The 210966-nt window shown below is 39.4% G+C and overlaps 10 protein-coding genes across 15 annotated transcripts in view; 4 read left to right on the plus strand and 6 right to left on the minus strand.

Annotated features, from left to right (window-relative positions):
* The first annotated feature begins 1898 nt into the window (after window positions 1-1898).
* il1rapl1a (interleukin 1 receptor accessory protein-like 1a) lies at window positions 1899-141463 on the plus strand. 4 transcript variants are annotated; one of them, XM_077727589.1, is made up of 12 exons: window positions 1899-2406; window positions 26142-26249; window positions 69421-69706; window positions 74277-74463; window positions 75586-75739; window positions 98451-98525; window positions 127981-128113; window positions 134066-134211; window positions 136565-136708; window positions 137570-137740; window positions 138460-138504; window positions 139502-141463. In XM_077727589.1, exons 2-12 carry the CDS (start codon window positions 26162-26164, stop codon window positions 140227-140229), a joined length of 2157 nt encoding a protein of 718 aa, XP_077583715.1. In that variant the 5' UTR covers window positions 1899-2406; window positions 26142-26161; the 3' UTR covers window positions 140230-141463. The 4 variants fall into 4 exon arrangements, with proteins under 4 accessions (XP_077583715.1, XP_077583717.1, XP_077583714.1 ...); XM_077727588.1 differs by having other exon boundaries at window positions 1900-2406; window positions 136562-136708; XM_077727591.1 differs by lacking the exon at window positions 138460-138504.
* A 7823-nt stretch (window positions 141464-149286) lies between these two features.
* nr0b1 (nuclear receptor subfamily 0, group B, member 1) lies at window positions 149287-152294 on the minus strand. The gene is made up of 4 exons (XM_077728783.1): window positions 152193-152294; window positions 152043-152113; window positions 150386-151220; window positions 149287-149704 (listed from the first exon to the last, which is right to left on the minus strand). The coding sequence occupies exons 3-4, from the start codon at window positions 151110-151112 to the stop codon at window positions 149463-149465; spliced, it is 969 nt and encodes a 322-aa protein (XP_077584909.1). The 5' UTR covers window positions 151113-151220; window positions 152043-152113; window positions 152193-152294; the 3' UTR covers window positions 149287-149462.
* A 9777-nt stretch (window positions 152295-162071) lies between these two features.
* LOC144204556 (TLR adapter interacting with SLC15A4 on the lysosome) lies at window positions 162072-162926 on the minus strand. Its single transcript, XM_077728607.1, has one exon. It carries the CDS (start codon window positions 162924-162926, stop codon window positions 162072-162074), a length of 855 nt encoding a protein of 284 aa, XP_077584733.1.
* A 1416-nt stretch (window positions 162927-164342) lies between these two features.
* c9h13orf42 (chromosome 9 C13orf42 homolog) lies at window positions 164343-166875 on the plus strand. The gene is made up of 3 exons (XM_077728608.1): window positions 164343-164738; window positions 165254-165398; window positions 166634-166875. The coding sequence occupies exons 1-3, from the start codon at window positions 164343-164345 to the stop codon at window positions 166873-166875; spliced, it is 783 nt and encodes a 260-aa protein (XP_077584734.1).
* A 1093-nt stretch (window positions 166876-167968) lies between these two features.
* On the minus strand, window positions 167969-170855 carry rnaseh2b (ribonuclease H2, subunit B). Its single transcript, XM_077727896.1, has 11 exons — window positions 170645-170855; window positions 170406-170474; window positions 169870-169986; window positions 169703-169779; window positions 169500-169614; window positions 169361-169425; window positions 169171-169276; window positions 168760-168841; window positions 168645-168690; window positions 168314-168391; window positions 167969-168147 (listed from the first exon to the last, which is right to left on the minus strand). The coding sequence occupies exons 1-11, from the start codon at window positions 170706-170708 to the stop codon at window positions 168037-168039; spliced, it is 930 nt and encodes a 309-aa protein (XP_077584022.1). The 5' UTR covers window positions 170709-170855; the 3' UTR covers window positions 167969-168036.
* An 822-nt stretch (window positions 170856-171677) lies between these two features.
* On the minus strand, window positions 171678-172601 carry LOC144204561 (olfactory receptor 14J1-like). The gene has a single exon (XM_077728621.1). It carries the CDS (start codon window positions 172599-172601, stop codon window positions 171678-171680), a length of 924 nt encoding a protein of 307 aa, XP_077584747.1.
* Window positions 172602-174168: 1567 nt separating this feature from the next.
* Window positions 174169-175992, minus strand: gdf3 (growth differentiation factor 3). The gene is made up of 2 exons (XM_077728136.1): window positions 175338-175992; window positions 174169-175083 (listed from the first exon to the last, which is right to left on the minus strand). Exons 1-2 carry the CDS (start codon window positions 175612-175614, stop codon window positions 174251-174253), a joined length of 1110 nt encoding a protein of 369 aa, XP_077584262.1. The 5' UTR covers window positions 175615-175992; the 3' UTR covers window positions 174169-174250.
* Window positions 175993-194565: 18573 nt separating this feature from the next.
* trim13 (tripartite motif containing 13) lies at window positions 194566-196276 on the minus strand. Its single transcript, XM_077728124.1, is given in 3 exon segments — window positions 194566-195544; window positions 195547-195850; window positions 196172-196276. Coding segments are annotated over 2 exon segments (1113 nt in total). The 5' UTR covers window positions 195842-195850; window positions 196172-196276; the 3' UTR covers window positions 194566-194726.
* Window positions 195598-199324, plus strand: spryd7b (SPRY domain containing 7b). Of its 3 annotated transcripts, none has more exons than XM_077728127.1 (6): window positions 195598-196286; window positions 197215-197396; window positions 197705-197821; window positions 197931-198097; window positions 198507-198609; window positions 198677-199324. In XM_077728127.1, exons 2-6 carry the CDS (start codon window positions 197291-197293, stop codon window positions 198772-198774), a joined length of 591 nt encoding a protein of 196 aa, XP_077584253.1. In that variant the 5' UTR covers window positions 195598-196286; window positions 197215-197290; the 3' UTR covers window positions 198775-199324. The 3 variants fall into 3 exon arrangements, with proteins under 3 accessions (XP_077584253.1, XP_077584251.1, XP_077584252.1); XM_077728125.1 differs by lacking the exon at window positions 195598-196286 and adding an exon at window positions 196417-196571 and having other exon boundaries at window positions 197142-197396; XM_077728126.1 differs by lacking the exon at window positions 195598-196286 and adding an exon at window positions 196419-196571.
* A 542-nt stretch (window positions 199325-199866) lies between these two features.
* kpna3 (karyopherin alpha 3 (importin alpha 4)) overlaps window positions 199867-210966 on the plus strand; it is an 11464-nt gene continuing 364 nt past the window's right edge. The window contains exons 1-17 of the mRNA XM_077727714.1: window positions 199867-200106; window positions 203227-203271; window positions 204215-204304; window positions 204724-204753; window positions 204835-204887; window positions 204970-205065; window positions 205400-205485; window positions 205730-205816; window positions 205939-206108; window positions 206184-206228; window positions 206314-206445; window positions 206531-206659; window positions 206859-206963; window positions 207068-207139; window positions 207249-207411; window positions 207482-207573; window positions 207834-210966. The exon at window positions 207834-210966 is cut by the window's right edge and continues 364 nt beyond it. Of these exons, the coding sequence (XP_077583840.1) occupies window positions 200038-200106; window positions 203227-203271; window positions 204215-204304; window positions 204724-204753; window positions 204835-204887; window positions 204970-205065; window positions 205400-205485; window positions 205730-205816; window positions 205939-206108; window positions 206184-206228; window positions 206314-206445; window positions 206531-206659; window positions 206859-206963; window positions 207068-207139; window positions 207249-207411; window positions 207482-207573; window positions 207834-207932 (1563 nt within the window). The 5' untranslated portion in view covers window positions 199867-200037 and the 3' untranslated portion in view covers window positions 207933-210966. The remainder of the gene's footprint in view (window positions 200107-203226; window positions 203272-204214; window positions 204305-204723; window positions 204754-204834; window positions 204888-204969; window positions 205066-205399; window positions 205486-205729; window positions 205817-205938; window positions 206109-206183; window positions 206229-206313; window positions 206446-206530; window positions 206660-206858; window positions 206964-207067; window positions 207140-207248; window positions 207412-207481; window positions 207574-207833) is intronic.

Raw genomic sequence — 210966 nt, forward strand, 5'->3', positions numbered from 1 at the left:
GGTGTCTCACTATATTAAAAGCCAAACGTCAGATTTCGAAGCAGCCAACACGCTTGACCAAAAATAATTGCACCCTATGTGGTGTCATAATAAGCTCAGATAAACTTAGATCAAAAACTTAAAGAGAAGAAAGCATCTCACTTTCCCTTCAACATCAATTTGTCTTCCTTTGTCTGATTCCTTTTTATTTCTTTACGAATCGGCGCTACCTTGTGCATCAAACAACCCAACATTCATGTATTTCCTTTCTAATCATGAGCATCTAAACCCAAAGTTTATTTCTATCCACCCTAAGTAAAAAATAAGTAGGACGCGAAACTAATCCCGAACTTTGAAAATATAACTCATTGACTTCTCGTCATCTACTGTAGTGACGAGTGGGAGTCCGTGAGTAATGGTGGGCGCTAGGGTTTGTCCACTGATCAGCCGGGAAGTATTTATTTTTTTTACAGTGGGCTATTGAGTTGGAGGAGGATTTATGTCATGGCTATATTTTGTACATGACATGTAACGTTTGGAGATCCTACTCATACCGTGAAAGGAAACAAGTGTGGAGGCAGGCAGGCACGGAATGACGTCCTCCCTGAGCACTTCATGGCTGCTCAGTGCTTATACAAGAACATCCCTTAACGTCTTCATATCAATATTGACGTATGTCCCAAACGTACGTACTACACAAACTCAACAATGAAACTGAGTGTGATTTATGACAGCCAACCTAAGTTGGACTTGTACTGATTTAAAAAAACAAAGAATAAACATTATTGAGACAGGCACTTATCATAAGGTGATCTTAGAAGAAAAAATCTGGAATAGAATATGGAGATTACTATTTTATATATTATATTTTTTTTATATATTAGAGACACTATTTGATTTGGCACATCATTCATTTACCATATTTTCATGACTATAAGGTGCACTTAAAAGTCTTAAATTTTCTCCAAAATAGACAGTGCCTTATAATACAGTGCGCCTTATATATGGAAAAAATGTCATTCATTGAGGGTGCGCCTTATAATGCGGTGCGCCTTATAGTCGTGAAAATACGGTAGTTATGCCTGACAGTCCTTTCACTGAACCTGTCTCAAAACCCATGTTAATTCTTTTTAAAACAACTGCAGCCCAATGGCCAGTTTTTATTGGATAGCAACCAAAATGATGAAAAATATCATGATTTTTTTTTAAAACAACTGCAAATCACTGGCCAGTTTTTATCGGATGGCAAGCAAAATTACAAAAAATATCATAAAATTTTGCACACACAAGATACTCGAGTTTAACCTACATTCTTTTGCACTTCTTAAGATTTAACACTAGATAGAGCTAGTCACTTAAACAGTGCACCTTCATTAGCATTTATTTTCATTCATTAACCATCTGGCGCCTAGCCCAGCTAACAACAAGCTGAATGAAATTTAAGTGAGACTGATACTATGTTTGGATAACGGGTTTATCATCGAAAAATGAAACAAAAATGTACAAAATATGCCACTAACTCCATCACTTTCTAGAGATGCCTAAAAATGGACAAAAACTAGATGGACAGACCAATACTAGTTACCTATAATAGACACATTACCTCTATTGACAAAAGAGGTCACAAAATTGAAGTAAAACATGGGTAATCAATGGAAATCAAGAATGATAAAACGTATAGATTCCTGGATAATTCCCTGAGAGAAATCAAGTAAAACAAAAACAAATGAGGAATGACGCAGGAGTGGTACGATTACGCTTGGACGGGATTAAAGAGGGCACTAGGACCAGGGGCAGACTAGTCGCACTGCGACCATAGACCCTTACCGAGAAGGAACTCCCTCCCCTCACTCTCTGGTGCTTTCTCTCTCCTCTCTCTTTTTCTCTCTCACTCTCTCTCTCCATCCTCCCCCTTATTGGATGTGAGCATTTTTCCGAGTGCATTCATTTGCCGCCTCCTCTCTCCGAGCATCAGCGTGGCCGCACAAGGAGCAGCGCTTTTTGGGGATGGCCAAGGATTAGACACCGGGCGCCCTTTGCCTAATAAAGTCATCACCAGGAGGAGGAGGAGGCTAGGGGGGGATGACTCTTGGGAATCGTAGCCCCCCTCAACCTCCTTGCCTTTATTCCCATCTAAATATTCCATCTAAAAGCTCCTCGTGCACCTGTCATTCTCCGTCTTTTTAGGTCTTCGGACTCCATTCCGTTCTCCTTTTGGGATTATTTGGGGCTATTTGGCTGACCTGGCTTCCCCAATCTACTCATCTATCATTTTTATGGAACCTCGTCATTTACCCCTGACTCGGAGTTGTCATGTCCAAGGAAGACTCAACCCTTCACTGACGAACTGACTCGGTCGGGGAAGGAGCTGTCCAGAGATTTTTTGTTTAAAAATTCTATTCTTTTTTGGGGAATTAAAGTTAAAAGGTAGGCCAGCTTTGCTACTAAATTTCCCAAACCACTTAAAGTTTGCGCATTGTTGCTGTGAATGGAATTAAAAAGAAAATGGTCAGCCGTAAATTATAAGGTGAATTACGGGGATTAGTTTTCGCATTGTATGTAGAGGAGGGGGGTACTCCTGTCTCTTTTGGAATGTGCTTCCTATTTGTCTCGCAGCTTTACCGTGGAGACACCGAAGAAGCCATCTGCAGTGCAGGCACACACATATACACAACCACACAACTACACAGATACGCAAACACAGGAATGGGATTTAGATAAAGGTGTAAAGGAAGAACCTGCTGTCCACTTAAGACTATAAAATCCTCCATTACGAAGAATAATTATACAGTGCAATGGCAGCATTAATGTAGCAGATATACTGGAAGACTTTTAATTTTGTCTGGTTACCCAACAACTTCCCTTGATGCATAGTCGCAGTGTTATTGGGGTTGGGGTGTAATTGATTCAATGTATTGGTGCGCACGCACCACTGCACAGCGTTCCTTCAACTTGCATCTATAGGTAGCTTGTCAGATTCTATGTTTTACATCATCCCAATCCTATTTGATAAGACTGCTCATATATTGTAGTGGTGACATAGTAAATTTAGATGATGCAGGATTCTAAATTGCTGTTTTTATTTTAGGGGATGAGTTAGAACAATTTGTAGGTTATTTTTAAACTGAAAGGTGAAAGAGAAGTGGTAGGAAGGTCCTTTATTTTAAGATGTGAATGTTTTTTTTAATATATATATAGAAAAAGGACTCTAAGGGGTTCATTGATTGTGACAAATATAAAATACAGGGGTACTACGGAGTACTCAGTTCTCTACAGGGCAATAACAGGTATAGCAGTAGTACTTTTATGGAGGATTTCTTCTTTTTTATATAAATCAATAGTCCAAGTAGACACTTAGTTGTCTTTATTGGGGTTTTTGTAATTGGCTATGGGGTGTCAGCAGAAGGAGGTTTTTGTGCTAATGGCCTTTACTTTTGCATTTGTTGGACTTGTATGGTGTACCTAAAGAGTCCAGTATGGCTAGGTGGGACATTTTAAATACTCAATTTAATCCAAGACTTAAAATGTAGGCTGTTGTAGTTGTAGTGTCAAAAATAGTTTTGGTAATGGTCCTTATTTCAGTAACTTTCATTGCAATCGGTGTACAATTCAATGGGAAGGAGTACTATTACTACGGGAGGTAGTAGAAATTGTGGTGACTATTTCACTACTACTCCTAGTTCATGATGGCCCTCAAGGAGTTAAAACACTTTGAAATGTAAACGGCCTTAGAGACCACAACTGCTCTTTGCCTCCCTCCACATTGCTGTACAGTGTACACAATACATGCAGTACTAAGTAAGTGTACAGTGAAGTGACCCCAAGGGTGGGCCATTGCAGGTGTTTATGACTATTTACCATTAGGTGAAGACTACTATTGTTCTGATTCTGTATTTGTGCGAATCTGACTATGCATCAAGGAATCTTTTTTAAAGATATTGGTCTTTTTATGCATCATAAAAAAATGTTGCATTGGAACAGTAAATAAAGATATTCAGTATAAAGTATATATTTACTGTCTCTTTTTCTACTGAATCCAGAAAATGTATTTGTGAAACAGTCTGGCAATGCCACATCTGTGATTAGATGACATCAGCCGGACTGCGTGTTGTAAAAAAACCTACAGCAGTGACGTTTACGAGAAGTGCTTATCGTTCGTTCTGTTTGAATTCACAGCCGTCCCAACTTTATTCTGACAGTGATATTGTTCATATGAAATTCTAAGGTTGAGTTCTGAATTGGAGACGTCCCTCATGCTTGCAAGCATATACACTTTGTAGTTACCCTTTATTAGTGACATGTATGGCTTCACTTTATCAAATGGGAAGGAGAGAAGGAGAGTGGAGCTGTCCGTGGTCCTGAGCAGTTTCTTTCTTACTCATATCTTTAGTTGGTTAGGACAATGTGCAGTCATTCATTTAAAATATTTTTAAAAAATGTCAGATTCCTTTGGGACTATCACTATAGTCTCCTGTGGTTAACCTGCATGAAATTACATTTTTAAGACCAAGGGCAAAATGAGTGTGTGACCTGATTTAAGTTTGTCATTTTTCATCTGATTGGAATCAAATTTTAAAGTCAAACTGCACTTAAAATGATCATATTTGAAATCGATAATGCCCTGACATTATAGTGCACCTGAAAATATCAATCAACTTTCCACACAACAACTAAACCACCAAATCAGACCAGAAAAACTCAAATAGTTTTAGCCAGTTAAGGATAATCCGCCATTTTCAGAGCCAAGCAAATATTCCCAATCAAAATAGGCCAAATGACAATGTATGCATTTTCGACGCAAATTGTCTTGCAAAACGGCATCGAGGTCAAACAAAATAACGCAAGGTCATCTCCACAAATAATTAAACCGCATTCTAATACTCCATCGGAGATGCATTCTCGTCATACACTGTTTTGTTTTCGTGTTGACATTTTTGCATTTGGGCCAACTGTGTTATCTTTTAATATTGCACAACACTGACATTCTCTCCACCCGATGTCACCATGTGCATTATGCTAATATCATTCATAAATATTTCATACAAGCAGTCTTAATTATGACATCAATTCCCAGTAAAGCCCTAGTGGCACGCCTTTGCCCTGTGCCTTGCTGAAGCTTTGCCACGCAAGCAAGTGTAGCCTTTGCGGTAAAAGGCAACATTGTGTATGCGTTAAACTATTGGAATGCATTTGCAGGCCTGACAACGGCATCACAACCAAATTGAAGTTGCTTGTCCATTAATCATTTCTAAATGGTTTACAAAACATGGCTTACGGGCCCTTTACAGTCCATCTTTGTAAAAAATCAAGTCTGGGGTTCTTCTTGTGCCAGTGTGGGTTTTCTCCGGGTAAGACTATAAGGCGCACTTAAGTCTTACATTTTCTCCAAAATAGACAGTGCGCCTTATAATCCAGTGCGCCTTATATATGGGGGGGGGAAACAGAAAAACGAAAAACCACCGCTGTCGGATATTAAAAAAACAAACGCCTGAACTGAAACAATACTGTTAAATATGCAGATGCCATCTTAGTTTACAACATCTTCCATCATATAGCTCCTCCCTCACTGCAAGATTTTATACAAAAAAAAACAAAACATCAACAATGGCTGGCTCTAGAGGTGACTGTAAAGTAGTGAGTGCTTCATACCTGGAAGTCAAAAACAATTGCCGTATTTTCATGACTATAAGGCGCACTTAAAAATCTCAAATTTTCTCCAAAATAGACAGTGCGCCTTATAATACAGTGCACCTTGTAGTCGTGAAAATACGGTACTTCAAATTGTCCACAAAAAACGTTGATCATGTGTAGTGGGTATCCAGGAATAGAGGGGAAAAAACTACATTGATCTAAGGGCGCATTTTTCGACATTAGCTATGCAAAATATTTGAGATATTTAGTGAAAGGAGAATTCCACTTTCATGGAGTTGCGGTGCGGGCCCCCTCCCCACCACTCATGTTGATTGAATTAGACAGCGCTGCCGCGTTGCCACTTGAAGGCGATCCCGTGGAGAAACGTATCGACGGAGCAGGTGGACGGCGAACGCAAGCGCTTGCGTGGCCGCAGGCAGACAGCCGGTTATGGTGGCAAAAGAAAGAGGGAAACACGCTCGGGGAGAGTCCCGCTGATCACACGGCAGATTGGGAGCCCTTCGAGCCAACGTCTGTCGCTCCACATCTCGGGGGTGCGAGCGAGAGAGAATGGGCGGAGCTAACCCAGATCGAGACAATTTGTGTCAACAAAATGATAAGTTGACTTGAATCATTTCAACTTCAAGATCCAAGTCTATTCTTCGCTAAATGCTGACATACTTGAAATAATACTGACATGATATATCATGAAATGTAGTAGAAATTTGACTATAAATGTTCATCTTATAATATTGTCGTACTATAATTATAGTTATAAACTATGGTCTTTTTATACAGTACAGTTTATCAGGTGGTTGTGGATAATTTAGCGCTTAATCCTGATCAAAATGTGCTGGTTAGGTTCTCAATAATAATATTAATTATATACGTATATATGCAATATTGGCAACTCTCCTGAACTCATACAAAAATAATACTCCAGTTCACATGCCTATTTAGTCATAAACAGCCTAGGAGTTGCTCACCAAATACTTTTATCACAACTATTTGAACTTATTTTTGCAGTGAGCCTATGGATAATGTATCAACACCTACACTTTTATGGTAAAAAGGTTCCACATCTACACTTTTCCACTTGAACATCAAAATGCAGGAAGCTATACACTTAGGGCATCAAGTAACCTTAAAATGCAAGCAAAGCCTTGACTTTGTTGGAATGCCGATCAGATGAGTCACGCCCCGGCAAATAAAACACAAAAATGCGCTGGCCGTTCTCAAAGCCGCCTGCTTTGACGCGGACCCCCGAGAGGCGGCTGGTGGGCCGAGCTCCCACTGTGGCAGATTGATATTTGTAATTTAAGGGAAGCTGTCACGCGGCATCCTCCAGATGGAGAGTGCCGCAGAGGCGGCAGCGTCCATTTAACACGCTTTGTTTAGAAATAATCATTTAGATGCGGAAGCAGAGGATTTTTCATTTCCAGGCGTGGCGGTTTTAAGGGTTCAAACCACTCAATTATTGAGGAATGGGTGTGCAGTCACATGACCGTAAAACAAAAGCCAATGCCGTCTGGGAATGAAAAAGAAGACACTGGTGCATCTTGGTTGGACCTTGTCAGTGATTTGTGTGCCTGCTGCAGCAATGCTAAGCTAGTCATATGTACCGTATTTTCACGACTATAAGGCGCACCCTCAATGAATGACATTTTTCCATATATAAGGCGCACTGTATTATAAGGCGCACTTTCTATTTAGGAGAAAATTTAAGACTTTTAAGTGCGCCTTATAGTGGTGAAAATAGGGTAATTGCTATTGACTTCCAGGTATGAAGCACTCACTACTTTACAGTCACCTATAGAGCCAGCCATTGTTGATGTTTTGGATTTTTTTGTATAAGATCTTGCAGTGGGGGAGGAGCTATATGATGGAAGATGTTGTAAACTAAGATGGCATCTGCATATTTAACAGTATTGTTTCAGTTCAGGCGTTTGTGTTTTTTTAATATCCGACAGTGGTGTTTTTTTCGTTTTTGGTTTTCTGTTTTTCCATATATAAGGCACACTGGATTATAAGGCATACTGTCTATTTTGGAGAAAAGTTAAGACTTTTAAGTGCGCCTTATAGTCGTGAAAATACGGTAAATAGATAGGACACAAAGGTAAAGAAAGTCATTTCCAAACTGCACCTTTCGGGGTTTAAGAAACAGAGATTTTCCAAAAAATCACTAAGAATTGCTTTTTCAAGCAAGGAAGAAAAGGATTCTAAAATTATTAAATTCCGACGGGAAAAAAAATGGAACTGACACTATACAATCCAAATTCCAATGGATTTAATCGGCTCGTTAGTCTGCAGTTAAAAAGGAGTGATTACACTTTGGTGAGCCATTTCACCAAGTTCACTGACCTGAATCATGACTCCGACGTAATGGAATTGCCATTCCATATTTTTGGCTAAGAGTCATATACGATGATGAAATTATCCAAAAATATTTGAACCATAAGGAAATAAAAAACTAAAATCCCTCTTCCCACGGTTCAAATGATTCTATTAAATGCACAGTCAATGCAATTAAAACCTAAGTAACATGAACTGTCTCCTATGTATAAGTTAATCGCCTTGAAAGATGAAATCAATACAATCCTTTTTCCCCATTGAGGGTGCTTCAGGATATTAGTTAGCCAGTGGATGCCTAGATACATAGCAACTGTCCCTAGCTATCAATAGCAGTCCACTCTACATTGACTGGAGACCAACTGAAGTGTCCAGCAGGTTGTAAGAAGAAAAAAAAACATGGGGAAAGGCCAGGCAACTACAACCGTGAATCATTCCTTTCCCATAGTTATACACTATGATGTATTAGTACTTTGGTTAAGGTCTACCCAGGTTAAGGCGAAGATCACGGCAACACTTTAGTCAAGGTTTGCCAAAGGGGCCTTGAGGACTTACTGCCATTACTCGGTGATGTATGAGAACAGAGTGAATATAAGGACATTTAAAGAGTAGCTTGTATAGTTTGATGTTTTCTACGTCTACTTTAAAGTAGAAGTTCTTGGTAAATGTATATGTAATTTTTATATGTTTCTGGGTTGAGGTAGGAGATTGAAATGAATGAAGTGACAATTAATAAGATAGAAAGTTGGACTGTGAAATGGTGAGGGATTACTGTATTTTTGTTTATTTCTGCTGTTGTCATGTTTTACATCAATAAAGAACAAGTAAATCATGCAAAACTAGACTATGCCTCCACTGAGTTTTTCAAATGAGCTTGAAAGTTAAATATAGAACAAACTTTATCTCATGAATTCATTAGAAGTTCATTTCAGTTCTTTTCATTTCTGTACCCTGCGCATGGGAATAAAAACTCAAATAAAATATTCATCCCTTGTTTCATAGTTATGTCGAATGCTAGACCAAATGTTTCCCAGTCACAGCGAAAAAAAATACATAGCCCTCTAGTTCCAATACTTGTAGATGTGGTTATCATTCATTCTATTCCCATACCGCTTATCCTTACAAGATTTGGAGAGGGTGCTGGAGCCTATTCCAGCCAACTCTGGGCAGCAAACAGGAATACCCTCATAACTCGGGGTGATTCAGAGTGTAGGACTTATACAGATACAATATCATTAAGAACTGCAAAATAGTCTAGAAACTGCATTTACTAGAGTTCATACATCGAATACATAACATAGCAAACCTGCAGAAAGGTTGCAAGAACTCAATCATCTTATTTTCCTTGCTAGAACAAGCAAACACAATCAGTCTTTGGGGGAAACTGTCAGTCTAAACCAATGTTTGTATCTATTTAAAGTTATAATTTCATCGCTGGTACAGAATTGGCATGGAGAGCGACTCATGTTTCTTTGAAATGGCGCTTAGGAAAATCTCTTAGCTTGCAGTTGCTGGTGGAATAAGATTTGCTCGTAGCGGTGAAATATTAAGATTCGGTCTGTCGGCAGACTGCAACATAGACAAGTAGAGACGAGGGACTCCATTTTTCGGTTTGGATCTTTGAAAAACGACTGAAAATGGCTTTGATGGACTCAGTTCTCAAGCTGTGAAGTCCGAAAAAGCCAAACAACAAGCGAGCCGTGCGAAATCTAGCAAAGACGCAATCGGAGGCGACGGGAGGCAAGAGAGGGCTCACTGCTGTTTGTGGACATTTAATTTTGTCATCTGCAGAGCTATGTGATATGTTGCAATGAGTCTCCAGGGGTGCACAGGCCTGCAATAAATGTGCTGCGTGCTGAATAGCCATCTTTGATGTTGAAGAAAGGATACCAGCTATTAGTTCGCCTATTCTGTAATGAGCAGGCACAGAGTTGGAAACGCCTCTAGTCTTTTAATCGAGTTTCTCCAAACACATTCTCTGTCCTCTTCTCAGCCTGTCCTGTTCAACTTTGTTACTGTGTGTACATATTGTGTACTTGGTTAATTGCCCTATACACAAGAATGGCTAGCGATTGTTGGACAACCAATCATGGGACCTTCAACGAGCACCCAGAGGTCGGCAAGATCTCCTGATGATCTGTCACTGTTATCTCGGGCTCCCTTTTGCTTTTTGTAGGCTTTTGCTTAGGTCAGCATGGGTTCTTTGTACTTCCATGAAGTAATCACTGCCCGAGGGGTTGAAAATGTGTGATTAACATGCACCAGTACTTTGCTGGACCAAATAATTGTTGAAGACATAGATTGGTCAATACATAAAACCATAAGAATATTATATATATTTGAAAATTACACTCTCGAAGCCCCAGATTGGGTGAAATGATGTATAAACAATCCTTGGATAAGAAGTCCACGTGAGAGAGGACCAGATGATTGTTTATGACCTCGAGCACTTTAGGAATAATAGGAAGAATGATTTAACAGAGAAATGAATTACTACACATATATGTATAATAGTAATACAGAATAAACCCAACACTTTGTTACAGTAGTCCAGACTCAAGACAGTCCATGAACCAACATAAAAAGTTCACACAAAAAATCCTGGCAATGGTGGTTTGATTTACAGTAGCCGAAAAGTACTATAGGAATGAAACACTACATTATTGGACTTGATCTAGTGGTCAAATCCGATACTCCAAAAGTAGCTGTACCGGGGTCACCAATACAGATGCTAAGTATCAGATTGGGACATCACAAAATTACTACGTATTAGCCCTTCCAAGGCATCTCCTGTGCATTTCCCTGATGCTAATGAGCTGTTACATTGCGCGTCATTGTCAAAAGGTCAGCGGCATGTACTGTGTGTATATGTTAATCCCACATATGCTCTGTCTGTAGCGTAGCTGTGACAAACAGGGACTGGTCAGTCATGTTCTTGGCCTTAGCGGTGATCTGGCAACTATCCTTCTCTTCCTCCTGCATGCTCACAGCTCGGGGCTAAACAATCTGCCGTGGCAGAATGTCAGATAAGGATTGCTTCAGTTTACAGAATTCATGACGGAAAAATAGCAGCACCTTGCAATTTGCTACACAACAGGCACTAAAACATGTGACCGGCGTGGGTATTCCGACTTGGGGGGAGCGTGTACACTGTTCAAAAGCATTGTGTAATAGGAAATCAATCAGAGAGGACTATACAAATGTATTTTTTCTCTTTGTGGGTCCAGCATGAGTGCTTTGACTCACAAACTGCGCAAATACAAAAAGTAGACCGGCTACAATCAGAAACCCTTCACAAAATTCGTGAGTGTATGACAATTTCATTTATATGGAGAAAAAAACAATCGTTTCCTTCCATTTGAAGGACTGAATTATATGAACTTTGATTTCTATACTTGAGTTACATTGAGAAGACGAAAAATTTAACTCTGTTGTCAACATAGCTGATAGAAATGACTCTCAATACCACTTATCCTTGTCAGGCTTGCGGGGGTCTATCCCACCCGACTAAGTGCTAGGCAAACTACACCATAAACTGGTCGCCAGTCAGTGGTAAAGCACAGAGAGAGACAACGATTTCCACTTACAATCACACACCGCCACAGAGTGGAAATAGATTCCACGCTGCCCAAACCAAACTCAGGCAAATAAAGCACTCACTATACTATCAGTGACTTGGTTGTGACTGCCGCACGCAAAATCTTGATTTTTGTTAATGATCTCCAGATTGAAAACTAGGAAATAATCTATACATTGTCAAGTTGTATTGCATTGAATTGTTGTGATCCTCTAAAGTAATTTGTAGATAAAAAGATAAAGACTGAAGTGGTGGCTAAATGGTGATAATCAACAGTACAATACTACTCTTGTAATAATATTTATATCTTTCAAGATAAATCCACAATAAACATCGCCACTTTAGCTAGTTTTTTCGTTAAAGAAGTCTTTTAAAAAGCGGAAAAGGTACTTTAAAAACTTTTTTGATATACTGTGAACTTCAACCGGCCTTACTCGGGTAAAAGTGATTTTTTTTTCTTGGCATAAACATTACCTTTGCAATTAAATAAATTTATGAATGACATCTGTTCACTGTGCTTTAGTTTCATGGTTATTTTAAGGAGAGAAGTAAAAACTTTTTTTTAATTAATGTGTCTCACAAATGAAATACTTTACGGGTTCTTAGGTTAATAATTGGTTTGGAAAAATTTAGTTTTATTGAGTTTTTTTTAAGATTTTGCAATTAATCTATGTAAATGGCATTCTACTTGAATGATTGGTTTATAAAATGTACTGTCATTACATTAGCAATTAAATTTGATTTTTTTTTTGGACAAAAATATCGCACAAGGACAAAAAAATTCTCAGGCAATTCTTCGCCTACTAAAATTTGTAGTTTTGACAGTCTTACTCTCTGATTTTCCCAAAAAGTGTCAACGCCGCACCTGAATTTTCAAGTCAAATGATCAGTTGAGCAAGTTGAGCTCACTAAGGAACATTTCTGGAACGCTCCCACTGGGAAAGACGCGTCGAGGCTAGATCAAACTCACCACACAGCTGGATCTCGACACAGTTGTCCCCGCTGGGATGCCAACATAATGTCACCCGACATTCCTTCTTTTGCTCTCGGCAGAATTCTGGGGGCCACCAGAGGTTTTTTTTCTTTCTTTTTATCTTGTAAACAACAAACTGTGCCAAATTTGTTTCTTAGGGAGGAACAGTGTTACTGCTGACCGAAATAAATGCAGCAAGGGAAGAAGTGAATGTTGTACTGTCAAATCTGAATGCCCCAATTTGAAGTTTAACCAGTATTTGCATTAGACCTCATTTCAGCTTCTTTTGAATTGTGCTTTTTCCTTTAGATTTTTTAAAATTCTGAACATATAAAAGCAATCAGACAAGTAAGATCACACTCTGAAAGTAACAGACTTTTCTCTGAATATGTACACTGTCCTAGTGGTTGTAAATCTTGGCCGGTAATTACGAGAAAGACAGACATTTGTGCTCTTTTTGGTTCCTAGTTTCTACTTTTGTTCTATTTCTATTGGTGTAAATAGGTATGTCACCTATAGTTAGCATCAAACTATGTTTTTTGTACTTGGATATGATTTTTTTTGACCATTCCTACTCCTTTTATTTTTAAGATAGTGCAATGATGTAGTTCACTGCATTAGCTTCTCACACTGTCTGCTATAGTCTTGAAATCTTGTGTTCTATTTACATGAAAATCATGGTTGACTGGAGTGAATATTTTCAAGCATTGTTGTTCTCAACGGGAAAAACACACAGCATAACAACCGACAGGTCTCCCATCTGCCTTGCAGTTATGAGCTTTGGGGTTGGAATTTCAACTTCAATCTGCCTGTTTTGAGTTTCCAGGTGTTGATGTTTGGTGTACCAGCTTGCTTCCCGATTTCTCCCAAAACCCTAATTAATACTTTGAATTAATTCAATTCTAAATTGTTTATAATCATTAATGAGAATGGTAGTATGTCAGTGTGTCCTGTGACAGGTTATTACCAGCCAATCAGGATATGGCATGCTTCCTACCCAAAGAACTCCTGCAAAAAACACTTAAACTACACTCATAGTCACACATATACACACAGGGCAATGGAAGACTTTCCAATCTCACTCACACATAAAATATGTATAATAAAATCAAGCTCGATTCATTCATTGTGGCCATTTATGCTATAGCGAAGGGTAAGAAGCAATAATAGAAGTTTCCACTCTCTGGAATCTCGCTTATCTTTTGTAACCTTTTCTCAGCTCTCCATCTCCCTGGCCACCTTGTCCTCCTCTTGCACGCCTTTTCCTTTCAATTTCTTCTACGTCTATCTATTCCCAGGCTGCCCCTAGCCGAGCGCAGAATCGATTTTTTTTAACAGTCAAAGCTCCAGAGACCCAAGAAGGGGTGACCATTATTGGCGTCGTTTAAGCTCCATTGACATGCGGATGTCATGTCCAGAGAACAGCGTGGGTTCTGGCCATGGACATGTCGGCGTGCATGCTCATTCTACGCCACTTGAAAAGAGCTCAGGCCAACATTTCATGCCTTTAGGGACCTTTGTCAAAGTTCGAACTGTAAGCTTCCTCCATAGAAAGAAATATCTAGCAAATGTGTGCCATTTTTCTTCTCACTGACTCACCTTCTAAAAAAATGCTGTACATATACTTACGACATAAGACAACAGATACACCCCAGAGGGTAAAACCTGGGAATTACATCCCTATTAACTACAACACAATTAGAGTGACAAAAAAACTCAGTGATATGACAATTACAACTTTTAAATGAATGCAAATAGACTGAATGAATAATTTCAGTGGACAATAATGGCTAGAGATTTACAGAGAAAAAGATATATGATGAGAATTGTATCTAAACACACACATAAACATTATTGCTTTCCCAGGTTAACAATGTTAACAATTTTACAAGTTTGCAATGGATTTGTGTATTTCTGTGTTCCTCCACGGTGGTCTGCCAAACCTTGGCTTCGCTGGCCATCAAAGAAAGAAGCATTGACTACAAGCCAGTCATCCTGAAGACGGCTGACAATGAGCCACATAGCAGAGAGCAAGTCAACTAGCCTGCGGGGAAATGCCTCGCTTGCTTCTCTCCTCATTCCCGTCAATGTGTCTGCATGACACAACAACCTCCTGCCGTAACTTAAGCCAATTCTGCAAAAAAGGGGCTTTCTCTGGTATTGACCACATAGTGGTGAAAGTCTCCATAGGAAAAAATATATCTGTACAGGCAGAATGTTTGAATTGTTGGCCCTATTTACTCCTACTTCTCTTAATGCTGTATAGCATATTTTCTTAGTAAATTTCATTGACTTTTGGAGCATTTCTGGTCTATTCCTATTGATTTAGGGGCACTTTCTTGGTAACGAATTTGGGCCAAGGGCCTTTCTGGTCACTTTCTTGTTAACTAATCTGGGCCAGGGGCCTTTCTGGTCACTTTCTTGGTAACTAATCTGGGCCAAGGGCCTTTTCTGGTCACTTTCTTGGTAACTAATCTGGGCCAAGGAGCCTTACTAGTCACTTTCTTGTTAACTCATTTGGACCGTCACTGACAGCACCATTTTGGCTGAAAAAGTGAGAACTAGCGCTGAACCTTTGTCAGTTCTTTTCCACTCTGAAAGATTCCTGAATGCTTGAAAAAGGTACTACGGAGTGTACTGTCGGACAGAAGAAAAACAGAGCACCGAAAATTCAAAGCCATTCACGACAGTGCGGTAATTAATCTCACTCAACGAGCCACAGAGAGAGCAGTGCATGATGGGACGGCGGCAGGGCATAAGCTCAGTACGCCTTGCTTGTTGGCGCCAACCTCCAATGGACAGCCTCTGGAGAGGGACAGGGTCTGCCCGTGGTCAAAGGCGTTTAACAAACATCTGCTGCTTGGCTCGACCCAGTTCATCATTCATCGCCAGCCGTGATTTACATTGCCACGGAATGAAAACTCTCCGGGGGCAAATTGCATTTCAAAATACAAAGCCTGTAGCGAGACTGTTATCCAGTCTAAACATGCATCGCTTTCATGTGCTAACTCACAAACGTATGGCAACTAAATGAATTGGCCCAGCGAGACTCTAATTTGAACACAAAGTAGAACTTGGACTCAATCAAGAAAACAATACTAAATAATTGTGGTATTATAGTACAGCTGTTATTGGACACCTGACTGACTGTTTTATAGGTTTTTGTTAAATATGAAAGACAACATAATGTAGAGGGAGACCCAAAAAGACCCCAAAAAATCCATTTTTTAACAAATGTCTCAAACAATTGAGGAACTGAAAATTGCCATCACAGCAAAAATAAGACCAATCCCGAAAGAGGAGTGTCTAAAAGTGATTGACAATTTGGTACACATCTTGGGAAAGCCATAAATGGACTAAAAATTGACAGAAATAGCTGAAACTCTGGTGAATAGTCTTCCATAAATTGAATAATGTATGGTTGTAATTTGAAATAAATTGCTTTTTAATCAAAGTCATAATAGACATTTTCATGGGTACGCATCTTTTTGGGTCACCCTGTACCTCAACAGTTTGATCTGAATCAACAACTTCAGAAATTTAGTGATTCAAGTGGAAAGCCTACCGTATTTTCACGACTATAATGCGCACCGCATTATAAGGCGCACCCTCAATGAATGACATTTTCCCATATATAAGGCGCACTGGATTATAAGGCCCACTGTCTGTCTATTATGGAGAAAATTTCAGACTTTTAAGTGCGCCTTATAGTCATGAAAATACAGTACTTCATGCAAATCTGGCGACATCCTTCACTGTACTGTATCGTGTCTAATGATAATTCACTACTAACCTTTTCCATTTCATATTGATTGGACGTCGATCAACGTCAGCCTCACTAAAACGACATCGTTTACCACTACTCCCACCCCCAATCCAAATAGATTGAACTTGAATTCCCATCAATGACAACAAATGACATAGCTAGTCATTTACTTGTGCTTTGTCAGGAAGAAATATGATGTTGAGTCAGCCTGCCGTGCAATTTTGTCACATAAAAGTGAACAGTAGACATTGCACACTTTATTGATACTAAATTGAATATAATAAAGAAAAAAATGCTGGTGTCATTTCATCAGCATCAGCTTGACTGCTTTAAATAATTCTTCATTCTCCTTAATTGCTTTGCTTGACTCCAGTGACTGCACGGCATTATTGAATTAAATATCAATTCATGTGTCTCTGGTTGCGTCGCTTCAAAGGTTTCTCTGAACAGTAGAGAATCGCATAGCATATCAATAATGTAGCGTCGACGGGCCTGTGTGCTGCATATGCATCTCTCGTATACAGTAGAGACGTACATTCTCATCCCGTGACGCCAACTCTATGATCTCATAGTATTTCTCCACCTGCCCAGTTCTCATTTAACATTCCGCAGTTATCCCGCATGAATTATTGATCAAGAGGTACTACCGGCCTTGAAGTACAGAGTACGCGTGTGGGAGAAACTTTTAATTTCTTTCATTTACAGCTTTGTGCTGAGAGCAATGCCCTTTGTGCTCATTTCTATAACCGTACAAATGTTCTTGCTAAAGTATTTGTTTTATTGAGCCTTCTATTGCGATAATAAATAGATTCTGCTATTATTTATTCATGGTGCTCTCTGTTTAAAATGCTTTTTCCACGTGGTACAAAATTAATACCCTCTATGCTCACGGGGGCTAAAATGCAGAATTCTGGATTTTTACATCTATACTGAAAAAACAAACTAGTGTGATGTACTTGATAAAATCGTATTTGCACTTACCTTTATTAGGGAATTTTGCACTTACCTTTATCATGGAATTTTTACAGTTGCAATAATAATTACATTTTACTTTATGCTATCAAGTAAATCTCATCTATTCTCATCTCATTTCATCTCATCTCATTTTAGCTCATCTCATTTCATCTCATTTCATCTCATTTCATCTCATTTCATCTCATTTCATCTCATTTCATCTCATTTCATCTCATTTCATCTAATTTCATCTTATCTCATGCAATAATAATTACATTCTACTTTATGCCATCAAGTAATTCTCATCTATTCTCATCTATTCTCATCTATTCTCATCTATTCTCATCTATTCTCATCTATTCTCATCTATTCTCATCTATTCTCATCTATTCTCATCTATTCTCATCTACTCTCATCTACTCTCATCTACTCTCATCTACTCTCATCTCATCTCATTTCATACAATAATAATTACATTTTACTTTATGCCATCAAGTAAATTTGACTTACCAATGAACTCTTGAGAGGAAGAATGAATGTGTCCACCATAGTTGCTCCGACATCCCAACATTTTTCTGATTGACCAACAAATAGGCAATACTTGCTGCCTTCAGAATAGATTCATTCACTTCACTTTCAGCCAGTACAACAAATATTTTCAAGATGTGCTGACTGATATCGCAGATTGTGCACCCCTGCAAGAAAAAGACAAAGATTCTATTAAAAATAAATAAAAATACACATTTAGGAATGTTTACTTACTGGTATAAAAGCTTTACCTGGCAGTCTTAAAAAAAGTTTCTTTTTTCTCACCTGGGAAGATTATTTGAGTGCAGAGAACCATTTCACATCTTATTTCAATCCCTTTGAAATGTTTTTCCATCTTATTTCAATACCTTCGAACTGTCAACTGAATGAGAAAACAAATTATTTCAAAACATGGGCACTAAAGTGCTCAAAAATACTGCCTCTCAATATTTGGTGAAATACATAAAAGATATACTTTACATCAAGTATTCACTCCAACCGTTTTGAATGTTTAAATGAGCATTTTTTTGCAGAACAAGGTCATGGGTGACCTTTAACCTGAAAAGATATTATTTTCAATAAAAACGACTGTACTCTTATTCAAAAAAAGAGAAAATAGGGCATAAGTCATAACACTACATCACATAGAGACAAATATTCGATTAGTGAAGTTTATTTAGTCTAAAAGAGGTCATATCTGCCTCAAATCAAGTTAAAATTTTTAGCTGTTTGGACTCAACTAACTATATCAACTCTTGCTGGGGAACACTAACTAAACCTAAAGACCTTGACCCAATATGTACATTACATCCTAACAGAGATTATTATCCATATATATGTTCCTACCACTAATATTCTAGATAGTTTTATAGTACAAATACAGATTAATGTATTACAAACAAATTAGCACATGTAGAAAAACTCACCTGAAAACACAATTATTCGAACAAACTTTCTTCTTATTGCCTCGTTATGGACTGCAGTTGTCTCCACTACTTTCTCACTTATAATAAAATGTAAATGGATCATTTTTAATAATAGATTTAAAAGTTATTTTACACTGCGTAGGTGGAAACTACTGGAAATGTTTGTAATGAATGAATGGGCGTGGTCGATCAAGAGATGACACTGAATGCACCGTGTTAGATTCAAGTGCATCACGAAAATTTAACCTTTAGAAATTATTGTCTGGTAAACATTCTTTTAGAAATAAATTTTCTGAAAAATTACGCAGGGTTACACATTATTCATTTTTGAGTGCACAGATGGAGATGTAAAATTCTGGTAATTCATTTTCAACTTAGTACTTTGCCTAAAATTGGTAGGATAGTCAAACATTCTTGAAAATGTATTAATATACAACATCCCATATCTATTTATTGAGCTAAATTTAATTAATTTGAATGGTTATCCAGCTTGTGCTGTTTTGCACATTAGCCTGACATTTTTTTAGGTTTTTGGGCTCTGGCCTTGAGGCTTATATGTTCTCCCATGCTTCAATTATTTTACTTAGAATTCCTTGGCTTTCTTATAAATTCCCAAAACATCCACGTTCATCTTCAAAGACCCTAAAATTCTCTTAAAGTCAACTATGATACATTCTTGTTAACCCACAAACCTAAAGATGACAAGCCATGCAGAAAACAGCTGACCTTTGTGAAATTTTAATGCTGCTACCTTGAGACCTTTTTATCTCAACAACTTCATGTCCTCCAAATGTCTTTTTTAATATTTGCAGCATGTGCATTGATCTAAATGGCAATTTGAAGAACTTCAGCTGTTTATTCATCATTTATAAGCCAAATCCTATTGCCAACTTTTCCCAAACTCATGCCTGCGACAACTTACAGTAATTCCATCTCTCCTTAATTACCGTCAGTACATCTGCACGCAGATGGGGAGTGCAGATGTGCGCCATGCTCGCTACACGACACCCCGCCGCTAGCGCGTTGGCTCGACAACGGCGAGCAAGCTCCTTTCCTAGGAGGCGCCGAGAGCAGGTGTGTTTGAGGATGTGCACAAGGCATTCAGTGAGACACCGGCAGTGGCCATGCATGAAGCGTGCCCACTTCATCACATCATCGCTCAAGTCTGCCTTTAGCTTTTTTCTTGGATTAGATTGGATTGGATAACCTTATTCATCCCATATTTAGGAAATTTCTTTGTCACAGTAGCAAGAGGGTGAGAACATAGACACAGAAAAAGACATTTTAGATATAAATACATAGTTAATAAGTAAGTTAATAAATAAATACATGAATAAGGGTTCATCAATAAGCGTGTTGCTGAAATATATACATATATATACATATACATACTCATATGTATATATAAGCACATATATACATGCACATAGATGTACATGCATACATATAGGTAGGTCCTAACACTCCATTGGTTTTGTTAAAGAACCTGACAGCTGCAATGAGGGTGCAGCAGTCTATTGCTGAAAGAGCTTTGGAGGGACTCCACAGATTCATGCAAGGGGTGGGAGGTGCTGCCCAAGGGAAAAAAATGTCAATGTGACATTTTATGTACTCATCTTAGGGCAAATAATATATTTATAAATAGTCTAAAGGCAAAAACAAGTGGTGGAAGTTGGGGCATTTTGAGGCATGGTAGGCATGGCGGCATTTTGGCTCAGAAAATAATGGGGGGTGTTTCAAACTGGGGAGATTGGAAAATGTTGTGTCTACAGTTGACTTAAAAAAAAGGATATTTTTTTTTAACTTTGGATGAAGTCCCTACAAGCACAATTCGGAATCTGAATATTTGAGTTAATTTATAGCGATAATATACGCATGGATGCAGTTGTTGGCCAGTATAAAGCAATGGTAGTCAATTCCCAAGCACAAAACCACAATATTCTGTTAGGTTTGCAAAAGGTAACCGAATATGTCATCACGTAACTGGATGGGTCGCCAAAGGGTGAAAAAACAAAACAAAATAGGCAAAACCACACACAAAAGCAGACAATAATACAAGTGTAACCTTCTCCAAAATACAAAAAATCTGCCTTGCGGGGCTAATTATAGAACTAGTTTATCCACTGCCTCCTAATTGGGAATTCAACTGAATAAGAGGCCATCATTCATTTCAATTCATGTCTAATCAAACATAAGAAAAACACTCAGGAGAGGCATTATATCTTTTTTGGAGAACTTCTTACCACTGTCTTAGCTCACTGGTCCAATCAACATCGTTTTATTATGCCATTTGCATACATGGATCAAATTTTCCTCAATGAGCCATAAGGGTAGCCACAAGTATCGGTAATCAGTCAGGCAAAATGGCTGCTCAATGGGATGTAACTCAAGATTCAGACATGACAACATCAAGTAGATATTCCCCTAAAAACAATGACAGTTTTTCAGTGCTAGGGTCGTATGAGCATCATTACATTTTTTTATAGTTTCTATTGGGTTTATTCTCGGATTGTTTTTGAGTTCCGACCTTATTGTCAATAAGGAATATTTGATATTTGATTATTGTTGCAGTTGTTTTTTGCTTATGTAATTGGATCAAATCGATAACCTTGCAATTGTTTTGATTTGAGGACTTAAATGGACAAGAGAAATTGCCGCTTTCCAGAATAATTTGTGACGAGAACAAAGTCAGGATTGATTCTCCTTGCAAGATAACAGTATAGATGTTGTTTGTTAATATTGTTTCATAATTACCGTATTTTCACGACTATAAGGCGCACCACATTATAAGGCGCACCCTCAATGAATGACATTTTTTCCATATATAAGGCGCACTGTATTATAAGGCGCACTGTCTATTTCGGAGAAAATGTAAGACTTTTAAGTGCGCCTTATAGTCGTGAAAACACGGTATATTAAAGTATAATGATTAATGAACCTAACACTTTCTTTATTAAGTCGTGGAATTCTTCCTTTTTAACCAATGGTGATCAAATTTTTTTCTGTTGTAGCTATCGTTTTTTGATAATGTGACTAAAGAATCTCCCGAATTTTCCATGCTTTTGAGACCCTCACAAAGCCTTTCAGTGTGTGTACGTTAAGATGTTAGGGGTGGGTGACGTGTCATGGCTGGCAGGACCCGAATCCCACTGTGCCCGCTATGCCAAGACAAGGCCGGGTCCCGTACGACATTCTTTCTTTTCAATGGAACCGCAGGCTTCCAGTCTTAGGCTCCGGTGGAGTGAATCAAAGTCTAATTGGCATATTTCCCATGTTGGACAGCTACAGTGTGGTCATTGAAGGGATGCAAATGACATTATTTAGCGTGCATTCACCGAAATAAACTCTGGGCTAATTAGTAGACTTTTCTGTGACCAACTGTGTGTACGGTGCAGCTGCTCTCTGGTGGCCTTCAAGGAGGTGGTCTGTTAACTGTGCTGGAGTTCATTCAGAGTGCTAACTTCTTTGGGACGACTCACGTGTACACTATGAAGACAAAAGCAATGAAATACACGATTCACTCAATTAATTTGTCAATCACCATTTGGATGCAAACCCCGAATTCTCCATGTTAATTGTTTCTTTCAATTAAGACAATTTGGAAAACATTTTGTCTCCAAGCCTAGAATATGCCTTAGGAGATTTGTTTTTTCTTCTCATACTTGGAAAATGAGGTGATAGAGATTGATCATTTGATTGTGAGTGTTTTTCATAGAAATGTTGACAATAATACAATATGAGTCTGCTACAGTATTTTTGTGAGGTTGCCTTTAACATACTGCAGATTAAAAAAAAAACATCCAAGATGACTCATAGTAGTTGAAAAGGCTGATTGTTGCAATTGTAAACACTTACCCAATGAACTATCAATTTCTGGAAACTAAGCACGGATGTCCACAATCTTGTGGAGTGATCACAATTCAAAGCTACTTGAATGCCAATCAAGTTTCCAGACACCATTTTTTTGGTGTGTATAATCATCTTAATCAGCAAGTGTCTAGATTGTGGAATTGCCTATTTGGAGACAGGCCTTTTTTTTGTACAAAAATAAATGTCATTTTGGAGTTAGTATAAGAAATTATAATACTAGTTATTCTTTGTTTATTTATTACCTATTTATTTATGTCTGCCATTTTCTCATCTCATGTCATCTCATCTCATTTCATCTCATTTTATCTCATTTCATCTCATTTCATCTCATTTCATCTCATTTCATCTCATCTCATCTCATCTCATTTCATCTCATCTCATCTACTACATCTATTTCAATTTATTAATCACTATAGTTGTTGAAAAAAGTGAACATTAATGTAGAATTGCTCCAAAATCTTACTAATGACTAGGAAAGTCTTTTGAAATGCTCCTATCTAATTTTCCTTTCTACTTCTAAATAAACAAGGCCAACTCGAGTATTCTAAATCTGCAACATTCTGTACTCACTGAAAGGCTTTTAAAAGTAGAATAATAATAATTGGAAGCACATTGCAAATAACTGGGCCACAGCACATAGTTAAGAAAATTCAGTCATTTGCATTAGACTGTAGCACAAAATGATCTCCTCTTCCACAAGTGCCTCATTTTGCATTACAATTTTCATTGCCTTAATAGTAATATGTTGTTGCTGGTGTTGTTTTTTTAAAGGAGCAGGTGTCTCCATTTGTAGAGCAAAATACAAGGCGTCGTTGTGTTGAAAACAATCAGTAAATAGCTGTTTTAAAGACCATTTACCAGTAGGGAAAAAATAAATAAATAAGCAGCAGCCTCTGTGGTTGCCAGAATGCTATTTCAGCTGCTTGCTGTGCTCTCCTTGTGTGCTTTTTTAAAAAAAAAAAGAAAATGATTGAGGAGAGAAGGACTTCTTGTCCGAATTTAGGCTGAGAGAGGCTTCTTTCATTAGCTATGCTAATCTTCTTGACACGTGACCCTTTTCTGCAGCTCGTTGGCTACCCATTCCACGTTGCTTTTCTAGTTTCCAAATGTCAGGCTCTTCTCTTCTTTTTCTCCTTCAACTTTCCGGATCATTGACTTCCCTTGTTGCGTGTTCTCATGCACACCGACAGAAACATGATGTGACTTAAGAATTCAAGACTCTTCCAGATGGATTCCCACATATCTGACTTTACAGATAAATTCCACATAGATGATTGTTTTTCTCATTGACCTGACACTTTTTGATCCCAAGAGGGTAGAAGGTAAAACTTGACTAAAAAAAAATCGACTTTATTGAAGCCCACTAAGCGCTTTGGTCATTCATAGGATGGAGTCCATAGACGGTTATCCCAGTCAATTATGGACAGTAGGCAGGAGGCACCCTGAATTGGTAGAAGGCCAATCATGTTCACAACTAGAGGCAATTAAGAATAAGCTTACTAGGCATGTTTTGGGGATCTGGGATGAAAATCCGGAATACCCAGAGAATACCCTTGCAGGCCTTGGTAGAACATGTAACCTCCATATTGGAAGGTTGGTGTTAGGGTCACCAGATGGACAAGTAGGAGGAAAAGACTGTCTTCTGGAATTTTCAGTTGCAAGGTGAATGACCGTTGAGGCAACGGTTCAAGTCTGTTTACATGTTTTCTGTTGTTTGATTGAATTCGAGGGCCTTGATTACAATGTGTCGAAACTCTAAGGGGGAGGGAGTTGTGGAAACAGAATTGAGATGTCAATAGTCAAAGCAAATGAAGGTCTGGAAGTCTTGTAGAGTCTGTGGTGTAGTTCAAGGAGTTTCGGGTTTCCTTTGTTTTGTCCGTTTTAAGCAGTTAAAGGCTTTTTTTGTGTCTCTTTGTTTATAATCCACTGGAGATTGAACCCTCAACCTCAAAAGTGTGGGGTAGACAGGCTAAAACCATTCTGTTTCTTGAATTAAAAACATTTTTTAATTTTCCTTCATTAGTCTAATCCACTGGTGATTGAACCCTCAACCTCAAAACTGTGAGGCAGACATGCTAATAAGATATTTTTTCTTGGATTTAAAACTCAATCTATCAGGATATCACCATTTTTTTAAATTGTCCTTCATTACACAATTAAATAATCTTATTTATTTAATTTTTTTACAGATTGATAAATGGCTAAATATTTTTTTTTTCCAGGTCCTTTGGGTATGGTACCCCGTTTCTATTTTTGGATGATCTTATTATACATTTTTAACGGATAGCACTAACCTAACAAACATGTTCCCTAATTAGACCCCACCCATTTTTTTAATTAAAAAAAACTCCTACATGGTAACTAGTTCCCATTAGAGTATAATTACCTCATGTTAGATGATATCATTTACTCAGAGATGATGAGGTGTTGAGAATAGCTAACCTCTGTCAATTAATATGATATATGAGGCGATAAGGGATATAGGAGGGATATTTGCCATAACTCGTTCAGTCACAATGTAATGATTTGAAATTCCCCCGGCCTGCCTTTTAATGACGATGGGTATTAAAAGTGGTGTTTCTTACACGTGTAATTATTTCTTTATTGATTCGTCAGCACCTCGGGGAAAGATTTTTCCATATGAAAGATATCCTCCCGTTATGATAAGATGTCCCATTTGTGATCTGAGACAACCAGATTGTGAGAAGCTTCAATGTGAGCGTCCATTTTTTTTTTTTGGAAAGTGCAAGCAAGGGTATTGAGATGAAGTAGGGGTGATATATTTTAATTTGGGAGAAATTTTACTTGATTTTAAAGGCATTGTTCTTTTGGTTAAGGACAGAGTTGTAGTGGTTTGAGTTTGCTTTTTCAGGTTTAAATATTTATGACTTGAGATGTTATGTATAAATGGTTTATGTGTACTTATCTGGTTGACAGGATTTTTTTTTTGTTGGTTCAGTGAATGGCGACCATGTTGAATTCTTAGCCTATAGTAAAGGTATCAGACTTTCGTGGGCTGGATAATTTTAGATATAATATTTAGATTTTATTTTTTAATAAATGGATTAATAGACATGAATATTCAGTTTTTATAGATATAAAACAATGTTTATTCTGGCTTTATATATTTTTGGATTTTACAAAATGATTTTTGAACTAAAAACACAAAAAAATAAATTAGAAAATGACAATTATTGATTTAAAAGGGGGAAAATCAGGAAATTTAATATACATCTATACTTCTCATTTTAATTTGATCCTAAAACAGAAAGTCGGCAATCATGATTTACTTTCTTGGGCCGCACAAAATGATGCGGTGGGCCAGATTTGGCCCCCGGGCCGCCACTTTGACACCACTGGCCTATAGGGTATATTAGAGGGGGTGGCACTAATTTCATTTTCATTAATAAAGAATACCTTTAATGTTACATTTCTTGGATGTGATATATATCTTCACTGTTTTTGTTCCCAAGCCCACACTTCCAAGAAAATTCTGTTTCCATGGAATGAAATGTTATATTAATAAGTGGGTTCTGTTGTTAAATCTGTAGGTAAACATCTTTCTTATTTGTCATTTCCCTCGCTCAGACTGGTGAGCTAGGACGGGGATGAAGATGAGACCTCCCGGCCCTCTCTTGATCCTGCTCTACGTCACACTGTCAAAGTGTCTCAAGGTGGTCTCCAAGCGAGGCTCAGGTATTTAACAATCCGTCTCCATGGCGACAACCCTGCCCCGTGCTCGCATGCTGCTACGTTCTAATGAGTTCATGTGCGACTGTCTCTTCTTTAGACGGGTGGTGTTATTAAAGGCTTTTGAATATAAATAGCACATCTCAAAGAAGGGATTTTTATGCCGTATGTGGCCTTCCAATTCCACGCCATCGTGCTGTCAACTTTCAAGCTTCAAATGCTGTCTTTACACAAGCACCATACACCTATATCTTGCTGAATTTAATGATTAATGATTACCACTACACCAACTTCAAAGTTTTATGAGTCATAAGCAGCGTGACCGGACGTTTGGTCACCGTTATTTTGGTCGCCGGTCAAATGTACTTAGATATTAAGCAGTACTTAGATATTAAACAGTACTTAGATATTAAACAGTACTTAGATAGTAAACAGTACTTAGATATTTAACAGTATTTAGATGTTAAACATTACTTAGATAGTAAACAGTACTTAGATATTAAACCGTACTTAGATATTTAACAGTATTTAGATATTAAACATTACTTAGATATTAAACAGTACTTAGATATTAAACAGTACTTGGATATTTAACAGTACTTGGATATTAAACAGTACTTAGATATTAAATAGTACTTAGATATGAAACAGTACTTAGATGTTAAACAGTACTTACATGTTAAATAGTACTTAGCTATGAAACAGTACTTAGATATTAAACAGTACTTAGATATTAAACAGTACTTAGATATTAAACAGTACTTAGATATTAAACAGTACTTAGATATTAAACAGTATTTATATATTAAACAGTACTTAGATATTAAACAGTACTTAGATATTAAACAGTACTGGACCGGCGACCAAAAGACCGGCGACCAAATGTCCGAGCACCCATAAGCAGTTGCTGTTTCATTTAAAAAATATTTTTTTTGCATTATTACTTGAAGGACTTGGAGTTAATGAAGTAGAAAAAGCACTGTCATTAAGCCATGGCCTTTAAAAGTATTTTTTTTCTACTACATTAGAGCTGTCATAGTACTGTCGTTAACTTGTGGTGCAAATCAGTTGGATTTTTGCTTTTAATGATCAGTTGTGGGGTTTCATCCAGAATTTTTATTCTTTGCAACAGAAAAAAATGCTCGTGTTTCTTGTAAGACAATTAGTTTTGTTGGGATGAAATTATGGTTTAAGTTGTTTGTGAGGTTCAAGATTTCAATCCAAGGTGATTATTGAGTTCTGAGCTCTGCTAATGTTGTCTTTTGAGTACATAAAGACAATAGGCTGTGTGTGTGTATGTGGCCTCCATTCTTGATTAAGAAATTGATTGAGTTGTATATCCTTGTAGTTAATAATGTCTTACTTTAATTAGCTGACAAATTCATGAAAATATACAACATGCTGCCCACACATTTGATAGAAGCCAAAACACATGTTTTAATCGGATCTTCCATTCTTTTACACTAAAAAACACATTTAAAGTTCTATTCCTTCATTTAGCTTACTTACTAATAATTGCAATGATGATTTATAGACTATTACTATGCCATAACATTAATTAGACTCCAACCAAATAAAAATATCTTGGATGTAGTTTATTAATATTTCAATAATGTCTCACATTGAGGTCAATTATTGTTGAAAATAGCTTGTATGTAGCAGAATTGTTGTATTTTTGTTGTTGTTGAGCTGTTTGATGTGGAGATGCTGCTTTTGCCTCCATCTGCACTTCAATCTCAAGTGAGTGACAGCTTCCAAATAATCCAATTTGGATGTGACGGGGTCACCAAGGGTTGCAGTCGCGTTATTTTGCTTTCTAAATGCCAGCAAATAAAGTATCGTTTGTGAAGAAATGCAAAGGTTACAACAGAAACTGGAAGAAAACAACTCAAACCTAGAACTTCACCTCATTGAAATTTACCACAGTTAATTATATGTGTGCTAAGATTATTTGGTTTTTCCTCTTAATTATAATGGCATTATAATGGTTTGTTTTGAGATTAATGCATTTACTAGTTTTATCGATTTGGTGCATTCACTGCCCTCCTGTGGTTGCACTGAATATTACAAATTAATTATCATCAAGACATCCTTTTGGGAACTTCCTGCGAGCACGACGAATCGTCCAGAAAATTTCCGGTATGAATTTTAATATAAACATCATATAAAACCATGATCATCTAACTTATATCGATGTCTAACGACTTTCTTAATATTTAGGACAAAGACGTGCTCGATTTTTGTGGTCATCGAGTCAATACACACCTGTGGTAAGCAAGGCTTTTCATTGATAAAGCCACAATGCTCAATTGTGCATTAAAACGTTATTTCGCTAAACGATGTATTGTTATATAATTCATAAACAATATTCTAGATGTGTTGAACGTTATTGATGGCGATCTATGATTTTTGATGTGTAGATCTGATGACATTTAGCGATTTGGACGAGGCTAGTGTTAGCCACGTTTAGGTATTCGCTATGTTAACAAGCAATAAATGTTTGTTATACTTTAGATCCATTGCGATCGCTAACTACGCAGTTGGGCAATGTAATGTGATGTTAATACGTGTCGATGAGAATAGGCCAAAAGCTGGATGAAAGTGGAAATAGTACATATAAGTGCTTAATTCTTTCCTGTATATTGTGTACCAGGGGGGCGTTCAAGTTCAACACAAAAAGTAAAAGTTTTCTAAACGGTAAGAGTCAAAGACATCTCCATCTTCAACCTACACAAGGTATTAAAGATAGATTTGTACCCTAACCCAATGTTTTTGTCCAAGAAAAAAACAATCAATGTAGTCCAATAATTTTAGATTTAAATACTATGGATCACTCCTGACTCCCATCTAACCTCCAAACAACAGATAAAAAACAAGCTAAATAAAATAAAATGTGTCCAATTTTATGTTCATTACATAACACAGAGAGAGAGACACACTAAAACACAATTAAAACCATATAATTCACCCCAATACTTTTCTTAAAAAACAACAATGTATTCAATTCAAGGTAAGTCTCCATCCTCAACATACACATCAAATGCAACTTGGCCACAGATAAACAATCTTGCACACATATGTTCATTAACATCAATATAAATATGCTCATTAATATGTCCTATCCCTCATTAAATAAATCAAACTCAATTAATCTGTGATGTCCCCCTTTTTAAATAAATAAAACAATTCAAAGAGCCACACCACACAATAACTTGCCAAAACACACTAAAACACACAATTAAAACCATACAATTCACCCCAATACTTTAATATCCTTACAAAACAACAATGTTTTCAATTCAAGGTAAGTCTCCCTCCTCAACACACACATTCAATGCAACTTGGCCAGAGATAAACACATCATCTATAAGGGAAGTATACATACAGTAAAATGAGAATTTTTGATAATATATTCCCTTGCGCTACTGCAGTACAAACATAGTTTACTTTGCATTGGCATTTTTATATTATGATGTCTACCTTTAAACATATTGAAGCAGTAGCTTTTGAAACGTTTGGATTTTTTTTATGTAAGTACAGTAACTCAATCAATTTTCATCATTTTCTTTAACAAATACAATACATTTCCTCGTGAATGAATGTTAAGTGATTGTATTGTTTTGCATTGCAAATGCAAATCTAAAATCTTCACCATGAAGATGAAAAGATGACATCTGTTTGAAAGCATATTTGTAACACTACAGGCAAATGGCACATTGAAATGTTCACTTATGATAATGAACACTCTTCTGCAGTTGTTGCGTGCTTTAAGACAACCTATTGCATTAATGGGATTCAACCTCAAGTGTTAATTTGCAAGATCGTAATAGCGTTTGCTGCTTACTTACTCACTCCTTCCTGCACCCAAGTAGCTTGCTTGTGGGGGAAGATTCCAAAATGAATTGAAACAAGGCAGTACTTCAAACCAAACAAGTGCTTCCACTTGGTTCTTCCGTCAAACATTGATAGCAGGGGAAGTCAATAATATCCATATCTTAGGGTCAAACATAATAGCCCTCCGTTTTCCTGGTTATATAATGGCATTTTGTCATGGAAGATAATGGAAAGATTTAATTTTGTTCCCTGTTTTTCCACTATAATACATGTGATCCATTCAATTGGATAAAAACACTTACCGTATTTTCACGACTATAAGGCGCATTTAAAAGTCCTAAATTTTCTCCAAAATAGACAGGGCGCCTTATAATCCAGTGTACTTTATATATGGAAAAAAATTAAAATGTGTCATTCATTGACAGTGCGCCTTATAGTCGTGAAAATACGGTACAAGCCTCATTTTGGTTCACTACTCGGTCTTTTCATGCCTTTAGATATTCCTCTTCCCATGAAATAAATCCGCAAGACTCTTCTTCTCTGGCCTTGTCATCATTTGTCTTCGATCTTGACAGATTTCGCCAGTTTTCTGGCGAAATAATAGCATTGTTTGTAGTTGAAAAGTCACATAACCTGGTTTTAGTAGGTATTTCAGTCCCTTCAAGTGCTATGTCACAAATTTGCATTATTGTAGTATTTGGTTCTTAATTCCAATGGATGGGTTTAGACAGTTCTCAAGGTTTGAGGCTTCCCAGCATTATTAGTCATTGACAGATTGAAGGAGTCTGCAGGTTCGGCTGTCCATGTTTAAGATGAAGGGTATTGCTAAAGGAGATGAATTGGCTGATAAAGCCCCTTGTGGGAGATTGTTTTCTGGTTCAAAGGTTTTAGACATTTGTCTTCATGTGCCGCACGTGAAGAAGATAGAGCGGTCGCACTTTGGCAAGCTTCTATTAAATTAACTTCAAGTGACCACCGCTAGCGTCTTACATGCACCTGGGGCAATGTCATTTATAAACGGCTGTAGCCTTTTTATAAAATGAGTGGAGCTCACCGTGAGGAAATAGCGAGATTATTGTTCCCCCTGTATTGTTTACAGAGAAGCTGGTAATCCAACGGGAATTCTTCATTTCATGTGCAGAATTGCAAGCGCGGTTAGATTTCTCCGCCATGAATAGTTATTGTGGAAAGATCAGCTTTGAAGGCCAGATTGGTCCTCAGGAGAGGCGTTTTGTTCCATTGATATTCTCTCCCAATTTCCTTATACATTCCCACGATGAAACATACGGAAGGGAAGATTGTTCAGTGTAGAGTCAGGCGGATTGCACCTGCATTACTGCAACTTAATGAGTTTGCCAAAGGTGTGCAAGTGTCTTTTATTCCCTCAATTCTACCTCTCAGCTTTTAATGACCAGTCAGACCTTGCACAATTGGATATCAATTGGGCTAGATTGCCTGTGGTGGTTTGCGATTGTCCAATTATATCTGCACAGGCTTTGCTTGACCCATATCAACGGACGGATTCACACTCCACGTTGAAATGCTCGCTTCCGATTCATGGCAATATGGATTTTTTCCTTTTTCCCCATTGCTAGATGTAATACAGTGTGTTTCCATTACCTTAAATTCAATTACACATCCAAACAAGTATCAAATTTGGCTAGGGAAGTCCATATATCCAATTTTTAGAGTAGCTATCCTCATTAGGAGTACAAGTAAATTGGAGTTATTCCCATCTGAGTTTGTGTTCATGTTTAAATGTTTTGCAGCATAATTGGTATACAATTGACAAAGGTTCTGCATTGCTTGAAACATAAAATGTGATTAGAAATGTGTACTTTTTATAATTATTATAATGCATTACTGCAATAGAGGCAATTCAGATTCTTTAATCAGCCTACCATGCATGTTTTTTGGAACTGGTGTACCCAGAGAAAATGAGTTTTTATCTAAAAAATGCAAGGCAGAAAACCAAACATTCTCCACTATGCTGCCAGTTTCCATTTATTTTTCAGTTTTCTCATACAGTATACGCTTTCTCACCAATGCTTTTATGACAGTAAAGAAAAAATGTTATGCTATTTTTTTTTATCTCGTCACAATGCCAGAAGGCATATCCAAGTTAGAGCTTTGTCACTTTAAAGCACGTCGCAAACTTCCATCCATAGAATGCTGCTGCTGCTGGGCAATCCCCCCTCAGCGTGGGCCCCATGCGAAGGGAAATCTTCTCTTTTCCCGATGTCTGCTTCGTCTCAGCCTGATTAACGCCTCCTAGGTACATGTAAAACTTGATAATCCTCAAAGTGGCATAAGTAGGCCAGCCATGGCACAAACATTGTCACTTGAAGACCAAATATTACAAAAAAAAAATGGCGCTTTAGGCATTTACTGCTAAGACATCAAGATGAACATTTTTTGAAGAGCTGTGATCCTAGCCACAACAGTTAGCGTAGTTTCCTGATCAAGAACTGGCGTTCATGTGTTTCAGCATCAAGTAGTCACGCAATATGACAGCATCAGACATATAAACAATACAACGCCATAAAATATAGTTGAAGGATAGCATGAAAAAGAACATTAATTCACTTCAAAGTGCTGTCGATCAATAACATTCCCTTTCTTGTCAAGTCTGAAATAGGATTTTAACAATTCCGTTACAGGAAAAATAGATAAGCACTAATAAAAACATAAAGGTAGCCCTTGTTTTTTACTCCTATAGATATTGGAATGACATAGTAAACAATAGAATTGTTAATTCTTTTATAATGAAAGTTTTAAATTAACTTTAAGCATTCCTTCATGTCGTTTAGCCATGATTCAGTACACGATTGCCATAGAAGTACTTGACTCCCTCCTTCAGAGGCTTTTTCGAGCAGATATTTGACAGTCACAAGCTATCAGGCTCCATCCATCAGGCTTTCCATCAATTGCTTATCTACCCAATTCAGACCAGGGTCTGCCTCTTGGTTGGTTGGATAGCTGTCCATAAAAAAAAGAAAGAAAACATTAATGAGATCAGACATTGGCTGTTTAAGCCAAGTCCTGGTTGTCTTCACAAACCCAATTACAAATTTGCGACAGCTCCACTGATAAACCTTAAAGAGGAAGAAGAAAAATTGCTCTTCCTTTGAACGTTTTGAACTTATGTTCCTAAGTGTCGCTTTGAGAAGATTAATACTGGGGATCTGAATAGGTGAAGCTGATGATGATGATGATGATGATGATGTGAATAGCTGATGAATCAAGAGCACCTCTGCTGGTAACTGCCAACACCACTTCAGACATTCTTAAAGGTGCACACATATATATTGCATGCTTAACCCATTTGAACACAATGACTTAGAGCACTTGACTACTCTCATTCGATAATATACCGTATTTTCACGACTATAAGGCGCACCCTCAATCAATTACATTTTTTTCCCATATATAAGGGGCACTGGATTATAAGGCGCACCCTCAATGAATGGCACAATTTATTTTTTTCCATATATAAGGCGCCCTGTCTATTTTGTAGAAAAATTTAAGACTTAAGTGCGCCTTATAGTCTTGAAAATAGTGTTTTTTTTTTTTAGGATTTTTTGTTTTTATTCTGTGTGGAGGCCACTATTGGTTGAAGTACTATTGTTTATTCAATATATTTTTTTTGCATTTATCGGTGTCAGTACAGATTTTGTTGTTTTCCAGCCTTATTCTATTTCAAACTTGACTGTAGAAGCTAAATACCGTATTTTCTATATATAAGGTGCACCAGATTATAAGGCGCATCGCATTATTAGGCGCACCCTCACTGAAAGGCACATTTTATTTTTTCCATATATAAGGCGCACTGGATTATAAGGCGCACTGTCTACTTGGAGGAAATTTAAGACTATTAAGTGTACCTTATAGTCGTGAAAATACGATACCTTGGATAGGCTCAAGTACCCTACGACCCTGAAAAGGATAAAGAGTGTTGAAAATGAATGAATACCGGTAACCCAACATGCATTGCCCCGTGACTCATGTTGGGCCTTTCAACCTTCAGTTTGAAAACCCGACTTACCGCATGATCAATTTCGATCTTGCACATGTCCGACTTGCGTCACTCATTTGTGTTCAAGGGCCATGGCCTTATAGTGTAGCCCGGCTTCCAGCGCCTTCGGATAGTTGTACATGTATTACGTATTCTTCAATAGCTAGACAGGTGCAGAGTGTTTATGCGGTCCATCAATCAGTGTCAGTAGAGTCAAAGGTTGAACGGAGGTTGAATTGAATCATCACGCAGGGTCGTCATCACCGTCCGTTCGGGGCCTCTCGCCCTTGCTGGGATGCGAAGCGGCAAATAGGAGGGACTAGTAATTGCTGGCCTCCTCTTTGCCCTCCGAGTCTCTCCACTTCAACTTGCCCATGCAGGGATGGCGCTATAAAAAAAGGTAACATGATTGCTGTGTCTATTTATGCATTTGGTGAAAGCAGTAGACAGTACACACCAGTGAACACATCCAGGGCTTGGGCACGAGGAATAATGGCTTTTAAACATAGGCTGCAGGCATGAGTGAACCACATGCAGCTCATGCGCAGGGAGATGCCAAGTCTGCTACCTTGGTATGTTTTATGTTTGCCAGCCTTTTGCAATTTAAACATTATATGTTGAAGTAATAGAAAATTAGGTATTCAGTTTCTTTGGCTAAAAAACACATCATAACAGAGCTAAAATGTCCAATTAGTTTCATAATCATCGTCTTGGTTCCAAGTCTTCACGTAAAAGGATTTTGGAGCGTTGGTTATGTGTCTTGTGATTATTTTTTTCATTTAGAAAATATGTTTTTAACGTTCTGTACCTATTCCAAAGTCACTTTTCTTGGTACTCCCCAGTTTCCATAAGACACTGATGTATAAAAGCAGTGATTTGACAGGGACTTGCCTCCTCCCAGAGTTCCCTGCAGGACCTATAATCCCTGCCAGGAATGTATGTGTCTATAACACAGTGTATGTATATGTATACATAATATATTTTATATACTGTGTGTATGTGTGTTTGCTTTCCCAACCTTGGCCTCACACTGTTTCCCCGCCAAGGGATAAAAACGATCCCCGCCAATGTTCTCGATGACTCTGCAAAGTCTCCCCGCTCCAAATCCCCGATAAGAGCCTGTCATGGATAACTGTAAATCTGACATGGCCCCAAGGCAGTGTGGGGGATGAAGTCCTCCTACCGTGAGGAAGGTTGAGGGGCTCTATTCTGGCTGATGCTGCAAAAAGTGTGTTGAGGACTTCGCTCACTTGTTTAATTCATTTGTCAAGGCGCCCTCAAATCATATCTGCGCAATTTCTTGGTCAACCCCAATTTTGCCAGCCCATACGTTTCCGGTAGAGCAGATAGCTGAAATGGCGAATATAAATAAAGCGTAGTGAGACCTTTTCTTCTGCCTGTCAACTATACAGTATGCCTCTTCAAGTCTCAGCACGTAGTCTCCAGTTTCAACGGTACGCTAGCTATTTTGCTCACCATCTCTCTGGGCATTATTCACAATTTGGCGCCATGATGGAAGCGTTCCGCCTGCCGAGGATACCAAAACACAATTGTATGCCCTGTTACTTTGTGGAGCTATTTTTAATATCGTTCCAGATCACTGAGCCGATATCATATAGTATGTATAGTAGGTGAAATAAATCATACCCACTCACTGATGGATTGGGTGTGTTTGCGTAGTAGTCATTGTCACAAATTAGAATAAACTGTTTGAAAGAGAGTTATCCTATTCTGTAAATACCAGGGACCAATACTATATTAAGGCTATCACTTTAATAATTTATCACATTTCGTTGTTTCTTTTGACAACATCTTCGTAAATCTTATTTTGTTGTTTTGCAGCTTAAAGTAATGCCGCTCATTGTTACATTAAGAAAATGTATATATTGACATGTCTGCATTCTTGTATAAGACGACTGCCAGTCTGGAATGAGGTTATTGATCACAGTGAGATTTTCACTTGACGTGTTTTTATGAGGGTGCTGAATACTTGCCCATTTGACCACTAGGCAGTAATTTCAAATAAACGCTGCAATGATTGAGAATGGATCACAGCCATAGATGTCAATACGGCTCGCCCGCTCAAGGCTGTTGCCGACTTGCGGCATGCGCGCTTACGTCGTACGAGGATGCGTCGGCGGGGAACAAAGGGCACTTTTGACAGGACGCCGCCACGTGAGTCCCGCTAGATGCACTGGGGAGGGAGGCTGTCCTGGCGCGGTCAATAGCTCGCTCTCCAAATGATGAGGAATGGCCCATGCTGCGGTAACACAGGCGGGAGATTGATCACAGGCGGACGGCCTGAGATTAAATGGCTCTCTTGTAGCGAGCCAGACTGCGGCCCCCATCGCCTTGAAGCGAGGCGGCATCTGCATGTGATCAATCCACAACCTATTGCCTTGTCTCTGTGTGTGTGTGTGTGTGTGTTTGACTTTCATATTGCCACACTTTCTTTGGCTAATAAACATGCCAAATTATGCACCTGTCAGGAATTTAATTCGCCGGATTTGTAGTATAAATTGCCAGTGTTTGCAATCTTAAAATAAAAATGCACCTTGCAGGTTATGACTTACGCTTCGGTGCGCTCAGCAGGTGAGCCTGTCCACTTAGATTTTGTAATTTCGGAACGAGTGACCTTTTTATTCACCTTTTCTGCACTGACGAGTTGGTTTCTTTCAATATTTATACCCTTACGGGTGTCTCAGTGCCTGTCCTTAACATTACCATGGAAAAAATAGAGCACTTGGCATATGACATTGTAGTTTGTGTGTATGATATAAGTGATACAATTAGATAATATGTTGGTGATGGTTAACCGTCAAGCATCGTATTTTGTGCCCATTAAACATATCAATTTCATCAAACTTGCTATAGTTTAAGTTTTAACGTGCTACAAGTGTCAAGGTAACAGCATGAAGAAAGAAATACTTTGCCATTGGCTGATTCGCTTCCTAGCAACTGCAGTCCTACATATTATCTTTACTGTTCGTGATTACACTTGGAATAACCTTTTGATTTTTATACATAGCTCTTTTTTTACGACCAATGAGATACAATGAACCCTCCAAAACCCAAAAATCAGAGCCCAGACTCACCAAAAAGCTGCTGTTGCGTGACGTTACATTTGATTTAATGTTAAGCTAAGAAGACCTCCCAAAGATAAGAATACCCGGAGGGCTTGCACCCTTTTGATTTTTTTTCAGAAATATGTTCGTAGGGAACAAAGTTGAAGCCACCGTATGACATATGGGTTCGGGGATAAAACAGAAACCTTGTTTTCCATCCCAAAATGTTTTTTCGGAATGTCCCTAGGTCTTGTTTTAATGAGGACACTTAGTACACTCCTCACAGAACTTCAGAAATTGACTTCGAGAAGCGCTTTTTACAAACTGACGTTATCTATAAGCAGATAGTAGTTGCTTCCTGGTCACGTCTCAAGCTCTCGCCTGATTGGCTCGGTCATCAGATGATCCCGAAGTGCTCGAGACACCTGAGTGTGATGAATCAATCGATTTTGCTTGCAAGGTTTCTACTTAAAATTGTTCACAAGATGTTGCTTTTCAAAACAACAATGCATTTCTGAGTTTTTCAAAAAAGATCAACAGATACATTCCCCCCCAAAATAGTTGAGCGTATACATTATTGAATGTTCAATAATTCCAGAATACATTCTTACAAAATATATCCTCATTGTATGGCTAAAGTTGAGTTAAAAAAACAACAACTACAACAAAATGCCCCAAGCCAGTATTTGTGAAACTATAATTGACATCCATGTTTGTTAGCACAGAATAATTGATTGTGAAAGCTTACTCTAAAGCGGCCTATCATGAACCGTGGCAGCGCATTATGCGCTAGCTTTTTTTTTCTTCCCTTTTTCCTTTTTTTTTCGCAAAACATGCCTGAGAATGCGTGGGAGGATCATGAGTGTATGGATGAGAGGCTTGCTATCACAGTAGTGTGTTCACTTCATTGTGTATGTTTGTTTTAGGTGTGCGTGAGGAGCAAATTATGCTCCACATCAATTGCCGCTTCATCACCGTGACAACTGAATCTCCTCCCGTTATTGCTATAACAACTACATCTCCATAGCGCCCATCTACTTCTTGTTTTTCCCCTTGACTTTTTCTCTGTGATCTTGTTGTTTTTTGTCTCCCACGTGATCAACTCTGGGTTGCCAAGGCGCGAGATTCCCGCCCTTCATGGTTGTTGCCTGTCACGCCGAGTTGAATTTCCCAAATGTGCGCCTTTTCATGGGTGGGCGGATCAACTGACTGCACAGTAACCTTTCTTTCTCGCACATTTTTAGCAAAGAGGGACAATGGAAGTCATAAAAATTGAGATATAAGTCGTTTTCTTGTTTTTACGTGAAGTCAACCGGAAGTTGTTTGGTTTGAAGGGCATCCAAAAGAAGGCTAAAGCTCAAAAAAGGTTGCATAACGATGTTTTAAAAAGATGGAGGCTGCTAGAGTGGGATCGTGTGATTGGCTGAGTGAGTCCTGGGAGGATTAGTTCTCCTCATTGCCTCGTGTTTGACCTGAACGTGTTATTGACAACTACGTCAGGCCTGACAAGTTGATTGGGCTGCTCCACTCTGGGATTAACTGGCCATCCTGGCAGGTTTCTACGATTAAAGATCACACCAACTGGCCGTTTGGCCGAGCCACTCTGGGATTGACTTAACAGCCTGATGTGCTAATGCGGCGCTATCCCAAGGTTGAGCGAACACAAAAGGGGAAGGACACAATGAGCGCTGGAGCAACGCTTATCGTTCACTTCTTTCCTAATCAGTGCTTCAAATAGATCATTGTTCAAATGCTATTTTGACTTTTTTGTCTTGGCAAATGCTTTCTTCACAACGTAGGACTTTTAAACTGAATTTTGACAATGTTAAGAGACTTTTTCTATAAGTAAAAGGAAACTTATTCTGGACAATATACTAACAATATTCTCAGGAACTCTACTCTCATAAGATTTAGTCTTTTCTACTCCTATAATATACTTACGTTTTATAATATTAATGCATTATACCCAGCATTTTTACCCAATTCAGTCAAAATAGTTCTCCATTCTCACTCCTGTTTTCTTCTCAACATTGCATCCTCCATATTTCATTCCTTCTTGTCAGTTTTTTTTATATAGGAAAACAATGGCATCTTTAAAAAGTCAGCCTCGTTCCTCATCCCTCATTTTTTGAACTTTTTAATCCTTCTCAGCTGAAGTCATTCCTCATTTTTCAACATGCATTTCCCACACGCCTTGAATCCAAAGCTCAAGGGAAACCCTCTCAGTTGCCCTATGACGTAACTCTCACCTCTCATAAGTCCGTTTCTTAAAAAAAGTGGAAAAAATGGAGCTCAAGGTACAATGTCATCCATTTTCTAAATGGTTTTGAGCTTTTCTTGACAGGTTTCGGCTCACAAGGCAAACAAAAAGTATCAAATGAAGCGTCCAGTTGCCGTTTGGCTTCTATAAGATGCTTTTCAAGCTTTATTTTAAGGCGCTCAATCTTCCCAATGTGTTTTTTTCCCATTCTCAGACTTGTGAGGGTCTCCCTACGCTAGGCGACATCGCCATCGTGGCTACGATGGCTTTTGAAGCCGTATTGCCGCCTTTCCGTCTGCCCAGCTACTTTACGTTGTCATTAAGGAGGTTGGTTTTAAGCCTTCCTACGGCTTAACACTATTTACATTTTCATTATTCTACCCTCGGCAAGAAGAAAACGCCATCAATCGCAGCGTCGTTCGGGATATTAGACAAGCTTCATTCTGGCACCAAAGGGATTTGCATAAATAAGGAGTTTGATATGTGGAGGAAGTAGAGAAGGTATTTGGTGGCAAAAATAAAACAATGATAGGTCCAATTACGTCAAACCTTGTTGAAAAATTTGAGGAACCAGTGTTGGGGACCACTCCCTTATATAATACTTCATGAAACATCTTAAACTTTGTTCCTATTCTCATTTATTCTTGTACTTTTTTAGTTAGTAGTTTAATACAGCTATTCAGGTTTGAAAGAAATACAAACAAACCTACTTTAACCTTTACTTTAATGATAGAACCAGCACTTTTTTCCTTCTTTTTAATACGATGGACAAATGAATGTGAATGAGATGTTAGAGTGGTAAAACAGCCTACTTTCTTTGACCCTTTTCTTTCCTTGTTTTTCCATATACAGTATATTCATGTATATAGATATATTTACGTATAAAGTGGGCTCTAGGGATACTAGAAGAGGGCTTCTTAAGCAAAGGATGTGATCAATATTGCTCCAGGTTCCCTCATTACAGGACTAGACCTTATTGTTTTTACCGTACAATAGACTCAAACTCTCCTACTGTGTATTTTGTGGTGTGTGTGTTTGTGTATTCATGCATAATAAGACGTGTTTTGTACCTCTCTTATTATCCTCAACAGACCATGCAAGGAATTCACACTTTTTCCCACCAATCTTTGCTTTGTGAACTAGGCTAGGTGTACACTTCTGACTCTACTTCTTCAGTTTGTCTCGCACCAATGACAAAATAGAAGCCGGCAAGCAGTGCAAGGAAATCCCACCCCTCTCTCTTTCTCTCACTCTCTTGCAGTTTTGCAGAAGGCTTTCCAAAACCGCTACTCTACAACACTCCATCATGCTCACTCAGGCGTTCACCACAGCTATATTAAAAGCACAAGTTTCATTTTCACACCCCGCTGATAGACTATGTAATATAGTGTACTTCCATCAAGAATCTTAATCCTTCATAGCTCCCTTTTAGTTCCTCCAAAAAAATCTTTCAACATGGTAACTAACCATTTCATTTCAATCTGAAAGAATGTTAAAAAATGAACTACAGAAGGGTAGTTATAGCTAAATTCTTATATTAACATTACACAAAATAATAGGTAGGATTGGGATGTTAGGAATAGTCATTGCATACGCATGAATGTGGACGACCATATTGACCCATTGAGAATGCATTTAATACTGTTCGTGCATTGTTGCGAAAGAGGATTAGGCTAATGTTGCTGTTTTTGTTGTTGCTTTTTTTCCCCACTTCTCTAAGTCTCAGTGGTTTCTTTTCGAATGCTAATGACAGATTTGTCTCAGAGGCCTCCCACCTTCTTTTACATTGAGAATCATCACAAACAACATTTTTGCCGATTTTCATCTGCGCACCACCTGACCTTAGACACTCTCTATTTCCTAAAACTCTAGCAGCCATCTTTCCTTCTTGCCGGTCTATTTTTCATGTTAATTTTAAGACACTTCAAAATGCGTCTCAGTCTTGTTGGAATGCGTTCGTTGCTCAAGACGGATTTCAATATAAAACTCAATATCTCAATGTATATTTTTAAAAGTCTTTAAATCATTTTCTCAACATGATCATTTTTTCCACCGGACATTCTCCTCCTCCAATTCAACTTTGTTTTCCCTCGTTATACATAGAGAAAGCCTTCTTCACTTACAAACTCGTTTTTTTGCCCACGTTGCAGTTTGCTCCCATTTTCCTCAACTCAGCATCCAATAATCTTACTGTAGCTTTCCCACAGCTCTACCTGCTTGCTTCTTAGAGCTTTTTCACACACATGCACATACGCACACACACACACGACAAGCGTCTTCCCTGCCACATGCCCTCAAGGAACATAATCCCTGTCATATTGTCACATTACAGGAGTTCAGATGCTAATGGGAGCGCAGCTAATCCAGCTGCTGGCAAGGCTGGACCGCTGCCCGAAACCTGCCCGTTCTCTGTAACAGCTGTGCGTTTGATAGGTTCACCAACTAACAGCGTTGCTCTGTCCGTCATGCCAACTTGGCACCGTAGGGAGGCTTCTAAGCTGCTGCTGGTCTGCTTGTTTAAGCAGATATGTGAGAGGGGAGATGACACAATGAATGAATTTCAAACCCATATTTTCTGGACTATAAGTCACATTTCTTTTCATAGTTAGGCTGGGCTTGCCATTTTTGGCCTTGTTTACATGTGAGAACATTTTGCAAAAAGATAAACAGTCTTGATCCATGAGCAAATGTACATTTTGGGCTATGGAAAACAAAGTTCTTTTCATAGTACGGACCAAAGTGAAGATTTCTGAGAATTCTTTGTTTGATGCAACATCGCGTGTACATCAATAACCGTTGATGTGCTAATTATAAAATAGCTTGCATGTGAGCTTGCTTGCTATTTCTGATCATCTGCAATAACTCGTCTTTTATTTATTTAGCTTTTTTTTATATAATAAAGAGTCAGGCGTCAACAGTGGGACTTGCAGGAAAATGTTCATTACTCCCGCTTCGATGCAAGAACCTAACCACTAAACTATGGGGTGGCACGCTTGAAACTAAAGTCAAACTGTAAAACACATTAAATAATCTCAAGTGTCTGGCACACTCGTGAAATATGCATAAAACTGCTCATGCGGTTGGGTGTAGATGATATTTTTCCCACAAACAAGGTGGTGTGGACATTTTTTTTCTTCACAGAGAGGGAAATATACTCATTTTTAAGATATACTACTATAGTATGCGTAGGTGCGACCTATATATTGATTTTTGTTAACTCTGACCACCACAGTTATTCAAAAAATGGTCTGTCTTATGTTAAAAAATGCCTATATAGTCCGTAAAATAGGGTATACGTTTCTTTGGCTTATAAATGTCATGTCATCTTGTCTAAAGTCAAGTGGATGTCAACGGTTAGGCAGAAAGCAAATTTTATTTTTTTTAAACTAACAGAAACTGTCAAGCAAAGACTCAAAACCCTAAGCCTTGAGGACAACCAAAGAAGCAGCAAAAAAGGGATGAAAGGATGAAGCAAAGTCAATTACGGTCATGACTGGCCCTTTAAAATAACCACCATCACCACCACCACCCCCTCCTTGCCCCTTTCCTCACTCATAGAAGAAATGGAGAATGTACTTAAGCTCCCGGCCTTGCCTTGTTTTATTGTTCCAGCCAAGCTTTGTTCACAATTTAAGCATGAAACATTCAATGTGTGTTAAGCGAACTTCATGCTTTCAATGAACCATCCACCTACAAGTCATTTTCATGACTATAAGGCGCACTTAAAAGTCTAACATTTTCTCCAAAATAGACAGTGCGCCTTATAATCCAGTGCGCCTTATATATGGAAAAAACAGAAAGCCAAAAACGAAAAACCACCACTGTTGGATATTAAAAAAAAAAAAACGGCTGAACTGAAACAATACTGTTAAATATGCAGATGCCATCTTAGTTTACAAAATCTTCCATCATATAGCTCCTCCCCCACTGCAAGATTTTATACAAAAAAAATCAAAACATCAGCAATGGCTGGCTCTAGAGATGACTGTGTAGCCTCATACCTGGAAGTCAATAGCAATTACCGTATTTTCACGACTATAAGGCGCACTTAAAAGTCTTAAATTTTCTCCAAAATAGACAGTGCGCCTTATAATACAGTGCGCCTTATATATGGAAAAAATGTCATTCATTGAGGGTGCGCCTTATAATGCGGTGCACCTTATAGTCATAAAAATACCGTAGTTAAATTAGCGCCCTGCTTCCATTATTATTAAGTTTGAGCTACTGGAGTGGCATCAGACAGGTAGGACGGATTGGGGAGGTGTCATAGAGATTGCATTACCTTTTTAACTAAGGCCACGTATATGTAAATGACATTGAAACACATACTGGAGGCCCCTCATCTCGTTCATTGCCGTTTCTCTTTTGCATCTAATTCAGCATTAAACAGAGGATGTTTTTTTCCATATTTAATGTTCTCGGCCACAGATCAAGGTTAGATTGCTGCATTAAATTGTCTGGTTCATCTAGATTTAGTCTGAATGGCTGGGATGGCAACATATCATGCAGTATCTTCTGTACATGCCGTTTTTATACAACAGAGACATAAATCAGTCAACTGGTGTTCGCAAAAGCAGGTCATTTTGTTATAAACGTTGAAATAGCGAGTGTCAAAAGCTTCTTTTCCATGAAAGTGGCTTTTTTAGAGGAAGGTAAGAAAAAAGGATAACTAAAATAGAAACACTTGCAATCAGGTGAAATGATTCCCTGTAGCTGTTTCAAAATACCTTCACTAAGAAAAGACTTGAGTTTCATTAATGTTTGGAAATGAAGAAAAAAAACTGAAATTTATATGTCCCAACATTGTCATTATGTTTTAGAAATGGCTATTTATTCAATCATTGTAGTTTTTGACTTGGAATAGTTTAGTGGTTCACTCGCTTGACTTTGTTGTGGGGAGGCTCGGGTTCGATACCTGGGTGTTGTATGATTGTGAGTGCCAATGGTCATCTATATCTGTGTGCCCTACGATTGACTGGCGACCAGTCTCAGGAGTAGTAAGCTTTTCGCCTACAGTCAGTTGGAATATATGTTTGGGAATATTGTCAACAGTAGTTTCCATTCTTTTTGTTCTGCTACAATTATTGTCTTACATTACAGCAGATTCATCTCATGAGGTCATACTGTAGTAAAAATGGATGGCTGGATAACATTACTGAAAGATAATGCGCTTTGCTTTGTGACTCTTGGAATATCCTTTTGAATGTAGCATTCACTCATTGAGCCACCATTACCAATGACATGAATTGAATTGATTCTATATGCGTTTGCTGGTACATAAAACAGGCTTGCTCATAATGTGATTGAGCCATTGTTTTCAGGCATTGCTTATCAAATCAGGAAATGAGATGGTTTCACTCGTCAATAGTTCACGATCGCCCTGAGGACGGAGAATCTCTCTGTTTATAAAGACCCGACCGTTGACCATCGAAGACGTTTGCCGAGTGAAAGGAGCGAGTGTGTACTCGGCCTCCATGTCCGTGTGTTCACATTGTTTACTTTTCTATAGCCTGGGAGACGAACAGGCGAGTTTTACTTTCTGACATTTACGTCCATGGTGTTATAATATGGAATAATCTCATTTTAGAGGCCATAGATTGTGCTCTGAGTCCTCAAGCTTACGATAACCTCCCAATTCGACCCTTGACCGCCACACTTAGTTCCCAACTCCATAATTTTTCCTTCAATGAAGTGTTGTGTTGCCTTTTTTTCAATGCAAAATGTTTTGGAAATTAATCTTAACTGAAGGACTTGCTGCATATAACTGAACATTTTTTATTGCTCTCTATTTAGTTTGTGAAAGACCTGTGGACATGCCTCTTACGTGCCTAAAAAAAATAGCACAACAATGCTTTTTTTTCAGACAATGGATTTTAAAATTCAGATTTAATTAGGACTTGGCCATTTAATTAACATATGACTGCAGCTGCCATGTTGCCTCGATTCAAGCCTGCTGTGTTCAAAGCACAGACAATTTTACTTTCTGGCAGAATCCTTTGACAGCAATACTGCCCTATATTCCTTTTTTAGTCTCATACTAACTACAATATTCTACCTGTGAGATGTTAAACTCAAGAGTGTCCCAAGTTACAACTACTTTGGACTTTTGTTCTCATTCATCTCCATTTGTCCTTGAAAATCATTGTGGTGCAGTTCCACCGCACTTGTTTAAACCAAAGCACGGCAACCGCACTGTTGTGAGCCAATACTGTCCGCCAATCGCCACCCTGCTGGAATATAGCGAAGAGGGCAGCCAGAGGGTGCACAGAGAGGAAAGGATTGTACTATGATGACGGCCAGTGTGTGTTTATACGGATATGCCGGATGATGGATAAGCTCCAGGGCGGCAAACATGGCAAATTTCTCCAGTGCTGTGTATACGTTTATGTAGACACGTCCGAGAGGAGATAGTCAGGCTGCTATCGTATATTTTTTTCAACTGTAGTTTGGTTGACAGTAGGACAAAAAAGATTAGAGGACTGACATCAACCATAACACTGGCTTTAAACATTTTTTAAATGATTTTGATGCAGTGTTTCATTCTATTTTCATTATGCTACTTTCCTTTTTGCCCTCAGTCTCCTTGTAGATCAAATAACAATCACTACCTTGCCAATAAGCACCTACCTAATTAGAGTTTTGTGCCAATGGCAACTGTTAACGAGTTGGATGTTTATAAGCCTTTTTTAAATTGCCTCATACTTTTCTTCCTCTCATTTTTGACAATATTTTTTCTCCTTGTTTGTTTCGCTCAAAGTGAAAATGAATAATAATGGTGACCAAGTCACAGTGTACCTGACTAATGGATCGTAATTGAAGCTACTATTAACATTATTATTTTGCTTTATTAAGATGTACTATTGATATTCCACATTTTTTTCTGCCACTTAAGATGGAATTGGATTAAAAAAACATCCTTAAACTAAATGCAATGGAAATTAGATACAAAATACTCTCAGATTTCTTTATAGTTGTTGTTTTTTTTTTTGAATGTGTGTTTCCATCCAAACACACTGAAGTGAATTATGCTCAGAGATAATGGAGACAATTTCTAAAAGGAAGATGTAGCCAGGCTGAACTAAGTTCAATCCACCTCGCCAAAGAGAGGAGAACCTATCATAGGCGACCCCTCAAATGAGACCCCTTTGTCTGTGGTTGCTGTGGAAACCAAATCTGCTGCAGGTCTCCACTTAATGTGACTCATTTAGAATTTGCACTTCAAATGGCCCATGAAAGTGCGTACATATATGAATCTTAATAGATTGAAGGGCCTGACATCCTGTTGTGACAAATTGTTTTTGGGTTCCATTTTTCCATTCAGGATTCCAAACGCCTAAGTGTTTACATCTGAGGGTTATATTGCACTAAGTGATTATCTGGTACAAAAATGTACACTCATTGTTGTGCTTTTCTTTTTTAAACGCATATATGAACTGTAATTCCGACAATACTATAAACGAACATGAGTCAAATCACTAATCCAAAGTACTTGTAAATGAAATATGTGGTAAAAAATGCAATTGGGACCCAATTTGGGAAAATTATAGGCAGCCAGGTTCAGGAAAGTACTTATTCTGTAAAGTCAGATTGGGAAAAATCATATATAATCTCAGAACAAAAAGGATATATATTATTTTTCAAATTTTTACTCCCTTCACATTTTCTATCACAATTCTATAGCCATTGCAACAACGTACCTTATAAGACATGAATGTATTGCAACAAAGACAGCACACACATAAGAGGCACTGCATTGTGCTAATTACAGCTGCCGATCACTTGCACGCCTCTGCTTTAAGTAATTAAAAATATGCTGCTAATTAAATGGGGATCGACCATTGGCAGCTCATTGCGTATGGAAGCATCGGGGTATCTCTGTGGCCAACTCATTCTGCTAATCCTTTCAAGATACTTGTTGAATAGAGCAGTATTATATTGCTATTATATAACGATACATTGCTACCATAACCCAGTATAAAACCATACAAAAATAATTCCATTGTGTCAATCTATATGCACATTCCCTAACCATGATTTAAGATGTTAATACTGATGGGTTTAACACCAAGCCTGTATATTGCTCTAGTATTACGTGTAAAGGAAGTAATCCCTTATCAGACCACTTTGCCATTTTACAGTCCACGGATATCGATCGCCTGTTTGGACACCCCCCGGTGTTTTCACAAACGGTGTACATACTTAGTGTCTGTAACAGTAAAGCAAAATGGAATAACAATTTAATACCTTGTCTTTAGCCCTATTTTGCTATATTTCATGCAACATAAACAACACAAAGTTTCTCCATAGGGATTAATTTGAAGTTAAGAAAATGACTAAAAGTAGCCAGTGTATTTTGCTGACTGTATATAGATGTCGGTATTGTATTTTTCTAGATATTCCATGCATGCCTCAGCCTAGTCTGACAACTAACTAGTGCATCCCATCCATCTATTTGGACACAATGCTCCATAATATCAATAATAGATAGGCAGGATAGGGGAGGTTGGCCAAATTGGATGGGACAGGTCGCTCAACGAAAGATGACAAGTAGTGATGATGGGGGAAATGTGTGTGTGTGTGTGTTTGGGGGGGAAAGATAAAATGAACGTGAGCATGACAAGTGAGCAAGTGAATTAGTTACACAGTGAATGTGTGCTCGCAAGGTTTCTGGCACCATTTAGGATGACCCAGTTTCCATCCAGCTCCATACATTTTACATCATCCCAGAGGAAACTGTCTATCTTGCAGCACTCCCATCGCATTCTCCGCAGATCACAATGCAGCATTCAAAACGTAAACGCCAAGTGGATACAGGGCGATTTTGTGAATAAACGCCATAGCCATTTCAATGATCAGCTCCCCCGCCAACGCCTTGCGTACATTGATCAAGCTAGAAGGTAATTGGCTTAATCAGGAGATTTAAAAAGCCTTGGTAAAATGAAATAATTCAGCTTGAAAAGAAGACAGCGAGTGGAATGGCTAATATTAATGCTTAGTAGGAAGAAATGAACGCTGTTGGCGAAAGGGAGGGGATACATTTATAATAGGAATATTAACATAAGAATGAGGAGAAGTGGCGGCACTAACTTCACAACCTAGAACGGTAGTTAAGGGGCATTGTCATTGTCATTGCTCAGACAGGTGAAGATTTTTCAATACGTTTTCAATTCCTAACAAATCTTTGAGCATAATTAATTTACGTTACTCTTTCCTTTCTAAATGAAAAATGCACCCATAATACACTTCACAGGACCATGTTTTATGTAGCTTTTGACTTGATGGTGGTTCTGTTGTCCATCATCTTGATTTCCCAAACTTTTCCATTTAGGTCATTGAAAAACAGTCCAGGTTGTTATCCGTCTGTCTTAGACTCAAAGTTAGCTGGAATAGGATATATTTTTTTACTTTGGTAATTTTACCATGGCCCATATTTTGGTCTGAACCCAAGAAAGCAAACTATGGACTTTTCTGGTTGTGATTACACCCTGAGGCATTTCCTCCACCAAAACTGAAGTAATTCAAAGTCAGCTCCGATCAATTATGAAGTATGCGCATGCCTTATGAAGCTTAGAGTGAAGCCCTTTCTTAAGGGACAAACAGTGTCAAGCTGTCAAGCAGTATGGATGCCTTGTGTATGTCTTCAGTGTGTGTTTTGGAATCGAGTAGCAGCAGTTGCTTCATAAGAATCTTACATGAGGCAACTCAATGCCAGTGTAGGTTTGCCTCCAGCCCGATGAGGCGCGATGTACGCAGTGCAGGCAGAAATAACAACTACAAGCCAGCAATGTAATGCGAAGAGGTCATGCCTTGGCACATCGTCGTATACATTTCCGTTGCTGCATCTATTTATTTATTTATTTATTCCTATTTTGAAGTCAGAAGAATGTAAGACGTGGGTGTCTGGGAACGTACAGTGCGTGTGGGTGAGCTGTTCTGATATGATCCCAGTTTTCAGTGGTTAAAAAGACTAATATATTTATTCAATGAGGTAAAAACTATGTTAGGGTAATAAGTTATTCTTGGAAAGAACTTTCTTTGTAAAAAGAAACTACTTTTTTATTGTATTTTTTTTTTACCTGCTGAAAAGAGTTTGCAGGGCTGGATATTATAGCTGGAAAATTCGGTTTTGCTATAAAGAGATTAGGGGCAAGGGGTTGAGGTTAGGGGATTCTTTTTGATAACATCTATCCATCCACCCATTCATTTTCTTTCATTTATCCGGATGTGTGGGTTGCGGGGGGCAGCACGCTAAGCAGGGGAGTGCAGATGTCTTTTCCGTGCTTACTTTCTCCACCCAAGCTCATGCTGGGCTGAACTGGCTATTTTATGACACAAAATGTCTGTATTTTGCCATCATTTTTAAGAGGTTAGATACAAAAGGTTGCTATTACGGCAAATTATTATTGAGCGAGAGAGAAATAGATATGCAACATCATACGCATGCACGTGTATTGCAATAAGATGTTCCGTTTCCAATATATTGTGTATATATTCTGACACGTACTGTGTATACTGTATGTTTTCTGCATCGTAGTTACGGTTGGTGCTATTTTAGACAAAATATCAAGAGTCAACACAGCGACAGAAGACATGGGTGGCGCCATCTCATCTAGCCTTTCTTTCTCAGTGACTGTCAATCACAAATTTAACAATGCAGCTGTTCGATTCGTGCTTGGATAAGTCTGGGCTGCAAGTGGAGAAAGAAATCACGGGTTGAGTCGTAACATCCAACTCTCCCTACTTTGGTTAACCAAACATTTTTGTTGTTGTTGTTTACTGCCAACAGTAATTTCTTACTCAGTTAAAGAGACAATAACAAAAACAATATTCAGACCTTTTTTGTCACATACATACCATAACCTTTCCCATAAATGATTTATAGTTTCCCCTCAAAATTTGCAAATGTGTTACTGCATCTATGTGGGAGTCCACAGGATCATACTTAAGTCTCTAGAGTACGGTACACAGAGTGGCACAATTTGAAAGCATGGCTCTTGCAACGTAGCTGTCATTTGACTCAATCCCGCCTCTCCCCAAGCATACTTGTGTCCTCTCAAGAGTCTTCCTGTCGACTTAAACGCAGTCCCAAGTGTGTCCGTCAGCCTGACAGCTTGAAAACGGCCCCGCCTTCCCCCCCGCAATGTCACTACATCACCATGGCTGGAAAGTAATGCTCTGGCAAAAGCGTCACAATGTACAGTTTAACTGACTGTACACAGACAAATTTCACACTGGCTACAAGTAAGTGTTGTGTTTTTGCAAGTTGCTAGGTAGCACGGAGAACCCCACAAGGGTGCTGAAGACAATCCTACCTAAGGTGGACTACAATCCATAGTGGTAACTACTACTGGATTGGATCCGATCTTGAGACAAAATCCGAAAATAGTAGTAGTAAGTATCGGATTGGGACGTCACGCCACTAGACTGGTGAAAATGTATCTTTTCATCAGTTAGAATCAAAAACTGCACCCCTGCGGCCCTTTAGTACTGCTTTGAACAACCCTCGATTTTAATTAATAACAGAGTTGAAGTACATGCATACGCTAGACACATTTGTGCTGGAGTACAATCAGCATTGGACCAAAGAGTCTCGTTTCTATCATGGCATGGGTGACTGTCTTGTATAATTTGTCATAAATCACCATGCACCATAACCACATGCTCATTTGCATCCAAGATTAGCAGCATCTTCTTGACCTCTCTGCAAGGGTGCCACGGGTCAACCGGCGGGAGACCGAGCTGCGAAAAGCTCAAGTCAATGTCACGCAGTCCGTAGAGAGGGAGGAGAGAATTATCGGTGTCTGTTTGAGTGGCGCATGAGCAGCCAGCGGCCGTCACTTGTCAGGATTTAGATGGAGGAAATGAGTCACAGGGATGGTGGCGTCGAAGGGGCGGGTGGGGCACAGAAAATCAATGATTTAAAGATAGCTTTAAGTGATTGGAGAGAATACAGCAGTGCTACATTGTTGGATCCAATGCAAGCTTTTGTTGGCGTTTACAAATAGAAAGGCAACGCTGTTGTTACTCTCAGCTGGAGCGTGCCCCTTAGATTTGTTTAGAATGGATTTAGCTCTATGGAGAGGATCTGCGGCGGCTATATCGGACTGTCGGGATGACAGACGCATCTCTGCTCCCCTTCATTAATCTCCATTTAGTTCTGCTCTGCGGAGGAAGTGGGAAGCGGGAAGGGTGGTGTGAATAGAGGATGTAGCTGGCCATCAAAACTGAGATGGGAGGGGGAAAGTGGGAAGAGAAGGAGGCGCTGGAGGAGGACGAGTCAGTGGAGGAGAAGAATGGAGTCGAAGAAAAGGCTCCAGGAGCAGCAGAATATTACAAGTGAAGGTACTTGGCCAGAAGGGAAAAGGAGGAGCCTGGAAGGAATATAGGCTATAAATCTCAGACGGGGGAAATGGAAGGCTGTTTGATCTCTAACAGGATTATGCTCCCCCTCTCTCTTCTCCTTATATTCATCACCTCCCGTGTATTTATTCATACAAAAGTGTTCACTGTGCACCGGCAGAGAATGACAAAGCACACCTCGTCCCTGGGCGCACCGTGTGATGCACTCACGGGGATAGTCCTCAAGGTAGTCAGTCATGTTGGAGGTGAGGATTCCAATGAGGATTTGGGGAAGAATTTCAACAAGGTGACAGGCCCATACAAATCTAAATGTTGTTGTTATGAGACAATACGCATGAAAATGTTGAATGAAAAAGTCTCATACTAGGTGGCACCCATAAACAAATGCATTGCATACATGTCCTTGTTTTCTTTTTAACAAGTACATTAAACATTCCAGTTTGTTCACATTTTCCAGATATGGTTTAGCCACCATGTTTGTGCTACATTAACAATTTAGATTTGGAAAAAAAATGTGACTTCCAGATTGTAACTCTTGGAGATTTTAAGTATCCTCTACTCATTTTCAAATCATTTTCACACAAAGTACTCTAAATTATCGTGGAAACTCCTAAAGGAATCCAATAGATGGAGTAGGCAATGTTGATTTTTAATGACTCCTTCTTTCTGCTGTGTTGTAGCTTTCTGTTTAAAGAGTGTGTGACCTTTAGAGAATTATGTTTGAGCACGAGATGGTGTTCATTAACTTTCTCTGCTGGAGTTAGAACATATATAATTTACCTTTTTTTTTTCGGGGATACTTTTAGATATCATCAAGTCTACTACGTTCATCATAATAGGGAAAAAAAACACAGGAAAAAGATCCAAAGCTGGCATGGTGATTAATTGGATTCCTTTATTGAAAGTGAATGCTCAGGGCTTTGTCTCGGTGACCTTTGTGCTTCAAAGAGGCTTTTGATATTCTTGTTAAGGGTATTCAGGCAATCAGGTAAGCACTAACTGCTGCTTCCAACACTGGATGGATATTGATTGATTTGGAGTCTCTCCATAAGTAATAAAGGCCATGACTGGAAAACAATGCCTGAGGTATTGTTACTACTGTGTATAATTGATTTTTATTTAAAGTGTGAATGAATGTAGTGTCTATATACATTTGGCGTAAGCATGGATTAACATTTTCTCTCGGAGCGTAAGCCATCAGCAGGGAGCGGTAAAGGTTAGGATGTACATTTGCTGGAAACCCCTCAGTTACATTTCTATTCCTTCCTGTGTATTGTTTGTGTACATAGTTTTAAAGCACTTTCAGAATAACCCTGCAACTTTTTTTGTAGATTCTTGAGAAAGTAATATTTTCTTTGACAATGGCGCCCTCCGTTTTAGGCCGTGATGTGTGAATTTGTCATTTCTGACACACTATACTTGTATGGCCTTTTATAAGAGTTTTGTATTCAGCACATTTCAAGAAGTGTAAATGTCACAACTCATTGTTTAAGTGGCTGTCATGAGTGATTTGATGCATTTTCAGTTTTCTACCATCCACTCTGTCAATGTTGAGTCCTCATATGCTCATTACCAGTAGCACAACAGTCAGTTTATGTGCTGGTCCGGGGCGTATGTGGGTAGGTACACCGTACAGACTGTAATACACGCCGAGGAGCGTAGCCATTAGAGCATTGTTGTGCATTGTCTACTAGGGCGCTCGGGGCCACTAAATGCAATTACAATCCGGTATAAAATATGTATTTCTGCAACACCTACTGTGCAGGAAGTGGGTGCACGCACACACACACATAACACACTCACACAATGCGCTTAAGTATGAAGTAGATGCCTGAGAGAGCAGCATGTCTCGGTAGGTTCAGGCTCTGCAAATAGATTGCTCTTGATTTTATGAGACTGCCTCATATATTAGAATAAAGTCATTTTTATTGCACCTTAACACACTGAAGTCAAATGACAAAGAGCTCCATCACATTTCAGATCGCTGCTTCTGTGTAGATAATATCTATCCAAGCCCAGACAATACAAAAGATGTAGTATATGTATTTTTTTAAATTAATATGGGTCATATTGGAATGACACTCAGAAAAGTTATTATTTACAATACGTCTACTTGTTTTTTTTTTGACAGAGTCACGTAACCAAATTAAAATTTGAATCAGCACACATTGTAATTACAATTTTAGGCAGATTTTTTATCAGAAATACTATAACAACAAAAGCATCTTGTCAGAGTAAAAAATAACTTTAAGGTGAAGCAGTTCAATCAACATGAAGGATAAAAATGAAAGTGTTGGAGTAGTGAATTTTTGTTCTCCAAGTATCTCCAATGACCGATAAATGAACTGTTCAAACCTAGAAAACTGCAACTACTTCAACAACTAGCATGTGAGCACTTTAGTAGCACAGAAGAAAATCTGTGTTTGCATCTGTGTGTTTTAGGGTAGTCAGATATATGATGGATTGTAGCTTTTATTTCAGCGAAATGCCTATGTTATGCTTATTTGCTACAAGTTGAACAAAAAGCACTTGACTTCTCCTCGCCTCTCCAATTTAGAGCCAACCAATGCCTGGTATTCACCATCTTGACTTTTACACACCACTCATTGAGTCTCACAAACTGTCCTCCCACACGGATGAGTGGGCAAGGGCCAACTGTTACACAGTGAGCAATATACCGTCCGTATACTGTATATACTGGACTTGAGTTGTTATTCCTACTTGAAGAGATGCTATCTCTCGATTATGGTACATTGTGGACATGAACAGCTACGATCTTCTTTTAACTAAATATTCTTACCTTACAGAAACCAAACAAGAAGTAAGCTCAGTATTGGTGTAGTTATTGGTATTTTTATTATCAAATTTGTTCATGTGTTCGGCATTGGGACCTTGCTTGTAAGTAAGGGGGAATTGATGGATTCTTGAAACTTGATTTAAAGATGTTCTCACGTTACATAATATTGTGCATGTCGAAGATCTCTCACACAAATCCAGTCCTACTTAAGATAATTAGTACAGAGAATCAATGAACTCTTACCGCATGGTCTCAGTCAGTTTCCCTCACAGCGTCATGATCTTACATTACATGGTATTGTCCATGTTGACTTTGTGGCTTTCCTCCTGAAATTAACTGCAGCAGTGACAAAATACATGAAAAATACTCTTGGTGTAGACATTTTGTTGTTCCACGTTATTTAGGTGACATATCAGTCCTGCCTTTTTGTGCTTGGATTCCTGTCATCTCAATGCATTTCTTTCTCCAAAGCCTCTTTGTTGAAACTTGTTTTTGTCGCTTCTATGACATCTACCCTGAGAAAATAAATATCCCTCTCTAATAATTATAGCAATACATTGAGCCAGTAGTGTATTTGCCTGCTGCTAATGTAGTCCATTGCGAATGGATTCTATGGGAGGATTATTGTAGATTTACAAGGGCCACCAACAATAAGGAAACCAACCCAAGGGACACTTACTCAATAACTATCACAATGAAATGCTGCTAATTCCTATTTAAAGCTGCCCCACAGGCCCAGCCCCCTCCCTTATCCCGATATCCTACCCATGAAGAATTAGTGGCGTATTCTGTTATGTATAGTCAGAGTTATTATTTTTTTGGGTGATTTCTAAATAGCTGCACGAGATGATGTTTGTACCGTATAAAGTCTTCACCCAAATATCTGCGTGTTTTGTCTTTGAAGTAGCCACCCAAAGGCCCCGGCGAGCCTCTTCCTTATCGCCGAGAGCCCCTGAATTATTCATCAGTTTCCGATGTAAACGAGATTGCTTTAATTCCTGGCCGGCGAGTTTGCGGTGGCGGCGGGTTTTGCTGTCGCATTAAACGCAGGCCGTAATTTGCGTTGTCAGCGCGCACTGGGCAATTAAAGGCAATGCGCTCGTTGCATGCTTGGACTGCTTTAAAACAATATATTTATGTGATGCATTAGCGCTAACAATGATTAGCAGTGGTATAGCACTAGCATCATTTGGGAGGAGCCTTAATTGCACACAGAATCAGGGACAAGAAGCTGCATAAATATTTTAGAGGAACACATCAGACAAGTCAGCCTGCTTCTTCCCATCTGTTTTGTTCTCCAGCCCTTCTTCTTATCCTTCTTCTTCAGGTGTACGAGTTTATATTGACGGTGCACCTACGCGAACAACAACTACTCATAGGATTTTAGTTTTCTGGATAGTGGGGGCACAGTTTGAGAGCTAAACCTGCCACTTGTGAGTCTTTTAAACTGGGCCACCGTCATAATAGGGCTTTGCATTATTAACGAGGCAGGCTCTCTTAATTGAAAATGTTCCTTCATCTTGAGCATTGGCTCGTTTGTCCCCCCTCTTCATATAATTGCCTTAATGCATTTAAATGCGGTCATTCACTGTGCACAAGGCTTTAAGTGTAGCCTTCATCATACACGCACACAAGTAATTGGACTGATGGCGAATTTTCCATTATTATACAAAAACAAATCTTCACAATACTTATCAGATCAGTACCATCACTATTTATGCCTATACATCAGAAATATGACTGCTTAATGACACCATTCAACAACACTTTACAGATTATATTTCAAATTAAATCTCTTCTAGGCTCAAGAAGTACTTTGTGCTATTTTTCTTTTGCTATTAAAACATTGAATCCAATTCGCGCCGACGTGAAATTGAAGCATGAGATTTGATATTGCAGATTAATGTATAGATACTGTACCAGGCCACTTTCATTTTAGAAACCCATCCAAATCTATTTGACATTCCCATACATTTATCATTGAAATGTTGGGTGCAGATGAATAAGCAATGGAAAATGAAGGATGGTAAATAATGAAGGCGACATTGATGGTTCTAGATGCAACTAAACCGAGGTCAGCGCATCAGGCGTGAACATCCATGTTGCTTTGGTACGCACCTTTCCCATGACTGTCACCCGCCATCGCCGACCAAGCGCAAACATGAACGAAAGGACAGATGTATGGAGATTGAAAGCTAATTTTAGTCAGAGACGTGCCGGCTAAATATCCTATTTCCTCCATCTTTGTGACCGACCACATTACACATTCCTGTAGCCGTCTCTGGGCCGGAAGCTTTTATGCCTTGTAAGAGAAATACTGACATTAAAATCCCCCGAGGACACAAAATCCAATTGGGCTTCAAACTTAGGTTGAGCCGTCGGTTCGGGAATGGTATTTTCTCTAAGGAGAACTGTCGGAATTTGGCTATAGCTTTAACTCTTCTTCTGCAATATCTCACCCCCAAATCACAATTTAATAACGTATGAAAACGAGTGGATCAGAATTAAAAGTACTCTTGACTATATACATTAATACTTGCACTCTCACTGTCTAAATTTCTATTCCTTTCTATTTCACAGTGTGCCAAAGTTTTGTTTTGTCGATTGGCAATCAGTTTTGTTTTGCTTCTATCCCAATGCCAACTGGTATTGATAGATACTAGAGCTGTGAATGATGGTTTGGAGCTGCTGTTTTGTGTTGTGAGTTTGCAATATCAAAACTGTAGTGATCTGCAAGCAGCAGTTATTGCGAGTTGAGAAATTTGAGGAATCCGATAAACCAACCAGGTCCGTACAGAAGAATCAATGGACAAAATACTCCAGAGACCTGAGACTGTTTCGAAGTGTGGGTTTTGGATATCAACTCACAAACCACAACATGTTTAGTTAATCAAATAGGAACATGCACATATTGGAGTGATAAAAATGGACAGGGAGTACTTTATGAATTGATTGCCTTCCATATTTTCTGCAATTGTTATATAACGTTCTGCCTGCACAGAAAGTATTTTACGTGGGTTAATGTTAAGAGCAGGTTTCCCCAGGCATATTTTATCTTTCAGGAGCTCCCCTTGTGCCTGACTCATGGATACAATCATTTCCATATTTGATAAATCCGCTCCATATTTCAGGACAAAGCTGTGCGGTGTATTAACGGTCCAAACGTGTCTGTGTATGTGTGTGTGTGTGCCTGAAAATCCCAAATTTTGCAGTCTGGAAAGTAATGCAATGCATTGTGGGCCATTGGAACAAAACCACTAATCTCATGATAATTCAGACTAATCCCATATCCCTCTTCAAAATGTGCATCTGGACAGGCGTAATCTACTGTGCATTTGCCAGCTATCCAGTCACACAGCATGTGTCCTTTACACCACACTATATTACAGTTAGCAATCATATACAGTCGTGTTGTGTTGCCATGGTAACCTTACTGCATGTGTCTAAATTCAACCAATTATTTATTTAGTTTCATTTAGACACACATTGGTTCATAAAGCTTTACTATTTGATGCAAAAGTTGGCAAACTGAGGGTTTAATCATAGTTCAAGACAAAGTTAGTTGTTAGAATAGGCTTGCCCGGTTGGTTGGGCATTGGAAATGTTAAATAAATATTCTACTTAAATGAGTTTTTGAACTTGAATTGTCTGAGCAAAATTCACTCTTTGACATACAAGTGGGTTGGTTTTTATTGTTAGGGTTCAAGCAGAGATGAGACTGCAGTGATGGGTAGCAAAATAATATTCTGTTCAGGGTCGCATTAAGGCTTCAGTAACGGTAAATAGATGGATGATTACTCACATTGCCATCTAACTTCAAGGTGCCACTATATTCGTGTGATAAACCCCCGAGCGAAGCTGGGGCTAATGACAAAATCAGCCGAAAATCTATGCATTCTAACCAAGCTGTTTGAATATCAACCCACTGTGAATGTAATGTGTATGGCTTCTACTATCCCTCCTCCTCTTCTTTCTTCCTTCTGGTGTCAGTAGGGACGAGGGTGACGAGCAAGGGTGATAATGACTTGTCAAATTAGAAGTAATGAAACCGGCGGCGAGCGTAAACACAATTTGACATGTTCCGATGACGTTCTCACATTTCTACCAGGGGGAGATTAGCGAATGATAGTGCCGTTATATTCTCACGGGGTTGCCTTTGCACACAATGGAACGTGCATAAAGAAAGAATGGCTGGCAGCTCTCCATGCAGTAGACTGACACCTGCATAAACAAACAGACATCTCTCCCTTGTGCTTTGCATTTGGAGACCTTTTGGATAGGAAATGTCCCGCCATTATGGTCTGAGGGGGTTTGGCTTGGCCCACCTCCAGGTGTACTGCTCACACCTCCTCAGCATGATGGATGGAGTTCATACATAGCCTCATCACGAATTTATCTGAATGCATGTCTTGTTGTTTGAGCAGAGTGGAGGAGTTTGCCTGGTGTTCCATTTAACGCTTGGTTGTCCTTGCAGAGACACCCATAAGGAATCCATTATTCGTAGTAGACAGCAGACTTCAGAAAATGGACTTGGAATAGTTCTTTCTCAATGTTTGTTTTTAAAGGTTTTTTCTCTCTAAGTTTTCAAGATTTTAAGTTCGAGACCAAAGTTTGATTGGTGGTTGTGGTGGATGTGTGTAGGTCTCAAAGTTCGTATATCTGGCTTAGATTTTAGGGCCTGTAATGACTTTACAAGTTTTGGCAATACCGTTGACAGTTTGATGTTGTTCATGGACAGAAAAGAATCGAGATATCATTTACTTTAGCATGTTGTGAGAGCCATGTTTGAAGTTAAGGTATCACTACTCAAGCAACCTTCCCGTTTCTGAAAATAAAGCAAGCTTCTATTTCGGGACCCACCGCTCCACGCTTCGCCGGTCCGTCCAAAATCGCAACGAACGTTCACTGCCGCCGGCAACTCCCCTCCCGTGTACGCCACCAATGGCTTTTCCGCGTGGCAAGCCGTGCATTGCCACCACTTGTATGAACAGGCCTTTAATGGGAGGTGTAGGATTTCAAATTGAGAGCTTACTGGTTTGAATTGATGCCACAATTCTTAGGTTAGATTGTATTTGCGCTGCTCTTGTTTTTGTCTGGGTTGCAGTATTGAATATCGATGAGCCAGATCTGTAAAAGTAGTGGTGGCCCCTCAGTAGTGACCACCAACGCCCATTGCTCATTTCCCAACTTTCACCCGAGTGAGATAAAGACGCCTTTATCCCTCCTCCACCATTGGAGAGATACTATTGAGAGTCCAGAGTGCATCAATTTGGGTCTCAAATGACTTTCACCAGCTGCCCAAATCCTGACAAGCTTTATGTTCTCCTTAAAAAGAGCCCTTTTACGGCCATGAGAAAGACAGCCTGAATGAGAAATGGGAATAGAGAGGGAGGTAAGTCAAAAAGCTAATGTCTCACTGACACCCTTTTCCAGTACAACAGGGGAAATTTCTGTTCTATAACGGGTTCTGGTTAATTTGAAGTCAATTGGAGAGTTATTAAAAGGATGAGAGTGAGCTGGGCTGAACTTGGTCAAGGGCAATAAATCCACTCTGGAAGTTAGCGTCACCTTCAGGCATCAAGGTCTTTTAAACGTTACCTTGTGTTGTCTTGAGTCTGTTGCTAGAAGTAAATACTGTAAGGCATATTTATTTTTGCTCTCATCTAACCTTTGACCCCAGAACTGTCAGGCCCATGTGCTAAGCCGGGCTGCTGATTTTTGCTCTGAACTCACAGAGTTGCCGTTCAAGTTATTGTATAGTCAATATTTATGCAAATATAAGAAACTATATTAGCTTCATCTCCCCTGTATCTATGTTTACGTTTCTCAGGTGGTCAGCTATTGCCTTAATGCAACACCAGCTTGGATTAAAGCACAAAATACAAAACAGAATTCTAGCAAATAGTGTCTGGATGGTAGAGAAAGAACAGAAACACAATCCACATTGTGCCAGACATGGAGACTGTAATTCAATTTGGTAACAGTGACGAGCAGATGTCAGCAGATCAGCATGCAATCAAACGGTGGCACATGAGTCCATCTCCGGTTTGTTTACCGACTCGCGTTTTAGGGCAACAGTCATGTTTCTCTAAAACATTAACAATTCATAGTTTTATATTCCTTTCATTTTTCATGCATTGTCACCTCACAGCTGTGTTAGGGTAATAGAATATGACCAAAAACAAAGAGATAGAATTGTTTTCTTGCTACAAGTACTGTTTATATTCCACTGTAAATTAGTATTAGCAAAAAAAGATACTCCAAAGTCCTGTTTTTTTTAAGTTATAAACCCTGATGGATAATTACTATGTTGTTGTAGGAAGTCTAAAGAGGACAAAAATACGTTAACGAACCTGTCAAATTACAACCATGTCTTGTAAATTCAGCACATCACAGAGAAGAGAATCCTCAAGCCTGACAAATTTGAATGAATAAATCAATTCCCGTTATATAAAATAAGCCTTGAAATTCATATCAAATAGATCCCTACGTTCCATCTGCAGGACTGTGTGGGCGTTCCCATTAACAAATGACCTTCAGCTGTCAGTCAAGTACATGCCTACTCTCTCATTGGATCTGTGCCCAACTGAGCAGTACTCACAAGCTGTGTGATGGTTAGGGAACCTGTGGTTCTTAGCGGACATAAAATCCCTCACTTTAAATTCGCCATTCTCTTTTAGCCCACCTTTGCCAGGTCCCGCCTTCTCAATGTTTGGGTAAATGAATAAAAATACATAGTTTCTTTAATTTAGCTTCACTTTATGCCACCTTAGTGCATCTTTTTGTCATCATGAATTGAATTGACTACATTAATTCAACTTGTTTTGCAGTTTTTATTGATTTAACCTGACACATTTTTCATTATACAGCGCCATTGTCAAAATAGACCATTCAGTGCTAATGATGGCAAATAAGAATCCAGTCAATGAAGCAAAATGCTCCAAATATTACATTGTTTAAGCAGCTAAATGCCAGTGTGCCGCCAAAGGCTGCCCCCAGCAGTCTGGCATTGGCTTTGCTCAGCTGGTGTTGTTGGGTAGCTGCTTGGCAGTAGGCCTGAAGACACACCGCTTGTGTCATTTGCATATGCAGCAGCCGTCACGTCACATTTTGTCAAAGGTTGTCTCCTTCTCCCGGCTTGTGTCTATTTATGCTACCAATCTCTAATTGTTGACTTTTATCCTGCACAATTAAGCTCCAACATGAGTTCCATATCTTTTGTGTTAAAAAGGCCAGTTATTTTGTTGTACAGCAGCACAAGTTGATTTCCTTATACAACTCGAGGTTGTCAAGACGGGACTGCATAATTAATCAAGCGTGGCTATCTTACTCCGCGAGGCTAATTATTGGTAGCTTAAAGGCGAAATTGAAAGGCAGGAAAAAACACATCATTTCCCGAAATGTTAAAGATTAGACTAGTGAAGAGATTAACATTTAAAGTAATGGAGGGAAATTTCAATCGTAGTTTTGGTTGCATTTAGCCTGTTTGAAATTCAAATGTTTACTATTTTAGACCGCTGCTTATTATAAAGTGAGTGAAATTGTATTCAGTGTTTTTCTATCAAGTGTAGGTCAACACATTTAAGTGGAAAATAAGGATAGTTATACATTTATTCATCTTGTATGTCTTTTCTATAATCTATTAAGGATGAATTTAAAGGACAGCACAATAACATTAATCTATATTAACTACTTGTGTATGGAATCCTTCTTAAAACACAACATTAGTACAACAGTTGTATTTTTTTGTCTCCTCCACCTCCTCTATCCGATATAATCTGAGTGATTTGACTCTTTATAATCACTGAATGGTACGTGAAAATGACAAAGTGAGTGACGGAAAATTGACGAGAGGGTAAATCTTTCCCACGTCTAAAAATTATCTATGTTTGGTCCACATTTGCATATAAATGAGCAGTGGTGAGCCAGCAGGGCGAGCGAGAATGGCTTGGAGATGGAAAAATTTGGAGCGCTGCAACACAGACAGGGAAGAGATGAAAAGGACATAAACTTCCCCGGAGTTATCTCAAAAGACAATGAGGAAGAGCGCCATGATAATACACACAAATTACACTGAATAAAGTGAAAAGTACAAGGTTAAACATAGCACTTTTTGGATTTCTATTTGACCTAGGTATAATATAATAATCAAACAAGAAAGGCAAATCTCAAGAACATTTATCAATGTGTAGTTCGGCATTTTTGTCGGCAATTCCATTCTATGTTCCAAGAACGTTATGATCAACTTCTAGTTTCTTATAAGAAATTCTAGGGAGGATTTGTTTAAAGTTTACTTAGTTTAACTATTCCCTGTAGTCTTTAGTGGTAGCTTAGTTGGATTTGCCAACTAGTTAGGGTCTCCAAACTAGTCCTCGAGGGCCCCAGGGAGTCCTAGTTTTGTTCCAACCGATGTAGCACTGACAATTTAACCAATGAGATTTCTGGTAATACAAGTAGCACCTGACTTAAATCATCTCGCACTGACCGTGGCCTTTTGTAGAATAGTTTAAGGACTCCTGCATTAAGGAGAGCCTTGAGTTTCTCTGTGGCTGTTGACTTCCTGGAAATCCGACTTTGACTCCAATATATATATTTTTTTAAGTATTGTTATGTAGTTTGAATGTGTACTTTATCAATGGATGGATGTATGAACTTGACCAGACTTCTCTAATAGTATGTGATTGTAATGTTTACAAAGGCCATGCCAGTTCCTTGAAATAAATAATCAAATCGATCAGCAACGGAACAGTAACAGGATGAATTAATGTGGCTGCCAGACAGAAAGGCTGAATGAAACAAGCTTTATCGGTCGATCTAATGTGTTCTTACATGACTGTCGCGGTTAAATGTGAATCTGGTTTCAAATTTCATTAAAGCCAGACCCGAGGCTGCAATTCCAATTTCTTTCTAATCTACTGCCGTCCGCTAAATCACTATGACGATAATCATGCAAAGTATTTACATGAATTGATCTCGGATGGCACCGCAGTTTATGAGCATTATGTTTGATAATTAGGATTTCATTGTTGGGAGTGTTTAGCTTTGAAACGGCAAAGCAATACGACTATATTGGATCTTAGCTTCTAGTTAGATGGCATCAGGTGCTTTATCTAGTTCACTCTAACAAGATAACACAAGAAGTTTAACGTTATAGTCGTTATGTTGAGTGGGTGGGTGAGAGGATGTAGACTTTCTATAGTTAGTGAATTAAATGCTTGCAAATGGTATGCATAAGTACCACATTCTAATTGGTTGGTAGTTATAAAAATAAGGAATTAGTTGTAAAGAGGTCAAATCAATCAGTGATGTCAAAAATCATGCAGAATAGCAATTTTCGATAGGCAGTTAATCGGATTCCATTCTACGAGAGTTTCGAGTTTCTACATTCACAAATGTGTCAATCAAATAGTAAGTAATATAAGCTATGAAACTAACCGAGATATTTTGCTCCCGTGGATCCTGTAAGAAAACGGTACCTCCTTTTTAGCTAATTGGATGGCATTTCATAGATATCCAGTCATTAATTTCAGTTTAATCATCTTAAAACCTTGGCTGAGCTTCTCTTGTTTTTCCTCATAACCTTAGAATTATTTGAAAATGATAGATGTGTTACACTCCTTGTCCAACAAAACCTGGTGCCAAATTGCTTTGTAAAACACAACCCAGACGGCTCATTTTGACAATGCATTACTGCCTTATGTCATGTTTATTTGGATTTTTATTTGCGTTTATTTGGATGTGAAGGCGGGGAAACTGATAGAGACGTATTTCAAGACCAGCTGCGAGCTCAAACAGCGCTGTCCACTGTTGATTGGATAGCACGGTTCAAACAAGGCGGATTTGCTGCATGATTGCAGCTGATGTCACCCCCAACGCACCCACATATTCTCACCAGAGTTTTATCCATACAGGCCATAGCATTTACTGTCAACAGTAAGAATTTTAGCTATTAGCCACTACGTTTTCCCCATTGTTGAGGGGTTTGGGGAGTAAGTTGCCTTAGAACCATTAAGATGAATGGGTGTGATCCTGGAAGTGGGCGTATATATTGAGTAAAAGAGAAAGCAGATGTGACGGATCGTGATTAAGAGTTCTTATCGGTTTAGATCATTGACTATCTTTGGGACCTGCCAGAACCTCAATGCCCACCCACCCAACATCTGATAATTACACTTCATTAGACAGCCAGGTAGTGATGAGGCTCCGATTGAAGGAGCAGGGTAATACGGGGCTTTGTATGAAAAGATTGTTGGATTTTAATTATGGAAGAGCTGATGAGTTGGCTGGAACTGGGTTTTCCAAATTGAAAACCCTTTTAAAGGTTGCTTTGTATTGTACTCACTTTAAATTATTGTGTGGCTTACAGCAACTTATTAGACTTGAATAGTACATGAGATGTCTGCTAATGACAGGAGAGTGTTTTTACATTTAGAAAACGTGGCTCTACAAATACTGCTAAACATGGAAAACATTCGATGTGTATTATGGGATGATCACCACTAATATTGGCTCTTATGATTTGACTCCTATTCCCTTTTTTGTGGTTGTGGCTAACTAGTAGTTGCACCTTTTGTGTTCCTACTTCTTGTCTTTCACTCTTTCAGATTGTCACACTTGTCCTGTCCAGATGTGTCTCACCGTCACATCATCCTTTGTTTGTGGTACTCAGCTTTCCGTTAAGGACTTGTCAGTACCTCGTCACGGCTACACTCTTTCTTTTTTTCACTCCTGCTGTCGCTTTTGGCCACATTCTGTGTACCAAGTGTATTTTTCCCTATGCTATTCCAAGTAGTACATTGTTTCTTTTTAAATAAATAATGACAGTTTACCCCTGGCATGCTGACATATTCCTCTGCTTCCATTTTTCTGGGTGCATATTTGTTAGCTTATCGTTCCAAATCTGTGGCCCAGATATACACACTAGTATACATACACTTATATAATATTTTATGCGTAAAAGACTGTTGAAGAACTTTTTGGTTCCAGTTGAATACTGTGTAGATTTTGCATACAGGATTTCTCCAAAACATAAATAGGTAGACTGATTAAACACTTCGAATTATCCGTGGATGTGTGTGATTATATGTTTGTCCAATTGTGTCCTGCTATTGTCTGGCGACCAATTCGGGGTGCCCCCCCGCCCACTGTCCATGTTGGCTGGGATAGCCTCCAGCACTTGTACGACCCTCATGACTATAAGCAGCCCAGAAAATGAATGAATAATTGGATTACATATTTTAAAACCAATGAAAAGTCCATAGTGTGTTCATGTACGCTTGTTGGTACATTTATTCCAGCTGCCGGCTTTGTATTTGTTTCCATTGTGTTGTCACAACGGTGTCATAATGTCACAATGCTCCGAGGTACACACACATCTTGCTGAAATACCGTCACTTGTTTTTCTTGTGTAGTGTATTATTGAAGGTGCAAAAACTGCAGAAAAAATCTAGGAATTAAAAACAAGAACAGCGACAGAAATGTTGCAGTTGCAGACACTGCAGTGTAGGCTTACTGTTAGGATTATTAGTTTTACATTATTATTACATTGGCTTCTCCTAATCCTAACACTTAATTTGTAATACACAAGTGGGGCCGCTGAACAACATACGAAAGATGCCCGGTTTGGCGGTTGTTTAGGAGTGGTGGGGTACATTCGTTACTAGAGGTGCCAAGTCCCAGAGGTCTAGGTGGGATGCAGTCCATGTGTTTTTGTGCGTGTTTGTGCTTGCACACAGGGAGTGAGAGATGGTGTAGTGACTGTGACTCCAGTGGGGAAGCATTGATTTTTTTGGCCCAGCATGGTTACGTGGGAAATGTCAAGCTCTAATTGAGTTGATAAAGCCATTTTGAGTTTCACATCGAAATATCTTCAACGCACAAACACACAATCACATAAAAGGACTACCCTAGTGGGGATGGGGGACTACAATAGCGTAAGTGTACAATAGGTAATTGTATACACTTGATGTATCAGGTAGAGATGTGGAATTTTTGCCAGATGGGTTTTGTTCATTGAGATTTAACTTCCAAGAGTTTCATGTATGGGAAGCCTTGAATGTTGAAAAGGAAACTATTTATTTATTGGGAAACTGACGGTTAAATGGAAGGAGAAACTAATGTTTGAAAAACTCTCAGAACAGATTTTTTATCTATTAATTTAAAGAGGTAGTTTCAATTTTTTGTATGTTGAGTTTTAGCATTGCCCTAATTTTCCACTTAATTTTTGGACTTGATTATAATAGAACAGAGCCATCAAATGTGTCAAATGGACTATATCATGTGTAGTGTGTTAAGTTCTATCTTGTAGTGGAATGATCAGCCATTTTGGCTGACTGAAGGCTGATGCTTGTGGCAGCCCTTTTGGCTCATTGAATGTCATCTGTTCCTTCTCCCCAATGATTGACGTTGACTGAATGCATGAATAGTGAGTGGTAATGGCCAATCCTTTTAAGACAGATAGCAAGAAAGACCATTGTACCTGTCTTAGAATTACATTTATTGTTGTTATTCGTGTTTACTGATAAGCACAACAACCAATAAGCGTCTCTCGATAGTAAAAGATAAAATAATGACGGTAAGGGCTTTATTTTTAGATACATAGTAGACAACAAGCCAGCCATGTTTTTTCATTTTGGGATAGAAAGCCTGAATTATTAAAAAGCTAATCCATGGTGTTGCTTTTAAAACTTTGCACATATTATTTTTGGGTGGCTTTGTACAAATTCAATCAATAATTATCTGCAGTTATTAGCCACGGATTTAAAAAAAATGCTTTTCATATTCTTTCAAGTTTATTAACGAGGTTTTAAATTGAACATGTGCCACACAGGAGGTGTCCCGATTTATTATTGGCAGTGATAATTAGGTGGGGGTTTTGCACATTGCGCCATGATGATGTTTTCTGTTTCTCACATAAGCATGCTTTTTTTTTTTTCACGGGCAAGCTCACAGGTAATTTGCAGCCATAATTAAGCAGACAACTATTCATATAGGGAATGTGTGCATGTGTGACTTCCCCGCTAATTAAGGGTATTAATTACAATCAGAGCTACTCCTGAGAGAGGTTGTTTCGCTCCCAGTTGAGGTTCTTAAGGCTTTATCTCACATCACCATCTCCCCCCACCAACAGCTCAGTCTATATTACATTATCATGTAATCCCAAATATACATACAGTGCAGTAGTGCACCTGCTGTATCCAAAATATGCTGGTAGGAGACTGATAGCGACCCATGGCTAGCTAGGGTACTGAGAGGGATTTGCAAAACACTTTATATTTAATTATGCCATATAGTTATCATAGGGGTGAATCCAGAACTTAGTTTTTCATTCTGCTGAATTTACAGGACTTTACTTCAGCATGTGTTTCTTGAAAATATTTCCATAACTGAATAATAGGAGCATTTGTTCAAGCCCCATGGGAGATAAAGTAACTATAAATGTGTATATTATGTTTTTACGTTAACCGTGTACGATAAATTTGTGACTTGTTTACGTAAAATTTGCCAGAATGGGTCAATTGAAAAAGTAGTGAGGCCAAAAGAGATCCCATGGGAGCTTTAACACAAATTCATATCTCTTTATACAAAGTTAAAGAAGCGTTGACTTGCTTTTTTTATGAGCTGGATGCGTATTCCTGGTTAAATATCTTGCCTTGCACTTTTTTTGTACTGTTGTGCATCCTCAGCACATAGAAGAAGAGTCTGACATCATTTATGGAGCATTTTACAGTCGACTCCCAGATGCAACGTGAGTTGTTGCATTTCAATATTGCAAGAGTGTTGCCTGCTGAGGCCAAGTTGGCGCACACATGCTCGCTCGGAATGGTTAACAAAAGCAAAAGAAGTTGACTCCTTATGCTCATGTTTTATTAACCTTCCTTTGGCAAAATACAGTATATGTTAACGATTGCACTTATGAAACACCTGTTAGGTCGTATTAAATATGTCTCATAGTAAAACTTCAACTTAAACTCAGCCCTTCATTTAATTTTAGAAGGCATAAAAACATGCTTGGAGAGACTATATATAAAAATTTCGTTTGTTTTATTCACAGTCCCCAAAACGGGAATTAAATTTGGGATTATTCGCTGGAAGCTAATCAGAAATGGGTAACTCGAACTGAGAAAACTATGCTAATCACGATACAGAAACAAATTTGAGTGACTCTCGACCTCTCATTGAATCTGTTCCCATAGTTCTTATTAATAATTAGAATAAGGGGTCTACTTCTTGAGCAGGTGAAACACAATGAAAGATATGATTATTCATTCTGAATTATTCTCCCCAACCAAGAACCACAAGTGACCACTCGCTTGAAAGAATTGCATTTCAAGTCAAGACAAATTTATTTATCTATTCTAACCATTCATCACAAAGGTTGTAAATGATCCTCAGAGTGCTTTAAGTGCATATTGTCAACCTATGCTAAGTACAATCACAAAATTTACTCCAATACACACACGTATGCTCTCTTAACAGTTATATCCAGGTTTGTAAAACCTCCATCTTGGAAATCTTGTCTTTTATGGCAGCTGAGTGCACCAGGTCAAGTTTTCACAAAAATGATGTATGTCTTTAATGCTTAGTTCGTTTGGGGAAGACTCGTAAACACGCCATTAACTGAAGAGTTTTTGGACAGCGTTTTGGCGTTACGAGTCCATTAAAGCTAGATCAAAAATCTTTAAAGCAGTAAGCCAGCTGAAGAATCAAGTTGGACAGGATAGCAGCTATAGAAAGGGAATGCTGGAAAAGTATGACTGAAACAACGAATTGGGAAACACCGTAAATTCGTCCATCCTGTTGCACTGAGTACTAATGACTATTTTTTCTGTCTTGTTTGTTTACAGTGGATGGCTGCACAGACTGGTCGGTGGACTACCTCAAGTACCGGGTCCTGCAGGGTGAGCCTGTGCGGCTAAAATGCGCCCTGTTCTACGGCTACATCCGTGCCAACTACAGCCAGGCTCAGAGTGTCGGCCTCAGCCTCATGTGGTACCGCAGCTCGGGTCTCGGCCACAGCGACTTCGAGGAACCCATCTCGTTCGATGGTGTACGCATGAGCAAGGAGGAGGATGCTATCTGGTTCAGACCTGCTGACATTCAGGACATTGGACTCTACTCCTGTGTCTTAAGGTAAGATCGACAAAGATTGTGTGCAATGGTTAATTGTATTCATCAGTTTAAAAATAGAGGGAAAGAGTTTTTAAACATTACTACTGGAGTGCAAGTGGGATAATTCTATATTCATGGCTTGGAAGTCATTTCCATACTCATTTATTGTATTTTTGACTTCACAAACAGTGACAACGAACTACTATGTTTACCACTCCAGTAACATAATCTTCATTCCTTCCGTGATAGTTATGTGATTGCCGCTAACAACTTAGTGCCCTAAACTTTTTTGAGGTTGCTAAAATATTCCACATTGACTTTATATTTGGAGGCATGTGTTTTGTATCTTATGTCCCATCCACAATCAGCTAATGTATACCCTAGTTTACCTCTAACCCCAATCCGAATAAATGCTGTAGAGAAGAAGGGAGGAAGATTCATCATGTTTCACTGCCATGACTCATCGCACTATGTTGTTTTTTGTTATAAATATCAGAGCATTCAATACCTGGAAAATAGTCAAAGTTGTTATATCATTACAATGACTACAAACCAAATTCACGGTACTAAAATAAATTGAGCAAAATACTAGCCACACTGTATAACGTGGTTTTAAACAATGCTACAGAATACCTCATTAAATTGAATTGGGGTATTCTTGTAGGCTTGAACAAATAAGCGTAATCATGTAGAAGAATAGTACTATACGAAGCATATACTTTAGTTGCGAGACGTTTCTGTTTCTACAGAGGTGCGTAATAAGATTAAGATGCACAGTGGTGTCGCGGTAACTTATTAACCTTTACGGCAGATAACATCCCTCACTAATTGGCTCGTTGGAGCTCTCCATTTTGCAGAGTTTTTAATAAACTGGGTTAAAGGCCTCTTAAGGAACCGAAGAGGCCTGAAGTGTACTCAATAAGTGTCCCTCTGTGAAATGTACCGAGATTTATGTGGTCGCATTTTTCCGCAACAAATCACTGTTTTTTTATTCTCATTTTAACGTTCAGTCATTTAACGTTGACATGCAACAACAAGCTTGCGTCTACTTCAAACTAAACGCTGATGGTTTTTCTCTTCTAGCGTTCGTTTCCATTTGATACTCACGGAACATAGGACACGAGAGATTTTTCCTCCCTTATGGTCTTTTTTTTAGTGACATTTTGATGAAAACACCAACCAAAATTGCACCATTTCAATAGTGTTCCACTTTGGATGCTCCATTGTGGCTTGTTTTATTACACGGCTGCAACTTATTTTTATACAGTCGTGACCGATATGAATGGTAGAGAGAGGACACATTGTGGAAATGAGCCTCTGGAGTGGCTGCCCACCCATCAACCATGAAATTACACAAGCAAGTGGATATTTTACAAACTCAAAAAATGGGCCTTACACAAAAGCTTTTTCTCCAGCCGCTTCTTTCCGCTCATAAAGTCAATGTTACCTGAGCGCCAATATCGGACATTTTTGTCTGGAAATGCTTTGGTGTTTGGGATTGGGATCACACTATTTGATTCTCATAGTATTGACTATTCAATTCCTTTCGTCCTATCGAACGTGACCGCGTCAAGTCGACATTTGGCTGAAATCTCGCAATGTCAATGTGTTTTTTTTTATGGATGTTAAACAAATGCGTCTTATGTGCTCCCATTAGACCTTTGTGGCTCAGCTGTGTTATTTCTGAAGATCTCAGCTTTACTCAGCTATAAGTAGACAATTGCTTCCAAATGCAAATATGTGCGTATTAACAATGCATGATTCCATACATCCTTCAATTGGATTGTCCTCAAGCATTTTTTTCTTCCTAAACCCGCTACTTGAAATTCCATGATGCTTTCATTTTTTTGCCCTTATTGTGAAGCGTTTCATTGGTAATACAAAGGGAAGACAGGATGTGGTAACCTCTACATACAATTTATATAAAATATCTGCAGTATGCATATACTATAATGTGTATTTGACAACAATACATTATTCTATGTAATAAATACATATGTACCAATGGACAAAATGTATATATAAGCATAAGTGATCTAAATTTATGACAGGGTTTTAGAGAAAATAACATTCAAAAAGACATGATGGATTAAAAGAAAAGACTTCTTTAAAAATAAATCCACCAAAAGGTTGCTGCACTTTAAATGACAAGAATTGGCCAAAATAACTATTTGATAAGTATCTTTTTCCTATTAAAATGAGTGCCAATTCTTTCAAATGGTTTATCTCATTAAAACAAAATGTTTCTCTCATTCCACTCTGCCATTTTTCCCTTTTCTGTCTTTACATTAATTTTTCATACCAGCCGGATATACTGTACATGCGCGTGTATGTGGGTTTTATAGCTGTCGGAGGGTCAAAAGGGTTTATATAAAAGAGGTGACTCTCCTTATTGCTTCCATAACCTGAATAGATCATATGAAACCCGTCATTTGCAGTGAATGGGAGCATCTGGCGAGCCTTAAATGTAATGTAATGAAAGGGAATGAAAAGCCAGCGTGAGCCTTTCCTTGAGAATGACCAGACTCACTCACGCAAGGCAAATGTTTCTAGACTGTAGGAATACCGGTATCACAAAGTGTGGCTGTGGCTAAGACGCCTGTATTAATTGAAAAGTACTTACTGGGAAATGTATTCATGGAATTTGGTGTACCTTGAAGTCAAGGGGTTTATGTGAGGTTGACGAGAACTCACATTTGCTGTTCTAGCTCGTCTCAAAGGAGTTGCCAGTTTAGATCTTTGGCCAGAAACTATTCATCCAAAGGTTTTGGCATTGCTGACCTATTTTATGGTAACAAAGTACCGTATTTTCACGACTATAAGGTGCACCGCATTATAAGGCGCACCCTCAATGAATGACATTTTTTCCCATAAATAAGACGCACTGTATTATAAGACGCACTGTGGTATAAGGCGCACTGTCTATTTTGGAGAAAATTTAAGACTTTTAAGTGCGCCTTATAGTGGTGAAAATACGGTAATTGCTATTGACTTCCAGGTATGAAGCACTCACTACTTTACAGTCACCTCTAGAGCCAGCCATTGTTGATGTTTTGGATTTTTTTGTATAAAATCTTGCAGTGGGGGAGGAGCTATATGATGTAAGATGTTGTAAACTAAGATGGCACCTGCATATTTAACAGTATTGTTTCAGTTCAGGCGTTTGTGTTTTTTAATATCCGACAGTGATAGTTTTTCGTTTTTGGTTTTCTGTTTTTTCCATATATAAGGCGCACTGTCTATTTTGGAGAAAACTTAAGACTTTTAAGTGCGCCTTATAGTCGTGAAAATACGGTAGGCGACAACACCAGTAGAATACCAAGACAAAGGCAGGAGTTAAGAGAAAACTCCCACCACACAGGTGCATATTAACTGTCAAGTTGCAGTGGTGAACACCTCTACCTGATCAAAGTTGTATATGTCCGATGAGTTCCTCTTTTATCTCTCTTTTACCCAACAGACTTGCAAACTATACACACCAGCAGTGAAACTCCATCTGCACCTGTGAGGAAGCCAGTAAAAAAAATTAGCACAAGTCTGCACAAGTTCGATACAAACTGGAATGACGGCCATTGTTGTTTTAATGCCCATCCTGACATTTGAGACGAGATGTTTTTGGGCTACCTGGACTGACGAATTTTGTGTCGCCGTGCAATAAGAGATGCACGCCGCCGCCACATTACTGCTTGACCTTATTAATGCTTTGGTGAATGAATGGCAGCAAATCCCTTGCAGCAAGGTTGTTATAGCAACCGAAGGTGCCCTTGTTCATTCTTTGTGTGTCTGTTATTGTATTTTCACTGCTGAGTGTTGTTGATGCAGTGGACACAGGTTGCTTTGTAATGGCCCCGATAATAAGGACAATGATGATGAGGAATGCGGTGAATAAGAAAGCAAAGGGAAGAGAGAGAGAGAGTGGCGCCTCCTACATGTAATATTCATCACCATCTTCAATGTGTTGATGGTTGCTAAGAGACCAATAGGCGGGGGCGGGTTTTTGCTTGTCCAGTCTGGTCTTTCCTGTTGGGAACCCCTAGAGTTTGTCTCTTCGCTGATTAGTATTCCCGAGCCCCCAACTGACTACCTTTAACACCTCCTGCCACTCCCCTATAAATCCTCTACTATTTGTGAGGGTGAATTTTTTTGACTAAATATTTTGGTTGTTGCTAAACCAACTGAAATTCTGTAAATAGTAGGAGTGGTTGAGTGATGGATGAAAATTACTGAAGGGCAAAAAAATCATGACACTATCTACATGTTCATTCTGATTGTAACATTGAAACTGGATGAGAAAAAATTAAATCTTAGTCAGTGCCTTTTGGTTAGGAATGGTTTTCTTGTACTTGAATCCTCTTTGTGAAATGAACCATATTGATAATTGCAATTTATGCTTTTGATACTTTAGTCATTCATTTGATTGGCACTTAATCTCTGCAGGGTTTTCACTCAAATCAGTTGCGATACTCTTCGTCTACCCTGCAACCTTGAACGGGATCATCTGCATAGAAAATCAATATGTAATAAAGCAACATGGTCTACTGACCGCAAATGTTTCAACAAGGGACTTTTTTTTCTCTTCCTCTCTTTGCAGGAACTCAACTTACTGCATGAAGGTGTCCATGTCACTAACCGTTGCTGAGAACGACACAAATATGTGCTACAATTCGAATATGCGACGAATGGAGAAGGCCGAGCTGAGCAAGAGTAAAGATATACTCTGCCCTGATATTGATGACTATGTTGAGGCCGGGAAAGAGCCAGACATAACTTGGTACAAGGTGAGTAAGAATCACGCTTTAGTAGAGAACTTGTGTTTAGTTTAGTTCTCATTAAAAATAGATATATTTTAGCCAATGTGCATTCAGTGTAGGCGGGCTTCGATTTATTGTCTCCGACCGTCAAGGAATTTGATGCTGGCTTTAGTCAGGGCAGTTGGCGAGATGGTAGAGGGCAAATGTTCCCTTAGGAAAGAAAAATACAAAATTCACTTTACAAGACAATAGACTAAAGTATATCCCTGTCTAGTTAAGTTGCAGAATGATGACACAGTGTCGAGTTGGACTGTGACTTTAGCATTGCCCATGGTGAACTCAATGATTGTAAAACAGGGTAGATAAATATTTCCCTGAAAAGACTTTTTGGATCTGGTTCTTTAGCCTAGCAACAAAAAAAGGATGAGGTATACATAGAACTGTTCAAGAACATGAGACATTAGGTTATGAAGATGCAAATCATTGTGATAAACAGTATCACGCATTTGAAAATTAGCCCCAAAGTTGAAATGAACACAAATACTGTAATGTGACCTCCTGCTCCAATGAATAAGCGGCTGCTCCATGAAGCCTAATCATCCCTCATCTCAATTCAGGATGCGCCTACTCACTGGTTTCCCGGGTCCTCGCCTCTCCAGGGTCCGGCGAGGCTTGCGGGCAGCCCAGAGCACCCCCACCAAGGGTTCAGGCCGGACTAATCACAGGCAGATCAGTAGTAGATTATCTGGACGGCCGCGACCTCTAGATTTTCCCAGAATTCAATTACACTCTAGGTAATGACAGTGAATGCTGGAAACTGGAGTTATTTGGACCACTGCGGGGCAACCCTGATTGAATTCTAAAAATGCCGGGAGCAACAGAGAAATGGAATTCACGGGGACATCGATGTCCTGCCCTGAGCGCCTCGACCCTTGTCTATTACTGCATACCTACACCCGTTTTTTTCAGGACACAAAGTGCATAGAACTGCCTTAAAAGGCTCAGTCTAAATTATGTGAAGGTACTTATTGGGTAAAAACTGCAGCAAATTCCAAGTACTTTTCAACACACTTAATTCAAACTGATCTAAATTCTCTTCCAACAATCAGAAGCCATTTGTCTAAACAGACTATCCTGTTATTTCCCCAGGAATGTCATCCAAAGAAATGGCCCGCCAGTGTCGTCCAGAAGAGAGACATTCTGTCATTCCAAGAAGTGAAGGAAGACGACATTGGGAATTATACATGCGAAGTCCAATTTGGAGGCTTTGTGGTCAGGAGAACCACCGAACTCGCCGTCACCGGTAAGAGATGCTGTCGGGGGTGATGAAATGCGCATCGGGAATGGGAGGATTTGACTATTGTGCTTAATGTTGGCGGGATAAGATTCAGTTGTTTACACTGGAGGGGTATTTGAGGCAATGAATTGATAGCAAACACACAACATGCTCACCGCTGAGCACTGCTGCAACATCCCGCTGTTGCGCTAATTGCTACGGGAGGTTGGGGCCATTCATTCTGCTTCTTCCTCTTCTTCTACTTCACGTCAGTCTCCGGGAAATGAAATACCAGTATTTAAATACGACATTTTTTAATCCGTGGGTGTGCCTTTGTTTGGCTTTCTTGAAATATGTCAACAAGTGGCAATGCCATTTGTTTGACATGTTCGACACCCATGATGGTCCAAGTAACAATTTGTACTTTGCTAAGTTGCGGAAAAATGGTTCTCAGAGTGACCTTAAAGAGGATTGTTACACATCATTGTGGGCTCTGCTCCACACCTAAACAAACGTTTTCAACCAGCGGTGAGGCAAATGACACCATTTTTGTTCTGTCCTGTGATGTGGAATTTTGTAGAACACCATGCAAAAGTTGAAACCCTATACAACCGTGTCTTTTCAAGTATGAAATAATATAAATCTCTTCTCTGCTCTGGTCAAATTATGCATCCACTGGTTTCTGTATTCTATTAAAAGCAACAAATTAGCCAGAACCCAAGTGATGAATTAAACTGCCCGTTGCTTTTAATATCCCATCCCCTCGTTTCATGCATCCGTGCCCGTGTGCCGGTATGCACTACTAGAAGCGCACAAGATAAGTAATAAGTCCTCAAATTAGGGGCGGTAATTACATGTTACACCCTTGTGTTTGAAAAGAGCACCAGGTCTATCTATGGCAAAAAGAAAATCCCCAATTTATGTACTGATTTATCACCATATATATTTAAAATGGCGCATAGTTTTGTTTTCCCAAGGCATGATGTATTGAACACGTACAAAAAAAATACTTAAGTAATTTACAATCCATATTATGATGGTTTTACATTTAACTTTCGGAAGTCTATGGAAAAATTGAATAGAAGTTCAAACTTGGTATAAAATTATGTGTACATAAATATACTATGACCCCCAAACGGTAGATGTCGGAATGTTGTAATTAAGCTAAAGAAATAACACATGAAAAGGTAGGTCTTATAAAATGAAGTCTTTTAAATCAACGATCATAACTGCTCTTCTTGCTGAGGCTGCTTATTCTCCTGAGTTTCACAAAAGACTCTATTAAAAAAAAATCAAACGAGGCTAATTTTATATCACTATTCTAAACTGGTACCTTGTGTGATGTCACGTGTAAAGTTGGATTTGATAGATTAGTTTGGAAGCTTTTTCCCAACTTGATTTTCAAGCTGTCCTGCACAGGAAGACTTATTCCTTCCAATGACTGCACAGAGCAATCTGCCATTAAACGAGCCTACAATTATGCACATTTGCCTGCACTCTAAAACTAAAATTTACCAGAACATAAAAGCCCAAAACGGCATCAGAGCTAGAGATTTTCTTTTCGGGAATATACCAAGACGAAAGAGGTCATTGAGTTTAAGTGATCTTAAATATAGTGTCATGGCCTCTTGTCTTTTGCGTGAACCCTTTACCTCCATCTGACAATTTTGCTCTTCATCTACCATGTAACCAATGTTCCCCGGTTTAGAAACAGTGGCGCAGACATCATCTCAGCTGAGGTCATGCTTGTAATAGAGGTTAACTATGGGCGTAAACACGGGCGCATTCAAATCAGGCAGATCCACGGGAACGTTAATCAAGGGTCTGTGCTCCTTAGGTTAATAGAAATGTAAAAGAAACGCAATCCCCGTTGACTTGCTTAATATGCCCTCATTTCATGTCTTATTGGACTTTGAGAACTGTTTTAATGGAGTGCAGTGATCATACTGAACAAGATCCACAACTATACAACAAGAAATAGTCCTGCAAATACTACATATACCACTATTCTACCTCATCATAGCCCGTATTATCTTTTGCCTTAGTTGGACTTTGTACGTACATCGAGATTCCGAAAATTTAAAGCCACAAATAAATACCACAGCTGATCCTGAGTGATTGCACTTGCCGAGAAAATGAATTCAATTTGAACTCCAACATCTCAGGCAAGCAATTACCCATTACGTATTCAAAAATTATAAGCTGGCAGTAAATTGGGCGAATTAAACGTGGTTTTTCCCTCAACTCCTTCTGCCAGAGAATCTTAGTTCTGCACCAATCCTCACGCAGTAGATAAAGACCTGGATTCAGCTGATGTATGCACCTCCCCTTGTGCTCTGTTGGGATGAAAATATAGAATGAGCGTGGGAAGAATAGATAGAACAAGTGACTGATAACCCAAAAGTAGAGGAGTGATAGAGGGTGAGAGGAAAATATATATATATATACGACGCATTATGCTCCTGTATCTTATCGGTATTCGTTGCCAGTGTTTCCTAGCAGAAAGCGTATGTTCAAGACTATAAACACACTATTATCCTAGTGTTTATCACAGTGCACATTATCGTTTGCCTCCGTCGGACTTACTGTAATGGAGTCGTTTGGTTTGATGGATGCCTCAGGCACCCCTTTCTACCCGAGAGCCCCTTCCCCAGCCGGCTCCCTCCCTACTCTCGCTGTCTTCATTCCATTCTGGGGTTTTTTCATCATATTTTTTTTTAGATTGTTGCATTCACAAACTGCACAAATACCTGCACAAACTGATTGAGGTTATGGCCGGTGTAAATGTAGCATTTGGTAAGGCGGATTGGAGCAAAGACATCGGGAGGAGGATCAGCTGTCTTGCATAGTAAAGCAGGGGCAGAATCTAATGCATTTGGAATACATGAATGTATAAAAAACATGAGTGGGTGGGTACACTATGTAAAGTGGCTGCAGGTGTTTTAGGCTGTAAACACTTGATAACTTGTTCGCAAATTGTTAATCTGTAAAACCAGTGTTAAATATCACATTTGGAATGAATCATTATGACCAAAACGATCAAGAATATTCAAACCTTTGTGTTTTCAGTTCGTAGCATTTGAATGAGTACTATGCGAACAGTGATTGTTATACTATAGTAGATCTCCCGCCATGATGTAAGAATACTTTCCATTTTTGCTTGAGTGGTTAACATAGCCCTCTTTTGTCTTTGCCCTTACCATTTTCTGGGTACATTGCTCTTGAGCTTAACTCTCTCGAGATATACCCATATTTCCTTTTACCGAGGTTTGTATGCTTGTACGTGTGAAGGTGACCAAGAAAATCACCCTATTGCTTAACAAAAAAAAACTTTAGGGTCACCTTAGGAACTGTCATCACTTCATATGACCTTATGAAACGTTACTGCCTGTGAGCTTGTGCATGAATAACGCTTTGACTACGGTAGTATGGGGAACTCTTATACATTCGTGCTAGGCTATTAAAGAAAGGCCTAAATGGCCGGTCCCTGAGCCAATGAATAGAGGGGTTACTTGGATGGATGGCTGGCCAGGCAGTGGTCAAAACTGATATGAGAGCAGCGGGCTAGATAAGAGTGGCGTGCGGTGTGAGAAAAGCATGATGGCTTTTCTCTGGAGTGAAACCCTTCTCCAACTGTGTCTAAATGACGTGCGAACACAAGGTCGAATGTACCCACAGCCTGAGGCATGATACCATCGCACCTGACATGTCATAAGTGCCATTGACTTGGGCCAGGAAGTTGAATTTTCTAGACTTCAACGCAAACTGTAAGCACACCTAGCCCACACACTGTGAAAATGAAATCACACTTATCTCATTTGTGTGAGATGTTGCCATTGTACATTTGACCTGTCATCTAGGATGTTTGTACTTGAAGTTGAATTCTAGATACTTGAGTAGAGAGTAAAATCCTGTGTGCTGGTTTTTATATAGTATACCCAAGGACAATTTAGAGTAGTGGTCTCAAACCGATTCCACATAGGGTTTTTGTTCCAACCGATCCAGTGCCGACATTTTAACCAATCAGGTGTCTTTAAAATAAGTAGCACCTGACTCTAATTAACTGATTACACTTGCAAAAGGTATCCTTGATGAGTTAGAATGAAAACCTGCACCCACTGTAGCCCTTTGAGGACCGATTTGAGACCACTGATTTAGAGTATTTAACCATTCAGGTTTTGAGGCAGTGCGAGGAAGCCATAGTACCCAGAGAAAAGCCATCCAGGCATGGGGAGAACATCCAAACTCCACACAGAAAGGTCGATCTTAGAACTACACACTTCACCTATGACAGAATTTACCGGGAGATCATGTTAGCGCAATTTGAATACGCGGTAATCCATTTAACATTCTTTGATCATCAAAGTGTAATATTAGCTGAATAGGATGGCATACATTGGCTCATTAGTTTGGGGTCATCTTTAGCGCTACCTCCCCGCGAGCCAATCTCTGTATGCGTATATGTCCTCTCCGCCCCTTTCTCTTTAAGTGTTGGCCAATTCACTCCATCACCATTCTGTAGTTGTCCTCCTCGGCTCTGAGCTCACATTGTTTTAATTCAATTAAAGCTGACATCAATCTGCATGTGACGAATGAAATTTACATCGCCCACAATTAATCTTGGCTGACCTACCCCGCTCCGCCCACACAGCCACCCTTCTTTCTCGGTTATTATCATTATCTAGCGCTATAGAACTGCTCGTGGAAGGAATATGGGTGGAAATTAACATCACAATCATGTCTTGTTTTACCCTTTTTTTTAATGGGCGTGCATTCCATTTTTTCTTCTTCTTCCCTTTTTTCTATTCTAGGCGATTAATGTTTTGTCAGGGCCTCTTTTTCCGTCTTTGGAGGCACTGTAAAACCATAAACTGGAATGGTGGAATTAGCCTTTAGCCATAATAAACTAAATGTGAGAGTACATTTGATATGTTTGTCTGGAAAAAAACCTTAATTTGCTTAGACAAGGGAACTAACTCTTGGTATTAGAGTATTATATAGTATTCCTATATCAATAAAATGTTTTCTATTAGGCTGGAAGCGGTGAAAAAACTAAAACTATACTATTCAGTATGTGTCACATGTATTTTAGTCCAAATTCTTGCATGGCTTATGTGCTCAGCTGCTTATTTTCCTCCCAAATCAATATATTATCCGCTTTAAACCTTTATTTTGTGGATGTACTTTTTGTTCAGGGGCCCCCGAAGCGAGTACCTTCTTCTTTCTATAATCTTCGGAAGCAATATTGCTTTATTTGACTTCACATTTTCTTAGTCATAAAATGTAAATCATTCCCTCTGAGCTGACACCTTCTTGTAATGTCCTTGTAAACCATTTTTCTCTCAAATATTATGTGGATTCTGCTAGATTTAATGCAGAGGATTTAATACCACAAGTTTGAATTTAAGACCTGGCCGATGTTTGGCTGTTTTCAGTTGTAGTTGTTGTTACTCGGCATTAAGAATCCAGGACCAGCTTCGTCCCTTTCAAATGTTATCGGTGTTTGTAACGTGCTCTGGTTTCCTGTTCTAAAATTGTTTTTCTTGAAGGTCATATGCAAAAAGGCGTATAATCTCAGGCAACATCTGCTTCCTTTCACAAAACCCCTTTGGCCTCAGTACACACGGGGGACCTTGTCACTATCGTTCCGGTCACAACTCCAACAGAATCAAATCTTTTCTGTTAGAACGTCTCAATCGACTCCAACTTCCCAAAAGCTGAGATAGTAGACGCTAATCACTTTTTACCCAGCATTGTGATCTCTGATTTTGGCCCTAAAGTGTTGAATTGTCCCATTTGGTGACAGTAAAAGCTGCATAGTTAATAACCTAGTTGACATCGTGCTTTTTATTCACTGAATTTCCTCAGTAGAAGCTTTTTTTGTCTCTTCTCTTTGGCTTTGACATCTTTAGCCCTGCTAATTTGGAGCAGGTGTCTAATGCAGTAGAGGTTAACTAATTAGCTCCTGTTCATGGCTCCAATTAGAAAAGGAATGAAGTCAGTGCCTTTGAGGAAGTATCATGAAAGCAGTAGAAAATATGACTGATCTTTTCACTTCTACTCTTTCTTTATATATATTTGGAAAAAAAGAAGAATTTCCCAATTGCATACCTCACAAGGAAAAGGTATATATTAACATTTATATGACTCTTCTCATCCTTTTGTTCCATATTAATGGAACTTCCAGACCATTCATTTGTTCATGTATGAAAAGATTAAGCCAATCGGGTAATGGGGACAGTCAATTTCATTGAGACATCCAAAAAGTCGAAAAAGTATGGTCGACAGATGCAACTTTCAAATGAACCAATTAGTTTTAGCCATAATTGGGGATGGTTACACAACAAAACAGGTGAAATACCTTCTATTCACTACATAAATTGTCATTTGCCTTTATGAACAAAACTATGACACTTTAAACCGAGGCAGCCTGGAATAGTAAGTAAATGAATGATGAGCACATTTGCCTAATAGTCATGAGGTTTGTTGGAAATGAGCTTCACCCCCGGATGTCCATACGGACCTCAAACGTGGCCCAGGGAAACTAGATTAATTTTTCCTTTATTATAATTAACCTTGACGTGTTCAATTAGTCATGATGATAGAGAGTCTATCATGAAATAAAGATAAGGTTGCAATTTGTTACGAGTATATTACATTGTAGAAACGTTGAAAAACACCAAATACAGGATCTTTCCGGATATTTCCTTTCCCTGAAATTGGTAAATTCAATTGCAGAAAGTATCCGTGCTATCCCTCAGTCAGCTTGCAATGGATCTACTACAAAAGGATGGCCTCACAAATGCCTGACCATATTGTATGATTTTTCGGGAAGGAGTTGGTCTTCCGGCCAAGGTGATGCCTTTACAGTTCCTTCCTTTGCTCTTTGTTACTGGATACAGTTTACTTTTTACACATTGAGTTGAGTTTTTGCTGTAAAAAGCAAGATATCCTGAGAATAAGGACTTTCTAGGACCAGACTTGGCTGGATAGCCCTGCTCTAGGCGGTATCCTACCTCAAATTAACTCCAATAAACTCAAACGAACAAACAACTCAGAAAAAACAAGCCCAATCCCAATAGAAAATGAATCAACACTATACTCCATGGAAAGGCAGTACGTTTCCAAAGCCATTAACTGATGCTGAGCAAATTGTCGAGCGATTGTTCGACCGTGTAAAGGCAGAGAAATGCCGATGTTTACAGGCATTGTAAAACAGTTGGAGCTCTGTACTCGTCTGAGCACCGCTTACAGTTTAACCTTTATGTACTTACAGCCATGTCTTTCCCCCTCATTTGAAATCCCTTAATGAAGTCAAAATACATGTGGACCATTCTGACACAGAACAAGCTCCGGCCTTTGTGTTTCAGATCTAGCTACAGCAGTTAATTGGCTCCGTACAACACTGCAGACATTTTCCACTTTGGCTAGCCCTTGTCTTGTTCGCTCTCTCCACCTGGCTTTTGTCTCGCAGGCTGAGAAAAATGTGTTCAGGACTCCAGCGTAATCAGAGCAGTGCGACAGACAACATGGTGTCCTTCCTCTTCCCCCTTCTTGTAAGACTTGAGAAGGCTGAAATTTAAACAGAGGGCTGAAATGACCATCCTGTTAATGAGATTCCTGAAGAACAAACAGCACTTTGGAAAGGCCAATATCAATTAAAATATATGAAGGTGCTCATTAACAGGCAGCCAGGATAGAGTGTTACAAGTTATGGGCACTGTCTTTAATGGTCTAAATTAATTAAGGGCTACAATAGCAATGCACGAGTGATTCTGTGCTCGTTTCTGCAAGCCTTTATTGGCATGTCTCCAAATATATACACCACAAACTATTTTCTATGCACACAAACTGATGTCAAGGCTTAGATATGACTGTCCTCGAGTCTATGAACAATATGTGTATTCAATTGAGGTATGACTGTCATTAGCTAGAATCGTCTCTTACATATTTCTTGGAAATAGGCCGCTGCTAAACTTATACTATAAAGCAAAAGTGCTCATTATGTCGATCACATTCTTGCCGCATCTAGGCTTCACTTCGGCGCCCTTTGTTGGGAACGTACCCCGTCTCAGACGGCCTCTCTTGAACTCATGACAAGTACTAGAAAATCCTGATCAGATGATTGACTTGCCCCTTTGTCAGATGATTACCGTATTTTTACGACTATAAGGCGCACCCTCAATGAATGACATTTTTTCCATGTATAAGGCGCACTGTATTATAAGGCGCACTGTCTATTTTGGAGAAAATTTAAGACTTTTAAGTGCGCCTTATAGTGGTGAAAATAGGGTAATTGCTATTGACTTCCAGGTATGAAGCACTCACTCACTACAGTCACCTCTAGAGCCAGCCATTGTTGATGTCTTGGATTTTTTTTGTATAAAATCTTGCAGTGGGGGAGGAGCTATATGATGGAAGATTTTATAAACTAAGATGGCATCTGCATATTTAACAGTATTGTTTCAGTTCAGGCGTTTGTGTTTTTTTAATATCCGACAGTGGTGGTTTTTCCTTTTTGGTTTTCAGTTTTTTCCATATATAAGGCGCACTGGATTATAAGGCTCACTGTCTATTTTGGAGAAAATTTAAGACTTAAGTGCGCCTTATAGTCGTGAAAATACGGTATTTACAGTATATACAGTAGGTCTATGCAACAAACTGAATGTGTATTTAGGTCACTATATGCAGGTGCAATGAGTTGTATAATGCGTGAACAGGATGTTTTCCCTTTGAGCTATTTTCAAACCTTTCCAGCACGGTAAGAGAACAAAAAGTGCTGACTAGGTTGCAGTCATTGTCACTGGTGTCACGTCATGCTAAGTAAGTGACTGTCAATGTTAACACAGCTTGGATTGAAACATTTATACGGTATTTGTATGCGATCGGGGCTTGTTTGTTTTTGTACACCTGTGCTTCCCTTGGTGTGAGCTGTACGACTGTATGTGTGCATCCAGGCGTGCCAAAGCGGCCAGCTGTAACAGCTGCAAAGAAAAGGAGGCCATCCACTTTCGTACACCTGTTTCACCCCAAAGCTACGTTGTCACTTTGGACTTGCAGGTGTGTTTGTTTCAAGCCAGTTTCCTTTTTAAACTGGGGAGTTAATAAAACAGAACTGGCATAGAACTGTGTCACTAGGCAGATGCTGAAGAAGTAGATGGATATTGTTTAGAATGGAGTTCCTTTTACATCAATTTTGAATGAACGATATTCAATAGTTTGCGTAGTGGTTTGATTTATATAAGAAGATACTGGATCCGATTCAAACTTTGGTGGAAAACCTGTAGAAAAATTAAATGTTAAGTGCAAAAGCATTGGCATTAAAGAGAGAGTAGCAAAATCTTATTGAGCTGATCTTCAATTCACCTCCAAGTATTCAAGTGTAGTCATTATGAAGATGTCAAACCTAGTTTTGAGCTTTTTTTGTGACCAACCTCTTTTTATTTCATTCCATCACACCTCCCTTTTTCCCTTGTTTAATTTAATCTTTTATTTCTTTGTCTCTCTCCGCCCCCACACCTTCTTTTCTTCACTCCCCTGTCATTTGGTTCCCACCGGCAGTCCCTACGGTCGATATTTAAATCTTGTTTCATTACCACGGAAAGTGGTTTTGTGGCGTATTGCCTTCCTCTTCGGAATCCAAACATTCCTGAGTAGTCTTCCTTCCCATCTGTATAACGGCACGAGTTTGAATCCCCTTACTGCGTCAGCCGTCAGTTCCCGCGGTGCGCCGGAGAAGGCTTTACGCTGATTACCTGCATCATAACTGATGGATTCCCGCTAACCCCACGAGCCTGCAAATATTGCTCTGGGAGGGAAAAGCAGTGAGTATCCGTGCTGCTTGTATGCCCTTGTCAAAACTGCTTTTTACATGCAGTGTTCTTTATCTTTGGGCTCCCATTGTCTACAATAAAAGAAACTGCAGTGCACCTCCTTGAATAGATATAACATAAACTGAGATGACATAACGTGACATGGCATTACAACATAGAAGACAACAAAATATGACCATAATTGCCGCTATTAAACACAAGAAACACAAATTGTTCTTAACTTACACTGATGAACATGTTTAATTGCTTTTGTGTCGTGACTAAACTTCAAATTTTAAATAGGGTCATGTTTTTGGAGAAGAAAATATGTTGGCCAATCAGTGAATAGTCAAAAAAAGGATGTTTTTTGGTAATTTGTAAGTAAGGGAGTGTAAGTTGTATTCAATTGTCACTGTAAGTCATTAAACGCTAGGAAACAGATGCCGATAGAACAACAAGTAGCGTATGCTGCAGAAATGGGAGATGCGTACACCTTTATCTTGTGACATCTGCGGGGTGTCTCTGTGGGAGAACGTGTTCCATGATTAGCACCCAATTAACACTCAATTAGGGAATCTGCGTCACCAGGGTGCAGACAGACAGTCTTCCGGGGGTTTTAGAACTCAGATCAGAGCTTTTACCTTTTACTTGTTCTATACTCACAACATATTGTCCCTTTACAACTTTGCCTTTTTAATCCATTGACCTGTGATAATCTACAAAAGATGAATGTCATGTAAGTATTAGCATTTAGTGACATTTTAGTTAATCTTTCCAGCTACATTGGAAAAATGATGGATTATGTTTTTACAACAGAAGATCCATGACTGGATGAATTAGATGAATTCTCTGGTGTGTCAAAACAGGTAAAAACAACAGGTGGTTAGGTAAATAGTATAGTTAGGCTCTCATATGTTGTTGTTCGATCTTAACAAAACAAAAACATGAATTCCTACTTTCCTCTGTAGCATCTTTTCTTTCTAAATGCTAGCCTTCTGTCAGAGCTCCAGCACAAAAGCTCACACCTCTGCTTGGGTGGGGTGGCTTTATTTCATTTGCACGCCAAAATTCATTATGCCAACCTTCTGTTCTTGCGCACCCGAGCGTGGCAGCTAACGTGCGGAACAAATTTCTTCTACTTCTAGTCTTCCTTCCTCACTCAATATAACCACACACACACACGTCCATACACTTCATACACTGCCTTTAAGTATGTTTAGGATGAGATTCACCTGCATCAAAGCCTCCCTGTAAAGACACTCACTTTCTGCATAGCGGGCATTACTGTCAAAAGCTTTGGCGTTTCTCTTTGCCAGCCTATATCTCGGAAGTTAACAGGTGGTTAAATCGGAAAGCCATTTGACGCTGACATTTAGAGTTATTTTCAAGTGCAATAAAATCAGACTCTTAGTATCATTTCTTTACATTCTGTGAATTTCACTACCCTAAGGGTCTTTTATTTCCTCATATTTCACTAATTGTGCTTGGTGTACCCTTCATTTAAATCCCTTTCACCTTGTTTGGCTGTGTTACACAATGCCACATAGTTTTTTTGCACCGTATCAGGGCCACTGAGGACACACAGGAGAATGTGATGGATCCCGTCCAGATGGTTGCGAGCTCAGGCACAACAGCAGGAGTCCTGTTAGCACTTCTCAACACTGCAAACAGGCACATAACTGTTAACACTGCGAACAATCAAGCTCCACCAAGTGTTTATTTTATCCTCAGTCATTTACTCATAAATCCATCGACTACAACATTTACTAAAACATTAAGGAATTGCCATCTATTCTTGGGGATTTTTACGGAAATATCAAGTGCATGACCTGATGGTGTAGTGTTCAGTACTCGAAATTTCTTAACAAACTGATCAAATTTTGTTGTGCATAATCCAAAAAAACACAAGTTACAATATTCTCGCAGGGCCACATTCGGTGATGTTGCAGCTTTACCTTCGGCTTAAAGCCATTTTTGTTCCCGATAAAAGCTTGACTTGACATATAGTACGTATTTGTTACTTTTTCCCAGGTCGTATTGGAACGTTAACAAGTGGAATGGCACCTCTGTGATAAGCAATCCCATAATGCATGCTGTTGTGCCTGTCCAAAAAAACTAGTTTGCATGACACATACCAACACTGACAATGTATTTTAATTACCTTTGGGATTTTGGTTCTGCAAGGCGTGGATCGTTACATTGACACCCCCCTCGGTTCTGTGCAAGGTAGGTAACTGCAGATTTGAGGCGGCAAATTTGCAGAGGGGTTGTTTTGATGATGTGTTACAGACAGTCAAGCCAATAGATCGTACTGATGTGGGACAGATACAGGCTTCCTAGCCCACCTGAGACCCAGAAACAAATCCACCTGAGTTCTATTGGGCTTACTCGAAACCAAATAGAAACCATAGCCTATGTTGAACTCACATGGTTGGACATTTCAGGCAGTTTTTTAGGTCTTTGTATATATTTCAAAAAGACTATGATAGAAATACAAAGACAGAATACCCAGAATGTGTATGCTGTACACAATAGGTCTACTGACGTAAATAAGTAGTCACCATTTACCCAATTGCAAATAGGAGGTATTTATTGAGAGAGATAACATACCGCAGTGGACTGAAACAACAGTTATCATCATCTTCTGATCATTTTGTAAGATCATGTCCAAGAACTGCATTGGGATACTTGTAATTTTGAAAATACCACAGTTTCTGTCTAAGAAATTCCTTCTAGACAATTCTGGGAATGTGCTAAAGGACATCCGTGGCCATGCATCAATGTTTTGCGCTCTTTTCAGGGTGTCATGTTCATTGAAAGATCCGACAGATAGTTTCTCATCCGTCCCTCCCCCCCTGGGAAGCTAGTGCCATAACTGGCTTTAGACGGGAGTGATGAAGTAGAGGTGAAAGTTGCAAGATGGTGCCGGAGCACGTCACTAGACATAAATCTGGGCGACGTGGTTTGGACTCTGTCACCGAGTACGGGGCGGGACTTATGAGAGATGGAAAAGGGTGCTGGGGTGGGAGAAATGGCGCTCGCAGTATGGTTTAGATGTGACAGATTGGAAAGAGTGTCGAGGGAGGCGGCAGGAGAGGAGCTAATGATCTCCATCTGTCTTGGAAGGCCGGGAGAGAAGAGCATCGTTTGGCTTTGGGAATCAGGGGGGGAAACAAACACACATGATTTGCAGCGATCAGCCTGGCAGCTTGTAAAGTGACTGGCTTCATTTTAGTCGCCGTCGCTCACAGACGATTTAGATCCTCACTTCGGTTACGTTGATGATGAAGAGCCGAACCAATCGTTGGCTTACGTGGAATTTATTCTGGACTGTCCTCGTATGTTAGCATTTAGCCCCTTTGGGACTTTAGTGAACCTTCACTTGTCCAAAATGCGCAGTGCCGCTCTCCTCCTCCTCAAATACAACTTGGACAATATTGTACTTGTAGCGACACCATTTCATTTTCAGGGTTTTTTTTCTATGTGTGAGCTGGAGCTTAACCCTCCTCACATGGGATGATGGATGGGATATAACCTCCACTGGTCAACAGTCCATTGCACGACCATTTAAATCCTTTGACAATTTCGAGCTAGGGTTCTCAAACTCCATTTTTTTCTGTTCTTTTGCTCATATTGAAAAATTATTATGTCTATTGGACATTTTATTCAATAATCTCATCATCCCTTTTATTTAATAGAGTATCTGTATCCTAAATCATTGAAATACAGTTCACGCTGTCCTCAGCTTTAAGTTGCTACCTGAATAAACTCTAAATTACATGGCCGCCCTGTGAAAGAAAAAAAAAAAGAAAAAAATCCAGAGTGCTAATTAACATTTAAGCAGCTCTGAGGGAGAAGTGCATAATTATTTGGTTTGCTGGGGAAATTACTTCTGCTGACAAACAATTCTCAGCCCATGCATGTTTTTTTTTCTCTCTCCATTTCTGTGCGATGCAATCTCAATGCTGAAGACGTTTTTTTTTTCCCCTCCCTACCGCCACAATTCTTTTTCTCCAAGGGCAGAACATTAAATAAACTCAAGCCGCGGGATGTGTGGACCAGTGCGTGATTCTCATTTAGCTGAGAGATTAGCTCTCCAGTGGCATCCATGCAAACATGCAGGAACCTTATATATTGGAATGCTGTCCACATTTTGCAAACTCGCCAAAAAATGGCATCCTATAGACTAGATTAGCTTCCAACTGCCACTATCTACACAAGAAAACCACAAAATAAAACAGATGTCAATTGGTTTTTACCATTTAAAGCTTTATAAGATGAAATACTTTAATAGATGGGTCAACAACTCGTGGCTTTCTAGTTGTATTTGGCTATTTCATTTGTATGCTATGGCTCAGTGTAGCTGTTTTGAGTGCCATTTAACTTTATGACCTTTTTCAAGTGGGCTGTATGTATTTACATTATGAATGAGATGATCATACATTTATCGTTTATGAGCTTGCAAACATAATCTTCCTCTGCGGGATAACATAACGATGATAACGATGTGGTTCGGTACACACGATTTGGACAGTCTTGATTCTGTTTTCGTTTACTTTGGATCCAATTTTTCAAATTCTGATTGGATTCCGATGGTTTTAAAAGAAGAAAAAGTCATGTAAATATTAATACTGCTTATTTTTACTATCGTTAGTTTCCTAAAGAGCAGTAGTCTTACTAGTAGCTGTGATACGATACCAAGTGTTGGATCGAGACATCACTACACCCACTCGAGATTTTAGAAGACATCAGTAAAACAAACGTTAAAAGATCTTATGAACAGTGTTGGACTTGGAAAGACAAATGTCCTGGTTCCTTAGCAACATTTGGAATTGAAGATTATTATGCAACAGCCATGTCAGAGTCTATTGGAACTCTAATCGGCATTAAAGACAGCATGTCCACATAACGTAAAATAATCGTTAGGGAAGCCGTTTACGACACGCAGTAAGACTGCATGCTTTAATTCATTCGAAAGACTGTTTACGTGCTTGAGTAGGTGCAGCACTTAACTGTTTAACGTCTGCTTGGGAATAATTACATCCGTAACCCGAGATAATTACCCGTGCCACCTCTGTTGTTTTGTTTGATGGGAAAAATAGCTATCTCCATAAGATTGCCATTATATCATTTTAGATTGATAAAAGTCATTTCTTTCATTTTTACATTCAGTAATTACACTTTCAAATACACAGAAGACAGAGAAGAATATTGCACTGAATTGTTAAAATAATAATACTTTAAAAACCAGTCAACCCTTCTTCCGTACAACCCGATTTGTTCAATTACCGTCCTTAGTTTTAGACTACATAAAGTTGTTTGACTTTGACCCTTAACGACGTAAAGTTGCTTAAAATTTTGTCATAGCATGTGGCCTTAAGTTTTTGAGTGTCACATCGACCAATAAGGAGTACCCGGCCGGGTCGGTGTAGCAGATGGCAACGAGGTGAGCCTTCATGTCCGCTACTCACTTTGTATAAACACGCTGGTCTTAGCTGGATCTGTCACCTCAGGTGGCGTGTTGACATGCTTGTAGCGATCTTTGGCTACGCACTTGATGAGACTTTGCAAAGGAAAGGACACCCCATTTGGACTTGAGGTCAAACAAGCTGCTCATAATGCGCCAGGACTGTGTTAATCCTACGAATCCACCTGTTTTGCTTGCTAGCCCCCTCGATGTGTCCTCCTGCTCTGAACAGCCCACTTCAAGAGATGGCCAAGAGATAATAAAGCTTATTGTTCATCATTGCCCGCAGAGATGTTTTTATGACCCTCTTTGCGCTTGTTTAACATGTGTCCTGTATTGATCTCCCACTTCACTCCCCTCAACGCATGACCAGAAAAACAGTGTATTCATTGTGGAGTTGACACAAAGAGCTTAGCGGATATCTCCGCACTGGATAGTACTAAGGATTAAGGAGTATTTTGGATTTGTGATCACCCATTGGATAGTGAAAAGTCATTAGACGGTGTGTGTGTGTGTGTTTGCTCTTTGAATAGTGTCTGCAGGCTGAAAAAGTCGGAAATGGTATGATTCTCGTAAGAAGAGATGTTGCCATATTTTCTTTGGGAAATTAGCATGGGGACTGGCGCCACTGAAAATATTAAAAAGCTCAACCAGCATATTTTTATTAAAGATGGTGCTTAATCTGACATCATAGTTGTGAGGTACAGGCTTTCTAGTTGATTAAATATCTCACTCTATGTTATGCAAGGCCATTATGCCTATGATCAGAATAACTTTATTTTTTTTTAAACTTACAGTATTGACACAAGTACTTTGTAACTTTTCCTCTTGATTAGCAATAACAGCTAGATTAGTATGATATTGTGATATAAATATTGACACTATTGAAACAAATTTAATAGAAAAATGGGAAAAAATGTAGCAAAATAGCTAAAATCTTCGAAATTTGAGTTTTTTTGTCCTGTTTTAATTACTCCTTTATGTATATTATCATAATAGCCCGGTGCAAAACACATGTAGCTGTACTTTTTCCAGTTTTTGACGCATTTGTTCAGTATTAGATAAGGAACTAGGTGTCGGTAGATTCTCAAAAATCAGGTGACTTAGAAAAAAATGTGATTTCGAGGTAGTAAAGTAGCAAAACACACCATGAGTGATGTCCAGTGGTGTAAAACCTAAGAAAATGTGTAGTGGCAAAGTTTGCCAGGACAAAAAGTATTTCTTTAGAGATGAATTGAGATCAAATGCAACCAGGGGGCAGACGAGGGGACACAACCCAGCCGAATAATAGTCGAGAATACTAATATCCAGTGACAGGTGAAAAATATGGCACATCTATCAGCGCGTTACCAAGGCAACTGCAGAAGTGAACGCACACAGGCGACAAGCAACAACGATATGTACTTGGCACGGATCTCCTTCCTGAAGTTACTCTCCATCGTCGTCTGTTTTCCACTCATCTTTTATGTATTGGTGGAAGCATGTTAGCTCGCTGGTGCGCTTGTTTACATTTTTCTGCGTAGACCAGAGTCATCATTTATTCATTTATGCCAACAAAATCAATCCAACTACCATTGTCTGTGCTATTTATGTTCACTTGGGTCACGCTTGAGCGCCAGGAAGAGAAAACCATTGACTGTCATCTTCCCGGACTAGAATTCCCTATCGTGTATACATTTTATTGCCAATATGTTATGCTGCAGAAATTAAAATTACCAACAAACTATATAGAAATCTTGAAGAAGTATCGAAAAGATAGTCAGTCCCTGTGTGATAAAATGAGCTCTCTCGATTTTCTTGACTTTTATGCTCTCATTCTTCGGCTTCACTAGTCTACATAAATATTTGATATTTTTAGGATCTATTATATATACTATATTTCTTTCCAGGTATCTGGAGAGATATATTTATTCATTTTAGAACAGAAATATTCATGATATGCTCTACATAATAACTTTCTCCTACTTTGCAATTTGTACAATAATTGTACTTGGCCTTCAATTGAATGCACTCCATTGCATTATGCATAGAATATTCTCATTTTTTTTAGTTTATTGGCTGAAAGAAGGTATTGTTGAGTTGTCTATCGATTGTCCGTTGACCTATTCTTGTCTCTGGAGCACCCTTTTTGCCCCCTGTCTTTTCAAAGAAGAAAGCGACCTCCAGGATTGTTGGAATAATTCCCACAACGTGCTAGCATTGATTCCAAGGCATTTGAACATCAGTGGTAACACCCGCATACAAGCTTCTTTTCATGTGCCTTCACAACAGCCTCTAATGTGCAGCGTATGCTTTTGCTTCTCTCTCTCCTCTTGTCTCCCTCTCCATGCCCTTCGTCTCTCCTAAATTTCATTATGTTTACATGCATGGTGACGCACACAGGGCTCAGTTCAGAATAGTTTTCGCTCGTTTTATAGATTCCCGATTGCCTTTGTTGTTGTTGCCATCCATTCGGTGATCCGTGTAAATAAATAGTACCGTGTTTTCACGACTATAAGGCGCACTTAAAAGTCTTACATTTTCTCCAAAATAGACAGTGCGCCTTATAATCCAGTGCGCCTTATATATGGGAAAAAAACAGGAAAAACCACAACTGTCGGATATTAAAAAAACACAAACGCCTGAACTGAAACAATACTGTTAAATATTCAGATGCCATCTAAGTTTACAAAATCTTTCATCATATAGCTCCTCCCACACTGCAAGATTTTATACAAAAAAATCCAAAACATCAACAATGGCTGGCTCTAGAGGTGACTGTAAAGTAGTGAGTGCTTCATACCTGGAAGTCAATAGCAATTACCGTATTTTCACCACTATAAGGGGCACTTAAAAGTCTAAAATTATCTCCAAAATAGACAGTGTGCCTTATAATACAGTGCGCCTTATATATGGAAAAAAATGTAATTCGTTGAGGGTGCGCCTTATAATGCGGTGCGCCTTATAGTCGTGAAAATACGGTACGTGTATATCTATAGAGTACATTTTTGTATTCTCTCAATTTGACGGGATAACCATCTAACTGACCAATTGTGTCACAGTTCGTTCCTCTTGGATCGTACCAAAAAAATGATTAAAGCGTGCCAGAATTTTACTACGTTTTTTGTGTGTCCGGAAACGAGCAGAGCGAAGCAATTTGAATTTTGGCTTAGTGTGTGTCATTACTCGTTTTATTCCAAATCAATGGCGCAGTTGCTGTCTTTTCATAGCTCACAGTCATAAGGACATTTTTCAAATCATTACCAATAAGGATGGCCAACGTAATTGACTCGATGAGCTGCAAAATTTCTGCCAGTTGTGCAGAATCGATTGTTGCTGTAGATATTACCAATGGAACGCATGTCTTGATGACACTACTTTGGCTCTAAATATGACTCAGTCAATTAGCCATCTTTTGACGCTGGTGTGGACATTCCTGTGCATAAATTTTAGAGATATTAGTGAACTGAAATGTAGTCATTTCATATTATTCAGTCATAACCAGTGTTTTTTTTTGGAAAATGTTAAATTACAGGGAAAGTAAGAATGTACATAGTTAGTAGCCGTCATTAAATTGTTCACCATCAAATCTGCTTCACCTATAATTCAATAAAAATGCTAAATGTTCTTTACTTGAAGATTAAGCAGATTTTCTTTATGATACAGAGCTGTGATACAATTAATAAGTCCTGCGCTAGCAATATATTTTCATTGTGCAGCTTCACTTTTATGACCCTGTCCTGCAGCCATTGCCAAGTTGCCAAGGCAACAGCATCCAGAGCACGCTGACTCATATCTGTATCTTTCTTACCTTGCGCCCAATAGAAAAAGTCATTTTGCGAAACAACGCCCAACGACGGGATACCTTTTAAAAAAAAAAGGGGTTAAACAGACAACTTAATCATGAAATTTCGCCGCCGGGATTGAATTGTTTGATTGATTGCCGTCGGAAAAGAGGAAAAAAAGAACTCCAGGCAGAGAAAGAGTTGAATTCGCTGCTCGACTTCATGTAAAACGGCAATTTAATACCGGTATGAATTACCTGAGTGCCGCATTTAGACGTCCCATTGTTCTGTAAAACCGCAGGCTGTGTTCTTATTCCAAAACCCTCCTCGTATCCACCTACTGCTTAATTGTACCTCCTAATGTGTACCATCACTGCATTCACTTGTTTTCTCTTAAATATCATCCCGGGAAGGAGTGTAAATAAACGTCTTCAATTTCCCCTCCAAGGTTTTCTCTTCAATGAAGCGTAATGGACACTATTTGTGGAAGACTCTTTGCCTTTGGACGCTAACTTGAGATCATGTTAAATTGATGTTGCGCTATTATTGAAGGGCTCTTTTTCAGAGGCAATTTGTGCTCTTAAAAGGACGTTAAGTGCTGATGCACGTATTGGCGTTAAAGTGTTAAACTGAGTATTTAGGTAGAAATACTGATGGACTACAGATAGAAAAAAATGGACGAATTTAGGCCCCCAAAAAATGGAGACTGTTTTTTTTTCATTGATTTACATTTTTCCTTCAGTCCACCACTCCAAACAATTCACCCAGAAAGTCCACAAGGGTTTTCCACTACTGTGCGCTAATGGTCTTGTGGATGATTGATCATAACACTTATACTGTTGATACAGAGCTATACTCTGGTTTTAGCATATTTACATGGATGCCTGCACACACTACTGGGATATACTGTACATTGCACTTAAAGGGAACTGGCAGAGAACAGCATTTTCTCAGGTTGGGATTCAAAATCTCCAGAAAAAAACTCCCTTTTTAACAGAAACTACCCCAAGGATTGCCATATTCATGCAAAGATAGAATCGCAATCAGCACCATTGTCATAGTGTTTAAGATTTTGCAGAGATAGTTTGTGTCACCTTGCAAAAAAAATACTTGGTTTGCAAAATGTGAATTCTACTTTCAGTTAAAGATGGAAAAAGTCCAATAGTTATGTTGTCATGACTTGTTTTCAACAGGCGTCTATAAATATTAATTTCCCAGTATAATCATTACAAATTGAATTGTTAGTAGTAACTGTTTGAAATGCTTGAAATTGACTTTGAGCTTCTCAGCTTATGAAAAGTGCCATAATATTTACCCCATATGCTATACGTGGTACAATTTTATAGCGAGTTGAAAGGAGTTCTATTCACCCCTTGGTTCAATCAATTTCACATTTGTTAATCGATTATGCGCATCCTTACTCAAGACATCAAACCCGGGTAAAATAAACAACAATTCTAATTGTTGCTACAAAATGTGATAAATCAGGCGTGTCCATTATTTTCCCTCAGAGCCTCGTTAAGAAAAATCAAGACAAAATCCTTGCACTTTTATTTGTAAAGTCGATGTCAAAATCAGATTTTTACACCTGAAACAATTTTTTTAGAATCAAGAATATGTCCAGAGACTGTAAATCAAAACAAGAAAATGACCAAAAAATACCATTAAAATTATTTTTATTTGTTTTTAATACAGTGTTAGGTTCATTAATAATCATACTTCAATATAGTTACAAAACAATACAAAGAAGACATCAATTATGGCACATCTCTAGTGTTATCTTGATTGACAGCCATCCACTGGAATCAAAAACTATTTAAGCGTCCTTCACAGATCTCCATTGCGAACTTGCTTCTGGGTTAAAGCGCCGAGATGTATGTCTAAGGCACACTAGACCCAAGATTGGTCGCCAGTCAGTCCTAGATACATTTATATCTATCAAACAAATGACTGAAATTCTATAGTTGCAGGTTCAAGAAACATTGTCAAAGTAACAAGCTCAATCTAGTATTAAACCAGAGAAATGTAACTAAATATAGTCTAAATTTTAGCTTACTTACCATACAGTTTCAGTCCCCCCATTGGATGGAACCACTTTGACCCAAATGCAAAATAGTGATCAATTTGACTAACTAACTGATACAAATCTTGACCGTTTGATTGATTAGTCTTGAATTTATCGACCGGTCAGTCGCCATCATCCTCCCTCCTCCCCTTTATGTCCACCCAACAGCTTGTCCTCATTTGTTTGCCCAGTGCATTAATTCACTGTAGGATCACACATTGTGTAATGATGCAAACCACTTTGATGTGTAATTAAAAGTGTATCTGTGTGCTGTCCGATTACCTATTATCAGTGCAAACAGTTGTGCCCAAGAGCCTGTGACCGCCCCTCATGTCAACGTCAACCGGCTATTTACATACCAGAAGGTGCAATCGCCCCTGAGAAAATAAAATAAAAAAATAATCTCTCTTGCTTTTCCCTTCTGGAATAACCGACAACGATTTAACAGAAACGCTTTGAAACGCTCAACATTTTCTTCCCGCCAGCCACCTATCGCGTACAGCTCATTTTATTTTTCGATAGACCAACAAACACGGACAGAGCTGTCGAGTTATTCTCCCCCCAAAAAATTCTGAACGCTTGTTAGTGAGCTTCGATAATAAGTCCGGAGAAGAGATCTTGTGAGGACATATACAGAGGAAGCTTCTTTATTTTGTGTGGGTATGTGTGGTTGGTTGGGTGGGTTAGAGGGGGAGGGAAGATGGGGGGCTTTGCCTAAAAGCGCTGCTGCTGCAATTTCAACGCTTCATAATTAGATGTCCCTGAAAAGTATGCTGCCGGGAGTCGTCTGTTTTATTCAATACCCGCTTTTCTTTTATACCGCTAAAGTGCAAATGGGTGTGTACTCTCCGTCATACGCCAAAAGAAAAATGTTGGTGTGTGTGGAAGTGGAAGAAATGTGATGATGACGGACACTCTGCATGTTGCTAAATATATACTTTCCATGTGTGGCAACTTAGTACAACATTTGTAAATTCAATCTCATGAACGGCAATGCAACCAACTACCTATTTTAATGTAATATATTTCTATAAACTGCTATGAATTAGAGTTTTGCCAGAAAACAGAAACTTACATTGACGAACAAGCATTGTCACAGTGAACTGTCGGAAATATTTTAACAATGAATACAGTTTATCATATTTTCAGGTCTATAAGGCGCACTTAAATGTCTTAAATTTTCTGCAAAATAGACAGGGCGCCTTATAATCCAGTGTGCTTTATATTTATGGAAAAAAATGTGTAATTCATGTGCACCTTAAAATGTGCTGTGCATTATATTGGTGAAAATACAGTAATTGAAAACGCTTCTGTGGAAACAACATATAAAAAAACAAGCATGTATTTATAAACCAACCTCATTTAACAATTGTCCTGCAATGATCAGCCACTGTTCTGAAGATGTAGTCTTATTTTCCACTTATGTCAAGTGGAAGAGCCCTGCCATGACTCTGAAAAGGATTGGCAGTATAGAAAATGAAGACGGTGATAAGATCAATTGCAAAGCCCTTGCAAATGTCTGCAGGACAAATGTTGAATACCAATAGTGAGGAAAGGACTTTACGTTTTTTTTTTTTTTTTCTCTTGCCGAACCCTCAGGATGTTAAAGCGTGTCGCCTCTATTTTTCAGCCCCTTTGACCGACAAGCCGCCCAAGATCCTGTTCCCTTCGGAAAACAAGATTAGCAACATGGAGCTACAGCTAGGTAAGATTTGTTATACTTGTATTAGTATCTAAGTCAGTGTATTTGGTAGTCAAAGATGTTTTTTGAGGGATGGATGTCATGATAGGTTGATATTTTTTATTGATTGATTCCTGAATTGTGGAAAAATGAAGCATAATTCTTGGTTGAGCTCTCATTTTATCACCTGATGTTGGCGGAAGACAATTAAAACTGACGTACTGTGATTGGCTAGCCACCAATTCAGGGTCAGAAAATGAAAATGAGCTACTTGCACGTTACCAAAATTTCTCTCAGGCTATATTATTTTCGATGAACACAAAATAACCGAGACAAATTGATGATGTTCTACTATAATATTACATACTACTACTACAATATTCACAGGTAAGTTTCAATGCATTTTAAATCTGTATTTTTTACTTTACGCTTCAGTCCAAAATACACCTCGCTGTTGCCTAACGTCAAATTTCAAACACATCGGACCCATAAGCAAACAAACATTTACTTATTGAACTAAAAGCAGTATTTAACAAGTCATCTCCATCATGCTGGCCTTTGTTTGTTTAGAAACTGTAGGGAGGGGTAGATAGAGAAAGGTAGGGTCCAGACAAAGACAATGATTCACCGCGAATTAGCTAGGCTAGTTGTCTCCCAGCTCACGATTCCAATGTGGGCGGAGCAGGTAGCTGCAAGCAAAGTTGTCTGATCAACAGTGAAAAATTGCGGCCGTTGATAAACTGACAGCTTTGGTTTCACATGTCCGCAAAGCCGTACATGACTAGCCTGCACGATGGCAGCTTCCGTCGCTGTAGTAACGTACAGAATTGCTTCATCTCCAATTAAAATATTAAAAGTCGCATACGTATAAAATAAAATAAACGGCTCATGTAATGCAAAAGGAGGGAGATGGAAAATTGACCTTGTAATGCTTCCTATCCAAATAATGTCCTCGGTTATCTGGAGTGATCGCCCACCCACTGCTGTGAAATTACACAACCGAGGCAGGCTATCTCTGGTTTCAGCATCTGACGATATTTATAAAAATGTGTCTGGGAACGAGGCATTCTGCATTTCTGCCTGACTGTTGCATAAGCGTGCCGTTTTATTTTTTGTACAGTAAATGATAAACAAGCGTATGATTGGTTGCTTTGAAAGTGGCACTCTTGGTTGGGCTAAAAGTCTAGAGTCCATTGTGGAATGTAATATGGAATACATTTGTATGCAGAGGAGATACCTGTGGGTGTAGTGGTTATTCCGCCTGACCTTGATGCTAGTAGTCTGGGTTTGATTCCCACTTGGTTGCAGTGCCATTGTGATAGAGTCGTCAATGTCTATTGGCTGTGGACCAATTCAGGGTCAAACCTACAACCCTTTTGAGGATATGCAGGTAAAGGTACAACACGAAAGAATGTCTAGAGTGTAGCATTGTCATTGTCTGTGTATTTTGTCACCAACATCGCTTGTCAAATTCAACGCAAAGCCATCGACATTTTAGTTTGTCCACTCAGTTGGTAGAAAGAGAAGCTAAGGTAGCAATTTTCTTCCATCAGTAACGCTTCTCTTTGTTGAAGAAATGGAGCGAAATGTCTAACATTAGTCTCAAATCAAACCGAGAATCACATCAAGGGGAACAGGAACAAAACAATAAATAAAAACCCTCCAATTTGACAGAAATCAGACTTATTGCTCGGTCATGGTCCATTTACATCGCATGAAACGCCACGGCTTGGACACGGAAAAACATTTTATTAAATGAGTCGGTGTCTTCATTCTTTGATGCTAGCTAGTGTTAGAAAAAAAATGGACATGCCAGTTGATTTGCTGCACCGTGCATTTTTCCAGGGTGCAGTAGTAGTACAAATACTCAGCTATTGGTCAGTACGAGTGCCAGGCTATTTGGCCGTAGTCCCGACAGCAGCTTTAGATGTACCTCGTCCTTGTCTACGTCGGTTCGCCTTGATTTAACATCTGGTGTCAGCCTTGGAGGCTCTCGGGAAGGGAATAAGAACAACGTGAGCAATGCGGCAGCAAAGTTCCAGTGAGATTACACTCTTGTTTTTCACCGGTTGGCCGTCGGGAGTCAAAGTGATGGAAAGGCCAGTTGACCGCATTGCAGATTCAAATTGTTTGACCAAAGGACCCGTTGTAGTCAGATTGTGATCATCTAGAATTGAGGCCGTCACTACTTTGTCAGCCAAACGACCCGGTGACTTTTTAAATCACTTAAAATGTCATTGTCATGTGTCGAAGGGCATCGTTACAAGGGAACTCATAAGTACTAATTGTGTGTTAAATGAATATCTTTTATGGACTTGTAAAAAATGTGACATTGTCATTTATATTGTATTCATTAGATATAAATAACACAAACAAATCATCCTTCCCAGTGTTGCTATTTTGTCCAATTATGTCCTCTGCAGTCAACCAATATTAATATTACGATGACTCGCATATGAATGCCAAAGTCACGCTTAGCCATAACAGCTCATTTGGTTTATCGATCGTTGAACAAGTGAAGGAATAGACTTGGAATTGGATTTCTTACTGTGTACATTATATGGAGGCAATGTCTTGCTTTAAATTGAGCTAGTTTTTACACAATGTTGTGTGCTTCTTCTTTTCTTGAGTCATATTTTCGTTTTAATCTCCAGTTCGACCTTAATATATATTTTAATATCTTTAAAGCGCCTGGAGGGCTGTCACCAAATCTCACTTTGTGCTTTCTCGTTATTTTTTTTCCGGGAAGAACTCTGGTTGAATTTTTTGCTCCTCTAATATTTGTGTACAGAACAGATTAAAATACGTGGCAGGCATAGGTTAGGTTAGCACAAGATCTCGACGATTAAACTGCAGGGTAATAAAACGTACAGTAGTTTTTTTAATGTCACCAATCGGGGTCAATTTAAGACAACAGAGTTGTTTAGTCTAGTCTGCACGCTAGTTGTCTTGCTGGTATTTATATTTTGTTTATTTCAGACTCTCTTCTTTAATATTTGTCGAGTCACGCCCCGGGCAGCTTTATGGGGGTGCCGTGGCAGATTTACGGTGGCCAGAATGCACACTGATTGAGGCGAGGCTGGCCAGGACTTTTAAGTTGGACATGGTGGAGATGAGGGAAGGAACGAAGGATGGAGAGGAGATGGGAACTACGTAAATCTATGGAACTCACAGCAAGATGAATAGCGATAGCCCATCAGGAAAAACAGGAAGCCTGTCGTTTTTTATCTGCTTTTAGCCATTGAGCATGTCGTAAAAGGAGCAGTCGCTCTAATACAGTAGAAGGTCGCCAGTACTATTGCAAGGTGACGGAAAGAAATCAACTTGAATGACTGTTAAAATAGTCAAACAGGTCTTTTAGTATGAAGTATATATAATTATCTTTAATACAGTTAATACAGCATCCATCTCTTAGCTTCGTGTTGTTGCCCAAACATAGATACAACCTCTAAAATGAAGAATTTCACATAAAACCTTAAAATAAACAATATATACATCTCTAAATTATATTAATAGCAATAGTCATCATAGGCTTCTCACATGTTGACAACATGCTTACATATTTTATGTTGCTGTTGGTTATTTCCACCCCAAAAACTTTGATTAAGTAAAGATAGTAAGAGTTTCTATTTTGATATCCAATCAGATGCTTTTTCATTGGCTCCCCTAGAGGATGAACTGAGGGATGCTACTTACACGCTAATATCAGTATGTGTTTTCCGCACTCTTACTGACAAACAGTGCGATAATTGTAACTGATTGAGAACTTGACTGTCCCCCGAAGCAAGCAGATGGACTCAGCCAAGCGGAAAGTCATGAAACTCGATTATTTCACAGAGCGGGACACAAATGTGCGAGAGAAAGAGACGACAAACATGGCCACGCTCACGTTTTTTTGCCATCTGCATAGACGTTTCAACTTAGAAGATGGCTGATTTCCCTCGTATGGCTCCCATCTATCTTTATCATCTCTATCTTAGTAACACCCACAATGCACTAGTGGCGTTCTTCCTTGTCAGAACGCCAATGCCTCGAACGCACATTTTTCATTTCAATCAAGCGGCAATTAGCAGTTTTGCTTGTGTCGCCAGAATAGATCCCAGCAAATCTACAGATTGGCTGCGACTTGCAGGAAGGTTAATGTTTATGTCAACCTTGGCGTTCAATTCCCACCCGCTAGTGTGAGACGTGTTGACTTGTTTCCCCCGTTCCAAGTTTCCCAAAAGCCATTTTCAAGTAGCACTAACAACCCTAATAGACATTTTTAAATTGCCATTCGCCTTCTACGGCTTTGCACTTTATTGCTCATTGGCCACTGCTGTAATATTCCAAGAACAGAGGAAAAAAAATGAGATGGATATTGCGCTTTTATCTCTAGTAGTTGCCCTTAACCCCTTTTTTACACTACTTTGCTTTCTTTAGCAAACGTATACTGTTAAAAAAAGAAATGTGACACCTTCATCCTTGCGTATTTTAGCTAAATATAACAAATACATTCACTAAAAGCAATACAAAACATCAGCTCCTTTCAACATACCGTGTTTTCACGATTATAAGGCGCACTTAAAAGTCTTACATTTTCTCCAAAATAGACAGTGCGCCTTATAATCCAGTGCGCCTTATATATGGAAATAACTGAAAACCAAAAACAAAAAAACACCACTGTCGGATATTAAAAAAACACGAACGCCTGAACTGAAACAATACTGTTAAATATGCAGATGCCATCTTAGTTTACAAAATCCTCCATCATATAGCTCCTCCCCTACTGCAAGATTTTATACAAAAAAATCCAAAACATCCACAATGGCTGGCTCTAGAGGTGACTGTAAAGTAGTGAGTACTTCATACCTGGAAGTCAATAGCAATTACCCTATTTTCCCCACTATAAGGCGCACTTAAAAGTCTTAAATTTTCTCCAAAATAGACAGTGCGCCTTATAATACAGTGCGCCTAATATATGGAAAAAATGTCATTCATTGAGGGTGCGCCTTATAATGCGGTGCGCCTTATAGTCGTGAAAATACGGTAATATGGTTAAAAGTACTGAACTCTAGCCTCCAGTATGTACATTATTTCATATCAGTATCCCGAGCTCAATTTATAAAGAAAAGAGAATGTTTTTTTCTCCTCTGTGAGCCGTCAAGGCATATTTCTTGACTCTTAAAAATCCCTTGGTAGGCTTCTTCCCTCCTGCCCTCATCATCTCATCCCCTGACCCTCACAGATTGAATCATTGAGGATCTGACGGCTTCCTGAAGAACATTGTGAACTGCCCTCTTCTTCCCTCACCAGCTCTCCCATATAGTACATTGCCGTCCAATCTTTTTACGCCACTCCTGTCTACTCATTGGGAGCTTGGTGTCTTGGCCACAGCTGTGGCATGTCACCTACCCGTGGCAAGAGGGTGAAATTGAAATTGACATTGCTCTGGAGAGTTCCAAAGGGCTCAACCCGTGGTCTTGTCTCTGAATTGCTACTTGTCACTTTTATGCTCTCTATCTGCCCACATAGACATCTTCATTGGGATCGAAATCCCTTTCCTTTACTCGTATTTTTCTCTTTTTTAGGGGTGGGTCATGACATGATTTTCAGTTAGGCAGTCAGTTAACATTGTAAAAAGTTAAATGTGGTCTAGACTATGGAATTTATATTTGTTTTTTGAAAGACAAGCTCTGATAATGAGGTCAGATTAAGTCATATCAAGATGGTAGAAATAATAGAAAGGTCCAAATGAGATAGCCAGACAAAGGCTTAACGCTTAATGAAGCAATTGCATTGCAATCAAGACTCTACAGTACTTTGTAAATCTATTTTGACTGCCATTTGTTAATAAGGACACACTAGAATTAGCCTCTTCAAATATATATATATATATATTTTTTGCAGAATAGCCAAAGACAAGGGAAAACAGAGTAGAATGCTCAATGAATATTTCAAGCTAGAGACCCAATTTCGTTTTAGACTCGACGCTAGCAGTTTCGATGACCGACACTAACATATTGCGTTTGAAAGAAATCGCTTAGCTGTTGGCGTGAGCACCACCAAACCACCGACTCCATTTGTAGCCCATCACAGTGGGGAGATTCGTGTCTTTCATGCAATGCTTTCAGAGTGAGCTGATGTCCTTGACATGATGGAGCAAGAAACGTATTGCTTCGAGTCTGGGAGCTTCAAGCTTGCAAAGTATGGTGACAAGTACCTGTAAGGGTTGATGATTTCAGATGTAAAAGATCTGTGTACTTTGATTGACACCTGGAGATGGTCTTTTGTCGTTTTGTAACTTATCTTGGAGCTCTGTAGAAGACAACAATATCATGAACACGTAATCTGTAATCAAGGAAATGTAGAGTCAAAATAATATTGCGTTAAAAAGGAACAACAAAAATGAAATAAAACTGAGCAATCTTTTATAATTCGCTGCTAATATTCAATGTAGTTATTCAAGAGATGTTTTACAGTCGAGTAAAGTTAGAAAAAATCGTAAACAACTGCATTATTGTACAAAATCTCAGGCTTTAAGTAGACATTTTGTTGTAAAATTGGACATTTTCAAGGCAATAGTCGATCAGACAAATATTTCCTACTTAAAATACAAAATAAAAATTGTAGCATTCTACAGCCAACTTAGGAAAAATGTAAAATCCCGCATGTCAGAAGGCAGCACAAAAAAAAACCTCAGTTCCTCCTAACAAAAAGCAATATCACTTAATCAGATGCAAATGTATGTAATACCACTATTTTTTATTGAGTTATTAAAGAGATGATCTGGAAGTGAGGAACGAAAAAATACATCGCCTTTTAATTGCTTTGATACCTCATTAAAATGTAAAAATATACTTTGGTTTCCAGCTCTGTATTGAATAAAGGATAACATATTTTCCTGAACCTTGCAGGAGTAGGCAACCCCATATGTGTAAAATATCTTGGCTTAAAAGGTCACGTTGCAGATGGGCACCATTTTTCGGGGTGTTATCATTCAAGTGGCTTATAGCCCTCCAGTGTCTCAGCTGCTCGGTGACCCGTGGTGCCTGGCGCAGTAACTAGTGTGTCAGCAGAACAAAGCTAAATGTTTAAGCGTGCGAGCGCTAGTCATTTTTCACCGAAGCTGCGATAAATGAAGCGAGAGGGATGCAACACACGGGGGCTGATGGAAGAAAACGTGAGATTGAACCAGGCGGTGGTCCACTAGAGACTTCATACACAGAAACGTGCCAGACAGACACAACACCACGTGTTCGTCACATTCTGATGTTCGTTTAGCGCTTACTTGACGTTAGCCATGCTTGGAAATGTAGAAGAATGGATGGCTTAGGTCAGGCTTTCATTCACAAAAGCCCTTGTTTGTTCTTTAGGGCAGCCGCCTGTCGCTTGACTGTCAGTTGCTGTCTTTTTAGTGGCTGTAGTTTTTACAGGGCTGGATTCTAATAGACCTTATCAAGAGCCGTTGAGCCAATTCAGCTTCTCCAGACGCTGTCACCGCAAGAGAGCCGTCTGACCGCCTGTTCGTTGCTCTACCCAATTAATGTCATTGTTGGCCTTCCCGAAAGAAAAGATGAGTCGCGGGGAAAAAGAAGCCGGCCGATGCAAAAAGTTTTGTAGTAACTTTCTTACAAGGCAAGGGTTGTCAGGTCTACTCAAGGTGAATGGCATGGTTACTATTTAAAAAAGGACACTTGCTACCTGAAGTCTTGTATCGCATTACTCTTTTTCAATTACAGTTCTGTCATGCCGCTGCTAGCGTAGTGATTGGTTTATCTGAAAGCTGGCGCAAGATGAATGCAAGGGATGTTGAGGTAGTCTGCCTAATCTGTTGGAGAGAGGGCGCTTCGCATCATTAGGAATGGAATGCTTTGAAGGAGGATGCTGCTCTTGCGCCGTTCCAAGTCGCTATCGTTTTTGATTGGCAGGTGACCAGTCCACTGTGTAGGAAATAGCATTAGCTGCATTGTGCTTGACAGGATTCAACTCTACACAAGCTTTCCATTATATTAGACACAAATGGAGGCGACTCTTGAGCTAGTTTTTGGACTGGTTTTTGGCGTAGGATCCTACTACGCCGATCTGTTGTCACCTAGGTCTAAAAACTGCAAGATTTTTGGGTTTGTACACAAGACACGCCCTCATAAGTTACTTGCCAGACCCTCAGTTGTACATAAATGGACCTGGTTGGTTTATTATTCATGCCAAAGTATGGATTTATCCCCCTTGGCCTAAGCTTACTTAACTTGAGTATGTCTGTCAACACGCATATTCTATCTTGTCAGACAAGAGCTTGTATGTATGTTATTAATACCCTTACCTCAAGCTAGTCTACTTGGAACGCACTCGTCAAATCAGTCACTTGTAAGGTTTTCTTCCCTTTTAAGTCAGGGCAATATCTTTTGAAGTCAAGTGATTTAGGTAATGGTAGCTTTTCCCTCTTTTGCATCTGATCATATGGCCTCCTTCTGACAGATAATCAAAGACAAGCCGCGCCCCTTTCGTTCCCGTCTGCCTGTTTTTGATCCAACAAAGGCAGGAAGAGGCAGAAATAATAAGCTCCCATCTCCCCGTACCCAGGGTTTCTTCCCACATCTTGAAAAACACCGCATAAAAAACCACGGAGGATAATCGGATCTCTTCCGGTAAAGCAATCAGTGAGAATCGGTGGCGCTGCCCTGGAAAAAAATGGTGCAGTAAGTTTACAGTAATGGGAACGGATTTGAGAAGTTGGAATAAATGATGAGGACGGGACTGGGTGGGGTTGAGGAGAAGGGGGGTATTTTTTTTTTACTGCCTGGCAGTGGAACGACACGCATGAAGAGGGAAGAAGCGAGTTGGGAAAAGGCAGCTTTTCCATTCACTTTGAAGCTTGCTCCACTTCGGTCTGCCTTTACATAACAGAAAGATGAAGAAAAACAAGTGCCACAAAAACAAGGCAAGGTGCCGAGGAGGAGGGAAAAAAATAAATAAATAAAAATGGGGAAAAGGAGGTTGGTTATTTTTTTTTTAGTCAGAGCTCCTAAAAACTTGGGCCCTGTGATGTTTTCGTCAAATCTAGTGACAGCGTTTGGACATGGAGGTTTGACACTTTGCTACGCCGAGCTTTGTTGTTGAGTCATGCGTCGGAGACTGAAACAAATCCGGCGGATCGTTGAGTGCTGCCAAGAGATGCTAGAACAAGGCTTTTTTATTTTTTATTTTTGAGAGGACTGCCGGACAGAACATGATGAAGAGACACAGAGAAACAGAAGAAGGGGAAGGAAGGGATAAACAGATGAGCGATGAAGGCTCTTTTCCAGAGGACTTCATACATACGCTTGGCGCTTTTGCTATTTTTTTTCTGCATTACGTAAGCTTCGACAGATCGGCTCAGCTGAGGCGCTGTACTTTTCTACCTCGGCGGCCCCGGTTATTTGGCATAACAAACTTAGTGAAGGGCCTTGAATAACGAGGAATAACTCAAAAAGGGACTCGTGGATAGGCATCACTTTTTTAACTAAAGTCTATTTTGGATTTCAATTGTTTTCTGACAGAATTTGGAAATTATCAAGATTCTCGGCAATTGTGATTGGCCTAGATTTTCCTATACAAGGGTAGGGAATGAGTTGGAATTTTAACTCAGATTTTAAAGGACAAATCTGTCTATGAAACCGTTGGGTGACTCGCCCCCAACTTTGAAAACACTCTGGAACTCATGGTTAAATACCCGGGAAGCACCTTTTTTGAGCAATAGACCTCCACTGTTCCTGTTGCCGTTGTCAGCGGAAGGTTTGATTAGAAAACAGGAGGTGGCTAAAAAAAAATGAAACATCTCTCAAATGCTTTATTTCAACATAAAAGCCAACTAAATCTACAGTTGTCGCCCGGAAGCTTCTCCATAGTTTTAACCAATGGCACAATTCCGTTACGCTGTCCGTTTTCTCATGACCATCAATCTTCTTAATGCCAGCGTTGCCCACAGCAGCAAGCGTTGCCATGGAGATCGGAGGAAGATCCGCACCAAAGCGCCGCCTCTAGTGGGGGGAGTAGAGTAGGCAAGGGTGCCTATGTGTCGCTGGTTGTCTTTAATTGCCATTTACAGTTTGCATCCTGAGCGCAGCCAGTAATTCAAGAGGCACAGCATGGGGTAAATAGCTTTCAATGGTTTACAAGTGCGGTAATGGACTCTCTATGGTTGTCTTCTTCCAATCCAGCCTTTCGGGCCTGCTCAATACACGTCGGTATTCCACAAAAAGAGGTCAAAAAGTGCAGCTGAACACTGTAAAACACCATTAAAAATTGCCTCTTTGTGTGTGGTGTGTGGATATGTTATTCTTTTACATAAATATATCCACAAGTTCAAATTAAAAACGCTAAGTTTTTTTTAGATTCATCTTTGTTGGAATAATAGTCATTTTTTTAGGAATATGATGTTTTTTTAGTGGAAAAGAAGCAAGGGGGGTGACTTTTAAAAATGGTAGTTGCTTTTTATTGGTTGAAATGTGGTTGGGATATTTCAAATTTCTTTAAATGTCTAGAATTGGAATAAGAATGTTAATTGGATTAAATCAGGTCATTGGAGTGGTATTCGAGGTGTAAAAACTGAGTGGGAAGGTTTGTCCGTTGCCTGGGTGATTGCCCAAATAAAGAACCGCTATATTAGTCTTGAATCAAAGCACTGCACCTTATTGGATGGTTTTGATATTCAGTAATAGGAAATATACTTCAATTCCAAGGACGTCTATAGTTTATAACCGTCAATTGCAAAAGTTACCAAGCAGCAGAGCGAATCTTCACCATGCAATTTTTGGAGAAATTGCATTTCTAGTAGTATTTTTTGACTTGACGGATTGGTAGCAGTTGTTATTGTCATTTAAAGCACGTATGCGCCCTAAGACCCAAACCATGTGGGCACCCCCTTCTTTTTCTGCAGCTATATCGCATAACTGAATTTCTTTGTCGTAAATGAAGCTTGATTTTGAATCACTACATTATTTTATGGAAGAACTGTTTCTATTTAGTGAGGAGACCCTGACGGACTCTTTGGGGAATTCTACCCAACATATTGATGGATAACCCTCGCATTTTTGCTCGTAGTTTATGATTAAATGCAATTTAGGTTGATTCGTCTCTTCATTATCTACCCTTTGCATTAAATTAAGTCTTAATAAGAAGAGGGAATTGTACTATGTAATGCCTCGATTTTGATCCATTTTACTTCTCTGATCAACACTTGGCTTTCTGGAAAATAAAAAAGGAGGATAGATAAATGTTTACTTGGTGAAAAGATGGCAATTTCTTCTTCTCTTGCCAGTTTATCTCCTTCCTCTGCTAACTATCGTCTTCATCAGGCACTCTAACCACCGGTTTATTTGCTTTAATAGGTACTCTGTGCCGGAATGACCGATTTTAGAAGCAAAGGGAAAGTAAATGTTGTTACCATGGATGCAGAGATGGAGGAGAGTGCTTGCTTGGTAACTAAATTGTTTACAGTTTCAATATTTCAAGGAGAAATTGTTGCAGCTTGATATAAATAAAAAAACAACAACTATGCGGATCAGAGTCCAGCAAAGCTTGTGTAAATCTGCTTCAATTGGTTGATGTTGATGGATTTTGTGTTCACTCATATTCAAGAAAAACACAGATTTATTTTTAATGGCACTCAGCCGAGGTCAACCTTTCTGGAATCGGAGAAATATGAGAAAATTGATTCATTTTTTATGACGTTGAGATGCAGGACTGGATCAGGCCTGCTAGGGTGTAAAACTCCATTCGTTAATAAGTGGTCATGAAAGTATGTTTTTGCATACATTTGTTCTGAGATGGAAATATTTGAGATGTGGACAAAATAATGCAAAATGTCATTGCAAATTTGCACTTGCCTTTTTGATAGGAATCATTAAAAAATGAACCGTAAAGATGACTGCAACTGGAATAGATTTAACGATGGTGTTTGTGAGTCTTCGATAGAAGTCATCGATATCTTATTTCCAGATTTCTAACTGGAATAACTCAAAAAACAGACCTGTGAGTGTCACTGACTAGATGATTTTCCATAAAGATATATTACTGTACTATGTTTTTAGCACAGTGCAAAAATCCCTTCCACTCTGGGCAGGGTGACCTAGACCAGGTGGCACGGTGACCCCTGTAAGACGACAACGTCGTTCGCTCACACTGAAAAATGAGTGAGAGGCCGTCGAGTAGGATGAAGAGTGGAAACATTGCTTCATAAATTGCTGTCAGTGCAGAAAAGGAAGCTGCCACTGGGATGAATTGACTGCCAGGAGTCCAATAATAAGTGGCTTCACTGTCTTCACTATGTGTGTGTGCGTATATGGCAAAAAGGGAAGGAAGGAAGTAACAATGATTTATGATATTAAGTGCTTAATGTGATACCAAGAACCCTGTGCAGCTTAGAACAGGTTTTGCAAAAAGTTTAGAAGGAAATTTACAACAGAAGAATTTTTATGAAGGGAAATCTAAACAGTATCACATTGTTTTTGTGATTTTTTTGTTTTTCTTGAGGTAGGTTGGTTCAAGTGAACTAATTCATTCCAAAAATATCCGTCATTTTAAGAAAAAAATCTGTGTTGGGAGTTGCCACTTTCCAGTGGAACGCTCTTGTGAGCCAATGATTTTCTTGTAAAGTGTTCACCCAGGACTCGGCGGCTTTAAAAAATGATCGTTTCTCCAATGTTGAGAAATGTGACCTTTAACGCAATGGTGGATTCGTGTTCTATGAAGAGTAAGAGGACCAGATGTGCTGAGAATGGGGTGTTAAGGTGTAAACGCAATTGATTCCTGGCTGAAAGAATAGTAGACTCGAATAAAAATATGTACTTATACGTGAGTCCATTTTATTCCAACGTACAGTAGTTTTAGATAGACAAAAATACTGATATAATTCATTCATTCATCTTCCGTTCTGCTTGGAGACAATCCCAACTGACAATGGACAACACCCAAAGAACATAGAGTTAGCCTGAAATTCAACTCTTGACACACTATCCGCGTAGACTGTAAGAACAACATACATTTCCCAAACGTTTTGATTTAGCAGCAGTAAGACGAAAAGAATGTTTTGTGTTATTATTATTTTTCCATCTTCTGACTTTCCACAATCCCCTGCATCATCTTCACCAGAGAGCCGTTGTTTTTAATGGAGCTCATGCAATGTTAATATGTATTCTCCAACTTTTATGTTTCCACTAAAGGTTCACTAGTTGGACAGTTAGGCAATAAAGAACAAAATAAAAAAAATTATAAAAAAAGGAAATGCTTTCATAGCTGCTAAGAAACTATACAGGAGCTCATTGCGTTGTTCAAGCACACACGAGTGCACTAGTTCTATGATAGAATAATAGCATTTCCTCCGGGGCTTAACTTTTTCCATTTCCCAGATCCCCCCTGCTTTTCAGGTAGCTGGGCTCAACGTACCAATTGATAGCATGCGCACACACATAAACAGCGCACAGTCAAGAATCATTGCCGTTTGATGAATTCTCCATCTACCCATTTTCTTCCCACACATTCCCCTAAATAGCCACATCCACACCGACTTCTTCTTACAGTTTGATGTGCATCTTAGCCGACTTTTTCATCAGCGTACAGCAGCTTCACGGGAGCTCCCCTCCGACCGTAGACCCCCATGAGCCCCGTCACCCCCCTGCCCCTCGGTTCTAAGCGGACACTTGCAGATAAAAGCTTGCGGCTATCTCGCACGGCGCCGTCATTCTTCTGTTCTGTGGTTAGAGCTCATCACCTTCTAGTGAAGCCCCTCACCCATCACGTCAGAGGCTACATAGGCTCGTTTGTTAAAGGGGTGAAAAATAGTGGAGTGATTGCCTGTACCTTTGTGAGCACTTCAGGTTGTATTGCAGGTAGATTGTAGACCGTGGTTCAGTTTCGCCTTGGAAATTTTAAGCTGTTAGAAGTGGCTTGGGGGAAAATGAGCAGGGCAATCAGTGTTACTATCTGGGTGTGCGGCAGATGTAAAAGACAAAATTGGGAGGTACTGTAGTAGCTAGTCTGGGTCTTGGATTGGATTCCAGGTTACTATGTATGTTCTCCCTGGGGTTGTGTGGGTTCTCTCTGAAGACTGAGTTACAGGACATTTGGTCGCCGGTCTTTTGGTCCCTTCTGGTCGCCGGTCAAATGTACTTAGATATTAAACAGTACTTAGATATTAAACAGTACTTAGATATTCAACAGTATTTAGATATTAAACAGTACTTAGATATTAAACAGTACTTAGATATTAAACAGTACTTAGATATTAAACAGTACTTCGATATTAAACAGTACTTCGATATTAAACAGTACTTGGATATTAAACACTACTTAGATATTAAAGAGTACTTAGATGTTAAACAGTACTTAGATGTTAAACAGTACTTAGATGTTAAACAGTACTTGGATATTAAACAGTACTTGGATATTAAACAGTACTTGGATATTAAACAGTACTTAGATATTAAACACTACTTGGATATTAAACTCTCTCGGATATTAAACAATACTTAGATATTAAACACTACTTAGATATTAAACTCTCTCTCGGATATTAAACATCTCTCTCTTAGATATTGAACTCCGATAGGCTCCAGCACCTCTTGTAGTGGTACAGAAAATGAATGAATTTCTTTCAGTGTCTTACATAACAACTCTAGCCTAAGCAATGTTTTGAATTGTTTTGTTGTTGACTTTTGTGATCAGCATCATGACCGTAGCAACTTTTCTTGAAAACACATTTGAATGCAGTTGAAAACTTTGAAAAAAAATGACCTTCACATCAGATAAAAAGATATGGATTTTCTGACTTTGACTTCCACACTTCTTAACCTCTTGTACCCTTTCTACCAGTTGAAACCTCCATCTGCCTCTTTCACAATGGGTGCATTCTTGTAGTACACCACAGGATCTTCTTCTCTTGGCATCAGGTCAGCATGTATCTCAAAATAAACCATAACCTGAGGAATGATACTACTTAGTAGGAAGTTTCCACGGCTTTCCACAATTCACTCGCAAATTTGCAACCAAAAACCAACAAAAACTCAACTCACTGAAACCTGAATCTAATTCCCCTGCAAAAATTCTGTTACTCAAGCCACCAGGGTTTTAAAAAAGTGTTTTTTCAGTCTGAAAAATACAGACGTGTAAATGTAGCAATGTTTCCTGTAGACGCAGACTAATTGTTTTGATTTACTAGTAAGAGATGGGATGTTTTTGGCGAGGAAGCAAGCATTTGCCACAGTAGAAAAGTACGCTCTGGTAATGGTATCTATCCTACAGCACAAGTTCCAGTCGCACAGCGATAATCATTTCTACAGGATTAAGTCCTGACCCACATCAGCCGAGCATATTAGCATTCTGAGAGAGTACTGCGGCAAGATTCCGCGCAGGCGAAAATGACGCAGTTCTCAAGGAAAAGATGGGGCGGGGGGTTTGAAATAAGTGCCTGAGTCAAGTTGCAGCTTGAGGGAAGGAAAATCAAGGAAGGAGGTCCATTTATTGTTTTATGTTATGCTGGAATGTCTTTTTTTCCCGCTTTGTTTTCCGATAAATCTTCCTGCCAGTTTACACTTGGTTTCATGTGCTCCTCATTTGCATCTTAAGTGCTATATTGGCCACATTTAAATATTTTTTCGAAACTTAAGCAAAAACTATTCAAATGGCATTCATGGTTTTTCCCATCTGAGGACAATTGCTTTTAAATGCGGGTGACCTTTATAACCATGTTGAAGCTCGCTGTGAATTGCAGTTCGTCACCCGGGTGGGAGAAATCAAATGGATGCAAAAACATTGAGAAGTGGCGCTTTTGTTCGGTGCAATCGCCTGGAGTTATAATGCTCAGGGTCGCTTTGCACTTTGCACAGACGTTTATCTATCTTCCTTTTGCACGAAAAACCCAACCATTGGAGATATGGCATACGGTGACATGTTTTGTTTGGTTTTTCTTGTATTGGAGACCCCCAGATGTGAGTGGAAGTCATTTATGTGCATAGAAATGGTGGTTAATATTGTTAGCAGGTTCCAGATATCGCTTTGCTAGTCAACATTAGCAATTTCTAATCTGGTGGTATCGTTTTGCTATTTTTTTTAGTCTTTGGTTAGACTTTTTTGGTGTTGATTGTTTTTGATTGGCTGCTTCGTGTTGGTATTTAGTGGGTTGCTTTTCTTGGAGGACTTTTCCATCACCTCAGTTGCCTTCTAGGTTTTTTTTAGATCCCTGTCGACCTTCTGCTTTTTTGATACTTTTTGTATCCCACTGCGTTTTGTAGGTTCGATAAATGTTGTAACACGACTCCCTGATTTTTGTTAGTTTCCTGCTTCAGAGAGGAAACTTACTTCCGACAAACTTTGGAACAAATCTGGGTGGTGGAGGATGTTTTTCCAAGAATAATGAAGGCATTTTTCTTTGTTTGTTATTCATTTTTTGTTGCAAATTTGTATGCTGTCCGTTACTGACTGCACTAATGGGTTATTCTTAAATGCCATTCATGCAGTTTAGCAATTGCAGATATTTAAAAAAAATTGGTAGTCGGATCATTCTTTTACTGATAGAAAACTTTTATAATTCCGATAGTTCATCACGTCAAGGGTAGGTGTTTTTTAATGGTTCGCTTCTTCAGCATAAAGTCCGACAAATTGTCTAACTACACAAACACTTTGAACCAAAAAGCATTTACAGTACTACTGAAAGTCAAATGTGTTCCATGAAAACGTCTCACTTGTGACAAGCAATTATATCTTAACCTGAACAGAGGCAGCATGTAAGCGCTTTGCAGGCTCAGGGCTGTCATCGTCTTGTGGAAAATTCAAATTTTCTATTCTTTCACATTTCACCATTGAATAGGAAAAAAAACACGGGCTATCATTCTGGGTTTTTTTTTCTTGGCAGAAAATTGCTTCTTGGAAAACAGTTTGTCAACTGGGTTCCACTGACAAATTTAAAAAGTTAGACTACAATTGCGCCCCTAATTGCTTCAGTGTTAGTCATGCCTCAAACAACAGAACAAATGATCTAAATGTCTCATTTCTGAACGATTATTGTAAAAATCTAACAGTTTCTATTCTTTCGACCTAATTGTTATAATTGAATTATCTCCAAAACATATCAGTGTTGAACTAAATCAAGTCGGATGATTCCTCTATCAGTTTTTAATCACTTAAATCCCTGTTGTTAATTATTCAGGTGTCAACAAACTTGATTTTCCCACACATATTTTCTAGCATTACCTAAACACGGTGACACAAAGTGTGTATGAATTGATAATATGCAACAAGCATCTCCATTAAACACAACGTAAGTGATCATTTGCGTACATTTAAGATGACTACACGAGCTTGTTTTTAAGTAGGGTGACATTTGTCTTCATTTACTAGACAAAGATGACTTAAAGAGAGTGCTTGGTAAATGATGTATAATTGCAGCATTTGCTTGTCAGGAGGTGTCTGCTCGTGAAGTGTACACTAATCCATCTCCAGCCAAACATAGTCTTGTTTTTTTTTTTTTTTGCGCTGCCGTACACGCAATTTCATTTCCAGAGATAATCCCTTTCCTCGATGCTCATCGATAAGATAAGAAGGCGAGGAACATTTGTGTTACGACACCAAACATGGCGAGTCTTGTCAACAATGTGACCAGAGAAACCAATTCAAGCATTTTTTTTGCAGAATTTTGATGTGCTCCCAAGAATTTGGTTGAAATCGTGGGAAAGAAGGAAATAATTATCGTTTATTTGCATTTTTTGGCCGTGCGAGGAGACGCAAATGGCGAAGGGTAGCTTCGTATTTGGCGAGAACACAAATGAAACGTAGTCATCTTCTCTAAGGAAATCACGACAGTAATTAAGATCCTACCGTGCTTCTCTGTTACTCTTTTGATTGGCTTAAAGTCTTGCAAAGATCCGGCTAATGCACTCCTCCCTTGGGTATTTCACCAGAGTGAAATTATCTCGTAGCATTTTAGGTACCGGGGGCTTCATTAGCTTGCGTTAGTGCGTAAACACTTGCGGGGGCCCGCAGGTCTCCTGGTGGTACTGCTGTCATTTGTCAGCCTTACTTTCACTGTACAATTAAGCTTGTTGGGCTTTTGTTCAAATGTTTAGGATGGTTTAGGTGTGTCGGTTTTTTTTTGCTTAGGAAACTTAAGTATATTAAGAAAAAAAACCTTATGCATTTAAAACAGGAGCCTTTGTGCGTTTTAGTCCAATGACTGTGGTACAGTTCATAATCATAAAGGCATTTTTCATTAAGATTTAACTGAATTTAAATAGAATTGACTCTTAGTGTTATTATATTGTTAAATAAAGATCTAATCAGATTTTATATGTTACTAAGAAATTCAAGGTTCTCTATTTACTAACAAAAATGTTTAAAAACAAAAAAAAATGAATCTGGAAACACTTGATCTGTGGAGTGTCGTGTTTTACATGCTGTCTGTAAACGCACCACGTTTTAAATTGGTATTTTGTATGCAGCTACCGTTAAAAAATAACCGAAAATTGCCTACAAAATTCAACCAAACAGTACAAGTTGACAAATTTATTCTTTACAAAAGCGATTGTAGGGAAGAAGTATTTTCGGTCGGGTGATAACATCAACCATTGTTCTTTTCGCTCCATTCCCACGTAATTGCTACACACAGCAGGGAGTCTAAGGCTGCCATTAATTGAGCCCCACCCACTTTTCCACCACTGATATTAGTTCCCTTGCGAGAAATTTTGCAGGTCAAATTTGACACCCCATTTCACAGCATTCGGCGGCATGTGGCTGAATAGATCATAGAAGAGAAAAATGGACTGCCTTTTCAGGTCAGGCGGGCATCAAATAACGTTTTTTGAAGCTAACAGCCGACTGCAATTGAGAGCTGCCTTTAACGCTGTCAGCTGGGATAGGCTCCAACAACCATGCATGGAATAATGGCCGTGTCAGTTGGGTTCATTGGATGGATAGCTAGTCAGTGACCACGTTTTTTTTTTTTTGGGACGGACCGAGATAAGGATGAAAAAGGGGGTTGAATTTAGTGTGATTCCTTGAATGGTTGGCTTAGCTTTGGACTTTATGGATGGGTGGATCATTTCTGACGGATTGGTCACTGTTAAAAGAGATGGTAGTTTGAAGGGTGTGTATAAAGTTGTGCAGAACAAAAAATGTCTGACGTACTAAGGACTACAACAAGGCGGTAAAACATGTTAAGCTTTTACGTAGAAGACGATTAATGTGGCATTTTTCTTTAGAAGACATTTTCATTGGGTTAGAAAGAAATGCTTGGCATTACGTAAGGACTTGTAGTTGTATTTGTACACAGAAATTTGTTCTGGGAATACTAGGGGAGGAAAAAACTGTGTATTCGGGACATAGCGAAATGTTCTTAAATTAAGCCAAAGTGCCGGTTCATGTTAACGACTCAACATAACCCACAAAGAGTTGGCCGCAAAACAGAGGGCTGTTGTGCATAGAAAAACAAGATGAAAGAGAAATGGTAAATGCATTCCTTTAGAAGTGCTATTCTCAAGACGAGGGTACGCGCATTAAGCCAGCAGTATGTGCAAAGCCCCAGAGAGCGTGTTTTAAAAGAAGTAACACAACTAGAAGTGCACCCCTGTAGTGTATGCACCTCCACCAAGAACATTCTTACTTGGATCTTTCCCTAAAATGGATCCAGCTCTTCCTTGATACCCCTTCTGTCTTTGATAAGGAACTGGGGAGGCAAATTAAAGTTTGTCAAAGTCCACGGAAAACCTAAGCCTGTATTGTCTAAAAAATATCATTTAAAAAAAATGGTCTGGATGGGATTTAACTTAACTTTGGTTGCTTTCCTTCTCAACCGAACTGTTCATTTTAAATTGGACGGCAGGGCAAATTCGGGCTATTGACACGAGCGTGTAAATAGGGTAAGTACAACAGTCTTGACTTGATGCGACCTGATCTTGGTTTGTTAGCTCGGATTTGGGATGAAGTCATCAGGTCCCACTTGGCATTCTGGTCAGTGGGTCAGCGCCCGAAGCCAGCCAACTCTCGGGTCATTTGTTAAAGTGATTTCTTCTCGTCGAGTGTTAAATTCTCACCATTTAATTGGCCTGCGGCAAACCTGGAAAGTAGCCAGTTGCCATTCCTTCGCTCCCTCTGTGTCTGCGGTCTGTTATTAACGGCACGATTCCTCTTCACTCGCCCTTAGAGATTAGCATTGAGAGGTTTTGGGTTCGTTTGTCTAGTCCAAGGCTTGTTTTGATGCTGACGGGATGTTTTTTTGAAGAAACACGGTCAAGGTATGGCTGACTTGTAGGTATAGGTTGCTTGTTCTAATTAGAAAAACGTCTCTGGTCTTGAGATTTGGACGGGAGGATTGGCGTTTGGTTTTCGTAAACAATTTGAAATGCAGATCGCAACTTTTTCAGAATTCCTCTGCTGAGTTTCTTCTTGTACCGTATTTTCACGACTATAAGGCACACTTAAAAGTTAAATTTTCTCCAAAATAGACAGTGCGCCTTATATATGGAAAAAACAAAACAGAAAACGAAAAACCACAAACTCCTGAACTGAAACAATACTGTTAAATATGCAGATGCCATGTTAGTTTAAAAAAATCTTCCATCATATAGCTCCTCCCCCACTGCAAGATTTTATACAAAAAAATCCAAAACATCAACAATGAATGGCTGGCTCTAGAGGTGACTGTAAAGTAGTGAGTGGGTGCTTAATACCTGGAAGTCAATAGCAATTACCCTATTTTCACCACTATAAGGCGCACTTAAAAGTCTTAAATTTACTCCAAAATAGACCGTGCGCCTTATAATATATATGCGCCTTATAGTCGTGAAAATACGGTAATTCTTTTGGTTACCCAATCCTGACTGACACTCATTCATTTCAAGGTCGCCTCTTTACCTATATAATAATTGCCATTTTCAGCATTTAGAGTCTCATTCTTTTGTTACAGCTCCCAGATTTTTTGAAAATACATGACATACTAAATGAAAAGAAAAATTGGAAGATAAAAATAATAACTGTCTTCAGTTTGAATATTGATTGCTTTGCCTTTGCAGTGAATTCAATTGAATCTGCCGCTAGCTTGACTATTATTTGCAACCCATTGTATTCTGTAGTACAAATTCAAACCATTTTCCAAGTTAGTTGGAGTTTGGTATTTCTATTTGGACTCAATATTTAACACATTATTTCATCATGGCCCCCTGGAGTTGAGACGTTGTTGCCCAGATTCAGAGTTCATTTCATTGAGTCGCTTTGAAAAGAATCTTAAGCGCGTTTGGGTCAAAAAAATGGAGATTTTCTTTGTCATGTCCTTTTTAGTATCCCCAAATCGTTGCCAGAGTTCTTTAATATATGACAGGCAATAGAGTCAAACACATAAACGTTTCCATTGGCTGAAATATTCTTTTGCAACTCCAGCGATGTGCAAAGTGGCATTAAGTCCTGAAATGTTAAAAGGACACGAAAAGCTGGGGAAAGTTTAAACACCAGCTTGAGGAATGTGGGACTGTTTATCCCTCTGTCGGTAATAAAATACTGAAAAGATAAAAGAGCATTATTCATACCGTTATGACGTAATCCCCAGTGGTAGCTCCTCTCATGGCATAATGGGCCTTCGGTCTTCTACCGCCTTGGACACGGCGCCTATTATTTCATCACAAAGTGACAATTAGCAGACAAAGGCGGGGGTGAAAATGAGGGCGCAGACTACCTGTTTGGAAGGACCGAAAATGTCCCCCTTCCTAGTAATTAAAGGCTTACATTTACCCTGACGGACCGTCAGTTGTTACGGAAGAAACGAAAGGGGACGAGCAACGAAAGAAGGAAAGGATAGATTCAACGGAAAATAAGCCCTAAAGCTTTTGATGCTAATTAAGAGCGTGTCTCTCCGGAGATGGAAATGGAAAGATGCTGAGTTGTTTGACTTGTAGTCCCAATTAATATTTTTATCGAGTACCTGAATGGCGGCAAGTATACTTGCTGTACAGAAGAGTAATTTAGTTTTTCAGTGTTGAAATATCGGTGCCAGGACGACCCTTCACCTTCTCAGATGGGTGTCTTTAGGGGGTACCAAATTATGAAGCCAAAATAAACTGCAGCACCCTTGCTTGGCCAATTCTGTGATTTTAATCAAATTTTGACATGAAATGGAAAAGTTTATTTTGGTTTATTTAGTTTTCCGTACATAAAAGTTTCAAAACAAACTAAAGATTGTCAATTGGGTCTCTCTAGGGGTCCCAAATTATGAAGCCAAAATAAACTGCAGCACCCTTGCTTGGCCAATTCTGTGATTTTAATCAAATTTTGACATGAAATGGAAAAGTTTATTTTGGTTTATTTAGTTTTCCGTACATAAAAGTTTCAAAACAAACTAAAGATTGTCAATTGGGTCTCTCTAGGGGTCCCAAATTATGAAGGTAAACTATACTGCAGCACCCCTGATTGGCCTATTCTGTAATTTTAAAACTTAATCAAAATTTGGCATCAAATGGAAAAGTTATTTTTCATTTATTTAGTTTTCCGTACATAAAACTTTCAAAACAAACTAAAGATCGTCAACTAGGGTGTCCTTAGAGAGTCCTAAATTATAAAGAAGCCCCAAACTGCAGTACCCTTGCTTGGCCAATTCTGTAATTTTAAAACTTAATCCAATTTTGGCATAAAATGGAAAAGTTCATTTTCCGTACATAAAAGTTTCAAAACAAACTAAAGATTGTCAATAGAAATACATAGATTTTGGAACTCAAATTATAACAAAACCTTTGCGAGTTTTAGTTTTTCTTCTGTATACTTTTGCTCATATCATGAAAAAATTATACAGTAGACTTACAACCCCAGTTGACAATGATTCCAGAACGCTATATTCAGCTTTACAGCTTCTTGTGTTCTACAGAGTAACTTGAAAATAGCGTGTGGCTAAAAGTTGGGATTTCACTAGTGCCTATTTTAGTATGAGTGTTTAACATGAGATAAAAGCCTTTGCTGAATGTCACAATATTTGTCTGGTAATGCTTTGGCTTGTCTTGATGTGTTTTGATGGCCAGAAGCACGACAGCACATTTTCTTGCGCGACGACGCATCACCCTCTTTGAAAGCACAACTGTGTTATGCTGTGAAGTACAATGTGACTTGTCTTGGATTTTTTTTATGCGTTTTTTTTTTATATTCAGAGAATGTCCCGGTGGGTGTTACACAGGCAAAAAAAATCAACTCCAAACAGCACCAGCATGTCGTTTAAGAGGCAATGCGAAATAAATAAAAGGCTCGCATTGGCTGTCAATCCTGTTGTTTTCCTCTGTTAAAAAAATAATCTTGATTCTCACAAGAACCTTCAGTGGCATATCAAGTAATGTTGTAGTCTTTTGATTCAGCAAATCTAGTGAATTTCATTTTTTGAGTTCAGAAAGTCTCTAAACTAGTCCAAAAAATTACTGCTGTGTGAACAGATTCAACTTGTAAGACAGATTTAAAATACCATATCATTTAATCTTGTAAAATATCAGGCCAAGAAATCCCAGACAGAAATCGCCGATGACTTTTCTTGCGTTTCCAACATGATTTCCAGCGTGATAGGCGTCTGTCACAGGAAGGTTGTCAATCACAAGCATTCCATGGATCTGTTTTTCACATCCTCCCACACAAAAACCCGCACTGCAGGGGATACTTTATCGCACCAATTTCTGCCAAATCGTCTCATGCCGCATTGACTTATATATATATAAATATATATATGGGCCTACGGCTAATTGTTATTTTTCAAAGATCTCCGTTTTGTAAAAAGCATCAAAAGTTTTTGCCTGTAGCTCTTAGCTCATTTCATCAAAAATCTAATCAAAGGCTTTTATTGTCCTTTTCCAACAGCTGTGTACAACGAAATGAGTGATGCTATTCCACATAGTGTGTTTCCTGGTAAAAATATAAATAAGTCTTTTAAAAAGTCACGTACAGGCCGGGTTAGGTCATTCTAAAATATTGCATGATCTAAGATATTGTAATTCACTGCCATTGATAGCAAAAAAAACCTAGTCTATTTTAACCAGCACTACCAAAACGGTTCTTTCTAAGCTGAATCCAATCTTCTGGTCTTAAAAACCGGTTCTATCTTAGCCGGATCCAATCATTTTGTCTTAAAAACAGTTCTTTCTTAGCCAAAACCAATCACCTGGTCTTAAAAACCAGTTCTTTCTTCGCCGAATCCAATCTTCTGGTCTTGAAAACCAATTCTTTCTTAGCCGAATCCAATCTTCTGGTCTTAAAAACCAGTTCTTTCTTTGCCAAATCAAATATTCTGGTCTTAAAAACCAGTTCTTTCTTAGCCGAATCCAATCTTGTCAACCAATGAAACTTAAAAATGTTAGTTTTTCTGAAAACTACCATTTGGGACCACCTGAACTTAAAGCTAACATTCCCTCCCTAATTTTTTTTACCCATCATATGACGCTCTGCTGCTTTAAATATCTCACCCTTATCACAAGCTGCTGGTTTTAACAGTAATCATATAACAATGGCACTGCCAAAAGAGATAAGAGGGATTTAAAAGGCTCCACCTCCACTAACCCCGTAACTTGATAGCGTGCGAATGATTCACCCCCGCCCCATTGTCCCAGTCTCACCATCTGCTCACTTTAGACCGCGACCGCCTGTGCATGGCGAAGCTTTCGGGCGCCGGAGGCTACTGACCGAATCATGTCAGCCATATGTAAAACGGCCTTGAAATATACGCCCGGCTAATATTTCAACGTCAGTCTCCATCCAAAGTCTCGCTGTTTTTCGGTCCTACGCAGCTGTAGTTATACAATGTTTACGTAAGGGTGACACTTAAAATAACTTTATTACCCTGACTGAATTGGACTGTAAAATGTGGATAAGCTTTGCTGTGAGTTGGGGTCCAAATTTTTTTGGGAAGAAACATATGAAAACTCAAAGGGAGATGATTTTAAAGAGACAGTGCACTAGATTATTCTGTTGTAGACACCATGATCAATGAGTCCATTGGCAGGTTCATTGGTTACGTTGATGGTGTTTGGCTTTGTCGGTTGGCTGCTTGATTTATTGATGCCTCTGTGGTTGGTTAATTGGGGGATTGGTAAGATGGAGGGTTGGAAAAGCAGCTGATGAGTCTGTAAGTAGCTCGTTTTTTGTCTTTCTTTGAGGTAGTTGGTGTTGTTTAGTTGGTCAATAGGTCTGTCAGTAGAAGGTTTGGTTGCTCATTTGTCACTTGAAGTTCGTTGGAGGGTACAATTGCTAGTCTGTTGGCTTGCACACCTGCGGGCTATTTGTTTTGTTCCGATTCAGGGGTTGAATCAATATGGTTGTCTCCTTTTTTTTTGTTTTGGGGGTGTTTGTGTTGAACACAAGGCAACATTCCAGAAAGTGAATAAAGGTTTGTTTGGGAGTTGGACTGAGTTTTTTTGTGTTAGGTCGTCACTTCATTGGTAAGTCAGTCAGTTAGGTGGTTTATCTGGGGGCTTATTTTTTTGGGGGGGGTACGTTGTTTTCTGATAAAAATCTTGAATTGTTTTGTTTTCAATGGCTTAGTATTTTCATCACTTAGTTGCACTTTAATTGAAACTTTAAAAGATTTGAATTATTTTCCAAAATACACAAACTAGTCTATTTTTGCATCTAAAAAAACAGTTTTTGGTGATCTATTAAAAGAATCTGTAAGGCATTGACAGTTTTTGATAGACATTTAATCAGGTAATGGGAAATTGGGGGGTCTTTTTTTGGAGAATCTGGTTTTGCATTTAATGTTTGAGGACAAAGAAGAGAAGCTGACTTCAATTAACAGAATGGGAAGCTATTGCAATTTCCATAGATGGAAAAAATGTATTGTCCTGAAGGCAGTTGCACTTTAAATCAAAATATGGCTCAATCTAAAGACTAAAAAACATCCCAATCCATCTTTAAATCTGATTTTTGATCTTACTTGTCTATCAAGGGAATAGCCAATTCTTGGGAATAAGTCCACTGGGATGTATAATAGCCCAAAACACACCCCCAACCCCCCCATTTCCACTATACTGTGTTATTATCATCATCATCTTGTGTCTTATCTATGGAGTCGATGATGCGTCTGGCACAAAAGAGAGCATTAAGGCCGGCGCTGGCATCCGAGTGGGATCAGCGTGAGGTCCCTCAACCATTTCCTGGCATTCCCGGGGCGAGCTCGGCGGAGAACTTCCTCGGCGGGTCGCCATTGCCAGCGGCACACGACGTGTCTCATTTGCAACTGATGTGTGGGATTAACTAACAGCTGATAAACAGAGAAGGGGAAAGGCGGCAGCTGCGACGTACGCAGCTGCACACTGTGCTTCTTATTTGCATGTTTTCCACACAAATCAAGTGTTTGCAGAGGGAGGAGATGCGACCCTATACGTGGAGTCGTTAGTACGACGTGGCGTCACTTGTAGAGGGGCCCACTGTGCGCAAATGGCAAGCTGCGAAAGGCTGTTGGATCTTGGGAATGTCAACCAGGGGTTCCAGGCAGACTTTATACCGTAGCCAGCTTTCTATAGTGTGCTTGACGAAGGCCTCGTTATATAAAGCGGGATTTAAAAAGAATAATAAATGCGATATTTGGTGATTTATGAAAAGATTCTGGAAGGCATTGACAGTTTTTAATAGATTATTTAAGTATTACTGAAAATTGCATTTATTTTACTTGGCTTCAATGTTATGTACTAATAATAATAATATCAATGATCATCATCATAATGATGATAATAAGAATTATTATTAGATGACTATTTATCCCATATTTGGGAAATTTTACTGTTGCAGTAGCAAGAGGGTGAGAATACAGACACAGAAAAAGACATTGTAGACATAAATAAATAGGTCATAAATAAGTTAATACATAATTAATATATGATATGAATGACAATGATAATGATAATCATAGTAATAATTTCAATCGTAATAATAATAATAGAAATAAAAATGATAATAATAATAATAATAGTAATAATACTAATAGTAACAATAATAATCGTAATAATACTAATAGTAACAATAATAATAGTAATAATAATAAGAGTCATAATATTTATAATTATAATAATACTAACTTTGTTTAGATGAGGAAAAATGACATTTGAATATGCTATTTTCTTAATCCTTAATACATTTCCTTGGTATGGGATTGGTCCAGCACAAAATCAGGTGAATCAGACTCAATTCACATGCCAAAATATGCCATATCCTTGTTTTTTAATTTTCCATGAATTGCCAAGCAGTGCGATGATATAAATCCGATTTTTGGGCTGCTGGTGCGTCAGCCACCATTAGCATTATTGTGTCTACTTCAGGGAATTTGTGACTTAGATTCCCATATTGTTGCGTCATCATTTTCTTATGCGTCGTCTTCATGGAAGCATTTTATTTATTCAAGGATTGTGTAGATTTCTATTTATGAGCGCGCCATGCTTAAGAATGTCCTCCCGTGGCTTTAAATCGCAGATCCGCACCGTAATTGCAAAATTTCCACAATCCACTTTACTTCTACTAAGAATTTGACATTCCTCTTATTCTGTTTTACAACACCGCAAGATCTTTTTCCCCCCTTGTGTATGTATTGAATATTATACCGTAATATATTTTAGGACTTTTTTAAAAGGCCACCCGCTGGTGGAAATAGAAGCAGTTAACATCAGTCCTCCCGGTTTTGCGATTAAGAGTTCAATGTGGGGTTTCGTATGTTTTATGTATGATATTTCTCTCACGGGTTAAATGGAACGCTTTTTTTATTCTGGCTGCTAGCAAAACACGCCACTACATTCGACGTTATCCCAAAAAAAAAGGAAAGCTTCCACCGAAATAACGTTTTAAGTTTCTCTTATGATGAGTAGGCTGAGCAAATGTCCTCATTTCTCTAGTCATGTCCACTTCTTATCTCATGAAATATGCATTGATATAAATAATGAAGGGAAATGACGTCCAACTTACATCTGAACCAAAAACAGAAGCATGGATGATGCCTTTTTTTTAAAGAATTGGGATGCTTAAGGCTAGAATTGTCCAAGATGATCTTTTTAATCTTGTTTCTATTTCTTGGATTTTAATGTAAATCCTTCACCGAGTAATTTTCAATCATTGTTTTGGAATATTTGTCCATTCATGTCATCTTACAGATATATTTTTCTATTTTTTTTGGCTGTACACCTGGTAAATACAGGGTAACCCAAAAAGATGCGTACCCATAAAAAATTCTATTTTGTCCAAGACATTTTTGGGACAACTATAGCTGAAAACGATCATCCATAGGTCCACCTTTCACGTCCTGCAACAGAAAAGATATTCGTTAAAAAATGGATTTTTTATCGAATAAAATATGGGTACGCATCTTTTTGGGTCACCCTGTACATGGGAATAAAAAACACAACTTTACTGACAAAAGTAATGAATGCCTCTTTTGAGTCTGTCCATCACAGTCCAGCATTACGATCTTTCCCGAGATAGAATTTGCGATTTGATCTACCAGGTTTGGGCAGACCTAGCTATGGCAAAACAGCGCCTCCTGCCTTTCACTCACCCGTCATCTCACATCATCTGCCAGCCAATGTCTTTCCTCCCCATCGGCGGCATCTCATGACTCATTCGCGTGTGGTTTACATGAGCATTCGCCACTGGCGAGGCATCCCGCCCATTATACGACAATCCTCCTTTCCTCTGGATAAACTTCCCCATTCAACCATTATAAAATCTGCTTATGACGCCAGACCGGCATCTTTATTTTCCCATGTTTTTACCTGATCCGTCCTATGAACAACACGTCTCTGTAACGGCTCAAAATAATAAAAAAACAGGCATCATCATCGTCAGCCTCCCCCTCACTTCCGACGAACTGCTTTTTTCTCTCTCTCTTTTGACACAGTCTCCGAGGGGGGCTTCACGAAGCGGTCGAGTGCCCTCGTGTGTTCATTACGGTTTACACGCCATCATTGGAGGGTGCTTCTGCGTGAGCTCTCGTCAAGAATCTCTAACTCGGGCTTTGCCCTCCATTGCCAATGTCACACGGCCTATGGCTATTCCACTCCAGTCTCTGATCCACGAAATATGCCAACAACATGTTTTATTGCACTATCCCTTACCATTCTTTCCATAGTACACTTTGAACTATGTTTCTGCTCGTGTTAAAGGATTATTTTTGCCAAAAAATAGCACCCTGATTCGTGGTGATACCACACACACACACACGGTACTATGGTTTAGTGAGTTTTATCTGAACCTAAAGTGGCTTTTACAACCATCATGCTGTGTTCAGGAACCTTTTTAGTGCTTTTATAGTCAAAATTAATTAGACATCTGGCAAAGGCGGCAAGTAAGCTCATTTTTTTGCACCAAAAATCAACGAACCAAACTGAGTTGGACACTCAGATGTCAGACAATGGTTTGTTTGACGTTTGACCTACTTTTAGATGAAAGTTTCTCCACAATGCTATTATCTATTGGGGAATTATTGAAGGTGAATGATAGTTCTGTGTAAGTAAACGTGGTGTTTGTCTGTTTTTTGCAGGAGGCGCCCTGAACTTGACTTGCCGGGCATTTTTCGGCTACAGTGGCGACGTCATTCCACTCATGTACTGGATGAAGGGAGATAAATTTATTGAAGATTTGGATGAGGAACGAGTACAAGAGACTGAAATCAAGTAAGAAAAACTAATGGGCAAATCCTGTAAACTCTCAAAGTCTAACTTAGCCAAATTAAGGGCAAGTTAAATGAGAAAACTTACTATCTTGACAATGAAGTCTTAACATAAACTGAAATTGAGTTACAGTAAGTCAAAAGTATTTTTTCTCTTAATGAATAAGTCAGAAAATGTCTTATTTGCCATTGACTTTTGTATAATATTCAAATATTCAATTTGTCATCCATCAATAATATTTCCGTATAGTTGCATACGTAGTAAACACAAATGCCATTTTTAGCATCAATAAATTCTAGTGAGCTCCGCCATTCACAAATATAAAACAACATTTATGTGTCTGGTATTTACCAGACAGTAGACTTATCTCATCAATTTACTTTTGCCCGACATTGTCTAATAGGAAATTGTCATAAAGATAAGCATCCTAAAAGTTTGCTTCCCAGAGAAAATGACATCCATTTAGTGAAAAATGCATGCCCCCGTTTCAGCCTATTGACTTGAAATGACTAAAACCCACAATTTTCCAGTGATACATCGGCCTCATTCCCAGCAGCTGCAGTTCTGCATTTATTTAGCTCTAAAGTCAGAGTTAAGATGAAGAAAATAGAGTATGAATAGCCTCAGTAACACGACATATTAACATATCGATGTCAACGTTGCTGCAGCGCTACATTGATTATATGTCGCCACCTTAAATGCAATCGCCAGCAAATGTAGCGTCGGGGTCCAATACAGTGGAAAGTACTCGCCCTATTAAAATAACGTGACAAAATGCTATCTCAAAAGTCTTTGGAGTACGGCTTAAGTCAACAATCCCCTTTATTTGGAGTACCCTTAATGTCATATGCTTTAAGATTAGCTTGGAATTTGGCCAAAAGGTAAATAATGAATGAAATGCTAAATATGTTTTCATAATTTAAAATGGCAGTATGACAGCTTCATAAGGGACTAAAGATGGAAATTAACCCAAGATAAATTTAAATATGTGTTCATTAATGGTGCAGAGATAGCTAGGATTGGCTCCAGCACCCCCTAATGAGGATAAAGTAGTTCAGAAAATGAGATGTGTTCATTAATATGTGCTGTCCCTTATCAAATCAATCAATTAGCAATTATTACTTTCAAATAAAACAATGGAAATTGAGCTCTTTTTTAATATTTCATACCGTATTTTCACGACTATAAGGCGTACTCAAAAGTCTTAATTTTTCTCCAAAATAGACAGTGCGCCTTATAATCCAGTGTGCTTTATATATGGAAAAAAAATTGTATGTCATTCATTGACAGTGCGCCTTTTAATGTGGTGCGCCTTATATATGTGAAAATACAGTGCTCGAAAAAAGGGTTTAGAATAATCTTATTTTTCGACTTTAAAGGCTAACAGAATCATACACAAGATATTCCACTAATATCTTACAGTCAAGAGGATTTTATCAGTTCCAGTTTTACCCGAAAAAAAACATGACATCATTTCAAAATGGTTCAAATTGTCCGACACTCATCTTTTCTCACTCTATGTCCTCCATTTAGTCTTTCCCCATTGTTTTTTTTCCTCCTTTACCGCTGTTGTAGTGTAGCTCGATGCGCTGTTAAAACAGCTTTCCGATCTCTTTCTGTAAGACGTCGAAAATGAGCTCATTTCCAATGCATCTTCCTCCCTCTCGCCGGCGGAAAACCTTTTAAAACAAGTCCATCCAGCGTGTGTGAGCTTGCTATTAGCGCCGTTTGGAGCGTCTGCAAGGGGGAGACGGCCCTTGTCAGATGGTTAACAACCACCATTTTTCACACCGCCGCCGACACTCGCGTTATCTCCCTCTGCGTACCCACCTCCGGCGGCGTGCAGATGGGCGAGGGGAGCTCGGAGATTGAACCCGGGGCAAAGCGTATCCCAGACACATCTGGATACGCTTTGTGCGGTTTTAGGAATATGCAAAGGAAAAATGCATCTCTTTTTAAGCTAGCTACTCCCAGTGGAGAACCCCAAATGTGAAGCTAAATTCCCCAAGGCGGATCAATGGAGTGTTTGATCAATCGCCCCCGTCCGTCTTGGTAATGCGGCTACAGTCGGCAGTTTGCCATCTAGCTGAGGTCTGGAGTTGACTCCCATCAAGTCAACCGGCCATCTGGAGCCTGCACTTAAAGTCCCGCTGTCCTGAATTAATAGATGAAATCAAGATTATTCAAAAGTTCATTACCAAGACTCACACATCTATAACTTATGGAATTGGATCAGTTTTTTTGGATGCTTGGCCAAGACTTGCACATCCATAACTGCTAAAATTATATAATTGGCTGAAAAATATCAACTGGAAATGTTTCCACTGTATTTGTTGAATAGATGATTACAATCAGGTAAAAAATAAAATAAAACTAATAATATTCTTGACAAGATTTTACCATAACACGATACAACTTAAGTAAGTAAGCGAGTACCCGACACCAAAGCGTTTTGGTCTACAAAATGTTAAATGTCTTATATTTACGCCTCTTGATTCTATAAGCAAACATAGTGTTTGTAACAAATAATTCACTACATGAAAATATTATTTTCGCCTGTGCCAGGACCAACTTGTTTCACTTCCGTCATTTTTCATAACTTTCAATGGCATAGTATCATTTGTCACCAAAACAAAGCATCCAGTAAAAAAATATATATATTATAAGAATAGTATAGTAGGTTACTTAGCTGCCACTGCGTTTTTCCTTCTACACGCTCCAGCCACTCATCTTCGTCGCTTGGTCAAACAGGAAAAAAAATGGAGGCCTTAATTAGCAATGTTTGTGTTCGGGCAATTTCCTACACAGCACGCATTAACCATTGTTCCATACACTACAGGAATTAATCATTTTTCCAATTAAATTAATTTCTACGAGTAAAAATAAATAAATTAATTAATAAAGTCACCAACACAACAACGAAATCACATGAAAACGCCTGCCTTTGTTTACATCTTTTCCGGTAAGTGACGAAATGGGACTTAAACTACTTACACTCCTTTGTGATTGGTTTAAAATGTGCTTATATATACATATACATATACATATACCTATACATATACATATACATATACATATACATATACATATACATATACATATACATATACATATACATATACATATACATATACATATACATATACATATACATATACATACACATATACACATATACACATATACACATACACACACATTCATATACATGTTCATGTACATGTACATCTACATGTATATGTACATGCATATGTATCTATATATATATATATAAAACATGGTTATTTATTCATATATTTATTTGTTAACTTATTACCTTTCTATTTATATCTAAAATGTCCTTTTCTGTGTCTGTATTCTCACCCTCTTGCAACTGGACAAGAATTGCCTGGAAGCTGCTTTTTTTAAAGCAACATCTCACATCTGCCATTTTTATACACCCCACTCTTGAACTTATTGATCCAGACTTGCTCATTTCTTACCGCCAGCCCATAAATTCTCATTTACGCAACTTCGTGGTCCGGAGGCCACCGTTACCGTCATAGCACGGACGAATGGACATTAACAAAAAGCGTGCCGGGAATGAATAAATTAGCCCTGAGCCAATCCTCTACCGCATTTTTTTGAGGCGAGCGATCAATATGCCGCTGACCCAGTTCTGACCATGTTTTGCGGGCGGCCATATTTTTTTTTGCGGTCGGCGTAACGAATGGAAGGAGCTTGAAATTAATGACTTGAGCAGCAAACACAGACTTTGCTAATGAGGAAGTAAGAGAACGTTAATGTGCCCACAGCAACTAACCAATCGATGCGTTCATTTGTATCTCTTTGGGCGAACAGCATTTTCCAAAAAAAAAACTGCCTTACGTTCACAGTATATGAAATGATACAAATCTGACGCATTGACTTTAGGTCAGCTGGCTCATATTTCACATTTTATCTGTAGTCCAATAAGAGGTAGAGCATCCAAAAATCTTTCTTTACAAGGCAATACAGCTCACTTTGGATTTATACTATCAACAATACGCTCACTTAACAATAAATATATTATTAAGGTCGCCATATTCCACTGAGCTATTGATTTTTACCTCATTCACATTGCGGTAAAGAAAAACCTGTCCAATATGTCGATTCCAGTTAAATGTACGATAGTTATAGCTCCGCCTCCTGTTAGAATTTGAATATATTTGCCACTTAGGATTCATTCAAAGTCTCTAAGGACAAGGACAAGTGTAGTATAGTCCACAAGGGTACTTTTGGCTTGTAAAACTAGTTTGTTTTAGGTATATGCTAACTAGTTGTCAAGGGAAGAGCCCTGCTGCAGATTATGGGATGTATTTTAAATGAATTGCCAATTTTTTGGCTTCTTTGGGGATCTAGAAATCACAGTACTTCAAGAAATATCAGCCAAAACCAACTAAAATAGCTGAAATTGTAAACGCATCTATATTATCATATAAAATGTCAATGTGTATACAGTCTTCTTCAACTTAACTTTGTCCTCCTGAGTCCTCACATAAAAATATATGAAATTTAAGGTTTGCTTCAGGCTTGGACCTGCAAATCAACTTAATACCTGTTTTTTTTTGGCTTATCTTGCCTCTAAACAAACCTAAATCTACCCAAAACAAACTTTAAAGCAACAGAAAAAAAACAATACATGACAAACTTTTGCCAGTCCAACATTCAGGTAAACTAACGCTAACTAGCTCCATATTTTAGCTCGCCGGTTAGCACCCACGTACGTCTCCCAAGCCATAAATCCCCTCCCCCCTGCTTTAAAGTATCCCTAAATCTCTTGAGGAGAACCCGAGGCTACAAAAACAAAACAGATGTACAAATATCACAAGTCCGTGACACACTTTCAATTACCGGCTCCAAACCGGCACAGCTCGCCGTCCTTATGCAGTTTATCGGCTGGAAGGCTACCGAGCGCCGAGGGCTGCCGGACTCATTATCTCCACCCACACACTCACGTACTCGGATACACAACACATACACACAAATACACACATGCGCAATGCCTTCTTCTCGGCCTCTTTAACACATCCAGCCAATGACGCATGGCCGCCTCACTTAGCTTGCGCATAAACACGGCGGATGACTTTCTGCTTTGCACTTTGCATTTGTGTAGGGTGCATTCAAAGTGAGCTAAGTAGAAGTGTTTGTGCTAACGGGGAGGAGGGGACTGTAACCCCCCCGTTAGCACAAATACACACATGCTAACACACACTCGTCAAGCAGCCCAGGCAGGCCGGGGACGCTCATTTACTTTATGGAATATTACATCCTCTGTGCTGGCTGTTACCATGGCAGCCACTATAAAAAGATTTTCTCCTCATTGCTATTATTTGATTCCTCGCTGCCTCTGTGGCGCTTGGTCTTGAGAAAGATACCTTATTGATTTTCATATTTCATATGTTTTGAGTGAGGGCGGCGGAGAAATTAAACTGTGAAGATGCTTTGGCGTCCGAGGAAAAGACTTGGAAGAGAATCGGGGAATACTCCGCCAAGTGGCTGAAGACCAGATTACGTTTTTTTTTTGGTGGAGTTTTTAATAAAATGATGAGTTATATTTAGGGTGGCATCTGTCCGTGCTAGATTAATCTATCGATTAATTCGTTAAATGGGAGAGAGTCGGGGAATTCGCCGCCAAGTGGCTGAAGGCCAGATTACGTTTTCTGTCGAGTTTCTAATAAGTCAAATTTAGGGCCATGGTAGATTAATTTATCGATTCATTAGTAAAACATAATTTTTGCAGATGTAAAAAAAAGACATATAACATAATGCTATTACATATATATGTGTATATATAAATATATGCTATAACATATGCTAATATGTAAGAAAATAGGAGGTTTTTAAGAAGATTGTACGTCTCGGATTGGGTCATACCCACTTGGAACCAAAGATAAACCCGCCCATAAAAATATATTCTTCTTCTTTTATTGACAGGATCGTCAAGGAGCATCTCGGCGAGCAGGAAGTGGCCATCTCCCTCACCATCGACTCGCTAGAGGAGGAAGATTGGGGGAATTATTCTTGTTATGTGGAAAATGGCAATGGGCGTCGCCAGGCTACCATTCAGCTCTTCAGGAAAGGTGAGGATGCCAAATTTTTAACAAGATGTCACTTATTAGCGTTTAGATTAGAGGCTTGATGTCAAGGTGAGGAAATGCTTTTATTTGTCTTTGTTTTACTGCAAAAAGCTCTTTCGGAAATCTTCATTAGAGCCACCAAATGAATTATTCAACGTCAGACTGTCAAATTGAAATATGCATGATTTTCGGTCTTGCAAAACTTTGCTCATGAATTATCGATCGTGTTTGGAGGTCCAATATTTTTATTACCAAAAATCTTAATATTGTTGCTCTTGTTTTTATTTTTTTGCCCACTAAAATGTGTTGTCATAGTTATTAACTTGTACGATCACTGTAAAATGATTAGGATACAAATTTGCTAATTTTCTTTGTAATATTTTGAGAAACTTTTTCCTCATTATGTTAATATTTGAGTTATATTCACTCGAGTCCTATTGTAACTTTTTCCCCTACAACTTTTTTCTCACGTTATTATATTTTCATGAAATCTCATTCCAGGCTATTATTGTATGCTTTTTGTTAGAAATGTGCATACTATATTATCGACACATTCACACATGGAACCAAAAATAAGAAATGAGTAGCCCAGTTTGTTTTGTCCCCGCCAATCAAATCACTTCACTCATTTCCTTTAAATGTCATTTTAAAATTCATATGTAGCACATGCACACTTTGAAAAGTTGTTTTTATACTTGAGAAGGCCACTTTATTACAACCAGATCAAAATACTATCTACAGTAATCCCTCAAATATCACGGCTTCACAACATCACTGATTTTTTTTCTGAGGGAATTCTTTTGTTGATTAAATATGTTTAAAAGTTCATAAAATATGAAAATCCACACTGAAACTCGCAAGCAGAAGCCCCTCCCCTTTCCTCCACTTGCTAGTAGGAAAATAAAAATAAATACAATATATATAATATCTACAAATATATTTATAAATAAAAAATATATATTTTTAAATAGGAGTGACCCTACTTTGCGTTTTTTCGCTTATTGCGGCTATGTCTGGACTAAATTATCCACGATAATTGAGGGATTACTGTAAATGTGAATTAACTACAATGGCAGTCTCAATTGAAACGTAGCATTGTTATCTTCTATAAAGTGTATTTTATTTTATTTTTTTTAGTGCAGCTTTTCCTCTCTCCAAAGTTTGGCATTCTTGCCTGCTTTTCTTCCCCCCGTTGTTATCAAAGTCTGAGTGAAGACACAGCAATTGTTTGAGTTGGTCACCAGCACGCATCAAATGTTCTTGGAAGGACTGCGAGAGCGTCCAATCGTCGTTCTCATTCTCTCACTCTCCACAAACTCACTTTTCTTTACCTTGTGATGTTTATTTCATGCTCCCTTGACGCAACACTGCAAAACTCTTTAGTAGCCTGGTGTGCATCTTAGAAAGTGACTTGGACTGCTGATAGTGGCATAGTGGAATAGTGGAACTTCCATGCAACAACGTAGTCCAATTCACAACACCAAAACTACTTTTAAAACTTTCAATTCTCGCCAAAAAAAAGAAAAATGCTATTAATTTGGCCTGAATTCAACCAACTAGCCGCGCATGCAATTTTTGACCATGCATGACCAACCCGGAATCGAACACTCGACCCCGAAACAGCGAGACCGCCGAACAAACCACGTAACCAGCGGATTTTTTTTTTCTTATGGACTTAATATTCTCTAAAACAATAGAGAACGGCGACGGCAGGTCCCGACGGCGACCGTTCAGGGAGCGTCTGACAGAGATTTAAAGCGTGGCACTTGTTTAGCAGGTAAACGCCGCTTTAATTCGCAACATAAGTCATCCCTCCCGCGTTTTTCCCACTGGGGAGATTGAGAGGAGATAATAGAAGAGACAAACCAGTGGAAAAATGCAGCAAAGGGGCGGAGGGCTTCATTATAGGCCGTAAAGACGGGTTTTCATGGGTTTTATTTGGGTAAATGCATCCCAAAACACATGAATGCTAAGCTAAGTATATGCTAAATTGCCTCTAGTTATGTGTGTGGACTTGAATAATTGTCCTTTGTCTCCTGCAATTGGCTGTCCACTGATTCAGGACGTCACCTGTCCTTACCCCAAACTTGGCTGGGATAGCTCCAGCACCCCCTGCGACCCTGATCCAAATTTTTAGGCATATAACTCCAGTCTTCTGAATTTCAGAGGGTAAAATATACATCCATCCATTCATTAATTCATCACCAAAGCATCTCACCAACTTATTTTAAAAGAGATTTTCAATGGAAACGAAAATCAAATTTCTTTGAATTTCTCAAAGCCACGTTTGAACGCGTTGGGTTGTCTTTGGAGACGCCACCCGGAGTGACATTTTGTTGTATGTGGTCCTTAGCAGAGCTGATGTACACGGTGGAGCTGGCCGGGGGTCTCGGAGCCATCTTACTACTGCTCATCTTCCTCATCTCGCTATACAAATGCTACAGGATCGAATTGATGCTCTTCTATAGAAGACACTTTGGTAGCGAGGACCTGGATGGAGGTAAACATCACCCATTTAGGATTTACTAGTAAAAAAAACACAAATTGTACTCAATTTTTCTTACAAAAAATGTTTCCGGGACCTCTTTTGGATTTTTTTCCCCTTTTCTTCTGTCAAGCTCTCAAATAATAGATGAAAGATTGTTTTGTGTTTCCAAAAACTTTGACGCCATGACGCCCTACCGTGGGCTGTTTGGATTCTCGTGCTTCCTCCTTTTTTTTGCGAGATTGCCGACTAATTTGAGAGCGCCCGTTTGATGTCATCGTCGTCCTAGCGAGGACGCCGTGGCCTTCCTTCTCTCCTTTCTTTCCTTCTTTCCTTCCTTCCTTTCCTTCCGAGTGCTTTCAAAGAGACGTGGGCTCCTCAAAGACTGTGAAAAGAGCCGGTCGGTCCTCTTTTCTTTTTTTTTTTTTGCTTGGCCCACATTCCCACTTTCCGCGGAGAATAACGACGAGGACATAGCCGAAACGTGGCGACAAATTCTTTGTTCCGTTCGTCTACTTTTCGCCCGTTGGCTTCTTTTCCGGCGCCTTTTGGGAAATCATTTTCAAGTATTTCTGTGCCTCCTCATCAACTTATTGAAGTACTCAAAACTAGAAAAGAAAATACAATACCAAATATATACTTTTTAACATTACATTCATTTCTCTATTCATCCATAACAAAAATACAATCATTTTGAATGATTTAATAATATAAAATAATCAAATTTGTGATTTTTTACCATATTGTTTTAATAATTTGAATATTTACATCCCAATTCAATCAGAAATAATAGTACTCTATTTATTAGCTATTCTTGTGATTTATTTGTCTTTCTATGGTTGTTTTTATAGCTTTAAATCTTGTTTTTTTTGGCAGAAAACAAGGACTACGACGCCTATCTGTCCTACACTAAAGTGGACCCGGACCAGTGGAGTCAGGAGACTCGTGAAGAGGAGCGTTTCGCCCTGGAAATTCTTCCCGACGTCCTGGAGAAGCATTACGGCTATAAACTCTTCATACCCGACCGGGACCTCATCCCCACTGGGAGTAAGCACCCCCCGCGGACGTTTCACCACGTCACGGCTTTCTATGTTCAGTGTTTTTCTGTCTTTTGTGGTTTTGTCTCGTGTTTTGACAACTTTTTTCCTCCTTTTTTCATCATTTTTCGACTTGGGTGTCAAAATGGTGTAAAAAAATCTCCCAATTTTGCTCTTTGCGAGTTTTTGCGACCAAAACAAGCACATTTTTTTATGGTGAAAAATCCAAAATGTATCCCATTATATCAGATTGTAATAGTTGATACATTGGGAAAAAAATCAGGAAATCAAGGCACACAAATGTCATTTTTTTATGACAAAAAAAATACCAATACATTTTGAATCATCCCATTCATTTCTGATGGCTGAAAATTGTTAAAAATTTGGAAAATAAAACATAACATTTGATAGAATATGAAAAATGCTAAAAACTGCAAAAAATAGGATAATGAACAAACTGATAAATGACCAAAGACCCACCAACACTCAAAATAATATGAGAAATCAAACAAAACAAAGGAAAAACTATTCATTTTATTCTTCTTGGCTCCAACCATCCAAAATTTTAACTATAAATCCTGTTAAAAACCCAAAACAAAGCCAAAAAAACACCAAATCACAAAAGAAAAAGTGAAAACTTGCTTTTTTAATTTCTTTTTTCTTTTTGTTAGCATGTTTGCGTGTCTTGTGTTTTGTTCTTGACCTGAATGTGGCCATGTTTATGTTTAGGTCTCACCACTGATCATTACCAAGATGACACGCGGCTTTTTGGAGGTACAACGCCCTGAATCTTCTTACATGCTATCAAATCATCCACATTAGATCCTCAACCAATTGAAATTGGAAAAACAAACTTTTCAACTTTTACAACACTTTCCATCCACGGCGGCCCACTAAGAGACAATCTTTAGTCTTTAAAAAAAAGAGCATCCGTATGATTTATGGATCCCAACTCAGGAGTGATTGGATAGAGCCTGTAAATTGAAGACTACACTAAAAATTTCAAGCGTCTTGGGTGGGCTATCTGTTGGAAATTGGTCCCTTAGCTGCAGTCAAGCTACATTAGGTCCTGTTTCGTTGCTACCAAACAATATGGTACTTCGAGCCTCCATTCACAACATACTTGCAGAAAAACTAGTTAGCATCAAGGCTACGATGACATCTTTTACTTTATCTGATGAGACGGTCTAGCTCAGAACAAGTTAGGCTGAAAGAAACAAGATTTGAAGTGGTGAGTGAGAGTCAAAAAACAGCATTGAAAAATCCTATCTGCCATTTTTGTTTTAATATAATTGATTTGTTTTAACAGAAAATAAAAATATGAAACACGGCAAAGAGCCACAGTCGATTGAAAATAGGATAAGAAGCATAATACCATATTTTCATGACTATAAGGCGCAATGCATTTAAAGGCGCACCCTTAATGAATGACACATTTTTCCATATATAAAGCACACTGGATTGTAAGGCCCCCTGTCTATTTTGGAGAAAAATAAGACTTTTAATTTCGCCTTATAGTCGTGAAAATACGATAAATGTGTCTTATTTTTTCTTTATGGATGACGTTCTCCTGCCATTCAAAACCCGCATTGAAAACGTCCTTGAAACTTAAAAAATTGAGAAAAAAATCCTGTTCAAACGATTCATGGTCTTTCAAGAAGTAGTATAGAAAAAGCCTGATTTAGCAAATGCCCGAAAACGCACTCCCTGGTCCAAAAAAAAAAACAAAAAAAATCTGCCATCTTGACCTTTGACCTTCCCATCCCTCCAGCTTACATCGAAGACGTGGCGCGCTGCGTGGACCAAAGCAAACGCCTAATCATCGTAATGACGCCCAACTACGTAGTCCGCCGTGGCTGGAGCATCTTCGAGCTGGAAACCCGTCTGCGCAACATGCTAGCTAGCGGCGAGATCAAGGTCATCCTAATCGAGTGCGCCGAACTACGCGGCATCATGAATTACCAAGAAGTAGAAGCCCTGAAGCACACCATCAAGACCCTGACGGTCATCAAGTGGCGTGGCCCCGACAGCAACAAGCTCCACTCCAAGTTCTGGAAACAACTCCAATACGAGATGCCCTTCCGCCGATCCGATCCCATGCCGGGCCACGAACCGGCGTTGGACGTCAGCGAACGCGGCGCCTTCGGCGAGCTCCAGACGGTCTCGGCCATCTCCATGGCGGCGGCCACCTCCACCGCCATGGCTACCGCCCACCCGGAGCTTCGTTCATCCTTCCACAACTCCTACCACGCCACAGTCAGGCAGAAACACTACTACCGCAGCTACGAGTACGACCTACCGGCGCCGGGCGCCACTCTGCCGCCGCTCTCCTCGCTGGGGAGTCAGCACACCTACTGCAACATCCCGCTGACGCTGCTCAACGGCCAGAGGCCGCCGGCGGGCAAGAGCCGTGAGCACAGCTTGGAGGAGGCGCACGCTAACAACGCCATGTTGCCGTTGCTGCCACGCGAGACCAGCATCTCTAGCGTCATCTGGTAAATCGGCCGCTAAACACCACGAAAACGAAAAATCCGTTTGTTTGTTTTTCCAAAGGAAGACTTCATTTCAGAGAGGATTGACCACGCTACCAACGGTTAAGGGTTTTTTTCTACACGCAGGTTTGTAAAGGTGGTGGGACACTGGCGTGGGATAACATACCCACACACCCATCCACATACATTGAAAGGAAAACAGGGTCTTGTACATAATAGCTCCATTCATTTGTAGCATTCTTCTTGGGTTTTGTCATTCACACGTTTGTTGCCTTCTTCACTTTTTGCTTTGACTTCCAGAGAAGTGTATATTTTTATCACTTTTTTTGTTTATTTTGTTATTTTTTTTGGGAGGGTACTATTTTAACGCCCATGTGCTTGTTGTGCTCTTTCATTTAAAACCCTCGTTTTTTTTCCCCCGGACAATTTCTCAAGCTTTACGGGAGCTGCCAAGACTTTTTATTTTTTTGTTGTTGTTTTCAATGTTTTTCGACCTGTAGAAGGTGTATCTACTGTCCAAAAAAAAAGGAATATCGACAAAAGGAATCCTTAGAATATGCAAAAATATCCAATGGGGCTGGGAACGAATGGGGGCGGAGTTTCGTCCAAACCAATCAGCTCCTTGCGAGCGGAAGATGAAGAAGAAGAACGAGATGACCACAAAAAAAGACGGATTTTCTATTTGAGACGTTGTTTGAGAATGCCTCACCTTAAGAAAAAAAAGAAAAAAAGAAAGTGTAGATTATTTTAAAAAAGACGACAATAATAATAACTCTATTTTTATAAGCAGTTGCCTGAGGAGTCACATTTTATCGTTTCATCAACCACGGGAGGACAATTTGGTGTTTTGTACACAACTTTTGCACCCCACGCAAACTCCGTTCATCCCTTTTTTTGTCGGTTTCTTTTTAAAAGAAGAAGAAGAAAAAATGTTGACATTCTGATAACTGCTTTTGTTTTTTTATGTAACAAAAATTCATGTTTAAGGCAAGAACGACTTACATTTTACGTCCAGGCGGGGAAAAAAACTTTAGATATATTTGAAGGTGTGACTTTTTTGAGTATGCATAGCAAATAGATATGTATTCTATATATAATATAGATATTTATATAAATATATCAACACAATTTTCACGCGGAGAGAAATGTCTATCTTTATAGGAACACGATGACGACGATGACTCATGATCAGTTGCCCTTATACTTTCTCACTGCACATTAAAAACAACTTTGATTTCCTTTCTACGCCTCCACTTTTCTCTGGGGGTGCTGGAGCCTATCTATCACCCTGAAACGATGGCCGGCCAATCGCCTGAGAAGACAAAACAAACAAACAATCGTAGTTAGGAGCAAATTAGCTTACAATTAGCCTAGCATCAATGTTGGTGGAATCCGGAATAACCGAAGAAAACCCACACATTCACATGCAAACTCTACTCGACCTGGTATCGAACAAAAAAATGTATTTCCTCCTATTATTATTAATATCGCAGATATAAATAAGCTATTTTTCATGTAGATGAACAGTGCCCTCTATAGGGAATTTGCACAAATGCACCATGTTAATATTTGAGCTAATAATAAACAAGAATGCAACACGACTGTCAGAATGCGCCCTACAAAAAAAGACCCCAAAGAATGTGAGGCAAAAGTAGGACAAAAAAACAGAGCCAAAACAATTATTAAGTTACAAACCAGTGCCGGAACTAATGTGAAGAAGGCTCAAGGGCAATTGTCATCAACGGGCCCCTCAACTGAATGCTAGTAAAGGTACTTTAACATTTAAATTATCGTCTTTTGCATCATTTTATGTATGTTTTAACTCCTGTCTAAGCTCCGCCCCTTGCTGTGTACAGAAATACAGGTGGAGCTGATAAGAAAAACTTGCATAGCATAAGAAGACACATAAAGGTAAGGTTTTTAATAATTTTAATATGCCATTTTATCAATGAGAAAATTGGATGTATCATGCAAAAATAATTGTTATACAGATCAAAACTGATGTTGTTTTTATTGCTTTAGGACCAAAAGTTGCAGAATATTTGTATAACTGTCCAAAGAATTCATCATTAAGGATTCCAATCATCATACATTCACCTCATTGTAGTGAGTTGACCTTACTTGTACTTGTAATATGAAATGTGACCGCCAGAGGGCAAGAAGATATCGTTAATGTGCCAGACTTGTTTTTTTTTTTCTTATTGTTATTGATATGAATCATTGGCTTAGTCATACTTAATGTAAACTATACATTTCCACATTAGGTTTCATCTGAAAAGACCGAAATTCTGGAAATTAGATGTATAGTATTCAAGACTTTCTAATAATGACAAAGTGAAGTGTGGTGACTTTGTGGCATAGAGGTTTGCCTACTCGGCTGCCAAGTGGGCAGGTGTGGTTCGAATCCCAGTTGGGAATCATTTTCTCTTAGTTATTTCTATATATGTGTAGTCAACAATTTCCAATAATGACAAAGTGATGTGTGGTGACGTCATGGCATAGAGGTATGTTCGCCTGCCTCTGGTCTGGGCAGCCAGGGTTCAAATCCCGGTCGGGAAGCATTTTCTTTTAGTTGTTTCTATGTATTCGTAGTCAAAACCTTCCAATAATGACAAAGGGAAGTGTCGTTTTTTGGAGAAAAACGACATAGGTTACTATGTCTTTTTTTTTGGAGAAAATGACATAGATTACTATGTCGTTTTTTTTGGAGAAAATGACATAGATTACTATGTCGTTTTTTTTGGAGAAAATGACATAGTAACCTATGTCGTTTTTCTCCAAAAAAATGACATAGTAACCTATGTCGTTTTTTTCCAAAAAAACGACATAGTAACCTATGTCGTTTTTCTCCCAAAAAACGACATAGTAACCTATGTCGTTTTTCTCCAAAAAAAAACGACATAGTAACCTATGTCGTTTTTCTCCAAAAAAACGACATAGTAACTAACCTATGTCGTTTTTCTCCAGGAAAATGACATTGGTTACTATGTCCTTTTTCTCCAAAAAACGACATAGTAACCTATGTCATTTTCCTGGAGAAAAACGACATAGGTTACTATGTCGTTTTTTTGGAGAAAAACGACGTAGGTTACTATGTCGTTTTTTCCAGGAAAACGACATAGTTTATAGTTACAATGTCGTTTTTTCCAGGAAAATGACATAGTTTATAGAACCTATGTTGTTTTTTTCCAAAAAAACGACATAGGTTACTATGTCGTTTTTTTTTTAGAAAAACGACATAGGTCACTATGTCGTTTTTTCCAGGAAAACGACATAGGTTACAATGTCGTTTTTTTGGAGAAAAACGACATAGGTTACTATGTCGTTTTTTTGGAGAAAAACGACATAGGTTACTATGTCGTTTTTTTTGGAGAAAAAGGACGTAGGTTACTATGTCATTTTTTTGGAGAAAAACGACATAGGTTAGTATGTCGTTTTTTTTTTGGAAAAAAACGACATAGTAACCTATGTCGATTTTCTCCAAAAAACGACATAGGTTACTATGTCGTTTTTTTGGAGAAAAACGACATAGGTTAGTATGTCGTTTTTCTCCAAAAAAAACGACATAGTAACCTATGTCGTTTTTCTCCAAAAAAAACGACATAGTAACCTATGTTGTTTTTCTCCAAAAAACGACATAGGTTACTATGTCGTTTTTTTTTGGAGAAAAACGACATACTAACCTATGTCGTTTTTTCCAGGAAAACGACATAGGTTAGTATGTTGTTTTTCTCCCAAAAAAACGACATAGTAACCTATGTCGTTTTTTTCCAAAAAAACGACATAGTAACCTATGTCGTTTTTCTCCAAAAAAACGACATAGGTTAGTATGTCGTTTTTCTCCAAAAAAAAACGACATAGTAACCTATGTCGTTTTTCTCCAAAAAACGACATAGGTTAGTATGTCGTTTTTCTCCAAAAAAACGACATAGTAACCTATGTCGTTTGTCTCCCAAAAAACGACATAGTAACCTATGTCGTTTTTTGGAGAAAAACGACATAGGTTACTATGTCGTTTTTTCCAGGAAAACGACATAGTTTATAGTTACTATGTCGTTTTTTCCAGGAAAACGACATAGTTTATAGTTACTATGTCGTTTTTCCCCAGGAAAACGACATAGGTTACTATGTCGTTTTTTTGGAGAAAAACGACATAGGTCACTGTCGTTTTTTGGAGAAAAACGACATAGTGACCTATGTCGTTTTTTTGGAGAAAAACGACATACTAACCTATGTCGTTTTTCTCCCAAAAAACGACATAGTAACCTATGTCGTTTTTCTCCAAAAAACGACATAGGTTAGTATGTCGTTTTTTTTTTGGAGAAAAACGACATAGGTTACTATGTCGTTTTTTGGGAGAAAAACGACATAGGTTAGTATGTCGTTTTTCTCCAAAAAACGACATAGGTTAGTATGTCGTTTTTCTCCAAAAAAACGACATAGTAACCTACGTCGTTTTTTTCCCAAAAAAACGACATAGTAACCTATGTCGTTTTTCTCCAAAAAAATGACATAGTAACCTATGTTGTTTTTCTCCAAAAAACGACATAGGTTACTATGTCATTTTTTTGGAGAAAAACGACATAGGTTAGTATGTCGTTTTTCTCCAAAAAAACGACATAGGTTAGTATGTCGTTTTTCTCCAAAAAAACGACATAGGTTACTATGTCGTTTTTTCCAGGAAAACGACATAGTTTATAGTTACTATGTCGTTTTTTCCAGGAAAACGACATAGTTTATAGTTACTATGTCGTTTTTTGGGAGAAAAACGACATAGGTTAGTATGTCGTTTTTCTCCAAAAAACGACATAGGTTAGTATGTCGTTTTTCTCCAAAAAAACGACATAGTAACCTACGTCGTTTTTTTCAAAAAAAAAAACGACATAGTAACCTATGTCGTTTTTCTCCAAAAAAACGACATAGTAACCTATGTTGTTTTTCTCCAAAAAACGACATAGGTTACTATGTCATTTTTTTGGAGAAAAACGACATAGGTTAGTATGTCGTTTTTCTCCAAAAAAACGACATAGGTTACTATGTCGTTTTTCTCCAAAAAACGACATAGGTTAGTATGTCGTTTTTCTCCAAAAAAACGACATAGGTTAGTATGTCGTTTTTCTCCAAAAAAACGACATAGTAACCTATGTCGTTTTTCTCCAAAAAACGACATAGGTTAGTATGTCGTTTTTCTCCAAAAAAACGACATAGGTTACTATGTCGTTTTTCTCCAAAAAACGACATAGGTTAGTATGTCGTTTTTCTCCAAAAAAACGACATAGGTTACTATGTCGTTTTTTCCAGGAAAACGACATAGTTTATAGTTACTATGTCGTTTTTTCCAGGAAAACGACATAGTTTATAGTTACTATGTCGTTTTTTGGGAGAAAAACGACATAGGTTAGTATGTCGTTTTTCTCCAAAAAAACGACATAGGTTAGTATGTCGTTTTTCTCCAAAAAAACGACATAGTAACCTACGTCGTTTTTTTCCAAAAAAAACGACATAGTAACCTATGTCGTTTTTCTCCAAAAAAAACGACATAGTAACCTATGTTGTTTTTCTCCAAAAAACGACATAGGTTACTATGTCATTTTTTTGGAGAAAAACGACATAGGTTAGTATGTCGTTTTTCTCCAAAAAAACGACATAGGTTAGTATGTCGTTTTTCTCCAAAAAAACGACATAGGTTACTATGTCGTTTTTCTCCAAAAAAACGACATAGGTTACTATGTCGTTTTTTCCAGGAAAACGACATAGTTTATAGTTACTATGTCGTTTTTTCCAGGAAAACGACATAGTTTATAGTTACTATGTCGTTTTTTGGGAGAAAAACAACATAGGTTAGTATGTCGTTTTTCTCCAAAAAACGACATAGGTTAGTATGTCGTTTTTCTCCAAAAAAACGACATAGGTTACTATGTCGTTTTTCTCCAAAAAACGACATAGGTTAGTATGTCGTTTTTCTCCAAAAAAACGACATAGGTTAGTATGTCGTTTTTCTCCAAAAAAACGACATAGGTTACTATGTCGTTTTTCTCCAAAAATCGACATAGGTTAGTATGTCGTTTTTCTCCAAAAAAACGACATAGGTTACTATGTCGTTTTTTCCAGGAAAACGACATAGTTTATAGTTACTATGTCGTTTTTTCCAGGAAAACGACATAGGTTAGTATGTCGTTTTTCTCCAAAAAAACGACATAGTAACCTATGTCGTTTTTTTCCAAAAAAAATGACATAGTAACCTATGTCGTTTTTCTCCAAAAAACGACATAGGTTACTATGTCGTTTTTTCCAGGAAAACGACATAGTTTATAGTTACTATGTCGTTTTTTGGGAGAAAAACGACATAGGTTAGTATGTCGTTTTTCTCCAAAAAACGACATAGGTTAGTATGTCGTTTTTCTCCAAAAAAACGACATAGTAACTTATGTCGTTTTTTTCCAAAAAAAACGACATAGTAACCTATGTCGTTTTTCTCCAAAAAAACGACATAGGTTAGTATGTCGTTTTTCTCCAAAAAAACGACAAGTAACCTATGTCGTTTTTCTCCAAAAAACGACATAGGTTAGTATGTCGTTTTTCTCCAAAAAAAACGACGTAGGTTACTATGTCGTTTTTTCCAGGAAAACGACATAGTTTATAATTACTATGTCATTTTTCTCCAGGAAAACGACATAGGTTACTATGTCGTTTTTTTTTTTTGAAAAAAACGACATAGTAACCTATGTCGTTTTTCTCCAAAAAACGACATAGGTTACTATGTCATTTTTTTGGAGAAAAACGACATAGGTTAGTATGTCGTTTTTCTCCAAAAAACGACATAGGTTAGTATGTCGTTTTTCTCCAAAAAACGACATAGGTTAGTATGTCGTTTTTTTCGAGAAAAACGACATAGGTTACTATGTCGTTTTTTCCAGGAAAACGACATAGGTTACTATGTCGTTTTTTTTTTGGAGAAAAACGACATAGGTTATAGTTACTTTGTCGTTTTTTCCAGGAAAACAACATAGTTACTATGTCGTTTTTCTCCAGGAAAACGACATAGGTTACTATGTCGTTTTTTTCGAGAAAAACGACATAGGTTACTATGTCGTTTTTTCCATGGAAAACGACATAGGTTACTATGTCGTTTTTTCCATGGAAAACGACATAGGTTACTATGTCGTTTTTTTGGAGGAAAACGACATACTAACCTATGTCGTTTTTCTCCAAAAAACGACATAGGTTAGTATGTCGTTTTTCTCCAAAAAAACGACATAGTAACCTATGTCGTTTTTCTCCAAAAAACGACATAGGTTACTATGTCGTTTTTTTGGAGAAAAACGACATAGGTTAGTATGTCGTTTTTTTGGAGAAAAATGACATACTAACCTATGTCGTTTTTTGGAGAAAAACGACATAGTAACCTATGTTGTTTTTTGGAGAAAAATGACATAGTAACCTATGTCGTTTTTTTGGAGAAAAACGACATAGTAACCTATGTCGTTTTTTTTGGAGAAAAACGACATACTAACCTATGTCGTTTTTTGGAGAAAAACGACAGAGGTTACTATGTCGTTTTTCTCCAAAAAAACGACATAGGTTACTATGTCGTTTTTTTGGAGAAAAACGACATACTAACCTATGTCGTTTTTTTCCAGGAAAACGACATAGGTTAGTATGTTGTTTTTCTCCAAAAAAAACGACATAGGTAAGTATGTCGTTTTTCTCCAAAAAACGACATACTTACCTATGTCGTTTTTTGGAGAAAAACGACATACTTACCTATGTCGTTTTTTGGAGAAAAACGACATAGGTTAGTATGTCGTTTTTCTCCAAAAAAACGACATAGGTTAGTATGTCGTTTTTTTTGGACAAAAACAACATACTAACCTATGTCGTTTTCCTGGAAAAAACGACATAGTAACCGATGTCGTTTTCCTGGAAAAAACGACATAGTAACCGATGTCGTTTTTCTCCAAAAAAACGACATAGTAACCGATGTCGTTTTTCTCCAAAAAAAACGACATAGTAACCTATGTCGTTTTTCTCCAAAAAAACGACATAGTAACCTATGTCGTTTTTCTCCAAAAAAAACGACATACTAACCTATGTCGTTTTCCTGGAAAAAACGACAGAGTAACCTATGTCATTTTTTCCAGGAAAACGACATAGTAACTTTGGAGAAAAACGACGTAGTAACTATAAACTGTCGTTTTCCTGTTTAGTGTGGGTGGGAAACTTAGCTCAAAGGTTGAGTATGCGCCTACCGCCGAGTAGGTGCTGGCTCGATTCCCACAGACGTAGTCGTTGGTGACTCTCCCTGCCTTCGGCGGGGAGAGCCACCTGCGACATAAGATAAATTACCTTTTACTAAAATAACAAAAAAACAACAATTACATTTTACATTTAATCAATACATCAACATTTGTTAAAACAATTAGCCTGCAAAACTAAAAGACACTGGCTATTTGCTGGCCAACACAACCGCCAGCTGTTGAAGAACTGCATGGTGACTTTGTTCTGCCAGTTGCCCTCGTCCACATCTGGGTCTGCCGAATGACGGGGACACAGCTCAAACCCACGGCTGTCAACGGGTGAGGCAAGCAGGCCTGGACTTGTCAATCGGTTGGTTGGCTGTACTTCATTGTTCTTCTCCTCCTGCTCCTCTTCCAGGTTTTTCAATGCATCTTACTTGACACAAAGACAATTATTTCTCAGGATGACAACATTTTTGACCCAAGACACTAATATCTTCACAGTCACGACATGGTTTTCTACCTGGCCTGACGGGTTGGCGACGTGGATCTGTCCCAACTGCTCCTGTGGCCAATCACCAAACTCTTCCTGACTGGACGCCGTGAAGTTGACAGAAATAAATGTTATCCGTGTTAAACATCATCTCTTGTAGGTGGTTTTATTGCCGCAGTGACGCTGTGGAAATCCAAAAACAAGTCAGTCTGACCCAAATTGGCCGAGGCTGAGCGCGCCACTTTTATCAGCCGTTTATCTGCACTTGTGGAGGTCAGTGGAGCCTGTGAAAAGTGTGTCAGTTGACGGCGCTGAAGAACAACAGTGGAGGGAGTTGTTTTTAGAAAAATAGTTTATAAAACAAATAAGTTAAGCTATGAAACACTGACGGCTTTTTTTTTTACATCACACCCGTGGCAACATAAAGCATTCACCCTAACGGATTCCTTTTCAGTGAGCACCTTTCCTTTAAAGTCCATTAAAAGACTCTTAGTCCCTCCGTCGATGGACTCACTTCCCATAGAACATCTCCATAAGCACCTCCTCGATGTTGACGCTTCCGATGATAGGCTTGAAGAAGAGCTGGGCCACCACCGAGGGGCTGATGGACCTCAGCATGGATAGGGCGATGAGCAGCTTGGCAAAGCGCGTGGCGTCCTCGCGGTGGATCAACCGCACGTGCTCGTTGAGGGCCTGCTGGGCCTCGCGCCGCAGCGACTGGATGTACGGCAGGCATCGGAGACCCTCCACATCTGAAAACACAAGGAGGAAAGTCTTTAAGTTAGGAGTCTTTCTGGTAATTAAGAGGAAACATCCGTCTTTTAAACCTGAATGTGATTGGAAAAGAGGAGCAATCTTTTTTTTGGTAAATCCCATTCAACTGATTTGGGGGATACAAAGTTTGGACCTCATAAATAAAGCTAAAAAATACAATATGATGAATTGAGCTCTTTCAAATGGTTATTTTCTTGACTTGTAGAGTCTTCTGTAAAGTTTATTTCACTAGTATAAATATAGTTGGGTTTTTTTAATAATGTAGTGTCACCTATTTAAAATTGCCTTAATTATAATTAACTTGAGTTTTAAATATGTATTTTCCAGGATTATTGTGTTATTTACAGACATTGACAGTTATAGACAAGATTGACTAGTGTTTTGGTACTGGTTATGTTAGAAAAGAAAGTAGCATTTATATCATTAATCAACAAGGCAGACATGTTATTATTGCTAATATTAATTATTATTGAAATTCACAATGAATACTAAATTATTTCAAATTATGTCTTAAAAACAACTAAGCATACAGGTCCATGTTGTAATGATTCTTCGTATTTGCTGTGTTTACTAAAAGTGATCAATAAAATTTTTGGCTAAAAAATTTCTCGTGAACTTTGTGTTGTTATTGTTTTGTGTGTGTTTTTTGTTGGACTTACCCGGGTTGAAGAGAACCGCTCCCTTCAGATAGGCATACTCCTTGGTGCTGATGTCCACACTCCAGCACTTCTTCAAAAATCCTTTAATGACTTCGATATCGGCCAAGGCCACGCCAGTTCCCCCGTTCAGACTCGGGGAGCCCACACCGAGCGCCATCGTGGTCGTGGCTTCACTCTGGTTCCGCTCCTGATCCCGATCCGGGCTCCGGGGCACCCCGGTGAGAATCCGCTGCAACATGCTGGGCTCCACCGTCTCAGCGGTGTCAAAGTCCACGCGGTCTTGCGCCAGGCCCAACACCAGGAGTGGCGCCCATGCGCTTCGGATCAGGACCACCTGCTCGTCCTCGGGCAGCTCCCTGAAGCACGGCACATTCTTGACAAAACGCAGCGTCTTGACCAGGATGGCGGATGCGGCTTTGCACGTCACCTGAGGGCAACGCAGGACCCCACGGCGCCGGGTGGCCCCGCAGGAGCACGTCGCCGCTCTTCCCGGATCCTGACGCCGCCACGCCGGGCCGGAGGAGCCAGAGGAGGATGAGGAGGAGAGGGTGGCGGGCGAGGCGCCGTTCCTCCGTCCGTAAAGTAAATCGTGGAGCCTCTCGTGTTGTTCTCGCTCCTCTCGGTCACTCTTGAGAATGCTGTAGAGGATGCTGGTTCCGCCGTGGTCGGCGGCGCGGCGGAGGCTGGCTCCCCGACAGCGGCAGCTCTCCGGCGTCGTGGCTGCCATGACCGCCGGCCGGAGAGCGGGGGGGGCGCCTCTCTGGCGGAGGTCAGCGTGGAGGAGGCGAGGCGCTCTTTTGTCAGAGGGGGGGAACTCCGGGAAGTGTGGCGGCTCCTAAACAGAGTAGAAATGTGGCGTGAGCAGTTCACTCTCCGAAAGGGAGCTCCCGTGTGAGTGGTAGAGGCAGCCGGCACTTTTCTCCCAAGCCTTGCTCATTCCGCCTCCCCCCCAAGGCACCACCCCTCTCTCTCTCTTGCTCACTCGAGTGGGAGAAATTGCGCACAGTCCGTGCCAAAGGACCATTTTGGACCTCCTTCTTAAGTTAGCCAAGAAATCTGCCTATGAAGAATTGACAGTACTACTCTACTTACAATATGTATTGAAGTACTTTGCTGACTTTTTCCTAAGTCGAGACACATTTAAAATAAAAAAACATGCCCTATACTACCCCAGAAACCCTTTAAAAATCAGAAAATTATACGTACCTTGTGTGAAATATCTGCAAAAAAATTAAAATGCATTTTTATTAAATAAAATTAATTTTAATTAGCAATAGCTCCATCCACTCTTGTTGATTTTGTGTTTTTGCTACTTTTCTGTCTTAATGATTTGATTTGGTGATTCTTAATGATTCCATTTACTTTGCTTAAATTTGTAATTTGTGCTTTTTATTAGTTGTTATGCAGCCTTTTGAACTGTACTGTCTAACTATGTTTTTTTCTATATCTGCATTCCCCCTCCTTGCTACTGTCACAATAAAATTCCCCAAATACAAGATAAATAAAAGTTATCCAATTTAAATGAATTAAACTTGCTTTGTGAGGGAACTGTAAGTGGCAGCTCAGTAAACATACAACTTCAAATTATGTTACATTTAACAAAATATCAATGCACAATAGCCAGAATTAAGGGTTTTTGAGACTTAGTATAACTTACCTGTTACTTGTTTTGAGATGAAAACCAGTCAGAAAGCGACGACGTCAACACAGAATGACGATACCAAAGTCCTTAGAAAGAAAAGTGGATCATATTACGGTGCTTATGAAATGGTTACAGTGGCTTGGTGTGACTATAAAAAAATCTTACCGCTGGTCTACAAACACTTGGTGGCCTTGGAACAAAATGCCTTCCTGATTGGTTGGCCCTCTACGAAGAATGGAGACCCCAAAGGTCGTCTGGAAACGCTCTGCAAGAATAACAAGCAAGCATTCCATTATAATATGCTACCAAGTTACCTGAAGTGATCTTCAATGTTTAGCATACTCATGATTACATAGTTCAGTTTTTTGGTATTGTCTCTATGTTTGAATTGATTTCTGTCTTTGACTTTTTTATTTTTTATTTTGATGTCAAGCACTACTTTTATTGAATTGTAAGATACAAATAAAGTTGCCTTGCTATATTACAAGTAATATTGTAATAATTTCTGCCATTTTTGGCGAATTTTCTTGAGGAAATTTTCAAGAAATTTGTTGTTTTTGCAAAAAAAAATAGTTTTTTGAATGGTTTTGGTGAAATTTGCTCAACTAAGCCATTACCTCTTCATCTTAAGAATTAAACCGCCATCCTCAGGACCACCAAAAACCGGTTTACAACATCCAATCAGCATGATTTTCACCTAAAAAAACAAAAGCAGTGTTTAAAAACAAGACTTCAAAAGTCCTTCAACTTTTTGCCACCTGACTTCTCGAGGCCTTAAAAAACAAGTCATTGAATTTAACAAGACTCAATCTTTAAAGTCAAGTACGGAGAGGTTAGTTCATAAAGCAAATTCATTAAAGAGTAGTCCTTAAAGTCCAAGTCCTTAAAGTCCAAGTCCATTCATTGCCTTGACACGCCGTCGGGTCCCCCCCAAAAAATATAGGGTGCTGACAGATGTGAAGGCTTAATTATTTTAGGGACAATTTATACCATTTTCCGCAAGAAAGAGGCTGGAAGAGGCCAGCCGCGAAGGCCGGCCCACAACCTTGACTCGGACGCGGCCGTATTGATTTAACGGAGAAAACAGGAGCCGGTGAATTATGATGTCATGACTCAGTGCTCTCCTTGCTTTTGTCACTAAAGAGGAATGAGGAGATGTAGTGGGAGGGAAGGGAGGGAAGGGAGGGATGGACGAGGGGGAGGAATAGACAGGGAGATGGCTTTGGGATAAAGCAGATGAATTAGCGGTTTACTCTAATTGCCCCTCGGAGGGGGCGCTGCCGCAACTTTGAAAGTGAGGGATGATCCAAAAAGCTGTAGAAGGAAAAATGTGGGGGGATTGATTGTAGATTTGTGTTGGGTCTAAAAGGATAGAATGTTGGTTTTCTTTTTAAGATGCTGAGAAATAGAATAGTTAGGGACGGGTTGGACTGAGGTTCCCTCGAAAGGGGACAGAAAATAATTTGGCATGAAATTAGATGCAAATGAAAAATTGTGATGTCACAACCAGAATTGGGGAAAAAAAGGGAAATTCCTGGAGGTTTAAAACAGATGGATTTCAGGGCCAAATTTGTTTTTACATGTAAAATTACACAACTGAAATTATTTTTCTTATTTTATAGCACTTGCCTTCTTTAAAGACATGCAATTTTCTGAACTGTTTTATCCTTATTAGGTCTGGGGAGGGTGCTGGAGCCTATCCCCCCCTGAATTGATGGTTAGCCAATGGCAGCTAAGGCCAATTTTGAGTGTCCAATCAGCCTAGCTTTTTGGAATGTGGGAAGAAACTGGAGTACCCAGAAGAAACCCACACAAGCCTGGGGAGAACATGCAAACTTACATACAGGTGGACGTAATCTGGATTTGAACCCTGGATCCCGAAGCTGTGAGGCAGAGTCACTAACCACTTGCTCCACTGGGCCGCCCCTGGAAAAAAAATAAAAATACATTTTTTAAAAATATTTATATATATTAAAAATACTAAATCTTAATAAATTATCACATTAGCAAAATAATCTTGTGTTGGTGTACATATAAACTCAGTTAGTAATTCAAAGACATTGAAACGTGTTAGAAACCCAATTATCATGTTGTACTACGACTAATCTTATAAAAAATTAGGTTTTAACTATAAGTGTGTACTCCGATTTTCTAACCTCACTGTAACATGAACCCCAAATGAAAAGATTTCAACGGTAGCAAAACTAAAACGGGTTTAACGAAAGCCAACATGTGGTCAGACATTACGCAAGGAATTGGTTGGCTTTTGTATACAAAAAAAAGGCCACACGAACATTTCACTGTGGCGCCAGCGAAACCTTTTACGTCCCGTCGCCTGTCGGCAAAGGTCGCCGCTATGAAAGAAGGTGTCGCTGGGAAAAAATATATATATATATAAAAAAAAAAGGTTTCTAGCGAGGCGCTTGGCGGCGCATTGTTCCTCTGGCTGAATATCTTTGTATTGATTGAGCCGGCGGCGGGAGAAAGCGGCCAGCTTCTTTCACATGTTTATATCAAGGCCGCGGCGGGATAAACAGCCTTCAGTCAGTTCCTCTCTTGCGGCGCTCAAGGCAGCACTTATAAAAAACCTGCGCTCTCAAGGAGAGATGACAGGATGTCTTGTTGCAAACACGCTGCCACCAAAACGGCCAGCTAGGAGGACATGGACTTTTTTTTTTTGGACTTGTGGTGGGGTACATGGGTTAAAGTGTACTTTTTGGGGGGGTTTTGGGAAGATGGATACTGTTTTGTTTTTGGAAAGGCTCGATGATCAGATTGATTAGGCCTGAGGGGAAGTTACAAATGCGCAAACAATGAATGGAGTCTTTCTGAAAAGAAATATGTGCCCATTTTTGTTTTTTTGATGGAAACTGGTTAGAAATATTTCAAATAATAATAATAATAAATATATTTTTTTAGGGAAAAGCTTAACCTAGTAGTTTTAAGAGGTATTTTTTTAGGGAAAAGCTTAACCTAGTAGTTTTAAGAGGTATTTTTTAGGGAAAAGCTTAACCTAGTAGTTTTAAGAGGTATTTTTTAGGGAAAAGCTTAACCTAGTAGTTTTAAGAGGTATTTTTTAGGGAAAAGCTTAACTTAAAAGTTTAAATTGATGTTTTTTTTTGGGAAAAGCTTAACTTAAGTTTAAATTTAGTTTTTTTGGGGGAAAAGCTTAACTTAAAAGTTTAAATTGATGTTTTTGGGGAAAAGCTTAACTTATTAGTTTAAATTGAGTTTTTTGGGGGGGAAAGCTTAACTTAAGTTTAAATTGAGTTTTTTGGGGGGGAAAAGCTTAACTTAAGTTTAAATTGAGTTTTTTTTTTTTGGGGGGGGGGGAAGCTTAACATAATAGTTTAAATTGAGTTTTTTGTGTGAAAATCTAAACTTAAGTTTAACTTGAGGTTTTTCTTTAGAAAAGCTTAACTTAAGTTTTAAGACTTTTTTGGGGTTGAAATTTTGTCCTTAGCATTTTAGATGGCGACCTTATTCCCATAAAATCCAATGGAAAAAAATGTTAGGAATCCCAAATAAGAATGTCCTCAATTTTAACATTACGCCAAATCGTATCTAATCATCGAGCATCCTCACAGTCAGTTATAACATAATTGGTCATTATTTAGTCCCAATTACAAAAATATACTACCCATTTTCCCCCACTGAAGTCCCAATTCCCACCGTCGAACCCTCACTTCTATTTTTTTCAAATTTTCTTCCTGACTTTTGTAGCACTCAGCCTTTTTCTGGACAGCGGTGACCTCAGCGTGTAATATTAGGAGGTCGACGTGACCAAGAAGCCGACGTCTCCCTGGCACGGTCCCGGCGGCTCGGCCTTGGGAAAGAACGCCAGGTTTTTCTTTTTTTTTTTTTTTTTTTTTTCTCCCTTTTCCTACGGCTTTGACACCCACATAACACGTGAGAGCGGCATAAGAGGACAACTTTGTATGATTCAAGGCTTTGCATTAAATGTCTCCCCCTGCAAAAGTGTTGCGGAGCATTGTTTGTTGATTTGTTGGGCGCTCTTCTGGCGGTCGCTATGGCAACTGCCTCCATTTTCTCTCATTGCGCCGGTCGACATAAAGGAGCGTGTCCTTGTCTCCATAATAGTTACAAATTGAATACTGCGCTCTTCAAGGACTCGTGTCAACGACTTACAGCACGGTGAAAATGTGTGTTTGTGCATTAGAGACGACCGGCTGAATAAAAAAACAACTTGATGGCAACTTTTGGCAACTTTTTTTAAACCAATCGTCTTTGTGTTTTAAATTGTTTACATCTGGAAATAGTAACGACGCCAATTCTATATAAAGTGTTAAAACGTTTGTATCAATGAAACTGCCTTTTTGATTTAGTCTGTACTATAAAACTGTTTTATTTTACTGGTACCGTATTTTGCTGTTTAATATACCCCCTTATTTAATGTACCCGGTATATTAAATTAATATACTATATATATTAAATGGCAGGGGTATATTAAATGGCAGGGGTATATTAAATGGCAGGGGTATATTAAATGGCAGGGGTATATTAAATGGCAGGGGTATATTAAATGGCGCACAATTGGGAAGCTACTTACTGCTCAGATTAAAACTACTTACTGCTGAATAAAGTCTGACTTGGAATTTTAATGAACTTTATCTATAATTATACCCCCATCAACACCATACAAATCTTGCAAAGTTGCCATTTAACATACCCGGGTATATTAAACGGCAGGGGTATATTAAATGGTGCACAAACGGCAAAAAAAGCAAAAATCATTTAACATACCCGGATATATTAAACGGCAAAATGCAGTCCTCTACTGGTTTACTTTACAAACAAAAAGGACTATACTTGCTGGCTCAGTAAAGTCCAGTCCATCAAATTCATTAAAAAAGGCCTTAAAAACATATTCATCTTAAAACTAACTATATTGATCCGACAGTACCCCAAAAAAGCGAACTCTCCTCACAACATACAAACATAAAACCCTAAGACTCGAAGCAATTGACCTCAATGGAGGTAACTAAGAGCAAATTTCAGTGACTATTCGACATAGTGAACCACTATACTCCTCCCAGCGAGTCCAATGTAAAAAGCAAAGTCTCCCTCTAACAGAAAGAGGTGGGACACTGCAGATGTAACGTCCTTGATGGCCTCTGTGGTGAGCATATGCTACGGGGACGTCAGCTAATTAGTCAAGGTCGAATAAAACCCCGGGATGTGCGAGTGTGCGTGTTAGTGTGCGTACGTACGAACGCCAAGGTCAAACTCATGAGTGGAATTCATAACGCAATAAGCTACAAGCCCGAGAGTGCCAATTTGGATTCAGTCGCCCCCCCCCCCAAACTGGCTTTTTTCAATTTCCAACATCTTTCAATAAATATACAAATCCACTTTAAATCCCAAAATATTCATTTATCTGGAGGGGATGAATAAAAAAATCAGTTTTAGATGTGGTGATTCGAATTCCACTATGGTGAGAGTCTAATTATATGATATAATGTTGTCAAGGAATTTAAAAAATAAATGTTCAAGATCTATAAGTATTGAAATGTTATAATAGGAGGCATTTATGTAACAGTATGGGTTGATGGAAAATAGTAGTGGAGATTTGTTGACTTTAAAGTGTGATGAGACGCAATATTGTTTGAGTTTCAATGTCATTTTTGTCAACTTATCATTAGCAACCCATCATAATGGTCAAATAGTCAAAATGTTACAATCAAAACAAGAGAATAAGCTACTTACCGGCTAGTTCAATTCCTTCTTTGGTCCGGCAGAACAAAATGGAGAAGTTTTCATGTTGAAGCAATTTCCTACAAAAAAAAAAAAAACACACCAATCATTATAAACAAATAAAACACTTTCTGCTACAGAAATATGATAAAAACAGTTTAAAAAGTCAATCAGTCCCTCCTCTATAAACTATGTCTTCCTATCCAATAGTGAACATATGATTAAAACTATGTTTAGCATTTTTTTTGGCGTTATCTCACAAAGAAAAACATTACAGGTCAAAGTTCAGTCAAGCCCAATCTGTCAAACCCAGTAAATTCTATTACAACTTCAACACATAACATAAATTAACTTGTCAATGCCGAATAAAAAATGAGTTTTAGAGATAGTGTTGATTAAAATGTAGATTGTTCTTTGTAGCCTCCTATTTCTATCCAGTATTTACATAGTCTATTTACTTATTTGCCCCCTTTGCGTCTTTGTCCTTCCCACTTTATTCACAGCACCCAAATATATGTCATCGTATGATATAATAGAGCTGGTCTACGATAACCGACGCATACGCACAAAAACATGAAGGAGGAGAAGTAAGGAAGGCGCGGTGATAATTTATGTCCCTCTTATCTTTCTCTTTACTGGCCTCGCTGTGACTACCGTTTGAATATTTGAAGGACGGGGTCATGTTTGCATAGGGAGCTAAATTACGACACTAATAACAATGTCGGCTGCCAAGCGTTGCTAAAAAAAAAAAAAAGGGAGTAAGCAACATCAACGGGGCGGTGTTAGTTGTTGACAGTCCAAGGTGAGTCCAAAGATTCATACGTTTACAATGGAAATAAAGGGAATAAAAGATGTGTGACAAGTTCATTTTTGTAATAAAAGCTTAGATGATAAATGGGGGTGTTAAAAAAAAAAGTAAGTAATGTTTTTTTGCCCTTCGTATCTTAAGAGTCGTCGTGACTTATGGTCGTGTTATTCGTTTGGCTATTAGTTGTGTGATAAATACATTACTGTATTTTCACGACTATAAGGCGCACTTAAAAGTCTGAAATTTTATCCAAAATAGACAGTGCGCCTTATATATGGGAAAAAAAACCAGAAAACCAAAAACCACCACTGTCGGATATTAAAAAAAACAAAAATGCCTAAACTGGAACAATACTGTTAAATATGCAGATGCCATCTTAGTTTGCAACATCTTCCATCATATAGCTCCTCCCACACTGCAAGATTTTATACAAAAAAATCCAAAACATCAACAATGGCTGGCTCTAGAGGTGACTGTACAGTAGTGAGTGCTTCATACCTGGAAGTCAATAGCAATTACCGTATTTTCACCACTATAAGGCGCACTTAAAAGTCTTAAATTTTCTCCAAAATAGACAGTGCGCCTTATAATACAGTGCGCCTTTTCTATGGAAAAAAATGTCATTCGTTGAGGGTGCGCCTTATAATGCGGTGCACCTTATAGTCGTGAAAATACGGTAGTTTAATGACAAAGTGGTTAATAGATGCTTATTGTTTGAAGTAGTGAATAGGAGGAAATATATTTGAGTCATCGGTGTAGTCACGTAATGGTTCATTGGGTCCTTGGAGACGTGGATGAAAAGGTAGGGTTGTGTCATTTGGCCTTGGGAGTTTCATCTTTACATTCGTACCCGTTCCACCACCTTATGATAACGCTATTGTCCGTACTTGGGTAGATTCACCAAGGATAACCCTTGAACTTGTTTTTGTGTCTTTTCATGGAGGAAGGTGAAGGATGAGCGTAAGTAAAGCGCCTCTTCCAAGTATGTGATGTATCTTTGAGTCAGCTTTCTATAGGTTTTATCAACTTCTTGTATGTATAACGTTGGAAAATCCTATTATGTTCTCGGTATGTTTTCTCTGTGGCACGCTTGGACTTATAAAATATTTAAAAATTGCATTACACAATATTTAGATGATCTGATATAGATAAATGAGGCGAAAAAAAGGGGCCTAATTCTTACCTGCTTCCCCAAATAAGCCTTTTTCTACTACAGTAGTCTGTTTAAATAAAGTCCAAATACACTTTGTTTCAACCAAAACACTTGCTCGTCTTCCAAAAATGTGTTATTTGATTCCTAAATGAATCAGATTAATTAATCAATAGGTTTACTGATGACTTGGCGTATTGTCCGGCTTATAAATCGCATTTATTTCATAGTTTGGCCTGCGATTAATGCTCCAGTGTGACTTTTTTTTCTCTCTAAGCGCCTGTTTTTAAGGCTATAGTTATCCCAAAAATTATAAATGTCATATTTTTTACTTTAAAGCATGTTTTTTTATTGGTTTCTGATCAAATTTTAAAAGAAAAATCTCCCCTACAAGCCAACTGATGTACTTTTTTCCTTTTCATTGTACATTTTTTGGCTAGTGTGACATATATTCCAAAAAAATACGGTAAAAATTTGATAGCTAATGTTGTTTTTTTAAGTTTTGTTCTAAAAATGACACCTGTTCGGGGTCTAGCCTCAAGCCAAGGCCACCGAGGAACCTCGAGGGAGCGACTGACCAGGAAATGTTTCCTTCAGAGCAGCAGAGCGAGCGCTCATCAAACGTTCCAGCAAATTGCACATGGGAGCTGTAATCTGGAATAACACACGTGTCTCAAGGCTGCTGTCACAAATGAAGGGAAAGTACCGGTACTCAAACTCTGCACTAATATCGCACCCATGTCTAATCCTGTAAAAAGTTTTAGACCGTCGGTAGGCCTTGAAATTGCTTTTGAAATATTAGCGAGTGGCAAAGCAAAGGGGGGGTGAAATAACATAGAAATACAAAAGTATACAAGTAAAAAGTCTAAGACTGGACTGAATTTACAAGGCGACACACTAAAAGCTTTTTTTTTTTCTTTTTTTGAATAAAGGCAATGCGGCTTGAGCGTTTAAGTCACAATGGCGAGAGTGGTGAGGACCTTGGGTTTGATATGAAATGACGCGGCCTTGTCTGCACCGGCCCACATGTTAAAAGCTCTTTGTGAACGGCAAAAGTGCTTTAGAGACGTTCTGAAAAGCTTCAACCTCTTCTGTCATTTCAGCGTAAGGTACATTAGGTAAGTTTTTTTTTCTTAAACTCAGGGAGATGTTGTTTTTGAAAATTGGGCCCTTTATTTTTATGGCGAGTTGTAGTTTTAGTACTGGCTGGCTATAGTAGAATTCAGTACCTATGTGAACCTTGTGAGGATAAGGCAGCAGTATAGATGGATAAAATAATGTCCATTAATGGCACAGTGGTTAAGTGTTTAGCACAGGGGTGGGCAAACTTTTGGGCTACATTTACTTAAAAAAATTGACAGATGGGCCGGGTCAGCAAAAGATACGATACAAATAAAAAAGTGCATCCGTTAACAGTACATATGAAACAAACAGAAAAAAAGGACTAAAGTATTAACATACTCATCACTCATCATTAAAGTCAAAAGTATAAAGTACAAAGTCAAGTACAAAGTTATGTATTAAGAAATATTATAAATAAAATGTAATTAAAAAAATAATAGAGGGGCTGTAAAACAAGTTCAAAACAAAGTCTTATTATTATTATTAATTTTACATTAACAGAGGGCACTTTGCTTTAGTTTTGTTATTAGAGTACTAGAAATATTATTGAGTTAAGGTCATTGCTGGCACAAATTAGCTTTGTTGTTTTCTAGGTTCTAGGTTGCTTTTGTGTGTGTGTGTGTACCTGGAATGTTTGGGGAAGAAAGGCAGGAATAGTTTCAGGGCGGCCTTGACACTTCCCAGGTTTCCGACCACGGCTGCAACTCAACTCGGTAAACACGCCGTTTCCTCTTGTTGCCGCTCTGTTTGGACAGGAACAGTGAAGGAAGGTCACCGGTGTGTGTCGGGGCTGCAAAGATGAGCAACATTCATTTTAAATGGGAGGAAATGTAAAGCAAAATATTAGCCAGTCAGTCCACCTGGAAATTGGACTCCTGGAATTCTTTGCCAGAGAAAATTTCAGACTCATAGTTGGATTTAAGTCAGACATTTTATCATATAAAACTCAACCATACAAAACTGTGACAGATATGCATAGTACAGGCTGTAAAGGATTGTTATGTATCTGTCCAACATTTGTGTTCAAGCTCCAAAAGGACTGTTTTGTAATGTTAGGTCACCTACAAACAGTGTTATAGTGGCTCAAGTTTTGGCCTAAATATGGGAGCAAAGAAATTAGCTGAAAGATTTGATGGCATGTCACTTGTTATATTGCAAATCAATGTTCCCTCTAATTTTTCATGTTCTAAAACATGCTATAAAACACAAAAAAACATGAGTTGACTAAAAAAATTAAAGCTACGAAGCTTCATTGCTCTTTGTACTGGTTTAAGTCCTCCTTGGATGTATCACTAGAAATCTGAAGTACCGGTGTACTGATCTCACTCGACTCCACTTCCCCAGCTACCCTCATCAAGCACGATAGCAACATTCCCTTGGCTACACCCGCATCTAAATTCCCTTCCCGGCTTAGCTGCAAAGTGATCTGGTCTAAACTGGTCATGACCATTTCGGAGGCCAGCAGAGGGCAAACGGAGCCAGAGTTCCTGGCCATTTTCTCCATCATGTACTGCTGGTACAAATCCAGGAGTTTCTGTTCCAGGTAGTTGTTTAGAAGGGAGTTGGTGAATGGTCCGTCTCGTCCTTGTAAGAAAAAGCTTCGATCCCGACCGCTGCCGTTTCTCCAGTGGTTGGAACCCCCCCGGAATGGTAGCAAGAGCCCGATCTGGGCGGATCGACGGGGAAGAGAGTCTTCCTCGCCTGGTGGGGGGACGTCACACAACTGAAGGAAGGGACCTGGAGGAGCCTGGACTTCTACATGGATTTGGTGCTCAAAGTTAGCCGAGAGGGGAAGAACTTGGTCGCCGCCGATGTGGAGGTCACTGTAGTTCTTACAGATACTCCGACAGAAGGACGGAACGAGGAAGGTGGCGTCTCCGGCTGAGCGGAGTGATGAGATTTGGATTCCTGGAGAGTTCCCTAAGGCGGATTGGGTTCTACGGAGATCTGTAGACTCTACTTGGGAGGCTTCAGGAAAACTTCCATCCAAGGGATCGCAATGAGGAGGCACAACGTGGCTCGTGGAGGAGGATGAACACCCAATGGTTGTCTCCTGCCTCTCAAGGCCCAAAAGACACGATTCTTCGTTTTCTTCGTAGGCCATGCTCAGCAATTTTACTTCAGAAAGCATTTTTTTAAAGATAGTTACTGCAGAAAATTTCTGGATCATAGACTGGAGAAAGAAAAAACAGTTCCAGAGACAAGGAGAACTTGTTTTGTGAATCCAACGCCAGAAAAAATGCTTAAAATGGTAAACAGTCTTCTTAGTTTTATGCACCAATGGGAGAGGAAGTAATATTTAGTTTTATTTTTATAATAATGCTTCCGCTTTCTTATGAATGAATGCTGCAGCTGGTGGAATGTGTTATTACTGGCAAGAAAAGCTTAGTGACAATAACAGGGATTTAAAAAAAAACAATTTTCAATTGTGGTTTATATTAGGGAAACTTGGATGATGAAAAACTAAAAAAAATAAAATTAATTTCATAACTCACATGGCCAGGATCAAGATATTAAACAAAAGTTTGCTCATGAATAAAAATAAAGTAATAAAAATCACTTCAGTACAAGAAGAAAAAGAGCCAAACTATTTTTTGGGGGGTATAATATTCTTATAAATATTCAAATATTCCTTTGTATTTTCATATTTTAAAAAATCAGAAGGTCAAGGGTGTTTCATTTCTACAGTAATCGAATTACACTAAGTAGTATTGTTTTTGATACTCAAAATTTCTCACTGGACAAAAATAACATCTGAGAGTATGTCTCTTACACCTGCTCAATATATTATACTCTGTCATATTTTGACCTATGTTTAAGCTAAAAACAGAAGCGAAACTTTTGTTTTAAAACCCCATGTTTCCAGAGAAGTGCTTAAAAAGTGACAGTCATTGAAAAAACCTGAACCTAGAAGGTCAGCCTCATTTGAAAAATATTGCTTAACTTTAAGAGAATGATGATTGTTACCCTTAAAAAAAACCTTGACTACATCTAAAAATCTACAAAAAGAAAAGTTTCAAGAGAACGGCTTTTAGATGAGAGTATAAGAAAGGCCAAATGAAACAAAAGGCAGCCCGAGAAACAGAAGATGTCGTGTTGGATGATTAATGAAGGTTGACGTCAGCTTCTTATGCAAACAAGAGGCCTTGCTAGTATCTCTCCAAAGTGGGCAGCTATATCTTCAACGACTGATATTCCACCCACAATAAAGTAGTAACTGTCTTCCATAGAGATTAATAAGTACACAGGGCTAAAAAATGAGGCGCGTGGGCCAGATTTGGACCACCACATTACATTGTAAGGCCCACAAAATGACCATAAGTGATAGTGACTCTATTAAGGGTCAGGACACCTGAAACTCATTTGCTAGTATCAACTTACAGCGGTCTCTACGTTGCTAAGCAACGACTAATAACATTCAAGAGGAGATGGTGTTGATCAAACATCCATCCGGCACCACAAAGTATTCCAAGTGGTTAGTTTGGAAAGAGAAATATGGATCTTTTAGCCGGTTAGAGGGATGTTTAGAAAGTTAAACCATGTCTTCCGTCCCAATCATGGCGGGGAAAGAGAAAGGGACGATTTCGGGTTGGACTACCACAATGCTTGTACTGTCAGGTTGGTTCGTAGCACCTCAATGGTGGTGCTGGGAGAGAGGACCTTGTTTTCTGGGAACGCCACTTTGAAACGGAGCAAGAGTACCGTAAGCACGGAGTCTGATTCGTACTATTACCGAAAAGAAGAGGATCGTGTGTGGCTTTACTCCCATGAGCAGAATTGTCTGGAGTACTTACAGGCGCTAGCGGCTCTACGGCGGCGCTATGCTAAGAGCGTGAGCAACTTAAACGCGGGTGAGGCCAAGACCAAAGTGTCCTCTGAGAGGAAAGCGGCACCCCGGGTGACTCCAAAAAATACTGTGAGTAAAAATTACATTGACTTTAAAAATTTGACACATGGTCGGGGTCAGCACAAGATATGATACACATAGAAAAGTGCATCCGTTAAGAGTACATATGAAACATAAACAGAAAAAAAGGAGTAAAGTATTAACATACTCATCACTCATAAATAAAGTAAAAAGTATAAAGTACAATGTAAAGTAAAAAGGATTGTATTAAGAAATATTAAAATGTAATTTAAAAAAAAGATAGAGGGGCTGTAAAACACGAAAAATAGTAGCCTAGTGGGCCGGATGTGGCCCGTGTGCCGTAGTTCTAGTGAGCTAGAATAAACATGGCATCTAATTATTTCTTTGCATTAACAATTTAGGTCATATTGAATTTATACTTGTATTTACTTTACATTTCCTTCTGTTCTTTGTCTTTTTTGCCCCTATGTCCATCTATATTTTCTGACTCCAAACTCCCAGGTGGCACATTAAAACTAGGAAAGTCCCAATGATATATTTCTAACTTTACCTTTTAACTTTAGGAATCAAGACCAACGCCCTCGGCACCCCCAGTCCCCAACGTGGAAGACACGTTGCAATTTCTAGACGAGGTGATCGCAAGTTGTGACATTGAACCTCAACACAAACCTTACGCAGATGATGGCCACGCTGATGTGGACTTCATAGGTGACTACTCTGTACCATCGTGGTTATTTTCCCATTTATATAAAAGTTGCATTTATTCATCTGCAATAATCTCATCACATATTTTTAATAATATCTAGGAGTAAATAATTAAAGTACAATAGTATCTACCACCTTAGTGTATCAGTGAAAAAAAACTGCAAAAAAGGTTACCTAATGTGACCGCCAAAGTATAATCGCCAAGTAGAACGTGAACAGGTATCTATTTTTTTTTTTGCATTTTTAATGTTGAATTAATAAAACCATAAAATAGCTGGCAAAAGGTTGAGTGAAATTACTTTTGTCTTAGATGGAAAGCGTTGTAAATTATGCCGTTTTAATCAAGAGTTGATGGTGCAAATTGAATTATGCCTATCCTGTGGCGCAAGGTTTTCATCTAAAGTGGCTGTTTAGTGCTCCGTATCCTCTCACTGTGGGTGTTTAATCAAATGTGACCTTGACATTTCCAGTGCTCTGCCGTCGGCGTGGGAGAAATTACACCTTTATCTTTGTAATCAAAACAGCAGGCTTGATGGTGATGTCAAGCATGTAAACATTCAATATTTATATATATATTTCATGCATCACTAAAATAACAGTGAAATAAAGCTTTAATTAAACGACATGACGCATTCAATTTACAAAGTTTCATGGGATGTCTGAAAGGCAAATAGTTTGCATAGTATGATGCAATTCATTTGCACATGTTGAAAAATTCTTGTCTCATTAGCCTATCTGTGCTCACCTATACACGATTTTAAATGGTAAATAAATAAAATAACAAGTGCAAACTCAATAAAAAGGAACAAAAAAGTGCTCCGGTAAAAATATTTAACTCAATATGACCCAATTTTTTTATACAAACTGTCTGGTAAGTTTGACACTTTAGAAACTAGTGATAGCAAAACTAAAATATTTTTAAACAAAGCATTTCTTGATCATGTACCAAACTTTAGTACAAAAATAGTTGTAATTTACTGCGTACTTGATTATTTTTTGGCTATATATTTACTGGTCTAAAAATAAGGGCATGGTAAAAACAAATTTTGAAAACAATTAGGGGACATCATTACCTGTCATTTTTTGGGCAGGGTGCAACATCACAGCTCCATTGTACCGTTGATATGACGACAGTACAGCCTCATTCTGTAAAATCATATAAAGAAAAGTCAATATTATACATTATGGAGAAAAAAAAAGTTATAATTTTTCTCTACTCACTCTGTCCCCTAATACAGTGGCCTCCAGCTCAGCAGAACACGACCTTCACTCCAATTGGCTCTTGCGGGTTCCTCGAGTGGCAAATCCCTCCAACAGAGAGCAGGGATTTCTTGCAAGTGCCAACGAGGTGGTCCTCAATAAGAAGAACAAGAGCGGGTCGACCAGCAGCAGATTGCGTCTTCAGAGGAATCCCATCCATTTGCCCAAAGTGGTGGATAGCGCCCTGCAGACACTTCGCTTCAGGTCCAAAAAGTCCTGAAGATAAGTTGCCTTTTTTCAGAAAATGTACATAATGCTTCATTTTGTGGAAAGCCAGCTTTACTTGTGCATTGCAGATGGGTGCTCGGACGTTTGGTTCCTAGACTTTTGGTCGCCGGACGTTTGGTCGCCGGACGTTTGGTGGCCGGACGTTTGGTGGCCGGACGTTTGGTGGCCGGACGTTTGGTCGCCGGACGTTTGGTCGCCGGACGTTTGGTCGCCGGACGTTTGGTCGCCGGACGTTTGGTCGCCGGTCTTATGGTGACAGTTTACTGTTGAAGCCAGCTCTCAAAATTATATTCATGAGAGTTTAATATCCTAGTACTCTTTAATATCTAAGTACATTTGACCAGCGACCAAAAGGTACCAAAAGACCGGCGACCAAACGTCCGGTCACGTTGTAGATGTACTGTTTTGTTTCTGGATGTCAGAATAATATATGAAAATCAGTGTCAAAGTATTGTTATTGTGGAGGCAACTTTTTTTTCCCTCATTCACCATCTCTTGAGCGGTTTAGTTTTTTTTGCAAGTTATAAAGAAATAAAATTAGCGATGAAGGGAATCCAGTTTGAAAGACATCCAAGGCAAGGTGCAGCAAAAAAATAGGTGGCCTAGCAACAAAACTGTCTGGAAGGCGAAAACATTTGCAATCTTCGCTAAAGAAAAATTGTATGGCCTTTACCCTTGAAAAGCAGCCAAGGTTATTTATTATTTGCCTGAGGATAAAAAAAATATATACACTAAATATGAAAAAAAAAATCACCCAACATGCAACTTTTATCCAAACTAGTGAATCTTTGCAATGCACGAATTCAAGCTTGAATTAAATTCTCAACTTAATAAAAAATAGTGCCAACAATCTGAAAATAAAAGGCATTAAAATACATTTAGACACACCAACTACCATCACCGTGAAGTAAAGTGCAGTATGAAAATTGATCAATACCTTGTTTGTCCTCATCAGGGTTAAAGTTGGAGCCTATCCCAACTGATCCAAAATAGCTGTATCAGTTGACGATATAACTCTAATTTTAAACGGTAAAAATTGTTAGTAAGTTGGCTGGGAATGGCAGAAATTTGATTTCAGAGAAATATTGTAAGTCAAGGTACCTTGGGAGTACAATTTTTCTGTGCTTTATTACAAAAATATGTTCAAAAAGCATCATTTTTTTTCCGCTTTGACTTTGGGGCTAAAAAAGGATGCCATTGTCTTCATGCCGCTCTTGTCCACTTTTGCAAGCGTCTTCTGTGCAGCTGTCATTTTCTTGGGTGGCTGTAAAAAGACAAGGAGACCATTGAACGTGTATCTTGACCTTCGCTTGCAGGGAACATGAACAACACAAACAATCTCTCAAGGTTCAATAATATGTTGGAGACCAACTTGAAAGAAAGATGATGTAACCGTGATATCACGAACTATCTTTGCTTCTGAAACTCACTTTACGAGAAAAGGCTTCACTGTTGAATTTGGTGTAGTCTTCTCCCGCCTCTACCGGCTTGTCGGACAGTTTTCTTTTCTGTCAAACAGGAAAAAAGTGGGTTGTACAGATGTATCATATCATATATGTATTTGTAGTTTGTTTAACTTCTTTAAATGAATATAAATTGTTGATATCCAGCAGCTCAAATTTTAAATGATCTTCTTTAGTTCATGATTCATAGCTCATATGAGCTAATATAAAATGCTTTGAGCACATTTAAACATGCCAAAAAACGCTCTGGATAAGTACAGTCCAATTCAGAACACCAAAAAATAAATGCAAAATATACCTTTAGGGGTGGTTCAGTCTCGTGTGGACTTGTGGGTTCCGGTAATCTGTTTAGGGACAATAAGGACATTGTTAATATGATTATTTATGGTGACAGATAGAAAAGTTATACATACTGCAAGTGATTCCGCAGGTCCTTGCTAAGGTCTTTGCTGATGTACTCTGATATTAAGCCATGGGCATAGGAAAGGTAGTCCTCTGAAAAGTGGAGATAATCAAAAAAGAATCTATTATTGGCCTAATAGACCAGAATGGAACAAAAAAAATCAATGCATTCTGATAAAAAGTACTCAAAGTGTGCTATTTCCACCCTCTAGTGGAGTTGAGGGAGTACTACATTTACTTCTGAACAACTAATCGAATATCAATGGAAGAGGGCTGCAGCTACCAATTATTTAGGTAATCGAGTATTCTGGCTATTGGTGGGTTAAATTAATCGTGTAATTGGATAGAATTTAATTTTCTGAATCAAATAATTTTAGAAGATGCAAAACAAATGGAAGCTCATTTTATGAGGAAAAACTTACGCTGGCTTGAATCTGACTCCATCTTGACTCGCACATATGTGGAAGATTTAACTCCCTCTCCCACTGAGAAGTTCTTTTTCTTGAGCACAAGGACTGTTTTTTCCACCTATTCACCAAAAACAAAAAAATATATAAACTTAAGTTTGAGTTTTATTTAAATACTAACATGTAACAAAAAAAAACAACCTACCTTCTTTTTTAACCAAGCCATGGTTTTTTCCTTACTGTATCGGTGAAACTTGAGGTCTCCCGCCTCTGGATTGATAAATAAAAAATTGTGATGCTTCTGGTTTCAAAAGCAAGCAACATTAGGGACAATGACAACCAACCTTTTTCATCCGAGATGTGATGCAAGGAGGTCAAAGAGCGCATGCAGCTCAGCAGCCTCGTGCACGCCGGAAACTCTTCGTCCATCACCATTTGATCCACTGGCTGGAACTTGGCCTAAAAACACACACACACAAAAAGAACATCATAACTAGATACCTTCAGCCTTCTAAATGTATACATTTATAGTTGATTTGTATCTTACTTCTTTTCCAGATTTCATCAAATAGGGCAAAATGAGATAGAGAGGGTCCATTGGAGTGACAAAGAAAAGCCTCCCATCTGTGGAAAAATAAAAGAGGAGCAGATGATTAACTGAAACCTGAACATTGACAATGAACATGTAATTATGAATAGATTTTTATCATATACCCCTCTGTACTTTCTGGCCAACAAACCAGGAGCGGTAGTCTTCTTCAAATGCTTTGACCTCATAAAGCTGCACGTCACCGCTGTTGCCGTTGCCCAACATGTACATGGAAGCTACATCTACATAAAAACAGACAAAATATTATACAAAAGGTACTTAATATTTTTTACCAGAACCATTACTAGCCTCATTGAGTGAATGCAAATAAGGGAATATATACTATATCATTAAAATACAATGATGTACCATGTTTGGCTAATATAAATCATTGATGTGCCGATTTTTTTTCTTTGTTATTTTTGTTCAAATGACCAGATGCAATGCAACTTTTTAACAATTAGAATGTAATTTTGTTTTTGAATAGGCAGTGTGTGGACTTAAATAAATACGTTGTTGTTGTTTTTTTTACTTAATTTTGAAGGGATCAAGACAGGAATATGACTACATTGTAATGGAAACCTTTTTAGGAGGAACATTTTGAAACTTTGAAGCATTTGCAAAATATATACACATAATAACAGGACTTGTTTTTACCTACCTGTTGCTGGATTCCGTAGCCTTACAAACATCGGTTCATTGTCTGTCCTTTTGCTGTCAATAACGGATCCTGGAGTCGAATAAATTTATGTCAGTTAAACTTTGTATTTTAAGTAAGGAAGGACTTAGCAGATGAGTAATACGTCAAATGAGAACAATGTAAAAACAATGGAATACACGCCGAACATCAACGATATAGCAAATTTCGATAAGGCTAGCAAAAACATGAATTGAATTCACCTGGTGCAATGAGAACCCAGCTGTCGTTCTGCATGTTGGGAGATCGCTTCTTTTTAGTAGCCATGGTGAAATTTTGGACCTTGTAGATTGTGAACAAGTGTTAAACATTGGTTTTCATTCGAAAGCGAGTGAAATTAAGCAATTATATACATCATAAGCGTGTTGATACCACAAAAACTCAGAAAACGCGCTTCTTGTCTTACATCCGCCATTTCCGGACTGGGTGGGTACTGTTAAAGACCTGTTGCAGTTTTTGTTCATATTTTGAAAGTTTTAAGCAAAAAAATTATGATGAAGTTGGATAATGCACAATCTTGAAACTGTTTATTGCAACAGTATACCCCCACCAGATTATGCAGTGGTATGTGCCACTGTGACGTCACGTTTGATGTCGTTTTATTTTTTGGCTATTACTCCATTAATATTATTATATTATATTATGTTTTGGAAATATGTCGCATGCAAGAAAAATTAAGAGCAAAATGTTAGAAAATTAAGCAACTACCATATTGCCTATGTTTGAATAGTGGGCGTGACTTAATGATGAGCATTGGGGCAGAGCTCCCTGCTGGGTAATTTGAATATTGCACCAAATTATGAAAATATCATATGAATATGGTTTATTTCAGCCATATGGACCTGTTAACTGTAGAATTTCAGTCTTTTGTTATACACAAATACAATTCTGAAAGAAATTGTTGCTGCCTGAGTCAGTTAAGTTTCCTTTTTTATTTGGAAAACTACAAATGGAAGAAACATTTTAACATATGAAGAAGCAAAAAACAACATTGCAGGAACAAAACCGAAAAAATGCAACCTTACTCTCAACAAGTGTGTATTTTACATACTGTTATTATTATTTACAAACCTTCTTTACTATAATGAAAACCACAAAAATGGATGAAAACTTAAATTAATTTTGATGCTTTTGATTCATGAACTTCTCTTCATCCACCGTTCTAAAAACAAACATCAACAATAATCAGATACAGACGAACTGAAAAAAAACAAAGACTTAAATATCATTTTAACATTACACTCGTGTTCTACGGCAAAAAAATAACCTCTTAATATGTTTCCATATTTCTTTCATTTTGACTCCATATATGATCGGATTAAACAGCGGATTATACACCACAATTTGCAAACTCATAATCAACCTCACAGTATCTGAAAGATCCGACTCCAACCTTGCGATGATAACATCAAAGCCGCACAAACATGAGAATCCGATCAAAACCATCAAATGCGGTAAACACGTCTCTGCTGCCTTTTTACGAATTTCCCCACAACTCCTATAAGCCACAATAAATATCTTAATATACGTGAAAACAATAAAAACCACAGGGATGAGAGTAATGTTAGTCAAAACAAACAAACCCCACACAGTGAGAAACCTGGGGAGTACACAGTAAAGTTTCTGAATGGAATTATTACAAAAAATTCCCAATAATACCAAACGACACATTTTCTGCTTTGCGGTGAAAACGGTGGCTACCAACACGAGGCTGGCGGGCAAAATCCAGACCAGACTCAAGAAGAGCCCCACAGTAGCCGAGCGCATGGTCGCCGCGTAATGCAAAGGCCTGCAGATGGACACGTACCTGTCAAAAGACATGGCGGACAACAACAAGAAATCTGAGCCTGCTAATGAATAAAATATCAAATACTGTAACATACAAGCTGCATGTGAAACAGTCTGCCTGGAAGACAAGACGTCCACAATGAGTTTGGGATAAATAGCCGTGCTTAATAAAATGGAATTGACAGATAGAAATGCAATAAAAATATACATGGGCTCGTGGAGGTTCCTGTGAATCCAAATTAGGCAAATTATAGTGAGATTACAGCATAGGATGAGAAGATATAGCGTCAAGAAAACTACAAAATAGATATATCGGTATTTGTCCACGTCTAAATAGCCACCCAGGCTTATGAGGTGATGAGTTGCGTTCATGTTCCATCGGTGTCGTGACGCTTGGGGTGTGCCATGCACGTACTGGTCAAGGGTTGCCAGAGCGTCAACTTTTTATGGTGGATTTTCGGCCTCCGTGGAGCTCATTAGGAGTTGTTGGCATGACAACCAACTGCTAATGTGGCGCCACCTAGATGTCACATTCATTTGGGTCGAGGGTCTGTTGGATAGGTTCTGGAAAATGGACTCAAATGTGCTTTATTTACAAAATGAATTGGCTCCAAGACTTTTTTCGTAACTTCTTCATTTTGTAAGTAGAGGTGCACTTTATATGTAAATTCTCTCATTCGTTCCATGGTGCTCACACAACTACACACTGAACCAAACTACGGCCCGTGGGCCACATTTGGCCGGTTAGGGTTTGTAATCCGGCCCGCCGACGTTGTCCAAATAATGTTTTTTTTTTCTTTTTCTCCAAGATGGTGTCGTCATGTGGAAGCCAGTGGCAGTAGCTCTGTCCACTCTTATTTTTTTTGTGTGTGTTTTACAGCCCTTCTATCTTTTTAGCAATTAACCCTTTGACCTTTTGGGATTTTACTATGCTTTTTTTTTTGCTGGTGCGCGTACATTTTTATCGTTTACAAATCAAAGTCCCTTAAAAATGTGTCTTAGATTTGACACTTGGGCCTTATTTTATTTACCAAATGTTGCCTAGCAACAGAGATCCAACCTGCAATATTAAACGTATATAATGGCCTGGTGTCCCTTGTCATTAAGTTATAACAATAAACAGAAGGCAATAGTGTTAATATTTCATCAACAAATGTCACAAACTGTATGTTTACAAATGTGTTGTTTGAAAAGGTCGGAAAAAATGGTGTTCACAGAGCCCAAAGGGTTAATTAGAAGCAAATAAGTGATGAAAGAATATTGTCAACACGGTCAAGCCCACAGGGCCTTGAATAATGAGCCAGTGGTCACTGATGGGCCCCTGGGAGTTTTTGTCTGACAAACAAGTCAATTCTCCGGACACCGCTGCGCAATTATCTCCTCCAAAATGTACAAACGGATACTACTATGAAAATAAAAGTACTTTAAAGTATTATTTTTAGTTGGCGTGCTTTTCTGTGTTCACTATTCATTTGATTAACCTATTTTCTATTGAAGTCGTATTATTTTAGGAATTTGATGAGATTCGATTCGATTAGATACATTTATTGACAGATTGTATTCATATTTTTTATGTATTTGCTTATTTAAGTATTTTGGTATTGTTATTTGTATATTTATTTATTGATGAATTATACTTTTTTTTTTTTAATTTACACATTTTCATATTATCAATGAGCGGAACGGTGGAGGAGTGGATAGCGCATGTGCATCGCAGTTCGGAGATCAACTGGGTTTGAGGCCAGGTGGGTTGTATCTTAACGGATTAAAGTTTGTTTTATTTGTCAAGCTTAATTTTCTATGAAAAAAAATGACATTGCAATTTTAACTTTCCTTAATAAATAGTTTGGCCTTATAATAGGCTGTCTTAATATTTTTCTCAGCTATAGCTAGTGGGTAGAAAACCCACCCTGCCCGTGACATAAACCACACAAGTAGGTCAGCATTTTCAATCCCAACTTTATTGACTTCATTAAAAAAAATACAGGGGAATAGAAAAGTGGGCAGAGCCTGGGCTGGGGTCATCTGCATCCACACTCATCCACCACCATGTCTTGGTAGTGGCGCAGCACCACGTTGTCGTTGTTGTCGTAGTAGAGCATGGAGATGGGCGAGAAGCGGACGGGTACACAGCAGGGCTGCGGGGTGCTACCCGGGTCCAGCGAGTGGACCAGGGTCTGCAAGATGGCATGGTTGGTGCTGTTTAAGCTGTCACTGAGGGGGAAAGGGCACTCGCCGTGGCAGTAGTTAGCCATGTAGCCCTGCGGGGCGATGATCCAATCCTGCCAGCCCACGTCTTTAAAGTCCACGTACAGGCGACGGGCCTTGCAGATGTTGCTGGGTGACACGGGGGGTGCAGCATACCCGGTGCTCCTTCTCCGCCGGGAATTACATTGCTGCGGGTGTAGTGAAACCGCCACCAAAGTGGCCCGTGCGGGCATGGTGGCCCGCAAAGGCTCCGGGTCGGCATCCAGAGGCCGGAGTTCCAGGATCAAACCGAAATTGCGGGCCGAGCGGCGCCAAGACTCGGCAAGGGAGGTGACGTCCAAGGTGACCGACGCGTCCCCCGGGCCCGGCCTGAGCGACTGGGACAGGAGAAGTCGCCGGTTGACCCGGGGGTCGGCGCCTTTCAGTGTGGGGCGGACCACCTTGTAGAGAATGGCGCTGAAGGCAGGGCCGTTTCGGAGGAAGGCCGCCGCCCTCCCGGGACTTTCGGGCCAAAGTCTCCACAGGAAGTTGATGTGCAGCTGAGCTAGAGATAGAACTTCCAATGACTCCAGAATTGATAGATTAAAAAGAAGATGCTGGTCCACACAGCCCGGGCATGTTGTCCCGGAACCCAAAATGACACCACCTGCACAAATGACAACAAAATATACATGACCAAAAATGTGCACATCATGTCTGTTCATTTAAATTTTAATTAGCAGTATTAAAAACAACCAACTGATTATATATTGACTTTCCACTACAATAAAATGTATCTACGAGAAGTACGCTTTCGCCATCTAGCGGTGGAAATATGCATACACGCATCTCAAATTCTCTTAAGTGGAAAACAACGGTTTGAACAGTTCACAAATATAATTAAAAAGCCTGAAATTATACCTTGATCTTGCACGTATCTGACAATGTTTCCCCGGACGCCATACTCGGACACCGTGCACGGTTCTCCCTCGTTGGCCTGGACGCTCTCCGACCTCCGGAACATTCTCCAGAGGTCTACCGGGACTTCTTTGCCCCGAGGCCCATGTCCGGGTCTCCCCTCGGCGGTGGCCGGCCGCTCGGCGAGGCCCAGGGCGGCGAGGAGGAGTCGCTCCTGGGGGACAGCGTCTACACCGACCGTGACCAACATGAGGAAATTTAGGAACACGAAGCCGTCCATGTTGTTCTTTTCTCAAAGTGTTAATGTTTGATGTAAGTGTTGAGACCCCCCGCTGTCATAGATAAAGTTGGTGAGGGAGGGGGGTAGGGAACCATGATGCCTACCACTATTTTAGCTAGTTCTTCCCCTTCACGTTTTGTTAGCTAGCAAACAATTATGGCCATGTTGTCTTCAGGGGCTCCTGGGAAATTGTGGCTAAATATGAATACTATGGTCAATTAAGTTCTATATATTTGAACTTAAGCGACAGTTTATTGAGGTGACAATACGTGTTGAAATGTGGTGAAGCGAAAATAAATTCATTGTTCAGGATAAAAAATAAGGTGGTAAATAAATGACGTTCAAATATATAGTATTAAAGTTGGCCATTGTGATAAATTCATTGTTTTATTTTATTTTATTACATTATTTGTTAACGTTGGAAATGTTCTATGTTATGTTGGGTTTCTGTAGTGAAATATATATATCGTTAATCTTGCAATAAATATTCATTTGTTGTTGTTTTGAAATCAAGTGATTACATGTGTTTTGACACAAGATCATAAAAGGCGCCTCTTGACAAGCGTTCTCATTTTGCTTACAATGGGGGGTGTCCAACGGTAGTTGTGAATTTGAAAGATGTTATAAACTATTTTTCAAAACTTGTAACGACCTTTTAATTTGTTCTAGAACACTTATAACAGTGTCATCTCTGATTGTTATAATCAAGTAGCAAACTGTACAAAATTTAAAGAATTGGATTCACTCGGTTCCCCCCTTTGTGTAAACTGTGGTATATCCACCATTGTGACGCCACACAACATGTCATTCTCCAAGAAATACGCGAGGGGTCACTGGAAGATTTTACATTTTTTTTCTTTTTGGCAAGTATTTCTCTTTTAATTCGAGTTTACGTTTATATCTAACATTACCTGAAATTGAAATTTTCTTGAAAGTTTCTCTGATAATGTTAGGCCTTGGTAGTGCCTTAATGATGTCAAAGGTCATGCTGTCAGGTCAAATGACAAGTCCTTGAAGTATATCTTTTAAATATTGTAGTATATATATATATATTCATATTAGTATATAGTCATATGTACTAAACATTTTTATTATATTCCAGTAAAATATATCCATATTTGGATGACAAAAATCAATGGGCTTCATAAATGTGCAACGCTCTAATTTTAGTCTTCATTGAACGTCATACTCATTTTGAGACCACATTCATTCATCCATCATCATGGAATCAAATTAAGGTCTAAATTTAGAGATAACACTTAGAATGTCACTTTTCTCCCTTACTTATTTATACAATCTTTCACACAATGAAATAAGCCACATTTGCGGTTTTAGCCACGTTATCGTGTCGAGGTTATGCGATGAATTTCTCCTTTAAATAAACACACTGCATTGAAAAACAGATGTGGATGAAATTCCCAATGGCGGCCGAGTCATCTGCTGGGATTCCCTTCCTCTCACTTCCAAATATGGGTGGGATTGCGTTCAAGTGGCAGGGTGAGTGGAACCCCTGAGTGATGTCAGAGATTTGGAACAGCACGACACGCCGCTGACTGGAAATGCAGCGGCGAGGAATGCCGGGAATGCCAAATTCCCTGCCATGCCATTCGTTCGCTTGGAAGATGTTGCTCTTTACGCTTTGCACCTTCCCGTATCATATTTTTCCTTCCTTAAAAGAGACTTTCCGTAAATTTGGAACCCCCCCCTCAGGTCTGGTGTTCTAACCCGTAAGTCATGACTCCCCATTCCCAGCATCGGTCGCTCTGTGGGAGTTCCGTGTTCGATGCCAGGTTTGCTTGGATGATTTTTTTAAGCCAAGAAAAAACAAATAAACTATTGTAAAATGGCTAATTACTAGCTAAATAGCTAACTGTTAGCATAACAGTTTTCAGGAAAAAAGCCATAATTTTAGAGAATAAAAATACATATATATAAGTCATGGTGGGTGATTTTTTTTTAAAGCCAAGAAAAAAACATAGGTCAAAGGTCAAACTAACCATTGTAAAATGGCTAACAAATAGCTAAATAGCTATCTGTTAGCATAAAAGTTTTCAGGGGAAAAAATACATAATTTTAGAGAACAAAAATACATATAAGTTGCATTTGAGTATTCCTCTCAGGCCAATACAAACTGTGAAGAAAAAGTGCCCCCCAGCCCCTACATTTTAGCGTCTATAACCCTAATTATTGTTTACGAGGATCGATCTCACTGTAGACGAGCAGCAACCCTAGATGATGCCGTAATTATATCTGCCGACGATCGGTTCGCCGCAGACGACTTTGCAAATTTTTCTGCTGGCGGATAAAAACTGCTCCGTAATTAAAATAAGGACTTTTTTTGTGTGTATGGAACGTGTTTATGTGTTTATTTAAGAGACCCCGAAATTCCCCTTCGTTTATGTTTGCTTTTGATCTTTAAAGGCAAGAAAACCTTCATGGGAGGTTTTTTTTGGAGGAAATGCCGTTCTCAGTTTGGGTTAAAACAATTGCACTTTGAATTTAATTGACTTTGACACTGTGAAATCAATAATTGTCATGTTTTGTTGCCTGTGTATTGTTATGCTATTTTTCCATTTTCAAGTTAGGTTGTCAGGTCATGTCAAGTAACCTTTTTCTTTTTTTTTTGTATTATTTTAGGTCCTTTTTGAGTCCGGCTAAAGAGAAAAACAGATGCGGATGAGAGTGAGTTGGACTAATGTCGGAGGAAAGGCCTAGCAAGTCAGCGGTGGTGGTGACATGTACCAGATGGATTGGCTTTAACTTGCCTCACAAGACGGATGGATGCGGCAGCTTCATAAAATAACCACTTGGGTAAGTCTTTTAACAAAATTGTTCTCGTGATGAATCGGCGCTTTTTCTGTCATTTTTTCCGAGAATTTATAAAACGAGGCTGACCCAAGCTATTCTGCATTTCTGTGTTACTCAATTCCAAAGATTGGGCCAAAACCCAAAGTCCTTTTTTAGTAAAATAAAGCAAAACAACACAAAAAAGTTGTTATAATAATTGTATTTGGTTGTTGGCCGGTAAGTCACTTGGCGGATGCCATTTTCTTTTGTTTAGTTTTATTACTGAAGCATTTTAGGTATTTTTATGTCATTTTTTGGATAAATAGTTAATACATGTAGTGTAAGGAATTGTTCCAACACAAACACTGCCCATACTGGTTTCTACATATATATTTTTTGACCGTTTAAGTTGAGTCACCACATAAAAGGAGGTGGATCAGCCGGTAAGTCGTCTTTTGTTTTGGTCTTAACATTTTAATGAAGATTGCTTTGACCAAACAAGTTCAAGATTTGACCGCATTTCGTCCTTGTCTCATTGTCATATATTCAAGGCTTGGGTCTACAAATGTGTGGGTGTGATGTCATCATTATGAGACACCGGTGTGATATCATAATGGTGAGGTAATGGTGAGGGCCATACAAGTTTATTACTTTGGCACACGGTCAGTTTGGCACACTTCAATGGGATACTAATGAGAATCGATGGTCTGGCTTGAGCTAATCCGTGTGTGTGTGTGTGTGTGTGTTCATACGATGATGTATTTATGGATCAGCGAATGAGGAAACCGTCTGAGTGTAGTAAAAGCTGGGGGCGGAGTTTTGGTGGGGCGTTCCCGGGCCATGGCCTCTTGCCTCGGCTTTTTTGACGACAAATTTGCACCATCTTTGTTTAATCGTACGGCTGCGCTAATTGCGACGACCTGATTGGCCGCTTGACTTTGGTGGCTAACGACGAGCTGTCGTCAATTAGCCATTTTAGCTAACGCGTAACCTCACTAGCCGGGCTCAAAGTCACCCCAAAGAAATGACATCATCGTCCATGATGTCATCCCGCCGTTCCAGACCTTACCCCCCCCCCCTCCTAAATGCTTTTAGGCTTGGCACACACACACACACATACATACACATTGATAGACACGCCCCCACCGAAGGAAAGCGAGTCGTGATATAAACAAGACAAACACACAACAGATGTGATAAGGATGTCATTTGGCCTCTGAACAAATAAAAGCGAGCGACCCCGGAGAACTAAATGCGTCCAATCACTCGCTCGTAAACTTTGTGACAGAAGCCAGGCCGCAGCCACTTGTGTTTTGGACCACGCCAATTGGAATCCCAACATCATAGTATCCGCTTTTTTTTAAAGTTGCTCACTTTATATTCATTTTTCATTTAATAATTTTAACTAGTACATAGCTGAAACACAGTAAATGTAGAAGTCTTTTGAGGGTATTATTTTTTATTTCTGAACTTGAAAGAAATGTGTCTGGCACGACTTTAATCCAATCTGGTGCATCTCTATGATAGGACCCTCGTCTGAATTCATCCCTCTCTCTAGAGACGGGAGCAGGTGGAAATAATGCGGGGTTCCTGGCGTACACTCGTCGGGCAGATGGGTGAACTCCATGACCAATGCCGCAAACCCTTTGCCTTCAGGAATAACAAATATTCTCATTTTCATTCTAATATGCTAACATGGCACCAACTGAATAAGAAAAGCTAGCATGCTACAAAAATCTGCATCTCATTTGGAGATTTTTCTAGTGGGCGGGGCCAAGGCAGCTAAGAAACGACAACTAATTAGCATCCAATTACATTCCTAAGCCTTTTCCGGATAGTTTTTGTGCCCAAAACTCGGTTTAAAGTCACTTTACGTCATATTTCAATAGCTGCAAACAACGTAAACAAAGCAAAAATGTCTCTTTGTTTACACTGTTGATTAAACCAAATGGTGAGTAACTAAATTTACAGGCCCGGAGTTCGCCTCTTCCTAAAATTTGTCATACGGATACAAAAAATACACAAAACCGTCATGGGCAGCCAATTTGCCCATCGTAAGTGGACACGAGACGACAGCGTGGCCAATGGAAGCATGTTAACAACGTGCCGGTTTGGACTCCTAATGACAGTGTGCGCTTTGCGGTCGCATGCTTCCACCAGTCTCGTGTAATTAGAGTATCTCATACCCTCCAAGCCCCTCCCCCCATGGCGTACTCGTTCGTTTGAGAAGATGCGCGTCCGAGGACTCGCGCTAAACGGGGCAGTTTGGCTTGTGGTATCGTGGGGGTGGTCTGTCAAACGGCACCTTCCCTCTCAGGGAGGAAAAAAAATTAAGCTGTGTATATATGTGTGTGTGTGTGTGTGTGTCTGCATGGTGATGTCATTGTAGATGACATCATCCCATGGCATGAAGCCAAGAGACCTGATGGCTTAGCATCCTCCAGTGAGTAAAAAGGAGGGGAGGGTGGAATGAAGCGGTTGGAAAAGGTGACTTTAACGCTGGATTTTCCCGCTCTTTCGCCCAGAACAAGCCCCGCCTCGTTCCTCGCCGAGCTCCTTTGAGAAGCGTTGTTCCGTTCGCCGCTCAAGTCTGGGGGGAGAGCGCCAGGGAACGCATGTCGGCAGATCCCGGAGTGAACGCAGGGGTCGCGCTAGCGGTTAGCGCGGCATATGATGTTGTTTGGTTTTTGAGTAGGCGGGTTTGAGGGCCTTCCTGGAGGTGAACAGATTGGGTTGGAAGGCTTGTCAGTGGGAACACCTGTGTCTCTGCATGTTTCCGGGGTTGTCCACTTGGCTGTGCTGTGCTCCACACGGTTCTCCACGCCTTCACGCCGTGTCAGCTTTTTTTGATAAAAAAAATCTATCCGTTTTTTTGCTACTACTGTATTCCGATAGCTGTTAGCGTCTTCTCGTTGTGAGCATCTCCTCACACTAACATTACTGAGCGTGTAAATCTTTGTTTTTCCCTACCGCATATCCTCACTAGAGTGCTCGGACGTTTGGTCACCGGACTTTTGGTCGCCGTACTTTTGGTCGCCCAATCTTTTGCTCCTAATCAATTTTCTGTATGGTTTTATTAGTGTTATTGCATGAGAAATTAAAAGTAAAACGCTTTTGGGAGTATCATTCCAATGGATTATAGTTTGGGTGTGGGTGCATATTGTCTTAATAACATGAACATATAAAAACGCAGGGTGCAATTAAAGTATTACACAAAATATGCAAGTTTTCTAATGGATTTTTGTATTTTTTTGTACACAACCCTATTAAATAGTGTACAGTAAATTATGTGCCCGGGGATTGGATGGCGACTAATTCGGGGCGTCCCACCACCAACTGCCCACAGTTGGCTGGGTAGGCCATGACCCTTGTGAGGATAAGTGGCACAGAAAACGAATGAATGCATCTTAATGAGCTTTTAACTCCCATTTTATCATTATATAGAAAAGCAAGTCCGACTATAATAATGTCCTCCCTATCTTATGGTTGAAGAGGAACACTTGAGTTACTATGTCTTGATGGCGACTGACCTCAGTGACTCCGGCAACTTCCTGATGCAACGCCACTGTAAGACTATATAGACGAAGGAGGGGGTGGTGCTTTTCACCTTTTTTTCTTTTAAATAGAATGAACCCACATGATCCTATTTCTGCGTATAAACCGTTTCGGTCCACCTTGCATGCGTGTGTATGGGACCATGCGTTTATTGTTTGTGGATCCAGGAAACATGCTTTTGTTTTTTTTTTTTAAAAAATAGTCCCAATTGAAGAAGCGACGAGAATGCGACGCACGAGAGTGAAAATATGAAGTTTTTTTCGTCTCCACGCTTTACACGGCGTCGTAAAGTTTTCGTCCGAGTCGCACACGGGTACGAGCGACGGTGGTGCGTTTACGGTCCGGTTGCGCGCCCTCGTAAGTCTCACTGGTGCGCGCTGGCTGCTATAATATAATAAAGACAGGCGGCGTGGTGCGTTCAATGTGAACTCTGTGCGTGTGTAATTTTTTTTATTTGCTTCTTACAGGCAGGCGAGTGGGGAGGGAGGTGTCACCGCCCCCCCAGCACCATCACCACCCTCCTCTTTCCCCTCCGCGTCCACCCCCACCCTCCGCTTTTCGCAATATTGACGCAAGGCAAAATAGTGGAACAAAAGAAACAACTTCCTCGAAGCTTTGCTGAAGCTGCACTTGCCCGCCAGTCCGCGGAATGGAAGCGCGTCGTCAAGTCAACTTGTCCGAGGGAGGAGGCGCCGATCGGCGGCTTGAGGGTGGCTTCGGAGGGTGTCACCCGGCGCAGAGGCAAAGATGCGGGGCGAGCACCCCACCGAAGCATCCAATTCACCAAGTAAGTACTACCTACGGTGCGTTTTGACCATCCAACTTTGTCACGTCTCGATTCGAAGACACCACTCGAAAGTCCCCTCGCTAAATGACAAGTTGCACCCTTTTTTTGTTTTGTTTTGAATAACAATTTCCTCATTTTGCCACATATTGGATTCGTCTATTGTGGTCCAGACGCGTTAAGCGGCGACGGGCAAAGTCCCAACTAGTTGAACTAGTAGTTTGAATTCCAGTTGGTGTGCTTTCTTTTTGTTTGTTATTGTCAGTCACAACAGCGGCACTCGCCGGGTTTGAAACCCTCCTCGTCCATTCTCGCTCCGTCTACACGCGACAAAAGCAAAGCCCCCCTGTCATTTTTGGGAATGGTTTCCCCCGATGTTCGCTTATTGCAAAGTTTGGCCGTGGAGACGCTCGATGTTTGCGTTATGTTGGTGTTTTTGGCGAACAAAGGAAGAGACTACCGTCGCGGAGTAGTCGGCTCTCCGTGGAGCGTCAGTGGAGGGAGCGAGGAGCTCCAAAGCAGAGCTGTTTACAATAATAACGCGGCCGTGGTGATGTCACGTTGAATGACAGACGCCACGACCAATGGCAGCACCGGAAAGCCATCGGCAACACGCTATATTTGGAAAAGGGGTTACATCATCCAGGTACTGGCCTGGAAAAAGGGGGCGGGACTTCCGCATTGGCTCTCAATTTGTAGTCCGGGAACAGGACAATGAATGGATTACTGGAGGTAGTTTGTTCTTGGTTAGGGGACATTTCAATTCCATATATATTATTTTACAAACAACCCATTCATTTAAGTCATGTCCTTCTCCATTGATTATAAGTAATAACAAATTGGCCACAATTATTTTTTCCAATCATACATTTTGAATGAATCTAAATATTTTTTCTCCAGCTTGTTATGAAGTTGTGTATAATACTCTTTTAAAAAGAGAAAATGCAATTGAGGCCATGTGTGATTACAGTGTTGACAGTATTTCCAAGATTTGACAAGTCTAACCAATTGTGTGGCATTCTAAAATGGAAATGCTGCAACTGCTAGTTCAGCATTGTGTATTTGTCTTTCTACTGTTTAAATAGCAGAGAATAGCAATGAATACTAAGCATCCATTCTGCTCATTTGCATACGTATTGATCATTTCTCATTGTCATTTAACTGACTAGAAAACTTATCAATTTTGCTTCGACGCAGATTGACATCACGCTATAAAGTCTCCTAATGAGACTCTCCAATTGGTCAGCCAAACCGAAGTTCCAGAATATCTCAATTCATCGACATTAGCCTTTTAACGAGAAAAACATCAGTCGAACTCTACATCGGTCTCAAATTTGAAAAAGATGCCGCTCACCGATTTCAAGAGGAGCTCCCAGTTTCGCTGGTAATAAAACTGGGTGTGTCAGTTTAGCTTGTAAATGGTTTCTGGGCTTGGAGCAACATGAAAACAAAGATTTATTTAAAAACGAAAAATATTTGATGCTCCACACGCTTCAAAACAAATAATGCATGTCCGGACCTAAACCCAAATGTCTAATTTAGGCTGGCAATGGAACGTAATGGACAAAGTGAGCCATCAACAGATGATAAATCACAAACAAGCCACAAGAGAACTGGAAGTGCAAGCACAGAGAGAGACAAGACCTCCACCGAGGTCAGTGATTCTGTTATTCCTATGGAACTTGATGATGATTTGTTGTTTAATCCTCAAAGACGCGTGGATGCGCACAAGGAGGTAAAAAGATTTTTAAACTCAATGAATCATTCCAAAATGTCCAAAAGGGGAGTCAGAGCGCCTACAAAACTTTCTGATGTATTTACGTTTAAAAGCCTAAAGATGTGGAATCCCCAAATGTGGACCTAAATCTATTCCTGGGATTATTTTATAAGTTCTACATTCAAAATAAATGTTTCCCATAGGGTGTTTTAGGTGAAATAATTGCTAACTGCTAATTCAGATAAAATATTCCAGAGATATATTGAAGAAAAATAGATTTAGAGTACTTTTTTGATACTGCATTATTTCATTTACAGTAGTGTTGTTACTGTAACAATGATGCGGCGGGCCAGATTTGGCCCCCGGGCCGCCACTTTGACACATGTATTGTATTAATGGGAAAAAATGGCCACCGTTGAATAACAATCAGGGAAATGTAGGCTTGTCTGGGGAAAAAAATGCTTTAGTTTCGGACTTGTCGACCCATTTAGGAAAACTTGACGTGTTGTAGTATTTGTCTCAGCATGTGACTAGCGTCCCAGCCCAACACTGACTTGACACCAGGCTGCGTATTTGTCACGAGACGCCATCTTGCTTGTCTGGAAACGAGCGTGGGTGGATAAATGGGAAATTGTAAGGTCTGGGCGGCTCACAGGTCAAAGGTCAAAGGCCCATGTAAGTGTTTTCAGGGTGACTTGCTAGCGACTATTAGCCATTGATGAACGCCTTGTTCCACAAGTGCTCGGGCCGGACCTCTAAAAGTACCCGCCGACGGGAGCACGAGGGGGCAGCTGCTACAGATGTCTCGGATAGGAAGGGGGGTGGAGCCGGGGAGACATCAATGGAGGGTTTGACCCGAGTCCTCAGCGGGGCTCTTTGTGTCCTCTAAAGAGCAAGAAAGGCCAATAAGCCGTGCTAATGTGTTGCTCATTTGCGGTGGATGTTTAGCCGCGTCGTGTCACGAGCGGGTTGACTTCGCGCTGTCGCACGGAGACGACAATTGCGTGAGAGTTTAGACGCGGCGCTGACAAGGTTTGGGGAAAAAGAGACATTTTTTTGCTTTGAATTTGGAGTGTATGGAAGGATGGAAAGTTGTCTTTTTGAGGGGAAATAATAGGGCTTTGAATGAGCGGATTTTTTGGACTACAAGGCGCACCTGAGTTGAAGTCGAATTGAGTAAATATTGATTTTTTGGGGAGGGCGATTTTTTGAAAATGTAATCAGAAATAACATATATGTTAAAAACCCATTTTCACAAATTTGTAAACAAACACTAATCAAATGGTAGAATCCCATCAAAGGTTAAAATATAACAAAAATAAACCACCAAGATTCAAAATCATACAAAATGATTGCAATTACACCCCCCAAAAAAACAATTATGTAAGGTTCCCATCCACCTTCTAGAAAAAAAACAGTTCCCTAGTTTGGATTCACTCTAACCCGAACTACAGACTTTTTCAGATTTGATCCAGCTCCAACAGAGCAGGTGCGACTGCACCAAATCTGCGAATCTCACCAAAACATTGCCTTAGAAGCCCAAGACAGGCAAACCTGACAAAAATGTCATTTGATTGACCCTTAGCGAGGGAACCATCGACCCCAAGAGCACAATGCACAACCCTCCCTTCATTCCAGCTCGTCCGCGGGTAGACAAGGCCAGTTGTTCCAGCCACAGACGCATAGTAAAAGGCGCGCTCTGAGTAGCATGGCTCATTTGTGTAGTGGCATGTGACTTGTGTTTTCGTGAGTCATAAGGATCTCCTGCCTAATGGGAGGCGGCGTGCGCTCATGTGATGCTGACACGACGCGGGACGGGGCGGACCGTCTTCGTTACTGTCGGACACCCGCCGCCCTGGGGGGCTGGATATTTGAAAATTTTAAATTCCCATGTTGTAGTGTCGTCTTTTTACGTCTTTACATTTCCTGGAAGACTGATAGGGAAGTTGTGGCAATGTGGATTTGGAGATATGGGTGTGTGTTTGGGTGCATTTTGTGGGTCTTCCGTATGGTGTTTGTGCTGGCTCATCGCTGCCTCTCCACATGCCTGTTTAACAACATATAGCTCCGCCTCCTTGGCTTCCTGTGCAAACCAGTTTATCTGTAAACAAGTGACTTTTTCCCCCACCCCCCTTGAACCCATTGTCCATATTACATGATATACACAATGGACACCGTCTGGTGACTTATCGGTTAAAAGTTAGGTATCGGAAGAAAGTAATTAGGGAAAATATGGGAAAATGGTCATTGGGGAAAGTCCAAGTTATGCAGGGAAGGAGGATTATTTTCAATTTTATGAGAAGGCACTTTTAATGTTATCGGGATTTAGGGCAAAGAGGGTTGCGAGTCATTTTTTTTTGTTGCCGTTTCGTCTTTGGCCCCCAAGCATGATTTGTCAGTAATAAAGTAGTGACATTGAAACTCAATTAAATTAAGAAAGTAAGACAGACTTTTGATTTGGGACTGTGTCTTATCACTACTTTTTTTTATTGGCGAGCTATAAATTATGCATATGGGGACAAAATAAGTTTTTTAGGACGTTAAGAGGTTTTCTTCTACTTTGGTCGATGCATTCTAGCCATGTACACGGACTTAAATGAGTTTAATAAGAAGTACGCTTTCATTAAGTTTGGCCAAGGGTCATTAATTAAAAGACACTTAACACATTTTCATGTCTTGCTTTATTATGCAAATTGTAGTGCAGAATCATGACCTCATAGTCACATTTTTAAATAGGATTAGTTCATATCTGCCATATTTACAGTTATTTTGTGTATTAATGTACTGATAGAATATATTGGTGGCCTAAATTTCGTATGAGGCTCTTTAATCCCTCTGCCGCACCTCCTTTTGTGATGATTGATATTGACTCCTATTACATGTTATGAGGGCCACAATAGTGTCTTAGCCTCTATGACCAGAAGGGGGCAGTACTTTATATGTAAAATCTTAAGCCATTGTAAATACAGGGGCGCTTCTAGAAAAAACATTTATGGGGTGGTCTGAACATTCTAATACTAAGGGACATACTAATTCTAATGCACGTTGGTCAATTTCTAATACACTGTCATATTCGTCATTGGCAGCCAATGAGTTAACAAGGAACCTTATAATGGTGGTGGCCATTAAGTTACTATTTTTAGTTATGATTTTTGGTTACTTTTCCTCTGAAAACAGAACTACTCCATATTAAATCTCCTTCGTCCAGGTCGCAAAGGGTTAATGAAAGTCTGTCGCTCTCTCGCTCTCTCACCAAGCTCGCCCGAAGAGTACGTTTCCAAGCCAGCCAATCAGCGCCGAGTGCCCTCAGCCAATAACGGGGCTCGCAGACTCTGTCGAATTTGAATGAGGAGTGTATCTTTCGGCGCCATTTTCGAGTGAGCAGCTGCCGCGCGTCCGAGCGAGATGCTGCGGACCTACGCCACCGAAGAACGGCGTTTCTCCTCTTTCTTACGGGGATCGGGAAAAATAGTTTCTCCGTCGGGGCGACCCGAGAAGACGCGGATCTCAGGAGGACACAGAGGTAATTGACGCCGCGCCACTGTGTTATTTGGAGTTTTGACGGGAGGGGGGAGGAGGTGCTGTTGAGAGCAGCAGAGCGACAGTGGCGGAGGAGACGTTAGCCCTATTTTTTTCCCTATATTTGCCCAGCTTCGGAGCTACTAGCAGGTTAGCTTAGCTTGTTAGCATCTGTCGGAGGAGGGGGCGGTGGGGGTCACGTTAGGAGAACGCGTTAAAACGCAGTGGACGCTTTTTTTTTAACCGAGAATTTTTTCCTTCGAATTGCGGGTGTGGTTCGGTGTCCTCGACGAAGAATGTGTATTTGTAGAAGTTTTGAATGAAAAGTTGGAGTTGTTTGAATGGACTGATACACCCCCACCCCGCCCTCGGAGCCAGTTTGAGCGGGAGGTGCACACAGCTGCCAGCTCGCTCGTACGGAGCCGCGCAGTGTCAACAAATGCACCCGGAACCTCCGCTTACTTTTTTTAGGAGGGAAAACGAGCAACCGCAGACAAAAAACGCGCAATTCTTATGAATAAATTCACTCCACCGCTTCAAATTGACTTGAGAATACTACACAGGAAAAACTGCGTATTTAGATGTGTACATTATAGAAGTGGACTATCTGACCTTGTCACATTTACTCTTACAGATGTTTACTTATGGTATTCTTCCGCGTAATGTATTTTATGTTAGGTCTCCTATAATTCTGTTCTTGAAATTAATTTTACCATGTATATTATTATCCACAGTGTATTTATTATTCAAATCAGTTGGCTAGGGAGTAGTTTTGGGTAAGAAAAACGTAATTTGATGGCATTTTACCCCCCATTTTAGTTTGTATGGGACATTCAAGCAAAGTTAATCATATTACTTATTATAAGCTTTCTGCTGTTCAACCATTATAGAGCAAGGGACTATTTTGGGGGATTAAAAAAACAGCCCTGTGAAAACTGCCAAAATTGGTCATCAGAACCCATTTTCAAATATATGTATTTCATTCTTTTATGAAAAAATTCTCAGCTAATTAAATACTACTGATTAATGCAAATTTAAAATGCTTTTTCTTAAAAACACACTCTCTTGGTTGTGTTTGGACATCTCAGTGTGTGCCTTATTAAGTCTTACAAATGTTTTTCTCCGGCAGGCAAGTCAGATTAAATATCCCACCGGACCGTCTACAAAGCCTGGTCTTTATTTTGCCCACCCCTGCACCCAAAAGAAAAATCAGTTCAATGTTATGTAATCCCAGAAAATTTTATCGTTTTATAGAATTGCCTTGATTTGAGTGGAAGGTTTTTTTGTTGTTGAAAATCTACATTTGCATCATCGGATCTCCATTTGAGTGCATTTAAGAGACCCCCATTTTTTTAAAGGTGCTTTATATGCTGTGTTGCTAATGGCTAAATGTGACACGCAGGGAAATTGTCTCACTTAGCAGAGCATAAAAGCATGTGGAGGAGGAAATTACTGTAGTGTAAAATCCAATTTTTTTTCGTTGGGGGGAAAACGTTCTCATGGCTTCGCTCCATCCAGTAAAAGAAGAAAAAAAAGGGGGCGAGTAACTTTAAATGACATTCATTTTGCTCCCTCACGTGCAGCCTTGTGTGCGCTGTCATGCTTCAGGTTCGTGCTCACATGATTGGAGAAATCTACTGCAACTGGAGCATTTGAATTACTTCAATGGTAATAGGATTTTTTTTTAAATACCGTATATACGCTGTATTTGTCTTTAAAAAAAATGTGAATCAAAGATGCGGCTTATATGCGCACAAATTAGATTTGACATGCACAAAACTGCAAGATAATGCGGCAGATGCGATCATTTATTTCAAAATAGAGAAAAGATAAAATTATAAACTACATTTATTTATATGTCAGTTCATATTTTTTTCTGCTTGGTTTTGCTTTTTTCGGTATATGGGGTCTTGTTTTTTTGGTCTTTGAAATGTGTATCATATAGCAAAGTTTTCCCTGTGGGGCCTTGCAAAGGATTGTGGGAAAAAAGCCCACCATGTCTTTTGAAGGAAAGACAAAATATATTTTTTTAAGTCGCATTGCAGTTCTGGCCTCCTGGGTTCGAATCCTGGTGTTTGCATGTTCTCCCTGACAGCCTGTGGGTTTTTTCCGGGTACTCCATTTTCCATCTAGATTCCAAAAACATGGATGCTAGTGGTGTTGGACATGGACAAACTAATTTGCTCCTACCTATGAGTTAGCTGGTGGCCCGCCAGGCTTATAAAACACTGGGGAAGCCCTGAATAGTGATTGTCCAATCAACTTGGTTAGTGTCAGTAGTTTTGGTAGTCCTTTATTACTATCTGTTGTGCATTACAGTTATTGCTGTTAATGTTTGGCCAGGTTTTTTTGCTGGAAGTGATGACCACACAACTGGAAAAGCTTTGCTTTGATCTACTAGGAGTCCAAATTTGGCAGGTCGTGTCATTTCTTCATCTAAATTCCCAATTCGCATATGAGAAGGAATCACGTCATGGGAACCAATGGCTTCCAAGGCCAAACCGTTAGTGTCGTAAAAGTTCAAAGTGGATGACATTTTCCCCTATTTTTCAAAAAAAGTCATCTTTTCTTATCTGCGACAAAAAAAAATCTGCACTTTTGGACAATTTCAAACAATATGTCTTGTTTTCTTAACATTTTTACAGAATAAATGATGACACTTCTTCTTTACCATCTGTTTGCATCCAAAAAGAAAATAAAGTAAGTGCTCACCACGTCAAGGTTAAATCGTTTGATCCCCTAATTTTGTTTAACTTTAGGGCGTGCGTTCATGTCAATAGTCATTTGGGTGAAATATAATTGTCGCCGGCGTACAACCGCGGCTGGGCTTTTTTTTTTTGTTCCAGTTTGGCTACCTGTTTTCTGGCATTCTTTTCCAACCGTTTTCATCGCATCGTGCGACTCATCCCCGAGCCCTCCGGCAGAACGGACTCTTCTTCTTCTCTTCCTCATGCTGACTTAAAGCTATCACCCCCGTTTCTCTTCCTTTTTTATGCAACTCTCAGCACTAAGTTGACGCCCTATTTTGCCATATTAGTCTTGGAGATGTTTTTGCACGTCATCTTAAACAATCTACCCTTTTGTAGAGGAACACTCCTAGACATATTATTTTTTATTTTTGTCTTTTTTCCATTTGTGGCAGGGTATGTTTTTTTAGGGCACGTTTTTTTTTTTTTGTTAGAGGAAATCCGTGCGTCATCACCCGGCTTCTGGTTATTTACTTATTTATTTTGGGGGCACGTCAGTGGTGCCGGTGAATCCCTCGGCATCTAGGCCATTTGAGGTAAAACTGTGGGGGATGATGCGTGCTCATTTGCAGTTTGAATTTGTGCCTCAGCAGCCATTTTTACATATTTCTCCAAGATTTTTTGGTGTAAAGTTCTGTTAAAAAAACATACACGTGCATTATATTCAAATTTTAACAGTGTTTGTCACTCTAAGTTGTTTAATTGGGCTGTTTTTTTTTTTTAGGAAATTCTGTTGGACTGGAATAGATAGTCGGTGTGTGTGTCATTAGTATTGGATTAAATAAAGAAAGGCAGTCATGCCCAAAAAAAAGTGAATATCAGAAGAATAGTACCACACAAAGAAACAAAAATATCAAATACATTTGTTAATTAAGCATGACAAGAAAATTACTCGTTTCCAATGTGATTTCTTGTATTTTTTTTAATAATGAATGGTAATCTGTTGATTTTGTTAATTTCTGTTGACTGAATTTAATTAAATTGTCGACTTTTTTTTTAGGACTGAAAATAAACTACAAAGTCAGAGCGACGTAAGAAGGCTCCCGTTTTTTTTCTCCCGGGAGTTTTGAAAAGGTTATCAAAGAAGGTGTTTGGAATGGTCGCGTACGTCTATGGGCGTGTCATTTAACTGTAGTTTTACTTCCTCTTTGTGTTTAACTGGGCTGGCGTGCGCGTACATAATTGTTACTTAAAGCCGGCTCCTGCTTCTGTAAGTAAACATGGCCATTGCTATTAATATTATTTGGGAACATCAATTGCTTGAATGGTCATTATTTATTATTTGCAGGCTGGAATCAAGTGTTTTTGTTATTGTACTCTTTTGTTAATGACACCTGAAAATATTGCTGAATGTTTATATTTGTCACTTGTTTTTTTTTTTAGGTAAAGCAAAACACTTGTAAAAGACATTCATTACGTGTCAGGATTGTTGTGCCGTTGAACCAGTTTGACTTCACCGCAAAGTGAACGCATATTTTTTTTATTTAGTTAAGTCTGACTCTAAGCTTCGGCACTTTCTCCGGTTTTGACAGGATTATGCACTACTTTGTCAATAAGACTGCAATATTTGGACGTCATCAAAAACATTTAAAATGGGCCGTATGTGGGCTGTAGTTTTTCCATGTCTGAACTAGATCCATCTAGTGTTAAAGCTGAGAAGTTCAGTTGAACTCAAGCTTCTTGTGCGGGCCATAGTCAGTTTATTTTCATTTAATTAACATACTCAATGTACTGAATATTTAAGTGCAGATAAACAATGTGACTCCAGTAAGTATTTATTCTGATTTTCTGCCATTGCGTGTTTCAGGTGTGGCCAGTCGTGACAAGAGGACCGAACGCTAGCGCCCCCTACAACCCACCCCGACTGTTGTGGCAGTGCCGTAGCAGCACGGAATGGTTTGTGGGTTACACTGAGATGCAGGCCATACCGTGCTGCCACAGTGAAGCCCCACCCACTCGTCCAAAAAGCCCCCCTGTCTTTAATCGACTCGGCTCGCGGCGTCTCGGCGCCGGTCGCTTGACTGTAGCAGCACGTAAATATTGGAGTGGACTCTCTCGGCCGAAGTCTCCAGTATTCATCGTGCTGCTGAAGCAAAGATGACCACTTGCTCCAAAAAAACGCCAACTGTCCTAAGAATAAACATTTTTTAAGTTGTGTGTTTACGTATGTTTACTCAGCTACCAAACGTATGCCTTGACGATATCACTCCACTTTCCCCTCCACTACAATAGAAAATGGTTTTGCATATTTTAATCATTTTCATTGCTAAATAAATTATTTTCTTCTTTATTGTCTTGGCATATTTCGTGCAAAATTGTCGTGATTCAATCAATTGTGATCATTTTTTAAAAGGTTGGGGAGGGGGGTAAATTGGGGACTTTGGAAGGGATAAGGGCGCTTCAGTGTAAAATGTGACCATTTATGAAAAAGTCAAGCCACAAAAGCACTTCTAGGATAAATTAATTTCATAAGTAGAGGAACTGCTTTTTCTAGGTGCTGTTCACTAGCAAAAAAAAAAATGATTTTTATCCTTTGCTAAAGCAATCTCATTTTATGTCCATTTTTATTTTGGGTGACAAATAATTTAATCTTAATAGATCATAATAAACAAGTATTTAATATTTTTTCCATAACTTTAGGCCTTGGGACTGGAAAAAAATCAGAGAGGACCTTCATGAGAAACCACAGCTTTTGCATTTTCTTATTATATGAAACTGCTTTGTAATTGATGCTGTTTAAATAAAGTTATCAATCACTAAACTGTTGGTCCGTTTTTTTAAATCATTGGAATTCATGGCAGCTCATTTTCTTTTCTTAAATGAGATGCTTTGGATTTTTTCTCGCTTTTGCTTCATAATGTAATTATTAATTACACTAACTCCATTTTTTATAGCGATTCGCTGCTTTGTAAAGTAAAAAGTGTTGATGACGTTGCTTATTTTTCATCTCGTGAGGCCTCATGATTTGGCCATTAAAAAAAATCGCGTTTTATTGCTTCTACATTTTTACAATTATTTCCCTTCATCATTTAAAATGACCGTAATTTAGATAAGGTAAGGTTATTTTAAAAATAGGCTTGTTATATTAAGGAAAACATTAGACTTGTGTAAACAATGTGCATGATAAAATTGGTGTGTGTGTGTGTGTGTGTTTTGGGGGCGTTTATTAGGTTATTCGTATTAATTTTAATTAGATAACATTTCTATCAAATATGTATACTTTGCAAAAGTTCGTGCTTATTTTACAGGGAAAAAAAGAAATCCCTTGCACTCGTGTAATTTATATACATTCATATTCGAAGGCCCTGCACTGAAATATCAAATATTAATGTGCACTTGCTGAGTGTATTTCCATGCAATATTTGCCTGGCAACAAAGGTCTATATATATCTATATTTCTATGTGTGTGTGTCAATGCTGACATCACTCGACCCCAGGTTGTGTTTATATATATTTTTAGACGAAATCACATCGCAAAAAAATATTGCTTGACATAACAAAATATGCAAGGGCATATTTTTAATATTTATGACCACTTGTACCTTCGAAATTGATAAATGTAGAAATCTAAGAGGCCCCGAATTGTCATTTTTCTTATTTTTTACAACATTTTCACATCTCACCAAGCGAGTCAAAGATAATTTTAAGTCATTTATGTAGGATTTTTTCTTCATTTTTGCTCACTTTATTTTCCTCTAGTGTCACCTGGAGGAACGTGCGGATAATTTTAAGTCAACTCAAACGTCCAAATTTAATTCAAACGAGCATGTAAAACTTGTGATTCGGTCTTTTTCTTTATTTGGCAAAATATTACGTAAAAGTGAACATGATGTCATTGATGTCATTGGCTTCGAAATGAAAAGAAATCAATGTAGGCCTTATTGAGATTTGCATAGGAAATATTACGGACCTAAAATATGATGTCCACCACGTACTATAAATGGTCACCTCTAACCCCCCCATGATTATCCCCACAATTAGTTTCGCCCATAAACTGATTGGCTCAACGTATAGCCGCCAAAGTGTACGTGACGACGGAGTCTATGAAGTTGCCCACAACTCGCGTGGACGCGTCGGTCACCTCCCACAGGTGTTCCTCCGTCACCCCCGCCAGGAACAGAAGCGTAGTGGCGACCGAGAAGAACCCCCAGGCCAGGAGGGCCGGGACGAGGCGTCGCGACCTCGCTGACGACGCCGCCACCACCACAGTCGCCGCCTCCCTCTCGTGAGGCACCGTTATCTTGTCGACGTCGCCGAGTCTCACGGCGTCCCACTTTCTCACGTCGAGCGGAGGCACTTTCGGCATTGTCCGAGTCGTCTTTTCTCCTCGCTCCTCTTCCTCATCCTTCAGGACTGCCAGCTTTTGTCGGAAGTCATTCATGTGCTCCAGGAAGCCGAGTGGCTCCGTGACGCCGCGGAAGTCCTCAGCTGCCGCTAGCACGCCCCGCTGTCGGTCCAACATGTCCCGCAGCCGAGTCATTTCCGGGTCATACGCTTGTAAAACGGCCAGCTTATGCGTCTCGAAGTCGCACCGGATCTCGTTCTTCTTGCTCTCCAATGCAGCCGCTAGCTTCTCCAAGTAGGCGCTGGCTCGCTCTGCGTCTTCGTTGACCGCCTGGAGAGCCCCCTTCTTGGCGACCCGCAGCGACTCCAGGCGGGCGATGGCTCCGGGGCTCGGCCAGCCCTCGGCGCCCCGAAGCAGCTCGTCGAAGGCTCTCCTCTCCCGCTCGTACGCCTCCTCCAGGGAGCAGAAGCGGTGCTCCCGGTGCTCGTCGGCGGTGGCGCAGCGACCGCAAATCAGCCTCCGGTCCGTGGCGCAGGCTGAGCTTCGTGCTGGGCGCACACGCCCGTTCGGGGCATCACCTTGAGCCGGACGTATTTCTCCACTATGCCCCGGAGGGAGTAGTTGACTTGCATGCTGCTGGCGCCGTTGTGCGGACTCTCTTTGCGGCACGTCGGGCACCGGAATGGCGGCCTGGAGAAAGCCGAGACCCGGAGGGGTTCCAAGAGAGCCTCCAGGCATCTTCGGCAGAAACTGTGTGAGCAGAGAAGAACTCGGGGGTCGTCAAAGAGACCGCAGCAGATCGGGCACGTCAACTCCTCCTCCAGCTGCTCCATGTTGGACTCCTGTCAAGAAAAAAAAAGGAAAAGGAAAAAAGTGGCTGTCACGTTGGAGCTTCCTCGCCATGGCAGTCTTTTACATTGCGTGACATGTCTGTTCCACGATCAAGACGTCGATCGCCACGTAACATTTGAAAGTAACATTTGAAAGAGACACAAAGTTGAAAAAAATCAAAATGGACGCGCTTTCAAATAACGGAGCTCCTAAAGGCACCACCGTCGACGGCTGTTCGCTGTCAAGAAGCTCGGCTGCGATCTCGTGACGCGTTCAGGTTCGCTTGGTAACTAGCGGAGAAAAGGCAAAAGAAAAAAAAGCAAGGCACTCACCAGCAGCTTAGAAGAACCGCACGTTACGACGCAATCATGTCGTTTGTTGCCGAGCAGACTTCATCCACTTACTTCCTGGATCTCGACGTTTTAACCCTTTCAACGATAGTCTGGGGTAAGTAGAAAAAAGAAAAAAACAATTATCAAGCTAGATTCATGAACTAACCTATTAAAAAGTAAGTTTACTAAATCGTACACGTGCATATTATTTTTTTTACGACTGTAAGATTTACATCCAATAATCAGCATTTTGCGTTTTTACTAATGGTGTCTTTTGGCAGACGGTCTCTAGTGAGATTGGCTGTTGCCATGCAAAACACGATAGCGTGGAATAACTGTCAACTTCGGTTTTAAGAACATTTTAGCGGCCGTTCTCGGGCTGCCCCACTTCTGTCACAAGGTATGTGTGGATGGTGATTATAAACAAATATGCTAACAAAAGCAAACATAAACGCTCACCTGTCACTGCACGTTGCTAACCGTAAAACCATTATGCCATTTTTTGATTGACCTTTATTTGGCCACTCAATGTAAACATTGGGGCTTTATGATAATGTTTTCATGTTTATAACCTAAATTAGCTCTTTTAAACAGTGTTATGATTAATTATATTTTAAAAAGTTATTTTAAGTGTAGTTATTCGTAAGCAAGGGTAGGGAGAGGTTCACAACTTTGACTTGAGCTAGAAAAGTCAAATGAAAAGTCAATATAGTCCATAGCCGTAACACTATAATATATCTGCATGTAATATAAGTAGCATTGGAATTCCACTGCATCAAAAGCATTTTGGTTGTGCAAAAGATGCACGGTTGAAACCCAATTTCATCGAGATTAGCGTACTTCGTTTTTTCCTTGCTCTCTTTCAAACTTACTTTTAACCCACTCAGGGTTATGTAACATGTATTTGCAATAGTCACGTGAGGGAATTTTTGACCCGGATTTTTTTCTTCCCTTGTTTCCATGCCATCAGCAACAACTGCCTATCGTTTACGTTGTGATTGGATGGGCGGTTGACTGATGTAACTCTGGCCTCCCGCTGGCAGGTGTCGCTGTAATTGAAAATGGCTGAAGAAAAGGACGACTTCCGAAAGTGGCTATTTGTGCTATGCTTCTTGGAAGATGGCGGCGATGTTTACGTGTTGTCTAAACTGCTGCGGAGACGGAGGACCTGGACATGTCCAACTTAAAGAAATGCCCACGGTCCAATTGGATACTCATCGCATGGGTAAATCGCATTTCTTATTTTATTAGAATCCAATTTATATTACAAAACTCCATCCATGTGAGTTCTTCTCTGCTAACATGCTACAAGATCAGCTGACCATTAGTAAAGTGTATAGCTCGTTCCAGAATTGAGCGTTTTTAGAATCGAATTTTGCATAAATCTCATACAAAACATAAACATGTATTTTCTGAGGACATTTGCCCGTCCTAAAAAAGAGAGAAAGGCATGCTCGAAAATAGATGTTGAAATAATGTTCCATGTCCCTGACGACCAAATTACATGAGATGTTTTTGACTTTTGTGTTGCAGGAACAGATGTTGTGATAGTGAAGAGTGGCCGGAGGATATGCGGCACCGGAGCGTGCCTGGCCAACGCTCCTCTGCACCAGAACAAAAGTTACTTTGAGTTTAAGATACAGTCCACTGGTGAGTACTAATGTCTGTCAATTGTTCCCTTTTTTTGAATCAAGGCTCTTCTTAACTACACGCCGAATGATTGTCTGATATGTGATATCTTTTGCTGCTCATTGAAAAGGTATCTGGGGAGTGGGCGTTGCCACACAGAAAGTCAATCTCAACCAAGTGCCTTTAGGCCGAGACGTCCACAGTTTGGTCCTGAGACATGATGGCTGTGTGGTCTTCAACAACGAGGAGAAGAACCGCCTACCTGCCAACAATCTCCCACAGGAGGGCGACGTAGTAGTAAGTTCCAGCTCTATTCTTTTCAGGATTCACACAAGAACCTGTCCAAACAAAGGTCAAATGGCATCATTTACATTCCTTTCATGAAGTTGGACCGGCCCATGTCAGATCGAGTTGGCACGAATTTGGCCCGCCCTCCAAGTTTGTATTAATTTGATTTGTAAGAGTAATGCAGGATATATTTTAGGAAAATAATTTTCTGTATAATTCTGTTATTTTCGCTTATGGCAGATTTTTCCTTGAATGGCATGTTTGCAATACCCTTTGCAGTTCAGCAGAGGGAGACAAAGATACAAAACGAATGTACTTAAGCACATTCCAAAGATTTTTTTTTTTTATCTTGAACAAAAGCATGTACCTGCTGCCAAAGTATGAATAATTTGAAGTGTAATTTAATTGTCGTCCACAGGGCATCACATATGATCATGTGGAGATGAACTTATATTTGAATGGGAAGAATATGCATTGTCCCGCATCGGGGATACGTGGCACCGTATCCCCCATTGTTTATGGTAAGGCCATCTATTATTTTTATTCTTACATTTTTCAAGAGCAATAATATTCACCGTTTTGTTCCAGTGGATGACAGCGCCATCTTAGACTGCCAGTTCAGTGACTTTTACCACACGGCTCCCCAAGGGTTTGAGAAGATCCTTTTCGAACAACAAATCTTCTAAACAAGCGCCTTTGTCATTGTCGTTGTCGTCATGTTTTGGTTGTGATTTGCCAATTTTCTCTCCCTATTGATCCCCAATTACCTCACACTTTATTTGTAATGTCTCCCATTTATAAGGCAATCTTAAATTTCCATTTCCAGACGTCCCAAATTGCACATTTTCTGAATCACGGGCCGTTTTTCCGTGTAAGAAAAACGGTTTCAAAAGGCTGATCGATATTTATTTTATTCACAGATCAAACATTAAGCAAGTTTCAGGTTAGTTATGCAGTGATTTATGTTTTTGCGACCTTATATTTTGAACTGACAGAAAATGACGTGCAACACGTTGAGATTGTAACGAGAAGTTGATTCTCCTCCTCCTCCTTCTGGTATGTATATCTTGAAATCATTTATGGCTTATTTATTATCCAATATAGGAATATTATCAGAAGCGTACGGTTCATCTTGTTGCAGGTGTGCTGACAATGTACATGTCTTTGTTTGCACTATTTGATTGTACAAGAAAATCCAAATATTGTCTAAAAATTAAATGTCTGTGTCTGCAGGAATTATTTCTTTTTTATCATTGACAATGGGATGCTTTTTTTAGACATAGTACTACTTTATTTTGTATTAGGAACAACACAGTAACTACAGCCAAAGAGAAGTGACCATATACTATAATATAAAATAAAGAAGGCACTACATCTAGCAGAAATACATTGACCTATTGCATAAAGCACTTTAATTTCACCTCACTTAAAGGTGCACAAGAATACTACAACTGACTTTAACATACATTTCCCCCCAAATTCCATAAAAAAGACAGAAGTCACATGAACGTTAACATCCACAATGAGGTAGCATTCTATCAAATCTGGTTATGATGTCACAACCTGGGAAAAGGTGGGCGTTCCCCTCATTTTGGGTGAATTGTCCCGATTTAATTGACAAATTTGTTTTCTATCAACTAAAAAAAATACATTAGCGCATCATGCGGTCGTTTTTTGGGACACAATTTCTTGGCAGAGCTGACTATACCAACTCAAAGGTCCATTGCTGGTAACCACGCCCACATAAGTCACGTGACTTGGGTCGTCACCAACCCGCCCCGCGCCCTGGAGCCCACCAGCAGCAGCAACAGCAGCAGCAAGAGGAGGACACGAGCTGCCGTGCCTAAGCCTCATCTCACGAGGAGGAAGGAGGAGATCCCGACAGCCGGAGTCACTACAGAAGCAACCCCCTCCCCGTCCTCCCGGCTCTAACACCCCCGCGCGCAGCCATGGCAGACAACGCCAGCTTGGAGAACCACCGAATCAAGAGCTTTAAGAACAAGGGGCGCGATGTCGAGGTAAGAGGCGACTTGCTGGCTCATTGGAGTCGATTTGCGAGCGGCGGCTCTGGTCGGGGCCTCCCTTCGAAGGCTAGCTGCCCGGCCCCGACGAAGCTAACCTCGGCTAAAAGTGCTCGTCGGCCTCCCGTTCCGGCATTTTCGAACAATTTCGCCTAGCAAGACGGTCACTAACTTACTCGTAGACGGTAGTGTTGCGACTTTTTATCCAAAACGACGACGTATTCGGATGGAATTTGGCAAATGCTAACTCGGCGATGCTAGCTGTCAGTGGCTGCTAATGCCTCCGGCTAGTCGGCTGGACGCCGGTGGTTCGCTGGAATGGTGGGCCTGCTCCGCCGGGACTACCTCCGCGTGTGCCTCGTGTTACTCCAAGTGACCCCAACGCCCACACTCCCTCCGCATTTTTGTCATTTTTGCATACATTCTTGACGGGCGTCGTTAAAACTAAAAACACGCGGCAGGTTAAAAAAAAAATCCCATTCGCCCCACCTTTCCTCGCATGCTAGCTAGCCAGGTGAGCTATCTTGAACCGACCAGGCGGGATTAAGCGTTTTAATCACCCGTCGGTGCCTCAAAATTACATTTACATTCGCTTTATCTTCATTTTCACCACTTGCGAAAGTGTCAACTAAGTAACCGGCAAGTTAGCAACTAGAAAAGTGACCCCCCTTCGCCATAACCACTCGTCGTCCTTAACTCGATTTAATTTCCCTGAATTCTGCGTTTAAATGATTCGAGGTGCGAAATGTAGGCTTTTCCATATAGCCAACATATTTCCCATACTTTTCAGTCGTGAATTAATATGAGAAAGGGCAATATATTTGGAGAAACCCCAGTAGTCCCGTTGCTTCCTGATCTATTAGTAATCCTGAGATAATCCTCCAACAGTACAATGCATATAAAAGCAGGCTCCCAGCAATCCACTCAGCCTAAAACTTGTGGTTCAATGTCCAGCCGGTGCTTGTTTTCAACGTGTTTGGATGTCGGTGGCACGAGCACATGGCCGCCCTGACAGATGGACCATGCCAACGCATTCTTGATGCTATTTCAGGCATCCGGGGCGTCTAGCTTCTCTCTACAAGTCGCTACTTCATCCCATGTTGGCTTCAAACTGGGGGACTTTTTTGTGTGCAAATGTTGCCCAAGGCTTTCATCTGATTTGTAACTACAGGCTGGATCAACCCACCTGGGCTTTAAATGGATGACTCAGGCTACGGCTGGATGGATTACTAATTTTAATTTGATATTCTCAAAAACGGAAGGCTCTGTTAGCACAATCCCATACCTGTCAACTGGTACGTTCTCGCCGTAATTGGTACAACTGAAAGCCCATTTTTATATTGGTACGCTGTACACATGAAAATGGTACGCTAAACGGTGATTTTGAGAAAAAAAAATAAATTAAGGCACTTTCTAGCCATTTTTCACCATCCGCCATTGTTTCTTCCCGGAAACGCATGTCTGCCAAGTGATATATGTACCGGCGCCTCTGATTGGCTAAAAAAAAAAGATCATGATAAACATTTCGTTTTGTAACACTTTCACCATGTGATTTCCGTTTCCTGTTCCCTTGTTTATGTTTACTTTCATTTGATCAGCTGTTTCTGGTAATCACATAAACATACATTTTCTACTTGTTGTTCGTGATTTTTTACAAAAAAGTAAAGTGGTAAGATTTTCCATGTATTTATACATATATGTAAGGGCGAAAACAAAATTTGGTAAGATCACAAATGGTTCGAGGTTGACAGGTATGCAATCCGCTAACAGATAGCCATGTTTATGCTAGCTAAAGTTTACTACACTTGTTCTAAATTGGATTTGAGTCACTGGGATTATATACTAAGCAGATTGGAAATTGAATTCAAGGCACAATTAAACAACATATGTATTAGCTACTTCAATTGTGCTACTCTATTGCTTAATTACACCATAGGTGGCATTGTGAGCCTCTTGTATATGTCAATAGGCTTAATTCCCTTTTTACTTAGGCCACCACCATGCATATTTTTAGGTGACAGTTAGCATGTTAGCATTTCACTAATATATATTTCTGCTTGGTGCAACAAAACAACATGGCTCAACTGTTTAAAAGATAGGAAAATTGGAAAACTTGACCAAAAATTGACCACTGCAGACCCCTAACAATGTCTGGTTCACAAAAAAAGTCCAAAAACAACTTTAATCAGCCAACCTAGTATTAATCTCTTAAAGTTGTGCCAAAATCAGTTTTGTGTTCACATGCCAAAAAGTTGAAGCCCATAAAAACTAAAGAACGTTCAGTGCTGCTAACATACAAATAAACAACTTTAACAACATTTTGTCCATTCTCCTAATGTCAAACCCTTTAATCTATATTCTGATTTATTTTTTTTTACAGCTAATTTCCTACGCCACACCTGACCATCTCACCACTGTAAACACCGACTTAGTAGAATTCCAAGTCTGCTTCTGCGATGACGCCCCAAACATACCGAGCCGTGAATACCTTTCGTTTTCTAACATCGGCAGTATGACACAACAAGACAATCATTCCAAAAATGTAACGGTTCCATTTTAGCTGACCCCAAAACTGGAATCTCACTGAGCAACCTGTCATTCGCAGTACTCTCAAAAAAAAGGAGTGTTTAGCAGACGTCAAATCGCTAATAATGGATTGTTGGCCACCAATTAATTTAGGCTGGTTTGGTGCAACGCAGCAATGGTTTGTGGAAAGATAACGCCGCCGCTGAGTTTTGACTGTGAGCACATTACGCAAGAGGCTATTTGGGAAAGCAACATGAACCCGTTGAAAGAGTCACAGGACCTCAAACGGCAAACGCCAACAGATGCATAAATACGACTATTACTCCAGCTCATCTCTCCTCACTTGTGTGCTATATGTGGTACTTGTTGGTTAGGCACCCCTTGCATCATTACAAATAGGCACCCCATGTTGACTATTACTCGTATTTTTATGATGGAGTACAATAAATCATCTTCCTATCTATCATGGTTGTAGATGAATGTTAAGTAGGTTGTGTTTTAACATCAGGGGAGAGCTTTTAATGCTAATGTGGCTGCCCAGAAAGCTTGCTATCCACCATTTCTGAATACATTTTTGCATTTTCTTCACAGACTATGCGAAGACATCGGAATGAGGTGACAGTGGAGTTGAGAAAGGTGAGAAAATACACCTACACACACCCACACAAGCTTCCATTGAAATATTTTATTTCTAATGTAAAAACCATAAAATGGACAGATGCATATTTGTGAAAATCGGGACTCAAATGGTGTTAAATTAAAGTCACTTGACACTTTCAATGTAAATTGTCACACAAACCTGCCAAAATGAAAAATACACAAAATAAACTTTAGTTATTAATTAAGGAGGCCAAGTTCTGCCTATTGGATTTTTCTGCTTAATAGGAACACTGTAACTCATTCATACAGTACAAAAATCAATTGTCTGCTTTTATTTTGACATCCTCACAGTTCCATAAAACCAATGTTTTGTGTAGTCGAGTGCAATTGGCTCATATTTTCGTTTTTTCATTCGTCCCCTAATTTGTTGCGTCTTAAAGTGCAGAAAATACGGCATACATATTATTATTATTTTTTGGGGGGAGTGGTTAAAATATTTTAAGATATCTTTAATTGACTATTTTACACTGTTTAGAGCTCTTCAATTTTGATTTTATTTTTTTCCCCCAACCGGGTCCTTAATATCCACATCACTGAGACGCAGAAAGATTGAAAAGGTTACATTCCGCGGCTTGGGATCAGGTCTACCCAAACAGTCTGAACGCCGGCCGATCGGGTCGGAACCAAAACAGTGCAGTAGGCTGATTAGTCATCGCTGACGCACAGCGGCATGATGCAGGAGAATGTAGGCCAAGGGAATCTCCTCCTACCAGTCAAGTCACTGTGTGTGTGTGTGTGTGTGTGTGCCTGTGTGCGCACTGTACAAGTAGACCACCAAAATGTGTTCACTCTCAGGGTACAGGCTTATTTTTGGGGGGAAGAAAAGCTTTGAGGGTGGCCTGGATTCACTCTGGCTTTAAGAATTTATTCGTGCATTAACGCGTCCCCCCTCCCACTCACGTCTGTGTCCTCTCCACAGAACAAACGAGACGAGCACCTACTGAAGAAGAGAAATGTTCCCCAGGAGGAGAGTCTGGAGGACTCGGACGTCGACTCAGACTTCAAAGGGGTAAACAATTAGGGAAAAGTTTATTTTCAGTCAAATGGTACCAAAAAATTGCATTTAGCTTTACTAAGCTTCTACTTCTTTCTTTGGCATCATTTTCTGATGTTATGGAAACTATTTTCCAGCCAAACATACCAAAATAGCTTACTAAGAATATTCATATATTTACTAAGAATATTTCATCTTGAAAAATGAATACTTTAAAGCCCAAAAAGAACAGTCCAGTAAAATGTCGTCTTTTGTTTACATTTTGCAGAGTATGGCTGCTAACTAGCTAGCGCTTCTTGCAGCTGGTGCATTTTTTTTTTTTTTGCTATTTAGGCCTTCACAAAAATGTGCTTCAGGCAGTTAAGGGTTAATTAGTAAAACATGTTGTAAATCTTCTAAAAGCCCTTTTTTCTGTCCTGTTGTTTTTTTTGCAGCAAAATATTCGACTTGATGCCATTTTACAGGTAAGCGTCTCCCATGTATACACATGAAAAATCTCAACGTTTCTTCAATAACACCACTTTTATTTTTGTTCTCGTTTTCAGAACGCCACCAGCGACAACGCCGTCATCCAGCTCAGCGCCGTGCAGGCGGCCAGGTAAGAAACTCTCACCAATTACTAGCGTACATCCACACACTAAGCTAGCTTTTAACCCGTGTTGTTGTTTCCCACCCGTCAGAAAACTGCTCTCGAGTGACAGAAACCCACCCATCGATGACTTGATAAAGTCCGGCATCCTGCCCATCCTCGTCAACTGCCTGGAAAGAGACGACAAGTGAGTTTGGAAACATTCAAGTCGGCTAGAGCCGTTAGCCTTTGCGCGCGTCGAGGAAATGCAGCGGGCTGTTGGCGGGCCTGAGCCAAATATAACAGCATTCCTATCTTCGGGAGGTCCAGACTTCCCAGGACCTCGCCTTGGCTGCGGACATTGATAGGATAAATAGACGTGCCGGAAGAATTTGTAGGCGGAGCAATAGCTTAGCTAGTGTCGCGTAACATGGAGTTGTTTGTTTGCGTATGTTTGGTTGTCAGATTTTTTTTTTTTTGGGTTGCTATTTCCACTTTCTGCTTAATAATTCTCAATATTTTTTTTTATTTATGTTGTGAAGCCCCTCTCTTCAGTTCGAGGCCGCCTGGGCTCTGACCAACATTGCTTCCGGGACGTCGGCGCAGACTCAAGCTGTGGTTAAATCCAGTAAGTTGGACCCAATTTCTTAATGTTGAATTGAAATACACAACTTACTTTTATTGGGTACACTTTTTTAGCTTTTATTTGGGGTATTCATTTTGGTTCTGTAATAGACAGCATATTTATTGTTGCTAATATAGTCAAATAATTGATTTTTATGCTATTAAGTCTTTTTAAAAAAAATATTTGGATAATGGCAACTAGCATACAATGTTGTTAATGTTGTGTTTTTTTTCATGTTTGTTTTTAGATGCAGTGCCATTGTTCTTGCGACTTCTTCTATCGCCTCATCAGAACGTATGCGAACAGGCTGTTTGGGCCTTGGGAAACATTATAGGTCAGTAGAACTCTTTGATTTTTGTTGTTGTTGTTAACCATGAAGTATTTCTTAGTGGATAATACAACAATTGGAAGTCAAAGAGGAGAAGTGAGTGTAAATTTTGTGTCTCCTTTGTCCAGGCGACGGGCCAGAGTGCCGGGACTACGTGATTTCCCTGGGCGTGGTCAAACCACTGCTGTCCTTCATCGACCCCTCCTTCCCCATCACTTTCCTGCGCAATGTCACGTGGGTCATCGTCAACCTGTGCCGCAATAAGGACCCGCCTCCGCCCATGGAAACGGTGCAAGAGGTAAAATACAGAAGGGATCCACCTCTGGATGAAATGGCTCCTCCCACTCTTAACTTTACTTTTCCTCCCTTGCAGATTTTGCCTGCCCTCTGCGAGCTCATACATCACACCGATATCAATGTAAGTCAGAATCAATTCACCATAATCATTCATTTTTGCAACGAGTTTGTAGTTTGATTGTAATGCCATTCAAAATGGCGTCCAGATCCTCGTCGATACAGTCTGGGCCTTGTCCTACCTGACGGACGGCGGCAACGAGCAGATCCAGATGGTTATCGATTCTGGCGTGGTTCCGCTTCTCGTGCCTCTTCTTCGACACCAAGAGGTCAAAGTGCAGGTAAGATTCGGGTTACAAAAATGGCGGAATATCCATGTCTATTTTTCTAATGACATTTTCTCTTTTACCATGTTTCGCCTGGAAGACGGCAGCTCTGCGGGCAGTGGGAAACATTGTCACCGGCACGGACGAGCAAACGCAAGTTGTCCTTGACTGCAAGGTCCTCGGATTTTTCCCCAACTTGCTCGCACACCCGAAAGAAAAGATCAATAAGGTACTACAAGTGTGGCCATAGTAACCAATGGACAGATTAAAAAAAATAATGTATATGACCTGATAACTTAATATCTGGAAGGGCTTTTCTTTGTACTTAAAATTAAGAATAATGAATCCTTGTCATTTTCACAGGCTTGTTTGCTGTCAGTGATTTGGATGTTACAAAATATTTAAAAATACTTTTTTGTGATTTGCAGGAAGCAGTGTGGTTCCTCTCCAACATCACAGCAGGGAATCAGCAGCAAGTCCAAGCGGTCATTGATGCCGGACTCATCCCTATGATCATTCACCAACTGGCCAAGGTCCTTAATTATTAATTTTTTGCCACATTCCCTCATGGGCTATGGTCCGTGTGGTGGAAATGACCACTTGGTCCACCTCATAGTGACAACCTGTCTCTTCACAGGGTGACTTTGGCACTCAGAAGGAGGCAGCGTGGGCCATCAGCAACCTCACCATCAGTGGCAGAAAAGACCAGGTGAGTCCTTTTCAAACAATCCCTTGACTGACTCTATTCTCTCAAATATAGGCCGTATTTGTCGCTAAAAAAGTGATGACTGAATCAAGGGTACTATTTATATGCACAGGTGGAGTACTTGGTGGAAAAGAACGTCATCCCACCCTTCTGCAACCTGATGATGGTGAAGGATCCCCAGGTGGTTCAGGTGGTCCTCGACGGCCTCAAGAACATCCTCATCATGGCGGGCGAGGAAGCCAGCAGCATCGCTGAGATCATTGAGGAATGCGGGGGTGAGCTTCAGACGTTTGCTTTTGTCCCGTCGCACCCTCGGACATTGGTCATTTTTGCACTGTTTCTCAGGTTTGGAGAAGATTGAGCATTTGCAGCAACACGAAAATGAGGACATCTACAAACTAGCCTTCGAGATTATCGATCAATACTTTTCCGACGACGTAAGTTCACAGTGAGACATCAACACAGTGGGATTTTAATGTGGGCAGAGTTTTCCCAGTGACTTTTTATTTTTTTTATTGTTATTCAACAGGAGTTTTAAGTCTATAGAATTTCAATATTTATTGGATACTATTTTGGTAATGAAAAAAACCCATTTCAACCAAAACTATATTTCAGACACTGAATTATATGACACATTTTGTTGGGGGAAAAAAATACAGGTTTTCCTCATGTTTTATATCTGCTCTCCACTTTTCAGATTGACGAAGATGCCAACGTTATCCCGGAAAGCACTCAAGGAGGAACCTTCAACTTTGACCCCGCTTCCAACATGCAGACAAAGGAGTTTAATTTCTAAGAAAAGAAGAAGAAAGAAAAAGCCAGGATGTTTGCTTCAACCAGCTGCACGGGTACTCTGTAATCTCTACTCCCCACAATTCAAACATTCATACATTTCTCCTCCAACCTGGCAACCCAATATGGAAGGATGGACTTGGATATTGACATTCTCTCACCACTTGGAGGTTTGTGGCCCCCATCACCCACCCCCTCTGCACTGTGGGGATTCTTTTTTTCTTTTTTTTTTTATAAACAATCAGCACCCCTTCGGCACCATCTGGCAACCTGCCTGACAACCAGGATCTTTTTTTTTCTTTTATAAACAATCGGCACCCCTTCGCCACCATCTGGCAACCTGCCTCACTACCAGGATTTTTATTTTTATTTTTTTTTAAACCCAACATATCACGACACAGAAAGCGGGAGGACGGAAGGACGTCGAATTACTGAAAGCACACTTTAATTTTTCACCCACACACACACTTTTGGACAATTGGTGTGTTTACTTTTTTGCAAGCCATCATATCACACACACACACACACACATTGGGGGTGAAATAATCCTGTTTTTTTTTTGTTAGGTTCCCTCCCTAAAACCATTTTGATGTCGGGGCATGCCCACTTTGAGGGTCATCCGAGTAATCCTCCCTAACTAACCCATTGCAGAGCCAAACCACCATTAACCATGGAGGGGGGAAAGGCCCATTTGAGTGGCAGGTGGATTTGATGGGACTTTATGATGTTGATCTTTTCTTCCCACCATCTTTATTTTTTTTTTAATAGGACTCTAAATGAATTAGTCTCCCCAGCCCCACCCCTGAAAGTCAACTGCCATTTATTTTTCATTTCTTTCCATTTAAAAGCGAACTAGCTGCTGAGAACGAGCGGCAAAGTCAGGCAAGAAAAAGGTAAAACTGGGAAGTGCAGAGACTTCCACTGTCAAGCTGGTTTAGCGCTTGGACCGGACCATACCGGACTAGACCAGACCAGACCGCGGACCGCACTGCTCATGACTCCCCTGCAATGTGAATTGTGCAAGTTGGTGGTGGTGGTGGTGGGGGCCGGTGAGTTTATACCAAAATTTGCTTTAGAAAAAAAGCAGCCTGAATTGAAATGGATTATTTTTTAGACAAAGGAAAAAAATGTTGGAACGTTGTTTTATTTTTATTTTTTTTTCTCTTAATGAATTCAGTTCGCATTTGCGATGATTTACGTTCACAGCTTCCGTCGCCTTTTAGTTTGGACCTTGGATATGTTTTAGTCTCACGAGCAAGAAAGAGCGAAAGGACCACGCTGAAAAGAAAATGGTCCAGTCGCGTTTTTGGGGAGTATCATTTTTTTATTTGATCGGAAAACGTACTTTGGAGTTAAAATAGTAAAATGGACAACAACAGGCTAAATAGTTAACATATTTTTCAAAAAACATGGTCTCAGAGAGAGAAAAAAAAATAAGTCGTATTTGACTAACTATGGTAAAGTGTAACTTATAGTCCGGATAATGCGGTAGTCATTTATTTGTAGCTAAAATGCAAATCAAGGCTATTTATCTAATGCAGCTATTTTCTCATGTTATTCGTAATATGCTGTTATGAGAATTACGTTGAACTATTGGTAACGCAAGCAAAAAGAATATTATGGTGGAGAAAGGCAGTTAATTTGTTAGGAAAAGTCTCAACTGGGGGTTACAAGAAAATATAATTCAAATGAAGTCATATGTTTGGAATGTGATGCTAACAATACATTTTCCCCCTTTTTAAAAACAACATTTGTCTTTGATTCTCATTTTTTTTATCTTAAGGTCACGACCCCTATTTGAAAAACATCAACACAAGTACATTGAAATTTCCTTGCCCCAAAAATCTGCTTTTATTTTGAAATGATAGCCTCATAGTATCTTACAATTTAAATCACGGATTACCGAATTGTTGGCGGCAAGATTCCATTTCTTTTCAGCGTGTCCTCGCTCTACGTCGAGGATAAAAAAGATACGCGGTTTTGGCTTCCAACCTTCACAGTACTACTTCACCACTCGCTTTGAACACTTGTACAAAAAACAACAACAACAATGTGATGTGTATCTCTCCTAGCCGTCTATTGAATATAACTATATATAATTATATTGACATGAAGCCTGTACAAAGCTGCTGCAGCCGACGCTCGTTGGACGACCATGACCTCGCTGTCCAACATGGCTGCCGAGGCTTTTTATTTTATCTTTTCTTGAGGAAGCAATATTTCTTTGGTTTTTATTTTTGACTTGCGTATGTATTGTGATGACATGCTGATTATTAATAATTGGAGCAGGTTTGGTCCTCTCGTCGTAATGTCGAAAATACGCGTGTTATTGCTAACTACAGAAGGGGGTGTGGTCATGACCGCTAAGGGGGAGGGGCTAGTTGTTCATATACCAGAATTACAGATTCTAGAACGAGGGTGTACAGTCATGCACTAGCGGACTAGACCGAGCCACTTTAAAGATTTACAATTATGTTTGTCTTGTAGCCACATTGGATACAAGCTTATGTTTGTTGCAAGATTTTTACTTGCTCTTAAAGGAAAAAAAAGTTGTTTTAAATGAATAATAGTAAAGCAACAGACAGCGTTTTGGCCTCTGATTGTTTCTATCTTTTTATAAATTTTAGATTGAACTCTCTTGTCTCTTTAAGGTGGCTCATTGATGCTTTCAACTCCTGTGCAAAATAAAGACAAATATGAGTTGAAAACAAACAAGAAAAAGTCGAGGTGCCTTTTTGTTTTTTGTCTTTTTGGTTCATTTGGGATGATTGGGTTTGGATTTGGTCATTTTTTTTAAAAGGGTGGGGAAGTTGAAGGATTTGCTTTAATTGGTTATTTGGAATTTGAACTGGTTGAAGTCATGTTGGGGCCACTATAGGGAAAAATAGGTGGATAAAATTCTCACTTATGAGTCAGAATTCTACATTTAAAATCTAAATTCTGTAAAATTAGAATTATTCTCAAATCCAATTGATGAGAATTCTGACTCAGATTGATGAGAACAAATTCTGAATTCTGCCTCCATTTTCCCCTCAATG

Source organism: Stigmatopora nigra, chromosome 11 (genome assembly GCF_051989575.1).
Source record: "Stigmatopora nigra isolate UIUO_SnigA chromosome 11, RoL_Snig_1.1, whole genome shotgun sequence".
Lineage (NCBI taxonomy): Eukaryota > Metazoa > Chordata > Actinopteri > Syngnathiformes > Syngnathidae > Stigmatopora > Stigmatopora nigra.

What these genes read in the sequence shown, in the direction of transcription:
- gdf3 (XM_077728136.1), bottom strand. Translation starts at nt 175,614, where the DNA reads ATGGACGGCTTCGTGTTCCTAAATTTCCTCATGTTGGTCACGGTCGGT. An exon ending in CAGATACGTGCAAGATCAAG is followed by an intron (nt 175,084 to 175,337) that starts GTATAATTTCAG and finishes TCATTTGTGCAG; the next exon opens with GTGGTGTCATTTTGGGTTCC.
- LOC144204561 (XM_077728621.1), bottom strand. Translation starts at nt 172,601, where the DNA reads ATGAACGCAACTCATCACCTCATAAGCCTGGGTGGCTATTTAGACGTG.
- LOC144204556 (XM_077728607.1), bottom strand. Translation starts at nt 162,926, where the DNA reads ATGGCCTACGAAGAAAACGAAGAATCGTGTCTTTTGGGCCTTGAGAGG.
- spryd7b (XM_077728127.1), top strand. Translation starts at nt 197,291, where the DNA reads ATGGCGGCGATGTTTACGTGTTGTCTAAACTGCTGCGGAGACGGAGGA. An exon ending in GTTTAAGATACAGTCCACTG is followed by an intron (nt 197,822 to 197,930) that starts GTGAGTACTAAT and finishes CTCATTGAAAAG; the next exon opens with GTATCTGGGGAGTGGGCGTT. An exon ending in CACAGGAGGGCGACGTAGTA is followed by an intron (nt 198,098 to 198,506) that starts GTAAGTTCCAGC and finishes TGTCGTCCACAG; the next exon opens with GGCATCACATATGATCATGT.
- il1rapl1a (XM_077727588.1), top strand. Translation starts at nt 26,162, where the DNA reads ATGAAGATGAGACCTCCCGGCCCTCTCTTGATCCTGCTCTACGTCACA. An exon ending in GGTCTCCAAGCGAGGCTCAG is followed by an intron (nt 26,250 to 69,420) that starts GTATTTAACAAT and finishes GTTTGTTTACAG; the next exon opens with TGGATGGCTGCACAGACTGG. An exon ending in TAGCGAGGACCTGGATGGAG is followed by an intron (nt 136,709 to 137,569) that starts GTAAACATCACC and finishes TTTTTTTGGCAG; the next exon opens with AAAACAAGGACTACGACGCC.
- c9h13orf42 (XM_077728608.1), top strand. Translation starts at nt 164,343, where the DNA reads ATGTTTAGAAAGTTAAACCATGTCTTCCGTCCCAATCATGGCGGGGAA. An exon ending in GGGTGACTCCAAAAAATACT is followed by an intron (nt 164,739 to 165,253) that starts GTGAGTAAAAAT and finishes TTTTAACTTTAG; the next exon opens with GAATCAAGACCAACGCCCTC. An exon ending in CGCTGATGTGGACTTCATAG is followed by an intron (nt 165,399 to 166,633) that starts GTGACTACTCTG and finishes CCCCTAATACAG; the next exon opens with TGGCCTCCAGCTCAGCAGAA.
- rnaseh2b (XM_077727896.1), bottom strand. Translation starts at nt 170,708, where the DNA reads ATGGCTACTAAAAAGAAGCGATCTCCCAACATGCAGAACGACAGCTGG. An exon ending in TCACATCTCGGATGAAAAAG is followed by an intron (nt 169,426 to 169,499) that starts GTTGGTTGTCAT and finishes TTATCAATCCAG; the next exon opens with AGGCGGGAGACCTCAAGTTT. An exon ending in GACCTGCGGAATCACTTGCA is followed by an intron (nt 168,691 to 168,759) that starts GTATGTATAACT and finishes GTCCCTAAACAG; the next exon opens with ATTACCGGAACCCACAAGTC.
- nr0b1 (XM_077728783.1), bottom strand. Translation starts at nt 151,112, where the DNA reads ATGGCAGCCACGACGCCGGAGAGCTGCCGCTGTCGGGGAGCCAGCCTC. An exon ending in AGCGGTTCTCTTCAACCCGG is followed by an intron (nt 149,705 to 150,385) that starts GTAAGTCCAACA and finishes TTGTGTTTTCAG; the next exon opens with ATGTGGAGGGTCTCCGATGC.